The sequence below is a fragment of the Oryctolagus cuniculus genome, chromosome 3, assembly GCF_051225735.1.
Source record: "Oryctolagus cuniculus isolate XC-2025 breed Fujian yellow rabbit chromosome 3, ASM5122573v1, whole genome shotgun sequence".
Classification (NCBI taxonomy): Eukaryota; Metazoa; Chordata; class Mammalia; order Lagomorpha; family Leporidae; genus Oryctolagus; species Oryctolagus cuniculus.
In genome coordinates, this window is record NC_142869.1 from 145972201 (window position 1) to 146260558 (window position 288358).

Consider the following 288358-nt stretch of genomic DNA (forward strand, 5'->3'; position numbering starts at 1 on the left):
TAGGATGAAATTCCTGGCTCCTAGCTTCAGCCTGATCCACACCTTGTTGTGGCCATCCAGAGAGTGAACTAGTGGCTGGAAAATCTCTGTCTCTCTGTCTCTCTGTCTCTCTGCCTCTCTCTCTCTCTCTCTCTTTCTCTGTTTCGCCCTTTATCTTTATCTTTGTTTTTCTCCTTTTCACATAAATCAATAAGTAAATGTTTGGAGGAGAGAACTTCCACTTTGACTATGACCTTGTCTAAATAAGATCGGAGTTGGTGAACTCAAGAGGCTTCCATAGCCTTGGCAGCTCATGACAAGAGCCTAGGGTGATTACTGATGCCATAAACAAGAGTGTCAACTGTTAAATCAACAACAGGAGTCACTGTGCACTTACTCCCCATGTAGGATCTCTGTCCTTAATGTGTTGTACTATGTGAATTAATGGTATAACTAGTACTCAAACAGTACTTTATACTTTGTGTTTCTGTGTGGGTGCAAACTTTGAAATCTTTACTTTATATATATTAAATTGATCTTCTGTATATAAAAAAAAGAAAGTAATTTTGAAAATCAAGATTTACAACATAGTGGCTACAGTTAAAAGTATTTTGTATTCTTGAAAAATGCTGAGCGGGTGTAAAGTGTTCTTATAAAGTTATAATTATCTGAGGTAATACATATGTGAATTAGCTTGATTTATTTATTCTAATGTGTACATATATTTAAAGAATAATATTTTGCATAGCAAATGCAAATAGCTTCATATGTCAATTTAAAAAAGAAAATAGACTAATTCTGAATAAGTCAAATACATTTAAATATATTCAGTTAAAAAATTGAGATCATAGTACCATAATTAATATCCTTTCTTTTGCCAGGTTATGAAAGAACAGTGATTTACAAAGACAAAAATTAAAGATAAAAAAACATGATTTAGTCTGTCACTGATTAAAAATATGAATTCTGATTAGAGAGTATTTGAAAATTTAATGCTTGGGTCCTGAGAGCTCATTCTGGAAGATAACAAAAGTATGAGCCTATATAACATGGAACTATTTTTCAGAAGTTTTTAAATCTATGAGAAAAAAAACACTGGTTTAAAACAGAATAGTGAATCCACATATATTTGATTAGTACTGATATGATTTCAGGTCATTTGCATTTGCTTTAATTTGTGGTACAGAAGGGCATCCAGTAACAGGGACAGCTGAATTTCTGGAAGACGGAAGGTTAGAAGCCCTAATGCACAGCTTGGTTGGTAATTTTAAAACAACTCAGTATCAGGGGCCAACATTGTAGTGTTGTTGGTAAAACCACCACCTACAATGCCTACATCATATATGGGTGCCAATTCATGTCCTGTCTGCTCTACTTCTAATCCAATTCCCTGATAACGGCCTGGGAAAAGCAGAGGAAGACAGCCCAAGTACTTAGTCCCCTGCCATCCATGTGGAAAACACAAATAAAGCTCCTGGCTTTGACCTAGCTCAGTGTTGTCTGTTGCAGACAGCTGGGAAGTAACAATGATGGAAACTCTCTCTCTCTCTCTCTCTTCTCTCTTTCCCTCCCCTCTCCCTCTTGCTGTGACTCTGACTTTCAAATAAATAAATCTATCTTAAAAAGTGAGAAATCAATGTCTTCATCTTTTGATATTCCTATGTTGATTGTTTGATGGCTGTAGCAAATAAACTGCAGAACTGCATTGCTCCAGATGAGGATTTAGAACCAAGATAATAAAAATAGGGAAAGGAAGTAAAAAATAATGGAGGTTGGGGTGGGTGTTGGAGGGACACAGATCAAGCCACCCCTTGCAGCACACCAGCATCCCATGCAAGAATATTTGCTTCAAATCCAGGCCCTTCCATTTCTGATTCAGCTTCCTGATAAAGAACCTGAGAATCAAGAAATGATGGTGCAAGTTCTTGGGTTTTTGCCCCAAGTGGGAGATCTACAGGGAGTTCCTGGCTCCTGGTTTTATCCTGGTGCAATCCCAGATGGTGTGAGTATTTGAGGAATGAGGGAATGAGTGAATCAGTAGATGGATGCGCTCTCTCTCTCGCTCTCTCTCTCTGTGTGTGTGTGTGTCTGTGCATTTCTCTTTCACTGTCACTCTGATTTTCTTTTTTTTTTTTTTTTTCTGACAGGCAGAGTGGATAGTGAGAGAGACAGAGAGAAAGGTCTTCCTTTTGCCTTTGGTTCACCCTTCAATGGCCGCCGCGGCCAGAGCGCTGCGACTGGCGCGCTGCGACCAGTGCACCGCGCCTATCTGAAGGCAAGAGTATGGGGTGCAGGGCCCAAGGACTTGGGCCATCCTCCACTGCACTTCCTGGCCACAGCAGAGAGCTGGCCTGGAAGAGGGGCAACCGGGACAGAATCCGGTGCCCCGACCGGGACTAGAACCCGGTGTGCCGGCGCCTCAAGGCGGAGCATTAGCCTAGTGAGCCGCAGCGCCGGCTGTCACTCTGATTTTTAAGTCAATGAATACATCTTTAAAAGAAGGCAAAGGAGGCATTGTTCCAATGAGAGAATAAACATTGTCGGACTTAGATGAAAAATAAGGAAAAAGAAGTCTCAAACAAAATACACATTTCCAATTGTGGAATTAAAAGTACTGGTGTCTTTTATTGTGGAAGCATTCATTAAGCATCTACTGTGTGCCAAGACTGTGTGAAATTTTGGTGATTGTGCAGTAAACTAGGCAGACTGAGTTCCTCCTCTTTTTTAGAAATTCCATTCTTTCAAAGGAGACCCAGAGTAAACAAACAAGCAAATAGCAAAGGGATATGAAGTGAAAGTAAAGGATGTGGGAAAGAGTTATTTTCAAGAGGAGGAGGATGACTTCATTGCACAGACGAAATCTGAGCCAAAACTTGAATTAATGCTATTCCTGTTACCTTTTGGCTTAATTGGGTTCATATCTTGGATTTGGTGCTGGTTCTGATTTGCATGTCTGTCCCAATATTACTGTTTCATTATTTTTTCACAATGCAACTGGGGAGCTACTTTTCATCACTCAGCTGAGCCAAGTTTCATAGCCAGTCCAGCTGGCAGTCAGTCTGTGTTTTCTGTTACAATATCGCTGGTAACTTCCTTTTCCAAACTTTGCATGCTGTTCTAGACACATTTCATCTAAATCTTGATCCCCAGACATAGATACTCATTTGTTCTATTCCAAGAATGTTGAATGTTTAACCCCTGGAATATAAAAATCAGTCATTTCTCTTCACTCCCAGTCACTACCTAAAGGTGAGTATTGAATTTCAGACTTAACAAGCACACGCCACCAATTTCTATAGAATTTGTGCACATTTTCAAAAATACATTATAAAACTGAAATTTTCAAATGATGTTAGTGATAAATTAAGGCAAAACATTTTTGCCACGTTTTTATCTCTGTTATACATAGGTAATTTAAGCATGACAAAGAATGACGTAGCCAAACCCGAATTTGTGTTCTGTGGTTATCAATGGATTTGGTAATAATGAATTGAAATAGAGGGAATAAAATACATAACCCTATAGATAGATGTAGTCAGATATTTTTATATTCACCAACTCCATTCCAAAAAGTCCTTTGCTGGCACTTACTGGTGAAGTGTTTAAACTGTTAAAAGCTATTTGCAAATCATGCATCTGATAAAGGATTAATACCCAGAATACATAAGCTCAAGAAACTCAACAACAATAAAACAAAAAGTTTAAAAATGGGCAAAGAACTTGAACAGGCATTTTTCAAAGGATGAAATACAAAGGACCAGCAGACACAGGAAAAGATGTTCTGGATCACTAGCCATCAAGGAAATACAAATAAAGACCGCAATGAGGTTTCAACTCACCCTAGTTAGAATGGCTATCATCCAAAAATCAAAAAATAAGAAATGCTGGTGTGGATATGGAGAAAAAGGTACCCTAATACACTGTTGGTAGGTGTATAAACTTGTGCAACCATTATGAAAGACAGTCTGGAGAGTCCTCAGAAATCTCAAAATAGATCTACCATATGACCAGTCATCCCACTTCTGGAAATTTACCCAAATGAAATGAAATCAGCATACTACCATGTTTACTGCAGCTCTATTCACAGTAGCTAAGATATAGAATCAACCTAGATGTCCATCAGCTGATGATTGGGTAAAGAAAATGGTATAAAATACCATTTTATATAATAAGTGGTATATATACACTATGGAGTACTACTTAGCTGTAAAAAAAGAAATCCTATCTTTTGCAACAAAATTAATGTGATTGGAGATCATTACATTTAGTTAAATAAGTATTATATGTTTTCTCTAAGTTGTGGTAGCTAATATAGAGAGTGTAAAAAAATATGTATATGGGTGAAATTGACATCTTTGATTCTGATTACTGCTGATAGCCCCTGTCTGTATTCATACTGAGTCGTCTTTCTACTCTTACTTGCTGAAGTTTTTATTTAGAGGAGCATTAAGCCTGTGATTTTAAATCAAATTAAAATGTGATCACAAAAGTTAAAAAAAGAAAAATAACAAAGAAAAGAGTAGGGAGGGAGGGAAGTATCATTATATTCTTATAATTGTATCTATGAACTACGTGAAATTTTTTCTCTTCATATATGTTTTTTAAAGATTAATTTTATTTTTTGAAAGGCAGATTTGGGGAAGATAGAGAGATTTTCCATCTGCTGGTTTACTCTCCAAATGGCCACAATGATCAGAGCTGGGCAGGTCTGAGGCAGGAGCCAGGAGCTTCTTCCAGCTCTTCCACATGGTTGCAGGGGTCCAAGCACTTGGGCCATCTTCTACTGTTTTCCCAAGTGCATTAGCAGGGAGTTTGATTAGAAGTGGAGCTGCCAGAACTTGAACCAGCACCCATATGAGATGCTGGCTTTGCAGGTGGGAGCTTAACCCGTTACACTCAACATCAGCCCATGATCTCTTTATACTGGTAAAAGCTCAATAAATAATTTTTTAAAAGGCATGCTTTCAAAAAATATTTATTTTGAAAGGCAAAATAGCAAAGAGATAGCAACATAAAGAAAAAGAGATCTTATCTCTGTGGTTCATTCCTCAAGAGCCAGGAACTCCTCAAGGTCTCTCATGAGGGTGGCAGGAACCCAAAAACTTGAACCATTACCTATGGCCTCCCAGGCATATTCTCAGGGAATGGATTGAAAGTGCAAAGTAGCCAGTACTTGAATGAGGCACTCAAATTAAGATGATGGTATCCCAAGAAGCGGTTTAAGTTACTGAGCCACAAAACCTCCCCAAAGTTATGTTTCTTATGAATTTGAATTCCTACTGAAGCTAAAGCCATAAAACCATGATGATTGTACTCTATTGTCTACACAGCAAATATTAAAATCCTATTTTGACTGTATTGATGATATTACTTTTCCTACATTACTCTATTATATTTTTTGCCATGTTCTATTTTCTATGTCACTCTTAAAATAATGCCAATCAGGATTTCTGGAAATACTTTCAAGGCAAATATTTAGCCTGGACTAGGAACATTTGTGTCCCTGAGATTAAAGCCACTTTGCAACCAATTTCACTGATATGATACACTACTGTACAAAGTACCACTTTATTGGTGGGTTTAATATAGTTCATGTATCTATATTCTATGGAATATAAATAATAAATATTTAATGTTCTGAGTTATTTGATTTCAATTCATGTGCAAACCAGCAGAAAAACATTTTCCCACGTAAAGGTTTTAACCAATCTTGCTATTGACACACAATTAATTTTGTAGAATGATCTAGACCCAGTACTCATTCACATGCATTTTTATTTCAATTCATATATCATCATGTGCATATAATTTCAGATACACACATGTTTGCATATGTATTTAAATATATTCACAAAATGAAATAAATGTTGGATGAAATGAAGTACCCTACAACAATTATTTTTGATACAATCTAATATTTTCTATGCTCTTCCATTATCTTTGTGTTTAGTTTTTGAAGCTAACATTTTCAGGTGATGATAATGACCATTAAACATATTTCATGAATTGCTAAAGGCTTAGAATCCACAATTAGTAAAATGCTAAAGTCCTTTGTGATAACAAGGAAATAAGAAAAGGAATAAGGAAGTAATGAAAGGAATGAATATTGGAGGAAAAAGAAGAGGAAAGAAGGAAAAAATCCTCAGTAGATATATATATCCTCTGTATGCTCTAAAGGCTTGTGAGCAGAGAAAATATAGGAACATTGATTACCTGTTTGAGGTAAGGTTGGGGGTTGAAATGAGAGGAAGTTTCAGGTCTCAGTAGAAATGCTTCCTTTACATAGCTCTATTTGTTGTCTTACTGGAATTGTAGTTTTAAAGTCCAGTGTCTGTGTATACAGATTTACACACATTACTTTTACAGGTTTACATACTCTATATGCACATACATATGTGAAGATGAATAAAAGCATATTTACATGTTTGTTTGGGGAGAGAATGAGCTGGAGACAGAAATGGACTGAGAAGGGGAAATTCTTGTTGTTGAATTTACTATACTACTACAGAATTTGGGGAAAAAAAAAAAACTACAGTAAAGACCTTGACTTTTGAAAAGTTTAATAAACATCTCACAAAACCACCTACCCGTAACCAATTTCCTGACAAGAATTAAGATTTAGGAAGCAAGCACTAAGCCTAGTGGTTAAGATGTCTATGTCTTATATCGAAGTGCCTGGCTTCAATTTCCTGCTCCAACTCCTGACTTCTGATCACTGCATATCCTGGGAGGCAAAGTGATGGCTTGATTAATTGAGTTCCTGCCACCCACATGGGAGATAAGAATTGAGTTCTTGGCTCCTGGTTCCATCTCTAGCTCAGCCCTAGTTACAGCTGGCATTTGGGGAGTAAATCAGTGGATTAGAAGGTACTTCCTACCTCTCTCTCTCTCTAAAATAACTGAACCTTTTTAAAAATTGCAACAAAGCTCAAATATTTAAGGAAAAAAGAATCCAAGAAGGTAGAGAATTTTGGTGGATACGTCCATCTCACTAATGAGAATACACACCAAGAAAATTCGTAGGATTTGTTCAGGGCCACCAATTCATGTAAGAAAGGGATCTAAAAACTGATTTACTTATTCTCATTTTAATTTTTTAGTTTACCAGTGAAGAACGGTTAATTAAGATTTATTTGGATTTATTTGAATTATTCAGTAAATTGCTTTCTATGTCTGCTACTACCTGTAGAGACCTTTTGTTGTATTGGTTTGGAATTATGACCATTATTGACAAGAGTGAGCTAAAACAGAGGGATGGGAATGGAAGGCACTAAATGCATTTTATCATTAACCTTAGGACCCAAAAGTCCTACATCTTCATTAAAAATCTTACATTAAGTTATTGAAATAAACAGCTCATTTATGTCATTATTATGGAATCATCTCAATGTCAAATTATTTTCAATTATTATTTGAATGGTCCCATATAAAGAAGGTAGATCTTCCCCCCTAACAAATATTAGGGTTTCAATCTTCAGGAGGTGAGGATATGAGGAGTCAAATGGGTAATGGGCAGTCAGGGTGGTCCCCTGATAGAAATTTGGAATAGTGCAGTGCCTGCCCCCACAAAAGCTTATTTATAGCAAAGTGCCCTGCTTCCTTAGAAATCTCATTGTTATCTTTAGCAGAACAAAGTGTCTAGTTTCCTTAGGAATCTCCAAATTTACAAATTTACCATGAGAATAGCAAGGGAGTGGTGATTTCTCCCCCACCCTTTAGATAATTTTTTTAATCATAAGCAAGCCAGATAGGATGGAGAATTGTAAATCAGGTCTTTTGTTAAGTTTCTCTCTACCCTGTTGATTGACAGTTTGGTATCCAAGATTGTATTTAAAAACCCGAAAGCTACAGGGCCTTTTGGGGTCTTTCCTCTCTTGGAAGGCCCCCTCCATGCTGCTCTGGCTGTAGGTTTTTGACTCTAATAAATAATTTTATCTCAAATAAAAAAGAAGGCAGCTCTTTTAATAGAGATTAGTGAAATAATGATTAAAATAATATTTGAATGTACTTACACATGTATTTATAAAGCTTAATTAAGAGGAAAGTTTACAACAGATGCATGCATCAAGAAATTCAAAAGGCACCAATTAAATGAGCTATCAATACACCTGAAGGATCTAGAAAAACAATAGCAAACCAAACCCAAAGCCAGTAGGAGAAAAGAAATAATTAAAATTAGAAAAGAAATCAAAAAAATTGAAACAAAAAAAACATTAAAAAGATCAGCAAAACAAAGATCTGTTTTTTTAAAAAAATAAACAAAATTGACACAAAATTGGCCCAACAAATCAGAAAAAGGAGAGAGAAGACCTAAATCAATAAAACTAGAGATGAAGAAGAAAATGTAACAACAGACACCACAGATAAAAAGAATCATAAGGAATTACTACAAAGAGCTGTATGCCAACAAACTAGGAAATCTAGAAGAAATAGATAGATTCCTGAACATACAACCTATCTCTATTGAGCCAAGGAGACATAGAAAACCTAAACAGGCCCATAATCAAGACAGAAATTGAATCAGTAATAAAGGCACTCCAACAAAGAAAAGCCCATGACCAGATGGATTCACTGCTGAATTCTACCAGACATTTAAAGAACTAACTCCAATTCTTCTCAAGTTATTCAAAACAATTGAAAGGGAAGGAATCCTCTCAAATTCTGTCTCTGAAGAAAGCATCATCTTAATTCCTAAACCTGAAAAAGATGCAACAAAGAAAGAGAATTACAGACCAATTTCCCTGATGAACATAGATACAAAAATCCTCAACTAAATTCTAGCCAATCGAATCCAACAACACATCAGAAAGATCATCCACCCAGAACAAGTGGGAATTATCCCTGATATGCCAGGATGATTCAACATTTCAAATCAATCAATGTGATACATCACATTAACAAGCTGAAGGGAAAAAAACCATATCTCAGATGCAGAGACAGCATTTGATAAAATACAACAGCTTTTCATGATGAAAACTCTAAGCAAATTTGGCACAGAAGGAACATTCCCCAACACAATCAAGGCCTTTTATGACAAACCCATGGCCAGCATCATATTGAATGGGGAAAAGTTGGAAGCATTCTCCTTGGGAGAAATTATTTGCAAACTATTCAACTGATAAAAGGTTAATAACCAGAATATATAAAATATCTCGAAACTCAATCAACAACAACAAAACAAACAACTCAGTGAAGAAATGGGCAAATGACTTAGACATTTTTCAAAAGAGAAAATAAAAATGGCCTATAGACACATGAAAAAATGCTCAGGATAACTAGCCATCAGGGAAATGCAAATCAAAATCACAATGAGGTTTCACCTTATCCCCTTTAGAACTGCTTTCATACAGAAATCAACAAACAACAAATATTGGCAAGGATGTGGGAAAAAGGTACCCTAATCCACTGATTGTGAGAATGTAAACTGGTAAAGCCACTGTGGAAGACAATATGGAGATATCTCAAAAATCCGAATATAGATGTACCATATGACCCAGCCATCCCACTCCTGAGAATTTACCCAAGGGAAATGAAATCAGTAAACAAAAGAGCTATCTGCACTTCCATGTTTATTGCAGCTCAATTTTCAATAGCTAAGACATGGAATCAACCTAAATGCCCATTAACTGAAGACTGGATAAAGAACTTAAAGTACACTATGGAGTACTACACAGCAGTAAAAACAATGAAATTCGGTTATTTGCAACAAAATGGATGAATCTGGAAAAAATCATACTAGTGAAATAAGCCATTCCCAAAGGGACATATACCGTATGTTCTCCCTGATTTGTGAGAACTAATAGAGCACCTAAGTTGAAATCTGTACAAGTGAAATTTCCACTTCAAGAAGGGATGACTTGCCTTGACTCTTGAGGAACAGTTTTGTTTTCTTTGTTTTTTCATCTTTTTTTTCCTTCAAACTATTTGTTAATTTATTTAGTTATTTGAGAGGCAGAGTGACAGGAGAGAGGGTTCTTCCATTACTGGTTCACTTTTCAAATGTCCATAGCGACTGAGACTACACCAGGCTGAAGCCAGGAGCCAGGAACTCCACCCAGGTCTCCCCATGAGGGACAAGGGCCTGAGCACTGGACCGTCTTATAATCCTTTCTCAGGTACATTTTCAGGGACTTGGATTGGCAGTGGACCAGCCAGTACTGGAACCTGTTTTCAAATATAGGTTGCTGGTGTTGCAAGTTGTCACTTAATCTACTGTACCACAGTGCAAACCCTCAAAGATAAATTTTTAAATACATAAGCTTAAGTGTTTAAAATGTGTTCCTATTTTAAAAAAAAAAAAACAACCTCATTCAAATATGTAAGCACCCAGTGAGAAAAAGCAAAAATAGATAAATAAATAAATAAATGAATAAACTTGACAGCATTCCTTTTATTTCTAGAATGAGTCAGGAAACCACTGAAGAAAACAGAAATTTTGATCAATGCAGACAGCTTCTTATGTTAATCTTTCCTAAGTCCTCTAAGCCACTTTGTCTTTTATTCCCAGAAAAGTTACAATTCAAGATAAACTGTCCTGCCTTGTTCATAAATTATGTGCGCTCAGGTGGAAAACCTACTCACACTATCTTAGACTCAGCAAAAGACCAGTGTGTTCCCCTGATGTCACTTTTAAATTGTGCTGTATTCTTTACCACTTTTGACAGTGTTGGGCAAATATTAACTGCTCAGTAATCATTGGTAAAATTAATGAATTAATAATTACTGTTTGCTTTCTGAAATTAACTGTGGCTCTGCAAATAAACATTAAGTACACCCAACAAAATTCACTTCCAAAATAATTTCTAGAAATTATATTAGTTCAGAACTAGTTTTCTTAGAACTTCAGCTGCTTCTTTATGCATTTTTAAAACAAGAAAAAATTAGGCTGGCGCCGCGGTTCACTAGGCTAATCCTCTGCCTTGCGGCGCCAGCACACCAGGTTCTAGTCCCGGTCGGGGCGCCAGATTCTGTCCCGGTTGCCCCTCTTCCAGGCCAGCTCTCTGCTGTGGCCAGGGAGTGCAGTGGAGGATGGTCCAAGTCCTTGGGCACTGCACCCCATGGGAGAAGTACCTGGCTCCTGCCATCAGATCAGCGCGGTGCGCTGGTCGCCGCGCGCTGGCTGCGGCGGCCATTGGAGGGTGAACCAACGGCAAAGGAAGACCATTCTCTCTGTCTCTCTCTCTCACTGTCCATTCTGCCTGTCAAAAAAAATTTTGATTTATTATTTATTTATTTATTTATTAAAGCAGAGTGACAGAAAAATAGAGAGAGAGAGAGAGAGAGAGAGAGACTTTCCATCCACTGGTTCACTCTCCAAATAGCCACAGCAACCAGGTCCAGGCCAGGCAGAAGCCAGGAGCCAGGAACTGAATCCAGGTCTCTCACATGAGTGAGGGGCCTGAGTACTTGGGCCATCTTCTCCTGCTTTCCCCAAGCACATTTGCAGGGAACTGGATCAAAAGAGGAGCAGCTAGGACTTGAATCAGTACTCTGATATGGAATGCCAGCATTATAAGAGTCAGCTTAAAACACTATGCTACAACACTGGCCCCAGTGCAAGAAACCGTTGTTGAAGAGTCATGTACAAGACAGATGTTATAGTTACCATATTTTGTTTTGTCAAGGCCAGTATCTGGGCCTCAGTCTAGGTATACAAATAGAGTTTTGACACCCACTTTTGAAGAAGGTTGTAAAATAGTGAAAATGTTTACAATAGAGGCTGAAAGGACTTCAGGAGAGAGGCTGAGAACCCCAACCCTTCCCTTTAAATGTTTACATAAAACCTACTCTAAGAATTCGTCCTTGAGCCGGCGCCGTGGCTCAATAGGCTAATCCTCCACCTTGCGGCGCCGGCACACCGGGTTCTAGTCCCGGTTGGGGCGCCGGATTCTGTCCCGGTTGCCCCTCTTCCAGGCCAGCTCTCTGCTATGGCCAGGGAATGCAGTGGAGGATGGCCCAGGTGCTTGGGCCCTGCACCCCATGGGAGACCAGGAAAAGCACCTGGATCCTGGCTCCTGCCTTCGGATCAGCGCGGTGCGCCGGCTGCAGCGGCGGCCATTGGAGGGTGAACCAACGGCAAAAAGGAAGACCTTTCTCTCTGTCTCTCTCTCTCACTGTCCACTCTGCCTGTCAAAAATAAAAAAAAAAAATAAAATAAAATAAAAAAAATAAAATAAAATAAAAAAAAAAAAAAAAAAAAAAAAAAAAGAATTCGTCCTGGCTACCCACTCTGGGAAGAAAGAGAACCTCACTAAAGGGAAGGACTTGGACTAGCTGTCACAACTTCCAAAACCAGTTTCAGTGGTGGTGAGGGTGGATGGCTGTGGTCATCTCCAGGGAAAATTCTAGAATCTTTCTGATCACTTGGCCCTGTAGTTGTGCTGGAAGGAACTGATACTGACATTGGTTAAAAATAATAATAATAATAATAATAAAACCTGCTTCTCTGCCTTAGTCCATTTGTGTAGTTTATAAACAGCAAGAATTTGTTTTCTCACAGTGTGGGAGGCTCGGCCATCCAGGAACAAGGCATCAGCAGGTTCCGTTTGCTGGTGAGTGCTTCAAAAGAGGGCACTGTTCTGAAGCCTGCTCTGGGAGGGAGGACGCTGTGTCCTCACGTGCTGGACGCCCCCTCTATACATTATCTATGGCTGGGTAACAAATCTCCCTGAAACTCAATGACCTTACAAGAGATCAGCCCACTATGTCTTACAGGCCAGATCTAACCTCACACCCATTTGTTTTTCACACCCTGTGAGCTAAGAACAGCACTCACATTTTTAGTGATTGAAAAAAAAAATCAAAAGGAGTGCAGCATTTTCTTATAGGCAAAACACATATAAACTTCAAATGTCAGCATCCACAGACATGTTCCTGTTGTAAAATATCCATGCTCACTTGTTTAGGGTCTACTGAGGCTACCTTCATGCTAAATCAGGAGTTGAGTCTTCACTGTAGGACCCGATGTCCAGCAAAACCTAAAGCTTTTTCTCTCTGGTTGTTTATGGAAAGAGGTTGGCTGATGTTGCTGTGGATTCATTCTGAGAGGAGGAGCATGGTAGGGGCAAGAGGCGCGGAATCACCACACAGATCGTGGGAGTTGGGTGAAAGCAGGCCAGAGGCAAGCAGCCTGCAGACTCATTTATTTCAGTTGCTGCAGCAGCTTATATAGCTAAGGCGGCCAAACCAGTCAAGGGGCGGTCTATGCCCTAACCGATCACAGCCTGTTGCCAGACAGTTTCCAAAGCCATCCAATCACAGTCTGTTGTCAGTCAGGCTCTGTAGCCAGGCAGTTTCCAAAACCATCCAATCAGGCTACGTTGTTGTCATGTGGTCTCTGAAACCATCAAATCACAGCCTGTTGTCAGTCAGGCTCCGTTGTCAGCGGCCATCTTGGCATGGCTTTCTCATTCCACCATAGGCTGACTCCTGTCTTAAAACAACATAATTATTGCCTTTCATATTTTCTGTCAATCAGGAATTCAAGCACATCTCAATTGGGTTTCTGTGCCTCTTTGTCTCTCATGCAGTTACAGTAGTCAGCTGGTGCCTGAGGATACAGTTATGGGAAGACTTGAATGGTGCAGGGCTACCTCTGTGCATGGACCTGTATACCATGTTGCCCTTAAATGTTCATATCTTTCCCACAGATATAATACACTCACCCCAAAGTCTCTTCCCTGTGAAGCACCAGTCAAATTCAAGGTCTTTTCTTTGACAATAGGTTAAGCGTGAATAAGGCCTCTTGTGTCGGTTCCCCCAAGTCTGAAGACTTCAAACTAAAGTTCTCTGGGTGTCTGCATACTCAACATGCAGTGGTGGGAGAGCCACAGCAAAACTGCCCAAGACAGTGCTGATCAAAAACAGAATATCGGCCGGCGCCATGGCTCACTAGGCTAATCCTCCGCCTTGCGGCGCCGGCACACCAGGTTCTAGTCCCGGTCGGGGCGCCGGATTCTGTCCCGGTTGCCCCTCTTCCAGGCCAGCTCTCTGCTGTGGCCAGGGAGTGCAGTGGAGGATGGCCCAAGTGCTTGGGCCCTGCACCCCATGGGAGACCAGGAGAAGTACCTGGTTCCTGCCATCGGATCAGCGTGGTGGGCCGGCCCCAGCGCGCACGCCACAGCAGCCATTGGAGAGTGAACCAATGGCAAAGGAAGACCTTTCTCTCTGTCTCTCTCTCTCACTGTCCACTCTGCCTGTCAAAAAAAAAAAAAAAAAAAAAAAAAAAACAGAATATCAAAGGCACAATAGCAATTCTGAAGCTAGGCTGGCACAATTGCTAAAGCCATACAGCTTTCACCACAGCCAGCTAGGACCTGGACAACTGTTTTATGATAGTAAGAGAGGAACATATCTATAATCTACAAGAACACAGAATGTGGAAAAAAATTTTCAAAAATCCCAACAAACTGAACTTCTGCAGTGAGCCTGGGGCTATAAGGAGATTCAGATTCTGCAAATTTGGTGAATGGGGACTTAGTCTTCTTAGCAATAGGATGCCTTTCTGTGCTAGCCAATTTTATTTAGCCTAGAAATACAAACTCAGATATTGCAAAAACCAGGCCATTCTCTGAGCAGGACATATTTGTTTTGCTTTGCTGCATCTGAGGTGTTGCGAGAAAAAAAATAAAAAGATTACTTGTCAATAATAGTTTTAACACCTCACATTACCCTGACTTTCAAAATCCTTTAGATTTCTCTAACCAATTTAGACCCTCTAAATTTAGAAATGTTAACTATTTATGACAGCCTCACTAAATATAATTGAGAACGACTAAAATGAAGATAGATAAGAAGACATCAAGGTCATTTTTCATGAGAGAACTGAGTTTTCATACTTCCATTTGTAAGTCACCCAGAAAACAAACCCATAAGTAAGCCAATGATTTTGTCAAATTGAAAATGAGTTTTTAATTTTAAGTCATGCAAGCTAATGTTCGAAATTAAAAAACGCAATATTTTATTTAAAACCATTTGAAATAGCTGTTATTTAAAAAATTAAATTGGGACAGGTATCACAGTGCAATGGATTAGGTCACTGCATGAGATGCCCATATCCCATACTGATGTGTATGTTGGTGTCCAGGTTATTCTGTGCTTCCTGCTAATGTGCCTTAGAGGAAGCTGTTGATAGACCACGCCCTGGGGTGTCTGTCACCCACTTGAGAGGCCTGGATGGAGTTTAGGGATCCTGATTTCAGCCTAGCCTAGCCCTGGCCATTGCAGGCATTTGGGGGATGGAAAAATCTCTGTGTCTCCTCCTCTCTCTCTCTGTAGCTGTGTATTTCAAATCAATCAATAAGTTTTTCTAAAGGAACAAAACAAAAGATCCCAGTATAAAAAGTGTAGTTCTCAGGAGCTGGTGTTGTGGTACAGTTGGTTAAGCCATTGCTTGTGATGCCAGCAACCCATAAGAGCACCAGTTCAAGTCCTGGCTGCTCCACTTCTGATCCAGCTCCCTGCTAATATGCCTTGGAAAGCTACAGATAGTGAGTGGCCCAAGTGTGATTGCCCCTGACACCAACATGGGAGACCCCTATGGAATTCCAGACATCCGTCTTTAACATCATCTAGCTCTGGCTGATGTGGCCATCTGGGGAGTTCACCAGCTGATGGAAGATTCTCTCTCTCTAAACTCTCTGCCTTTCTAACAAATAAATAAATCTTTAAAAAATAAGTATTATTGCTAAAATGTTCTAAAACTGGTATTTCTCATTTTGAAAACGTTGTGATCCTGTATGTCACAAGAATTACATCCATTCCTTAATGGCTCAAATTCTTTGAAATTCAACCCATCCTGTCTACAGCCAGATCCTTCACTTGAAATGATGTAATGTTTGTTTGATCTCTTATACATTTTTTTAAAGATTTATTTATTTATTTGAATGGCACAGTTACAGAGAGGCAGAGGCAGAGAAAGAAATGTTTTTGATCCACTGGTTCAGTCTCCAGATGGCCACAATGGCCAGCCTGGGCCTGTCCAAAGCCATAATCCAGGAGCTTCTTCTGGGTCTCCCACGAAGGTACAGGGGCCCAAGCATTTTAAGCTTCCTCCATGGCCTTTCTGTCGCTCCCCGTCTTCGTGGGGGAACGACACAAGACCCTGCGCTGTTCTTTTGTCTGCTCGGCCCTCCCCGGGTTTGCTGCTGGTTCTTCCCGGGTTGGCTACTATCCCTTCCACCTCCGTGGAAGGGCGGTTCCCCCTGGCCGCTTTCCCCACTTCCGCAGGGGAGCGGCACACCGCCGGCCGGCTCTCTGGGGGCTGCACAGGTGTTCCTTCAGCTAGATGTTCCCCTTAGATGTTCCTGGTGCATGCCGTCTCTCTCCTCCTTTATAGTCCTCCTCCGCCAATCCTAACTCGGCTGCCCACACGCCGAGCATGCCGCTCTCCAATCAGGAGCAAGTCCTACAGTTTATTGGCTGAACTGGAGGCAGCTGCGTAAAAGCTGTTTTCTTCTCTCCCAGCACCATATTGTGGGAGAGCAGATGCACAGAATAAGTCTTAATTCCAGTAACTTAGTCTAGTCCGAATTGCTCCCCACACCTTTCCAGACCATAACAGGGAGCTGCAATGGAAGTGGAGCAGCAGGGACTTGAACTGGTGCCCACATGAGATGCTGGCACTGCATCCCCCTTGGGCTGCCATGCAACTCCCAACCTTAATCTCCACCCTCCATTCCCTGCTTAATAAATTCCACTTGGGAAATGTAGCCAAGGCCTCAGAGTTGAGCCTTGTTCTGGGCTCCTTACTCGGCCACATTGTAATAAACTTTCCCTCCACAAACGACCACGGCTTCAATTTTTGACTCTACAATAGGCATGGGCAACTGAACTCACCTTGTTTTGGTAACAAGAGTGGCACCCAAAAGCATCACCCAATACACAGAGCAAGGATCTGAATCTAGAAGCTTCTAGTGATTTCATCTGTGCAGAAAACCACCTGTAGCTCAGTTTCAATGGCATGCAGCACAAAACAACAAATATTTATGGAGCACTTTTCACATGTCCATTAAATTGTGAGAAATCATAAAAAATAAAGATGAAAATAATTTTAAAATTATTGTTGTTTAGAAAATAAATGTAGGGACTGGCATTGTGGCACACCGCATAAAGTGTTTATTAAGAAGGGAATGGAGGGTGGAGATCAGGCTTGGGAGCTGGTTGGTAGCCCAAGGGAAATGTAGTACCAGCATCTCATATGGGTGCCGGTTCAAGTCCCGGCTGCTCCACTTCCAATCCAGCTCTCTGTTATGTGGAAGGCAGTGGAGAATGGCCCAAGTGCTTGGGTCTTTGCACCACATGGGAGACCCAGAAGAAGCTCCTGGCTCCTGGCTTTGGATCAGCCCGGTTCTGACTGTTGTGGCCATGTGGGGAGTAAACCAGCGGATGGAGGACCTCTCTCTCTCTCTCTGCCTCTGCCTCTCTGTAACTGTGTCTTTCAAATAAATAAATAAATCTTTTTTTTAAAAAAAAAGAAAAGAAATGTATAATAGATCAGTCAAACATTTCATTATTTCAAGTGAGGGATCTGGCTGTAGATGGGATGTCTGGTTCTGATCAGGTGCCAGTCAGCCGCATGCCTCTTCATGTCATGTATTTTTAAAAAATCACAGTCTTAGCATGTTCCGTGATGTAAGATTTTGGCTCAGACCATTATATAGAGGTTTAATATCTCACAGGCAGCTTGCTGTCCAGCATTCCTCACAGGTTTTTGCCAGACTTCGGGAAGGAGGGAATACTAGCCAAATTTCTCCCCGTTCTTCAAGGTAACCTCCAAAATGTCAGTCAGTGCCCCCTCTGTTAACCCTGTAGGCTGCTGTTCCACTGTCTTCTCATTTATGTAAATTTTCCCCCATCCTGAGAGGGCCAGTTTCCCCTTCTGCACATCTATTTCGCCCCCCTTCTGTTTTAGCACCCTGCAGGCTGCCCCTGCTTCCTCTGGGATAGCCACAGGGGCTTGGACAGCCTCCGTGGTTGCCATCGTGTGGTTACACCTTCCACTAAGGCCTTAGTAAATAGGATCTCTTCGGTCTCTGTTTTCTAAAAAACTCAAGCTAAGACATGTCCAAACAGACACAGTGTGAGGGTTAGGACTCAAAACAATGCCTGCAATATAATAAGTTTTGTACTTAAAAATGATTGTGTTATAAAAAGTGCAAATTATATTTTAATATTGTATATAAATAAATTATAAATATATGGTGCTCTATAGCAAATGTATTAAGTATAAGACTACATTGAAATACATTTTATAAGTTATCCTTAATCTCTTTATAAAGATTATATTTATACATAATCTTTTAATTTTTAGATTCAATAATTCAAACACCTTTTAACACTGTCATAATGGAATTTTCACTATCTTAATGGATCTTCACTTTCTTCCCTAAGTACTTTTTTATTTCCCTTGCAAAGCTCTATTACAATATATCCAGATGTAGACATATTATTAAAATACCAGTATATCACATTGCCCAGTCCCTGCTGTTATAACCCCAAGGAAGCATCTTTCTCTGGAAGCCAAAATATATGCTCTCGACTTGCCATCCCACCCCTTGTTAATGGTGGAGCTTGGTGCCAGTCACATTCCTCTCTGATTCTCAGATCCATGACAAGACAGCACAGGAAGGACCTTCTAGCTCAAGCATGTGAGTTGATTTGTAAAGTGATTTTTAAACACACACACACACACACACACACACACACATCCCATTCAGGAACATCCTTACATAGACATCATAGATGTAACTCCAATATATTCTCCTGCCCTCTACTTTAGATCATTTTCAACAGATTCCTACCCTTTCAGATTCTTTGTTGCTCTTTTACTGGGAAATTCATTCACTCTATGATTCATCAAATATCTATCAAGGAACTATCATGCAACTTGTTAATGAGCTGGAACACAATGGCAAGCCAAGTGTGGTCGCTGCCTTCAAGACCAAGGCTGCTTGCATTGTTCCTTGAATCCATCAGTACTCATGCATTCTCATTAGCTTCATATGCTGGCTGAGGATGTATCCCCCGTAGCAAATCTCAGGAAGTATTGACCTTTGAACAACCTCTCTTCTTAGGTTGGGATGCATCTAGTCCCTCCATGTTGATGCAAAAACAGAGGTTGGATGTCCCTGGCTGGGATCCAGTCGAGGCAGTTCAAAGAACTATGGTTTGTAACCACTGTGGCTATTGCCTGCTGTCCAGAATGATCTACTCATCACCTCCAGATCTTGCTGAATTTTCCAAGTCTTGGTGGCTTGTTTTAATATGCCTGAGGCAATTTATCAAATTTAACTTTCATTAAGGGCTATCACACCACAGAAATTGTCTGTCTCCCACGAAATTGTAGTTTCAGTAAACCATTATTTCAAAACTCACGTCCAAACCACTTTCCCCAAGGTGTGTCAGTGACAGAGATGGTTAGATCAGGAAAAATGTTCACCAACTGGCCCATGCTGATTCCTGAAATAGCTTGTTATTCTAATGAGTGTGATAATTTCTACAATTAGAGATACCATGAGAATTAGTCTTCTAAATCAGAAAGAAAGCTGAGAGAGAGAGAGAGAGAGCGATAGTATCTCTTCAAGAAAACTAGAAATAATCCAACAAAGCTGAACATCTGGAATCAACTTGAATTGAACATTACTATTCTAGACTTCTAACATTTAGGGCATTGTTCATCGAATTCCTAAATAAAACCAAACCATTACTGTTTCCCATGGGGGTCAGTTTGAAATAAGTTTCAGATTTAAGTTCTTTTACAATACAGAAGCAGTGATATTCTAAGATGACTCTATTAGTAATAGTGTTTTACAAGTTGCAGCATATATTAATATGTACATGCATAAGTACACATATTGTAGTACTTAGCACTGTGTTACAAACCTTTATGGTTGTGCCTACCAATGAACTTTGAAATCGTTGTTTGCTTTTCTGCTTTCTTCTGAACTCTAGACTCCCAAAGGATAGTTGGCGACTGTGGTTGTTCAACATTTTATCACCACTATGACCAATTGGGTACAATTGCTTGGCAATGTCATCTAAGCTGGGATATACATTGGCTCAGTCTCAGAAATTTCACTCCTGGGTTTACTCCCAGCAGAATTGCCATATGTATATGCATCAACAGATTTGTTCAAGAATGTTCCCAACTAGATCATGTTCAATCAAGACTTTTAGTGCAATAAAGCGAATGGAGATCTTCTAATTAATGACAACATACTGAAACAGCTTTTAAATATGGAGATTTTGAGTACTTACTGCAAATTTTGTGTATATCATCAAAAGGGTTTTGTCTGTTTTTAATGATAAATCAAAGCTAGGTTTATTTTATTCTTTCAATTCTTGTAATATTGAAAAGTAGGTGAATTTGAAAGGTGTTTATTTTGAATGTGCAGCCTTGCTCTGACAATTTACACATGGTTGATTTTTTTCAGTGACGATTTCCACTCTAAAATCAGTTTTCAAACCAAAAATATGGGGATTCTTGTCATTTGATCCTTCACTTACTGAAACTTGTTTGGTAGCTTTTTAAAAAGAAGAGCAGAAAAGCAGAGTGAATGCTTCCAAATGTGCTCTGGCTCTCAGTGAGACAGAAAGCTTCTGGCAGAATTCAAAGAAGAGAATAAAACGACAGAAACCTGTACTTTCAGTAAAAGCCAAGTGATTCCCCACAAATAATATTTCCAAGTTATTTTTTCTATCTTTATTTATATTCCTACCTTCGCCAGAATAGTGTCAACCAACAGATATCTTGATCATGGATCAGGATGGATTTTAAAGCGATGCTTTCAATTCAAGGTACTTTATGACAGCGAATATTACCTAATTTTGCCTAATATTACCTATTTTATAAGTTATTAGCACCTGATCTAAATGTGTTCCATGTCTAAGGATATTACCGGTCCTACCTCATTGTTTCCATTTTCTCTTGGATTTTCATTTAGTGTGGTACCTGGCCCATGAGAAACATTTCATACATTTGCTGGTTGCTCTTGGTTGTTCACAAAAACTTAGTCATTCTTTTATTTATTTTCTAAATTCAACTTTTGATTGAATATAGTGTACATAGATAAAGGCAAAGTGTCAATGAAAAATTGAATAAATTTTCAAAAGTAAAAAATAATAAAATTACATGTAAAAATCTTGTGACTGTCAGATACTGTGGGGAGCAACTAGGAGCAACTCGGACTAGACTGTTACTGGAATTAAGACTTATTCTATGCATCTGCTCTCCCACAATATGGCGCTGGGAGAGGAGGAAACAGCTTCTACACAGCTGCCTCCAGTTCAACCAATAAACTGTAGGACCTGCTTCTGATTGGAGGAGAGCAGCGTACTTGGCGTGTGGGTAGCAGAGTTGGGATTGGTGGAAGAGGACTATAAAGGAGGAGAGAGACAACATGCACCAGGAACATCTATCTGAAGGAACACCTGTGCAGCCCCCGAGAGAGCCGGCCGGCGGTGTGCCACTCCCCCGCGGAAGTGGGGAAGGTGGCAGGGGGAACCGCCCTTCCACGGAGGTGGAAGGGACAGTAGCCAACCCGGGAAGAACCAGCAGCAAACCCGGGGAGGGCCGAGCAGACGAAAGAACAGCGCAGGGTCCTGTGTCGTTCCTCCACGAAGACGGGGAGCGACAAGATACAGAAATAAATTACACTAGGAGCCCAGGAAACCTCAGTCATGCTCTCTTTTAGTAAACAGAGCCTCAACAGTAGCCATTACCCTGATTTTTATCACCATAGACTTGAGGTGAATGGAATTATGCATCCACTCTCCTTTGGCCCTGGTTGATATTGTTCAACATTTTGAGATTCTTTCATGCGTCCATGTGTATCAGTAATGTTTCCATTTCTTCATAGCATTAAGATACTTCAACAGAGGAGACACATGTCTAATAAGATCATGAAAAAAATGTGCTAGCTAGACAAGTACAAATAAAAAGCACACTAAGTTACCACTACACTCTCATGTGAAAGTTAAAATTGTAAAGGTTGACCATACCAAGTTTTGAGAAGGTATGGAGCATTTGGAGCTCCCACAAGCTGCTGGAAATATAAATGGCATCACCACATGGATTAAAAATGGCACATTCTTATAAGGTTAGATATATACTTCCCAATGATATAGCCTTTCCAATCCTAGATATTTCTCTAAAACAGTAAAAGAAGATACCCTTAAAAAGTTTTTATAATGTTAGTCATAGCAGATTCGTGTCCAGCACCACACTGAAAAGAATTCAAATGTCCATCAATAGGAGCATAGTTTAATATGTTGTGATATGCTTGTATGAAGGAAGACCATGAAACAATAAAAATGAGTGTACCCTTACCTTATGCAGAAAAATAGAACTTCAACTTAATTTTTTTAGAATAAAGAAATCAGATGAGAGAGAATATACTGTGTGTTTGCATTTATATTGAATTCTATAACATACAAGCTAATATATGAAGAGAGTATATAGCCTAGAAGACCAGCAATGTGGAGCTGCAAGAGTATGAGATTAAAAAAATGCATGAGGAAATGTTTTCCTGTATTCATGAGGCAGAAACACAGAAGGAAAGAGAGAAAGCGAGAGACAGAGATTCTATCTGCTGGTTTACTTCCCGAATGCTTGCATTGGCCAGTGTTGGGCTGGGGTGAACCTGGAAACCGGGAATTCAAGCCAGCTCTCTCACATGGGTGGCAGAGATCCAGCCTCATATGATGGCAGAAAGCCACCACCTGCTGCCTCCAGGGTCTGCATTGGCAGGAAGCTACCACTGGAATTGGAGGCAGCAATTGAACCCAGGCCGGCTACATGGAATGTGCAAATCTTAACTGGCGTCTTAATCATAAGCCAAGTACGCGCTCTAGGATAAGGGAACTTCAGAGGGTGATGGGTACATTAAAAATTGTTTGTGTGATGGTATCCCCACAGACATACACATACTCAAAGATCATCCAATGGGCATTTCAATTGTGTGTAGTTTGTAGCATGCTGCTGTGGTATAAATATTTGTTTCTCCCAAATTTGTGTACTGAAACCTAATTCATAATGTGATGATAAGAGCATGCATGACCTTTGACAGGTGCTTGGGTTATGAGAGCCCTGCTGTCACCTTTGGGATCAGTGTTGTTAAAGAAGAGGCCAAGAAAAACCTTTTCATTCTAAGGAAATCCAAGTCCTCATCACATACCAGACCTGCTGGTGCCTTGATCTTGGCCTTCTCAGATCCAGAATGGTGAAGGAAAAAAATGTTGTTTATAAGATTCCAAGTGTTTGATGTTTTTGTTGTGGCAACCTGAACAGACTCAGATACATGCGAATTATACTTCAGGTAACTTGTAGCACTGCAGGTGAAACCACTGCCACCATCCCTTATAGGAGCTCAGGTTCAAGTCCCAGCTGCTCTATATCTGATCCAGCTCTGATGATGCACCTGAGAAGCAAAAGAATTTGGTCGAAGTCCTTGGGCCCTTGCCACCCACATGGGGGAGCCAGACAGATTTCCTTGTTCCTGGTTTTGACCTGATCCAGCCCTGGTTGCTACAGTCATTTGGGGAATGAATCAGCAGATGGAAGAGCGAGCTCTCTCTGTCTCTGTCTCTGTCTCTCTCTCTCTCTGTGTGTGTGTGTGTGTGTCATGCTGCCTTTCAAATTAATACACCTTTTTAAAAAGCGAATGTTAGAATAATTAATTGGGAGGACCTGTTAGGCTAAGGTGGCTATATCACCTAGGTTCCTCAGTAAACAAATGAGGGCGTAGCTCAGATGGAAGAACCTCTCATATCCCAGGAAACTGACTGTAAGCTTAACCAATCAGAAGAGGTCAACTAACCTCTGGCCGTGGACTTTAAGTCTACTAGCCACTTGAGCCAATCAAATGCTTACTTCAGAGCAACTTGTAAAAGTTTCTGCCTCATATCCATTCAGTGGAGTCCACACTGCTTGTGATTTAGCACTGTCCCATCCGTGTCTCACTGTTTGCTCAAATAAACTCCCTCAAATTCTAGGGGTGAGCATTTGACACAGTGATTTGGATGCCACTTGGGACGCCCACTCCTCATATCAGAGTGACTGTGTTGGAGTCCTGGCTTGGCTTCCAATTCCAGATTCCTGCTAATGTATACCTTCTTAGGAGGCAGCAGATGATGACTCAAATAGTTGAGCCCCCTGCCACCCACATGGGAGACCCAGAGTGAATACCATGCTCCTGGCTTTGAACTGCCCCAGCCCTAGCTGTTACAGGCCTTTGAGTGAGCGAGCCAGCAGTTGGAAGCTTGTTCTCTCTCCCCCCACCACCCCTTACCTCTCTGCCTTTCAAATAATAATAAATAATTAAAACAATTAAAAATAATATTCTAGTGTGCCTAAATTTGGTTGTCACGTGGTTGCAGGCCAATATTTTGTTATGGGCATAAGAAAGTGAGCACAGGGATTAGGACAGCCCCTTAAGGAACAGAGGAATGGACAATGGACAAAGGAAAAGGAAAAAGCGAAGCACACATCAGAATCAGGAACTTGGGCAGTTCACCAAGCGCCCCTTATTGGAGGGCTGACTATGGAAAGCGCATCTCAAGATTGTTGCTGCTGAAGGGAACGTGACCTGCAAAGATGGTTTTTGTGCCAATCTACGCATTACATACACAGAAAAGCAAGTTATTGCCAGGGAGCCCCCAAAATAAGCACTTAGCATGGAAATAATAGCTGTGCAAGCCAGAAACCTGATTGTCCCATGTGCTCATCAGTTTTCCCGTTTTCTTTCTCATCATCTGATTCAAATATTAGCAACAATGTGTATATGATCAATGAATCAAAATATGTAGCATTAGAAAAAGTTTTCAATGAATTTGATTTTTGCATCTAAAGATTTCTGAGTGCTACTGTATGAGAGAGAAACTTGGCTAAAAATGCTTCTGAATTTTACTGATTGCTTACTAGCTTAGAAAAGCCAACAGACACTTATAAAAGAGCTAGAGGGGAATGGAAAAGTCAGGTGCCAAAAAGAGTTTCAGAAACCTCAAAATCATGTTCAAGAAACCCTCACTAGGAGAGTGGCAACACGAAAGCAAGAGCTAACGATTTCCGTACTTTTACATTCCTGAGTTGAGAAAGGGGGCACAGTACTTAGATTTTAAACCAGAACAAAATTACATTTTGCATTTTTACTGTTGAAATATTAACCCCTCTATAAAAAATAAAGCTAATAAGGGAGATTGAAATACTTATCAACTTTATTTATACTTTCTGAACAATATTTACTATATTGATTTTTTGAAATTTCTATATAATTTCCTAAGTATTGAGAAAATTAGGATAAAATATTCTTGAACACATCTATTTTCATGCATCTTACATTTAATTACAAAGGTTTTTTTTTCCTATAGAGAAACAAGTAACTTTGGTGTCTTTTATTTTTATTTATTTGAGAGGGAGAGGGAGAAAAGGAGAGAGATGGGAGAGAGAGAGAGAGTATGTGCGTGTTCTTCCATCTGCTCTTTTCCTCCTCAAATGCCCCCAACAGCTGCAGCTGGGCCAAGCCAAAGGCAGGAATCAGGAACTCTATGTAGGTCTCTTTCATGGGTGGCAGGGTCCCAAGTACTTGAGCCATCACCCGCTGCTTCGTAGGATATACACCAGCAGGAAGCTGGAATGGAGAACGGAGCTGAGACTTGAACCCAGGCACTCTGACATGGGATGTAGTCATCCTAAGCAGTGGCTTAACATATGCATCAAATGCTTGTCCAGACTTTGGTGTTTCTCCTGAATAGCATTTTTTAAACCACAGGAATAGTCACTAAATGATGTTTAAATGTTGCTGTTTACATGTGCAACAGTTTTCACTAGATATGTTAAAAAAAAATGGGCTAGGATCCTAGCTTTTCATTTCAGAAAATATTTGCTTGGCTTTCAAAAAATCAAATGCCAAACAGTTTTCCAAAAGTAAAATGTTTGACGTTTGGGAGCTAAAAATTTTACTATAAAATGACATTGGGTTGATGCTAGACTAAGCAATTTTTTGTGGTATATATTAAACTCTCTTTGCCATAAATGTGATTTTCAAATAGAGGGTCAGTTCTTTACAAACAATAAAAAGAGCATTTGAGGTTCTGCCAAATAGTTTTTCCAGATCTCAGAACCTTCTGAATACCTGTTTGCATCTCCAAGTGGAATAGAGCCAGGAGAGAGGTGAAATACTGTTTAGGACTGTGGACCCCATTGTTTCAGGAAACCAGAAACTAACCTCCTGATGAGGGAGGTTCAGGTTACTTGCAATTGTCAAAATTTGGGTATGAAAAACAACAATTCAAACTGTTCTCTTCCTCCTCCTGACAATGAGAAAAGTGTCACCTTTTCTATTTAATTTAAGCATTTCAAAATTAATCAGTTTAGAATTCCCTGTATATGATTTATTGGGACTAGGTATTTTCATCCAATAATCCAATATCCTATGGGCAGCTCAAGTTGAAATTGTTTTTATCCAATTTTTAACATCACACTTATTAATAGAAGGCAAGAAAATGGACACTATGCACCAAAGTAGATCTGTGTCTGTCCCCAGGGTACACTGACTCCTATGTATTGGGTTGCAAGTGAACTTTGGAAGGTCTTGCTTAACGCTGAGATACTCATTCTCACCACAGGGACTTAGAGACCCTGGAGAATAAGGCTTGCTGTCACCTTTCACCACTTTTGAATTAAGGTCTTTCCACAGCAATTTTACTGTAGTACCAAGAAGGATAGAGCACTGTTTTTTTTTTGTTGTTGTTGTTTTGTTTTGTTTTGTTTGTTTGTTTGTTTTTTGACAGGCAGAGTGGACAGTGAGAGACAGAGAGACAGAGAGAAAGGTCTTCCTTTTGCCGCTGGTTCACCCTCCAATGGCCAGCGCGGCCAGCGTGCTGCGGCCGGCACACCGCGCTGATCCAATGGCAGGAGCCAGGTACTTATCCTGGTCTCCCATGGGGTACAGGGCCCAGGCACTTGGGCCATCCTCCACTGCACTCCCTGGCCACAGCAGAGAGCTGGCCTGGAAGAGGGGCAACCGGGACAGAATCCGGCACCCCGACCGGGACTAGAACCCGGTGTGCCGGCGCCGCAAGGCAGAGGATTAGCCTATTGAGCCGCGGCACTGGCCAAAGCACTGTTTTATAACACAATCCTGGCACCACGTGTTTCTGCATTTTTCCAAGAAAGCACGAAAGAAACTGTGGGACTCAGGGTGGGCAATTGATTGAAAAATTAACTCAGTTGTTTTAACCACAGAATCCATCAAGACATTTTGGAACTGTGTGCTAAATATAATATCTATGTGTATATATTGCTTCATATGCATACTCCTATACTATATAGATATACTACATATATATGATATACATAAATAATTTTTGCAACATTAAAAACTTTCTAGCATACTTTTGACTGAGTAAATATTTTAATTGTTTCATTTAAATTTTGTCATTTAAACCTGTTTTTCATCTGCTTAGTGTTGGCCCCAGTAGACCACACAATTGTCCCAAATCTTTATTCCTGTAATTTGTGTTTATCTTTCCCATGAAAATAGTCTTCTCTCCTACCAAACACTGAATCTCTTCCACTGAATGTGGTGGCCTATTAGACTAGTGCCACAGAATTTGAAATTAATTCTTTATTTCATCACTGTTAGTGTTTGTTTTCATTTTTTCTGATAGCATCTCCTGGGACCAATACAGTGATGCAGAAAGGGCAAGTCTTTATTAAACACACATTTATTAACTCATTGGTGTTTTGGATGACAATAATTATGTAAGGACAGGAACAAAGTCACTTTATGGCTATTATTTTGGATTAAAAAAATACAAGCCGGGATTCAGTTTCCTTCTAAATCACTACTTTATTACAATTTCAATCTGAAATTTAAGCAACTAGAACCTTGGGTCCAGCATTGTGGTATAGTGGGTGAGACCACCACCTGCAGTGCTGGCATCCCATATGGCTGCCGGTTCCAGTCCCAGTTATTCCATTTCCGATCCAGCTCTCTGCTATGGCCTGAGAAACCAGTAGAAGATGGCCCAAGTCCTTAGGCCCCTGCATCCACATTGGAAATCTTAGAGACTCTCCTGGCTCCTGGCTTCAGATTGGCCCAGTTCCAGCTGTTACATCCATTCAGGGAGTGAACCAGTAGATGGAAGATCTCTCTCTCGTTCTGCCTCTGCCTCTCTGTAACTCTGCCTTTCAAATAAATAAATAAATATTTAAAAAAAAAAAAAAGAGAGAGAGAGAGAAAGAAACTAGAACTGTAAGTGAGGTCAAAATGTTGAACATATTTACTAGAGAATAACAGAGTTTGCATTGAGTTGTAAATCTTTGGTCTTTCTAGACTACATGGCTCTGTTCTGTGGTGGACAGAAAGGAGGCTGATGCTAGGCAGACTCCTAAGTCACGGCAGCCCGAAAAGAAGCAAACAATTTGCTTGTGTTCAGTTTTTGTGTGCTCACCTCACTGGTGGGGAGGTCTCATTTAAGGTGAACTAGGGCCAGGGACTGAAAACAAGTGCTGAGAAGCACTGGATTCACCAGCAAGCGTGTGTGACAGTACGTGAACACACACCTCTGCCAATTTGCTTATGGTATTTTCAATATTATATTCTGTTTTGTTTCCTGTTGTCTCTCATGATTTGAAAATCCAAGGCAGAAAATAAGTAGAAAATATAGAAAAAGAGTGAATTATCCATTATAAAAGTAACCACTATACAAAAAGGACAAATATCATTTGTTTTCTCTGATCTATGGTAATTAATAGTCTACAAAAATGTAATGTATAATTATTTGCATGGCATTCTGCATAAAATTATTCCTGTGCGTGAACTGTTGAGAAGGAATGGCTTAAAGTATAAATGAACTTAATTATTATCATATAACCACACATGAAATATTTAGATATTACATTGTATTTCATTGTATATCATTGAAAGACATTATGAATGATTAATTGACCAAAAAATCTATACATAGGTGAAAAGGTCATTCAATTATTGCTTATAGCCATTGTCTGTATTCCCAAAAACTAGAGTCTTTTTGCTTTTCACTTGTTAGACTTCATATGCAGTGAAATATTAAGCCTTTTTCCTGTTACGCAATTTAAAATATGCTATCTGAAAAAAGTAACCAATATAAAAATTTTTTAAATGTTCTTTCTATTCATTCTTACTGTGCATTTTCTATTATCTGTAAATATTATCTAGGGGAAATAAAATTGTTTGGATTTTCAATTTAAGGGAGCACACACCAAATCCATACCTAACTAGTATAAACGCCTTGGCTGCACAAAACCTCAGGTCTGAGAGAACAGACCAGGACCAGAGACCCATTTTCCTTCGCTACCCTTCAGTTATATGACCCCTGTGGTTTTCAAAAGTCTAACACAGCAGGAGCTCTGAAGGAAGACTGAGCTTTTTTCTCATGGCCAAACAAGTCTGACCCTCTCAGACAATCTAGAAAACGATGGATCCAAACAGCGAGGTTCTGTTCCCCCCAGGCACCACCACAACCATCACCACCACCACCATCACCCTCATGTCAAGTCTGCCTTATCAACGTCTCTTTAGTCATTTGTTATGTCTTTGCCTTCGTGCTGATTTACCTTCTGCTCTGTTACTGTTCTGAATTCCCACTTCCATTGGTTCTGAAAAAAAGTCTGGAATCTACATATTCTGGAATCCACAATGCTACTTGCAGAATGTTTCTCTTCCACCCTATTAAAACAGAGCTTCCACGTGCTGAGGCTCCTGCTCTTTGTAGACATCACCACTAATCTTTCCCTTGGTGAGTTCAGGGTCATCTTGTCCTTGTTCAACAAGACTCTAGAATTTGAATCACTTCCTTCCTTTCAGTCTCCTGAGTCTTATTTTGGAGGACTGCAACATTCCTGTGGGCAAGATCCTTGATCTCTGACCAAATTATTTTCAGCCAATCCACTTCAGCCACCTCCTCCCCCCACCAAACCCAAGACCCTGTCATTCTTGGGCATTGCCAGGTCAAGGTTTTGCCACTTCTTTCCTAGATCCACTTCTGCTGGAAGAGTGCCTACTGACCTCCAGATTATAAGGAGCCTTGTTCAGTCTCCACATTCTCCTCTCTGCATCCTTACCCATGCATGCTTTTCTTGTCCTGAGTATATTTGGGTCACACTAGCCTCTTATTCTGATCAACCAGCTTTCACTGTGGTTCAAGTTCCCTATCTGGGTCATGAGGATTGGGTCTGTGAATTTAATCACTTTACATCAGTTGAAAATTTAGTGTAAATTGTGATTTTTGTCTTATGTTGCATCATGTTCATGTTACTTTGTTCTAGCTCTGCATCCAGTACTATTGGTGACACAACCAATTATTAGCAAAATGTGCTACCATTAATATTACAACTTGTCTAATATATCTGTCAGTAGAAACCCTGGATGAATGAAAAAGTCAGAATTAGAATTCCAAAAATCCCATCCAGTTCACCTAAAATTCTCTTTAGAATTACTTTCATTTCCAAAATTGTCCCATGCTCTCTGTCTAGGTCTAGATCTTTGTTTAAACTCTTCTGACTTCTTAGCTTTCACTTTCACTACAAATCCACAAGGCCCTGGTGCTTCAGCTTAATCTTTTTTTTTTTTTTCTCCACAATGCAATTCCTGTCCTTGTCATCCCTGCTTGTCACTTCCCTGTGTATTCCGCAAATACCACGCACTTGTGCTCGCGTGGAGTTTATGGAATTTTTCACACTGTATTTTCAATGTCTTGTTACCTTTTCCAGTTGTCTCAGAATTTGAAGTCTGGTGAGAAAGACAGACACTTGTTTCCTCTTCCATTGTGTATCTAGTTCTTGGCACAGTTTTAGGCACAATATTCATTAAACATTTGTTTAATCATGGATTGCATGCAGTAATGTGTAAAAACTTATAAAAATGCATATTCTACATTTTATAAATGAATTACATATGTGTAACTCAAGCTACTGCCTTCATTCCATATTTTACTAATAGAGCTTCACTTCATTTTTTAGAATTTTATTTTGTAAAAAAACAAAAACAGGGAAATATGTGTTTTTATAAATTTACCACCATGATATCAAAACATTTAATGACTACATTTGATGCATAACATTTTAAAATGAAATTCAATGCTTAATAATGTATTGAAATCCAATACATTCAATGGTCTAAAAATTAACATTTGGAAAAGGTAAAATCCACTCAAGTAAGCTATGAAAAAAAACTTATCCAAAATAGATTTTAAAATTACTTTTTGGCTGGCTCCACGGCTCATTAGGCTAATCCTCCACCTGCGGCACCGGCACCCCACATTCTAGTTCCGGTTGGGGCACCGGATTCTGTCCCAGTTGCTCCTCTTCCAGTCCAGCTCTCTGCTGTGGCCCGGGAGCGCAGTGGAGGATGGCCCAAGTCCTTGGGCCCTGCACCCGCATGGGAGACCAGGAGAAAGACCCTGGCTCCTGGCTTCAGATCAGGCACAGCACGCCGGCCATAGCGGCCATCTGGGGGGTGAACCAAGGGAAGGAAGACCTTTCTCTCTGTCTCTCTCTCTCACTGTCTAACTCTGCCTGTCAAAAAAAAAATTAAAAAATTGCTTTTCAAAGTTTAATTTCTGAAATGAATATTTCATTTTCAATAGACATTAATTTACTGTATTTCAGTTTTATTGTTTAATGGTGATAAATCTTGTTTTCAAAAGACATACATTTGTTATTAAGAAAATTCACTTTTGTGTATAAATAAAATTTAATTTTTAAGACATTTGAGAACAAATGATTCAGAGTCCAAAAGACATATTAGTTGAAAAAGCTTACAGAAATTCGCTGTATTTATTTTGTCTCATATTATCATCAGGAATTTAAAGATATGCTTTAGAAATGGATCTTGAAATTTTATATGATTCTATGAGGAATTGCATAAATTTAAGTAATGCCTGCTGCATTGCTGCATGCTACTACAAATCACTTAACCTCCAGACTCTCAAATTTCTTATGTGGAAAAACAGAAGTAACAATTTATGAAGCCAGAATACTATACAAGGTTCTGAACAATAGGAAAATTATGTAAGTAAAGCTCTGAATACAATGCCTAGAACATCTCAAGCAATCAAAATATTATTTTTGTCATTATAAAACTTTACTAAATCTCCTTTCATATCTAAAGTTAGCCTGCTGTCATTGAAATAAGTACTTTGTATAAATATTTTGCTTCAGAAATTATGCTAAAAGATATTTCTACTGTTTTTTATAGTTTTGCCTGGAAACATTTTAAGGTAGAATCATGCTCATTTCATAGGAGACTTAGAAAAATATGTAGTCAAATCAGGACGTCTTAATCTAGATAGACTCCAGGTAACTGCATCAAAAGTAGGTTATATTGGGTACCAATATATGATTTGTTTTCTCAGTGATTAAAAAATTCAAATTTAAATTCCTTGCACCTTAGCTGAAATGACATAAATCTATAGCTAGTTACTTCAAACCATAAACTCCCTATCCTCTATGAATATTTTCCATCATTAACTGAAATGTAAAGGATATAGAAGTGTGAGCTGACTCATTGCCAAGTTATATCATGTTTTAATGTGCCTAGCCTCTTTATGATGTGTTAATAGGATAACCTTCAATTTAATTTGAGTATATAACTGTTACTATTTCAAGACTTTTTTATTCAAATAGTAAATATATTTAGGTTAATGCAATAAAGATTAAAAGACTCTATCTCCTCTTTATTTTTTTATTTATTATTTTCATCTACCTGAAAGGCAGTGTGAAAGAGAGAGATCTTCCACTTACCAGTTCACTCCCCAAATGCCAGCAAAAGCCAGGGCCAGCCCAAGTCAGAGCCAGAAGCCCAGAACTCAACCCAGGCCTCCTACTCAGATGGCAGGGGCTCAGGTACTTATGTCACCATCTGCTGCCTCCCAGGATGCATTAGCAGGAAGCTGGATCCAAAATAACGTATCCAGGACTGGAACTGGCTTTCCGATATAGGACGCAAGTGTCCCAACCTGCAACATAACACCTTGTGCAACAGTGCCTGGCCCAACATATCCCTTTTCAGTAATTTGATTTGAGAAATTGTTTCTGATTATTAAAATAATGCAAGCTTTCAAACAATAGCACTTATAAGAAATTAAACTGTGCAGTTTGCCATCAATATGACCATATCTGCTGACATTATTAAAAACAGTTGCTCTGGGCAATGATAAATGTAATAATATTGATTTGTTACATGTCAAATATGTCATTGCCTAACTCACTATTCAGAAAGTTAATTGTATACGTCATTTGCAAAAGGTAATGGTTTTCCCATGATGGCCTTGCAACACAACCATTAAAAAAAGTGCTCCCTGCCTTCTTTAATTACTTGTATCTGTTCCAGTCATCAAGAAAAAGGCTGCATTTTCAATTTTGTACCAGAAACAAGATAATATTATTGTCATTTTTATATACAAACAGACTCATTTTAACAATAGAATTAATGCCTTAACTATAAATATTTTAATGATATGTCTGTTACTTAGAATAATTAAACATTTTTCTTGAATTGTTCCTGCCATTTGAGCCCTTGTGGATGTAATGCAAAAGTAATTACTGGGTGTTATCCTTTAAAATACACTCTGGCTGCAGATATTAGGAGCCCAAAATACCAGCAGGAGTTTCGAAATGTGCAGATGTTCATGCATTTTCTTTCCACAGGAAAAAACTCTCACAGTTATAATGAGGCTGTATTCATTTTCAAGGTCATGGATAATAGGTATAGTAGCTGATAAGAAAAACATCAAATTTACAAATATCTTTATTCTTAATTACAAGACAGAGGCACCGTCCTCCATAATACTCACATGCTGGATTAAGACTTTCACATTGCATATGTGTGTGTATGTGTGTGTGTAAACATTTTATAAAATTTCTGTAGATATAAATTGCTTCATTTCTTTCAATCATGATATGTAGAAATGGAACAATTGAGAATATGATCATGTTTTATATTACGCAAATACATGACCACTGCTTGCCTGAGTATTACCTCATACAGATGGTTATAAGAATTTTATAAGTGAAAAATTATTAGTCATGTCCTTTTTCAAGATATTCATTTGTTAAAGTGGAAAGGGGTGACAGTCTAGCTGTTAAGACTGGTTAAGATGCATTCCAAATTCAGTTCCTGACTTCATCTTCCTGCTAAAGTAGACCCGGGAGGCAGTGTTGATCAACAAGTTGATTAACAAGTTATCGGGTCCCTCCGCTCATGTGAGCGACCTTGATTAGTTCCTAGCTCCCAGTTTTAGCCCAGCTCAGTTCAACCTCAGCAGTTACTGCAGGTATTTTGGGAGTGAACTAGAGATAGGATCTCTCATTCTCTCTCTCTCTCTGCCTCTAAAATTTAATATACATGCATATTCATTTATTTCATATAAATATAAAATAACCAATTTCACTTTTTCTTAATCTCAATTGTGAAAATTTGTTCCTAATGACTAAAGTATCATGAATAAAATCAAAGATCATGAATAAAAATCATCACAAAATAATAGTTCCAAAACTGTCCAAAATTTTAGTTTGAGTTAGTATTCAAACAAGATACCCATATGAAGACTTTTTTGTTTTCATTTTATTTGAAAGCCAGAGAGACAGAGAGGGAGATCTTCCACCTGCTGGTTAATTCCCCAGATGCCCCAAACAGCCAGGGTTGGGCCAGGCTGAAGCCAAGAGCCAAGAACTCCATCCAGGCCTCTCATGTCTCAAAGGACATGCTAACTGCTGCACCAACATTTTAAAATTAAAGCATTATAAATCATAGAAATTATAATCGCAATAATCACAGAAGATTAAGTTTCTTGTAGGAAATTTTAATGTTATTTATTAAAATAGTTTCTAGAAAATCAATTAATCTAATAACATTTACCATACAGTGTTTAAATGTAAATATAATGGGTAATGCAGCTCCCAAACTCACTCACAAGGAGATTAATAAATCCATGCTTATCAGTCTCAGTTGGATCCTTTATGTGTCTAGCAACTCTATATTTAATTAAATCAATAGCTAGGTCTCTCTCTCTCATTCCCTCCCTCCCCATCTCCCTCCCCTTTCCTCCTTGCCTTCCCTCTCTCTTTCTACCCCCTTTTCATATCTTGGGATACCTTAACAAAATGCCAAAAAGAAGGTGGCTTAAACAGCAAGCATTTATTTCTGACATCTGGCGATTGGGAGGTCCAAGATCAGGCAGCCAGGGTGTCAGATTCTTGGTGATGATTCCCTTCCTGGCTTGCAGGTGGCAGCCTTCTCATAGTGTCTTCAGATGGCAGAGAGAGACAACTCATTGAGCTGTAGACTAAGTGCATAAGTGTATAAGCCCTACACAATGCTCTTAAAAGGCATCTTGACCAACATTTAGTCCATCTTTCCAGCCCATGAAAGTGTGTGCCAATCTAAATAAACAGAAGCATTCTTTAACCAGTTGTTAAGCTGAATACCTCTCCTTCACTACCAAATGATTCAATTGTCTACTAGTTCCACAGCTAAAGACAAAAGCTCTAAAAACCTCAGAGCCATCAACTTCTCTATGTCAATTCTGCTCCCACACTATTGATCATAACCTTCTATTTGATTTTCTCACGAGCCATCTACCTAGACATTTGGTCTCTAGTATTTTTCTTCCTATCCATTTCCAAATAATAAAGTTGGCTTAGCTTTATGACATGCAAATTTGAAGTGCATGTGAGCCTGTGTAAACCTCTTCTAGGCTTCCTATGAGTTGTTAGATGAAGAACAAAATTTGTGTTAGCATCTACAAATTAATAAATTTCCTTAACGTGTGTCACAATTCTATAAATTTTTTATTCTCCAGCTGTGTTCCAATTTTTCAATTGCGCCGTGTCTTTTATTTTTGCTTTATTATTTTTTTTGACAGGCAGAGTGGACAGTGAGAGAGACAGAGAGAAAGGTCTTCCTTTTCCGTTGGTTCACCCCCCAATGGCCAATGCGGCCAGTGCGCTGCAGCCGGCGCACCACGCTGATCCGAAATCAGGAGCCAGGTGCTTCTCCTGGTCTCCCATGCAGGTGCAGGGTCCAAGGACTTGGGCCATCCTCCACTGCCCTCCCGGGCCACAGAAGAGAGCTGGACTGGAAGAGGAGCAATCGGGACAGAATCCGGCGCCCCGACGGGGACTAGAACCCAGAGTGCCTGCCGGCCCCGCAGGCAAAGGATTAGCCTATTGAGCCACGCCGCTTGCCATGCCAAGTCTTTTATATGTCAACTTGTCACACATTTCTACTAATTCTTTCTCTCTAAAAATATCTCAACTACTCTGAACTTGCTGTTCATTTAATTAATCCTTATTATTAAGGGTTTAGCTTCAAAAACATTTGCTTGGAAGGGCCAATCTGATTATCTGTGTAACATTTTAATAAAGTTTCATTTATTTGAAATGCAGATAGAAAGAGAGCCAAGGAAAGAGATCTTACATCTACAGTTTCACTACCCAAATGTCTGCAACAGCCAGAATTGGGCCAAGGCAGGAAGCAGGAACTCAGTCCGTGTCTCTCAGGTAGATGGCAGGGACCTAATCACTTGAATCAACACTGGTTGCCAACAAAGTACATGTTAACAAGAAGCTAGAATCAGGAGCAGAGCTGGGACTTAAACCCAAGCACCCAGATAAAGGATGCAGGTATCTCAAGAGGCATCATTTTTTTAAAGATGTATTTTTTTTTGAAAGGCAGAGTTAGAGAAAAAGAGAGAGAGAGAGAGAGAGAGAGAGAGAGAGAGAGTTCTTTCATCCTCTGGTTCACTCTGGCTGCAATTTCTGGGGCTGACCCAAGCAGAAGCCAGGAGCCAAGAACTTCAACTGGGTCCCCCACATGGGTGGCAGGGATTCAAGTAATTGAGGCATCTTCCACTGCTTTCCCAGGTGCATTATCAGGGATCTGGATAAGAAGTAGAGTAGCCAAGACTCAAATGGATGCCCATATAGGATGCCAGCATTACAGGCAGCACCTTAACCAATAGTGACACAATGCTGGCCGCCCGAGTGGTACTTAACTGTGCCAAATGTCCACTCTTCACCATGTAAATTCAATTCACAGTTGTATGCTCCTTTCTCACCTGCACTTGGACTTCAGAACGCTTCTCTGAGTTCCAAAGACATATCCTTGGCTTCCTGTTTGATAGCTTCAAATTGGATACTACAGGATATCTAATCACGAATAAGCCAAAAACTAAAACTCCTCCCAGAAAATATTTCTTATAGAGCTTCCTGCACAAAGTGAAAAGCAACAACATGTGTTGAAGGTCTTAATCTTTTTCCTCCTACTGCAGAGCAGTGGTGGTAGTGCTTTGTAACATAACCAGATCTTAGCACCATTACATGGATGCCACTTCGCCTTCCTCCTGGCCAAGCCACCGATCTTCCAAGGCCAGCTACAACCTCTGCTAAGACTTCCTTCATGCTGTGACTTGACTCCATTCAGTGTTTTTGCAACACAGTAAAGTGCTGTGCTTTGAAAAGCCAAGTCACATCATGTCACTCTTTCCTGCCAGTGCAGTCCCATGTCCTCTCTCAGCTGAGTTCTTCCAGTCTCACCTCTCACTTGTCTTCAGCTCCCCTTGCTGATCCTAACTGTTCCTCTCCTCTCTGCTTCAGGGCTTTTCTCATCCTATGGCATCCTTCTTGGATGCACTTGCCCCAAATATTGGCCCTAGCTTTTTCCTTTGCCACCTTGAAGACTTGACTCAACCATCATCATTTTTAGTGTTACCCTCAGATATGACTTTATTTAAAATGGTGTTCCCTTATTTCCAAACTATTTACCTTTCTACCTTGCTAGTTCCTACTTTAGTACTTACCAGCTTTCCACACTGTATGTATGCTAGTTATTTTTGGCAGTCTCTCTCCCTCCCATGAGACTGTACCCTTCTGCTTTGACTGCTGTATTCTCTGGAAGTAAACAATCTGACAGCTAACATCACTCAGTGAACCTTATTGATTTAATGAATAACATTCAGTTGTACGGATATTATTCATTCAATCTCTGTTATCTCCAATATAATGAAAGTATCCCAGGGTCACAAAAAACATTCATTCATTGTTGGCAATCAAGAGAACGATGCAAGACAAATGGGGATAACTGATGAGGTATCTGAAAAGGCAACTACCAGAGAAATTGTAGTGTTATATCATTAGCTAAATTAATCATCTTCCTTTATCAAATTGATGGAGGACATAGACAGTAGTTCAGATTTAGAGGCAGGAAATTTAGAATTCTCCTGAGCTGGCTTAAATTTTTCTCTGTCACAGAGGCCAGGAGTTTGGTTAGTGAAAGGTTTAGGGAAAATGGGCAATGGTGGAAATACCCATTACAATTGATGTGTGAGAAATTTAGAAAGCAATATTTAGCAGGAAAGAATTTGGAGAAACAGTAATTTAAATGCTCATCGTAGGCTTCCAAACCTGGTGGGGAGAAATGTAGAAACAAGAAGAATCATACAAGAAATAAGGAGTTTTGGGTTGATGTGAGTCCTAAGAAAGTCAGATAACCAACGTTTAGAAACAACTTATAGAGCAAGGTTAAAAGGTGAAGTACAAATGTACATCAACTGGAGATTTCAGATGTGGAGCAATTATTGTTGACATTGCACAGCCATGTGGAGAAAGAAAAAGATGTTAGGATAAAAAGATAAGCTTTTTGGAGGTGAGCAATGTTGTAACACCTAAACATTCAACAAACTTTATTTAATGTATGTTATCCTAGGTACTTGGAATTTAAAATATATAAATATAAATAAATATATAAATGCAAATACATAAATACAAGTATAAATATCTATACATCTCTATTTCTATAAAGATGTTATTTAATGAATGATAGAGGTAAGTAAGTACATAGATAACTAAAATGCTGTAAAACACAACCTGTAACAGAAGTAGAGATTACCCTGGATATAAATAGTTCATTAAGTGCAGAGAAAAGGGTGGGCAACCTTAAAAAACTTTTGATAAGAAGTCTTATAAAAATAGATTAACCCATGGCAAATAATTTTAATCATCTTGAAAAGACAGTTACTAAATATTTTAAAAATAGAAACTATTCAACACGTGCTAAAGCTACTTAAGAACAAAACAACATGATATATCTTTTCCTTGCAATTCATATAACAAAATAAAATCTCTGTGAAATAAGTAAGACCAATTATATTCATTAAAATCTTCTTAGGAGCAAAAACTTTTCAAATATATTTCTGAATGTATCTCCATAACTAAAATTATGTCAACTTAAATATAAATTTATTTAAAGATTAAAATGCCTCATTAAGTTGAGCATTGGAAAACTGATGTTAAACAAACTCTGGAATTTTAATTGATCTCATTTTTTCCCAGAAGCTTCAACATACTGCCTAAAATGATTCTGCAGTACTTTTTATGAGGTATACATGGCTATTTGGAACATTGTGTCAAATAGAGGGACCATTTATTTAAATGGGTTAAGAATTCAATAAAGTTACAGAATCCAAAGTACTGCAACCAGTAACATTCCCAAACAGCAACAATGAGCTATCTGAAAAAAGAAATTAAGATAGACAGTTTCTTTTACAATAGTATTAAAAAAACACTTAGGAAGAAATTTACTCAAGGAAGTAAAGATAAATACAACAGAAAACTATAAAATATTGATAAAAGTAATTGAAGAACACAAAAATAAATGGAAAATTATCTCATGTTCGTGGACTGGAGTAATTGATGTTAACTGTCCATACTACCTAGAGCAGTCTACAGAGTCAATGCAATCCCCATCAAAATTCCAGTGATATTTTTCACAGGAATAGAAAAAATAATCTGAAAAATGTGTATAGTACCACAACAGATCTCAAATATCCAAAGAAATCTTGAAAGAAAGGATTGCCTCCTCAGGTAGCAGAGGCAGCACAAGACCTGAAATCAAAATCTAATAAAAACTATAATCAAAACAGCATGATTCTGGCACAAAACCAGACATTTAAAGCAATGGAACAGAACACAGACCCCAAAAAAAATCCATGCAATTATTGCCAACTATTCCTCAACAAAGATGACAGAAACAGTCAGTGAGGAAAGAACAGTCTTCAATAAATGGTGTTGGGAAAATTGGATGTTCACATGTAGAAAAGTCAATTGTACTTTTATTTCATCCCACATGCAAAAATCAAACCAAAATGGGTCAAAATGTAAAGGTGAGACTTGAAACTGTAAACCACTAGAAGAAAACATAAGTGGAAAGTTTAAGCAAAAATAAAACAAATGAGATTACATCAAACGGAAAAATCTCCTGCACAGCAATGGAAGCACATACCGGGGTGAAGAGACAACCTACAGAATGGGAGAAAGTGATGTCAAGCCATAAAACTTGTGTGACTTGTGTGTGTGTGTGTGTTTTGTGTTTTTGGTTTTTTTTTTTTTTTTTTTTTTTTTTTGACAGGTAGAGTTAGTGAGAGAGACATAGAGAAAGGTCTTCCTTCCATTGGTTCACCCCAAAATGGCTGCCATGGCCAGAGCTATGCCGATCCGAAGCCAAGAGACAAGAGCTTTTTCCTGGTCTCCCACGTGGGTGCAGGCGCCCAAGCACTGGGGCCATCCTCTACTACCTTCCCGGGCCACAGCAGAGAGCTGGACTGGAAGAGGAGCAACCGGGACTAGAACCCGACGCCCATATGGGATGCCGGTGCTGCAGGCAGAAGATTAACCAATTGAGCCACAGCGCCAGCTCCCTCAAACCATACAACTCTTAAGGGGCTACTCTCCAAAATACATAGAAAACTCGCACAACTCAATAGCAAGAATACAAGTTACCTAACTAAAAATAGGTAAAGGACCAAAATAAACATTGCTGAAAAGAAGACATAAAAATGGTCAGTAGGTTTATGAAAAGTTCTCAGAATTACTACTTCTCTAGAAAATGAAAATTAAAACTACCATAAGATATTGCCTCATACCTGTTAGAATGGTGATTTCCAAAATAATGAGAGATAACAAGCATTGGTGAAGTTGTGGTAAGAAGGAAACCCTCTTTGACACCATTTGTACAAACGTGAATTGGGACGCCATAATGAACAATGGTATGGAGGTTAAAAATGACTGCCATAGGATTCTGTAACTCTACCTCTGCATCCAAAGGAAATAAAACCAATATGTCAAAGAGACATATGTATTTCCATATTCATTGAAGGAATATTCACGGTAGCCAAGAAATGCAATTTGAATGTCCACCAACAAATGAATGGATAAAGTAAATGTGATATGTATAAACAAGGGTATCTGGCCTTTAAAAGGAAACTTCTGTCATTTGTGGCAATACGAATGAAACAGGAGGACATTCTGTGAAGTGAAATAAGCAAGGCACAGAATTATCACGCCATCTCACTGACATAGGAATTTCAAAAGATTGAACTCATAGAAGCAGAGAGTAGAATGGTGATTGCCAGGCAATGGAGGCAAGAGAATTATACAGGAGAGATGCTGGGCAAGGACTAAAGGGCTACAACATTTCAGTTAAACGTGGGGAATGAAATTCTGAAATGTGCTGTATAGCATGACTTCATATTGTAACTGGGTAAGAAAATAGATTTCAATGTTCTCAGCACAAGAAAATAGTAAGTAGGTGAGGTAGTTGACATGTTAATTAGTTTGATTTAACAATTCTATAATGTCTATCTATCAAAACTTCATGTTGTATACCATGAACCTATATAATTTATATTTGTAAATTTAAAAATATGTAAATAGATATGCAAATATTTATAGAAACTTTGTTTTTTATTTCAAAAATATGAATTTTCATAGTGGAAATTAGTAATAACAGCTCTAGTAACAATTTGTATTCAAGACAAGAGAGCTGACAACAGCAACAAGCAAAGTCCTGTTTTATTCTCATTCCAAGATGTGTCCTGCCAAGTGTCTTCTGCAGCAGCTGCTACACAACATTGTCAGCCACATGCTCTCAGAGTGGCAATATGTCTGTAGGCCAAAGAGTAGGGGAGCTGATATAATAGCTGTAAAATTTCAAACATAATTAACATATCTGACTTCTGGGCCTGACAGAAAAGCAGTGAGCCTCAAATGTGTCCATTAAAAAATAACTATCGATCAATTTTTAATTGAATTAAAATTTTTGAATTCTGAATTTTTTTTTTTTTTTGACAGGCAGAGTGGACAGTGAGAGAGAGAGACAGAGAGAAAGGTGTTCCTTTGCCTTTGGTTCACCCTCCAATGGCTGCCGTGGCCGGCGCGCTGCGGCCGGTGCACCGCGCTGATCCGATGGCAGGAGCCAGGAGCCAGGTGCTTTTCCTGGTCTCCCATGGGGTGCAGGGCCCAAGCACCTGGGCCATCCTCCACTGCACTCCCTGGCCACAGTAGAGGGCTGGCCTGGAAGAGGGGCAACCGGGACAGAATCCAGCGCCCCAACCGGGACTAGAACCCGGTGTGCCGGCGCCGCTAGGCGGAGGATTAGCCTAGTGAGCCGCAGCGCTGGCCTGAAATATTTTTTGGACTATGCAAATCGTGGTATGACATCAAGGGTGTGTGTGATGTGAATCTTTGTTGGATGTGATTTGACATGAGTCCTCACACATGTGAAGAGTGGTACAGTCAGTCCCTACTTATTCAGGAGCTTAAGGAGAGCAACATGGATATGGGTTCAACCTCACATGAGCTTTATGTAAAACCAGAGATGTTAAGAAAAAAGATTAAAGGTATTAAGCCACAGAGGTGTGAAATATTGCCTTTCACTAGTCAAGGCCTTTAAGAAACACACACTTTGGTCAGTATTTTAAATTCTCCCTCATGTATTAGTTGAGCATCTGTGAAAATCTTCCATATAACAAGAATATTAAAGTGTATAACTTTAAAGAGCTTCAGAAAGATAAAAATGATGTTGAGTTATATTCAAATTAAACCTTCCTGGAAAAGAACTCAAAGTCTACTCTTTATGGTGTTTGCTATCCTCTGCAATTTAAATGCAAAGATTTAATATGGCTCCAAATGAGTTTTCTCTGACCCTAGAAACTAAATACATAATGTAATAGCGAATGTAGTTGACATTACGCCTGTTATTTCCATATACATAATGATCATCTTGAGGTGAATCCCAACCCTGGAAAAGGATATGCTTAGTTTTACTATGAATTCTGTCATGGAGATGAAGGAAAGAAGTAACTACAGCAATCTGGCTATTTTTCAGATGAAGGACTGTGCCTTTCATCTGTTTTCCTATGGTCGGAAAAGAGATTCTTTGTGTGTGCCGGGTCCACAAGACTCAAACCAACTCAAAGGAAACAACCAAGCAAACTCATTCATGTTCGATCCAGGAAAAACAAGGCTGAGTACAGGATTCCATGTTACGTTTGTAAAAGATTACCACCAACCTGGAAAGCTTCCTGAAACCTGGGACCGTTTTCTTCTCTGGCACTGTCCTCAGAAAACTGTTCCAAGGGTAACACTCAATCCCACCAGGAAGCCTACCAACTTCTCAAAAACCACACTTTCTAAATGGGTTCTTGTGACTGATAGAAAGACCAGACTTGTTTATCAGTGTTTTTGCCATGGGGATAACTTCACATTCTTAATTTTGGGTTAAATCTACTTCTCTGTACCTGCCTGCTTCTATCCCTCTGTCTTTTTCCCCCTGTGCAAAATCATCTAAATATTTCATACACAATAAGCTTAGTTTCCATCTAAATAATTTTTTGACAGGCAGAGTGGACAGTGTGAGAGAGAGAGACAGAGAGAAAGGTCTTCCTTTTCCGTTGGTTAACCCTCCAATGGCCAATGTGGCCGGCGCGCTGCAGCTGACGCACTGCGCTGATCTGAAGCCAGGAGCCAGGTACTTCCTCCTGGTCTCCCATGGGGTGCAGGGCCCAAGCACCTGGGCCATCCTCCACTGCACTCCCGGGCCACAGCAGAGAGCTGGACAGGAAGAGGAGCGACTGGGACAGAATCCAGCGCCCCGACTGGGACTAGAACCCGGTGTGCCGGTGCCGCAGGTGGAAGATTAGCCTATTTAGCCGTGGCGTCAGCCCATCTAAATAATTTTTAACAAGGCCTTTATGAAAATAGTAGCAGACAAACTCATTTGCCTGATTTGGTGTATATATAAACATCTTCCTACAAAGCTATTGTTTAGTGCATTTGTGTTTATTTATAGCGAAAGTGCTGTCATGCATCCAAACATCTCTTTCATTCATTATTTTGTCTTTCTAATAAAAGAACAGCTGAAATAGTTTATCTGAATAAAACAGTAGTCACAAAGAACATGTCAGCAGTCAAATTTTCACCAATGGTAACTGTTCATGGGTTTGTTACGGAAGGGGCCTTTATTGTGAAATGCACCACAGTTGGTTTATATGCCAAACCAAAAATGTGTTCAAGAGACCACTGAACTCCATTCCCCTTTGTTCTTAATGGTGACACATTCAAAATTTGGGGAAAAGGTGGGGCCCAAGGTGCAAACATCTGAGAGCTAACAGTTGCATGCCACATGTCTCGACCCTTTTACAGAGGGAGCCTGTGTTATGTTCGCAATCAGTTTCAACACAACGTGTGAGGGTGCGTGTTGTCACACAGATGTTTCAAGGTTAACTTTGGAGAACTGGAGAGAAAGAAGCTGACATAGAACATGTCTGTCTTCTGCAGCCTCATACCGGAACTACTTTTTCTGCTGTGTTTTCTGTTGTGGGGTATAGGGCTCCCAGCTAGGCTTACAGCAAGTTCTTCCCTCCACAAGTGAAAGAATGCAAAGGAGCAGGCATATAACTGTACAGGAAGCAGGAGTTAGATAAAGCAAAGCAAAAATGCATACTCAAGAACTAAAGCCGACTAGCAGGAGAGAAAGTGCATGAACAAACAGCCAAAACACAAAAAAAGTGTCAATCAGAGAAAAATCCAGCCCCAGGGAAAATCATCCACCCTTGAAATAGCCCTAAACCCAGGAAAAGCAAGCTTGAGCATTCCCTTTAGAGCATCCAAAGGCAAAGGACATGATTGGTTGGAGACCAACTGAATATTCAAAAAGGGGTGGAGTTTGGGGGGCAAGACTCAAGCACTGCCCTTCCCTTTGCTCCTTTTGGAAATACTGGATGGGTCCTGGCATCAAGAGGCATGATAGAAGTGGAAGTGCCACCATGACAGTTTTATTATAATAAGGTTCTAGTGACCTTAAGGCCCTCAGGAGGACACGTCCTGAGGCCACGTTGGATAGTTTCAGCTAGCATTGTATCCAAGTTGGGAATATTGTGGTATCTGGGGTTTCGGCTACCCAGGAAGGGGGGCGGATAGGGTTGCAAGTGCACAGAAGGGCACTTGTGATGCAGGCTAGGTGGGGCTGTCATTGGGGCCTGCACCATTGTCCTATCCATCCCGGGCTGGTCAGACCTGCAGCTGTCAGTCAGCAACCTGCACAGGTGTGCAGGGAGCTGTCCAACTGCTATTCAGCTGGGGCTGCCCGACATTCCCCCAGCACTATCTTGTCCTCTACAAGACTGACCTCAAGTACCCAGCTGTCCTCTCTAGCTGCTTCCATCTTGCTCCTACCACCTCTAAGCTCCTTCTTCCTACTAGTTTTCTGCTCCAGTACTTCTGCATAGTTGCAGCTTCCCATGCTGCAGTCCCAGAGAGGGATGCTTTAGACCTGCACTGGGCACAACCTGGGTGGATATAGCCCAGGCCTCCAACTGCAGTAGGAACTGGTGCCTGTACCCTGCCCTTACCCATGCCCTGAGCATCCTTGAGTCCTCCCCTAGAGCTTCATTTTTAACTAACTAATGAATTAATAGCTCCTCTTGTTTTGAAAAAAAGATGAAGTTTATTCATTTCAATACATTCCAAATATAATCAAAAAGGGGGGTTGTAGCACACTTATAATGCTCACATCTCATATTGCAGTCCCTGAGGACCAATCTTGCCTCCACTTCTAATTCCAAACCTTGTGTTAATTTGTGTCCTGGGGTCGGGCAGTAGGTGATGGATCAGGTGCCCAGTTCCCTGTTCCATAAATGGGTCAAGGTGGAATTCTTGCTTCTTGGCTTGGGCTGTTGCTGGCATTTGGGTAGTGAATGAGCAGAAGGAAGGTTTTTCCTTCAAATAAATCCAAGTAATTTTTTGAAAGTTCTTGTGTATCAATGTAGGTCTGATTTGTTCTGTATTTTTTTGTTGGTATGCCACTTGATCACCAAAGAAAAGCTTGAAGATTATTGAGGAAATTCATTAACATTATTACATTCATTTAGTTAAAGATTAATCAATAAATATTAATATGGATAACATGGTTGGGCAGCATGAAAAATGAGAGAATGAAAAGATGTGATCTTTGCCTTAAAGATCTCAGCATGTCCTTGGCAAGACTGAGGTCGTATGCTTAGTATACAAGCTCTGGGCTATGATCCATTCTGAAAATGCCTGGAGTGCTCACAGAGAGCAACATTAAAAGGTTACCCTGAAGCTGACTCTTCCATCTTGAATTCAGCATCTCTCCTCCACTCTGGGTATACTATTACTAAAAGGTGCTTGGTACTCCACACTCACAAGCCAACCCATACTGGAACCAGAAGCTAAAAAGAATTTATTCATCCTTGGTGCTGTATTTATTTTTTTCTTAGATTTGACCATACTATAAATTTTGGCTTTTAAAACTATTACTGGGGCTGGTGCTATGGTGCAAGGGGTTAAAGACCTGGGCTGCAGAGCCAGAATCCCATATGGGCACTGGCTTGAGTCCTTGCTGCTCCAATTCCAATCCAGCTCCCTGATAATACACCTAGGAAAGCATTGGAAGATGGTCCAAGTCCTTGAGATCCTGCATCTACATGGGAGATCCAGAAGAAGCTCCTGATTCCTGGCTTTGGAAGGGCTCAGCTCCGGCCATTGTGGCCATTTGGGGAGTGAACCAGTGGATGGAAGACCTCTCTCTCTCTCTCTCTCTCTCTCTCTCTCTGTCTACCTCTCTCTGAACTCTGCCTTTCAAATAAAAAAATAAATATTTAAAAGAGACTATATTCTTAAAAAACAAAAGTGAAACAATTACTAAGGGATGTTTTCCAGCCTCTGAAATTTTGCATCTCACTTGACATTCTAGTCCCAGCCCCAAACTCAAAGCATTAAGTGCACAACTCCCTGAATAGCTTGCACAACAGGAAGAATTTGCTAATTCACAACTTTAAAAAAATTTATTTATGTACTTGAAGTCAGAATTACAGAGGAGTGTGGAGATAGAGAGAGAGAGAGAGAGATGTTCCATGCCTTGGTTCACTCAGGTAGCTGCAATGGCCAGGGATGGGCCAAGCCAAAGCCAAGAGCCAGGAGCCAGGGGCTTTTTCCAGGTCTCCCATGCGACTGGCAGTAATCCAAGCACTTGGGTCATCTTTTGCTGCTTTTCCAGGGCATTACCAGGGAGCTGGATCAGAAGTAGAGCAGCTAGCACACAAACTGGCACCCACAGGGAATGGCAGCATCACAGGCAGCATCTTTACCCACTATGCCACAATACTGACCCCCAATTCACACAACTTTAAAAACTCAGTGTTGAAGGTTCAGTTGTGCATATGCAAACATGAAGTTTATATTTGAAAATCTCCCTTGTCTTTTATAAACTACTATATCCTACCAAACTACAAAGCAAATAAGACAGTAACTGACATAGTGGACAGCTTATATTAATGCTAACATCTCAGCTTTCACTTGAGTTTTGTGTAGTCTATGTATTCCTGTGAAAGCCCTTAGCAAAGCCACTAAGACATCATAATATCGTTGTCAGTTTTGATTGTGAAATGTTTGTAAAGTTTGCCTTGGAAAGCATGGCTTGTGTGTGTTAGGGAGAAGATGATGTCTCATAAGCAGAAAGCATCTGGATTTGCTTGTCATTAAAGTTCTAGTCTGTGTGATTCTTTGATGCACAGATTGAGGATACATACAATAGGAAAAAATGTGCTTATTTATATTTCATGTGTTTCTGACATGAGTCTGAGCCATTGACTTACCACAGTTCAGCGATAGAGGAGTTTTTGACTTTGGCTGGAAGTCCTGAGGGCCTGGGGAGAGGCAAGTTCAAGTGCTCAGATGCCTGGTCTGGTGGGACAGTCATCTTTATCAAAGCGCCTTGTGCTGTTCTCTCAGCGTGGCACTCCTGCCAAACACTGCACTGCATTCAAAGGCAATTCTTTCTCCATGTCAGAATCCTATAAGTTTTCAGTGCCATCCCCAGGAGACAGACAAGCCTCCCACCAGCACTGTCCACCGCAGTGGAGTTATTTCATAGCACAGACGAGGTTAACATTGTAACCTGCAGAACTCCCAGTGGGTGTTTTGGCAGGAGGACAACTTCCAACATTTTGAAGAGCGATCACTGCACAAGAACTTCATCTCTACCCCCACATGTTCAAAGCTTTTTTCCACAATTCCCTAAATATATGGGCAGGAGGGAGGGTAGGGCAGAGAGTGTCTTTATCTTCCTAAATCTGTATGTATGAAACACACAGTGCAACTTAAATAAAATTTTAAAAAATCATCTCAGAAATGTTTTAAATACTTTAATATTTTTTTGACAGGCAGAGTGGATAGTGAGAGAGAGAGACAGAGAGAAAGGTCTTCCTTTTCCGTTGGTTCACCCTCCAATGGCTGCCATGGCTGGAGCGCGCTGATCCAAAGGCAGGAGCCAGGTGCTTCTCCTGGTCTCTCATGGGGTGCAGGGCCCAAGGACTTGGGCCATCCTCCACTGCACTCCCTGGCCACAGCAGAGAGGTGGCCTGGAAGAGGGGCAACCGGGACAGAATCCGGTGCCCCGACCGGGACTAGAACCCGGTGTGCCGGCGCCGCTAGGTGGAGGATTAGTCTATTGAGCCGTGGCGCCGGACTTAAATACTTTATTAATAAAGCTATTTCCATAGAGCTTTTGAAAGTCACTACACTAGTAAAGTAAAATGTTTTATTGGTCATTCTTGTTTTATATTTGTACAATCGGAACTTTGCAAATAAAGCACTTCTGTGAAATCATCCAGCTAAGTATTTTCATGTTATAGAGAAAGAAACTAAAGCATCCAATACCTGAGTATTTTACTCATTGGCTTTTTTTTTTTTTTTTTGACAGGCAGAGTGGACAGTGAGAGAGAGAGACAGAGAGAAAGGTCTTCCTTTGCCGTTGGTTCACCCTCCAATGGCCCCCATGGCCGGCACGCTGCTGCCGACGCACCATGCTGATCTGATGGCAGGAGCCAGGTACTTATCCTGGTCTTTCATGGGGTGCAGGGCCCAAGCACTTGGGCCATCCTCCACTGCACTCCCTGGGCATAGCAGAGAGCCGGACTGGAAGAGGGGCAACCGGGACAGAATCCGGCGCCCCGACCGGGACTAGAACCCGGTGTGCCGGCGCCGCTAGGTGGAGGATTAGCCTATTGAGCCACGGCGCCGGCCTTATTGGCTCTTATCACATAGTGACAGAATCGACATTGGAAACTGAATCTCCTGAATATAACTGCAAGGTGCCTGGAAGGCATTTTCTGGAACAGTTGAGTGGAGAATTCAGTACAACTTCACCAAAGATAAGAATATGCCTGAGAAGATAATATTCAGTTAAGGAAAGGCTTCTTCTCTTCCTGCCAGCAGGCAGCCACTAAAAATAAGAGGTACTGTGGACTGAATGTTTGTGTCCCCTCAGCATCCCTTTGCTGAAACCTGAATCTCCAGCATGATGAGGAGGAGGTGAAGCTTTGGGCAAATATTTAGAGCCATATTCAATCATCTCCTTCTCCTTAAGGAAACTGAGCTGTAACACACAGGCCCCTGTATACCCAAACAGGCACACTCCAGCACCCATGCATGTGTGCGCACACACTCACACACACCCTATGTCTTTCATAAGCGATATTTTGCATCAAAATATATATTTAGATTTAAAAAGGGGGGAAAATCTATAAATCAAAAGCAATACACATTTATCTCACCCTGAAAATAAATATTTCTGTCAAATAAATGTTAAATGTTGGGAAATAGACACTATTTCAATAAGCTTTAAATCTTAGCCACTAGTTGAGTCTGAGTCATAGAGACTTCATATTTTCTCCAAGGACACTGGGTGACAAACTGTATTATGTAATTCTAAGTCTTTTCATGAAACAAATTTATTTCTTCCAAAGTTTAATTGCTATATCCTCCTCTAGGCACAAACATGGATAGTATTAAAATTGGATTTGAAGCTTCAAAAAATTATTTAGGTTTTAGTTTTCCTAGAAATATAGAATTTTATTTATTTATTTTTATTTATTTGAAAAGCAGACAAAGATCTTATACCTTCTGCATTACTGCCCAGAGACTGTAACAGCCAGACCTGGGCTGAGTTGAAGCCAGAAGCCAGGAATTCAGCCCAGGTCTCTCACATGGGTGGCAGGGACCCTAGTACTTAAGTCATCACCTGCTGCTTTTCAGGGTGTGCACAAACAGGTGGCAACTGAAGTAAAGCCAGAAGTTGAACCCAGACACTCTGATATGGGATGCACTCCTAAGCAGAGTTTAACTGCTGAACTAAATGACTACCCCACAAATGTAGAATTTTTTTAAAGCAACACTTGATGCTTAATTGTATGGGGACATAATACGTGGATTAAATGTTTCAGACTTGGTCAATTGGATGGAGTTTGGTCCCTGTAAGACAATATAGTACTGACTTCCTAGAAATTATCAGATATGTGTGACTTTGTAGATTAAACAAGGGGTTTAGGATAGAGAGTAATCTGAATTTATTAACAAAGACAAAAGAGTGATAAAATAATGAAGGGAGAATGAGTAGAGTGAGAAGAAAAGTGTGCAAAGCACTGAACCATGAAAGACACAAAGGTTTAAGGTATTTAAGGTGTAGAGGCAGAAGGAGACCAAGGGACCAACAAATTAAACAAAAAGTAAACCACAAAATAGGGTCATAGAAGAAATCAAAAGAGAAATCAAAAACTTTCTGGAAGTAAATGAGGATAACAGCACAACATACCAAAACTTATGGGATGCAGCAAAAGCAGTGTTAAGAGGGAAGTTTATATCAATAGGTGCCTACATCAAGAAATTGGAAAAGCACCAAATAGATGAGCTTTCAAATCACCTCAAGGATCTAGAAAACCTACAGCAAACCAGACCCAAATCTAGTAGGAGAAGAGAAATAATTAAAATCAGAGAAGAAATCAACAGGATTGAATCAAGAAAAACATTACAAAAAATCAGCCAAACGAGGAGCTGGTTTTTTGAAAAAATAAACAAAATTGACACCCCATTGGCCCAACTAACTAAAAAAAGAAGAGAAAAGACCCAAATCAATAAAATCAGAGATGAAAAAGGAAACGTAACAACAGACACCACAGAAATAAAAAGAATCATCAGAAATTACTACAAGGACTTGTATGCCAGCAAACAGGGAAACCTATCAGAAATGGATACATTCCTGGACACATGCAACATACCTAAATTGAACCAGGAAGACATTGAAAACCACAAAATAAGATGCAGTGCAGGAAACTATGGTTTCACAGACTGAAAGAAAGCTATTCAAGAGAGTCAGGTCAATGGTATCAAGTGCTAAAGACAAAACCAATAGGACATGGATGGAAAATCTCACAGAATCGAGAGCAAGGCAATCCTATGACATCTTTTGAGAGCAGTTGGCATGAAATCATAGGGAAAACGATGCAGATGACATTGGGCTAAGGGTGAGTAGAATGTGTTCACATTGGACTGTAAGTACTTAGACTTTCAAGGAAGGGATATCAGAGGCTGGTAGCTGGAAGTGCAGGGCTGTCATGGGGCAGGGAAATGTTCAGGTGTTTGCCTTTATGTTTTTAATTCTCACATGGGAGAAACTTATGCCTGTGGATGCAGTGATGGGGGGAACCCAGAGGAATGAGTGAGATTGAGAATATCAGAGAACAAAGACCACTTATGGAGGAAAGTCTCTAGGGAAAGCAGAGTCCAAGGCATAGGTGTGGGACAAAGCAGAGAGGCTCAGCTGAGGAGGAAGGCAGGAGGTGCACAGGGGATGGTCATTTTGCAGGATGGGTTCAGGATGCTCACAGGTCTCCTTTGATGACGGTTGCCTCTGTGGATAAAGGTGTACAGCCATTTTCTGAGAACGAAGTTGAACATTGGTGAGAAGAGAGGTTTGAGCTCTACATATCTCCTCCAGTATCTTTTCATCATCTAGAATTCATTTTTCCCCAAAATTATCTTTATTTCATTCAATTTCCTCTAGGGGTGGTCATTGGCACAGCAATTAAGATACCGATGAGGATTCCTATATCCCATGTCAGAGTGGCCTAGGTTCGAGTCCAGGCTCCAGTCCTGGTTCCAGCTTCCTGCTGATGTGCTCCATGGGAGGCAGCAGGTGATCAGGCAAGAAGTCAGGTCCCTGCCACCCTTGTGGGAGAATCTGTTTGGCTTCCAGACTCCTGGTTTTGTCCTGAGGCAAATTCTGCTGTGGTAGGCATTTGGGGAGTAAATCAGTGGATGGGAGCTCTCTCTCTCTCTTTCTCTGTCCATCAAATAAATATAGATAGTTGATTCATTTTTGAATACCTTCTTAGGACCATCATTGTGGCATAGCAGGTAAAACCACAGCCTTCAACACCAGCATCCCATATGGGTGCTAGTTCATGTCCAGGCTGCCCTACTTCCAATCCAGCTCCTGCTAATGGCCTAGGAAAAGTACCTGAGGATGCTCCAAGGTCCTGGGTTCCTGTACCCATGGGGGAGACCTGGAAAAAGTGCCTGGCTTCTGGCTTCAACCTGGCCCAACCCTGAATGATATGGCTACTTGGGGAGTGAGACAGCACATGGGAGATCTCTCTATGTCTGTCTTTCCCTCTGTCTCTGTTACTATGACTTTCAAATAAATAAATAAATCTTTTAGAAATACATAAAATATTTATTTTAAATTTCTTTTTTTGCGTTTCATTTTTTTATTTAGTAAATATAAATTTCCAAAGTACAGTTTATGGATTACAATGGCTTCACCCCCCCCAATTTCCCTCCCACTCACACCCCTCCCATCTCCCACTCCCTCTCCAATTCCATTCACATCAGATTCATTTTCAATTATCTTTATATACAGAAGATCAATTTAGTATATATTAAGTGAAGATTTCATCAGTTTGCACCCACACAGAAACATAAAGTGTAAAATACCGTTTCAGTACCAGTTATAGCATTACTTCACAATGGACAACACACTAAGGACAGATCCCACAAGAGAAGTAAGTACACAGTGACTCCTGTGGTTGACTTAACAATTTGACACTCTTGTTTATGGCATCAGTTATCTCCCTAGGATCTAGTCATGAGTTGCCAAGGCTATGGAAGCCTTTTGAGTTCACTGACTTCGATCTTATTCTGACAGGGTCATAGTCAAAGTGAAAGTTCTCTCCTCCCTTCAGAGAAAGGTACCTCCTTTTTTGATGGCCCCATTCTTTCCACTGGGATCTCACTCGCAGAGACCTTTCATTTAGGTCTTCTTTTTTTTTTTTTCCAGAGTGTCTTGGCTTTCCATGCCTAAAATACTCTCATGGGCTCTTCAGCCATATCCGAATGCCTTAAGGGCTGATTCTGAGGCCAGAGTGTCATTTAGGACATCTGTCATTCTATGAGTCTTGTGTATCCCGCTTCCCATGATGGATCATTCTCTCCCTGGTGTGTTGAGTCTGCCACTGGTGTCCAGAACCGTGAGCTCCCACGCTCTCCATGCAGGTCCACTGTGAATCACTAGTTCTGGAAGAATTTCCTCTGCTGTTTCTTCCCCAACTCTTTCTTGAACCTACAGTATCTCCACTTTTATTAAACTGTCTCTTCCCAGACTATCAGTGTGCTCCCTTCCTATTCCGCTATCTTGCTGCTTTCTCTATTTTAAATTTCTTTCCTTTTTGTGCTATTCTTTCTGTTAAATATGTTCCTAAGCTTCTAGTTTGCCAGCCTTTTTAGCCTCCTTTCTCCACTTTGAATACTTTTGCTCCTATTCAGGAAGTAGTAAGTCTCACTGATTCTTCCTTTCCTGTGTCTCCCATGTCATGGTTCATTTCCCTTGTACCTTCTGGGTATCACATTCATAATCAATAAAATCCATGCATTATCAGAGAAACATTCTCCTGGGTTGTAGCAGCTTCCCCTCTTCTCCCAGCATCCCCTGCGTTGTCAGCAGATCACTAACACACTGCATCAACTTGTCATGCCCTGAGCTGGAACTTTGATGGTTTACCCTGTGCTGACAGAGTAAAACCCAATATCTTATTGTGAAAGACAAAGCTCTCTGTTATTGGCCTCAGCCTACTTATAACAATTTATGTACAACTAATGCCAACCAGATTGGCAATTTCAACAACAAAAACTCTCTTCTTTCTGTACAAATCTCACTTGCACATTTGTATTACCTGTTTTTGTCATTATTTCCTTCAGTTCCAACTATAGCCTCCATACTGACCTTTTGAGTAACTTACAGTCTGAAAAGTCCACCTGGACTATTGCCCATCCTCTGCCTTCTTCTAACTTAAATAGGATTTATACCTTTTACCTTTGAGTTGGTGGTACTCCAACTTTTCTTATATTTAATTTTTGTTATGTGTTAGAGTTTAAGAGTCAAGGCTTAGAAGTCAGTTTCCTAATTTTAAAACCTGACTCAATCAGATTTAAATGGCTGATTCTGTTACCTTTTTAAACCTATTGTTTCTGAATTTCTTTATCTATCAATGACTTGTGAAAATTAATGAACAAGTGTTATACAGGTGCTTATTAAGCATCTCAAAATTGATGAATGCTCAATGTGCATGGAACTTCCAAGAGTTTGTTGAAGATAAAATTGAAAGATAAGTTTATTTTGAGACAAAAGATTTTCATTTAAAAAATATATATATAAAGAGTCTTTTAAAAAGGTCATTAAAATATGTACTATAGAAAAACTATGCATTTCAAATTTTTGCACCAAATAAACTTATCTGTTCTTTCTACTGCCTGCAAGCTTTTTGAAGTACCCTTGTGAATGTTCCAGCCATTTATCATCATCATCATTAGTTCTATGATGTTGTTTAACTTTTCATTTTTGTATTAAATGAAGTTGGGTGATTTTCTGAAACTTCATGCAAGCAAAGATACAGATCCAGGGGATGCTAAGACAATCATCTATCATATGACTCACAGTTGTTCCTACAGATTGCAAACCTCCCAGGGTTATGCACTTTGTGTTTCTGTGTCCAGTTGCAGCGACACACAAGCTTCACAGCTACTGTGGTGCCCCTCAGCTACTCCAGACAACCTTATGAGAGCATCTGCCTTCCAGCAATCCTACCATTTTGGATCCACCTGCAACAGCGGTCTGGTGGCTATGTGCTGAAGTAGGCACAAACCCATCGACATAGACTCATGTCTACCCAAAGGTTTTCACAGCAGACACCACAGCAGACATCCATGATAGGTGCATGACTGCAGTGAGTGTCCGGGGCATCCAGACAAGTGTCAGAAAACTTTTATCTTGTGTAAGCAGTGGCAGAAACATGTGGTTCTTCCCCAGGCCTGGCCCCAGTGCCAGGGAGCTCCACAGTTCCTGCAGCAGCAAGATACAGCAGCAAGAGACAGCAGCTTGGTCCTGCAGTCCCAGTTACAGCCCCACATTGACCTATTTGACAATTTCCATGCTACTGTGCCACTGGGAGAACTGCTCACACATGGGGCATGGCCTCAAACTTTCCTCTTCATTCCCAAACCCCTTCCTGGCTGAGCACTAGTATTGGTTGGAGACCTGCCTTCAGGTTCCATTTTAAATGAATTTTTAAAATATTTGTTAATGTAAAATAAATAAATAGATAAATAAATAAAGGGCCAGCACCGTGGCTTACTTGATTAATCCTCCACCTGCAGGTCCGGTATCCCATATGGGTGCCAGACTCTAGTGATGGTTGCTCCTCTTCCAGTCCAGCTCTCTGATGTGGCCTGGGAGGATGGCCCAAGTGCTTGGGCCCTGCACCCGCATGGGAGACCAGGAGGAGGCACCTGGCTCCTGGCTTCGGATCAGCACAGCGCTGGCCATAGCGGCCATTTGGGGGGTGAACCAAGGAAGGAAGACCTTTCTCTCTGTGTCTCTCTCTCACTGTCTAACTCTACCTGTCAAATAAAAAAATTTAAAAAAAAATTTGTGCTATGTGAGGCACTGAGCTATTGGGATTGGTCTATTACTTACATAGAGAACCTGAAGCTATTGTACCCAATACATCAAGATTCTTTCAAAAAAAAAAAAAAAAAAAGATAGCAAACAAACAAGCAAAAACCAAAGCAAAAATACACAAAAACAGGTGTTTGGAAAATCCATATAATATATAAAGTAAAAATTCATGACATTTGATAAATTCAGCAACACATCTTAATAATTTTGATATGCAACAAATAGTGTTTAATGCAGAGAAAATTCATGCCTTCATTATCTACGCATAAATACACACTTATAACAATACATATATAAGGGGCTGGCGCTGCGGCTCACTAGGCTAATCCTCCGCCTAGCGGCGCTGGCACACCAGGTTCTAGTCCCAGTCAGGGTGCTGGATTCTGGCCCGGTTGCCCCTCTTCCAGGCCAGCTCTCTGCTGTGGCCAGGGAGTGCAGTGGAGGATGGCCCAAGTACTTGGGTCCTGAACCAATGGGAGACCAGGAGAAGTACCTGGCTCCTGCCATCTGATCAGCGCGGTGTGCCGATCCCAGCGCGCTGGCCGCGGCGGCCATTGGAGGGTGAACCAACGGCAAAAGGAAGACCTTTCTCTTTGTCTCTCTCTCTCACTGTCCACTCTGCCTGTCAAAAAAAAAAAAAAATACATATATAAGGATGTAAGCACAATGTGCCAAAAAATGAAGTGATGTTATTTCTTTGCTCACCAAACCTGCCCTTTCTTGATTTACCATGACCATCCCAGAGACTATAAAAGGAAACTGGAATTTTAGTAATCCTTGACCTCTCTTTCCTTCATCCTGTCTCCCTGGAGCCCTTTCCCAACTGCACATTCCTTCAGATAAACACCAAGGTGTGTCAAGTCCAACTCGGAGATATCTGGGGAATCCGACCCAGTCTCACTACTTCCTCTTGTGCTCCTGGACTCCATGACAATCTTTAGCTTCTTATCTGGCCTAATCTGTAAGCTCCACCTACTGTTAAGTGTGTTGTTCAGACTCACAGTAGAGATTCAACACATACCTGAAGTTAACAGAAACACCTCTAGTCCATAGGAAGCCTTTGTGAAAAACAGTTCCCTCTCTTGGTGTGTAAGTCAATAAGTACAAAGAAACGTATGTTCTAAAATAAATTCAATAAACTGAGATTGTTTATGTACAACATAGTTTCTTGTTTCTGGGGAGCTTTCCAGGGCTCTGAGGCACATGGATGCCTAGGCTGCACCCTCACAATGCCCAGCCCACACAGCAGCACTGAGCACACTCCACAGCCTGCCCCCACCTCTGGGACCCTACCGTGCCTGCAACACGCAAGGGAAGAAAAGTGACTCTGGGATGTGCAGAGCATGATCAGGTCAGGAACAGTGGCGTGCACTTGACTGTGTGGATGTATCCATGAGCCCCTTTTCTCCAGAGCCTGAGCATTCCCGTGCGACAGGATGGACTGATTTAGGGCCACTGAAATGGCTCACTTGTGAAAGATGGAGCTGTCCACACTGTTTTCTGCTCTCACACAAGTAGCACACATCTGAGGTATAAACTCATCATGGCCTTGAGCAAATCAAACATCCACAAGCAAGGTTTTATCTTTCCGTTCCATTGCTCCCTAGCCAAGTTCAGGATAAAAATCCAAAAAAGTTGTGGAATTCAAGTTTGTACATAGCTTCATCCCTTGTTACTCCCACACACAAATGAAAATGCCAGTCACTAGGAACTATCTTCAGATTATCAGGGAATGTTATGAAATAACATAATGAAAGGCTCATATAAAGATGAAGTCCCAGCTCCATCACATTTGGGCTGTGTGGCCTTGAGCATGCAATGTTATTATTTCATCGTTGTTTGACTTCATCAGATTTCCTTTGGTTACAATACACATTGCCCCTTGTGCTTGTTGATAATCCCTACATGTGCATCAAATATGCATATTAAATGAGCACAGTTAATGCAATATGAAAAATAATGAGTCATAAACTAGCAGCCTGAAATATAGTGGTTGTACAAAATTATGAAGGGAAGCATGGAGAGCTTCTAGACAAAAATGCTACTTAGGCTGAAGATTTACAGAAACTTCAGTGACTGAAGACAATAGACACAGGAGAAGAGATTGCCAGTTAGAAAAAAAACACAATGAAATAGGAAATAGCGGAGTTTATAAAATGAAATACTATTTTCACTAAGTCATAAGATGTGAGGAAAGAACTAGGGGAAATAAATTTTAAAAGATTGCTTAAATCCAAAGCCTTGAGTTCTACTTCAACAGCTCTATTGTTTCTTGAAGAGAGAGTAGACAGGACCGGAGTTGTATACTTAAGAAAAACTTACCTGATAATGATAAGTAAGGTGAGAAGAATTCTTTGAAACAGAAGAGCTAACAAGCAACACGTTCCTACTAAGTTTCTTTTCCAGGGAAGTCCTGTGAATCAGAGTATCGCACCCCATCTCCTGCTACACACACACATACCAAATGAATTATCAGTTCATTCTTATTGCGGTTGAAAATGCCTCAGGCAGTACCTCACTTATGTTAATTATGTTAAGATGAAATAAATTGGGAGCAGGCATTCAGTCTAGTGGTTAAGATGCCTCAGCCACTTCTTAGTGCCTGAATTTCATTCCCAGCTCCAGCCCATGACTCCAACTTCCTGCCAAACGAAGATGCTGAGAGGCACCAGGTGACAGTTCAAGCACTAGGTTCCCTGCCACCCTCATGGGAGACCAGGATTGATTTCCTGCCTCCTGGTTTCAGCAGGCCAAGTTAACGCCTGAAAAAGCATTTGGGGAGTGACCCAGAAGATATGAGCCCTGTCTGTCTCTGTTTATCTCCATCTCAAAAAAGCAAAAGTGAGAGGTTAAATAAATTCATACATTGATGTTTTTCAAGAACTTCTGGCACACAGTGTTTACTCAGTCATGTTTGTTATTATTGTTAACATCCATAAATGTATTTCTTATTGTTTTACCCCCACCCCCAAATAAACCTTAAATCTATCCTCCTCCCTATTTCTACGACCATGGCTGTGGTTTCAACTCCAGTCACCTTTTAGAGGGATTGCTACACTGGTCTCTGTCAGCTGCTGTCAACCTGATTGCACCTGTCAATCTGCCCTGCACACCAGAGCACAAAAGAAGAACTTGTGTCACTCTTGACTTCTCTTTTCCATTCCAACTTCACATCCTCCATCCCTAAACTTCCTCTGAAATCACTCCCAAAACATACCTGGAATTCTAGTCTACCTCTCAGCAGCTGGCGCCAACCATCCTGATCTGGACCAGAAACTTCTCCCTATGTTCTCATCCTCTCACCTGTCTGCTGACCCCCACAGTCTGCTCCCCATAGAACAGGCAGAAGCATCTCTGCAAATCACAGTGGGACAACAGCACTACTTTGAGGAGTCAAAGGTTCCCCTCCACACTCAGAGGAAAAGCAAAAACTCTTCCAGTTGCCATAACATCCTACGGCACCATCATCTGCACCACACACACACACACACACACACACACACACCTTGCACCCTCCTTTTCTCTCCACCTGCCTGATGCTCTCCACTCTCACTGGCCTTCTCTCCCATCCTGCACAGACCCAGGCCTTCCCTGCCCTTGAAGATCTTTCTGCTAGGAATTCTCTCAGCTTGGAATGACCCCCACACAGCTCTGTATCTCCCTCACCTTCATCAGCTCTACTTTGTGTGCTTTTTTAAAGCTTCCAGGTGCCCTGACCCTGTAATTACTAGTTACCCTTGTCTTGTTCTACATATCACTTCCAGAAGTACTATGCTGTTTCTATAGATTGCCTGCATTTGTTTATCCCTTCCTTCTAGAATACAAGGGCAAGGATTTTGTTGTCATTTTTGTGTTCAATATTATATCACAAATCTCTGGAGCATTCTCTTGTGCATTTTATATTAATATTTGTTGAATTCATAAATTAATTTAGGTTTACTCTGAAATAACTTTGCAGTAGTATTGAAAAGAAATTCTAACAGCTGGTGCTGTGGCATAGAAAGTTAAGCCACTGCCCGCTGTGCCAGCATCCCATGTGAGCACTGCTTCAAGTCCTGGCTGCTCCACTTTCGATCCAGTTCCCTGCTAATGTGCCTGGGAAACCACAGAAAGATGACCCAAGTTCTTGGGTCCCTGCACCCATGTGGGAGACTCAGAAGAAAGAAGTTCCTGGCTCCTGGCTTTGCCCTGTCCCATCCCCAGCTGTTGCAATCATTTCAGGAGTAAACTAGATGATGGAAGATCTCTCTCTCTCTCTCGATCTTGCTCTCACTCTCTCCCTTTCAAATAAATAAAATAAAATCTTTTTAAAAAAGCAATTATAGGAAGCATTGGATACCCATGACAGAAAACAGGCAATTTATTTGGGTTGGGAACTAAATTTTTGGTGTTGCTAACATGAAACAGATAATTGGGCTCCACAACAATGAAGTTTTACTGTTTGTGAAATTTTACAATCCCTGATGCCCTTTCAAGGGGAGTTGATGTTGGCACAATGCAAAAGCTTGAGTAGAATTAAATAATTGTAAAAATGTTTCTTCAGTAACTGTTGGTCTTCTGGACTCAAGTGAAAGGATCCTACTCCCATCAAGATTAAATCTAGTGATAAGAAGGGGAGGAAATATTTAAATAAGCATGACAATTTCAGGGAGATCTGATTGCCATTAAAACATCAAACAGCATCAGGCATTAAAATTCTACTTTGAGATGCTCTCCTCCCATATCCGAGTACACAGGTTGGAGTCCCAACTGTGCCTCTGATTCTAGCTTTCTGTTCATCCACCCTGGAAGGCAACAGCTGCTAATTCAAGTACTTGGATTCCTTCCATCCATATGGGAGACCTGGTTGGAATTCTGGGTTCCTGGCTTCCAGCTGGCCCAGTCCATGCTGTCACAGGTATTTGAGGAGTGAACCAGGGGATAGATGATCTCTCTCTCTTTCTCTCTCTCTCCCCTCTCTCTTTTTCTTTCTTTCTCTCTTTCTCTGTCTCAGTGTGTGTGTGTGTGTGTGTGTGTGTGTATGTTTCTATCTAAGATAGATTAAGATAATAGAAAGCAACCAACAGTGCTGAACTTTATGTGCAGCGAGGTCAGAAAACAAGGTTTATGCTGAGCCCTGAATGAGGAGAAGACGTCACCAGTGCAAACAATGGGGGACAGTCTCAGGAGAAAGGGACAGCAAGTCCACAGAGGTCCCGGGCAACTGGGTTATTTGCAGCCCCAGGAGGGGACCTGTGGGAAGAGTGAAGAGAGAGCTATGGGGTCATGGTGGCCACTGTGGGCCTCTCATTACTTTTCTACCATTGTTTCTTACACTCAAAAAAAAAAAATCTCAAACACTTTATTTGTACAACTATATATATATAATAACCCACTTGCAGCCATCATGAAGCTTGGGTATAATTAATGTTTTCTAGTTAGATTTTTATTTTTGACATGTGTCTTTCTTCACTTCCAAAATAAAATAGACCTCACCTTAAATATTTTTTCTAAAGCTAAATTTACTTTCCTGGAGCTAAAATGTTCTCCTTTATTTGATATTTTCTGCCCAGATGTAGTAAGATAGCCAATGCTTTTCTGTATGGAACTATTTTGCTGAGGTTTCAAATGAAGACATTATTCTCTCATGCCATGAAGATTTATTTGTAAAAGTTTTTTCCAGGAAGGAAGAGAAACCACAGAACATTTTGAAGGCGGAGATGAAAAGTAAACACAGAAGCTTTGTGAATCCTGGTTGGCAAATGACGAGGCAGAAGGCAGAAATGGAACTGTGGAGTCCCTGGGACCTGGAAGTTGGTGGAGAAGTAGAAGAGGGGACATCTTCATTAAAGTAAAGTAAATAGAGTCCAAGAAGAAAGGAAAATTGTGAATCTATTCAATAACTCAATATTTAAAAATCCACAGTTCTGCTTAACCACTGTTTTTAAATAAATAACTCAAAATTAAGTTCTAAACAAGTTTGAAAATAACCAATCTCACTCAATATTATCAAATTATATAAGATAATCACAAAGTTCAAAAAATATTTTGTTGATGGCCCTTATATTTCCCAGAACCCCTATCTTGGGGTATATAACCCTTACTAAAAAGGGTAAGACAAATGAGACTTAAAGAAAGCCTCAACATGTTAGTGTTTACCTATTTTAAACCGGCAGCTTTGTTCTGCCAAAAAATAAACCTGACACCACTTTAATTTTGATCAGATAAATCTAGGTATGAAAGTTTTCTCATAAATTTAGTATTCTTCTAGAACCTATCTTTAAAAACTCCAATAAACAAACCAGATGTGTCTAGACAATATTTCTCAATAAACTCAAATATTTGTCTAAGATATAATCATACAAGTTAGAGCACAGTGAGATAAACTGGAAATATCTGCGTAATACCTCAGAACATTTTATATTTTAATCTTAACTTCAAACAGTTTAAATACATTCCTTTTCCACATTAAGATAAATTCTTAAAATTCCAGGATTTTTGCTTCATTTTATTCTTGAATTGCTCTGCCCCACTAAAAATATCTAAACTTACATCTGGCCATTCAATAGTAAAAGGTTTAACAAAAACTAATGGTGGTAGGCAGTTGAAGGGTAGAGGGATTTCCAAACAAAATGCATTCAAAAAGTTTATAGACACTGTGTATTGTGAAAAAGCTATGGATGGATTTAGATTCTACCAAAGTAAACTTATTTTTTAATTCCATTTTTGCACAAGGTTTTGAGGTATCTTCCTATGTTATCCCATATACCATAGGAGTGATTGAATTTATTACTAAGTACATATGAGTTTGTCATGTTTTTCAAGAAAAGTAAGAATCTTGCCAAGAACACAAAGAACAGAACCTACACACAAATGTTTATAGAAACTTTGTAGTTTGTAATGCTCCAAACTTGGAATCAGCCAGAAGGTCCTGCAGTGGGTGAATGGATAAATAAAGCATATGGTGTATCCAGATGACTGAACTCTATTCAGCTCAGGAAAGAAATGAGCTATCAAATTAGGAAAAGCGAAGGAGGCAACGTTAAATACTGAGTACTATGTGAAATAAGACAGCTAAAAGCCAATATACTATGACTCTATCAACATGACAGTCTTGAAAAGCGAAAATATGGAGACAATGACAAAATCAGTAGTTACCAGGGCTTGGAGGGGTGGAGATAAGCAGGAGGAGCAGTTTGAAGGCAAGGAATATTGTACTGCAATGGTGGATCCATGCCAGTTTACATTTTTCCAAACCCACAGAATGCACTCTAGGAGTGACCCCTCACATAAACTGCAGGCTTTGAATCACAATGGTGTGTGATTATACTTGCACCAACTATAGCAAGTGCATCTTCCTGGTGGGGATCATTGATAATGGAGACTGCATGCCATTTTTAAAAGAACAAAAAAATGTGACTTTGAAAGAAGTTCATGTGACATTTAAACATTCTTTAGTCTTTGGTTTTGAAATAAAATTTTGTAGAAGGCAATTTAAAGACTAAGCAAAACAATGTGACTTGGAGGGGAAGAGTTGGAATCCAAAGTCTTTCAGAACGATACCTGCAGAGACATGCATTTTTCTCAACCTATGTGACGATTAAATCCCCAAAGAAAAGAAACTTCTTGACTGTGACTAATTCGTACTGGAATGTGGGGAAGTACATTATGAGAGCTTCATGGTGACTTTGTGACAATAACAACAGGATAATCAAATGAAATTCAAGCTCGTTCCAAGGAAACACACAGTAGATCTGGCCTCCGTACAGAAAATAAGTGTCTCGGGCACTAAAAGTAGAAAGCTATATTTTTTCCACATAAAATTGGACCCCGCTATACAACCGTAACTGGTAAGATAAACTATAGTACAATGTCTCTTGCAAATTTGGAAAATATTTTTAATCCCTGAAATGCATATCTGAATTGGAATGCCTCATGTGTGTTTACATATTGAATTAGAGATTGATTAATGGTCTATACTTACAATCTGCTGTAAAATCTCATCCTGAGAATGCAGTCTATAGGACTTCATAGTTCTCTTAACAGTTAAAAATTTTCAACTTAGTATTTAGTTTTTCTCCACTACAAAATGGAATACTGACACTATTTCTATGGCCATTAATGATATGATGACCTGTAGTATTTTATATTCCTTAACCTTGAATGATGTGGGTTAGTATTTAGACAGATACTGAGGCCTCCAGGCCTTGCCTGATTCTCTCCCTGTAATCAAAGAACTTACCACCTTCTATCACCTTCTCAGCCCTATTCACCTGTGCCTCTCATCCATAAGGATCCACAGGTTAACCCCCACTTGTGACATCCTTATCCCATATCAGAGTGTGAGTTCCAGTCCTGCTCCGCTTCTGATCCAGCTCCCTGCCAACGTGCCTGGGAAGGTAGGAAAAGATGGCCCAAGAACCTGGTCCCCTGCATCCCACTCAGGAGACCCAGAGGGAGCTCTTGGCTCCTGGCTTCAGCTTTCCCAAGCCCCAGGCATTGCAGACACTTGGGGAGTGAAACAGCGGATGAAAGATATCTCTCTCTCATTCCTCCACCTCTCTTTTTCTCTCTTTCCTTCTCTCTCCTTCCTCTCTGTTGTTCTGCCTTTAACATAAGCTAAAAAAAATTTTACAAATTCAGAGTCGGCTACGAAAGGACATTGCCTTCTCCTCTGAGACCCCCTTTAAATCCTCCTTTCTCCTTACACTTCAGGGGATAATCTCTGCTCCTCCCATAATTGGCTTCCCCTTACCCACTCTCAAGTCTACTGCCCCTTTACAGCGCAGCAGAGGTGTCCCATGTGAGGTTTTGTTAATTAGAAAGGCTTAGATCAATGGGTGTGCAAGCATTCAGACTGGCGGTTGCTCTTCCCTAGAAAGCAGAAACGATTTAATCTTGACAGTTTCCCCAGACCTAAGGGATGTATTTCTTCACAACCAGCATATTCAGGGGAAGAGGACATGAGTGTGGGAAGAGGGCGTTGGAAGCCTCACTCTGTGGGGAGCAACTCGGACTAGACTAAGTTACTGGAATTAAGACTTATTCTATGCATCTGCTCTCCCACAATATGGCGCTGAGAAGGGAGAAACAGCTTCTACACAGCTGCCTCCAGTTCAACCAATAAACAGCAGGACCTGCTCCTGATTGGAGGAGAGCAGCGTACTCGGAGTGTGGGTAGCAGAGTTGGGATTGGTGGAAGAGGACTATAAAGGAGGAGAGAGACAACATGCACCAGGAACATCTAAGGGGAACATCTATTTGAAGGAACACCTGTGCAGCCCCCGAGAGAGCCGGCCGGCGGTGTGCCGCTCCCCCACGGAAGTGGGGAATGTGGCAGGGGGAACCGCCCTTCCACGGAGGTGGAAGGGACGGTAGCCAACCCGGGAAGGACCAGCAGCCAACCCAGGAAGGACCAGCAGCCAACCCGGGAAGAACCAGCAGCAAACCCGGGGAGGGCCGAGCAGACAAAAGAACAGCGCAGGGTCCTGTGTCGTTCCTCCACGAAGACGGGGAGCGACATAATGGTGCCGTGACTCGGATATGAAGCCTAGGCAGGGTTTAGTGTTGTTCCTCCATGAAGAGGGGGAGCGACACACTCTAATGCAAAGGAAAAAAAATGGAAAATGAGCCTAAATACTGAGTTATGTTGAAAACCTGTATTCCCCATGTCATGCTGGGCCAGCCAAGGGGACCTAGTGCCTCCCACACCTGGTGACAACTTCAACCTCAAGGGTTATAATTTCACCAAGGCAGGCAGGTCCTTTTTATCCCTAATCGAGTGATAAGTCAAGTGAGATAAAGACAGTTGCTAAATTAATCAGCTTTTTACAAAGCACAGAAAGCAGAATAAAAAAAAATAAGCAACAGGAATATTTCAAAAGATATGATATGGAAAATGTTGCACCTAGCAACAGACCAAACACTGTGCATCCAATGAGGGAATTTTCTGAACGCTTAGTAGACACACCCCCTACCCAGGTGTGCCTGGACCAACCAATCTCATCAAGCTTCAGCCAGGAAGTAAAGAGTGTTTTACACCAGCACAGCCTCTGGCAACTTCTCAGGAAGAATTCTCTCAAAGGAAATGGAGTCACAGCAAGAGGTGTCTCACAGAGCCGTCTGCAGCTGGTGGTGTTTTATTGTCCCAGACAGGGGTTCATCTTAGGTTCCCACCATCAGGGATGCAGGGAGAAGTACTGGACCCCAGCTGTCTTCATTAGCATCTGGGTGTTCTGTTGTCACTGTGGTGCTCTCCGCTGGAGAGAATTAACAGACCTCCACTCCTTCAGCCAGCCTCCTGGATCAGTTACAACTGTTACAAGGAGCCCCATATGGGGTCAGTGCCGGCAAAGCACAGTCATGTGATCAATGGGAGCTGTGGCACAACAGATTAAGTTGCCATTAGGGACTCCTGCATCCCATATCAGAGCACAAGGTTCCAGTCTCAGCTGCTCACCTTCCAATCCAGCTCCCTGCTAATGCACCCTGGAAGACGGTGGACGATGGTGGGGCCCTGCCTCTCCCATGGGAGACCCAGATGGAATTCCTGGCTCCTGGCTTTGGCCTGGTCCAGCCCCAGCTGTGGCATGCACTTGGGCAGTAAATCAGTGGGTAGAAATTCTCTGTCTCCCGTTCTGTGTGTCTCTCTGCATTTCCAATAAAATATAAATTAAAAAATTAAACATAGTCATATTAATCATAACTGAAATGTCAATTTCATTAGACACATAATCCAGAAAAACTCATAATCACACACCCTGTGAGTGCTACCAAGAATAATGAAAAATTGATAATTTTTGAATGTTCTCAAAGGCATATTTTCCAAGGACCAAGTGTTGTAGGCATAAAGCTACATGGCTATTATGATGATATGAAACTATTATTTTAAAAGGGCGTGTGATCATTAGTTTTTAATCAGAAGTAAGAGACAATGTGGGTGAGATCTGTGTATTTCACCTTTGTGAACATTCATTCATTCCTTCTGGAATATTTGCTGAGTACGGCTGGCATGAACAGTACAGTAAACAAGACATGTGGCTCATATGCAAATAGAGTTCAGACTCCCTTTGGGCAGAAACCTTCCTTTCAAAACATTAGAAGCAATGGGAAATCCTAAGGACAAAAGACATTTTTCTCCTCCACTTGAGTCTATCTTCAAGGGGGTACCCTGGTACATACTGCATTAAAAGGGCACAAAATTGTCCTCAGGAGTAGAAGGGACTTACAAGTCAAACACCAGCCATAGTTCCACCAGCTCCATAGTTCCCTAGTAATAAGGCAATTCATTTCTATTCGAATTAAAATACCCTACCATAAGTTAGAATGCAAAGTCATTTTCGTCTTCCAAAACTCCAAATTCTCTTAAATATCCCTTTTGAGTTCACTGCTGAATGAGTCTGCCTAGGGAGTCAGGGTAATCGCTCCAAATTCTTGGATTGGTGGAAGAGATCCAAAAAGATGAGCAACATGGTGCTGATTTCCTGGAGATACCTTTGGTGCTATTATGAATTTTTCCACCTTGGTGGGAAACAGGGATTTGAGACTAAATATACTCTCTACCTCACTACCCATAGGACTCTGCTGTTACCCAGCTCTGCTGTCCCCTGGGACTGTGTCTTTACAATATGGACTAATGGAGAGTAGAAGCAAGTTTTCAAACTTAGCAAGAACCCCAAACGGAACAGATGAAAGTCTGTTCTCTGGGACCAGGGATGTCCCTGTCCGTCTCACAGTCAGGCAGTGGGGTAAGTGTGCGTCATTTACTTCTCACTGGTTATTTCGTTTCAGACCTCGAAGCTAATCCTTTCATAAGCAGCTTTTTCATCTGCATAGCTGAGATTCTTATCTGCAATCCAGAAAGCTCCAGGGAGAGGGAAGGGTAAGAAAAACCATTTAAAGGGAAACCTCATCTTTCTCTCTGAAGTAATTATACCTCTTAAGAGTTTTCTATAAATAGCTTGATCAGAAGTTTGCCTATTTGAGTTCTGTTTTTCAAGGCACAAATGTGATATTCTCTTTATTTGACTTATTTATTTTCATTTTTTCAACCATTTGTTTTCTAAGGTTCAAAAACATACTCATCTTTTAAGACTTTCTACTTTCTGACAGGTGGACAGAGAGAACAGTAAGAATACTATACCTAAAAGCAATTGGCTGTGGAATAGCTCATTGCAAATCCATGTTAGTGACTCCACAAAAGGAGAGCATAAATCTAACCTGTTTTACGGTATTTTTCAATATCTTCTAATTAGATGCAATTAGGGAAAATTAGTTGCTGCGCAGGCCTAACTCACATTTCAAATAGTAAAAGGCAAACGTGAGGCATGAATCCCTGTGCACCTGTACTTATGCTCTTACTGTTGTACTCTTCACAGTCTGGCTTTCAGTAGAAAATCAGAGGCAGACTAAATGTCCAACAATAATGAGGAATTTGGACACCACATAGCTGTAGATATGAAATCTAACATAAGGGGGCCGGCACCATGGCTCACTTGGTTAATCCTCCGCCTGCAGCGCCGGCTTACCACATGGGTGCCGGGTTCTGGTCCCAGTTGCTCCTCTTCCAGTCCAGCTCTCTGCTGTGGCCCGGGAAGGCAGTGGAGGATGGACCAAGTGCTTGGGTCTCTGCACCTGCATGGGAGACCAGGAGGAAGCACCTGGTTCCTGGCTTCAGATCGGCATAGCTCCAGCCGTGGTGGCCATTTGGGGGGTGAACCAATGGAAGGAAGACCTTTCTCTCTGTCTCTCTCACTGTCTATAACTCTACCTGTCAAATAAATTTTTAAAAAAGAGAAAGAAATCTAACATAAGGAAGAAAATAATAATACTTAGATATTTTAACGCTGTTGAAATTCTTCAGACATAAAATTCAGTCTCTGAAAATAAGCCCAAAATATACCTACAGTAAGAATGATTTTGTTTGAGAGTGACAGTATGTCACATATCATTAAAAAAAAATTGCTTGACAGTAGATGGCTCAGTCCTTGGCCCTTGTACCTGTGTGGGAAACCTGGAAGAAGTTCCTGGTTCCTGGCTTCAGACTGGCCCAGCTCCAGCCACTGCAGCTATCTGGGGAATGAACCAGTGGGTAGAAGGTCTCTTTCTCTCTCTCTGCCTTTGCCTCTCTGTAACTTTGCCTTTCAAATAAATAAATAAATCTTTTAAAAAATTGAGAATTTTTCCTATTTATCCTTTCCAGTACATCAATATCCTACTAAGGGCATGCAAGGCAAGGTGATCACTGAGCCCAGAGGTTAAAACCCCTGCATCCCATATCAAAGTAACTCTGGCTCATCTCTCCAGCGTCCATCCGATGCAAACCCTGGAAGGCAGACATGATGGGTCCAGTAGTTGGGTTCCTGCCACTCACATAGGAGGCCTGAATGGAGTTCTCTGGCTCCAGGAGTCAGCCCAGCCCAGCCCGGCGGCATTTGGTGGGGCAGTAGTGAATGGGGCGCTCTCTCTCTGTCTCTCTGTCTTGTCAGCCTTTCAAATTTGAAAGTACACGATGCCTTTCTAGTGACAAACACACACTTTGTAACTATTTTTATGATTACTACTGATTTCAGCATTTTGCACCTGTTGGCCAGGGCTGCTGAGAATTTGAAATAATGAAATGGTGCAGTCTGTGATGAGAAAACTGAGCATGCCCCCTAGTGGTCACCACGTTCGCGGTAGGCTGTGTATTTTCTGTGAGAGACAATTCATCTGTCTACCTTGATGGTGGGATAGAACCGGACATTAGCACAGGGGACGAGCCTGCCACCGCCTCAATGAGGATTTGAAATATTTGGGGTTTTCTGCTTGCACCTTTCTCTGGGGAGGGGATTTTAAAATCAGACTAATCCGTTTTATGCAGATATCTGGCAATATTTCTAAATTGTACTAATTTATCTGTTTATTCTGCTGACACTTTTAATTTTAGGATTTTTTCGGGTGAAATTTAACACAGGCTAAGTTCAGTGCTGGCAATGCAAAGGTTTTATTTCTGAAGCCAATCGGGATTTAAGGCTGACAATTGGTAAATACGATGATGAAAACAGTCTTTAAGTGACATGGAAGTAGGCGATATATAAAAAGTATCTAAAGGTACATGCTTTATTGTTGAAAGCCATACTTTAAAGGCTGATAATGTTGTTGTTATTATTATTATTGTGCAGAGAGGATGATTTGAACACAGGATACACAGATATGCATTCCTGGCTGTAAAAAAAATCATATTATAACAATGTTAATATCCCCAAATTTAAACCAAAGTATAATTTTTGACATTGAAAATTCACTAGGAGGCAACGGTTATGTTGGTGGCCTTAATGTCTGCTGGAGATTTTAGGTCAACTGTGTTACTCTGGCGGCAATGTTAACAGCTCTGAGCCTCAATGTTCTTTACATAATATTGATCACAACTACGACATGCTTAGTTCAACTACGACATGCTTAGTTCAGAGTTATGAGATCTAAATAGTGCCAGGGACACCTGGCACAGAAGAGAAACTCAGTAAACAGGAGAAGAAGTATTAATTTACATTAATTTCCATTCAGAATTCTATCAAAGCTAATTTTGCTTTCAAATACATAAAATAGAAAGACATTGAGGGGCCTGGGGAATTTAGGCCAATGGAGGAGATTAGCAAAGTCTAAGGGCTCTTCTTGATTCGAAGACATTTGCCTATTGAACAGAAATGCTTGTACCAATGTTTTTCCTACTTTTTAAAAGCAAAAAAATAAATAAGTAAAACAGTACAATGCATATATTTATATGTTGAAGGGAGAATTTGAAATGCTATTAAACCAAGCTGTTAACTGTAATTATTTCTGTGAAATAAAATTGGGTAGAAGAGAGATTTTCTTTGAATCTTTGGATGTTTAAGGATAGTAATTTTCTAATGAAATGCCATATGTGCTGAGTAAACAGAATATAGAGAGAAATCCGACCACACACACACACACACACTGCAGGAGCATCCTTTATGGCTTAAAACAAATTAGGGAACGGTAAAGGCAGAACACAAGAACAACAACAACAAAAAAAACACCACCATAGCTCAAATGAACGCACTCAAACATGACCCTACGGAAGCCCAAAGTATGTTAACTCTGCCCATCCATGGCTACGTGGACCTCAGTGGTTAATCCTGTCCACTCTGCACCCCTAGTTGTTGCATCCTCCACCGCCTCTCCATCACTGCTACTGTTGCGCCACTTGAGTCAAAGAAAGGGGAACTACATTGCTTGGGACAGAACCATTACAGCAGTGCAATCTGTTTAAACCAGGAACAGTTTTTTGAATTGGAAATTGCCTACCCATGGATACCCACGAGTATCACTGTGAGATTTATTCCCTGTGGATTAGAAGCTTCCCTGCAGGAATAGAAGCTCTAGAATATTGAGTCCACATCCCGTGGAGTGATGGCCTTCAGGAAGTGGGCAGATGATGTCACCTCTAAGTCTTAGGCTTCATCATCAGCCACACGGACATACCTCCTGACCTCAGGAATGGATCTCTTCCAACATTGTGATGGCCTCCAAGCTGGGCTGCAGTTGCTCCAAGATGCCAAGCCTAATCCCATTATCCAAAGAAAATCACGTCACTCTTAAGATGCGATGAAGCACCTGCAAACCTGCCACTAATCCCTTCATCACTATATTTTCCTTGCAGACCCCTTGCTTGTCCTGTCATTCAGTTAATTAACGTTACTGGCCCATGAACTGATGACTGGATAAACAAAATATGGTACATTTATATTATGGAATATTACTCAGCCATAAAAAAGGAATGAAATTATGTCTTTCACAACAAAATGGGTGAAACTTGAAACCATTATACTTAGTGAAATAAGCCAGACCCAAAAAGACAAATATCACATGTTTTCCTTGATCTGTGATAGCTAATAAGTACCAAAAATGTTATGTGTATTAGCAACAATTGACATTTTGAGAATTGAAGATTGTTCACAGCCCTTATCTCTACTGTTGCGGAACAGTGGGTTTTTCTTATTTTTTTTTTAAATTCCTTACTTAGTGGAGGTTTCATCTTATGATTAGAAAATAAACCAAAAATATGTCATTATAAAAATTAAAAATAAGAATGTGAAAAGAAGGAAGAGGGATGGTGGGAGAATGGGTGGGAAGGAAGGATCACTTGCTCCTGAATCTGTATATATGAAATGTGTTCGGCCGGCGCCACGGCTCACTTAAGTAATCCTCTGCCTGCGGCGCCGGCACCCCAGGTTCTAGTCCCGGTTGGGGCGCCGGATTCTGTCCCTGTTGCTCCTCTTCCAGTCCAGCTCTCTGCTGTGGCCCAGGAAGGCAGTGAAGGATGGCCCAGGTGCTTGGGCCCTGCACCCGCATGGGAGACAAGGAGGAAGCACCTGGCTCCTGGCTTCGGATAGGCACAGCGCGCCAGCCGTAGTGGCCAATTTGGGGGGTGAACCAACGGAAAGGAAGGCCTTTCTCTCTCTGCTCTCTCTCTCACTGTCTAACTCCGCCTGTCAAACAAAAAAAAAAAAAGAAAAAAGAAAGAAATGTGTTCACCTTATGTTAATTAAAAATTATTATCAATATTTTAAAAATCAATGTTATTGGGTACAAAATGCATAGCAGACCCTAAGCTAGGTACTACTGATCTAGAGTTCTTGGACTGGTGGGAGAATAATTGTCATTAATTGCAATTAATTTGCTATAATTGGCACTAAGAGATCATTTAGGAAAATCTGAATTTGCTTGCAGAGGCCCAAGTCAATACAGTGCCAATGACTATGACATTAAATTATCCAAGAATGAATTTTTAGAGAATTGAAGAAAGAGCTGAGAATATGATCTTTATAATAAATGGGTTGTTCTCCTAGTGTGATACCCAATCAGGTAAACATTAAGTGCAGTTTCAAAAGAAAAACGTGCCGGTGCCGCGGCTCAGTAGGCTAATCCTCCACCCAGTGGCGCTGGCACACCAGGTTCTAGTCCCGGTCAGGGCGCCGGATTCTGTCCCGGTTGCCCCTCTTCCAGTCCGGCTCTCTGCTGTGGCCCGGGAGTGCAGTGGAGGATGGCCCAAGTGCTTGGGCCCTGCACCCCATGGGAGACCAGGAGAAGCACCTGGCTCCTGGCTTCAGATCAGCGCAGTGTGCCGGCCACAGCGCGCCGGCCGCGGCGGCCATTGGAGGGTGAACCAGCGGCGAAGGAAGACCTTTCTCTCTGTCTCTCTCTCTCACTGTCCACTCTGCCTGTCAAAAAAAAAAAAAAAAAAAAAAAAGTGAAGGTAAAGGTAAAGCAACTATTGGACATATTCTCAATGGCTTTCATTAAAAATACAAACACCATAGTACTTTAACACTATTAAGGCACAAATCTTGAAACTGACAAAGATTCTTTGCTCGGCCAAAATTTAGCCAGGTTCCTGATCCTTTTCTTAGCTCCCACTCCACATTTCCTTGTAAAATCCACACGTAACAAGAATTTTACTAAGTCCATTTGGCAAGAGTGCCCCTCCCTTTCATATCTGATCACCCTTGTTATCTGTCTGCTGAGATTCCTTCTCTTCTACCAGGTAATGTCAAACCACCCTGGCCTGACCCCAACAAGAATCCTGTTGAGTCAAGGTGGCCAGAATCCTCCTTGCTCCCGAGGTTTCCTGAGTCATCTCCATCCACCAACCACTCTGCTCAGTTTCCACTGGCCCCTGCCGTATTCAGTGTTGAACCCAGTCTCTCCCCTTCTCTGCAACTTGCCTTTTCTTTGGTCCCTGTACTGCGCCTTGATAAGTGCCACTGAATCATAATAATGAATAACATGAATAATTACTATAATCTCTACTACCATGCATTTTTTAAATATTAGATTACAATCTCTCTCTCTTTTGGAAAGTCTAGAATTCTATAGTGAATGCATAAAACACAAAAACAGAGGTCTCAAAGAATAAGAGAAATAAGTGTATCTTTAAATGTTATTTAAAGTTATTTCAGAGACAGTCATGGAAAATGACTGAAGGAAGAAGAGGAAGAATAATACGTTCTATAGCTCCATCTGCTGCTCTGTCTTATTATTGCAATCTTAGAAACTAAATGTTTCATGTAAAATTTAATAGCCATATAGTCACCTAAAGTGATACAAATATTCTCAAAAACATGCAAAGCTTAAATGTAGATTTATAAAGGAATTTTTAATCGTATAAAAAGTCACTCAAATGACAGTTTGGAGCAGCAGTTAAAAAGCTGCTTAAGAAGCCTGTACTGCATAGTGCTTGGTACAAGTCCCAGCTCTGCTTCCAAGTCCAGTTGCCTGCTAATGTTACCCTGGGAAGCAGCAGGTGATGCCTCAGGGAATTTGATCCCTGCTCCCCATGTGAGATACAGAGTTCCAGGCTCCTGACTTCAGCCTGCCCCAATCCCTGAGGTTGTGAGCATTTGGTGATGGAAAATCCATCTCTATATGTCACTCTCTCTGTCACCCTGTCTTTCAAATAAAATGAAAATTTTTAAAGTTTTTAGAAAGGAAAATCAAGGAAGTTAGCACTCTATTTCTCAGAGCATTCTCAAATATAAAATCATTTTCATATGTAACAATGTTTTAAAATGAATCAACTGTATATTTTATTTATAACAATTCTTGCATAGTTAATATACTATATATGTATGTTTGTAAAAATCTATATATTTTATTAATATATATGATGCACATTTTTTCCTAAGTCAATATATAATTTACTCTTTTTTCATTGCATTTTATGCCTTGTTCTCTAAATGAGAGAATAGCTTAAAGAATGAAAAAATCTGGGGCCAGCACCATGGCATAGTGGGTAAAGCCGCCACCTGCAGTGCTGACATCCCATATGGGCACCAGTTCAAGTCCCGGCTGCTCCACTGCCAATCCAGCTCTCTGCTGTAGCCTGGGAAAGCAGTGAAGATGGCCCAAGTCCTTGGGCCCCTGCACCCACACGGAAACCCCGAAGAAGCTCCTGGCTCCTGGCTTCAGATCAGCGCAGCTCCAGCTGTTGTGGCCAGTTGGGGAGTGAACCAGTGGATGGAAGACTTCTCTCTCTCCCTCTCTCTCTCTCTCTCTCTCTCTCTCTGCCTCTCCTTCTCTCTCTGTGCAACGCAGACTTTCAAATAAATACATAAATCTTTTAAAAAACGAAGAAATCTAGTATTAAATGCTGTGTACCTTCTTTTGAGAACTCACAGTAAAATAGCCTCAGAGACAAAAAATAGGTAACAATATACTATGCAAAGCAAAAATGGGTATGCATGATTTCAACCAGTAATTTAGAGCAGCTGAAGCATGGTGTCTGTTCTAAGACATGGAGAAAAACAGTAGACAAGCAGTGAGTGACAATGTACTTCTGAAGGGTCCCAAAGAACTAGCCAAGAATTTGGCTCACTAACTGAAGATTTATTCATTTCTTTATTTGAAAGGTAGGCTGACGGAGAGGGACAGAGAAAGATCTTCCATCTGCTGGTTCACTACCCAGATGGCCACAATATCTGGGTAGGAACTCAATCCATGTCTCTCACGTGTGTGGCAAGAATCCAAGCACTTGGGCCAACTTCTGCTGACTTTCCAGACACATTGGCAGGAAGCTGGATGGGAAGCAGAGGCAGGGAATAGAACTGGTTAACCTACAGAGTTAGTTCATTGTTATGTTAAAAAAAATGTACTCATCAAAGTTTTCCATGGGATGTGCAATATCATTGGGAGTGGTTTTCTGGAAGCTATGTGTCCAATTTGCAGGCTACTGATGATCCGAAAAGACAAAATTATGAAATCTAATGGGAGCAGGGTGGTAAGGGTCAAGAAAATGATAGCAGCACTAGATATGGTGAATTTAAGATCACTTCGCCTTTTATTTAATTATTGCTATTTTTTTCTGTGACTCTTGGGAAAGTATGCAGCACTCCCAAGCTCTGTGTCATGGATTCTTTACCCTTTGCACATGTTCTTTGGCTTTTCAGAGGCTCAGCGTCTTCTCCACAGGTTTCCCTCCCTGCCATGACCCTGTGTTTTCCTCCTCCTAACAGGATCTATTCCCATATGCTCGCTGTGGTTGCCCCATCTCTGCATGCTTGCTGCCATAGATGCTCTCTGCACCTCTCACTGTCACCCCGCAGGATTTGCCTGCTGTTGGTTTCTCCTTCACCTATGCCAATCTCCTCTTCTCTCTCCTGTGCTCTCCCTGACATGTTTTGTCCATACCTGGCTATTTCTGAACACAGAGCTAAGCCAACTCATATTTCCCACATCATGTATATCTGATGTTTTTAAAATAAGAAGCACAATGGTCATATGAAAATTTGAAAATGAATATTCAATTGCACATTTTTTAAATTTCCTTGTTTCTTTTCCAGTGAGGCTGTTGATATAAAAGCTGTACTTCCTTGCAAACATTTTACAATGAAAAGAAACTTTTCTTGGCATACATATTTGACTCTGAGCTTTCCTTTAAACTCCATAGACTGATTAGGTCTTTTCATGGCTAAATCCTTATTATCTTAAACTTTTCTAAAATCGCAAACCAAACACAGACTGTCTCTCTTTGAAGGTGCTCATGCCTTCAGGGCAGACCCTGTATTTTCCTTCCATTTTCACTTCAGCTTTTTAAAACATTTATCTGTTCTCATATCCTCTACTTCTTCACTTTCCACTTCTGCTTGGGTTCTCAGACTCAAAAATAAGCTCTTTGGCAAATTCCCAGCAGCTTTCTCAGCCAAAGGCCATAGACGCCAGGCTGCCCCTTCCCTTCCGGGTCCCCTGGCTTCTTTTGGAATAACTGACATCTCATTCCTTCAAACTCTTGAATCTCTTCATTTCTCTGGCCTTTCTCATTCTTGAGCCCCAGCTGAAGCTTGAGACCCACGTGTATGACCTGCTTCTCGCATTTAATAGCTGAGTAGCCTTAGACTAGTAGATTGTCCATCCACTGAGTCTTCATTTTTCTCATCAGAAAAATGGAGACAAACATGTCTTCCTCTCATGGTTATTGAGAACAGTAAGTGGAATGTCTGTCATGAAGTACCTAGAAACTTGCCCAATTAAAGAGATTCTTTTTTTTTTTAGAAGCTTTATTTATTTATTTATTTATTTTGACAGGCAGAGTGGACAGTGAGAGAGAGACAGAGAGAAAGGTCTTCCTTTTGCTGCTAGTTCACCCTCAAATGGCCTCCACGGCCGGTGCGCTGAGGCCAGTGCACCGCGCTGATCCGATGGCAGGAGCCAGGTACTTCTCCTGGTCTCCCATGGGGTGCAGGGCCCAAGGACTTGGGCCATCCACTGCACTTCCGGGCCACAGCAGAGAGCTGGCCTGGAAGAGGGGCAACCGGGACAGAATCCGGCGCCCCGACCGGGACTAGAACCTGGTGTGCCGGCGCCGCAAGGCGGAGGATTAGCCTAGGGAGCCGCAGCACGGACTTATTTATTTATTGAAAGGCAGTGCAAATGGCCACAACAGCAGAGCTGTGCCAGACCGAAGCCAGGAGCCAGAAGCTTCTCCAGGCCTCCCACGTGCGTACAGAGGCCCAAGCACTTGGGCCATCTTCCACTGTTTTCCCAGGCCATAGCAGGGAGCTGGATTGGAAGTGGAGCAGCCAGGACTTGAACAGGTGCCCATATGGGATGCTGGCACTGCAGGTGCCAGCTTTACCCACTACACCAAAACACTTGCCCCATTGTTGTTTTTCTTCTGCTTACATCCAATTTACAGGAAAATTAAGCAAAGCATGCCACATTAAATGTAAGTTTGAAACCAGCTATAACTTGCATATCTTACAAATTTCAACCAAGTATAATAAATGTAAAAAATTTTTGTCTTGAAGAATGTATTTATTATTACCTGAATGGTTTTGAATTGTATTCAGCCATATTTTTCTAAACAATTTTAGTATTGACAGAATCTTGAAATTGGAGAAATGTATAAAGAAACTAAATTTAAAGGTGTGCTTTTGCCCAGCTGTTAAGATGCCAGTTAGGATGCCCATGTCTACACTACAGTTCCAGCTCTGGCTCCTGGCTCTAGCTTCCTGCTAATGCAGACCTTAGGAGGCAGCAGAAACAGGCCAAGTAATTGAGTTCCTGCCACCCACATGGAAGACCTGGATTGAGTTCCTAGCTCCCATCTTCAGCCTTCTGGCCGTTGTGAGAATTTGGAGAGTGAACCAGAGGATGTGAGAACTCCCTAAAATAAAGTGTTTTTTTTTTTTAATTTTATTTATTTGTCTTTTTATTTGAAAGGTACAGCAGAAAGATTTTCCATCTACTGCTTCCTTCCCAAATGCTTACAACAGCCAGGTTTGGGCCAGGCCAAAGCCAGCAACCAGGAACTCCATCTGGGTTTCCCAAGTGGGTGGCCATGGCCCAAGCACTTGGGCAGTCATCTGCTTCCTTCCCAGGGGAGCATGAACAGGGAGCTGGATCAGAAGCACAGAAGCAGGGACTTGATCAAGCACCCTGATATGGGATACTGGCACTGAAAGTGGCAGCTTAACCCACTGTGCCACAATGCCATCCCAAAGAAAGAACTTTTTAAAAATTTTTACTTAGGTTATACGTTTCATATATATCATATATACTAATTTAGGTACACGATGACCCTTCCCATCCTACCCTCCCTCCTACTCATGCTCCAATCCTTCTTCCTCCTCCATCTCCTATTCTCACTCTTAATTTTTACATAGTTCTACCTTCAGTTCACTTAATGATCATAAAGTTAACCCTACACTAAGTTAAAGTGTTCAAAAAATAGTATAAAGGAAAAAAAAAGAAATCAGTGTTCCTCACTGGAAAAGACTAGTGCTCTAAACAATCATTAAATCTCAAAATATCCATTAATCTAGGGAAAACATATGATATCTGTCTTTTTAGGACCGGCTTATTTTTCTAAATATAATGGTTTCCAGTTGCATCAATTTTGCTGCAAAAGACAGGATTTTATTTTTCACAGCTGTATAGTATTCCATAATGTATATTTATCATAATTTCTTTATCCAGTCAACAGCTGATGGACATCTGGGTTGATTCCATATCTTAGCTATTGTGAATTGAGCTGCAATGAACATGGGGGTACAGGTAACTCTTTCAGATTGGTGATTTCTTTTGGTTTGGGAAAATTCCCAGGAGTGGAATGGCTGGATCATATAGTAGATGTATATTCAGATTTCTGAGGTATCTCTATACTGTTTTTCACAGTGGCCACACCAATTTACATTCCCACCAACAGTGGATTAGGGTTTCTTTTTCCTCACATCCTCGCCAGCATTTGTTACTTGTTGATTTCTGTATGAGAGCCATTCTAACGGGGGTGAGGTGAAACCTCATTATGGTTTGATTTGCATTTCCCTGATGGCTAGTGATCCTGAGCATTTTCTCAAGTGTCTTCTGGACATTTGAATTTCCTCTCTTGAAAAATGCTTGTTCAAGTCATTTGCCCATTTCTTAATGGGATCGTTTGTTTTGTTGTTGATGAATTTCTTAAGCTTCAGAATCTGTAAATAAAAAACTTTTTAAAACCACATCTTTTAAAAAAAGAAACCAAATATAACTAAGAGATCAATCATTTTTAAGTTGAACTTATGCATGCTTTGCAAAATAGTCTGCATATTCACATCTATCTGAACCCTGTGTTGGAGTTTTCTTTGTTCCATCAAAATGAGGATGTGCATCTGCCTACAGCTCTGAAGCTACGATATTCAGTTTTCTATTAGCTTCATTGCTTTGATACAACACTTCCCATGATCTAATCTCAAACAGTCCTCTGTGGTTACTACAATGGCCTGGCTTACTGAAACAGGCAGCTGCAACTGGCCATCGTGCACCTAAAGTCCACCTCCTCTTTATGGCCTTACTTGCTGGGACCACACTGTCTATTCTTACAGGAAAGACATTCTCATTCTGTGGTTGCAGCTGTCCTGGTTAAAGCTCTTGTATAAAGCACTGTGTAAAGAAGAGGAAGAATCTAATTTTAAGTGTAAATTGAAGTGTGCTGTCTTTTGCAAACATATCATTATATTACATCCTAATAAAATCACGCAACAGTTTAATGCAGTGAAGGACTCTTCAATGCAGCATGCGAAATCATCTCACAAGAGTGTGTAGCTCTGCCTCTTCTCTGCCACTCCAGTGAATTCCAGTCTTGTTGACCTCCCCAGGTTTCAACTCGTCTTGTCTATTTAACTCAGACAGATCACCTGACACTGTTTGGGTTCTAATTCTGTCTTTGGACTGAAATTCCAGACAGTGGTGTTCCATGGCCATTGCAGAGCTGACCACGTTTGTTTCTCTTCCTTCAGGCATCGCTATCCTATGGCAGGCAACCATTGTATCTCATATTTTTTCTCATTCATTCAGGGTTTTTATTTATTCCAAAAAAAGTGTATATATATAAACTTATATATAGTTATATATAAAATATATACTATTATATATACTATTATATATACTATAGTTATATATAGATATAATTATAAAATCAGGCCATAGGGAATTGCAAATGACATCTTTCAGTTATGATCATGAGGTTAATAAGTGAGAATTACAAACACAGGACAGAGTGTAAATATTAAAACTCCTGGCTATGTAGGAGCAATATAAAGAAGAAAAAAAGAGAAAAATAGAGGTGTTATAATCTGATTGGTTCCTTTATTTTACTGCAGGGGTTAAATATCAATTAAGCAATGGGGTTACATTCAGATAAACCCATCAAAAGCAGAGCATATGGAAAGATGAAAGTGCATTTAAAACTCCTTGCTTACCAAACATCATAGCACAGTGAGGCAACACACTGTGGAGTGTCAAGTGTTTTGCTGGAGATTACATGACTGCCTGGGAACTGAAGCCACTGCTCCTGCCCAACCCTACCCAAGAGACTATCACACATCACATAGTCCCAGCCCAGGGAAAAAAATCAACATTTAAAGTATGCCCCCTCTGTGGGGAGCAACTGGGAGCAACTCGGACTAGACTAAGTTACTGGAATTAAGACTTATTTTATGCATCTGCTCTCCCACAATATGGCGCTGAGAAGGGAGAAACAGCTTCTACACAGCTGCCTCCAGTTCAACCAATAAACAGCAGGACCTGCTCCTGATTGGAGGAGAGCAGCGTACTCGGAGTGTGGGTAGCAGAGTTGGGATTGGTGGAAGAGGACTATAAAGGAGGAGAGAGACAACATGCACCAGGAACATCTATCTGAAGGAACACCTGTGCAGCCCCCGAGAGAGCCGGCCGGCGGTGTGCCGCTCCCCCACGGAAGTGGGGAATGTGGCAGGGGGAACCGCCCTTCCACGGAGGTGGAAGGGTCGGTAGCCAACCCGGGAAGAACCAGCAGCAAACCCGGGGAGGGCCGAGCAGACAAAAGAACAGCGCAGGGTCCTGTGTCGTTCCTCCACGAAGACGGGGAGCGACATAATGGTGCCGTGACTCGGATATGAAGCCTAGGCAGGGCTTAGTGTCGTTCCTCCACGAAGAGGGGGAGCGACACCCCTCTTTTTTAAAAAAATTCTTTATTGATTTTTACTTATTTGGAAGGCAGAGAGACAGAGATCTTAAAGCAGCTGTTTCAGACTTCAAATGCTAGTCGGACTAAACATGGCTGAAGCCAGGAGCTGGAACAGAATCTGAATCTCTCTTGTGGGTGGCAGGAATTCAAGTGTTGGTTCATCACCTTCAGGATGTGCATTATTAGCAAGAAGCTGGAATTGGGAGCAGAGCTGGGACTTCAACCTAGACACTCCAACATGGGATGTGATCATCCCAAACAGTGTACTAACCATTATGCCAAAAAAGAAAAAAGATGATTTCTACCAAAAAAGACAAAAGATGATTTCTACTAATGCATACCAGTTATCCATCATTGTAAATTCAAAAAATCCTAGACCAAAGCATTCTAAGTCTAGTACGATCTGTTAAAATTTGAAGACATTGCAGCAGTTGAGATGAAGGGAGAGTAGAAGTATTAGTCCCATCATCGCTCACAGTAGAGATTTAATCAATGTTGTATTTTAAAAGTGAAAAATAAGTGCATTTTAGCCTCAAGCTATAAAAGTAATTACTAAGATGAATATGCAAACCTGTCAATTATCAAAATATACACACATAAGCATTATACAGTACAAAATCTAGGGGGAAATCAGTAAGAATAGAAAGTATTGCATAAAATATGATTCTAAGACTTGAAGTCCTTAACACAAGCAAACTTAGAGATAAAATAAAAGATTTCTTGGCAATTTATGCTTCTGGAATATTTAAAGCATCAGTGTTTCATTATGGAGTTGTGGGTTAACAACCCCCTGGTTACTCATCCTCTGAAAAGGGCTTAGTAGTAGAGATGGGTTATGGTCCCTTGTCTGCCAGTTAACTAAGTCTGATCACACCCAGGCTGCTTCCAGTGTTCAGGAAGCTCTCCAGTGAGTAGACACCAGATTTATGTCTAATTTTTTTAGGAATTCTTAATGATTCACAGAGCTTTTATGCAGATCAGCTAGCTACACATAAATCAGTAGAACATCAGACTTGCATATACATAGGTGACAAACTCATCTGTAGAGAAAAACATCTTACTTGTACTGGCATCATTCCATACCACATGCATGTAGTACTTTTATTGAAAACTAAATCATCCATTTGAAATTCTTGCGAATGTTGGGCCATACCTTTTGCACTGTTCATGAGTTGAAAAAGTTAACCCCTAATGCATCCCTAAAGCGGTATGTTTTAGGTCATGGGGGCTCTGCTCTCACAAATGGATTAATGCCATCACACAGAGGAATCCTGGGGTGGGATCCTTGTCTCCTGCCCTTTCACTGTGTGAAGACCAAGTTCCTCTCCTGCCCTTCTGCCTTCCCTCATGTGCACTTGCAGCAAGAAGCTCCACATCAGGTGCTGGTGCCACAACCTAGGACTTTCCCAACCTCAACAACTGGGAGAGAATAAATTTGTGCTATTCACAAGCTACCATGTCTGTGTTACTCTACTACAGTTGCACAAAATACACCAAGACACTTTGAAAGCAACTTTTAAATGAACAATTTATTTTACAAAATCTTGATATTTCAGAAAAGTTGTCAATGCTAAGAGTTCCCAAAATCTCCATATTCTGTCTACCCTGTTTTTAACACCTCGGTGTTAGTATGGCACATCAGTCACAACAAATGAACCAGGATTGATAAAGCATCCTGAGTGAAAGTTCACGCTGTGTTTAGATTTCTTTTGTTTCTCCCTGATACCCTTTCTCTGTTCCAGCATTCCACCCAGGATGTGGTAAGCAGTTTGGCTTTCTTGCGGGCTGGCACTGTTGGAGAACAGGTTAAGCCACTGCCTCTGACACATCCACATCACCTATGAGCCTCAGTCAATTCATGTCTCAGCTGCTCCACTTCCGATCCAGCTCCCTGCTAATGTCCTGGGAAAAGCAGCAGAAGATGGCCCACGTGTATGAGTCCCTGCCACTCATGTGGGAGCCCTGGAGAAGCTATTGGCTCCAGGCTTCACCCTGGCCTATCCATGGTAGCTCGAGGCCATTTAGTGAGTGAACCAGCAGATGGAAGATCGATCTCTCTCTCTCTCTCTCCCCCTGTCTCTGTCTCTCTCTCCCTCTTTGTAACTCTGCCTTTCAAATAAATAAATATTTAAAAATAATTGTTAACTCAGTTGTCACGTCTTTGGCAGCATATTTAAACTGTTACTTTTCAATTGTTTCATTTAAAACTTCCACAGCCTTGGCAACTCATGACTAGAGCCTAGGGAGATTACTGATGCCATAAACAAGAGTGTCAAATTGTTAAGTCAACGACAGGAGTCCTCATGTAGGATCTCTGTCCTTAATGTGTTGTCCAATGTGAATTAATGCTATAACTAGTACTGAAACAGTATTTTACACTTTATGTTCTGTGTGGGTGCAAACTGATGAAATCTTTACTTAATATTTACTAAATTGATCTTCTGTATATAAAGATAATTGAAAATGAATCTTGATGTGAATGGAATGGGAGAGGGAGTGGGAGATGGGAGGGGTGTGGGTGGGAGGGAAGTTATGGGAGGGGGGAAGCCATTGTAATCCATAAACTGTACTTTGGAAATTTAAATTTGCTAAATAAAAGTTTTTAAAAAAACTGAATTGAATAACAATCTAATATTCTTTTTAAATTATGTTTAAATTATATTTTTGTTTTTAAATTATGAACTCACATTATTTTAAAATTACCTTTAAAGCATAGTTTTACTATTTATATTCTACATCATGGCATCAATTAAATATATAACAAAATATATAGATACATTATATTTGCACTCGATTCCGTTGTTTGGAAACAGACTAACAAAAGCAGTATTTTTCAACTGCAATACCTTCTACGAATTTTGAGGCTGAAACGGGCTTGGCATTCGCTAATGAATCAAGAGGGCGATTCACGTTATTTTCTTCTCTCTGTTGTGAGTCCCCAGCTTCCAGGAACTCTTGCCCAGTGTGCCAAAAGCACCTGTAAAGGATTTGGCCTGTCCTTTCCGGAGCCACGCGTTACGCACCAAAGGGGCCAGCGCTGCTTTTCCAGCAGGTTTCTGCCGCTTTAAGAAGGTGGCCTCTGGCTCCCGCGGCGGGAACTACGCAGAGACCTATTCATTCTTCCCTGGGGATTCAGACCTGCCGAAAGCCCGCATAGACCATTTCCACCACTGCACGGGCGCCACCTGCCGGCAGCACGGGCCTTCCTTCCCAAAGGCATGGTGTTCTGTCCTGGCAAGTGAGCACCTGCCATCTGAAAGACAGCGCTGAGCTTCCAGAACTGTCAGGCAGCCCCCACTTCCGGGCAGGCAAAGTCAGAGCCATGGCCGACGAGGAAAGGGCCCAGCAGGCCTTGCTGATCCAGCTGGCCTCACCGTCTTGTGATCTCTCACTTGACCCGCGGTGGTAGCAGCAACCCTTAAGCGGGAAACTGATTCCCTATCGACTCAACTGAGATAAAATTTGGTGGCGACCTGGGCGGGCGTGCGGTTCAAGCATTGACACCCACATCCCACACAGGACTATCTGGGTTTGACGGCTGGCTCCAGCTCCTGACTCAGCTTCCTGACAGTGTAGACCCTGGGAAGCAGTAGTGATGGCTCAGGAAGTTGAGGTCCTGCTGCCCACGTGGGAGACCTGGATTGCATTTCTGTTTCCCGGCTTCAGTTCCTGGACCATGCAGACACTTGGGGAGCAAATTAGCAAATGAGCTCTCTCTCCCTCCTAAAGTAGAAAAATTTTAAAACTTTTTTAAGTTGATGGTGTCCACTGAACAGCAGCAGTCTGGCCCCAGGGGACACAGCTGCAGTAAATGCCATTGAGCACAATGGACTAGAATGAAAGCTGTGACCCTTGCCTTAGACAATCCTCTTAAGGATCAGATGTGTCGGATGGTCACTGACTTCATCCTGTTGCCAATAGCATACTCCTCTGCTCTGCCACTGGGAAATAACAGGCGGCTAACTGGTAAACTGAGGCAATACACCCCAGCTGCCTGACAGACAATTTGAGTCAGTCGTGTAAATCCCAGAGGGACAACATGGTCCTGGAGGAGACCAACTGAATCCCAGCTCCATGTGAAACTTGTGCTGTCCAGATTACCACCCCTAAAAACAGATCTTGCATAGCAATGCATCTGTTACAGTCTGTGATTCTTGAAATACAGACTATATGCTGCTAATGCAAAGACTACTACTGCTTATCAGACTTACGACCCTGGTTAAAAGCTGGCCGATTTGTCCACCGTGATGACAAAGGGTGTTGACTCTGCCTGCTTGTGATGGATGGACCCCCCTGGACTTCTGACCCCTCCCAGGGTTATCAGTGGTTCCTCACTCACCGCTGTTGGCACATTATCAAGTTACTGTGCTGCTCTCCCAGTCCACCCAGCCAAATCCAGCCGCACTCTGGTGGTCCTCGAAACTAATATATGTCATGGTTTCAGATTTCTGGGCTATTTGCAGTCAGAAAATAGTGTGCTTTTTAACCACAAAAGTTACTTAACAATGAGCCAGCAGTTAAGGCTTTAATGGACATTTTGCATCCCGTGCCTTTGTCAAAATTCAACTCACAAACTTCTGACTCTACCTGTCTCTTTTCCTCACACTCAGTAAGGCAGTTTGGGTGTGAAATGTTGTCATCCCCTAAAAGGGATGACTTCTTCTTGACCATTGCTGATTGATGATTACAGCAAATGGGGTGCACAATTAACGGGTTAGCTTTACAAATCGGGATTCCGTGACTATATTTGGGTTTGATGCCTTCTTCCTGTCCTCGTCAACTAGCATTTAGGATTACTACATGCTTTGGGTGGTAGCTGGCCCAAAAAGGGGGCTTGGAAACCCCAAGATAATTCTAGTTGAACCACAGATTATGGAACAAGGTAAAGATGGTGGTCACTCAGCGAGTGGCCTGGTGATTGAGTCCCCTTCCGGGGATCAAGACCAAAATAAAAGATATAGTGAACCTCTATAAATATGCTGAAAATAATACCTTGTCCTGCATAGGCCTGAGCCTTCCCAATGGAGCTGTGCTTGTGAACAGGGATGACTAGAGAAAACGTGAAGCTATCAGGGGCCACTGTTATGGGTTAAGCTGCCGCCAGCAATGCCAGCATCCCAAATGAGTGCTCATTTGAGTCACAACTGCTCCACTTCTCATCAATCTCCCTGCTAATGTGCCTGGGGAGGCGGTGGAAGGTGACCCAGGCATTTGGGCCCCTGCTGCAGACATGGGAGACCCGGATGAAGTTCCAGGCTCCCTGTTTTGATCCAGCCCCAGATGTTGCTGCAGCCATTTGGGGAATGAACGAGTGGGAGAAAGATCTATTTTTGTGTCTCTCCACTTCTCTGTAACTCTGCCTTTCAAATAAATAAATAAGCCTTTTAAAATGTGAAACTATCACTATTGGAATGGGACAGCTGATTTTCTTTTTTTACCAGTGGGCAGAAAGCAACAACTCGAAAACATGGGTAGGAAGTGCCTCAGATCCCAGGAAATTTAGGGACAAGAGGAACCATGAAGGATCCCCTTTTCTCATTGACACAGCACCATAACATGGTGAAAGAATCACGCTATATGCCTTCATCAGGTGGTGGCTGCCCTTGACCCTTTGACCAGGTTACACCTTGCTGTGTTTTTCAAGGCCATCTGCTCACAATAAAAACAGAAAGGCTTACACAGACATTGTTGGTCCTGGGATATTCTTCTGTTCTCGGTGTTTTCAATGACAGCACAAGAACGTGGCCCCTCCTTGTGCCTACACAAACTCATGAACCCTCCCAAACAAGTTCCAATCAGAATGATCCCAGTCTTTTCCTGAGGCCCAGGCAGCCTTGGATAACAGCACGTGTGACAGTCAAGACTGGAGCTACTCTACGATGTGCCCCTTGGCTTCCCCAAACCAATGTCCTACTATCAAAGTTCAGCAATAAATCCTGAACTGGAAGCAGCTGTGCCCCACAAGGCAACATTTGTACATAACGGACACTGGCAATGGAGCTGTCCCCCTGGGCTTCGCTTTTTATTCCCTCCATGGCCTGCTGTGATGACTGGAAGTGACAGCACAGATCTGCAGGTCGGTGGCATCCCTTGCATAGCTCTCCTTGTACTGAGACATCATTCCTTATCTCCTCACAGCATGAAGCTTTCTGTTTCATACACACACAGCCAAGTCTCACAGGAAAGGTTTCTTATTTTAAATTTCAAAAATCTAATTGGAAAAATCATCCTTTACCATTTCCTTTTTTATTCTTCCATGATATTCACACTCCTGGGAAATTAAGTAAACCTTTCAAGAAAAGTCACCACTGATTCCTTGATGGAGAACTGCTGAGAAAATGCCCATGGGTTCTTCTGTTCTTCTTTGGACATGCATTTCCTGTCTTCTGGCTTCATGGTTGATCAAAATCTCAGAGAAGACCCCTCCTTCAGAGCCACCAAGACTTGGTTTAGTCACATCTATCTCTGGGACACAATACAGAAAATAAATAGAGGAGGGGCTGATGTTGGCACACTGGGTTAAGCCGCCACTTGGGACACTGGCATCTCATATCAAAGCACTGATTTGAATCCTGGCTGCTCTACTTCTGATCCAGCTCCCTGCTCTTGCTCCTGGGGAGGCAGCAGAGGATGGCCCAAGTACTTGGGCCCCTGCCACCAATGTGGGAGACCAGGATGGCTCCTTGGCTTCCGTCTGGCACAGCCCTAGCTATTGTGGCCATTTGTGGAGTGAACCAGCAAATGGAAGATCTCTCTCTTTCTCTCTTTCCCTGTACATTTTTGTCTCTCCCTCTCTGTGTCACTCTGCCTTTCAAATAAATAATTAAAAAAATGAATAGAGGACAAAACAGGGAACCAGGATTTAAGTGGAGGGGATAACCATGCAGGTCTCAGTCACCAGAAACACGGGTCTCAGGATGCTGATCCTTGGGTCAGCAGTAGAAACAAGTTTAGTGTGCATTGTGATCAAATTCACAATGAAGACACAATTTTGAGAAGCCTGGTTTACAACTTTACAAATAAAGAAGCAATTACAGGATATTAAAAAAAGATTTATTTATTGATTTGAATGTCAGAGTTACACAGAGAGAGAAGAGGCACAAAAAGAGAGAGGTCTTCCATCTTCTGGTTCACTCCTCAAGAGGTTACAATGGCAGGAGCCAGGAGCTTCCTTCAGGTCTCCCACACAGGTGCAGGGGCTCAAGGACTTGTACCATCCTCTACTGCTTTCCCAGGCCATAACAGAAAGCTGAAAGTGGAGCAGCCGGGACATGAACTGGCGCCCATGTGGGATGCCAGCACTGCAGGCAGCGGCTTTATCAGCTAAGCCACAGCATGGGCCCCAGGATACTTTTTAAAATCTAACCGAGGAAACAAACTATGATGTAAAATGGGAGGTGCTTCTTAAACAAATCAGGAACCACAAGCTGAAACATAAAATAAGCGTTTGGTGGATTTGATCACATAAAAAGAAAATGTTATGTTTTAGGATTATTTCTTTTTTTTTTTTAAGTGTCTTCTTTATTTGAAAGACAGAGATACAGAAAAAGACAGAGAAGGATAGAGAGAAATACAGAGTATTCAGCTCCACTGGCTCACTCCCTAGACACCTGTAACAGCCAAGGCTGGGCCAGGATGAAGCCAGGAACCAAGAATTCAATCTGAGTCTCCCAAATGGGTGGCAGGGATCCAACCACTTGAGCCATCAACACTGCTTTGGGCTGGCCCAGTCACAGTTGTGAGCATTTGGGGAGTGACTCAGTGGATAGATCACTCTCTTTCTGTCTCTCTGCCTTACAAATAAAAGTAAATAAATTACATTTTTAAAGCCTTTGTGTTCTGTTTGCTCTACAAAACTTTCATAGGCAGAATTTAGTGGGAAAAAGAAAGACTGAAGATATTTTCATGCTTTATGCTGTATGTGCCCCTCAGGTAAATGTAAGTTTGCCTGGGTACCTGAAGAAACCAGTGATTTTTTTTTTCTATTTCACAGATAGAGTTAGACAGTGAGAGAGAGAGACAGAGAGAAAGGTCTTCCTTCCATTGGTTCACCCCCCAAATGGCCGCCATAGCCAACACTGTGCTGATCTGAAGCCAGGAGCCAGGAGCTTTCTCCTGGTCTCCTATGTGGGTACAGGAGCCCAGGCACTTGGGCCATCCTCCATGGCCCTCCCAGGCCACAGCAGAGAGCTGTACTGGAAGAGGAGCAATCGGTACTAGAACCCGGTGCCCATATGGGATGCCGGCGCCACAGGCGGAGGATTAACCAAGTGAGCCACAGCGCTGGCCCCAAAACCAGTGATTTTTGTTTAACCACTATCTTTCATGCATGTGAGCACTAGAGTGGCTGAAATGTAGGCACTGCTTACCTTGATAAATTCATTACACAATGGAAGGTTGAAACATAAAGTTTACAAAATTATTCATAAATAAGCCTTTACTGTGGTGAGAAACATAAGTGCATGGAAACCAGTGTGTTACTGTAACATTTTGCATAGATGACATTCTGAGTCCTGGGAAGTAAAAGTCAAGGAGAAGAAGATACCTTGAGGCCCAGGAGAGGGTTCTCCAGCTGAATAATTCCAGGGTAAGAGCGTAAGAAACATTATTTCCCCCCATTAGGGAATGGGTAATATGAACGGGTTGATTTCACAAATTGAAATAAAGAGCTAGCAGCACAGGAAACTAATCCTTGAAAAGAACTCTTTTTTTTTTTTTTTTTTTTTTTTTTTTTTTTTTTTTGACAGGCAGAGTGGACAGTGAGAAAGAGACAGAGAGAAAGGTCTTCCTTTTGCCGTTGGTTCACCCTCCAATGGCCGCCGCGGCCGGTGTGCTGCGGCCGGCGCACTGCGCTGATCCGATAGCAGGAGCCAGGTGCTTCTCCTGGTCTCCCATGGGGTGCAGGGCCCAAGCACCTGGGCCATCCTCCACTGCACTCCCGGGCCACAGCAGAGGGCTGGCCTGGAAGAGGGGCAACCGGGACAGAATCCGGCGCCCCGACCGGGACTAGAACCCGGTGTGCCGGCGCCGCTAGGCGGAGGATTAGCCTAGTGAGCCGCGGCGCCGGCCCGAAAAGAACTCATTTTCAAAGTAGCAGGATATAAAATCATTGCACAAAAATCAACAGCCTTTGTATACACAGGCAATTCTTGGGCTGAGAAAGAACTGCTAAGATCAATCCCATTCACAATAGCTACAAAAACAATCAAATACCTTGGAATAAACTTAACCAAGGATGTCAAAGATCTCTATGATGAGAATTAAAAAATCTTAAAAAAAGAAATAGAAGAAGATACCAAAAAAAGGAAAAATCTTCTATGCTCATGGATTGGAAGAATCAATATCATCAAAATGTCCATTCTCCCAAAAGCAATTTATGAATTCAGTGCAATACCAATCAAAAATAGCAAAGACATTTTTATCATATCTGAAAAAAAATGATGCTGAAATTCATATGGAGACACAGGAGACCTCGAATAGCTAAAGCAATCTTGTACAACAAAAACAAAGCTGGAGGCATCATAATACCAGATTTCAGGACATACTACAGGGCAGTTATAATCAAAGCAGCGTGGTATTGGTACAGAAACAGATGGATAGACCAATGGAACAGAATTGAAACACCAGAAATCAACCCAAACATCTACAGCCAGCTTATATTTGATCAAGGATCTAAAACCAATTCCTGGAGCAAGGACAGTCTATTCAATAAATGGTGCTGGGAAAACTGGATTTCTACATGCAGAAGCATGAAGCAAGACCCCTACCTTACACCTTACACAAAAATCCACTCAACATGGATTAAAGATCTAAATCTACGACCTGACACCATCAAATTATTAGAGAACATTGAGAAACCCTGCAAGATATTGGCACCGGCAAAGACTTCTTGGAAAAGACCCTGGAGGCACAGGCAGTCAAAGCCAAAATTAACAATTGGTATTACATCAAATTGAGAAGTTTCTGTACTGCAAAAGAAACAGTCAGGAGAGTGAAGAGACAACCGACAGAATGGGAAAAAATATTTGCAAACTATGCAACCGATAAAGGATTAATAACCAGAATCTACAAAGAAATCAAGAAACTCCACAACTACAAAACAAACAACCCTCTTAAGAGATGGGCCAAGGACCACAGTAGACATTTTTCAAAAGAGGAAATCCAAAGGGCCAACAGACACATGAAAAAATGTTCAGGATCACTAGCAATCAAGGAAATGCAAATCAAAACCACAATGAGGTTTCACCTCACCCCAGTTAGAATAGCTCACATACAGAAATCTACCAACAACAGATGCTGGAGAGGATGTGGGGAAAAACAGACACTAACCCACTGTTGGTGGGAATGAAAACTGGTAAACCCACTGTGGAAGTCAGTTTGGAGATTCCTCAGAAACATAAATATAACCCTACCATACAACCCAGCCATCCCACTCCTTGGAATTTACCCAAAGGAAATTAAATTGGCAAATAAAAGAGCCATATGCACCTCAATGTTTATTGCAGCTCAATTCACAATAGCTAAAACCTGGAACCAACCCAAATGCCCATCAACAGAAGACTGGATAAAGAAATTATGGGATATGTATTCTATAGAATACTATACAGCAGTAAAAAAAAAATGAAATCCACTCATTTGCAACAAAATGGAGCAATCTGGAAAACATCATGCTGAGTGAAATAAGACAGTCCCAAAGAGACAAATATCATATGTTCTCCCTGATCAGTGACAAGTAATCGAGCACCTAAAAGGAAACCTGTTGAAGTGAAATGGACACTATGAGAAACAATGACTTGATCAGCCCTTGTCCTGACTGTTGAGGAACAACTTACCATTTTATTCCTTTTAGTATTTTTTGTTTTACTTAATACCATTGGTTGAACTCTGTAATTAACACACAATTATTATTTTTTTTTTTTGACAGAGTGGACAGTGAGAGAGAGAGACATAGAGAAAGGTCTTCCTTTGCCGTTGGTTCACCCTCCAATGGCCGCCACAGCTGGCGTGCTGCAGCCAGCGCACCGCGCTGATCCGATGGCAGGAGCCAGGTACGTCTCCTGGTCTCCCATGGGGTGCAGGGCCCAAGCACTTGGGCCATCCTCCACTGCACTCCCTGGCCACAGCAGAGAGCTGGCCTGGAAGAGGGGCAACCGGGACAGAATCCAGTGTCCTGTCCGGGACTAGAACCCGGTGTGCCGGCACTGCAAGGCGGAGGATTAGCCTATTGAGCCGCAGTGCTGGCACTAATTAACTTGTAATACTCCCACAAAGTGGTATAAAGAGGGAATTACTTTTTAATGGGTAATGACAATGTCTACTGTTAACACTGGAGTTGATGTTGGAACTCTGATATCCTTGCCTACTATCATATGGTGGTCAGAGGTGCTCTGTAAGCACCAAACACTCAATCAAGCAACAGGGTCAGAGAAGACATCACATGAAGAAAGCTGGAGTAGAACTTTCTCACAAACTCACAGGAGTTTAAGCAAATCAAGTCAATAAAAGCTACAATTAAACAGCAAAAGGAACTCATCTTGATTTGAATAATACAAATTAGTCTTTTATTATAACTAATATTAAAAACAGACTATAGGAAAGAGAAAATTACCCTGGTTAGCTCTTTGTATATTTAACAGTTATAACTGGGGCTGACAGTGTTGTGGTTTCATGGGTAAAGCTACAACCTGCAGCCCCTGCATCCCATATGGGCTACAGGTGGTACAAGTCCTGGATGCTTTACTTCTGAGCCAGTTCCCTGCTAATGCACCTGAGAAAAGCAGAGGGAGATGGCCCAAGTGCTTGGACCCCTGAACCCAGATGGGAGACCAGGAGGAAGCTCCTGGCTCCTGGCTTTGGCCTGACCCAGCCCTGGCTATTGCATCCATTTGGGAAGTGAACCAGCAGATGGAAGATATCTGTCTCTCTTTATCTCTCTCTCTCTCTCTCTCTCTCTCTCTCTCTTTCTCTCTCTTTCTGCCACCATTTGGGAAGTGAACCAGCAAGTGGAAGATATCTCTCTCTCGCACGCGCTCTCTCTCTCTGTGTAACTCTGCCTTCCAAATGAATAAAATAAATCTTAAAATCTAAAAACATAAAGGTTATAAGATTTTAGTAACTGTAGGCCTATCCAAAATCTTAACTTCTTTAGAAATTATAGTGAGAATTATGACAATTATTTAGCACTTATGAGTCAAGTCTCAGTGAAGCCCCAATATCACTCATTCTACCAAGTCACAGCAATGTTCCATATGGTATGGAGACAATAAGATGAGCTTTCTGAAATCCTCTCATGGAAAAGCAGTTTGATCAAGAATCTGCATGAGGCTGACGCCGTGGCTCAATAGGCTAATCCTCCGCCTTGCGTCGCCGGCACACAGGGTTCTAGTCCCAGTCGGGGCACCGGATTCTGTCCCAGTTGCCCCCTTCCAGACCAGCTCTCTGCTGTGGCCAGGGAGTGCAGTGGAGGATGACCCAAGTGCTTGGGCCCTGCACCCCATGGGAGACCAGGAGAAGCACCTGGCTCCTGGCTTCGGATCAGTGCGATGTGCCAGCCGCAGTGCGCCAGCCACGGCAGCCATTGGAGGGTGAACCAACGGCAAAAGGAAGACCTTTATCTCTGTCTCTCTCTCACTGTCCACTCTGCCAGTCAAAAATAAAAAAAAAAAAGCATCTGCACGATTATTGTTTATTTATTTGTACTGTTGCAAACGTGATGTACAGAAGCATCACCGAGAATGGCGACAAGATTGGAAGCAGCCCAGACACCCAGCAGGACATCTAGCAGGAATGTAAATGTATGAAGGCCTCTGGAAACCCTCAGTCTCCTCAAGGACACTCTAGGAAGACACTGAGAATTCACAGAATTGAGATGGTAGTTAAAACGAGAAGTAGCATATAAGACAGTCTTAAGTCTATAATATTAACAAATGAAGTCTTACGGCTATGTTTCTATATTTTAGTGATAATAACTAAAAGATCAATACCACAGCATTTTTCTATTTGTTCATTTTTATTTTCCCAATTTTGTACAATGAATATGTGTTGGTAGATTAAATCCATGCAACTACTCTTTCTGTAGGTCAAAATTTGTTAATTAACGACAACTTCATAGGATTCAAATTAATGTTTTACAATCTAAAGAAGTTTAGCTAAAAAAAATCACCTCAATGGGAATTTTGTCTTTGATGGAAGAACATAGAATGACTTTACAGAATCAAAAACGGTGAATTAGCATTTTGTCCAGAGCAGTGGGAACAATGTTTTAGGAGCTAGGCGCTGTGGAAAACCCTAATTATAGACTTCAATTTATAGTGGGCACCCCTTGTTATTCATAAACCTACCTTTGATATTCAAAACTCTCAAGGTTCCCTTTTAATCCAAGTGAGCTTTTAAATACAAATGAATTTTCTCCTGACTTCTATTCTTCTCCTGGGATATTTACTAATTATTTTCAACAACACAATTCAGTTGTGAGTTCTGGGAATGAAACATTTTTGTATTAGTATTATAATAGTTAAAATATAGGTATTATATGCAGTTCATACTGCGCTCTAGATCAGTCTATATCTGTGATGATCTGTTTCTATGACACTTCCAAAGATTAATAATTCTCATAATTCAAATTTTACTATATTTAGATACATGCAACATAATATTTGAATTATGTCATGTGATTAACGTTGTTTAAGAAATTTGTTTCACATTGAACTTTTCAATGAATGATAAAAATTCAAAATTGACAAATGTAACTGATATTGTATATTGTTTTTTATGTGAGAGATTAAAGTGTCAGCAAATATTTATACAGCACTTAGTTTAAGGGCCAGTCTCATGTAAATGATTTTAAAAATGACTGAATGGGGGCTGGCAGTGTGGTGTAGCAGCTAAACACCCACACAGGATGCTGGCACTGCAGGCAGTGGCTTTACCTGCTAAGCCACAGCACCAGCCCTAAAATGGGAAATTGACTCTATACTGAGGGACTCTCCAGGATGTGCAATTTGATCTTTAGATCTTATAAAAGAGATGGCTAATATTTTTCTGTAATAATAGCATAGAGAGCTTAAATTATAATTTCACAGCTAGATTTACTTTGCCATGGGCACAGTAAACAGGCAAAACCTCCATTTTCAAACCAAACAAAGGGAGCATAAGTTTTAAAGCAAGGACATAGGTTTCCTCATGGACATTTTCTACCTCACAGAAAAACCACTATCAGAACATGCCTGTGACTATAGACTTCTAGTTTAAGCCATCAAAGATTAGAGATGGGAGTGAGCATCCCCTTGACTTGCATCCTCTCACAGGTTTCCTCTGGTCTGCTTTAACAGAACCAGGAGGAAGAGGAAGCTAGGGTACAGAAGCGATGTAAAGATAGGTGGTAGACCAATTAATGGCTGCTTTGCACCATGATCTGCTATCAAGGAGACCCAACAGGCCAGTCCACTGCAATGGTTTTCAATGTGGAAAACCAGGGCTTCAGCAGAAGTCAGCTTATGAAGAGCCCTGGAAGTTCTGTCAGCCAAGAGTTGGGTTACTGGAAACGGAACTGCCTTGGAGTTGAAAGATTCCCAGGTCAGAGCCACAGACTTGTTGGCTCTAAGCTGAAAAGCCCTTCACTCAGCCCAGCTTCCAAAAGCAACCACTGCTGTTGAGGGGATGGCCAATAGAGTCAGCAACATTGCAGGCAGAACTGTAAATTTACTGCCTTCACCTGGCCAGCTCTCCTCCCAGCCCAGCTAGGTAATGGAAGTCAACAGGGTGCCTTCCCTAAGGAGGTTCACACCTCCCCTATGATGTCTCTTCTAGTACCCCATGTGAAGAGATAAATAGGCCTGGGCCTCATACCTGGCCATCAGCCCACCTGATTATTATCAAGCCCTTTCTGTCAGTTTCTATTTGCCTCTCAATGGCAAAACTTGCTCATGATTTAGACAGCTCCTTTCTTAGGTCCCCTAATAATGGCTCTGTCCTTTATTTTAGACCTTGTGTGTTTAAATTGCTTGTTAGATTCCTTTTCTCCAGACTTGAAACAGTGAAATTCTAGATGGTCATGCACATGAAACCTCAGAGGGAAGCAGTTTGTGCAAGCTGCTACTGTTTCCCCCTTGGGAAGCCACCTCCTGCTGGAACCCTGTCTTTTTTTTTTTTATCTTTTATTAAGTGAATATAAATTTCCAAAGTACGACTCATGGGTTACAATGGCTTTCCCCCCCATACCGTCACTCCCACCCACAACCCTCCCCTTTCCCACTCCCTCTCCCCTTCCATTCACATCAAGATTCATTTTCGATTATCTTAATATACAGAAGATCAGCTTAGTATACCTTAAGTAAGGATTTCAACAGTTTGTTCCCACACAGAAACATAAAGTGAAAAATAATAGATGATTTTTTTTAAAATGATGATGAAATCAGATCAGACCTATTGTCATGTTTAATCCCAGTGAGAGTCAAGTTGGGAATTGATAATTTCTTTCTTTTTTTTTTTTTTACAGAAGATCAGTTTAGTGTACATTAAGTAAAGATTTCAATCATTTGCACCCCCATAGAAACACAAAGTGAAATATACTGTTTGAGTACTCGTTATAGCATTAAGCCTCAGTGTACAGCACATTAAGGACAGAGATCCTACATGAGGAGTAAGTGCACAGTGACTCCTGTTGTTGACTTTACAAATTGACACTCCTGTTTATGGCATCAGTAATCTCCCTATGCACCAGTCATGAGTTTCCAAGGCTATGGAAGCCCCTTGAGTTCTCCGACTCTTATCTTGTTTAGACAAGGTCATAGTCAAAGTGGAGGTTCTCTCCTCCCTTCAGAGAAAGGCACCTCCCTCTTTGAAGACCTGTTCTTTCCACTGGGATCTCACTCACAGAGATCTTTTTGCCAAAGTGTCTTGGCTTTCCATGCCTGAAATACTCTCATGGGCTTTTCAGCCAGCTCCGAATGCCTTTAGGGCTGATTCTGAGGCCAGAGTGCTATTTAGGACATCCGCCATTCTATGAGTCTGCTGAGTATCTCACTTCCCATGTTGGATCACTCTCCCCTTTATTTATTCTATCGGTTAGTGTTAGCAGATACTAGACTTGTTTATGTGCTCCCTTTGACTCTTAGTCCTTTCATTATGATCAATTGTGAACTGAAATTGATCACTTGGAATAGTGAGATGGCATTGGCACATGCCACCTTGATGGGATTGAATTGGAATCCCCTGGTATGTTTCCAACTCTACCAATTGGGGCAAGTCAGCCCGAGCATGCCCCAAATTATACATCTCTTCCCTCTCTTATTCCCACTTTTATGTTTAACAGGGATCACATTTCAGTTAATTTTCAACACTTAAGAATAACTGTGTGATAATTACAGAATTAAACCAGTCATATTAAGTAGAACAGACAAAAAAAAATACTATGAGGGATAATGTATTAAGTTGTCCATTAGCAGTCAGGGCTATGCTGATCAAGTCACCATTTCTCATAGTGTCCATTTCACTTCAGGAGGTTTCCTTTTTGGTGTTCAGTCAGTTGTCACCGATCAGGGAGAACATATGGTATTTGTCCCTTTGGGACTGGCTTACTTCACTCAGCATGATGTGTTCCAGATTCCTCCATTTTGTTGCAAATGACTGGATTTCGTTGTTTCTTACTGCGGTATAGTATTCTAAAGAGTACATATCCCATAATTTCTTTATCCAGTCTACCATTGATGGGCATTTAGGTTGGTTCCAGGTCTTGGCTATTGTGAATTGTGCTGCAATAAACATTAGGGTGCAGACCGCTTTTTTCTTTATCAATTTAAACTCCTTTGGGTAAATTCCAAGGAGTGGGATGGCTGGGTCGAACGGTAGGGTTATATTCAGGTTTCTGAGGAATCTCCAGACTGATTTCCATAGTGGCTTGACCAGTTTGCATTCCCACCAACAGTGGGTTAGTGTCCCTTTTTCCCCACATCCTCCCCAGCATCTGTTGTTGGTAGATTTCTGTATGTGAGCCATTCTAACCGGGATGAGGTGAAACCTCATTGTGCTTTTGATTTGCATTTTCCTGATTGCTAGTGACCTTGAACATTTTTTCATGTGCCTGTTGGCCATTTGGATTTCCTCTTTTGAAAAATGTCTATTGAAGTCCTTGGCCCATCTCTTAAGTGGGTTGTTGGTTTTGTTTTTGTGGAGTTTCTTGATCTCTTTGTAGATTCTGGTTATTAACCCTTTATCGGTTGCATAGTTTGCAAATATTTTTTCCCATTCTGTTGGTTGTCTCTTCACTCTCCTGACTGTTTCTTTTGCAGTACAGAAACTTCTCAATTTGATGCAATCCCAATAGTTGATTTTGGCTTTGACTGTCTGTGCCTCCCGGGTCTTTTCCAGAAATTCTTTGCCTGTGCCAATATCTTGAAGGGTTTCTCCAATGTTCTCTAATAACTTAATGGTGTCAGGACGTAGATTTAGGTCTTTAATCCACGTTGAGTGGATTTTTGTGTAAGGTGTAAGGTAGGGGTCTTGCTTCATGCTTCTGCACGTGGAAATCCAGTTTTCCCAGCACCATTTATTGAATAGACTGTCCTTGCTCCAGGAATTAGTTTTAGATCCTTGATCAAATATAAGTTGGCTGTAGATGTTTGGATTGATTTCTGGTGTTTCAATTCTGTTCCATTGGTCTATCCATCTGTTTCTGTACCAGTACCATGCTGTTTTGATTACAACTGCCCTGTAGTATGTCCTGAAGTCTGGTATTGTGATGCCTCCGGCTTTGTTTTTGTTGTACAAGATTGCTTTAGCTATTCGAGGTCTCTTGTGCCTCCATATGAATTTCAGCATCATTTTTTCTAGATCTGCGAAGAATGTCTTTGGTATCTTGATTGGAATTGCATGGAATCTATAAATTGCTTTTGGGAGAATGGACATTTTGATGATGTTGATTCTTCCAATCCATGAGCATGGAAGATTTTTCCATTTTTTGGTGTCCTCTTCTATTTCTTTCTTTAAGATTTTGTAATTCTCATCGTAGAGATCTTTAACGTCCTTGGTTAAGTTTATTCCAAGGTATTTGATTGTTTTTGTAGCTATTGTGAATGGGATTGATCTTAGCAGTTCTTTCTCAGTCATGGCATTACTTGTGTATACAAAGGCTGTTGATTTTTGTGCATTGATTTTATATCCTGCCACTTTGCCAAACTCCTCTATGAGTTCCAATAGTCTCTTAGTAGAGTTCTTTGGATCCTCTAAGTACAGAATCATATCGTCTGCAAAGAGGGATAGTTTGACTTCTTCCTTCTTGATTTGTATTCCTTTGATTTCTTTTTCTTGTCTGATGGCTCTGGCTAAAACTTCCAGAACTATGTTAAATAGCAGTGGTGAGAGTGGGCATCCCTGCCTGGTGCCAGATTTCAGTGGAAATGCTTCCAACTTTTCCCCATTCAATAGGATGCTGGCTGTGGGTTTTTTATAAATTGCTTTGATTATATTGAGGAATGTGGAACCCTGTCTTGAGGGTGCCCTTTTCAGCATGAAGCAGCCAAAGTGGTCATCCCCCAGCTCCCCTCACAGATGTTAGGTTCCATTCTTCTGGAGTGGGAAATGTAAGGAACCAAATGGATTAATAGGCAGTCAGGGTGGTCCCCTGGTAGAAAATTGGGATTGCAAGATGCTTCCTTCCCCTAAACAGGTTGCCTTTAGCAAGATCAAAAAGTGCCTGCCTGCCCACTCCTTGGAAGCTTCCAGTATTACCCTAAGAATAGCAAGGGAATGGTGATTCCATCCTCTTGAGCTCACAGTTTATTGTAAACCAGTCACCTATTCCACCCTTCTGATGGCTCTTTTTTTATCATAGCAAGCCAGATAGGATAAAAGATTGCAAATATGGTCTTTTGATGGGTTTTGTCCCCACCTTGTAACTGAATGTCAAGCTGCTTGTTTTCTTCAAAATTGTGCTTAAAAACCCCAGTACCAGCAGCCACTTTAGATTTTCTTTCCTCCCTTGGAGCACCCTCCATTCTGCTCTGGCTGGAGGTTTTGACTCTAATAAATCTTACTTTTAAATCGAGAGAGAAGGAGAGAGAGAGAGAGAGAGATTTATCTCTGCTTATAATTTTGTAGGAGCAACAGTCCAAGATGGTGTGACCCCACTGATCTGGCATCTGATGAAAGCGATGGGTGGTGGCATGAGTACACAGGAAGGATGGCATGGTGAGCCAGGAACTACACAGAGAGCTGCTAGGTCTAGCTCAACTTTTATATCCAACCCTCCCCAAGAACTGCATTCTGTGTGCACGTCCAGTGACTCAGGCCCCTGCCGCTAGGCCCACCTCCCAGTCACCATACTGGGATTAAGCATTTACCCTCTTATAGGACCTTTAATGGATGACTTTGGAATTTAAACATCTGCATATGTTGGGAAGGCAAATCATATTCAAAGTATAGCACTGAAATCGGACAAGACCCCCTAAAATTTACACTGAAATGTGGCCCTTTAAAGTTCTCTAGAAATGCTATCCAGGGTGCCACATGTGCTACCGGAATTTGGGGTGCCTTATGATTTCACCACGGGTTTATTACTAAATCCCCTATATTAATAAGCCCAAGAGGGTTCTTGCCTAATATTTAGAGAAGAATTCTAAATACCGGCCCAGATAAACGAGGCAGCATGGTACATTTTAAGCTTTATTTAGAGAGAAAGATGCATAGGAGAGTGAGAGCTGTATTTAGGAGAGAGAGGTGAATAGGGATTTATACCAAGCACCAGGAACCAGCCACGTGGATGAGCATCTAGGCCAGGAAGCCTAGAGCACATGGCCTGAAGGCCATGCACCCTGGAGGCGTGGGGCTACAGCAAGCCCCCTACCTAGCAAGAGGCCAGGGAAAAAGAGCAGGCTGGGCTACACCGTGTCCTGGCTTTTAATCCACTTCCAAAGGGGAGTGGTTAATTAACCTGATTGGCTGGTGGGCACCCAGGTATGGCCAGGTAGGGGAATGAGACCACACAGGGGCGTGGCGAAGGCATGGTCTTCCAGTTCACAAATCCAATCAATTTTAACCTGTATGCCTGCCTACTTCAGCACAACATACTTTACAAAGTTCATGGGAAAACATAATTAAGTTTATTTTCATGCAAATAATTTTGAGATTCATGTTGACTTTTTGCATAGCAACATTATCTATGAATTTCTTAGTTACCCTTATACGCTGTACTAATCTGTTTGGTACTAGTCAATACATTAATGATAGTAACTTGAATGCTAGGCTAGACTGTATATATTTAAAGCAATGAAAAAAATTTAAACCACTTTATAGAGGTAGCACTGAAATATTAAAAACTGTATGCATTTAATGTAACACAACAAACTTGGAGATCAGAATATACCTGTGAGAACACCACCATCACAGGGCATAAACAGTTACAAAGGAATTGAAATGAGAGTGTTGAACAGATATCTCATTTTCACATTCCTTTGCTTCATGTATCAGCCTACGTGTGTATTTATGTCACAAAATAGATCTTGCTAATAATCTTTTAGTTTGTATAGGTAAAGAATGAAATCTAGGCTTCTCAGTATTACACTATGATTTAATGAAAATGTCATTTAACTTTCTTTTTGCTGTTTTATGAATAAAAGTGCTTTGCAAGTGGTCTAGGAAAAATAAGGCCATTGAGCTTCAAGTGAGAAGGAATTTCTCCTGGATGGCAGTCAAAAGATTTGCACACTAGGAACAACTGGGAGTGTCAAGGATTTGTAGGTGAAATTCCTCTTATTGCCACAAGATGGCAGATGTCATCTGTGAGTCTCATTTGTGCTGCACAATGGTAAAAGTTTGAGCATTCCTTCAAATATCACATAGCTGACCCCTTTGCTCAAGTTTCTCTGCAGCCCAAAGGGGATTGTAGGAGGAAGGGAGGGAGCTCAGGCTGCTGTTGCATGCACCACCGTCTTCAGAGCTTCTTCAGGCGACTGTACATCTCCCTTTTGCTCTTCTCCCCTGCCCAGGTCTGGCTCTTTGTGTGGAACTTCTTCAGGTCTTCTTTAAAGTCTTCATGGTGCATTGGTCAGTAGCTGGGGGGCTCACATTGAGACTGGCATTTCAAAAAGAATTCCTTGTAGCCCCCTTTCAGGACATATAGCTCAGGGTAATGTTTTAATTTGAGGGACAGAGAGTGGTGAATTAGCACCAATTGCCCCCTTATCTAACTCCAAGGAAGTGGGGGGTCTCAAAGGATCCCCTCCTAGGGAGCTGGGGCTACCTTAACTGATTCTACACAGGCCTGTTTGTGGCACCTGCTCCTCCCCACCCTCAGGTGCCAGCCTCCTCACCATCACTGTTCCTGTGGGGTATAGCCAGGCTTTTCCTATCAAGTGTCAGCTTTCCCTCTTAACTTCTGCGTCTTGTTCTGGGTAGAGAGAGAATCTGATACTGGAGGTGACTGGTTGCTATATTATGGGTTTGAGTCGCTTTTGGAGATAAAGGAAAGAGCATGTGGAGAGGAGGAAAGAGGGCCTCATCCTACACTTACTCAGACATACCATTTGGTCTCTGATCTTTTTAAGGATTCTGTTGGTTACATGCCTGAAGAGGGAGGGGGGATGGCCTGCAAACTGTACCAACTTTGTTAACCAACAATATTTGCAGGCTCTGAAAATAAAAATGATCTTGAACCCATAAAAAAAATTTAAGCATTCCAAATTGTGGACATGCTTTAAAGCCTCACTTTGGACCCATAAATGTATCAAGCTATTATTTTTCAATTAAAATAAAATTCTTAGAAATAAAACACTTGTGAAATGAAGAAAACCTAAATAAATGGAAAAGCATACTGTGTTAATGGATGGGTAACTTAAGACTGTCTTATGACCATTTCAGATAAATCAATCCACATATTCAATATTACCCCAGTTGAACTCTCAATGGAATTTTTTACAAAAAAAGAAAAATACCCTAAAAATCATATGGAATCACAAAAGGTCTGGAAAAACAAAACAGTTCTAAGGAAGAATAAGGCTGGAGACCTCATATTTTCTGATTTCAAAATATTACAAACCCATAAAAACTAAGAGAGTATGATACTGACATAAAGACAGATGAACAGGCCAATGAAACATAATAGAGAGACCTAAATAAGCTCATGCATGTGTACAGGTGCGTACACAACAGGGTATCATATATAAACACTATTCTCTTCAAAAAATGGCATGGGGAAATTGGACACTCACATGCAGAAGAATGAAACCAGACCATTTTTTGTAAAGATTTTGTTTATTTGTTTGAGAGGCAGAGTTACAGTTCACTCCCCAAACGGCCACATCAGCCGGAGCTGGGTCAATCCAAACCAGAAACTTCTTCTGGGTTTTCCACACTTCTGTAGGGGCCCAAACACTTGGGCCATCTTCTACTGCTTTCCCAGGCCATAAGCAGAGAGCTGGATCAGTAGTGGAGCAGCCAGGACTTGAACCGGTGCCCATATGGGATGCCGGCACCACAGGCAGAGGCTTTGCCTACTACACAACAGCTCCCACCCCATATTTTATACTATACACAAAAGTCAACACAGAAGACATTAAATCCTTAAATGTGAAATATAAAACTATGAAATTGTTAGAGAATAACACAGCAAGAAACCTTCTTTTCGAAAATTAATTAATTAATTTTAAAGGCAGAATAATAAGGGAGGGAGGGAGAGAAAGAAGGGGGTGGGGGAAGAGAGGATCTTCTGACTCATGGTTCACTCTCCAAATGGCTTTGGCCAGGCTGAGCCAGGAGCCAGGAACTCTATCTGGGTCTCCCACATAGGTGTCAGACACCAGGTTTTGTGCTTTCTTCCACTGCTACCCCACATGCATTAGCAAGAAGTTGGATCTAAAGCTGCGAAGCCATGGCTTGCCAGTGTCATAAGCAGTGGCTTAACTCACAGAGCCACAGCACTGGTCCCAGGGGAAACATTCTTGATATTGAAGAACACAAGCAAAATCAGACAAGTGGGACTGTGTCAAGCTAAAAAAAAATTATGCATGGCAAAGAAACCAATCAACAAAATAAAACAACAACATATACAATGGGAGAAAAATATCAGAAATCACATATCTATGAGGGAGGTAATCTTGAAAACACATAAGGAACTCTTGAAACCCATGGCAAAATAGCTAATAAGGTGATTTTAATAATGGGCTAAGCATTGAATAGGCATTTCCCCAAAGAAAGATCTGCTTTACTTTTCTTGAGATACTCAGCTGTCTGGCAATAACGAGGGAGGACTCTTCTTGATGAACTTTTACTTTGAGTGAAGTAATAGTCTCTAAGATTAGTCTGGAAAACATATAATCTGAGAGTGACTTTCCTTGATAATGAACACCAACACATACCCAAGCACCGATTGATGTAATTCTCACCTATCCTCAGAGAGGAGAAAAGAAGACAGCAGGAAGGGAATATTACAGCCAGAGCCTACGACTCACTTTGGAAGAATGGACGAGGCACTACGAAGAAGGCTCAATTCCTCAGAGAAACCTGAGTCCTTGTCTCCAGCAGCCACTGGTCAGGAAAAGCCAAACTCAGACCCAGCATATAAATAAAGGCTAGAGGAGCTCCAATAAAAATTTAATTCTCAACCCTGGCAAATCTGTTCTACCAAGCTCAGAATCTTGACTGGGAAGAGGTGACATTAGGAATCACAACATCTGAAACTACACACTTGGCAAACTTGAAACTATTCTTGTGAGCTCTCAGAGTTTAGCCGAGCGGCCCCATTCATCCCTGTGATTACTCGGTGCTTGAAATCAATGCCTTACAACTTAGTTTTCATATAATTCCAAATCAAATACTGATAATTAGGCTCTGGTCAAGAAGAGCTGAATCCATCATGGAAGGAGAAATTCTGTGCACAAGAGAAGCTGTGTAACCCACCAGCATGTGCCAGGAAGAAGCTGAGAGAATGTGCACAAGACTCAATCCAGGCAATGCTGAGGTTGACAGATCTGGAGATCTGGAACGCAAAATGGGTAAGGAGGACTTTATCACGAGGACAGCAGTGATTAGTGCCCTGGCCCCAACATCAAGACACAGTGCTAACACGTTCCTGGAAACCTAGAAAATGAAAGTGCCATGCAAAATGATGTAACAAGTGCTGGATTTTCACAGCAGATGATTAGTAAGCCATCAAAGCTGTCCAGGAATGCATCTGTAGAGTCGCTGTACTATCTAAGGGCAGAAGACTCACCTCCCAGCTGCACTCCACAGGAGGCCTCAGCAAACACTGCGTTTATGAAATCAGAAGAGAATTTACTAGTGAAGCGTGGCACCACCACTATGTCCCTCACTGGGAGGCTGCTTTCTGCAGGGCGGGTCGTAGGAGCTGTTCCTGAAGTTGGGCACACTGATTTCAGTGGGGGGATTATAGGAGACCGAAATGAAAGAAGCCATGTGCTTAAGAGTCAAAAACAAGAACAACCATAATGAGCAAAGTGGTCAGAGGAGCAGCTGGAAGTGCCTGGCCCAGAGAGATACAGAGATTGTTACTGGGACACATTGTTCCCTGTGCAAGATTAATGGGCAGGCAGTTAGGGGATTTCATAATTCATACAACTGAAAGGATTCAGAGAAGTACAAGCTGCAGATTTTAGGGCAGCCACCCTAATAAAAAGTCGTGATCCCACGCCCAGTACTCAGAACTGAGATAATCTGCAGACCCAGAACTCATTAACTGAGGGAGCAGCTGGTCCTTGTGAGGAAGAAAAGCCCCTACCGCACTGCAGCACGCGTCTATGGCAGTAATTCCCCTCATAGGCCTTTTCCCCGGGGACTCTGAGGCCATCCACTTCTTCACATGATCTGTATTAAAGGAAAACACCAGTGCTTTTGAGAGCTGGTGGACACAGGACTCAAGCTAACCCTGATTCTGAGAGCCGAGGCAGTACCGTGGCCTCAGGAAAGCCAGAAAACATTAATGGAGCTCCGGTCATTGCTGGTGTCCCCAGCCAGTGCCATATCTGGTGAATACTTCCAAGGTCCTCAGATGCAGTTGTGGGTAATTGGACGGACACAGCCGAGTTTCAGTAGAGAACACATCATTTCTTTAGCAAAATGTTCATCTTTGAAACGGTGCCCTCCTGGAAATAAATGGTACAGCCAAACAGAATCAGGGACTAGCATTTGGCACAGCAGGTAAGATGCCACCTGGAGCACTCACATCCTATATTGAAATGGCTGTGTTCAAGTCCCACCTTCACTCCTGATACCCACTTTCTGCTAATGTACATCCTGGGAGGTAACAGTGATGGCTCACAAGAATGGGGTCCCTGCCACCCATGTGAGAGAACACAGAGTTCCTGGCTTCTGGATTTGGCCTGGTCCAGCCCTGACTATTAAGGGCATTTGCGTTGTCAATCAGTGAAAATCAGTGAGTGAGGACTTCCTCTCTCTCTTGCTCTCCCTCTCCTCCTCTCAAATAAATTAAATGTGTGACAAGCATTAGTGCTGCCCTTAAGACATGGAGGATGGTAGGGGTCCCCTTTTGAGCCCCATTTAAATTGAAAGTCTTTCCTCATCTAGGATTAGATGACTCCTAGTGGGTGGGAGGCAACCACTTCAAATCAACCAAGAAGTAGCCCTAGTTTCAGCTGCTGGGCTAGGTTTGGTCACTCTTCTAGAGCAAATCAACACTTCCTTGGCTAAAAAGGTACAAGGACATTGAGTTAGTGAGTATACTGTTTTTACCCATGTGAGAAATGGGTTTACATTCAAGAAAAATACAGTCAGATGTAGTTATGGTTTTGATCATGTTCAGGTTAATTCTCTCACCTTCTGTCATAATGTAGTCCAAAAGGACTGATTGCTAGACACGATATTGCATTGTTTCATTGTACTTACCCATCATATTAACTGCACCATCGAGCAACAATTGCCAAAAAAATGGGAAGTCTTGTTAAGGCATATGCAAATTAGAGGATGGGAGATGAACCCTACATAAATTCAGGTTCCTTTCAGCTTAGTAATTTTTTGTGTATGTTCCTATGGTTTGGGATATGCTGTGACATTCTGTCTAAAGCAAAGAAAAAAGGTCTCACTTTTTGTTTCCCACCCACCAAGATAGAAATACAACATGTGGTAAGAGTACACTGATCTATTTACTGGGTGATGTTCAAAGCTAACAGATTTGAACGGGGCTCAGAGCAGGAAAGGGCTCCACAACAGGCTAAGCTGCCAAGTAAACAGCCTCACTTCCTGGACCCTGTGACCCAGCAGGATTCTGTAACACTAGAAAAATCTGTGGTGAGAAAGGCACCATGGGCGTTCATGGAACACCCATAAACAGAGTGACAATATAAACCCATAGGACTCAATGCCATCTACAAAGGAGAGCCCTACACCCTTTGGGGATGAGGAGGCCCTAAAGTCTTGGAAACTAAGTGGACTACTATGTGCCCATGTAGCCATATCTACCCTTCCTGAACTCCAAGCTCTCTGACCAACCAGATCAAAAGTTGAGTGGAGCCAACAATGGAAACAAAACAAAATTGAAAATGAATCTTGATATGAATGGGATGGGAGAGTGAGTGGGAGATGGGATGGTTGTGGGTGGGAGGGAGGTTATGGGGTGAAAAGCTGCTATAATCCAAAAGTTGTACTTCGGAAATTTATATTTATTAAATAAAAGTTAAAAAAACTAAAAAGTGGGTTGTATATCAAGCATGAGCAGCGCCAAAGAGCACAAGTTAGCTGCATTCTTTGGTGGCCCTGACCTCCACGTCTTGCTCTGGTGTCTCGCTCAGCTGCTTGGGGTGTTCCCATTATCGGAGGAGGAATAAGGCTGAGTCTGCCTAAGGAGGGAGCGGGCTCAGCACATGGTTTCAGCCAGCAGAAATACCTCTGCTGACACCGTGGCTGCAGCGGGGCTGACAATCACAATCAGTGTTTCTCTTCTTCACTCTTCTTCTTCTACTCCAAGCCAGTCCTCCATTGCAGTCGTGTCTCAGTTCTACTCCTACCAGGTCCTCCTTCTGTCATCCCCCCAATCCCCCTTCAGAAAATCTCCTGCTTCAAACCTCTGCCTGAGAACTGTTATTTTTAGGGAAACTGACTGGACACTCTCTGCCATAGGTCATACTCTTAGGAAAAACCTGCAGAAGTACACCTTTGCTGAATTGCTTTTCTAGTGTTGCTGCTCCCATAAAATAGTACTAATTTTGCAATAGAATTCTAAAGCTTTTGTGGTATGTTGGGATATTGTGATTAAGCACATGGGATAGTCTCAAAATAGATCAGAAAAGTCCATCACTGAAAAGGGATGAAATTGTTTGCCTCTTAGATATTGGCTCTTGCCCCTTAAAAAAGAGAAGCAAATCCAGTTTGATTGCTCTAATAACGATTCTGTCTTATTTCGTATCTTTATTCTATAAATTGTTGTATATGAATGATTTGTATTTTAAACATCTCTTAATTTAATGTTAGTAATAAAAATATCATCACAATCTGAACACAATTAGAATGCTCCATTTATTTTTCTGTTGGTGATTAGCTCATCCCTGTACATTTTGTAACTAAAAGCAGACGCTTCTTCATCGCACCCAGCAGACCTATCAAAATATGTGCTGGGTTATGCAAAAGTATCCACTTATGCTGAAAACATTTCTTCTGTTTCACTGCTTAAAGCTGTGGTTTTAAAAGACCTTTTCAAATAAAGCAAGTGAGACAACGGTTTGGTGACCTTCATGCTGGTTAAAGCCAAATGTCTTCCATCAGAACCACTGTCTTTTCTTAATTGTTCCACATCTTGACTCCCCTTGTCTGACAGCTGAGCAGATATTGCATTACTGTCACTGAAGAAAAAGAAAGAAAATATTTTGTTAACTATTTTATAAAAATCTTGAAAATCCACTAAATAGTGGAAGTGTAGAGTTGACTAATAAAAGTAATAGAAATGGAAATATTTTAAATTATTGTTTTGGGTAGATAATTTTATAATTAACATGGAGTCAACACTGGTAACATTCTTTTTAAAAATCTGGTTGACTGTAGTAAAACTTGAATCAATCCTTGGCACTAGGTTCACCAAGAATTAACCAAATCTCAAATTATTTATAACAGATGAACAATGAAAGGGAGTGGGCATTTGGATTAATACATTTAGCTCCCTTCAAAACATCATTAAAAATACAGATTGAATTTGGCTTCTCCCTCCATTCTGCTAATGTATTTCCATGAATCTTGCTTAAAAACCTGATAGTTACCCTGTGCTCCTCAATACTTAGTTTATCTTTTTGAGGAATTCCTGTCTCAGCTGCTAAATCCATCTCCAAAGACCCTGGAGATCTTTCTCATTGAAAGATGTAAAATCTTCCAGATGATGAAAAACATACACACAGTAGATACACACACATGAACACCCAAAAGATATTATAAAAGATTTAAAATTCTCTAATCCTCAGAGCTAGTGTCTGTGGCACAGCAGGTAAAGCCACTGCCCATGATGCCAGCACACCATTTGGCCACCAGTTTAAGTCCTGACTGCTCCACTTCCAATCCTACTAATGGCCTGGGAAAAGCACTGGAAGATAGCTCAAGTGTATGGGTCCTCGCCATACATGTGGGAGACCCAGATGAAGCTCCTGGCTCCTGGCTTGAGCCTGGCCCAGCCTTGGTGGTTGGGGCACTATATTTGCTACAGTTTTGCTCTCTCGATCTTTGCCAGTGCCACACTTCCATCTTATTTAGCTTTTCAATGAAGGGATTTATATAGTGTCAATATAATGTGGATTATGGTTTATTCATTTTCAGATTCAAATCTGGTTGCCCTGAGGCTGAAGGGAGTGGTGGGATAACATGGGCTGAGGTAGAAAACAATGCTTCTCATTATAAGCCTTTCTCAATGTTTTTGCTTCTGTAAATTCATACATTATTTCAATACCTCAGAGAAAAACGCATTTTTTAAATTGAGTTTAAGATTAGCTTTGTGTGATCTGATAGTGACATGCTGCATAATAGTAATCATATGGCACATTCATCAGAAAACCTGACAGCAGGTAGGCAGTTGGTGATGTGAGTTGTTAAGTTGCCATCAGGGACACCTGTGTGCCATGGCAGAGTGCCCGCTTCGAGTCCTGACTACCTCACTTCCCATCCGGGTTCCTGCCAATGCACATTCTGGAAGGAAGCAGGTGGTGGCTCAAGTATTTGTGTGCCTTCTTCCCATGTAGGAAACCTAGATGGAGTTCTAGGCCCCTGGCTCCTGCCTGGTCCAGCCCTATGTTTTCTGGGCATTTGGCAGGGAGGTGGGGCGGCAGCTTGAGAAAGGAAGATCCCTCCCCATCTCTCTGTCTTGCTCCATCTCTGTCTTTCAAATAATATGAAAATAATCAATTTTTGAAAGCAAAGAAATAACACAAAATGTTAATTCCTGTCAAGAATACATTTCCAAGTTCATTTGCTCAATGAACTCAATGAGAAGGAGCCCCAAAACCTACTAGGCCATAACCATCTTAAGTCATTCTTAAGATTTGTCACCCTTGGAGAAACATTGTTTTTCAACACATTTATTGACTTCTTAATGAAAACTCAGAATTGTCATTTTGACACACTTTCAGTGGCAATGTCTATTTAGATTTGTTTGATAGCATGTGAAATCTCCTGGCTTCTGGCTTTAGCCTAACCCAGTCCTGGCCGTTGTGGTCATCTGGTGAGTGAACCGGTGAAGGAATCACTCTCTTTCTCTCCTCTCTCTCTCTCTCTCTCTCTCTGTCTATCCATCTCCCTCTGTAACTCTGACTTCCAAAATAAATAAATGTCTTTTAAAAATTAACACGACCATTTAAATTATATATATATATATATATATACGTTAAAGTATTCCATAAATAATAAGTTGAAGATAAGCTTTTGCTGAGTTTTTGTTTTATTTATGTTCTAGTCCAAGCTCAGCCAAGGAAACGCTTCTCTCCACCGACATGCCAACTCTTTGATGCCTCACTTCAAGTAGTTCCCACCCAAAGGAGAAACAACTCCCACTTCTACTGCCCTCAGCCTCATCTATTGCTCCTGATTCCCCTTTTCCCTTCGCCTGTTAGAGCTCCCTGCACTGTTCCTTCCTATGGGATCCACTGTCCCAGGCATCAGCCAATCACCAGCACGTGAGCAGGAAGAACACTAAGGATGTCAGTCCCTGTGTGTGGCACAGTGTCTCTTAATGGCGGCTGCCCGTTAAGATCACCTGAAGGGCAATTGGTTTTCAACACACACTAGCCCCAGTTAAGGAGAATTTCTATGAGAAATACTTAAGCATTTGCATTTAAAATGAGAATGGCACCTCTAATTGACAAGTGAGGAAAAAGTGGCTTCCTCAACTACATGGAAATTCAATGTGAAACTATGACTTCTGTTTGTTCATATTACTCACGTATTTATTGCCAAACTCAAGTTGTTCCCTGTATATCTTTAACATCTGAACCAAATGTTACCTATAGCTTATTTCACCTATGATTCCAGTAAAAATTTCCCACTTAGCTTTTTATGCATGCATACACACATGTAAGCACCCCCACATTCTAGAGAGATTGTTCTACTCTATCTGGAAAAAAAATTTCATAACTATCACTTGAAGTTATTTATTTTGTGTTAATGCCCCATCTCATTCTTGCCTTCTGCTAGAAAATCTTGGGAAAGAATATCTTACACCTGATTACTCATTGCATAAAGTCATTAATCCCTTGTACAACGCTATTTACCTTCTTAAAGGTTACCAGCCACCTCTACAACAGCAAATCCCCTCTTAATCCAACATGATTTGAGTACTTAATATTTGCTTGGCACCAGAGATAAACATTCAATGAATATCTCTTTCTGTCTTCCAACAAGTTTGTGGTGGGAAAGACAAAGAGAGAGGCCAGTTATATATGGTGGTGTTTTGGGAAACATGCCCTTGGAGACATGCCCACTCAAAGAAGATTGTCCAGGGGGATCTCTTGTCTGAGGCAATTTGCTTTGCAAGTTGAAGTTGATGACAGCCAAAGGAGGTCAAAAAGGATATAAAGAGAAAAGGTAGCATAAATAGAATCCATGCAATGAAGTCTTTTACAAAAGAATTTAGTCATGGCCCATCATGAAAGATGCAAAAAGCTACAAATGCGAATACATTCCTAGAATTAATGGAATATATCTGGGATTGTATAAGTCTAGGGATAGTAAAACAGCATGATCATTTTAATTAGCTAAGTGTTTGGAGTGTTGGCAATGTAAACTTGCCCCCAAGTCTCTACTTCCTTAGAGATTAAAAAATGAATTATATTATCTTCTGCCTTCCAGTTTCCTGAGGATTACATATTTCTTTTTGCTCACGGGGGCTAGCACTTAGCACAGACTCACAAAATGCTGCCCATCACTATTTGTGTATCATTACAGTAGCTGTGAAGGGAGTATTTAAAGTTGTTTAAGAAATGTAAGATAGAAACAGGCTAATTAGGAGCTTATTGTCTTGGCAAGCAAAAGTGATTAATTAAGGCTATGCAGGAAGTAATGAAGATTAATGGGAGATAGCATAAGGTATTTGAATCTACTTAAATTGTTTTGTGAAGTTTTAGAATATGGGTTTCAGGAAAAAGTATCTCAAGAATTCATGAATCATTGTGATTAATAAAAATTAAATCATGAATTTATAAATAGAATTTATTGTTATAATGCACTTGCACATTTAAGCAAAAATAAGCCTCTGTAATTCCCTTCATTAAACATCTTCTGTGTCATAAAATCTTGGCAGTACATGAGTTAATCACATCCTAATGCTTCTTAGCATTCTGAAATCTTTTCCAAGCTTGTAGTGTACATTTGAGACATAGGAACATTGCTATTATATTCTGTTTCTTAACAGAATCATTTCATATCCATCATAAACTATTGATGGCTGAAGAAATAAATTTAGTATTATTCTTCTATTCTAAATTTGTACTTTTTAATTTAGATGCTGACCTTCTAAATGACCTTATACTTCTTAATATGGTTACAATGTTGCAGTGCATGGGCCTATTACACTGCAGTCACTTAAAACAAACATAACAACTGAATAACAAGGTTGTCTTATTTACTCTTATTACTCATGTATCAAGTAAATTCTAGCTACTGAATACTTCCCTCCAGTTTCACAGCAATTTCTTTGTTGATATTGAAGCTTAACCCAGATCATATCCAAGCATTGACCACTATAACATGATGTCTCCAGGGCAGGTGGAAAGAGTGTACACCTTTCTATTGACTTCACTTCAGTAGATTTAGAGAAGTCAGAATTAGGTCATGTCTCCCCTATATTGCATGCCATTAGCTCATGGATAAGAGCCATTTTGATGGAATGCTGTAGAACAATATCTTTTGCATGGGTTGAGTAGATCTTTGGCTTTGAAAAGGGTGCTACTAAGGCTAACTGAAATGGGGTGGTTGCTGAAGAGGAGAATAAAGTCAAGGGAAGAACTTTGAAAGTGGAAGGTTCTAAGTCATGTGAAGCAATGCAAATCTCAAAGAGTAGCTATAGTGGATGGACCTAGATTGGAGCAGGTGTACTTCTTCTGGACTTAGGAAGAGGTCAAACCAAGTAGCATTGATGTAGACAGGTTTGTGGTGTTGGTTTTAGGAGACTGAGGCAGATTTTAAAATCTTATGATGTCTATTTTTATGAAGTGTGCAGAACCATTACAGTTCAGGATGGGAAAAGGTCACTTGGTTAAAGATTTGAGAAAAGCTGGGGAGCTATGAAATTGCCTTCACTGAAAGTGGTGGGGGGAATTTATTAGGAAGGTCAACCCTGGTATGTTTGCATTGAGCTTTTCTTTGAAAACCTGGTAACAGATCTGAAATCATTCCTTAATGCACAATGGTGTCATTTTTGATAGGAATACACTGCTGTTCACAAGTAGTCATAGAATAAGGGATGAGTAAGTTTAACTGGAATTGAAGATTTTTCCTAAATGAGTTTGAAGGAGGGTAGTGGGACAAAAAGTTACATGTTTGAAAAAAGGAGCAATAATCCTGCACAATGGAAGCCTAATCAACTATAAAAAGAAATGATGTGATAAAGCAAAATAGTAGCATCAGCATGAAAGATTTAATGAGTTCAATCAATATCTAAATATTGAATTCCATTGGATAATAAGCAGACAAAGTGACATTTGTAGCCTACTCTTTCAAAAGTGTTACAATTGTTGATGTTGACAAAATCTTGAGGGTGATCATGGAAGAGTGTGTCTGGAATAAAGAGGACAAAGCAATATGAACAAAGGAGTTAAGAGGATGGCTCAAGGGCAGGTGTGCTGCAGCTGGTTAAGCAGCTGATTTCAATGTGGGCATCCCATAACTTAGCACCAATTCAAGTCTCAGCTGCTTCACTTCTCAGCTAGTTTCCTACTGGGAAGGCAATGGAAGATAGACAAGTACTTCACCCCCTGCCACCTCTATGGGAGATCAGGATGGAGTTCCTGGCTCCTGGCTTTGGACTAGCCCAACCATGGCTGTCCCAAGCATTCGGGGGAGTGAACCAGTGGATTGAAGATCTCAGTCTCTCTGTCTCTCTGTCTCTCTGTCTCTCTGGCTCTCTCTCTCCCCTTCAAATATATATTAAAGGATGGACCAGCTATGGTATTGGTTTTATTTATTTCTGTGGAGGTTCATATGTCCTGAGAGATAACACAAAGAGTGGTGGGAAAATACCTGTGCACCAAAAAGTCACCGATAAATTTAGGGAAAATAATAATAGGTAAGGCTTCTTGAAATATATACACCTGAAAATGCAGCAATGTGTGGAACAGAAAATTTTCCATTGGAACAGAAGATGAAAAGAATGCTGTGGTTGGACTCACATGCATGTATGCATACACACACACACACACCTCAATATAGTTTGAACAGGTACAATGAGGAAAGATCGTGGGTGTCTGCAGATAGCTTTGATCTGGAGTCACTGGTGAAATGGGAGAGTGGCAGGGAGAACAGCCAAGTCCAGTTCCAAAGCATGAAAAATGCAAAAAAAGGAAAGACAGGTCCTGGTGAAGGGAAAGATTGCAAAAAGTCATGGACTTTGCACACTTGGATTTTGTACTTGCATAATGCCAAGACTGAGCAATCTTCCCCTAGCTATAGAAACACACACCTTCTTCAAGAGATTTTTCCCGGAGCTAGTTTTCCAACAAAGTTTCCTCTGACTGGCCTGGTTTACAAGGGCCTCGCTGTTCTCTGAATTCCAATGGAGCTCATTGTATGTACTGTACATGTTGATAGGAATTGACAAATGATCATACATTATTCCTTGCAATATTTTACTTATGTCTTCTCCCAGGTGGGTGGAGTATGGGGTCTTGAAGACTGAAAGTCATGTTTTATGCTACTGCTTTAAATTTGCCCAAGTAATCTGTGGAGGGACTTCTGCTATTAAGGGTTACATGAATATCTGTTGAATGGATCCTAATGTTTTAACTAACTTAACTGCTAATGATACTGACTTGAAAATATTTTATCTTATCCAAGGCATTGAACCAAATATATTTTTACATTAAAATATATTCTGGAACTTGGCAAAACACTGTGGTTTGGAGTTAACATTTTAACTCCAGTTTAAAAGAAAACATATGCTAAATGAGTGTCTCAATGGAAGAACTCCTATAAGACAATTGGTATGTATTAAATATTTGTTGAACAGTTCGGTGATCCGGGACAACGGGCATTGTAGTTATCCTTGGCCTGGTCCCCACTAGATTTTCCATGTAATTTAATTGCATCAATTCTTTTTTTCAGGCTTCAAAAGAGAATAAGGAAGAGTAATCAGAATTTGACTACTACCTCAGTGATACACATTATGAATTTAGACATCTACAGACATATCAATGTTATTTCCTTCATCACTGATATCACCAAATATGACTTTGGACAATTGAAGGTTAGCTGTTTCTCCCCAGTTTCCACTCTGAACTGGTGAGCATTAATGACCCCATTTCTGAGTTACCACATGCTATAACTTATTGGTGGGTACTTTTTATTAACCAGATGCTATGAAAGTTGAAAGAGTATCTATTTCAGTGTCAACGGTGTGACTTGTCTCTTTACCCATACCTGATGATTGCCAGGAAGCAGACTTGGCTTCATGTTTGGATTGGAGTCACCACTCAATAAATTTCCATGTCTACAAAAAAGCATTAGGAGATACTAGAAATATTTTAGGTATATTTTAGTGCTTTCTTGCAGATGTAATAAGCGATGCAATGTTTACTTTTATAAATAAGGACATAAGCAAACCAACGGTCCTTAAAGTGACTCTTTATGGCCTCTCGTACATATTAAACTATAATCATTTATGTTCTTAAGTTCAGACTCAGAAGTCTTTTATCCTTAATAGTTTACTTAGTCTCTCCTTAACAAAGATAGTGCATCTTGATGCTGCTCTAAATCAAGTTCCTGTTTCATCTTAGATTGTTGGGACATTTGTGCCCCCTCATCATTAGATAAACTACTTGATTTGAAAATAATAATCGTGCTGTGCAGTTGTCAGCAGAATACCAGTACTAGGTCATCATCTTATTTGCAAATCCAACTTTACTCTTTGCTATGTTGCCATGCCTAGAAGAGTATTAGGCAGTACATAAGTATTGTTGGATAAAGGTAAGTCTACCTGAAAAAAAATTCCTTTGATAAAGAATTTAGGGATGACATTTAACCTTCCAAAATGATTATCCACATTTCATGTCTCTAAATTTGAAATGCAGTGAAGCATTGAGAACTCGAATGTATAAAGCCCAAAGTGTCTTTGTTTACAGGGGTAAGCCTGCTTTTACCTGGTGACTTGTCCAGACTCCCCAGCAGTGAGGCTTGGTTGCTTCTGCTGATGTTTGTGACAGTGGGGAAATAATCTCCAACAGGCCGGGACACTATAGATAAAGGAAGAAAAAGTGGGGGAAATTTTCAAAGACAGAAACTAATGGCTTACTTTTTCATCAACATTGTCAAAATGATCAAAATCTATTTTCTGCTCTCATCTTCATGATATATAGCATTAAGCTTCCCAGGTACACGTCTCATGTTAAATAAATAAATAAATAAAACACCAATTGATGAGTACTTCTTTTGAATATGAAAGTGATCATAATATCCTTAAATGCTTCCAACAAAATCTCCATAAGAAAATCTCAGCTCCTCAGATGTCACACATTTGAGATTACTCTGATGACTTTATAGTCAGAAACAAGCTGTGACTACGATAGATGATGCTGGATTATCAGAGAAGATGTTTCTAACTGAACAGATACTTTGCTGCGGCACTGACATCCTGTCACACTCCTGGTGACAGCACACCCACAAGTCCCCTTTCATGATAAACAAGGTTTCTCATAAAGAATTCATCATAGGGAAGAGCTTGCCTGCAACACAGACTTTTAAACGAACTTATTCCATCCTCTTACTCTACCTGGTACTTCAATATCTTTTTTGAAAAAAATTAATAGATTATTTTTTCAGGCACTCGATGGCACTATTAGAAATCCAAAATATTGTGCTAAACTACGTCCATTTCATAAGAAATGGAAGGGTCACAGGTTCTCAGTTGTCTTTGGTAAGTTTTTATTTTCATGCTAATACTCTGGCTTCCTTTGAATTTTATTCTTTTACCTGTCAAATCTAAATTCCCTATTCCAAGAGAAGAGCTAACCCACGATGAGGAGTAACTACAATAGAGTTCATAAGATCCTTTGTCCCATTTTTATGTGTCTTACAGGAAATATATCCATCCTTAAATGTAAGTAAATTATATTTTATGTCTTTATGTTTTCTCCTATGTGTTCTTCAAATGTCAGCTCCAATGCCACTTTGTCAGTTAAGCTTTCCCTGCCCGGCTCTCTGTCCAAGAGTTTAGTAGACTGTAGAAATACTTCTAAACTTCAATTGCCCTTCTTATCATTCTCCTTATAATGTATTACAGCCATTTCTTTTCTTAAAGCTATGTCTCTTAGAGGAAAGTACTGTTTATTCTTATCTCCGTATTCTGCTCACTAGGCCCAACACTTGAGCAGGAAGAACTTAGGAGAAAATTCCTGAGAGAAGTTAATCCTCCTAAAGGAGGATATAATAATAATAATAATTGCTGACATTTTATTTTTAAACTTCTTAGTGTTTTTAATTTTTAATTGGCATATAATAACTATGCACACTTACGGGGTACAGTGTAATGACTTGATACATGTATATAAAAATGTAATGATCAAACCAGGGTCATTAGTATTTCTGTCTCCTAAACACTGATCATTTTATTGCTTTTGGAATCTGTAAATTCCTTTTATCTCCTTCTGTTTATCTTTTGATAGGGAAATATTGCCACAGGTTCTGATCTTGTTTGTGGAGGTATGAACTAAGTTTCATCATTTCCTCTTTGCTGCAGGAAAATTTGAAATCCCAATTCTCCTGCTTGTGTTTAGGGCCCAGATAACTATTATTTTAGCTTGAACCATTTGATTGATCATTATGGGAAGAGCATTTGCCTTGGTGCTAGAAGATTCTGGTTAACATCCTGAGTCTCAGTCTGGAATGGCGAGGCTGGTACCTGTCTGTCAACTTTGTTGTGATTAGCCACAGGGTTTCTACAAAGCTCTAGTAGGAATAGCTGTGTTTCCCCAGTCTTTTCTCTGCACTTTCATCCTGGTCTTTTTTCTTATTTTTTAAATTTATATAAAGGAAACAGATTTCATGCATTTCATATATATAGCTCTAAGAACATAATGATACTCCCCAAAATCCTCCTTCATGGACTTTATGAGCTGTAACACATTCAAATGGAAGCAGTGGTTAAAACCTTACTCTTTGAAGAGGCACCATGCAACAGCATAGAGACACATCAAGAAAAGAGCTCCTGTCAGAGTGAGAACTGCAGGTATCCAGTTGTCAGGGCTCCAGTAATAGGAAATCTTTGTTAGGACAGAGGTGGTAATCTGAGAAATACAATCAGCATTCACTCAGCGTTAGTAGTACACGTGACAAAAATACATAGTATAGTGTCTACCTAGACAGAGTGGACTTTCTTGTACACTTCACTTTAACCTTTTATAGCATTAAAACAAGATTATCATTCGATATTTATTCAAAAATTAACATTGAAAACACAGATGAAGACATCTGGTGTAGCAGCAAAGACGTTGTTCGCAAGCTTTACATCCTGTATGACAATAGTGCCTGGGTCAAGTTGGGGCTCCTCTTCCGGTTCCAGCTCCCTGCTAATACACACCGCAAGGAGCAGCAGTGATGATCTAAGCACTTTGTTCCCATCCCTGCCACCCACCTGGGAAACCCAGGTGGAATTTTGAGTTGCTGGCTTCAGGTTGGCCCAGCCTGCCCCTCCCCACAGACTATACGAACAACAGTGATGAAAAAATCTCTGTCCATCATTTTGTTTCTAGTGTTTCTCTCCTCCCCTCTCTCTTCTCTCTCTCTCTCACTCTCTCTCTCTCTCTCTCTCTCTCTCAGCCTCATATCTATCATCTGTATAGCTCTCTATCTCTGTGCCTTTCAAATAAATCAAAATAATAAATAAGCATTTAAAGAATACAAATTCAAAAAATTACAAGGCACAGTAGACGAACACCTTTTTCTGCCACTGGAAGCAAACACGTTTGTTTCTCTTCAGAAGCAAATGTCTTTGTTCATGTAGTTGCCTCTGGCTAGAATCTTCTCTCCTGCTTTACTCTCCTGGTGAGTATCTGTTCATTTGCAAGGTCATGCTCCACCACTGCTTTTGCAATCAATCTAATTTTTGTAGAAATTGCCACACTTGCACTCTCCTTACTTATGTCCCCTGTGACATGGAGAACACTCTGCTTCATTTATTTCCTTTAATTGTGATTCTGCTAATAGCTCATAAACTCCTATTAGACAAGCATCATTCCTTGCTCATCTTGGTGGGCTCTACACAGTTTCTGGGACAGAGAAGACAACAATCAGCATCGGGTAGATGGCAGATAGAGGGAATCAGCACATCCTTTACCAGGCAAAGCATCATTTCAGAAATGAGTCCGACTATTGTTGCCTTTTCTGCCTCCTATCATAAAAACACAAAAAAATTTTGCCCAGATAAATTTCCACGGCCATCTAAACCCTGACCATTTAAGAAGCTGATTAATAAACTTTTGCCTATGACTAAGCAACATGACATGCCCAGCAGATGGCGGCATAAGATAGGACAAGTCTTGTGAATCTTTTCAGGGAGTAATTTGTAAGCTGTTTTTGCAGGAATGTAAAGGGGAGAAAACAAACTTTGGCGAAAGAGGAACACTTGGCAATGGGGATGGCAGAAGTAGCGCTACTTAGATAATTCAGTGAGAGAAGTCCTGACCACCTCACTGAAGTTTGGTAGTTGCTAACGTGTTGCGTGATGAAACACTGCAACAGTCTGGGCAAGCCCAGACGAAGAAAGATCCAGAAAGCAGCCTCGGCTCCAGGAGTGTCAGTTGAAACACTGTGGCTTTATTTACCTGAATAAATAATATCGCGTTGTATTTACAAATGATAAATAGGGCAAAAAGGATGATAGACAACTTAATCACTTAATCATCTAGTTCTCTTTTCAGCTCATTAAGAACTATTACCCCTCCCAAGCACATTTGAGAAGGGTGCTACTACGGATAGAAAGAAAGAGACCACAGTCTATACCTGCCAACCTTCCTTTCTTTCTTACAACAAATATTTATTGAACCCTTGCTATGCTCCAAGAATCATGGTAGAGAGGACATACAGAACCTTAAGACTGAAACCTTACAGCTCATGTTCATTTAGCAGCCACTGTGTGCTAAACTTACTAGCTGTGCTATTTCACTTTCCCCAATGCTTGTCCTAAGAGAGGTGTTCATTACTGCCAGTCTACAAAGAAGGAGCTCAGCCGAAGGGAACTCAGTAGGTCACCTACAGCTCCACAGCCAGGAAGGGGCAGAATTGACCTTCACATATGAATGTGTGCATCCCTGAAGGCCATGGAAGGTTTTCAATAGATCATGCCAGCTCCCCTAAAATAAAAATATTATAAGAGTTTTAAGAAAACATCTAATTCCTACATCAAGTGGTCAACACACCACTTGGAAAATCATAACTACACATTTTTTGTGTCAGCATAATTACACATTTTCATTTTATGAAAATTTAGCTCTCCAGGGCCAAGGAAAGGATTTGAAAATGCCTTAGAGGTGGGAAGCGAGAGTTGTCCTCACGTCTTGTACTACTCTTCCCTGACAAACCAGGCTAGGTTTTACCAGCTTCTTCTCGGGCTTTTCCCTTTCTTTCTCTCATGCACACACACACACACACACACAAATGATATTGAAAACTCTTATAAAAAAAAAAAAGAAATCCCATCTAATGTTCTAATGTTTTAATATTTCAAAGGCTAAGACAACTTGGGATAGTCCCTTTTTTTCCATAGTCTGGTGAAAAACCAAAAGCTTTCTACAGAGATTAAAAAGACTATTGATGGCTGGTATTGACATAATGTGTTTATTGCAAGAGCTGTCATGTCTCTTGTTTCACCTGATCCTCAGAACATCTTTTGTACAATAGGCTCACTTACTCTAATCCCTATAGTAATCCACGGACACAGAGTAAATATTTAAACATTTCTTATGGGCAGGCTTGGCTCTCTCCATAGATTCTTTCTGTTGGGGACTCAAAACCATTTTAAAGAACTGAATGTGGGAGCTTGCATTTGACACTCTTAGTGGTCTATTGCCTTTTACATCCGTACTTTATGATTTAATTATTTCTTTTTAATTATTTAGAGCCTCAAGTAATAGTAATTATGACAACAAGGGCATTCCTATTTGCCTTTCCTTTTGCAATAACTTACTGAGTAGACACTGATTCTAGCTCTCTCTTACCCATTCTATCCTCTACTCTGCTGGTCTAGTTTGAATTCTTTTTTTATTTTTATTTTATTTATTTATTTGTTTTTTTGACAGGCAGAGTTAGACAGTGAGAGAGAGAGACAGCGAGAAAGGTCTTCCTTCCGTTGGTTCACCCCCCAAGTGGCCACTATGGCTGGCACATTGCAGCCAGTGCGCTGTGCCGATCTGAAGCCAGGAGCCAGGTGCTTCCTCCAGGTCTCCCATGTGGGTGCAGGGCCTAAGGACCTGGGCCATCCTCCACTGCACTCCCGGGCCACAGCAGAGAGCTGGCCTGGAAGAGGAGCAACCGGGACAGAATCTGGCGCCCCAACCGGGACTAGATTCCGGGGTGCCAGTGCCGCAGGTGGAGGATTAGCCTAGTGAGCCGCGGTGCCGGCCAGGTTTTAATTCTAACACTATTTAAATTTACTCTCTGTTGTCTAAAAAATAAAGTTCAAATCCAGAATAGTGACTCTACATATCTATCAATCTAATAACTCTCTGGTCAGCCCTCCTCATGGGTGCTAGAAATACTTGTTTCTCTACATTCAAGCATAGACCACGGACTCACTCAACTATATTCTTGCATTGCCTCCACACCTAAATGACTTTGCTTCTTGCTCCATCCATCACAGGCCTATGTAAAACCCAAATATCTCTTCTTGAAGTTTGCATTTTCTTCAAGCCAGAATTTGCTACACTGTCCTATGTTTGTTTACTCTTCCTTTGCTGTACTTGCCAAAATGATATGCAGTGATAAGTAATGAGATATATGTTTTTGCAACATACTATGACTTGTACATCTTTGCGTGATGGTACCCTTTTATTCTTCACTTTGTTTCACACTCTTTTTTTTCCCAACTCACTCACTTGCAGGTCAGAAGTTTCCTCAAATCTCAACCATTTCTCTGTCTCTTTGCTAGTCTCCCTGGTTCAACCATTTACTAAGACTGTGACACTGAGAAGTTATCTAAATTCCTGTTGTCTCAGTTTTCTCCTTTGTAACATGAACAGAAATAGTTGATATTTTGGATTGGATTCAATCCAATTGAATTGGATTCAATTCAATGACAGATTTATTTAATGTGAAAATTTTATGTACAGATAGATTTACAGATACCAATGTCATGACTAGGTAGCAAGTTTTATTCAAATATTCACTGAATTATTTTCTCCTAAAGGAAACTATTAAATATGATTTAATTACAATATTTCCTAAAATGGTTATGATTGCACATCATGTACACATTATTGTACAAAGTATGTCTTTTACAATTTACTTTCCAAAATTTATTATTTATTTATTTATTTGAGAGACAGTTGCAATAAAGGAGCTCTCGTCCACTAGTGTACTCCCCAAATGGCCTCAATGGCCAGGACTGGGCCAGACTGCAGCCAGGAGCCTGGAACTCAATCCAGTTCTCCCATGTGGGTGGCAGAGACTCAACTACTTGAGTCATCAACTGTTGCCTCCCTGGGTGATCATTAGCAGGAATCTGAAACTAGGAGCTTGATCCCCAGCACTCCAATATAGGATGCAGATGTCCTCACGGGCGGCTTTACTGCTAGGCCAGATGCTTGCTCCCAATTTACTTTTGAAGTATATGTCGAAACTTTTTTTCCCCCTAAGGCTTACAGGTTTGCTGAAGCGGAAAACAAGAACATATCCTTATACTTGGACAATTGAGCAGTCACTCCTCTTTGTCATGAAGCTGAAGAGTGATGAAATCCATGGCTAAGGATTGATGAGACACTGGACTTTGTATGTCATCAGAAGTTTATCTCCCCATTAGGTAGATCACCAGTGAACCCAAAAGAATTTCCCATCTGTCATTTGGTCATGCACTTAGTTGCTTATGGCTATGTGCAGTTAATTTGGTTTGATTCATAACTTTAACTATTTAACTTGTTATATTTTAGAAAAAAAGACAATAATAGTCTTCCGTGTCATGAAACTTTTGTCAAGGGGTATTAGACTCTTAGCAGATGTGTCAGACTATAACCCAGTAGAGAACAATTTATATTATTTCTAACAGCCCTCAAATTCATCTACTTGACTATCATTGAGGAAGATTTTTTAAAAGACTACCTATAAAATATTCTCATGCAAATTTGTTTAATGGCTACTTCTCATGATATGCCTAAATACTTTGAGTTAAATGTAGACTAGACCTCTTTAGAAAATGTTGAGTAATTTTTAGTGGAAAAATAATACTGATTTAAGCAGAAATGTTGGTTTTCCTGATAATAGAGCCTCAGTTTAGAGAGTCACCCAGTGGGGAGCTGAGATCCAAGCCAGGGCCTGCCTTATTTCTAGGGCCACCCTCTCTTCTGCTCTCCTTGGGCCTTAAGATTGCTTACTACCCATGTAGAAACAAGTTTGAAATAATCTGTGTGCCACTACATGGTTAGCATGTCTTTCATTGCAAACTTTCATTTGGAATTCTACTTCCCTTTAAATAGAAGGTCATGTCATACATGTCATACTATGAATGAATCAGTGATGAGAATTTTTTAAATTATCAAAGTCTTTTGTCAACTTAAGCTATTTTTTTAAAAGTTAACTCCATTTATTTTTACTATCATATTGTTCCTGGAGCTTCTTATTCATTTTCAAATCCCACAGGCCTATTCAATTACTACATGTCATACAAATGAAAATAAATGTTTAAAAAAAAGGAGAAAAATATTTTAAAATGAAAGATGGAAGTTGGAGGTAATTAATTACAAAACTATCATTTCTCTAGAATGAAAGAGCCATTAGCAAGAAGATATTATTTAAGAAAGCAAAACAAAATGATGTAAAATAAAACAATTTATTAAATATTTGTGATTAGCGACTTGTCTCACTTTGATTATACATACTGTGATTTGTGAAGGTTATGGGATTTTCTTTGTATTTTGTGAAGTATTAAATACATTGCCAGTTTCTAGTTCATTTATAACATTCTCAGATAAGTCAACTATATTGATAATAAATCCCAAAAGTTATGTTCTATTTTAAAAGGAAAATTTAAATTTAATATAAATATGCTAAAATGTGTAAATACATGACAAATTGCATGATAAAAAATCAGAATCCATATTATGTACTGGAGAATGTACTTCTCTCTATGCTCTTCTTGTAAAATTTGATTCAATGCTCTTCTTCTATATAAAAACTAATATATAGCCAACAATTATAAATAGCCTATGATTGACTTCTCTGTAGAAAAATCAGTAAGTGTGAGTAAATACAATCTGATTTTTTACTGAAGAGGGATTATTTATTTATTTATGTTAGTTCCCAAAGCATATAACTCACCAATCAAAAAATTGGCATAAATGATATTCTCTTTTAAATTAGGAAAGATACTATCATGACTAAAAACAAGCTCTGGTTCTCTTGTTGTGTAGCTAAAGAAGACTTAATTGTTCATCTGCCAGCAATAGAAGATGCAAATAGAATAAAAGGAAATTAGGGGATAGCACTGTGGCATAGCAGATGCAAACCATTGCCCGTGACACAAGCATCACATATGCTCCACCTCTGACCCAGTTCCCTGCAAATGCACCTGAGAAAAGCAGCAGAAGGTGGCCCAACTCTTTGGGTCCCTGCCACCCATGTGGGAGACCCTGATGAAGCTCGTGGCTCCTAGCTTCAGCCTAACCCAGCCCCTGCCATTGCAGCCATTTGTGGAGTGAACCAACAGATGGAAGATATCTTTCTTTGTTACCCTTTCTCTCTGAAACTCTACCATTCTAATAATTGAAATATTAAAAAAAAAAGAAAATTAAACATTGATTGCCCCAGATGTAATTTGCTTAGGAAATGATAGGCAGATACATGGGCCTCACCTCTTTAACCCCTTCCATAACTGCTCTGTGATTCCATGTCCATTTCCTAGTGGGGGTCAAATGGACACAAAGATGAAGAAATAAATGAATGTAAAATGCCATTCTTCTTCATGGAGTCTGTTTTCTATAGAGCAGCTAAATGTGACATAATATACATAAAAATACATGCTTAAATGGTTGCATGACTTATGCCACTTATCAACATAGCACAGAAAGTGAAAGGGTTTGAGGGTCACCAAGAGACTTCCCCCCAAGCCACACCTGAACAAAGGCTGATTTAGCCATGTAGTTCCATGTTGGTAATTTTAGAAGAATAATTACATCGTGTATAGGTAACAGTGGACGAACAGAATGACCCAAGACATGACAACAAAAGTTTCCATCTCCCAGTAAGTCCAAGGGACTTTTTTCCCCATTTATTTGAGAGACTGAGAGAGCAGGAGAAGAAGTCTCTGTTCCCATCTGTTGGTCCACTCCACAAATGCCCACAACTGCCCACTCTGGGCTGGGCCAAGCCAAGAGCCAGGAATTCAATGCCAGTCTCCAATGTGTATGGCAGGAACACAGTTATTTGACCCACCACTGCTTCCTCCCAGGGTCGACATCAGCAGGAAATTGGAATCAGGAGTGGAGTTGAGTATCAAACCCAGGTAAACCAACATCGGACATAGGCCTCATTACCACCAGGCCAAATGCCTGCCCCTGTCCTCCCAGAGATATGTCATTGTTGTCTCCATGGGGGTAATAAATTCATCATTTCTAATCATATATCTATCCTGCACACTCTGTTAGAGCAGATAAAAGGGCATGCTTCCCTTTAATAGACTTCTTCACAGCTGTTCTGATTTCTGGCCTCTCACAAAGGTGCTGCATTCATCATCATCAACCCATGGCATCAATTCTCTTTACTGATTTATTCTTATAAATGATTTGCCATAATAGAAGAAGATCTGTTATAATTGTGCACTTATACTTAAGAAATTATAATTTATTTTTCTTTTATCCCTCTCACAAAAATAATGTAAATCAAGGCTGGGTATCTGGGAGATTTATTTTTCTTTAGAAAGGGTACATGAATTAATCAAGTTTAAGAAATGCAGAGTGGACTAGCAAAACAAACATGGCCTCTTGAAGTAGACAGATCTGAGATGAAATTACAACTGTCACCTAATTTGGGCAAGTCTATTTCTGTTTGGGACAATGTGGCAGAGCCAGTTGGGTTGTTATGAGGAATAAAAATAGCAGATACAAGCTTACAGCATTCAGTAAGCAATCAATCTGTGGCCACTATTACCATTCCTACTGTGTTGCTATGTCCACCTTCGTATTAGGGAGAAAACAAAAATCTACAAAGGAAAGTAAGTTTAGGGGTTACAGACATCAATGATCAAAGAAACACCACTCTGCCCGCAACTTCTTAGGCTGACAAGGCTCCCACCAAGTAATGCACAGATTTTTCTCATCTGTGCCACAGTTCTGAGTAGATGCAAAGGGTGCAGATTTGACTCAGGCTACCAGAAACTGACAGTGGCACTATAAGGAATAGTGTGTAATGGTCTCTGAACTAAAGCAGGAGAATGCAAACTGCATGTCCTATTCCTTTTCAGTGGTTTAACTTTTGCTCATCATATGGAAGTATTTGATAATCTCTCTTAAATATTTTTAAACTTGTTTTTAATATTTTGTCTTCTTAAATCTCCTAAAAGACAAGATCGGCAGGTTCAGTCATGTCTTAGAAAACCAGCTCCTAGTCACAAGCCTGGTGCAGGCACTTGGCACAGCAGTTAGGATGGGTGCTTGGGACACCCCATCCCATACCAGAGTGTGTGCATTCAGGTTCTGTTCCTGTTGCTAATTCCAATCTTCATGTCAATGAGTACCTTAAGAGGCAGCAGATGGCAGCCCAAGTACTTGGGCCCAGGCCACCCACATAGGAGACCCTCACTTTGGTCAGACTCAACTCCAATGATTGCTGGTTCAAGGGAGTGAACCAGCAAATGGAAGATCTCTTTGTCTCTTTCTGCCTTTCAAGTGAATAAAAAATTTATAACATAGACACATTTTTAAAAACCTAGTATGTAGTATTTGTGAAGTTCTATGGAATGAATATTTTCTCTATGATCACCTGGTACCAAATGCTTAAAAACCAGACTATCAATTCTCTGTTTTCAACAATAAGCTGTCATTAACTGACTGAGTCAACTCTAACATACCATTGCTTTAAATTGACCGCTGAAAAAAAATTCTAGGAATATTTAATGGCAAATTATCTTATGTGAGATATGGTATGATTGGTCTTTGACGGGTTGAAAACCAGCCTTGGAAAGGCAGCATGCCACCATAATGAGTACATCAGTGGAACAAACACATGAGGTTGCAAAGATAGGTTTCTAAACAGCCATAATAACCTTAGAGTTTAGTTGTCAAGGTTCAGACTCAGTAAAAGGGCCCAGTGTCATCACTCTATGCCCCTAATGCCTTTTCTCAGTTCTTCACTGATGGAGTAAAAACATTTTCATTTTGCTGATATACATCATGAAATGTGGTGCATTATTAGGGTGAGCTGATAAAAAGACCAAGCAGACTTCTTTCCTTCTACTTTTTCACTTGTGCACTGTTTATATTGAAATAAGAGTAAAAATACAGTTATAAATTAGGATGATTTAAAGTTTCTACCATCAAAATGGACATTAGTTCTGGAATTTTTATTATGGGCTCACTTTGCTGCATACAGATAGTTTCAGGAATTTTGATTCATAATTCTTTGGGGATTATATTTGCAGGAAATGGTGTCTAGCCAGTTACCTCATTGTCTCTTTGGACAATCTGGACTGAAATTGAAGGGATTTAATTCAGTTTATGAAGTACAACTTAAGGCCTGCCTTTTCCCCTCAGTCAGAGACTAAGACTAATCAGGAGATAATAGACACTTTGTGTAGGGTTGGGTTTATTTATTATCAATGTATTGAACTACATTGTTATACACTTAGCATAAAGCTATCTTTCCTATTTTTCTTCCTAAGTTTTAGCTATTGTTTCATTTATTGAATACAAGAGCCTGCCAAGAATTGCCGTATTATAGGACTGCATCACTAGTTTTCTCTATAGCTATATGTTAGTGGCTTATCTTGCTTCAGGATTTATTTATTCTTAGTTATTTGAGAGAAAAAAGGAGGGAAGAATGGGAGAAAGAGAGGGAGAGAGAGAGAAGTCTTCATCTACTTGTTCACTTCTTAAATGGCCGCCACAACAGCCAGGGTTGGGGTAGACTAAAGCCAGGAGCCAGGGAACTCCATCTAGGTCTCCCGCATGCTTGGCAAGGACCCAAGTTTGAGGCTTCCTTTACCTTCTGCCTCCTGGGGTGTACATCAGCAAGCAGCTAGATTGGATGCGGAGTGGGGACTCGAACCCAGCACACTAGCGTGGGATGTGGGCATTACAGGCAGCATCTTCACCACTGCACCAAATGCCCACCTTGCTTTGATTGTGTTATAGAAAAACAATTTGTGGGCCAGCACTGTTGCGTAGCGGGTAAAGCTGCCACCCGCAGTGCCAGCATCTCATATGTGCGCTGGTTTGAGACTCGGTTGCTCCACTTCCGATCCAGCTCTCTGCTGTGGCCTGGGAAAGCAGTAGAAGATGGCCCAAGTCTTTGGGCCCCTGCACTCATGTGAGAAATCATGAAGAAGCTCTTGGCTCCTGGCTTTGACTTGGCGCGGCTCCGGCCTTTGCAGCCAATTGGGAAGTGAACCAGCAGATGGAAGACACCTCTCTCTCTCTCTCTGCCTCTCCTTCTCTCTGTGTGTAACTCTGACTTTCAAGTAAAATAAATAAATCTAAAAAAAATTTGCTCATGGAAGCTTTGTTAACAAATTCAGAAAAGGTAATAACCCGTTGTTTGTACCCAGGGTTTTATAATCTGGATCCCTTGGATGGGTTTTACAAACATCTAAAAGTGTATATGAAATTGGTTACACATATAGGTGTGTGTATTGTTCTGGAGACAAGGTCCATAGTTTTCTTCAGATTCTGCAGCAGTTCATCAGTCTCTCTCTTCCCATTAAGAACCAGCACGCACAGGCTGGTGTTGCAGCACAGCGGGTTATGTGGCATCCCTCATGCAATGCTGGCATCCCTTATGATCATGAGTGCCAATTTGCTCCACTTAGAATCCAGCTCTCTGCTAAAATGCCTGGGACAGCAGTGGATGATGGCCCAAGTGCTTAGGCCCCTGCACCCATGTAGGAGACTTGGATGGGGTTCTAGGCTCCTGGCATCATATTGGCTCAGCCCTAGCTTGTGCAGCCATTTGGAGAATGAGCCAGCAGATAAAAGATCTCTCTCTCTCTCTCTCTCTCTCTCTCTCTCTCTGTGTGTGTGTGTGTGTGTGTGTGTGTCTATCCCTGTCTCTAACTATGCCTTTCAAATAATAATGACTTTCAGATGCCGTTCCTATACAATACATGGAGTAGGTCCTTGACTTCTCAAGTATCATACTTAGCATCCTAAGAGATAGAGAGGTCTTTATTGAATGCCTTATGCATATTAAAATTTATGAGATGCCCTATATTTTTCAAGCACCTGCAAGAATGTTTTGTTAAAAAGGATTGTGTGTTTATAGTGAATTTCATGCTGAAGATGTTTCCTATAACATTTATAATGTGATTGAATTTATTTTAATTGCTTTGAGCTTTTTCTCACAGGCCTTTATTTTTCTAAAATTCATAGACACATTGTTAACAATCTGGATTTAAGAATGTTCTATTTTTGTAGTGGGTTTTTACAGTTATATTTTAGAAGCAGATAAAAAATTCTGGCAGTATATTCTAACCACTTAGAAATGTTTTTAAGTCTTTGTATCTCATTCAACATTCTAAATAGAAAGATCTGCCTTGTAATAATAATAATAAAAGATACAGCCTATAGCAATAATGGCTAAATCCTAAGGGAAATTTTATTTCCCATGGTGTACTGTAAATATATGTATTGTAATACACAGACTTCAGACAAAATAGATAATAATTTTTATTACTTATGTATATCTTGGAGGTAATGATTAACTTCCACATAAAGTATCCTTGCACTATTGTAGGGCCTAACTCTTATCTGAATTATCAAAACAACCTCTTAACTAGTTACATTTCAAGCTTTTTATTTATTTTCACTTCATTTGAAAGGCAGAGAGAGACAAAGAATTCCATCCACTGGTTCACTCTCCAAACGCCCGCAAGAGCTGAGGCTACGCCAGGCTAAATCCACGAGCACTTCATTTATCCTGGGTCTCCCAGCTGGGTGGTAGGGACTCAAGTACTTGAGCCACCACTTGTGTATTAGTAAGAAGCTAGGATCGGAAGCAGAGCCTGAACTCTACCCCAGGCACTCCACTATGGGATACAGGCTTCCCAAGCAGTGACTTAGCCACAGCACCAAATGCCCACTTCTCGGACTTCTCTCTGCACCACTGATTTCCCACTCAAGGGTTCTCCTCCCTCACACACACACTTAGAAGTACCTAATCCTGTCACCCTCATCGAGCCATCCCTCTTTAGATCTCTCCCCACAATGGGAAAATAAATTTCATAGCCTTATTTTGGTGTACAGATATCTTCAACTCTTTGTCCTAATATCCCTTCATTTTTCTGAACATGAATCCTTGTTATGTAAGTCCCTTCTCATCGGCTATTCCATTAGGGACAACTGGAAGATTTTTCTCTAATTACTCTCCTTGTTGAGCCATGCAGTTGCTAGGTACACAGATAGCTCTAGACGCAGTTGATCTTTGCTGGATAATTTCATAACATTCACAGGTATAAATTTTAGCTACTCAATGACACATTTAGTAACCTTCCATTAAAAGGAAGCATATGGGTCACAATATCACTCAACTACAAATTTAAATACTTTCACATCTTGCAGCAGCATTTGTTTATTTTTCCTCTTATGTCTTACTGGAATGCCTTCTCCTTGGCTAGATTTTGCTTTATTAATCAGGAATTTTGTAAGTAGCAATCCATGTGTGAACATAAGTCAGGAGATTTTCTTTTTTCACAGCAGTGCAAACTAAAATAATCTCTCCCACAGGAGCAAGATCCAGCAAAGAAGATTGACTCAGGAGAGGAAGGAGAAGTTCAAGTTGAGCCAGGAATGATAACAACACATTTTAACTGTTTGCAATGTTATTATAGCATCTGACAATATTATCAACAGTATCACTTAGTTGGAGGCAGTATTGTCCTGACTTGTAAAATTACTTGAATCCATATCTATGGAATGTGAAAGAAAGTCCCAAGGTCACACACTCTGGGGTGGAAAGACTAAGAACTAATTAACTGACAAACAGGAGAATATTAAGGCTTCAAATCCTAGATTGTTGGGTTTGATTATATCGAATGTATAACAAAAAGCTCCAAAGCAAATAGCAAATTTTTAATAGAGTTCTGAACAACTGAAGTATTTCACTCATGAGATTTTTTTGGGTGAATAATTTGCCATATTAAATATAATAATTTAACAAAGTGCATTGACATTTCAGATTATTTCCTTTTCAATTATTTTACCATTTTTTGGTGATACCTAACACACATAGAGAAACCTAAAAATATATCTAATTATCCACCAGGTACCCATCTCACTGTCTAAACACCTATCAATTTATGCCCCATTTTACTGAATCTTTATTCTTATGTATTTCTCCCCAGCCCAGATTATTATGAAGCAAGTTATTCATTTTATGATACTCAAATATATTTAATTTTCTCAAAATTTTCCTTATGGCTAACTTTTCAGACCTTATTTAAGAAATTTTGTCCTACCCCCCAAGTTATTAAGGATATTCTCATATTTTTTTCTAAAGTTTATGTATTTCAATGTTTTCTCACTTATTTAAGAGGTAGCAAGAATGAGAGAGAGAAAAAGAGAGAGGGGGAGATTTCCCACCCGCTGGTTCACTCCCCAAATGCCCACAATGGCCAGGCTTGGGCCAAGGCCACAGATGAGAGCTGAAAACACAATCCAAATCTCTAGAAACCCAGTTACTTAAGTCATGACCACTGACACCACTGACTTCCACGGTTTGCATTAGCAAGGAGCAAGAATAAGGAGCTGGAACCAGAACTTAAACCCAGGTTTTCCAGCTTGGGACACAGATGTCTTGACAACTAGGCTAAACACCTTGTCCTGAAGTTTATTTATTATCTTTGCTACTACAGTCTACAATTCTTAATGTTCATCAACTGCCAATATAGTTTCTTGAAACTGTCATCCTTTTACCATTTCTGAGTGAAATCCATGTACCTGTGAAATCCATGGTACCAGAGATCTGTGGGAACATTTACAACATTTGATCACACATGTTAGGCCATAAATCAAATCTCAACAGGCTTTAGAGGCTTCTAGTTTGACACTTATTTTCTTACAGTGACTTGAACACTTCCATTTTTTTGGCTTTCATCATTTCCATTATAAAGTCAGCTGTTCAATATATACTCTCTTGAAGGTAATCTTTCTCTTTTTTCCTGACTTATTTTAGTGTTTCTTATTACATTTGGATTTTATGTAGCTTTTCTATGTTGTATTTAAGGAAAGATTTCATTTTCCCTCTAGGGAATTATGGCACTTCTTCAGTCTATAGTTTGATATCTATCAGCAGTTTTGAAAAATATTAGGTACTGCATCTTTCTCTCTCCCTCTAACATCTCCTAAATTAAAATAAACTAGCTCTCTTCATTCACAGTTTTAAAAGATTTTTTATTTATTTGAAAGATGGAGTGACAGAGAGTAAAAAACAGAGAGAAACAGATCTTTCACCTGCTGGTTCGCTCCTAAATGTCTGCAACAGCCAGGGCTGGCCAGACCAAAGCCAAAAGTTAGAAACTTCATCCAGGTTTCCCACATGGGTGGGAGGGGCCAGACACCTGGGCCATCTGCCACTTCTTTCCCAGGCACATTATCAGGCAACTGGGTCAGAAGCTGAGCAGCCAAGACTCAAAGCAGCAGTCTGATATGGGATGATGGTGTCACAGAGGTGATTTAACCCCGGCACCACAAGCCCCTCCTCATTCTCATTTTCATGTTGTCTATTAGAATTATTTTTATCACTTTTGTCTTCATGTATTTCATTCTGGATAGTTTTTTTAGACTCATACTTAATTCCTAATTCTCTTCAGCTGCTTCTAATCAGTCATTAAATCCATCTATCAAGATGAAATTTCAATTATTGTATTTTTGATTTCTATATTTGACAGATTTTTCAAGTGTTCTATATTACCTTTATATTCTCTAATGCTGTGAGCAAATTTAAAACATGATTTATATCTCTTGAATTTACTGAATATAGGTTATTATTTGATAATAGCTGCTGTGTTCTTGGTTTTCGTTCTCTGTTATGTCTTAGTGATAATATCTTAACTTCTCATGTATCTGGCTATATTCAGTCATGTGGTACTTCCTTTAGACTGAGATTTATTTTTTAGAAATAATTGGAGGTCTGTGGCATAAATGCTTTCCCATAGTGAGAATTTTCATTAGGTTCATCTACACACTTGGGAGAATTACCATTTCTACACCACCTTAGTCCAGGTTGTTTTCTTTGAATCAAGAATATTCAAATTTATATTTAAATGATTTTGTATAACTCCTTGATTATGAAGTAAAACAGTGAGGGGAGTTTTCTGTAACTTTTCCAATAAATGGCTATTTTCATTCAAATGACCTTCATTTGATTAGCTTAACTATGTGAGTATCATCATGACCCTATCAGGAGGACATGGGTATGAACACCTAGTTGGCTCTCCAGATGCCAACTGTCTGAAATCAAAAGCATATTCCTCACAAACCAATTCTATCATATTATTGATTTTCTCCTTGTCCACATTTTAGTAAAGGTTACTAAGTATGGTGTGTTTATCTTTTCTGCTGTGAAACCATTATAACTTCCAGTCTTCAGTAATCACTCAAACATCTCATCTTTATAATCAAGATATCCCTTGTTCTAATACTTTACCTATCTACCATGAACTTTCTTTTTTATGACACTAATCTAGCTTCCAGTTTCACTTTCTTTTCAATAGTTTTCAGGATATGTTACGTTCTTCTCAGGATACATCCATGCATCCTCATTATAAAAGTTTTTCTTTCTCTCTTAACATAAAAATAATTATTTATTCTTTAAGAATGATATCATTGGGATGGGCATTGGGGGCAATAGTTAGGGCACCACTCAGGATACTGTCATCCATTACTGGAGTGCTTGGGTTTGAGTCCTGGCTCTGCTTCTAATTCTATGTTCCTGCTAATGTGAACCCTGGAGGCAGCAGATGATGGCTCAGGTGTTTGAATTCCTGCCATCCACTTCAGAGAATCTGAGTTCTGGGCTCCTATCTTTGGCCTAATACAGCCGTGACTTTTAAAAACATTTGGGGAGTGAAACAGCAGATGGTTCTGTGTTCTGCAGGAAAACAAATTTTTCAGAGATTTTCATTGCCTAATATGGTGCTATGTACATAACAAAACCTTTAAAAGTATTCATTTAAATAATGAGAATCAATGGAATTACTAACAATGCTAAAGCAAATGGCAAAAGGACCCCTAAAATGATCAACATTGGTATATTTTCCTTAATTCAAAATGAATGGCTATCAGTGTCATTTGTTCATGACAATGAATTTTGTTCAATAACAATGTTATTTTGTTCATGAGAATTTGGCTGCACCCCATAGCTATGTTCAGGATGTCTCTCAGAGTGCCAGGACATGAGGATAACTCCCTTGAGAGGTCCCAAGCACTTTCTATGTTTGTGACTGATTCAGACTATTTAAGAACCATTTCTCATCACTAATGCTTACTGTGGTTGTAGCTGTCACTGTGGAGGGAGTTGGCTGTGTCGTGCTCCAGGGAAACACATGAATTATGACTGCGGTGGTGGTTGACAGCTGACTCACTGTATCCCCACCTAATTCATCAGTAACTTCGATAAGCAGCTGGAATGTCTCAGGGGCCAGAATGCCTTGAAATACATCACCCTGGAAATTCTGCGTGGCGGCCAGAGAAGGAGGACCAAAATCTCGTCTCCAAAGTGTGAATCGGTTATTTGTATTTCCTGAGAATGAGGAGGCAAGAAAACAGAAAGAAATGACATTACACATGGTTAATGCTACCATCTTGTTGAAGCGTCTTGTTGAAGCTGTTTCAGAATATGTTGCTAGCAGTTGCAAGGTGCTTCCCGCGATCCTCTGTGCAATAGCGTGAGAGGGACTTGCACAAAATCCTCCCACGTCTTACCTCCTACAATTGAATAGCTCAGATGCTCCTGTGGAGAATCTCTGTCTGAACAGTTGAGCTGAATAAAAGGAGTCTTCATAGCTGAATAAATCCGAGTTTCCAAGTGTGGCGGCGTGCATACAGGAGGCTCATCGTTCACATTCTGTCACATAAGCATGTCATCTATCTTAGGTTGTGTCTTAAACAGCTTGCCATATTTAATAAATTACTTTTCTAATTCTGGTGATGCATTTTTTTTCACTTTACAATACTGCTTGAGAATACTCTTACAGTTCATTTTTGATGATTTTACATTTGCAAAATATATTTTAGTATATCGTAGAAACTTGCTCTTTGGGTTACTAAACAGTCATGTCCACACTTTATTTTTAGTTTGATGAATAAGGAATTAATTTCCATTTCATGCATGTGTATTTCCTATGCAATGTTGATAGGGCAGCTACTTGGGACATTCATGATATTATGAAATTTAAAAGTTAGTTTAGGGTGGGCACTGGCGCAATGCTTAAGATGCCACTTGGGACACCAGCATCCCATATTGGAGAGCCAGGATTTGAGTCCTGGCTCTGCTCCTGATTCCAGCTTCCTGCTGATGCGCACTCTGGGAGACAGCAGATGATGACTCAAGAAGTTGGGTCCCTTCCAACCATGTGTGAGACTTGGATTGAGTTCTGTGTTCCTGTCTTAGCCTGGCCCAGTTCCAGCTGTTGCTAGCATTTGGAGAGTAAAACTGTGAGAGGGGAATCTGTGTGTGTGTATGTGTGTGTGTGCGTGTGTGTGTGTATGTGTGTCTGCCTCTCAAATTGGATAAATAAATAAATAGAATTAGATTGAGATTAAATTTTTTTCTACTGTAGTTTCCTTCTTTTCAAGAAGGCTTATGTCTTCAAGTCTCCTGTACAATTCTACAGAAGGGGTACACACATTAAAAAAAGCATAGTTCACAATTGGACAGTTTTACAAGCAAAAAACATTCCCTTTAAAAAAAAAACTATCTTTATGTGTTTATTTGAAAGAGAAAGCTGAAGAGAGAGAGAAAGAGAGAGAGAGAGAGAGAGAGAATCTTCCATTTGCTGATTCACTACTCAAAATGGCCACAATGACCAGAGTTGGACTAGGCTGAAGCCAGGAGCCAGGAACTTTTTCCAGGTCTCCCATGTGGTTGCAAGAACCCAAACACTTTGGCCATTTTCTGCTGATTTCCTGGGTACATTAACAGGGAGCTGGATTGGAAGTGGGGCAGTCAGGACTTTAACCGGTGTCCATATTTGATATATTGGTTTTAACCCATTTTGCCTCAATGACACTCTAACCTTCCCTTTTGTACTGAATTAGTAGTCAGTCAATTCAACCTCATGTTTTTCTGAATATATTCATCATCTAATACAGGGTGTGGCTTAGTTTTCAAACTAACAGTGAATTTCAGCAGTTAGACTGAAAGTGGAATGATATTATCTCTGAGAACGCCTGAAGGTTCTTTAACTCTATTATCAGGGATACAAATTGATAAGCTGCTTACCACCATCTCCCTTCTTTTCTCACCACAACAGACACTGCTAATCTATGAAAATAATCGTTCTGTTGATATCTTTCATTTCCAAAATAAAGGTAACTCTTGGGACAGTCTCCAAGACTTTCTATGTCCCTAACTTACTTAGACTGGTTTAGAATTATGCTAAAATAGCCAGCACCGTGGCTTACTAGGCTAATCCTCTGCCTGTGGTGCTGGTACTCTGGGTTCTAGTCCTGGTTGGGGCGCCAATTCTGTCCTGGTTGCTCCTCTTCCAGTCCAGCTCTCCGCTGTGGCCCGGGAGGGCAGTGGAGGATGGCCCAAGTGCTTGGGTTCTGCACCCGCATGGGAGACCAGGAGGAAGCACCTGACTCCTGGCTTTGATCTGCACAGCGTGCCAGCCATAGCGGCCATTTGGGGGTGAACCAACAGAAGGAAGACTTTTCTCTCTGTATCTCTCTCTCTCACTGTCTAATTCTGCCTGTCAAAAAAAAATAATTATGCTAAAACACCCAGTACTTACCCTGATGGTAGCACCTGTAATGCACAGTTTCAGAGTTAAGGAAGGAATTATCCATTTATCAGATTTGAATGGGAAGTGAAACCAGTTTATGTCGTTGATTCGGTCAATCAAAAATGGGAAATGAAGTGCCTGAGTCACCAACGCTTTTTTTTTTCTTTAGTAAATATAAATTTCTAAAGTACAGTTTATGGATTACAATGGCTTCCCCCCCATAATTTTCCTCCCACTCACACCCCTCCCATCTCCTGCTCCCTCTCCCATTCCATTCACATCAAGATTCATTTTCAATTATCTTTATATACAGAGGATCAATTTAGTAAATATTAAGTAAAGATTTCATCAGTTTGCACCCACACAGAAACACAAAGTGTAAAATACTGTTTCAGTACTAGTTATAGCATTACTTCACATTGGGCAACACATTAAGGACAGATCCCGCATGAGGAGTAAGTACACAGTGACTCCTGTTGTTGACTTAACAATTTGACACTCCTGTTTATGGCGTCAGTAATCTCCCTAGGCTCTAGTCATGAGTTGCCAAGGCTATGGAAGCCTTTTGAGTTCGCCAACTTCAATCTTATTCCAACAGGGTCATAGTCAAAGTGGAAGTTCTCTCCTCCCTTCACTCCCTTCAGAGAAAGGTACCTCCTTCTTTGATGACCCCATTCTTTCCACTGGGATCTCACTCACAGAGATCTTTCATTTAGGTGTTTTTTTTTTTTTTTTTTCCAGAGTGTCTAGGCTTTCCATGCCTAAAATACTCTCATGGGCTCTTCAGCCATATCCGAATGCCTGAAGGGCTGATTCTGAGGTCAGAGTGCTATTTAGGACATCTGCCATTCTATGAGTTTGCTGTGTATCCCGCTTCCCATGATGGACAGCCAGGGGATGCCAATACAATCCCATCAAGGTGGCATGTGCCAATGCCATCTCACTAGTCCAAGTGATCAATTTCAGTTCACAATTGATTACACTGATAGGTCTAAGAGTCAAAGGGATCACACAAACAAGACTAGCGTCTGCTAATACTAACTGATAGAATCAAAAACGGAGAGAATGATCCACTAGCACTTTTTTGAGCTATACTTCTTGTACATACTCAGCTCCCCTACTTTGGAAAGTCTGTTCCTTAGAAGTCAATGGAAGATGCAGAGAAAATTCCACATCTTCCCCTCTTATGCCCACTCCCAGGTACAAGCAGCATGACGGTGTTCACATAAGGTACATGCTAATATTTAAACCCTATTTTAGTAAATGAGTACTTATGTCTTTAAACCTAGAGCCTTGTTAACCATTTTCCCTAAAAATGAATCACAATTAGTCTCCCCCTCCTGTTGCCAAGAACATCTCAAAAAAGGAAAAGATAGTGTCTTTTCTTTCACTGTTTTTCATAGTCACTTTAGTCACATGACACAACTACAACAAATAATTGAATGCCTAATATATATTAGATTCAAATTTGCTTACACTTACTGTGATTAATGTATACCACAGAACAACTCCATGAAAATGTGGCCTCGTTATCTTTTAATATTGCATAAATTTTTCAAGCTGAGACACATGCACACATCTTAAGTAGTAGACCCAGAACTCCAAAAGATGTAACTTTAGCATCTGAGACTTTAACCGATGTGCTAGGCTGCCTCACTGTTTAATGGTGCCTAATTCATAGTCATAATCATGGTTTACAACATCACTACACTACCTTATTTCTGTTATGGCTCTCATTAAAAACACTTCCTACTTTTGATGAATACCATCTCAGGTATTCTGAGTAGTGCTAATTCATTGAAAGAACTTCTTTCTTTGTCTTTTAATTGATTGTTCAGTTTATATGCACTCTTAAGGCATAGTCACTATCAAGAAATTATGTGTTGTAACTTCTTCATATTTGAGCTTAAATTTTGAATAAAATATCTTTTCTCTTGCTAACTGAATCTTCTTTTTTTGTAATTAACCAGAAATATTTTAAACTGAAACATTAATTACAAAACATTTCCAATTCAATAGAAGCTTCTAAGTTTTCCTATGAAAAGAAAATCATGACATCATATTGACCTTAAATTTCCATTTTTTTTCTTATTAGTTTTTTGTTTAGTACAAAAGAAAATATACAGATTCGTATTTGGAGAAAGTGACTTTATAAAGGTAGGTATAGAAAGAATTACAGAAATACCAAAAATCTGCAAAAAAAAAAAAAAAACATAGTAAGCTCTAGTGGAATTTATTAAGTTAAAACATTAATTTCTTCTCATTATTGTATGCTTCTCTATTCTGATTTTCCCCTGGAGTATAATAAATGATTCTGAAAAGCTGCTTTCCTTTGGGTCACAGAGAATAGCATAGTAATATACAGGCACATTGTTACATGGGGTTATAACTGGGACCCATGCACAGTAATGCTGTTGTTTAATGTCATGTCACCTGAAAGTCCCCACCAGAGAAGGGTGTTTCTTCCATGTACTCTGTGCTCACTTGTCTAACAGAGGCTGGGATGCCAGAATTCTTCAGGGTACTGTATTGTCTGAACCCAGAGGTTTGGTCTAGATAGCTCTCTTGCTTTGGAGAGTGAGCTTACTAAATTATGCTGTGGATATTTTCATGCAAACTACAGAGACACATTACATACACACACACACACACACACACACATACACTCATGCACTCACAAACCCTTCCAGGTCCCCAGATCCTCAGGTCTCATCAGTAAACAGTAACCAAGCTGGTTTAAATGCTGAACATTGGATATTGGCAGGGTTCCTCACCTCCTCAACTTTGCACGATGTATTTTCATTAAAATTTATTTCCCACCTATTTCATAAAGGACTTCTTCATTCACCATTACCCCTGTCCTCATGTTACTTCTTGGTGAAATAATTCAGATACACTGAGTATTAATACTACTGGTTGACATACCTGGTAACATCTTTATGAAAAATAGGAAGGAAAATGTGACTTACAATTCAAGGGTCTCACTCTGTAGGACAGAGTGCAGCACCTAGGAGATGCCATAGCTTTGTAAGGAAGGTTCTGGCTTAGACCCAACCACAGTGAGAATGGTAGAAATTTGGGATGAAACATCCAGAAATTGTTTAAGGGGGCTGGCGCTGTGGCACAGCGGTTTAAAGCCCTGGCCTGAAGCGCCGGCATCCCATATGGGCGCTGGTTCTAGTCCCGGCTGCTCCTCTTCTGATCTAGCTTTCTGCTGTGGCCTGGGATAGCAGTGGAAGATAGCCCAAGTCCTTGGGCCCCTGCATCCACATGGGAGACCTGGAAGACGCTCCTGGCTCCTGACTTCCAATCAGCACAGCTCCAGCCGCTGCTGCCATCTGGGGAGTGAACCAGCAGATGGAAGACCACTCTCTCTGTCTCTCTCTCTCTCTCTGTAACTCTTTCTTTCAAATAAATAAAATAAATCTTTAAAAAAAAGAAATTGGGCCGGCGATGCGGCTCAATAGGCTAATCCTCCGCCTTGCGGCGCCGGCACACCGGGTTCTAGTCCCGGTCGGGGCGCCGGATTCTGTCCCGGTTGCCCCTCTTCCAGGCCAGCCCTCTGCTGTGGCCCGGGAGTGCAGTGGAGGAAGGCCCAGGTGCTTGGGCCCTGCACCCCATGGGAGACCAGGAAAAGCATCTGGCTCCTGGCTCCTGCCATCGGATCAGCGCGGTGCGCCGGCTGCAGCGCGCTGGCCGCGGCAGCCATTGGAGGGTGAACCAACGGCAAAGGAAGACCTTTCTCTCTGTCTCTCTCTCTCACTGTCCACTCTGCCTGTCAAAAAAAAAAAAAAATTAAAAAAAAGAAATTATTTAAGAACAATTCCAAGGATAAGAGTGAAAGGGAAGAGGGAAGGGTCCAGTGCTGTGGCATAGCAGGTAGAGTCTCCACCTGCAGTGCCGGCATCCCATATGGGCAAGTTTAAGTCCCGCTGCTCCATTTCCAATCCAGTTCTCTGCTATGGCCTGGGAAAGCAGTAGAAGATGGCCCAAGTCCTTGGGCCCCTGCATGCTCGTGGGAGACCTGGAAGAAGCTCCTGGCTCCTGGATTCGGGCCAGTCCAGCTCCAGCCATTGCAGTCATTTGGGGAGTAAACCACTGGATGCAACATATATCTGCTTCTTCCTCTCTCTCTCTCTCTCTGTACTCTGCCTTTCAAAAAAATAAATAAATCTTTTTAAAAAGAGAATGAAAGAGAAAGGAAGTGAGTTAATTTACTGAGTTGAAAATAGGAATTTTCATGTAAAGTGTGTTATCTTTAAAACACAACCCATTTCTGAGATGAGAAAGGAATGTGTGTCAAAGTGTTACTGGAAAGGACTGAGGACACTCAATTATTCCTCAGGGGGAAATTGTCTAAAGACTTTCCAAAAATACTGCTATGATCCCTGTGGCTTTCCAAGTTCATTTCTTGACCTAATTTTTTGGAGCTGTAATTTACAACAGTTTTTTTTTTTTTTGACATCTCCATTATATTTTTGAACTCTGGGGACACGTTGGAAAGAGGATTTGTCCCTTCTCCAGCCTTGTCATGACTAAACTTAAAGCTGGTTCCTAACATCACGCCAACCCTGAATCATCAGGCTGAGTCTGAGGTGCTGTTCTTATGGCTTGGGATTTGATGCATTATGCCAACATCACTTGCCAGAATTAATTTTGGCAAAAGATCATCATGTCCCTCACTAACTGAATCTCCAGTTATTGGATAATACAATGCATTCATCGCTCAGTGTTCCCAATTAAGATATTATATGTGTAACTATTGGTTTGTGGGAATCCGTTCATAGCAAATTCTACAAGAGAGAGAAAATCTATATTTGAAGCCATTTATGCACTTCAAAAAATTAGAATGATTAAATATCTGGAATTTTCATACTCTAGAATTTTATTATATATGTTTATTAACTAGATTCCAATAACTAAAAACAAACTTAGCCAATGTATATATGAAGTTCTTTCAAATCTGCTCCCAATTAAAGGGAAGTAAATTAAATTAGGATGATCTCTAAGTAATAGGAAAAGACATTTTCAATTCCTACCTCATTATATCCTTAGCTAAGACATTTAGTAAAGTAACAAACTCTATATTTTCTTAATTTTTATTAACACATAATAATCTTATATATTGGTGGGATGTATTTTATTTATACTTACGATATTTTAACATAGGTATTCAGGCTGTATTAATCAAATCAAGGTCATTTTTTCCATTTCCTTATATCTTTACATTTGAAGACTTCAAGCTCCATTCCTCCAGTCTTTCATAAAACAGACATCATGTTATTTTGAAATATGGCATCCCCACTGTGCTGTGGAACACCAGAAACTACTCCTTCTGTCTAACTGTGTTTTGTGCTCTTTATACAACCTTCCTCCATCTCCCACCCCATCCCTCCCAGCCTCCAAGTCTATGCCTAAATCGACTTATTTTGTTTTCATGTATGGGAGAGAACATACAAAATTTGATTTTCTGTATCTGGCCCATTTCACTTAATGTAGTGTTCTCCATTTCCATCCATTTTGCTGCAAATGACAAAATTTCATTCTTTTTTTAAGGCAGATCATTATTCCACTGTGCATATATGGCTCATTTTATCCATTTATCCATCAATGGACATCTTGGTTGATTCTTATCTTGGGCATTGTGCATAGTGGACAATAAATATGAAAGTATAGAAATTTCTTGGGGCCGGCGCCATAGCGCAGTAGGTTAATCCTCCGCCTGTGGTGTTGGCATCCCATATGCATGCCGGTTCCAGTCCCAGCTGCTCTGCTTCCAATCCAGCTCTCTGCTGTGGCCCAGGAAGGCAGTGGAGGATGGCCCAAGTGCTTGGGCCCCTGCACCCGCATGGGAGACCAGGAAGAAGCACCTGGTTCCTGGCTTTAGAACAGCGTAGCTCCGGCCATTGTGGACATTTGGGGAGTGAACCAACAGAAGGAAAACCTTTCTCTCTGTCTCTCCCTCTCACTGTAACTCTACTCTCAAGTAAATAAATAATGAAATCTTTTTAAAAAAGAGATTTCTTTGATATGCTGATTTAATTTTCTTTAGAAACATACCCAGAAATGGGATAGCTAGATAATATGGTAAAGCTATTTTAAGGTTTCTTTTTCAAGATTTATTTATTTTATTTGAAAGGTGAAAACCCACTACAGCCAGGGCTAGGAGATGTGGATGCCAGGAGCCAGGAACTTCATCTGGACCCCCACATGGGTAGCACATAAGCTATCATCTGCTGCCTTCTAGACATGTTAGGAGGAACCTGGATCACAAGCATGAGGTAGCTGTACCACAGTGCACACCCCTACTTTCAGTTTTCTGAAGAATTTTCAAACTGTTCACCTTAATGGTTGTACTAATTTACAGCCCAGCAACAGTTTAGAAGAGTTCCTTTTTCTCCATATTCTTATAAGCATTTATTTTTGGATGATTTCATAGTAATGATTCTAACTGGGATGAAATGGTAGTCATGTGGTTTTGATTTGCATTTCCCTGATGACTAACAATATTCAGCATTTTTCATGTATTTATTGGCCATATTTGTTTCCTCTTTTGATTAAAGTCTATTCATATCAGCTGTCCATTTGTTAGTTAGAAATGTTTGTTTTGTTGTTGTTGAGCTTGTTGAATTCTTTATGCATTCTGTCCATTAATTCTTTGTCAAATGGGATTCTATCAAATTCAGCACAGCAAAAGAAACAATCAACGGAGTGAAGAGATATCCAATAGAATGGAAAAAATATTTGCAAGCTACAAATCCAACAAAGAATTAATATACAGAATCTATCAGCAGCTTAGAAGACTCAACACCAACAACCCCAGAAAACCAACATACCCAGTTTGAAAAATGGACAAAGGACCTCAATAGACAGTTCTCAGAAGAAGAAATACAAATGGCCGACAAATATATGAAAAAATGTTCACCATCACAAATCATCTAGGAGATGCTAATCAAAACCACAATAAACTATCATCTCATCACTGTCACAATCACTATTGGACAAAAGATGGAAAGTTAACAAATGCCAGTGAGGATGTAGAGAAAGGGCAGCACATGCACAGTTAGTAGAATTGTATATTAGTGCAGCATTGCGGGAAACAGAATGGAGATTTCTTTAAAAACTAGAAATAGACTTGCCATATGATCCAGCAATCCCACTACTGGGCATATGCCCCAAAGACACAAACACATTGTATCAAAGAGATACCTGTACCAGCATGTTCACAGCAGCACTATTCAGAATAGCCAAAATATGGAATGTATCAAGGTGTCCATCATCAGATGATGGATAAAGAAAATATGAGATACACACACAGAAATACACACAATGGACTGTTATTCAGCTATAAAAAATAAATGCAGTTCTACCATTTGGATCAAAATGGATTGAACTGGAGGACATCATGATGAGTGAAATAATCCAGACAGAAAGACAAATACCGCATGTTCTCCCTTATATGTGGGATGGGAGCCAAAATTAAAAAAAAAAATCAAAAAACAAAAAAGAAATGTCTGTGTATATCAGTATTGCTACAAATACAGTTATATCTAACTTAATTTTTAAATCTTTGTCAAACTAATGATTAAGAATAATATGCTACTATAGTTTTAGTGATCTGTGATTATCTTAAAATTTACTGTAAATGAGTGAAATGGACATCTTTTCACCTGATTACTGTTTATAGTCCTTGCCTACACTCCTACTGAAGTAGGGTCTTTTTACTTTTTACTTGTTGGATTCTTTATTTAGTGGAGTATTATAGCTTTAACAGTAATGTAAATTAAAAATATGCTATCTCAGAAAGAGAGAGGGGAAGGGAGGAAGGAGTGAAAGAAGGAAGGAAGAGAGAGGAAGGGTGAGAGTGAGAGGGAATATCATTATGTTAGAATTATAACTGGGGCCAGCGCTGTGGCATAGCTGTAAGACTGCCACCTGCAGTGCCGCATCCCATATGGGTGCCCATTTGAGACCCGGCTGTTCCACTTCTGATCCAGCTCTCTGCTATGGCCTGGGAAAGCAGTGGAAGATGGCCCAAGTACCTGGGTCCCTGCACCCACATGGGAGACCTGAAGGAAGCTCCTGACCCCTGGCTTCAGATGGGCCCTGCTCCAGCCGTTGTGGCCATTTGAGGAGCGAATTAGTGAATGGAAGACATTTTTCTCTGCCTCTGCCTCTCAGAAATTCTGCCTTTCAAATAATAAATAAATCTTAAAAACATTTTAACTAAGTACAACATTGAATCTATTTCTCTTTGTATTAATAGCACAACCACACGAGGAAAATAATACTTTGTCAGTTGAATAGGCTGCAAGTGATTTCACCCATGGTGAAGCTGGTCTCTTCACTCTATTGATTGGTTCCTTTGTTAAGCAGACAGTTTTAGTTTGATGAAATCTCTTTTTTTTTTTTTTTCCTGTTCTACTTCTGTAGCCTGGGCTTTGGGAGATTATCCAAAACATTATTTCCTATACCAATGGCTTGAATTGTTTCCTCTGCTTTCTTCTAGTAGTTTCATGCTTTACATTTAAGCCATTGATGCATTGGTGTTGGATTTTGTAGACTTTGAGAAGTAGGGATCATGGTTCATTCTGCTGCATATAGAGAACCAACTTCCTTTTCACCATATATTAAACGTGTCCTTTCTCTTCCATTTGCGGGGTCAGTTCCCAAATGACCACAACAGCTTGTTGTAGGCCATGTGGAAGCCAGAATCCAAGAATGTCATTCTGGTCTTCCACAAAGGTGGCAGGGACCCAAGCACTTGGGCTCCCTTCCCAGGTGCATTAGCAAGAAATTGGATCAGAACTGGAGCAGCCAGGGCTTGATTAAATGGGACTTTGATATAGGATGCAGGTGCCATGGCAACCTAACCCAACACATCAAAGTGCCAGCCCTGATTTTTATTTAATATTTTTCTGCATCTGTTATGATAATTACAGAACTGTGTTTTTCCATCTGTTGATGTAATATGTTATATTTATGCTGAGCCACCCTTACATTCCTGAGATAAATCCCATTTGTTCATAATGAATATTTTTAATATGCTGTTGAATTTTGTTAATATTTTATTAAGAATTCCTGCATGTATGGAAATCACAAACATTGTTCCAGAATTTTCTTTTTTGTTATTTTTTATTTTTTAAGTTTGGTTTTGGAATTCAGCTAATGATGGCCTTAGAGAATTAGTGTGGACGTTTTCCCTCCCTTTTTTAATTTTTTGGAATAGTTTGAGAAAAATGGTTTTAGTTCTTCTCTAAAAGTTTTGTAAAAAATAGTAGTGAAGCCATTAGGTCTTGGGCTTTTCTTTGTTGGGAGACTTTTGATAACTTTCTATTAATTTGTTCAGGTTTCTTTTGTCTTCATGGTTCAGTTTTGTTAGTTTACATGTATCCAGAAATGTACTCATTTCATCAAGGCTTTCCGATTTGTTGGTATGCAGTTGTTTACAACAGTTCCTAATGGACCTGTGTTGCTGTAGTATCAGTTGTAATATCTTTTTCCCTTTTCTAGTTTTATTTATTTGAGTCTTTTCTATTTTTTCTTGTTTAGTCTGCCTGAATGCTTGTCAGTTTTGTTTATACTATCAAAAAACTGCCTCCTTATTTCATTGATCTCTTGCAGTTTTTAAAGTCTCTATTGTGTAGTTCAACACTGATTTTTTGTTATTTATTTCCTTGTGCTATTTTGGAGTTTGTTTTGTCCTTGGATTTCTAGGTCCTTAAGATGCATTGTTAGGCTGCTTACTTAAAATCCTTCCAATTCTTTTCTTTGATAGAGGCCCTTATTGCTGTAGGCATCACTCTTAGTATTACTTTTGCTGCATGCTGTAAGTTTTGGTATGCAGTGTTTCCATTTTCATTTGTTTCAAGAAAATTTTTACTTTCCTTTGAATTTCTTCAATGATTCATTGTTCACTCAACATGCTATTCAGTCTCTATTTGTTCAATTTCTTAAGTTTCTTTTGTTGTTAATTTTTATCTTTCTTTCACTGTAGCCAGAGAATATACTCGATATAATTTAGATCATTTTTAATTTGTTGAGTCTTATTCTGGGCCTAAATCACATTATATATTAAGGATATTCTAGAAATTGAAGACAAAAATCCTTATTCAGCAGCTATTGGAAGAAAAGCTCTGTAAATATTTGTTAGGTCCATTTGACTTATAGTATAGTTTCACTCTAATAGCTTTTTGTTGATTTTTTGTCTAGGTGATCTGTCCATTGATGTAAGTGGAGTGTTGAAGTCCTGTACTAGTATTTTATATTGAGGCCTATCTCTTCCTTTTAAGTCTAACAATGCTTGTTTTTATAAACTTGAGTGCTGTATCATGATCAGTGTATAATGACCTTCTTTAACTCTTTTTACTGTTTTTGTCTTAAAAGAACTGGTTTTTTTTTTTTTTTCAGATACGGGTATAGCAGCTCCTGTTCACTTTTTGTTTCTGTTTGCATGGAATTATCTTTTCTCACTCTTTCACTTTCCAGTCTGTGTATGTTTTTACTGATGATGTGAATTCTCGGTATGCAGAATATTCTCGGGTATTTTTGTTTGTTTCTTTTCTTAAAACATTCAGCTAGTCTGTATCTTTTAATTGGACAATTAGTCCATTTACATTCAAAGTCATTATTGATAATAAGAAATTATTCCTATCATTTTGTTAATTCCCTACTGAAGTAAAGGAGAAATAACAGTAGAGAAACTCATTTCAAGCCAGGAAAAAAAAATCATGTTCTCACATTCTTATGAACAGTTAAAATAGCAATAAAATAAAATAAAACCCTCTTCAAAAATACCACATCAATTTTTTAAAAAAATTAATGAGTGTTCCAGTTATCGATTAATGCAATAACCAAACTATTTTATATAATTTGAATTAAATTAAAGATCATCTGTTCTATTTTCTCAAATTTTCTATTCTGGAGTTACCTAAAATTCTTAAAAAGTTATATGCCCAATTTCCCAAAGGTGCTAATTTTGTGGGTACATGATGTGTTTCAATAGTTCTATTTTATACAAGCTACTCATGTTTCTGTGATGTATACCATGTATGAGACCAGTGATTAGGTGAATTAGTCAAGCAGTCCTAGAAAACATGTGTAAGATTTTATAGAATATTAAAATTTTTTATAGTAGGTTTCAAAATTTAAATGATAGCTGTAGATTCCTAAAATTTTTCTCCTCCTCAAATCAATTTTCAATTAAAGACTACCTTTTATTTGTTGTTTCTGTGCACTTTATACTTGCCTTTTTAAAGCAACAAATTTCAAAAACAAATTAGAGCTTGTGAATACCTGATAGCTTTATTTCTGAATAAAAGAAAGGATGGAAAGCAAAGGCATTGGGCAATATATAGGTAAGTCTAAGCACATAACTTTTTATTCTTACTTAAAACCACTGATCATAAAAATAAGTAAATGGGGGCCAGTATTATTTCATAACGAGTAAAGCACCTGCCTATGATGCCAGCATGCCATATGGGTACTGTTCAAGTCCTGGATGTTCCACTTCCAATCCTGCTTCCTGCTAATGTGCCTGGGAAAACAGTGGAGGATGGCCCTAGTGCTTGAGTCCATACACCCACCTCTTGTACCCACATGGTAGACCCAGATGAAGCTACTGGCTCCTGGCTTCAGCCTGGCCCAACTCTGGCCTATGCAGCCATCTGGAGAGTGAACCAGCAGATGGAAGATTCTCTCTCTCTCTCTTTCTCTCTCTCTCTCTCTCTCCCTGTGTGTGTGTGTGTGTGTGTGTCCCTCTCTATCTGCAACCCTGGCTTTCAAGTAAATAAATAAATCTTTAACAAATAAGTAAATGTTGTTATTAAAAGTATAACTCTGCACTATTTATGATATGTGTCTATCAAGGATGCAAAAAAAATGTAAATGTCACAAGAGTCTAAAGTTGATTAGGAGATTTCCATACTAATTAATACTGATATTTGTCACAACTTTGTGCCAGTTACCCAGTTATTTTTTTTCAGCTTCAAATCATTCTAGCTGGAGATGGGCATTTTGCCTAATGGTTATCAGTTTTAACTCCTGCATCCCATATGTGAGTACCTGGGTTTGATACCCGTTCCATCTCCTGACTCAGTTGTCTGTTAATGCACTGGACTCTAGACTCTGTTAATGCAGTCCTTGGGAGGCAGCAGTGATGGCTCAAGTAGTTGAATTCCTGTCACTCATGTGGGAGATCTGGATTGAGTAACCAGTTTCTAATTTTGCTCTCTGCTCAGCCTCAGCCATAACAGGCATTTTGGGAGCAAATGGGAATTCTTGGTCTCTGTCTCTCTTCTTTCCAATTAAAACAAACAACAAAAAACTAGTCAATCCCTTTGTCCTGCTTTGTGAAGCTTGAGCTAGGTCCTCTACCATTTAAACTTTTAGGCAATGTAAATAGAGAATTCTGGGGTCACAATACGAAGTCATACCCACAGAAAGGTGCCTATCTCCCACATTTCAATCCTCCATTTATTATATTATTATTATTATTATTATTATTATTAAGCATGGGATTCCAGTAATCCTTCCAGGGTACCTCCCACCCATACTCAGGTCACATCTTTCACTCAGAACCTTCTAGACAACTCCAGCATACTACTTCTGGAGTAGCTCCACTGACACCCTGGGGCCTGCTCTGAGTATCAGTGGGCAATGCTAACTGCACCATTAGGGTACTGCCTCTCTGTTTCTATAGAGCAGTTCAAGCCACTGCTTTCTGATATTTTTTTTTTGACAGGCAGAGTGGACAATGAGAGAGAGAGACAGAGAGAAAGGTCTTCCTTTTCTGTTGGTTCACCCCGCAATGGCCGCTGTTCACTGTAAGCAGGCTACCTGTTTTGGTGGCCACACTCTCTTCCAGACATAATATAGATGAAGGAGGCCATCTTCTAATCCTTTAATGTTTTCATTTTTCCCTCCTCCTAAGGCTAGAAGTAGTAGCTTCTCTTTTGCACCTGCTACATCTGAAGTACAGCCCTTGCTTACAGCAACTTTGTAGTTAACCACCATTTACTAGTTAAACATTTCTATTCATTGTGACTGCTGATATATTCAGATTGACTCTTCAAAATATTTATTTGTAAGGCAGAGTTACAGAGATGGAAGAAGGCATACATACATACATACACAGAGAGAGAGAGAGAGAGAAGGGAGAGAGAGAGAAAGAGGCATCTTAAACCTGCTGGTTCACTCTCCACATGGCAACAATGGCTAGGATTGGGCCAGGCTGAAGCCAAGAGTCTAGAATTCTATCCGGGTCTCCCACATGGGTGGCAGGGGCTCAGGTACTAAGGCCATCTTTCACTGCTTTCCCAGGCACATTAACAAGGAGTAGATTGGAACCAGAGTGCTCCTGTGGGATGCTGGCACTGCAGTGACAGCTTAGCTCAGTGCCCCGGGGCATCAGCTCCTCAGCTGACTTTTATAAGTCAGTCTTTCTTTTTTAAATTACTTCATCTATTTGAGGGAGTGAGAGGAATGGAGAGTTTTCATTCCCAGACCGTACTGGCTTGGGCCAACCTTGGAAGCCTGGCACTTATAATCCAGATATAGCACATTGGGGTGGCAGGAAATCAATGACTTGAGTCACTATTGCTACCTCCAAGGATCTACATTAGCAGGAAGCTGGAGCCAAGATTCAAACTCAGGCACCCTAATGTGGAGCATGGGCATCCTAACTGACGACTTATCCACTAAGCCAAATGTCCACCCCTTACTTGTACTTTTTAAGGAAAATTCTTTATGTATGCTGAATTTTGCCTATTTAAATGAATGAAATTTATGTTTCCTTAATGAACTCCAGTTCCAAGACAATTTTCTGGGCAGCCACCAATAACAGAGATACTGTATAAGGATGGGCATTTGGCTCAGCAGTTAAGTTGCTGTTTGAGACAACAATTGATATTTCAGTGCCTGGTTGAAGTTCCATCTCCTCTGATTCTGATCTAGCTTCCTGCTTATATGCACCCTGGGAGGCAGAAGGTAAAGGCTCATGTATGTGGGTCCCTGCCACCCATGGGGGAGGCCAGGATTGAGTTCCTGACTCCTGGCTTCAGCCTGGCACAGCCCTGGCTATTGCGAGCATTTGGAGAGTGAACAGATTGATGAAAGATCTCTCTGTCTCTCTAACTTTCAAATAAAATGAAAATAAGTAAAAAATTTTAAAAGTTCATGGAAATGGAATTAAACGATAAACTTATTTTAAAAATAAAAGAAATATAAGTTTGACACCTGTGAAGGGAATAACTGAAAAAGAACTCACTTAAATATAAAATGAAAGGATTAAGAAAATGACTTAGAAACAAATTTACAAACACTAAAGGATTGTGGAAATATATCTAAGTTAATAGCCACAATTAATATGAATGTACCCAATTTGACAATTTAAAAAATACTAGCTATGATATTGAATTTTCAAAATAGACTATGGATATATATAATTGTTTACATATAAAAACTATAAGACAGAAAGGTAGAAAGTAAAATGAAGAAGGGAAAATAAGTTGATCAACACAAATGGCAGACTTATGTTAGGTAGTAACACAGAATGTAAATATTGATGGGTAAAGCAGTATGGTGTTTAAAGCATGTAAGCACAGGAAGAGATGTTTAACATCATTAGACACTAGGGGAGTACAAATTAAAATCACAATGAAGGGGTCCAGGCATTGTGGTGCAGCAGATTAAGCTTCTGCTTGTGACCCTGACATCTCATACAGGTGCCAGTTTGAGTACCAGTGACTCCACTTCCAATCCAGCTCCCTGCTGATGTGCCTAGGAAAGCAGCAGAGGATAGTTCAAGTCCTTGGGCCTCTGGACTCACATGGGAGACCCAAATGGGATTCCAGGCTCCTGGTTTTAGCTCTGGCCCAACCCTAGCCATTTACGCCATTTTAGTAGGTAGAAGATCTCTCCTCTCCTCTCCTCTCCTCTCCTCTCCTCTCCTCCTCTCCTCCTCTCCTCTCCTCTCTTTTCTCTTTTTCCCTTCCCTTCCCTTCCCTTCCCCCCACCTCCCTTTCTGCTTTTCAAGCCAACAAAATAAATCTTTTTTTAAACCACAGTGAGATGCCACCATATACATGTCAGAGTGCCTTTAAAAAATGGCAACACCAAATGCTGGTGAAAATCTGGAGGAATGGAATCATTCACACATTATTGATGGAATGTAAAATGGTCTACTTTGTAAAAAAAGTTTGTCATCTTTTTTTAGTTTATTTTCTTTTTGTTTTTCTAGTTCTTGATGTTGTAACCTGATTATTAATTTGAGTCCTTTACTCATTTTATAGCATTAGCAATATAAATTTAGTTACATTCCACACTCTGATGGATAATTTATGATTATGCAATGAATGTATTTATGATAGCTTTCTAAAAATCTTCCTCTGGGGTGGGTGTTTAACCTATTGGTAAAGATACTGGTTACAATGCCCACAAATCACCTGTGTTCAAGACTCTGTTGCAGTTTTGACCCCAGCTTTCTGTTACAGCAGATCCTGAGAGAAAGCAATGATGGCTCAAGTAATTGAGCTCCTACCGTGCACTTGGATTGCATTCTCAACTGCCAGTCTGAGCCCAGCCCAGCCCTGGGTTTTGGGGCATTTGAGGAGTGAACCAGAGGATGGGAGTGCACTAGTACTCTCTCTCTCTCTCTCTCTCTCCCTGTCCCCCCCTCTCTCTTCCTCTCTCTCTTCCCCTCTCTCCTTCTTTCCCTCTCCCTCCCTCTCTCTTCTCCTCTCTCCTTCTTTCCCTCTCCCTCCCTCTCTCTTCCCCTCTCTCCCTCTCTCTCACACACACACTTGATCTTAGCCAAAAGGTCGAGAAGCAATCCTCTCTCTCTTTCCTTCTCTTCCTCTCTCTCTTTCCCTCTCTCCATCTCTCCCTCTCTCTCCCTCTCCCCCCTCTTTTCCTCTCTCCCTCTCTCTTTCAAATAAATAGATAAAAATTAAAAACAGAACGTCCTACTCATACAATTGCAGCATCTGATTCGATTCAGTGCTGGTGTCATTTAACTGCCTCTTCTCGCCCAATTTGTGAGACCCTTGGTTCTTGGTAACAAGTGATTTTCTCTTCTCTTTTGTCTCATTCAAAGACACTCTGGTTCCAGCTGAATCTTTTTTTTTTTTTTTCCAGCAGTAGTCAGCAGTTAAGGTGTATACACATAGGTCCTGGCCCCTATTTGCAAGTTATGTCCACAATAACCAGTTTAAGGCTCAGAATCTTTGCTTTGTGGTTTTGTCTACTTGGGTTTCCAGTACTCCTGGGACTCCCACTATTCACTTTTAGTCCTGCCTGAGGTGGTGAAAGGGGTTTCCTCCAGTGAGGTCACTGGGAACCTCCCCATCAAGAAGGGAATCTAAAGCCCACAGGGCAAAATAGGGGATTGCGCGCAGCGGTCAAGTGCCTTCTGCTAGCCCAGTTCACCTGCCTTAATGCTGGCCCTTGAGAGACTTGGACGATCTCTGGAAAGCACTTCCTGTGGAACTTTGTGAGGTTCCAGATTCTTCTTTCATGGGATCAAGCTTTTCTGGTGTTATCAGGGGCATTCCCATTCCACTCCGAGGAGGAATGGGCCTCTTGGATTGCCTTCGGCTCAGCTAGATTGGCAGTGGGGCCACTTAGCTGGTTCACCTTCTTCTGAAGGTGGGGGAATGTGAGACACTCTGACAATATATTGTTCCTCAATGCTTGTGAATCCAGAAAAGTCCACCTTCTTACAGCTTCCCAGAGTTCTCCTTTGTTTGCCTCTTGCTTTATTTCCAGGGTTTACTCTGAATTTAGCAGAGAAGCCAGGAGAAGGGAGATTGTGCTACCGTGATCAGAAAGATACCCAATGTTGTTCAAAGCCCATCTAGTAAACAATGTTTTCCTGAAAATGTGAAGCCTAGGGAGAAAGGAGAGGTCATAGAACATTCTGGAAGTTAGGTAGTGCATACTAATTTGGAATTAGTTCTAGGGTATCATTTATCCACTTAAGAATCTTAAATTTCACAGAGATTCATCAGATATTCAATTATTTTTCTTCCCCTTGGAAAAAACTAGAATAAAAAGTTTCTCCTCTTAATTATTTATTTATAAAGTCATATTAAGGTTTTTCTTCAGGGGTGAGCATTGTGTAACAGCAGGTTAAGCTATCTCTCGGGAGGCATATTGGAATGCAGATTCAAGTCCTAACTACACCACTTGTCTATCTAGCTCCCTGTTAATACTTTCTAGGAGATAGCAGATAATAGTTGATGTGCTTGGGACCCTGACACCCATGTGAGAGATCTGGATGGAATTTTAAGTTCCTGGTTTCATTCTGGTCCAGCCCTGGCTGTTGTAGGTATTTGGGGAGTGAACCAGAGAATGGAAGATCTGTGTGTGTGTGTGTGTGTGTGTGTGTGTCTATCTCTGCTTCTCTGCATCTCTTTGATTTTCAAGTAATTGAAAATAAATTTTAAAATTTTTAAACTTTCCCAGAAAATTTAATTTTGCATTGTAGTGGCAATTGATGTATGTTTTGCATGCTAAGTTTCTTTCATGCTTTTTCAGCTTACTTTTATACAGTGCTTTAAAATGCCTTCTCTAAACAGCTCCATGAAATAATGGAGCTAGGAACTGAACTCAGCATTTCAAAGGTCACTTATGTCATAAAGAGCCTATAAAAAAAGACCTAAGTGGGGCCGACGCTGTGGTGTAGTGAGTAAAGCTACTGCCTGAAATGCCAGCATCCCATGTGGAAACTGGTTGAAGTCCTGGCTGCTCCACTTCCCATCCAGCTCCCTACTAATGTGCCTGGGAAGGCAGTAGAAGGTGGTCCAAGTACTTGGATCCCTGCATCTATGTGGGAGACCTAGATGAAGACTGTGGCTCCTGGCTTCCACCTGGCCCAGCACTGACCATTGTGGTCATCTGGGGAGTGAACCAGTGTATGGAAGACCTCTCTGTCTGTCTCTTCCTCTCTCTTTCTCTTTCTCTTTCTCTCTTACTATTCCTTGCAAAATAAATATATCTTAAAAAGAAAATCTGAGTATACTTCCACTTTGATGGAGACACTTTTAGTATGCAATTCCACAAATGGTAGACACTCCCAAGCTGCTTGGGGCTATAAACATTAAAGAAATTACACTATCAGAAGAGGCCAGACACAGTGTGGTAAACTGTGTCTTTCAAATAATCCTCTTTTGAGTTGAAAATTAAGAAGCTTGAAAATAATAAACATAGAACTGTACAGTTGTCCCTACTCTCACCATTCCTTTAAGAGACTGTCACCAGTTACCTTTGTCCTGAAAGTAGTATTTGGTATTCTCCTGCTTTGCTTTGTTTTATAGCTCTAGAAAGGGGATATAGTGATGTTTTCAAGCTTTGGAGACTTTTAAACACTTCATAACATGTTGCTAGGGTTTGTGAGTGTTGCTGGGGTTACTGTGAATCATTTCACAGCAACTACTGCATTTTGATGGCTGCACGGCTGTCTGGTCATTGTTCTGCCTCAATGTCAAGATCCTGGTTATTATTTTGGGTAATAGTCTCTAAGCTGCCAACTATATTATTGAAAATGGCTAGCTAATAAACGCAGGCCATGGAGGAATGGCAGTGAGCATGAATTATGAAGGGAGAATTCCAAAAATATCCAACTTTGTGCACCTAAATTCAAATTTATAAAATAAGAAAACCTGTCCTTTCAGATTTCCATTTTCAAGTACAGTGACAGGAACATCTTTGTGTTAGAGTTATACAAGGAAGCAGAGGCAATGGGACACAAATAGGTGGGCTGGTAAGTAGATGGATGGATGGATGGATGGATGGATGGATAGATTAGATAGGTAGGTAGGTAGGTAGGTAGATAGATAGATAGATAGATAGATACATAGATAGATACATAGATTTGATGGATAGTTTATTTGGGGAATTGGCTCACATGGTGATGAAGGCTGGTAAGTCTTCTACATTTTGTCTCTAAACTGGAGTAGGAAAGCCAATGAAGTGATTCCGTCCCCACCTAAAGGCCTTAGAGCCAGAGCTGGGGGTGAGGGTATTGTTGATTTGAGTTCTGGAGTCTGAAGATCCAAGAACTTGGAGCTTTGACATCCAAGGACAAGAGAAGATGACTGCCCCAGTTCAAGAAGAGAGAGCAAACATTCATTCACCATTGTGCCACTATTTTTCTGTGCAGGCCCTCAACAGATCAGTTGATGCCCAGTCACACTGTTGAGGGAACACCATCTTCACTCAACTTATGGACTCAATGCAAACATCTTCCAGAAATATTCATGCAGATACACCCAGAGATCATGTTTTACCCTCTGCCAGGACATGCTTAAGACCAAATTGACACTTAAAAATAATCACCATAAAAATCTGCTACTACAAAATACAGAACATGATAAATTTGAGCTTACGGAATTGAATTTATAGGAAAGAAAGGTAAAACTATGCATGTCAGCAACAGAGAGGAAGCTGACAGCCCGAAAAGTAGAGTGACATGCACTTTGCGTGACACTGGAGGGTTGTCAGATTTTTACAGGCCCAGGCAATAAAAATTTTGGCATTAATGTTGGACACTGGGACTTGAGATTGTGAGACAAGAAGCTAAAACAGAAAAGTTTATGCAGAGTCAGAATCTCTGCAAGCTGGTACTCTTTCATCAGGGAGAACTACACGCACTCTACGTGCAACAAGAGAGCTTTCTCTGTCCATGGCTCTGGAATATCAAATCAGAAGCTCCTTGAAATACATGAAACCCGCAGACCTGCACTCATTCTGGCAGGAGTCCTAATGAGTCTACTTTCACACTGTGGGAATCTCAATGAACAGAGTAATACAAAATCGGATCCAGAGCACATGTCAGTCATCTAGTGCAGAGCAGAAGTAAAGGCAAATCTGTTCTAGAGGGCTCACTGGTGAAACAGACAACGAGCTTCCCATGCAAAACAAATAACCAAAGAATTCCAGCAAAAATAAGTGCACAAAACTGTAAAACACACATAGTCCTCCGCAAGTGATAGAATTTTCTGGAAGGAACAATAATAAAGATGTATCCTTGAATTGACTAAACTGAAACATTTAATATTTTATGGGTTTAGGCTTTGTTTCTGGCATATAACATTAAATTTTTATACAGTACTATTATTCCTTTCTTGTAATTTGAAAATAAGAGTAAAGGCCATGTAAGAAAACCATTTTTACATCAGGACAAAGTTCATGCCGGTTGTCATTTATGATCTCCCTATTGAACTCCACTGAACCTTAAAAATCATAAACGTATCCAACCAGTGAGTAGTTTCCTAAATACAGAGAATATGGCCTCTCCCTGGACAAGAGGTCTTCACAATTTTTTTTTTTTTTTGGAAAGTACATGTGCATGCATCTCAAATTTCTTCCGCACTAAAAGCTTACCTTTAATTTCATTTTCCATGAACTAGTTGAAGTTCTGTTGCATACAGGGAAGCTCTTACACTTTATACTAGTTAAATTCACTTCTACCCAACAGTTTTACCTGCAGGAGAACAAAGACTAATGGAAGCTAGTGTATAATACAGGACATCAGTGAAAATAATGGTCTCTTTGTCTCTCTCGCCTTCAGAATCTGGTTTATTTTGGAAGTAACAGGACAAAGTTGCCATCTGTACAAAGTTTGCTAAAAGAACCAGAAATGGTACTTGAACCACTTGTCAAATATTCCCCCTTTAATTCGGACATATTTTCTGCAAATTAGGATAAAAGGCTGGACTATATCCTTTAACTGGCATAGTGGGATTCAAAACTCATTCCTTTCTTGTGTTTTTCTTCTTAGTTTATGGGATCAATTTTCCATCTGGTATTTGTAGTACTTACAGGAAAGTTTGTATTTTGGCTTTCTCCCTTGTAAAACACATGTTCTTGAGTTCTTGGAATCTGCTTGAACATCCTCTGTCTCAGAGGATGCCCGGAGGCTGTTTTTTATGTTATCTCTGGGGGTTACACACACACAGCCTCGAGCCAGAGGCTAGACTTCAGATATTTTAACTTAGGAGGGCTTTCCATTTGTGGGTGGGCATAGACAGAATTTTCCCTTTGTCTCCCCCCCCCAACACAGATTCTTCTTTGAGCCAAAAAAACAAAAACATAATAATAATGCTTTCCACCCTTGCTTTCATCAAGGTTGTTATTTGTTGCATTGGAAGAAAGAACAACAGCATTGAAAATAAAAGCAAACTCACATTCAAGGTCAAACAAATAACAAAAATAAACACCATCACCACCACCATCCCCCTTTAGTTTTTTTTTTTTTTCTCCTGCATTTTCTTGCTTGGGCCAAAGAAGAAAAAGAGCAAACTCAGAAGGAAAAACTCTTGTATGAGTATATGGATCCAACATTGCTGTCATCCCAATGTCGAGAATCTCACGAGAGATCTCAGTTTCCATAACAAGTGCAAGTGTACATTGGACACACTGCACGAATGTAAGATGGCACAAATGCTGACAGAAAGCATAATGGCACTGAAGCCAACACAGAGTATCTGCTCAGTCATAATCCTTTGCTAAGGCCTGGCAAAATTCCCGTTATCAAACCCAAGTAAAAATAGTAGTGCTGCTGGGGATTATCCAGTACTCATTTGTCCAAATCTTTTCCATGCCTCTTAAGTATTCAATACTTTTTGTTTTTCATTTTTAGTGCATGACTCTCCCTGGTCTTCTTTAAAGAAGCCATCAAAGGCATTCAAGATTAAATCCCTAGTGTTTAATCCCCTAAACTAAAATGTTGATAAACTTTTATCAATTTGTCTTTTTAAATGCTATGTGTCTGTCATATTTTACCTATTTTAAAGCATCATTTCTCTACCAAACCTAGGTTTCCCAGTTTGTTGGCATACAGATCTTTGTGGTGTTTGTTATATTTCCCTTTTCATTTCTAAGTTTATTGATTTGGGCCTTCTCTCTCCTTTTTTTGGTTGATTGGGCCAATGGTGTGTCAATTTTGTTTATTTTTTTAAAAAAACAGCTCTTCATTTTGCTGATCCTTTGTAATTTTTTTGTTTCAATTTTACTGATTCCTTCTCTAGTTTCAATTATTTATTTTCTCCTACTAGTTTTAGGTTTGGTTTGCTCTTGTTTATCTAGATCCTTGAGCATCATGTTGTTTTCCTTATTCTTGTTTCTTGAATTGGTATGTTTGTTATGCGGCATTTGTGGAGATACTCGCTGGTGATAGATTCCTGGTCTACAATCTACACAAACTGAGCCACGAAGACAGAAAACCTAAACAGACCCATTACCAAGATGGAAACTGAATCACTAATAAAGATCCTTCTAACAGAGAAAACCCCAGAACCAGATGTCTTAACAGCTGAATTCTACCAGGCATTTGAAGAACTAACTCAAATTCTTCTCAGGTTATTTAAAAGAATTGAAAGGGAGGGAATTCTCCCAAATTCTTTCTATGAATTCAGTATCACCTTAATTCCTAAACTTGGAAAAGACACAACAGAGAAAGAGAAATACAGACCAATTTCCTTGATGAACATAGATGCAAAAATCCTCAACAAAAATTCTAGACAATTGAATAAACACATCAGAAAGATCATTGACCCAGACCAAGTGAGATTTATCCCTGGTATGAAGGGGTGGCTCAACATTCGCAAATCAATCAATGTGATACATCACATTAACTAACTTGAGAAAAAAAACCATATGATTACCTCAATAGAAGCAGAAGAGCATGTGATAAAATACTAGCACCTTTCATGATGAAAACTCTAAGCAAATTGGGTATACAAGTATACAAGGAATATTCTTCAAAACAATCAAGGCAATTTATGACAAACCCATGGCCAGCATCCTAGTGAATGGGGAACAGTTGGAAGCATTCTCAGTGAGATCCAGAATCAGACAAGGATGCCCACTCTCACCATTGCTATTCAATATAGTCCCGGAAGTTTTAGCCAGAGTCATTAGACAAGAAAAATAAATCAGAAGGGATTCACATTAGGAAAGAAGTCAAAGTATCTCTATTTACAAATGACATGATTCTATATATAGGGAATCCTAAAGACTCCACCAAGAGACTAATAGAACTTATAGAAGAGTTTGGTAAAGTAGCAGTATATAAAATCAATACACAAAAATCAATAGCCTTTGTATATACAGACAATGTCACAGCTGAGAAAGAACTTCTAAGATCAATCCCACTCACAATAACTACAAAAAAATCAAATGCCTTGGAATAAATTTAACCATGGATATCAAAGATCTCTCTGATGAGAATTTAAAAACTTTAAAGAAAAAATAGAAGAAGATATAGAAAAATGGAAAAATCCTCTATGTTCATGTATTGGAAGATTCAGCATCATCAAAATGCACATTCTTCCAAAAGCAATTTACAGATTCAAAGAAATACCAATCAAAATACCAAAGACATTTTCTCAGATCTAAAAAAAAGTGATGCTGAAATTCATATGGAAACACGGGAGACCTCGAATAGCTAAAGTAATCTTATACAACAAAAACAAAGCCAGAGGCATCACAATACCAGATTTTGAGACCTACTACAAGGCAGTTAAAATCAAAACAGCCTGGTACTGGCACAAAAACAGATGGATAGACCAATGGAACAGAATAGAAATGCCATAAATCAATCTAAGCATCTACAACAAACTTATATTTGACCAAGGAGCTAAAATCAATCCCTGGAGCAAAGACAGTCTCTTTAACAAATGGTGCTGGGAAAACTAGATTTCCACATACAGAAGTATGAAGCAGGACTCCTGTCTTGTACCTTACACAAAAATCCACTCAAAATGGATTAAAGACCAAAATCTATGGCCTGATACCATCAAATTATTATAGAACATTAGGGAAACCCTGCAAGATATTGGCACACATGAAGAGTTATTAGTAAAGGCCCCAGAGACAAAAGTAATCAAAACCAAATTAACAAATGGGATTATATCGAATTGAGAAGCTTCTATACTGCAAAAGAATCACTCAGGAAAGTGAAGAGACAACCAACAGTATGGGAAAAATTATTTGCAAACTCTGGAACTGACAAAGATTTAATAACCAGAATACATAAAGAGATCAAGAAACTCAATCAACAACAAAACAAAACAAAAAACCAGTGAAGAAATAGGCAAATGACTGAAACAGACATTTTCAAAAGATGAAAACGAAATGGCCAACAGACACATAAAAAAATGCTCAGGATCACTAGCTATCATGGAAATGCAAATCAAAACCACAATAACGTTTCACCTCACCCCTTAGAACGGCTTTCATACAGAAATCAACAAACAACAAATGTTGTTGAGAATGTGGGGCAAAGGGTACTGTAATCCATTGTTGGTGGGAATGCCAGCTGGTAAAACCACTATGGAAGACAGTTTGGAGATACCTCAGAAGTCTAAATGTAGTCCTACCATCTGACCCAGCCATCCCACTCCTGGAAACTTATCAAAGGGAAATGAAATCAGCAAATAAGTTATCTGCACCCCCATGTTTATTGCAGCTCAATTCACAATAGCTAAGACATGGAATCAACCTAAATGCTTGTCAACTGAAGACTAGATAAAGAAATTATGGGACATGTACTCTATGGAACACTACACAGTGGTAAAAAGAAATGATGTCATTTGCAACAAAATGGATGAATCTGGAAAACAACATACTTAGTGAAATAAGCCAGTCCCAAAGGGACAAATACTATATGTTATTCCTGATCTGTGATAAATAATTGAAATAAATAAATAATTGAAATCTGTAGTAGTGAAATTAACTGTCGAGGAACAATTTTTTTTTCCTCTTCTTCATACTATTTGTTGAACTCTTTACTTAACATAGAGTTAATCATATGTGTATAAAATCAATTGAGGATGGATCTCCGTAAAAAATAAGAATGGGAATAAGAGAAGGAGAAGGAAGCTATATAGTTCTACATACATTCCTTCAGACTTACTTCTAAGGGTACAGTTTAAAAACTTGCCATGGAACCCCAATCCCATTAAGCTGGGTGGTAAAAATACCATCTTAACTGTTAAAGTTATCATATTAAGTGTTAAGGTGATCATATAGATAAGATTAAGTGTTAAAGGGATCATATAAGTAAGATCAAGTGTATGGTAATGATAATAGATAGAATTAAAAAGGAGAAAGTGTTCTAACATGGGAAGCAGTCCACACAGCAGACTCACAGAATTACAGTTGCTTTAAATAGCACTCTGACCTCAGAATCAGCCCTTAAGACATTCTGGTCAGTCTGAAAAGCCCATGAGAGCATTTCAGGCATGGAAAGCCAAGACACTTGCAAAAAATGTCCCACATGAAGGATCTCTGAGAGAGAGACCCCAGGGGAAAGAAGTGACCATCAAAGAAGGACGTACTTTTCTCTGAAGGTAGGCAAGAACTTCCACTTTGCTTATAGTCTTGTCTAAATACTGATGGAGATTGTGGATTCAAAAGGCTTCCATAGCCTTGGCAGCTCATGTCAAAAGCCTCAAGTGATCACTGATGTCATATATAAGAGTATTAACTGTTAAATTAACAATAGCAGTCACTGTGCACTTACTTCCCATGCATGACTTCTATTTTCATTGAGTTGTGTAACGAGAATTAACCATAAAACTTATTCTCAGTCTTTGTGTGTGTGTGTGTGCAAATTGTTGAAATATTTACTTAGTATAGAGTTGGTCTTCTGTGTATAAAGTTAATTGAAACTGAATCTTTATGGAGAATGGGACTTGAAATGGGAGAGGGAGGAGAACGTTGGGTGAGAGTGGGGATCGGAGGGCAGGTATGGTGGGAAGAATCACTATATTGCTAAAGTTGTACTTATGAAATTTGTACTTTTATTTAATGGGTACAAATTTGTATGCATTAAATAAAATTTTGGGGGAAAACATTTTTAAAAAAAGAAATCCATGTATATTAGGTGTCTATAAAACTTAATGGGAGATGTGTATTGTAGGAAAATTTTATATGAATTTTAAAATATTTGCATGAAAATGAATTGATCTTTAGTTCCATTTTTCCACAAGTTTTCTGAAGTACCCTCATATGCACAGATATTGGTGTGGACATAAGTTTTCAATTCATTTTGATGAATACTAAGGGATTCAATTTCTCCAGAATACGGTAAGATATGTTTAGTTTGTAAGAAAGTATCACCACTTCCAACGTGGGTTTACTATTTTGTATTCCTCCCAGCAGTGAGTACAGGTTCCTGTTGCTCCACAACCTTGCCAGCATTTGTTGTTGTCAGTGATTTGGATTTTCCCTGTTCTGATAGATTTGTAGTGGTATTTCATTATTGTTTTAAGATGTGATTCTCTAAGAACACTTAGTGTCCTTCTTTTCATATGCTTACTAGCCATCCATGTATCTTATTTGGTAAAGTGTCTGTTCAGGTCTGTTCCCCATTTATTAATCAGGTTGTTTATTTTCTTATTGTTAAGTTTTTAGAATTCTTTGTGTATTTTGAGTAACAGTCCTTTATCAGATATGTCTTTTGGAAATATTTCTTCCCAGTGTTGCCTGTCTCTTGACACTGCATTGCCTTGAACAGAAGTTTTTAATTTTAATTAATTACAGATTTTATGAATTTTTTCACGTTTTGTGCCTTTCATCTAAAAAGTTGCCCCAGCACCCAAAGTCATTTAGGTTTTGTCCTATATTATACAGTTTTTTCCTTTTTCATTTTTCACTTAGCTCTGTGGTTCATTTTGAGTTAATTTTTTAAAGAGAATAAGGTTATCTTCAAGATCCATTCCTTTGCAGGTGGATGTTCTGTTATTTCAGTACCATTTTTTGAAAAGACTGTCTTTTCTTGGGGCCGGCGCTGTGGCTCACTTGGTTAGTCCTCTGCCTGCAGCGCCAGTATCCCATATGGGCACCAGGTTCTAGTCCCAGTTGCTCCTCTTCCAGTCCAGCTCTCTTCTGTGACCCGGGAGGGCAGTAGAGGATGGCCTAAGTGCTTGGGTCCTGCACCCACATGGGAGACCAGGACGAAACACCTGGCTTCTGGCTTCGGAACGGCGTAGCTCCAGCCGTAGCAGCCATTTGGGGGGTGAACCAATGGAAGGAAGACCTTTCTCTCTCTCTCTCTCTCTCACTAATTCAGTCAAATTAAAAAAAAAAAGACTGTCTTTTTTCCCTTGTATTGCTTTTGCATCTTTGTCAAAGATCAGTTGACTATATTATGTGAGTCTATTTATGGGCTCCTTGTTCTGCTCAATTGATCTATTTGTCTATTCGTTCAGCAAAACCATATTTTTAATAAAGATTATTTATTTGAAAGACAGAGTTACAGAGAGAGGAAGAGACAGACAGTGTCTATCCACTGGCCCACACTCCAAATGGCTACAATGGCTGGAGCTGGTTCCTTCCAAAGCCAGGAGCCAGGAACTTCTTCCAAGTATCCCATGTGGGTGGCAGGTGCCCAAGTTTTGGGTTATCCTCCACTGCTTTTCCAAGATGCACTAGAGGGATCTGGATTGGAAGTGGGGCAGCTGGGACTTGAACCAGCATCTGTACAGGATACCAGCATCAGAGTTGGCAGCTCTGCCTGCTATACCCCAGTGCTGGTCTCAACTATATTGTCTTGATTATGCCATTTGGGGAGTGAACCAGCAGATTGAAAACCCTTTCTTTGTCTCTCCCTCTCTCTGTTTGTAACTCTACTTCTGAAATAAATGAAAAAAAAAAAAGTTTAAAAATTGAGTGAAACCCAAGTAGTGGTAGTAATAGACAAAATAATAATGAAGACTGAAATTTACTTAACATTTGCTAGGTCCATGGCATTTCGAAGGAGTCACATTTTAATTTAATCATTCTTGAATCCTTTGAAGTGAGTACTACAGTTGTCAGATCTTACTCCTCAGGAAACTAAGGCCCACATGGTTAAGTAAGTTTGTTAGCTCTATCCAGTCCATTGATTTCTATCAGGTTTACCTAGTGCCAGAATCCATATTTCTAGCCATTGTTTAAACTCCTTTTCAAAAACAGAAACTGATCAAGATGACATACAATTATTATGATTGAAATGTACCCATCAAAGACATACATTCAAGTATGTATATATATTCAAGTATGTATATATATAGAGTATATATACCTTTCGGCACCGGCACACTGCGGTCGGGATGCCGGATTCTGTCCCAGTTGCCCCTCTTCCAGTCCAGCTCTCTGCTGTGGCCCGGGAGTGCAGTGGAGGATGGCCCAAGTACTTGGGCCCTGCACCCACATGGGAGACCAGGAGAAGCACCTGGCTCCCGGCTTTGGATCAGCGCGGAGCACCGGCTGCAGCGTGCCGGCTGCAGCGGCCATTGGAGGGTGAACCAACGGTAAAGGAAGACCTTTCTCTCTGTCTCTCTCTCTCTCACTGTCCACTCTGCTTGTCAAAAATAATTATAAAAAAAAGATGAAATCAAATCGCAGCCATGTGGACCCTAAATTCAATAGTGAATTCTTTATTTTTTTAAGATTTATTTTATTTATTTGAAGGAGTTACAAAGAGAGGGAGCAACAGAGACAGAGAGAGGTCTTCCATCCACTGGTTCACCCTCAAAATGGCTGCAATAGCCGGAGCTGGGCAGATCTGAAACCAGGAGCTAGGAGCTTCTTCCAGTCTCCCAAGTGGGTGCAGGAGCCCAAGCTCTTGGGCCATCCTCTGCTGCTTTCCCAGGGACATTAGAAGAAAACTGGATTGGAAGTGGAGCAGTGGGAACTCAAATGGGCACCCATCTGGGATGCCAGTGCTTAACCCACTGTGCCACAGCACCAGCCCCACCATGGAATTCTTAGAAGAGAAAGGAGACAAAGCCAGAGACAGACCAGGAAGTATCACATGATGACAAAGGCAAAGGTGAGAGTGCTCTATCTGCAAACTAATGAGTGCCAAGGATTTCTGCCAACAGCAGAGGGTCGAGAAAGGCCCAGAACAGATCATCCCCCTGAGAGTTCAGAGAAAACACAGCTCTACTGCCACCTTGAGACCTCTAGACGCCAGATCTACAAGATAATACATTTCTGGTCTTCCTGGTTTGTGACAGAAACTTTAGAAAGCTGATAACAATTATCAAATAAATTCAGTAGTGAAGGCAAATAGGATGCAAGCATTTTTCACATTTATAGAAACATTTGCATATTATTAGGAAATCGTTTATGCAGAATATAAATATCATCACCATGACTTCAGTGTCATTTAGGTAATTAAAATTATTTTTGGGGCTGGTGCTGTGGCATAGCAGGTAAAGTCACCTCCTGCAGTGCTGGCATTCCATAATGGGCTCTGGTTCGAGTCCTAGCTGCTCCACTTCCAATGCAGTTCTCTGCTATGGCCTGGAAAAGCAGAAGACGGCCCAAGTTCTTGGGCCCTTAACCCATGTGGGAGACCCAGAAGAAGCTCCTGGTTCCTGGCTTTGGATGGGCGCAGCTTTGGCCATTACAGCCAACTGAACCAGTGGATAGAAGACCTCTCTTCTCTCTGCCTCTCCTCTCTGTGTGTAACTTTCAAATAAATAAGTAAATCTTTAAAAAATTATTTTAATACTTATGTTTCTAAAATACTGATACTGCGCAAATTTTTATTTAGGAAATAGACTCTTTTTTAAAAAAATGTGTTTCATATATGTGTTTTCTTTCAGTTTTGTTCAAATTTATATTAAATAAGAGATCCTGTATTTCTGGTTAAAAATACACTATATGGTTAGGAACTGTGATTCATCGCACTCCTTCTTGCCAATCAACTAATTTAGAGGAATAAAACAAAACAGGAAATGGCCTTGTTTTGTTCTTTTTTTTTGTTTGTTTAAATTAATATTGAGTTATGTAATCTGCATATGTATTTAAATAATACACAGATACATACATGTGTTTATATATATGTCTGTAAAATGTTCTGAGTTTTCTGATTTTATTTCACCCTTTAAAATAACCTTGCATAAGATTTGATTAATTATCCCCATAGCAGTTGCATTCCGGTAAAATCAGAGGCAGTTTTCATACAAAGAAGCTGATTCTATAAACCACTTAATTTGGGGCCTGTGCTGTGAAATAGTAGGTTAAGCATCCATCTGCAGTGCCAGCACCCTATACGGATGCCAATTCAAGTCCTGGCTGCTCCACTTCTGAACAAACTCCCTGCTCATGGCCTGGGAAAATAGTGGAAGATGGCCAAAGTGCTTAGGCCCCTGCACCACAGGGGACTAGGGAGAAGCTCCTGGCTCCTGGTCTTGGCTCTGCCCAGCTCTGGCCATTGTGGCCATTTGGTGAGTGAACTAGTGGATGAAAGTCCTCTCTCTGCATGTTTCTCCCTCTCTTTTCTCTCCCTTTCTCTGTCTGTAACTCTGCCAAATAAATAGATAAATTTTTAAAAAATCCACTTAATTCTGGAATACAAGTGCCATTATAGATACATTTTAGAATTTCACATGTATTTCAATTGAATTTTGGGGATTTTCAAACCATATTCTTATCTTTCGTGATTTTTGAAGTTGAAATGACCTTTGCTAAAATAAATAACATTAAATTCAACCAAGAAGCTTCTAAGTTGCCTGATTGCTGATCATTACTTTACCCATTATAGAAGCACATAGATGTTTTAAAAGTAGCCTGTAATAATTGATACCAGTAATTTTTTCCATGAATAAGTCCCTTATGTACTTCTATAAGCGAACAAAAACCACAAGAGCATTCAACACATGTATCTTGATGTAAGAAAAACACTGTGGCTTATCCTCAAAGCACAGAAACATGAGGACAGAGAGCAATTTGTGAGCATTTGAGATGTTTGGAAGATTGTAGCTGCCATCAGGAAAATTCTGCTCCACACTTCCTGAACTCTACCATGTTGCAGGAAGAAACATGAACCTGATTCATTTGACTCAGAAAGTGGCTCATTCCTACCTACGTCACAATCAGACAAGTTAGGGAATCCTCTTAGGAGCCTCTTTTCCAAACAGTGACTTAGGGATACGGGCTCTTTTCATCTTTTAGCATTTCCATCTTTACAAGATGGTGTCTGAAAAGCATTCTGAAAGAGTGGAAAGGAAAATTGCACCTGCACTTTCTGGCCAGGTTTGGGGAAGGGCTTCTGCCCATCATCATAGTCATACAGTCGGTGTCACTGAAAACTCTGCCATGACTACAATCGTAAAGCGACACATTTAAGGGACCAACAATAACCAGGGTGCTTTTCAATGTCAGTGAGGCAAGTCTAACTTTCTTAAGTATAAAATGAAAGAAGGAGAAATATGGGTTTCTCTTAGTTTTTTTTTTTTTTTTTTCTGGCCTCCCAAAATTCCCATGCTCAATAAGTTCTTAGGCATCTATACATTTTTTTTTCTACTCAGAGTTCCTATTGAATTTATGTGTATATGTATATATTTTTCTCAGTAAATAAGGAAATCCAGGCCTGGCATTATAGTATATTGAATTAAGCCTCACCACATCCCATATCTGAGCACTGGTTTGAGTCTTGGCTACTCCACTTCTGAACCAACTCCCTGTTAATGCACCTGGGAAGGCAGTAGATGGTGGCCCAAGTACTTGGGCCCCTGTTACCCAGGTGGGAGACCAGGATGGCGCTCCTGGCTCCTGGTTTCCACATGGTCCAGTCGTGGCTATTGCAGCTGTTTAGGGAGTGAATCAGAGGATGGAAGATCTCTGTGTGTCTCTCCCTTTGTATTTTCAAATAACTAAAATAAATCTTTAAAAATTTAAGGAAATCCTCTGTGTATTACATAGAGATAAGATGAACATGTTAATAGAATGGAAACATGTATATCATCACCTAAGTCAAAGTACCAATTGACAAATTGGCAGTATAAGAAAATATTAGGACATTGTAAAACAAAAATTGATTTCCAATTTAGACATTTATTAGAGAGGCAGTAGGATTTTTCTTCTCTTTTTGTTTCCTTCAGCTTGCATTCTTTTTTTTTTCCTCAAAATGTGATACTATAAATAAAATCTGTAGTGGGTTAGTACCTTAGGCAGAATTTTAAAGTTCTTTAAGCTATGCCATATTTATTGTACAAAAGAAATTGATTTACAGTTTCAGTTGCATGTGAACATAAACAATTGAAGCACCATCATGCTTTTTAAAACTATTTAAGCTTAGTGACTTTTTGTTCATAGCTTTTATTCCGTGATCTGCAAGAAGCAAATTTTTGAAGTGCTTATCAGTCACACTTAAGTGGTTTCTAGCTTTGGCTTTGATGAGGAAAGAATAGAAATTCAATTTTAAGCATGCAAGTTCAAGAGAACAATTTCCATAATTTTCTTCTCAAGTCTTAGAAACTGTTCTAGCTTATTCATTTGTGGAATTCTCAGAGTTCTTAGTGTAAGCCATTCAGTTCTTTACAAACATTTGCTTTTGTAAAACTTCATCTCTGTCTTCAAGGGTAGATACTATTATTATCATCATTTTATAATGCAGAAATAAGGCAAGGAGGATTCAGTATCTTGCCCAGTGTAACAGAAAAAGTCCATGGTGAGACTAGGATTCTTATCCAGGTAGCTTGACAGGAAAAATCTGTGCTCCTAACACCATGTAAAAGAAATTTGGCACTGTTAGTATCACTAAATACATGTGGATATCGTTAATGGTTCTTGTGTTTAGCAGGCATCCAATACCCATTTCTTTGGCACAGAAATTTCTCCAAGAGAAAAACAGCCAGAGAGACATTCAGCTCTTGGTAGCACCTTCATATTCCTGAAGGTACTGCTGGACATTCTAACCCCTTTCTGTAGAATCCAATGTTTCCAGAATTTCCTTATCAAATAAATGGTTTCCCTCTACAAGGAGGTAAATTTAGTATGGATGTGACCAGCTTCCCTCAGAGTATTTCCTTAGGACAGCAATTTGTTTTAGAGTTTGAAAACTTTTACAGATACATCGAAGGAGGGACAAATGTTAATTTGTAAGTCACTGACTCTGTGATTATTTTAAAGGTAAAGAAAATGACTTTTTTTACACATTCCAGAAATGAAGAAAGCATCTGGACATGGAAGAGCTGCTGGGCTCCAGTTTGGAAATAAAGGGCATGTGTTTGGGAACAATTTCTTCAAAAGCAGCACTGAGAGACGGTGATGATTTAGAAACTATCCTCTAAGGAAATTTATCATGCTCTTTGCAGGAGACAAAACAGTCCTCAATTTGGTATGCGAATTCTTGTCAGCAAGTACATGACGGTGTAATCGACAATATACGATCATGCAATGAAATCAATTTTTTTTTATATTGGTAGAGATAGTTCTGATTTTTTCCCCTTCAAATCCAAGCAGGGGTATTATTGGAATATTGATTCACTTTCCTTGAGTGTTATGGATTAAAATGTGTGTGTATGTGTCTCTAACTAGATAAAACACAGCTGCTTCAGTTATTTGTTTTGTTCCCTTCTAATTTCCACAAGGGGCACAACACGAAGAGCTGTTGGAGCCGCCAGGGCTATATCTTTTGACAAAGACAAGTTTTCAGACCTTTACAAAAATTTAAAAATGTTTAAGGTGAACAAATTCATATATGTTGTATATGCAGATTTGGGAACATAGGGATATACTGTCCACTTTCTACACCCTCCTATTACCTCCACTGTCCCTCCTCCTTCCTTTCTTATTCTTTCATTTAATTTTTAAAAACATCTACTTTCTGTTTATTTTATACTCATAAGAATTCAACAAGTAGTAAGAAAAAAAATAACACTGTTCCTAAACAGTTAAGTTTTCATATCTTTTAAAAAGCATATTTCAGGTAGTATGACTCAACTCACAGATTATCATTTCAAAAGAAACTGTTGGAACTTTCTTCAGAGCATCTGCTCAGGTTTTTCAATTCAATGAACCTGGTTTTTCTGCCTTTTTAGGGATAACATGAGTGTTTTTGTCAAAGTTGCAAGTTGGTCAGATGTTTGTAGTAACAACTTTTTAAACAATGCAGTCCTAAATGTCCCTGCATGCTTTTTTTTTTTTAAAGATTTATTTGAAAGTCAGAGTTACACAGAGAGAGAAGGAGAGGCAGAGAGACAGAGACAGAGGTCTTGCATCTGCTGACCCACTCCTCAATTGGCCGCAATGGCCGGAGCTGTGCTGATCCGAAACCAGGAGCCAGGAGATTCTTCCGGGTCTCCCATGCAGGTACAGGGACCCAAGGACTTGGGCCACCCTCTACTGCTTTCCCAGGCCATATCAGAGAGCTGGATCGGAAGTGGAGCAGCTGGGACTTGAACTGGCGCCTGTATGAGATGCCAGCACTGCCAGCTGGAGCTTTACCCGCTATGCCACAGCTCCAGCTTCCCCCGCCCCCGAATTCTTTTACTACAATAAAACTTGTGCACTTCTGCACACCAGACCTCACTTCATTTTCATGATGGTGCACTGTTAACATGCTCAGAACACCTGCTGATTTGAGATGCAATGAATGTCAACACTGTCCTCACTAATTTCTAATCAGCACCATGCTCCAACTAGTCTATTAAATATTGTTACTGTTCTATGTGTTTCTTCCACAAAAGACGCCCCATTCATGCTAATACTACCTCACCCTATTGTGCAGACTTTTTATAATGTAAACACTGTTGTTGATAGAACAACAACAGCTGGCTGATATCAAAATTAAGCTGTCGGGCAGAAGTTCAGCCTAGCAGTTGAGATGTACTTGGGATGCTCGATGCTTGCTTCTAGTGTCCAAGTATCTGGCTGTGAGACCTGGTTCTGCTTTGAATTCCAGCTAGTTACCAATGCACAATCCAGGAGGCAGTGAGTGATAACTCAAGTACTTGGGTCCCTACAACCCACAAGGGAGTCATGGATGGAGTTCCTGGCTTCTGGCTTCAGCCCAGCCCGCCCCTGGTTTGTTGCTGGCATTTGGGGAGTGAAACAGCAGATGGTAGTTCTCTGCCTGTCATCTGTCTGTTTCTCTCTCTCTCTGCCTTTTAATTAATTAATTTAAAAAATCCATAACATTGTCATATTACTATCCATACTATATTTATAAATAGACCCTGCAACATCACTCCTGCTCACCAGGTCATGCCAAAAATGCACACAGAGCTGTTGGTAACAGTCATGTCCAAAGCCATTCCGCCCAAGTCCTCAGCTTGATGCCACTGGATGAGGCTGACATCACTGTGCCTCAACGGATTTACTATTCTACAGGTTGTAGCTTTTCCTAAGAGTCTGTGGGTTTTGACTCTGAGCTCCTGTTCAGCCAGGTTTACCTGTAGGAATATTCTGCAGCTTCCATAGCACTTAGGCCTCTCCAAAAAAGCTTTGCTTTTGTTTTCACCTCAAAATAAGACACCAAGGCCTTTTTTTAATCTAAACTGCACTGGGTTTTGCAGTGGGCTACACTGTGTAGCATTCCAACCAAATATGCATTTCCTTCAAGTCTCAGGACACACATTCTCCCCCTTAACTCAAGAGTCCAGTTTTAGACAAACTTTCTTGTTGCCTTCCTGAGTGCAGGATGTGAGTATGTCCGTCCCATGTCTCATCACATGTGGTTCCAGCTCCCTGCCTTAATCACTCCCAAATTTTTATTTCCTGTTTTTCCTTGCATGTGGAACTCACAGCGAAGATGCTCCAGGGACAGTTGGTGGCATAGGGAGACTCTTTGTTTTAGAAAGGCTTCTGGAAATTTTTCTTAATTTATTTTGAGGTTAGTTTTCTACTGTAATGACATTATTATTATTATTATTATTATTTTTAACAGGCAGAGTTAGACAGTGAGAGAGAGAAACAGAGAGAAAGGTCTTCCTTTTTCCGTTGGTTCACCCCCCAAATGGCCGCCACAGCCAGCGTGCTGCTCCGATCCGAAGCCAGGAGCCAGGTGCTTCCTCCTGGTCTCCCATGCGGGTGTAGGACCCAAGCAGTTGGGCCATCCTTCACTGCCTTCCCGGGCCAGAGCAGAGAGCTGGACTGGAAGAGGAGCAACCGGGACAGAATCTGGCGCCCCAACCAGGACTAGAACCTGGGGTGCCGGCGCCACAGGCGGAGGATTAGCCTAGTGAGCCGTGGCACCAGCCAATGACATTATATTTTATCTCATTTTTCCCAAGGTGTTTTGAGCCAAGTAATTCTCTGAGATATGTACTCTGACTTCTGGGTGAATACGGAAGTAAACTGTATCCATTGCAGTACTGCTGCTTAGACCACTGTCAGACCTGGGAGCAGCAGAAGGCAAAATCAATTTGTTGTTTTGTGACTTCATTTCCGTTTTCTATAATTTACATTCTGAACACATGGACATGTGTAGCTCTTATGACAACAAAAGGATCTCATTGCATTCAAGTTCTTTAATCGGCGATATACACCCTGGATGAGAGTAACCACAGTGGGCTGTGAGCTTTTGGAGAACTGAGAAATTGTCTCCAGATTGGCACCCGGTCCCTGTGTAGTTTCAGTCTCGCTTACACTATATTCCGAAAGCCAGGCTCCATGCAGAAGGAATACACTGGGCCTTGAAGGGTAAGTAGAAGTCCAACAAATGAAGAAGGGAGCAAGGACTAAAAGACACACTACACTGAGAGCAAAATCCAGAGGTCTGGGAGCACAAGTGATGGTGAAGGAACAAGTCAGTGCACAGATGTTAGCAGGTAGTCATGGCAGTCTGGAGTGCTTTTTATTGATCTTTTGTTTTGTTGCTGTTTTAGTAATGAAGGTAGACATTCTAAACTAAAATAGCTTCAGCTAAAATTTGCAAAATACATAGAGATGATGTGAAGAAAATATTTAATCATATGGAAAAATAGCCATGACATACTTTAACATGTTTAGAAAATAAAATTTGTCATGGTTTGAGATAATGTTCCACCACAGATACTGGGAGAACGATCTTTGTCGTTATGCCTTTAACAAACAATAAAAGAATACAATGATCAAAGGGCTGGTACAAAGAATTGGCTATGTTTTTGATAACCACACTTGTTGATTTTTAGCCTCTGTAAACAACAATTTCTTTACATATAAAATGGTAATGCTAACTTATACGTATTGTCAAAAACCCCTCCAAAAAATTGTACCAATTTAATTTAAATTTCTGAAAAAAAATCCTTTGTCTATTACCTATATAATTCCAAACAAAATATCTGCTTTTGGGGGGTCCAATTTTATATGCAAAAATAAATTATTGTCATTGTTTCCTTGTTTACTACAATATTTGCCAATTTTTATATTGACAAGAAACTCCTATTGAGCTCTTTCTTTCTGATTATGACTGGCTAAAGATATTAATATTTGAAATTCTAATATAAATGCTGTAAATATTTTTTTTCAATTTTTTGTTTGCCTTTCCATGTAAATTACGCTATTATTGAACTGCAGATAGGCTGTCTTTGCAGTCAGGCCTAACAATATTGACATGTATGATGCCTGCCTTGTGAGGATGCTTAGAAATCCCTCACCAAGGGGTCAGCACTGTGGCCTTCAGCGGCAGCATCCCATATGCACTCCAGTTCAAGTCCTGGTTATTCTACTTCCGTTACAATTCCCTGCTAATGTGCCTGAGAATGCAGCAGATAATGGCCAAAATGCTTGGCCTTCGCACCCATAAGGGAGACCCAGATGAAGCTCCTGGCTCCTGGACTAATCCCATATGCTGCAGCCATTTTGAGAGTGAACCAGAGGATAAAAGATTCTCTCCTGCTCTCTCTCTTTCTCTCTCTCTCTGTAACTCTACTTTTCAAATAAATATACACACCTTAATAAAAAGAAATATTTCCCCATATTCAAGATTTTGTGAATGTTTGCTTATGGTTGTTTATTGCTTTACATATAAATTTTTAATCTTCATAAACTAGGAATCAATGTTTGTTGTTTTCCAAATCAGGTACTAGTTATTCTAATCTTATTTATGCAATAATTTATCATGAACCTACTAACTTACATGTTGGATCCTAGACTTACTATTATTTTCCATTTATCTATATATGTATCTACAATCTATTAGGGATATACCTTTTAATCTCATAGCTTTCTTTTTAAAAAAAAATGTATTTATTTATTTGAAAGGCAGAGTTATGAAGAGCGAGAAGGAGGGACAGACAAAGAAATCTTCCCTCTTCTGGTTCACTCTCCAAATGGCCCCAACAACCAGGGCTGGAGAATGCCAAAGCCGTGAGCCAGGAGCTTCTTCCAGGTCAACCACACAGATGCAGAGACCCAAGCACGTGCACCATCCTCTGCTGCTTTTCCAGGCACATTAGTCAGGAGCTGAATTGGAAGTGGAGGTGCTGGGACTCGAACTAGCACCCATATGGCATGCTGGCACTGCAGGCCAGGGCTTCAACCTACTGAGCCACTGCGCCAGCCCCAATATCTTAGCTTTATAACATCTAAGCCTGTTTGTTTGAGAAAACAAATTGGCATTTGCCTCGGTCTGTTTGGGCTGCCAAAACAAAATACCATTGACTGCATGCCTTGAACAACAGAAATATATTTTCTCACAGTTCTATGGGCTCAAGTCCAAAATTAAGGTCTGGTAGCATTTGGTTTTTGGTGCGGGTTCTCTTTCAGGCTTGCAAGCTGCAGCCTTCTCACTGTGCTCTCTCGTGGTGGAGAGAGATGAAGTCCTCTGGTGTCTCTTGTTAAATGGACAACAGTCCTACAGAGCCAGGGCCTCACCCTGATTTCTTCATCTCACACTAATCACCTCATAATCCAAATACAAATAACTTCCAAGTGCAGTCTCACGGAGGGTAAGGACTTACATGACTCAGGGAGTCATTAAAGTACTAACCTTTTATTTTTATGAAATACATAGATTTTTTATTTTTGCTCATTCTTACAGATGAAATTTCCATCTAATCAATTCCTTTGATTTAAGTAGTATGACTACACTGTGTTTCTTTTTTTTAAGATTTTATTTACTTATTTGAGAGGTGGAATTACAGACAGAGAGAGGGAGAGACAGAGAGGAAGGTCTTCCATCCACTGGTTCACTCCCCAAATGACCACAATGGCCAGAGATGGGACCATCCGAAGCCAAGAGCCATGAGTTTCTTCCAGGTCTCCTACGTGGGTACAGGGCCCAAGCACTTTGACCATCTTCTACTGCTTTCTCAGGACTTAGCAGAGAACTAGATCATAAGAGGTGCCCATATGGGATGCCAGAACCACAGGTGGAGGCCCAACCTACTGCACCACAGCGCCAGCCACTCTGCTTCTTTTTGTATGTCAGCTTCAATCTTTTTTTGGAGCTAGGTATAGCATCAAAAAAACTGTTTGTATCAGCTTATAGTTTCTGAATATTTTCATCCTTCCATCAAAAGCTTGTTTGGTAGTATGTTTAGAGGACAGGCATTTAAATTCTGTAGCAATGTCTTCAGCAAATGTTAAGCCCACACTTGGATGGTGGGAAATGGATATAACTTTTTGCATAGTTTCAGGAAATGAAGGACTCATTTCTGAATAAATCCTACCAGGCACATAAGAGAAAGACATATGAATGATATCACAGCTGAAGAACAAAGACATCTTTTGTTCTCATAACCGTTGGAACATAGGCAAAAAGAAAATGCAATCATCAGATTACAGAAGTGCAAACGGGAAGACACCTACCGTTGGCCCTGTAATATTGAGTGTTCCTGGGGTACATTACTGAAAGCTTACATTAGGAAAGAAGGTTCATTAGCTTAAGACATTTTTGAGTCATGGTTGAAGCCATGCAAGTCACTTCATTAAGTTTCTCTCCACAAATATTTTTAGGCGGGTTTATTGTGTTTTCCAGACATAATGAGCCTATGGTGGTGATGGTAACACTGAGTCATGAGCACCACTCACTATTTAACTCACCAAAAGCACATATGAAAGTGCTCACCATGCAGGAGCATACACAGGCTCTCAACAATGCCTGTGGTTTTAAATCTTTTTTATTAGAAGTTGCTGCCTTTTCCTTAGGATCCAGTGCTGGCATTCTTACAGCTCCCAAGAAGCAAAAAAGAATGCAAACAAAATCATAAGATAAAGAAAATTTGGCACAATCTATAAAGGAGAATTTCACTCTCTGTTCCACCAATGGAAGCCATGTACAGCATTGTATTGATGCAAGTCTTGAACAAGCCAAGTTAAATATAGTTTTGCATTGAATATTTTAAAAATACTTAGAAGATCTCACCTCTGTACTCCATGTTTGTGAGACTCTGTGGCTGATCTCAGAATATTTACTAGTGATAATATTAAAATATTTCTTCATTGAAAGACAGAGAGGGAGAGATTGGTTAGACAAACAGAAAAATAGCTTAAATGTCCTGACAGGGTAAGCTCTAGAACTTTAAAACATGTGCTTGTTAATGACAATAGGTTTCACCGCAGAATTACCCTTGCCACAACTTAAGTACAATCGAGGTATGAAGCATTCCTCATGTAAATTCAGCTTCTTAGAACAATTGAATTAATTCAGAAGTCACACCATATTAATTTCATAATGACAATTTTAACACGCTATGTTACAGTTTAGAATATTTTCAAAGCAAACATTTGCCTCTCTACATTTATGTTCACATTGAAGGAATCGAATATATAGCCATTCTTAACTATGCTTTATTTTTTATTTCTCAGTGCCTAAGGGAAAACAGTAACACAAGCAGTGATTCATTCTTACCAGGACATGGACGGTCACCTGAGCAGTAGCACTTCTCTGTCTGATGGGGTCAGGGAGGGCGTCATTGTCCAAGTCTGTTACTCTCACAGCTATCTTGTATTGTGATTGCATTTCCCTGTCTAGGGAATCCAACAGTTTTATCATTCCTAACACAAGCATAAAGTGAGACATGGTAGGTCAGGATTAATAAATCTCCAACTTATATGAATTATAAACTGTATAAACTATGTTCATTATATACATTAAATAATCATTGCAATAACAAATGCAAATTAACTAATGCACATCACCTTTCTTTAGATAGTGATATCCCTAATATGACAGCAAAACCATGAAACATGTTAATTTGTACACTGTTTTGGTCACTTGTTACACATTTGTAGACCTCTGGAAGATTATGTAGTGCTTTCTGGAGTTCAGCATGGCAAAGATCAACACTTCACTGTTTTTCTTGAAGTAACCAAGGCATTTGGATTCAGCTGACAAACCCAGGAGAATATTACATACTTCAAGATCCAGTTGTGTCTGACTATGTCCCCATGCTCATGGTTTCTTTCTTTCTTTCTTTCTTTCTTTCTTTCTTTCTTTCTTTCTTTCTTTCTTTCTTTCTTTCTTTCTTTCTTTCTTTCGACAGGCAGAGTGGACAGTGAGAGAGAGAGAGACAGAGAGAAAGGTCTTCCTTTTCCATTGGTTCACCCCAACAGCCGCAGCGGCTGGCGCACCACGCTGATCTGAAGCCAGGAGCCAGGTGCTTCTCCTGGTCTCCCATGCGCGTGCAGGGTCCAAGGACTTGGGCTATCCTCCACTGCACTCCTGGGCCACAGCAGAGAGCTGGACAGGAAGAGGAGTGACCGGGACAGAATCCAGCGCCCTGACTGGGACTAGAACCTGGTGTGCCGGCGCTGCAGGCAGAGGATTAGCCTATTGAGCTGTGGCGCCGGCCGCTCATGGTTTCTAAGTACAACCACCCACAATGAGTATATGTGAGTTCCTTAATTATAGAGTGAATATCAGTGTTTTTACAGTACCTGTATCGGGTTCGATGTAAAATTTGGGAGGTGTTCCCAAATTACCTCCAACAATGGCATATTTTACATCGTTAAATGGCCAGTCCGCATCTGTAAATGTAATTTCCCCAACTAGTGTATCAACTGGACTATTTTCAAGTATGCTGAAGGTAAAGGCCAATGTGGTTCCAGTTGGATTCAGTTCATTTATGCGACTCACTCTTACGATGACTGTAATCATTGCTATGGAGAAACATGTACACAAAAAATGTAGCTGGATAGATCATAAAGCCCCTTCAGTAACTCTTACTTTTTCATTTTACTTTCTGAAACTTCACATTATATCTTTCATTCTGAGTGCATAAATTATACATATACATTTATGTTGGCAAGTCTTATTAAGTTACTACTTTTTAAGTCATACAATATTAAAGCTAATATTAGGAGTAAAATATTCTACAAAATGATTTTGAACATCTGTCCAGATAGCTGCTTTTCTAGCATAGTTAAACATAAATGCTTCTGTTCTGAACAAAGCATCAGAGTTTCTGAGAATAGATGTAGTGTTGACTAGTGGAAATAGGACTAAAGTACTTTACCATGACAATGTAAGAAGGCAACAATGAAGGAAATGCAATTTACTATGAGAATCTGAACATTAGAATCTTCTCTAGTATTAAATAAAGTAATTCCTTGATAAATCTTTTAAAAGCAAAAAGACTTCAGAAAAGCTAACCTTTGACATTGCCCCTTAAGTAACTACAAAATGCAGTACCAAACATTTCAACATAATTTTCCCACTGTAGTTCCAGTTTTTGTTTATACTTTCAGATTTTCAATAGCAGTACACAAAATAAGTTAATAAATAATAACATAGAATTTATTATACTCTATCACTGGAATATTTACAGGTATTGCACATCTAAAACTAATTTTTTAAAGAATTAGATATTTTATATCATGCAGCTATTTTGATTTAATGACTTCTTACTTGATAATACAGGATTTCCTTCATCAGACACTCTTACAAAGAGGGTGTATTTGAAGTGCATTCCTGCAAAAACAGCATTATCAAAATCTAGATGTGACGGTCCAATCTGCAGATGAAAAATAGTACATTGAAAATCTTGCTTTGCTTTGTTTGAGTTAAACATCTATTTTGTCATCTATATAAATTCAAAATGAAGACATGTGGGACCTATTTTGGTTAACAAATGAGTGAAAGCGATATTTTACAACAGTGTTGTCAATCATCAAACAGGAATATAACATAAGCCACCGTCACATTAATTTTTCTAGTAGCCACTTTTAAACAAGTATTTTTAAAAGTTAGACAATTATAGCAAAATATTTTATTTAATCAAACATATCCAAAATATTATCATTTCCACATATAATCAATATAAAAGTGAGATACTTACATTTGTTCATATTTACTCTGTGAAATCTGTTATTTCACAATTGTAACATATCTTAATTTGGATGTATATTTGTTGTTAATGGGCTATGTAGCTGGTGGCTTCCACAATGCATAGCAAAGTTTTATAACAAGTAGGCCATAAATTCACTGCCTGACTACATAATGGCAGTGTATAACATTCTATTGTAAAAAATACATTAATAGAAAGATCAGGATTTCATCTTTTGTGTGCATTCATTTTCAAGGATTAATTTGCCACAGGCTGTCTGTCCCCTCTTCCAGACACTTTGTAAATACAGCTGATCCATGACTTACTAAATTTTTTCAACTTTGTGTTGGTGTATGAAACCATACACACTTAATAGAGATGAACTTTGAATTTTGAATTTTGATCCTTTTGGGCTACCGAAAGTAGGGTTTCTTTCTCTCTCTCTCTCTCTCTCTCTCTCTCTCCCCCCCACCCCCACCCCCACCCATGTGGGCAGTGCTGCAGTTCAGTCAGCTCTGTGATCACAAAGAGGAGCTACAATGATCACTAGGTTAGATAGATTAAATGCATTTTCCATTTGTAATATTTTCAACTTAGGATTGATTTTTCTAGATATATCCCCTTGAAAATCGAGGAGCATCTGTAGTTACCATGAAGGGTATTTAAGATATGTAAAGAGAAGTTGTCATGAATTCATTGCATTTATTTTTCAAAATGAATGAAGTCTGGGTTAGTATCAGTGGGAATAGTGTTGTAGAAACCAGATTTCTATGCAAGTCTCAAAATCATGCAAAAACAAAACTCGAGGTTCACCCTGAGAGAGGTCAAAGCATCTCATGTTTTTGCTGTTTCACTTTATTCTCCAGGGAAGTATACGCAGCACAGGCGTGATGTTTGCAGGATTTTGAATAATGTTAAAGACAAGGGGCCATCTGAGAGTCTTCCCTTGAGAGCTGATGCATAATCACACAGTCCCTACAGTGGTCGTAGCCCAGACTGGGTCTGAGACCACCAAAGGGCACAGTGCAGAGCGTCTGAATGCATGCTGTGTCTCAGTTTCTCTAAGGCTCTCTCCGTGCCTACAGTCGCATGAACTGCTTTTCTCAACAAGCACTTCCTAGGGAGGACAGTCATATGCAGGAAGCAGGAGGTGAGTTGGTATAGACACGCAGGAGCATAACTTTATGCTCTGAGTTATTCTAGCATGTTCCATGAAGTACAGAAATTGGAGATTGTAAATGCATTAATCAAATTGGAGAAAAGCATTTCTTCATATATGAAGTGAAATGTAGACAGTTCGTAAGATACCTTTCAATCCTAAAGTCCAGTAGTCTACCTTCTATGTGGATAAAGAAAAGTGACATAAAGAACACCAGTGGTGGGGCTGGCATTGTGACAGAGCAGGGTAAGCCCCAGCCTGCAATTTCAGTGTCCCTTATAAGAGTGTGGGTTCAGTTTCCTGCTGCTCCACTTGTGATTCAGCTCCCTGCTAATGCACCTGGGAAAGCAGCGGAGGATGGCCCAAGTGCTTGGGCCTCTCCCCAAATTCCTGGCTCCTGACTGCAGCCTGGCCAAGCCTTGTCTGTTGTGGGCATGTGGATAGAAGATTCTCTCTCTCTCTCTCTCTCTCTCTCTCTCTCTTTCTTCTCTGTAACTCTGCCCCTCAAATATATGCATAAGTCTTAAAAAAAATCCCAATGGCATGGATAGTCTTCTTATTCTCCTATATAATCATTGTGCCTTTTCTCTTCTTATATTGTGATGACCTGAAGAAACTGCAACAAATTGAGAGTGAGAAGAATTACAACTACAATAAGAAAATAACCAAAGAGGCCAGTATTATGGTGCAGTTTTTTAAGCCACTGCTTGCATTACTGGCATCCCATATATTGGAGTGCTGGTTTGAGTATTGGCTGCTCCACTTCCCATCCAACTTCCTGCTGATGTGCCTGGGAAGGCAGTGGAGGATGACCCAGGGAGGTCTGCATGTTGCAGCCATCTGGGAAGTGAACCACTACAGGATGGAAGATTTTGTGTTTCTGTCTGTCTCCTGTGCTCACTCCCTCTTTCATGCATTCTCTCTCTCTCTCTCTCTCTCTCTCTCTCTCCTGTCACTCTGCCTTTCAAATAAATAAATCTGTATAAAAATAAAATAACCAGAGACAGGTTAAAACATAGAGAGAATTCTGTATCTGTGAGGGATGGTATTGTAGGTCATTATAGAAATGTCACTTGCAGATTGGCATCCTTAAATTTGAAAAAAAAATTAGCTGACTTCCCACTTCCCTCCATGCTACAAAACTAATTCCTCTGCATTTAGAAAAACTGAATTATGAAAGGGCACTTGCTAAAATATTTACGGGAAAGCATATTTTCCAAATATTTTAACATATTATATAAACCCATAAGGAAAACAAACAATATAAGAATGTTTATCCTCAACAGAGGAGATGCAAATATATCATATTTATTTACATAATGGTTGAATATATGAGATGTGCAACCTTGTTACCAGTCAGGCAGAAGCATACCAAGCTCTGTGAGTATCAGATAACATGACAAGGATATTGGAAGAGAGCAATGCTTATCGATTGCTATTGAGAGGAGAAACCAACACCTTGATACTATCTCAGGTAGCTGAACATTTGCATGCACTGTGACATGACAGTTCTTTTAGCTTAGATACACCTCAAATAAATTATGAAAAATTTAATTGAAAGATAAGTCTATTTTAGTGCAAAGTAATTTTGAAATTCATGCCCAATTTTGCCATAATACACATTTTTTTTCTATGAACTTGCTGAAGACTCCTTGTATAGATTTCACAGATCATGTTGTTTGTGGGTACCAAGAGAAACACACAAGTATGTTCATTACAATAATAGACATAATACACAAGAATCAAAAGCAAGTTCAAATCGCCATCAGTGGGAGAATGGGCACAGTCACTCAAGGGAATATTAAGGAATAGCATGCGTTATGATAAGGAGATAGACACTCACTATATGTAGATGTCTCTTAGAAACCTAAAGCAAATTAAGAGAAGAGTGCAGCAATGGTAGTACTTTGTCAAAGCTTAATAGCTAAGCAAACAAAGCGATATTGTCTAAGAGCATGTATACAGATGATAAAACTGTGAAATCCCCATGGCTGTGACAAATGCAAACTTCAGGATATTGGTGCCTGCAGGGGATCAGTGGAGGACTAGCAAGGACAGAATGTTCTAACTATGAAGTGAAGTGAGGTAGTCAGGGGTTTATTTTGTTGCTATGCTTCACAACTTGTGAAAGTGTTAGCTTTTTATGCTGCATGTGTCAAATATTATCTTACAAAATAACTTTAAATGAACTAAGCAATAAAAACATGTTTGGTGACTTTTCTGGTCAAGGCTCATGAAAGGGAATTAACTTAATAAAACAAAGATTAACAATACTGATTTAAAGAAATATTCATGTTTTATTAGTATATTAATAAGTTGAATGTACTGCATGTGAAATCATTTAGACATATTAAATAATCATTCTTTGTAAAATATTGAGATGATACGGCTGGGGCCAGTGCTATGAAGTAGTAGGCTAAACCTCCATCTGTGGCACTGGCCTCCCATATGGGTAGTGGTTCGTGTTCTGGCTGCTCCTCTTCCCATCCAGCTCTCTGCTTATGGCCTGGGAAAGCAGTGGAAGATGGACCACGTGCTTAGGCCCCTGCACCTGTGTGGGAAACCCAGAAGAAGCTCCTGGCTCCTGCCTTCAGATTGGCCCAACTCTGGCCATTTCAGCCACTTGGTGAGTGAACCAGTGGATGGAAGACCTTTCTCTCTGTCTCTGTCTCTGCCTCTCTCTCTCTCTCTGTGTGTGTGTGTGTGTGTAACTTTGCCTCTCAAATAAATAAATAAATCTTAAAAAATAAAACAGAAAAAAGTGATATGGCTATCACTAGCAGTGGTGAACTTTGCTCATGAATTAATTAAGAAAAATTTAAGTTAGCATCTAGTAGTACCCTGAACCTTTAACCATGATTTTGTCTTAAAACCCTTAGTACTTATTCTAAATCCTGGTTGTTAGTGATTGGTAAAACTCTTTCCCCACATATTACAACCCACATGTCAGTAAATGATTAGCAAAGACAAATGCATTTTATTTAAATTTTTCTTTAAAAAAGTACCTAAATTATGGCTTTTTGTGAGTTTGAAACTCAAGCATTGTTGGAAAGCCAAACACACGTTCTTTCTATGTTCTCCTAATAAATGTTTTATTCACTAAGTACTAAAATTATGTCAGCTGCTTTTCCTACCAACTGGCTTCTTTTCCCTGGCTGCTGCAGAACCAAAATGATCCTGCTGCTGTAATAACCTTTCTGAATGTAATCATCCATTGGGAAAAATACTATTGTTCTCATCCAATTACATAAAATTTGAGGAAAAAAAGAGGGGGGTCATATCACACACCACTGAGCTTAGTACAGGTTAGTATTACATAATTTCCCTGGAAAAGGGGAAAAAAATCCATCATAGGTTTCTCTGGTCTAATGGTTTTGCCTCTGAAATTTATGCAACTAGTTTTAGCTAAAATTACAGCAGGTCCTGTAAAATAGCGTTGTTTGCTTGTGTATTTTGTGTGCTTGTTTTATTTTTGTTAGATTTGTTTCAATAGGGAGAATCAACAAATGATATACATATAAGGGTTTTTTTTTTTTAAACATTTTGGTCTTTTAACAATATCTTCTAGTTGCAAAGAATTAGAAAAAATGAGACATTGACATTGAAGCATTTAGTAGTAATGTGACTAAAACCCGTCAATGCCTTACAAAATTGCTTCAAGATTTAATTTTAATCATTAAATTCAGGAATTAATTAATATATCTAAGCATTGCATATGCTTCAGAGACTGGTCTAACAACAGATTTTTCTTTGACTAATTAGTGCCATGATGGAAGAGACACAAAATGCTATGAGAAGCTGAGAAGCATCTGATCCAGAGAAGAAAGAGAAGCAATCAAGGGGTGATTTCCTAAAAGAAGTGCCTAACAAAGTTAGAAAAATTGTGCAAAAGTGTGTTGGTAATGGGAACTCCAAAGTGATGGGGAGTTTTCTAGCAGTATAAACAACAGGAGTGAAAGACAGAACTGAAAGATATCACAGTATTTTCAGATGGTACCTCAATTGCAGAGTGATGACAACACATGGTAAAGATATCAGTTTTTACAAAAGTCAGCTTGGGTGGAAGGCTAATTGCAGAACACTCAGTTTCAAAACAAGGTTCAAAAGAGGATTTGTTACCTATGCCCTACTCTTCAAGACCAGATGGGTTTCTTCTCAGCTTATTGGTCAAGGTGAGTAGGTTTTCTATCATGCTGTTGAACACATGCCTCATCTTTCAAAACAGGAAAATATAGTCTGACCTAGGTCGCAAAACTTACTGCAAATCAAGTATAGTTTTCCTGAATTGGTAAAATATTTGAGCTATTGCATATTCCACATTTATTCTGTTTATATACCTAGCCTGATGTTATTTATTATATTATTAAAGGTTATGGTGGTAACTTCAATACATTCCAAAGGAATAGGCAGTATTTTATCGTAGAACCATTTGTTCTAGGAAATTTATAACCTTCCTAGCTCAGCTCCCAAGATAAAAATTACATTCCAACATCCACCCCAAACCAAGATATGTTGTTGGCAATTTAAGGTTCAGTTGAAAATCCAGGAACAAGTTCTGCCATCAGCTATTTGAACTACTGTAGTTCATTAAGAAATTTATAAGAATAAAAATAAAATGTTTTTCTATCTAAGGTTAATCATAGGGCCACAATCAGAGAGAAAATTGAAAATACTTACTTTCAGCTCATTGTTTGTGAGGGTAAAGGTTTCATTTGAAAAAGTATCCGTAATCAAATGATAAGTGATATTGTTATTGGGTACAGTTCCATCCTTATCTGTACAAGCTAGAGAAACTAAGAGAGTTTCAACTGGGATGTTTTCAGGAAGCTCAATTCTGTAATGAATAAAATATGAGAAAAAAGTGTGGTGTCACATGTTCATCTAGATTTATGCAGATGATAATACTAATGTTAGAGATGTTTCAAATGTGCTCATATTTTTAATAACCACTTCTGCTAATAAGAAAATCATAGTGTTGGTAAAAAATTATATAAGATCAATCACTTGCATCCATGCTGAGGCCAAGAAAAATGAACTAATATATGTTGGATTAACAAACAACAAATATAGTAAGACACACATATTATCATTGAACAAAATGGCTATTTGACTTCAGATTCATAATTGTATATTTATAAACTTTAGATATCGATGTGATCTCCTGAAATTAATTAATGCATACATTTTCCTTTAGGTAGATAGTGTATCTTTGTCTCTATTTTAAAAATAAGGACATTCAGAAATACCGATGGAATATTGCATTGACTTAACAGTTAGCAGGGGCTGTTGGTCTCTGCTAATATTCATATGCCCATCCCTGTCTCCCAGTTTCCCTGCAGTTGGCTGGATGAGGTGTACTAGGACAAGGAGTCTAAGTGAGAAGACCACGTTTCAATTCTAATTAAGGGGATTAAAATTTGATTTTACATACTTTCTCTCCCCTTTTTCCATTTGGCTCAGGTCCAAAGGTCACAGCACAGCAAAGCCAGACAATTGAATCAACTAGAATTCTTGAGCCACAGCACAGGGCAGTACTCACCCCACAGCAGAAACCTACATTACTCTTTGCATCAGGCACAAAAAGAAAAGTGTGTCTTGGTTTCATTAATGATGTATATATTTTAGTTGTCTGTGTGTTTTCATAGCAATTAGTGGTATCTTTACTACCACCAAAAGTTAAAATTGTGGATTTTTTTTTTCTGTTTTAAAAGCATATGCCTAATGTTAATCATTTAAAATATCTTAGGGTTGAAAAACTATTGGAATAAAAAGTTGACTAATTTTTAGTATGAAGAATGTTCTGGAAACAAAAATGAGTAATATTCCTTCAAAAAAAAAATCTGTAGACCACTAGTTAAAATAGAAAGTGAAAACAAATTTCTATTGGGGTGGTTACAGAATTAGCTTTGGTTACTTTGACCTTTTAGTTTCTAGTAAAATGCTCTAGCAAAAAGTTTACAAACTGAAAGTTGATATTCAAAGAACATCAGAGCCATAGCATTGTTTTTATATGTGGATTTTACACTGTTTTATTTCTGCAAAATAAACAAATATATGCCTGCATTTGCGTTTACAAATATTATTTTAAGTGAGAGATGGGTTACCCAAGGGTAGACCAACAAAAATCTTGCATAACATGTAATAAAACACAGTTTCCATTATGAAAGAAGCATTCTGATTAAGCAAGAGCCTCCATCAATCAACTGTGGGGCTGTTAATTCTGCTTCAAGAGTAGATTTTAGTTCAATCTCACTAAACTCCTCAGATTTTTCAACATACAGGTTGAGGATCACAAATCTGAGATTCCCAAACCTGAAGTGCTACAAACTTTTTGACATCTCTGCAATGCCATTAAGTGCAACAAAACCCAGCCACCCTGTAAATTACCAGGCTGCGTATTTAAGGTGTATATGAAACATAATGAATTTCATCTTTAGACTTGGGCACAGCCCTCAAAATATTTCATTATGGATATACTAATATTACAGAATAATCCAAATTCAAAATATTTCTGACCCCAAACATTTCAGATAAGGGATACTCAATCTGTAATACATAATGATATGTTATACTATTGTCAGCTGTGAATATCCTCAATTGATTATTATTGATAAGTAACAATATATTAGTGATCAATGAATGATCACATGAAGTATGTCACTAGAATAACAAAGATGAATGTCTCACTACAATACTACCAGAGTTGGTTAAGACTTTCTGAGCATTCTAGGATCGTGTGGAGAATATTTCACTAAGAATCAGAAAATCTGGCCACTGCTTGTCAACTTTCTAAACTTTTCCAGTAAGTGAATTCACTAAGTGAATCCTTACTGATTTGATTTTCCATTTTTATAATGAAATAACATATCATACCAGAATCTTAAATTTATATGGAATTCTGTGCTTGCTTCAGCAGCACATATACTAAAATTGGAAATTTATATGTAATTGAAAAACCAGAGCAAAGAGGGTAATCTGCATGTGGTTTTATAGCTATCTTTAAATTAATGTAAGATATAAAACTAATTAAACCTTGCACTCTCTCTCATTTATTTTATGTATCTATACATACATACATACAAATACATGATTTTTAATGTAATTGTTTTGCTATTACAAAATCATCCTTTGAAACCCTTTCTACCTTTAATTTTAGACTTTTTAAAGAACAAATAAAGCAGGTCCACTTTTACCAAAGAAGAGAGAAGTTGCATATGGTTTGAAAACAAAGGAAGGAAAAACATGGAAGGCTCTGCTTTGTTCTACAGATGGTATAATGGCTGTTCATTCATTTCTCTCCCACTTTTCTCCATGCCAAAATCTGATGTCAAACAAGTGCTATCATAACTCACATGTAAATATCCTGCGAGCATTGAGGCCGATTGTCATTCACATCTTGTAAAATCACTGTGAGTGTCCCAGTTGTTGAATGCATTCGTTCATTATCATAAGCTCTAAAATACAACACCCAAGACTTTGGAGTGCTTACATCTTCATAATCCAAAGGGTAGGCAACTGTGACCACTTCTGAATCTAAAAAACAGGCAGATGCAAAATAGCTGAGCGTTCAGAAGCCAAGGAAGCTATGAATTAAACAGTGACATGAGTAAAACAGCTCTGCCTTTCAAATAAAATAAAAATACCATTTTTTTCAAATTAAAAATGAAGAAAATTAATTTTCTAAATACATTGCTCTGTTAACTTTGCAAAAGGTGTTGTAAAACAATCTGCTTACAACTTGGTTATCATTCTCTCATCATTGACTTAGTCTTGGGCCCAGGGACTCAAATACTTTTCTTTCAATAACATCTAATTGTCTACCAGAACATTCTCAGATTTCAGACATTCTGGATTGGTTTACTCAGGAACCTATTTCACCTTTTTAAATAGGTACCCACAAATTTCCTTTTATTTTAAGACTGTTTTCTTAGATGACACTTTCTTAGATGACACTTTCTAGTATTTTTTTTTTTTTTTTTTTTTGGACAGGCAGAATTAGACAGTGAGAGAGAGACAGACAGAGAGAAAGGTCTTCCTTCCATTGGTTCATCCCCCAAATGACCGCTCCGGCCAGTGCGCTGCGCCAGTCCGAAGCCAGGAGCCAGGTGCTTCCTCCTGGTCTCCCATGCGTGTGCCTTTCCGGACCCACTGCCTTTCCAGGCCACAGCAGAGAGCTGGACTGGAAGAGGAGCAACCAGGACAGAACCAGCACCCTGAACGGGACTAGAACCCGGGGTGCTGGTGCCTCAGGCAGAGTATTAGCCTAGTGAGCCATGGTGCTGGCCTCTAGTATTTTTTTATGTTCCATTGATTAAAATGTTGACTCTTCTCTGCCTACCTTCTAGAGCTATCTCTTCTTTATTTTTCTCTTGATTTCTATCTTTAGTATAATTATTACATTTTTTAGGTAATCACAAACTTGTGTGGTTTTCTTTCCCTGGACAATTTGAGAGTATGTGGTTGACCAGATGCCCCATTTTCCCTTGCTACTTGTATATACATTTCCTAAAAGTAAGGGTATGTTCACATGCTCACCCTATGGGAGTTATCGAACTCAGGATATCAGCATCAATCCACCTAACTCTAAGATTGTTGATCAGAGCTCACTGATTGCCTGTCAAAAAAATAAAAAAATTAAGGCAGAGTGGACAGTGAGAGAGAGAGACAGAGAGAAAGGTCTTCCTTTTCCCATTGGTTCACCCTCCAATGGCCACCGCGGCTGGCGCGCTGCAGCTGGCGCACCACACTGATCCGATGGCAGAAGCCAGGTGCTTATCCTGGTCTCCCATGGGGTGCAGGGCCCAAGGACTTGGGCCATCCTCCACTGCCCTTCCGGGCCAGAGCAGAGAGCTGGCCTGGAAGAGGGGCAACCGGGACAGAATCCGGCGCCTCAACTGGGACTAGAACCCAGTGTCCCGACCGGGACTAGAACCCGGTGTGCCGGCACCGCAAGGCGGAGGATTAGCCTAGTGAGCTGCGGCGCCAGCTCTAAATGGTTTTTTAATAGCAAAAATCCAGTTCAGAATCACACATTGTTATGTGTCTTTAGTTTCCTTCCATTCAGGAAAGTTTTATGAGTTTTATTTCTGTGACTTGTTTAAAGACAAAAGATTAAAAATATTGGAGAATTTTCTTCAAATTGTATTTGCTCGATGCTTGCCTACGGTTTTGTAGCTTTTGATGAAATATCACAGAAGAAATACATTATTTTGTCATGTTAGCAGTGTGTCTCATTATCAAACATGTCAACTTTAATTGTGTGACTTAAGCAGGTGTCTGCAGTTTTCTCCATTCCAAAGTTGCTATTTTTTCCTTTGCAGTTATTTAGTATTTTGTGATGAGGTGCTTTAAAACTATGTGTACATCCTATTCCTCCCTTTCTCCCTGTATCTCTCTCTCACTGTCCACTCTGCCTGTCAAAAAAAAAAAAAAAAAAAAAAAAAAAAAAGCCAGCACAGCGGCTCACTAGGCTAATCCTCCGCCTTGCAGCGCTGGCACACCAGGTTCTAGTCCTGGTCGGGGCGCCGGATTCTGTCCCGGTTGCCCCTCTTTCAGGCCAGCTCTCTGCTGTGGCCAGGGAGTGCAGTGGAGGATGGCCCAAGTGCTTGGGCCCTGCACCCCATGGGAGACCGGGAGAAGCACCTGGCTCCTGCCATCGGATCAGCACGGTGCGATGGCCACAGTGCGCCGGCCGCGGCAGCCATTGGAGGGTGAACCAACGGCAAAGGAAGACCTTTCTCTTTGTCTCTCTCTCTCACTGTCCACTCTGCCTGTCAAAAACAAAAAAAAAAAACAAACAACAAAAAAAAAAACTATGTGTACATCCTATTCCTCAACAAGCATCAATTTTTTTATGTATTTTTATCCCTATGGACTCATGGTGCCCCATTCTAGTTAATGGTTATAGTCTATGAGGATTGTTGTTTATTTTGGTATTCAAAGTTTCCTAATATTAGCTAGAACCAATTCAAGCTGATTCTGTTTTCTTGACTTGGCCTCATCATTCTCTAAGCACGTTCATGCTTTCTATCTCATCTGATACTTTGACTGCTGCAGTCCCCAAAAGAGCCAGTTCTCTAAGGTCTCTTGTAGGGAAGATGGTATTTAGAAATCGATGTCCACGTTCAAGTGAGTTCGTTGCTGTTGTGATACCCTGTTCCTAAACTGTTATATTCTTTCAGTAGATAGACCCACAGAATGCATTAATGTTTTGTGCTTGTTTAACATCAACTACATAAATATTTATGTATATAACCATACATAGTTATGTATATGTGGAATGTATATATGTGGAAAATGGAATTAAAGATAAGTTTATTTGGTGCAAAAATGGTGTAATTCATGCATTTTTTCATAACATGCATTTTCATGAACTTTTTGAAGGTCTCTCATCAGCAGGCATTTCAAACATTTTTGCACCAACATATACTTATCTTTTGATTTCATTTTCCATGAATTTTTGAAAGTCCTCACACCCAGATATATATGTGCAAGTTGAAAAATAGAAATTCATTCTTATACCTCCCATGTGAATTCATCCCCATATGGTTCGTTCGAGTTTTCTCATTTTCTACATTTGCAATTCACATCTCTTACAGGAGAAAACAGCCTTCGTTTAATATAGCCATTTTAGCAGTGCCCCTGTCTGTGACTAATCTCTTAATTGTGCTGCCACCCTCTCACCTCACTCCAGCTTGGGCACCTTTATTCTCTGTCTCTGCTTAAGTTCTGACTTGCCTCACCAAGTCTCCCCTGTACAAGTTATCTTCCCTTCTTACTAAGATTCTGATTCCCAAGGTGGGATTATTTCTACTGATATGATAGACAGTATGTGCATAAGCTTGCTTCCTTCCTGAGTGAAAAAGTGCATCACCTCTTAGAAAAAAGGAGAAACTTTACTTTCTCCCATCTCTTAACGTATACCTCCGTTGTTAGCTTTATGAACCCCTCACTTCTGGTCATGGGGAAAGCGTGTAGGGTTAAAGGTGTCACAACCAAGTAGTCTGAATTCTGCTACAGGAGTCAGCTATGAGAGCTACAATTCCAACCTCCTCTTCAAGCATAATCAAGTTAGCTGGGGACCAGGACAGGAGAAACTCAAAGGGGTGATTATGCATGCAAAGTGCTTATAAGGATATAGAACAACCATTCAATTGATGCTAACTGGAATTCTGGTTTCCATGGGAAAATTCATTTTGCAGAAACAATTGCATGTGAAAATCCCAGAGAACACTGTTGAGGGTCCTATTTGGGTATGTGCAGGGGATTTCTGCAGACCATGTGCATACCTCTGAGAAGGGAGGAATGCTCATTGTTTACCTCCTAAAATCATGTTAAATATATCGCTCAACATTTGAAAGATGGTTTCATCCTATCAAAATGATGATCAGGCTTATTTTAAACTGGGAAAAGCATTTAATATTATGTTTTATAACCGTATTAGCCACAAAACACTATTATACCTTCATTTATGGAAAATTCTTTTGGGGTATCAATAAACTCATAATGTACCGAGTCTCCTATGTCTCTATCAGTCGCTGTCAATTTGACCAGCTCAGTTCCAACAGGCAGATTTTCATAAATATTTATTGGTGCATCTGGTATGTATCTGTAGGACAAAAGGGATTTTTTTAATTACTAGTATGGACAAATGTTTCTTTACATCTATGTCAGGCAGCTCATTTTTAAAATTCTGTATTATATATATATATATGCATTTTATATATATATTTTTTAAGTTTATGTACTAAGTTTATGTTTATATATTTTATATATAAGTTTATGTATTTTAAGTTTATGTAATTCTGTGTTAAATACTTAAAATATATTATATATTATATATATATATATGTAATATAAGTTTTAACCCCTGGCCTTCAAAACCAACAAACAATGCCCCCACCCCACCCAAAACCCCTTTCTTTGTGAGTTGTTATGTATATTAGAGAATGGTTATGTAAAGTAAAATAAACGTAAAATTTTTTTCTTATCTGCATCCTTTCTCTGGTAGTTCTATTGACTAGAAAATTATTCCAGACAACAAATTATTACAACTCTTCAGCAATCAACTTTTCATTTCCTATACATTTGGAACCGTTTCTGTTATCACTAAATACTACTGCCAAATTTCCTTCAATGTCTACATTGACTTACTAACATGAACATGTCAATCTGCATTTCCATAATGTTCTTTTATTAAAGACAAATAGCAGTAAAACAGGAAGCTTCGGATTCTTATTTCACCAATGAACATGATTCCCTTCCACAGTTTCAAGAGCAAACTATAAATGGAGTTGGAGTCCTGTGCATGTAAAAAGTGCGGTAATATGGAGCTCATAGAATTTTGCCCTCTAGATCACTTTGAATATTTTTTTAATTTTACAATGGAAATAAAAAAAAAAAACACCAATATGTGTCCTGCTATAAAAAAGTTCCAGTGGTCTAATCTTAGCATTTAAATATTTAGATTACTCATTGCTTACGTAAGGATGGGACTCTCATCATTAACATTCTGGATGTTTATAGTGATGGTGCCAGTACATGACTCCACAGACAGGTCTTCTCTGCTTCTCACAGCAATTACTAACTGGAAATGCTAAAATAAATAAGGGAGAACAGAATGTGTGTGGGTTTTATTTATTTAATTTTGAGTACTTAAAATATGCTGTCTCCCTTACACACACACACACACTCACAAACCAGTTTTAAAAGTAAAACTGAAAAGCACTTTAAAAAGTTTGAAGAATAGAATGTATACAGCCTTTCCCAAAAACATACCTTAAGGTCATCTGTCAGGAAGACCATCTTTTGTCATATACACTCATGCAGTTAAGTAGCAGGTTTGGATGCAATATATTTAAATCAACAGGTCAGATTTCAAATTGTTGAGACACCAGAATAAAAAGAGTAGCCTCAGCCTCATTGTTTAGAAGAACATTTGTGAAGCTAAACAGCCATCTTATTTTTAGAAAAAAAAAAATTGAAAAATCATGGATACTTTAGAAACTTAAGTATAAAATTTCATTAAAAGAGGTGATATTCTGATGCCCCAAATTATTAAGAAATGTGATCTAATGAAGTATTAACTACTAAGTTTGATGAAGCGAAAGAAGGGTTTTAATGTTTGTTTTCTTAAATTTAATTCTATAATAGTTCTATTATGTCTTTAAAAACTCTTCAAAATGCATTTAGTCCAATGAAAGTATATATTATTGAGCCTTCTATTTAAGAAATATTTTAAATAAGTGAGATGAAACTGAGGCTCACAAGATTATTTAATAAAATTTGGCATGACTAACCATACATTATCATTTAAATAATTTATTATTCAGGAAACAAAGTATAAACTGTTTATTAATAAAAAAAGTAGAAGAAAAACCTATAAAAACAGAAGCTGTATAAAGTTTTGGATAAAAAAGTAGGAGAAAAAGTAAGCATGTGATGTCTTAGAAGTCAGGGTAAGAGTACACAGTACTTAGCATCCTGAAGACACGTTTGAACCAACTAATCTATTGGTTTTTTTTATGTTTTATGTCTTAACAACCCACTTACAATTGGTAGCTAGAGTTCATGCTTTCATTCGAGCAATATTTCCTGAGTACTGACTTCTCAATTTACTGTTCATTAGAGGCAAGAACTAAATTAAAAATAACCTTACAGGGTCGGTGCCGCGGCTCAATAGGCTAATCCTCCGCCTGCGGTACAGGCACCTCAGGTTCTAGTCCCAGTTGCTCCTCTTCCAGTCCAGCTCTCTGCTATGGCCTGGGAGTGCAGTGGAGGATGGCCCAAGTGTTTGGGCCCTGCACCCGCATGAGAGACCAGGAGAAGCACCTGGCTCCTGGCTTCAGATCAGGGCGGTGCGCCGACTGTAGTGCACCACCAGCAGCGGCCATTGGTGGGTGAACCATCGGAAGGAAGACCTTTCTCTCTGTCTCTCTCACTGTCTACTCTGCCTGTAAACTTACTGGGGAGTTGCTACCTTCTATGCGTAAGACTGGCATGAAAACCAAAGGAGGGAGAAAGTTTATCAAGTGAAAGTTTGTGGTCAGACCAAGTTGGTGGACAGAATAAAATAATTCATGATAATCCTTCAAGAGTACCACCAATATAAAACTAGAGGAAGAATGGGGGAGAGGGATAGATACACACACACACACACACCCATACACACACGTGCGCACAAAGAGGGAGAGAGAGAAAGAGAATAAAGACGACAGTGCTCATATGGTCCAAGACTTCTCAATATAAAGCCAGCCGTGACCTAGGGACATCTGGCAAAGTTAAAAGATAAGCATCTTTGTAGGGACAATTTCCCAATGCTCTCCCAGTAGCTTCCCTACATGTATAACCCTTCTGAAGATGAGCTCACATGTCAGAAATACATAAATAAGGAAACAATCCACCTTGATTAGCTTTAGTCAATAAGGGGAGACAGTAAATCAGGATTTAATTCTCCAAATTAAATTAAATTTTAGCAAATTACAGAAGCAATCTATATTGAAAACTATCTCAAATGGGCTTGGGTGTGTGCCATAATACAAAGATGGTACAATAACAGCAAGTATATCAAACAACTCAGAAAATTAGTAATTAAAGAAAAACTATATGTTCATATGAACAGATGGAGAAAAAATTTATAAAAGCCAACATCAAATTCCTGACAGAAATTAACAAACTAGAAAGAAAAGAATTCTTTTTACTTAATAAAGATTATGTATCAAAGCCTTATACCAAATACCATTTTTGTCTGAAATATTTAAATAATATCTTTTAAAATCATGACAAGGATCCTTGCTAGTGCCATTTACATTAAATGTTGTTCTGAAATTACTCATCAAAAAATAAGGCATAGAACATAAATGAGCTGCTGTAACAATTAGAAAGAATCTGCTGTGATTTCTAAAGATATTTTATGAACATTAACACAGAAAATATAAGATCATTATATGAACTATTAAAACCAAATATAATAATTTATCAAAATTGCTATAGATATGGTTTTCTGTATAATCACAACTAGACTATGAATATTTACCAATAAAATTCAAGGTGCCTATGAATGTTACACATATGAAGAACTTATGCAAAAGGTCACTGAAGAACTTGCAGGCAGTTCTAAATAAGTGAATGAGTCTACCAAGGCTGTCGGTGACTAAGATTCCAATTCTTTCCAGAGTAACTCTCAAGTTCAATGCAATTAAAACAAAAGTGTTAAGGGGGCTTTTACTTTTATAAACTTAATTCTGAACCAGTGAAAGAATAAAGGAACAAAAAGAGTGGAAACCAGCGAAGTTGAATATGTGAGATGATCCCGCAATACCAGAATAGAAAGTAGTGTGACCAGTCAGATTACTTGAGTAATGAGTGATCAGTCAGATCCTGAATAATAGTTGTTGCATTTTATTATTATTGTTCTTTAACTTTCATAGGGTGAGAAAAATTCTGGCCAAAATATTTGCTCTTTAGAAGAGTCATGTTCTAGGTGACTGTTAATCCCACCATTGGAAACATTGAGAAATGTTTAAAGAAACTGGAAAGCATTTTAAATGTAAATGGTCCCATTTCCCAGAACAGTTTAGTAGAAAAAGTGATGTTATGGGTTTTTTTTTCCATCCCTTTATACTTCTATCTTGTTTCCAAATATCTGCAGATCTTAAATTGGTCAGGACTTTGGAGGGGGAAAAGAGAGACTAAATCTCCACAATCCAGTCAAATCAAAGAGAGAGGTATTTCTCCAGATAATTCAAGACTGTAAGCAGATAATCTTTTTAATTTATCTATAACATTGTCAAGTTCCATGCTCTTTAACATGGAAACAATGCTCCTCCAACCTTATGCATACCTGCTGAAACACACAAAAATTGAAATGATGTTGCAATAAAGTATAATTGAAAAGTAAAAGAAATCAAATAACCTTCAAAATTTATCTTCCACAAATTAATTTCTGCTTGACCTAGATAAATATGGGAATACAATACCTAAATTCAGTAAAGTTTTATCCAAATTTGGGTGTTTTTAAAATAACTTTTATTCTTGGGAATTCAAAGTGATTCATTGTTTCTGTGTTCAGTTCTATATTTTGTCTCACCTTAGGATTGGTTTCATAGTCCAGAAGAGGTTCCATCGTTTTAGAAATGACACCATTATGGGAATCCAAATTGAAGTAGGCAGTGGCATTAACTGAAGAATTTAATATTAAAAACTAAAAAAAAAAGAAAAATAAACACATATACACACAAACATGGTTAATACATTATTTGAAAAGCATGAATTTTGAACTGACAGATTTGATGCAATTTTTTGGCAAGACCTAAACCAAAATTAATTCTGTGAAGACAGTGCCCATAAAATAAAATCTGAATTTATGTTCAGTTCCAGACTTCAAAAACTATCTAAACATTCTTTCACATTTTTAGTTGTACTTTTTCCAATGGTTTCTGTACTTAAGTATTACAGCATTTTCAGTAAATAGCTGTCATTGGTTTCATAATTAGTTTACTTTTTAACGTTGCACTTACAGATTTTTCTAATATAAGAAAGCCATTCCCTCTTGTATACTCAGAAAGTGTATCTAAAGGAGGCACATGCACTGAATTATTTGGATGAAGCTATTTGATCTCATCACTGCATTGATTTTCTCTATGGGGCAAATAAAACACTGCATTGGCCAAAGACACTGTTTTCATGGCATCAGCATGTTCTTCTCCGTGTTATCACCCACGCTTATAACCGGGACCAGTTTCAAGATACACGGTAAAGATTTCGAGAAAGATTTTGTAAAGAAATTACACCCAGCTTCTGGCTCAAAGGAGAACAATAAAACCTGGGAGACATGATATCCAGTGCTATTTCTAAAAAGACATGACAACCATTTTGTTGAGCATGTTAACTGACTCTACGTGAACAACCAAAGTTGGCTTATGTTAGACTAAAATCCACTCAAGTGTACTTATGGGAAAAATTCCTTTCCTTTGTTTCTTCCCTTGCTATTATGGTTTTTGATGTGCTAAAACTGATCATTTTCCTAGTCTTTGTCTTGGTTCTCTTTCTTAATGATCTCTATAGTAAAATCTAGGTATTATAATAAATTTTAGTTACCAAGAAAATACATGTGAACACTTAATTTTAATTGATATTTATGGAGACATTCTCCTCCCCACACGTGGCCATATACTAGCCTAAACCTACACCCCAAACACACACACTTCCTCTACCTCTGCACAAACACTCACACAAACTAAGCTTCTGCACCTGCCAATCCAGGAGTCATATTTTCCTATATTGCCTCTGTTTCTAGCCTAAAATTCACATGAGCAAGATATATATATGTAAAATAATGTGATCAAATCTTCATTATAATTAGTTTACTAGAAAAATTATATATAGCCTAAATTCTCAGAGGGCTTCTCCCCACACCTTACTTCAATCGTGTTCCTGAGTGATGGGTATAAGCCAGCTCCTACAGAGCAACCATGACCAAATGGAAAAAGCCTTAGTTGCTCTAACGGGAATTTGACTGGATCAATAAATTTAAAGGAGAATATTTCAGTGTGTTAATATGATTTATAATATATTACATAACCAAGAAACTAAATTTTTTTCACAAATATAATTAAATTATAAGTCATATGTATACCATAAACGTTTCTAGAAAACACAGTGATGAATTATCTTAATCTTTTTTCTTACCCTCTCTTAAGCTATAACCATTTCACCATCTATTATGCATTTATTAATTCTTCATTCTTTATGAATAATTATAGCAGAAAGCAGAAATAATATGAAGCTCTAAAACATACTTTGTTTAAATTGTATATACAATAAGGAAAATATTCCCAATTATGACAAATAAAAGCAATAAACAATGAAAGGATATTTTATTAGTGTATGTAAATGTCATCAGATAAATGTCAAAAAATGTAAGTTCTAGTGTTTCAAGTGATTTCAGCTCCTTCTAGGTCCATTGCTTTCATTTAAAGGCATATCACTTTTATTCTAGGTTACTGTAATCAAAGGCTTAAATTCCTTCTCCCACTTTTAGAGGAACTATAAGATAGAAAGAACATTTTAAAAGCCTGCGAGATCATTTTCTGCTCATTAAAAACTGAGCATTCGGCTGGATTTTCTTTATCAAATCTGGAGAAAAATAGATTGGTGGTAATCAAAACAACTTACTTCTACTTCTTGTTCTAGATCGGGGTCTCTTGAAAGGATCATATATATAGGAGCAGATGCTGGAGTGTTTTCAGGAACAGACACTGAAACACCTGCACAACCACATAAGTCATGAACAGTAGTTTACATTCAAACATTCTTCTGCTACCTCTTGCTTCTTATTACACTAAGTATTTCCCCTTAAAGCAGATTTCTTAATGTACTGCTTCCCAGAACAAATGAGTAATCTACAGATATTTATTCCCATTAACATCCATATTAAGAGTCAACATAACTCAGCTTCATATGTCTAAATTGGGATTTGGGGCTAGTGTGCGGAGTTGCCGTGTAACTGCTCAGTGTCAAGTGCAAAGTTCATGATCACTAAGATAGGATCTCAAGTTTGATTCCTTGTTGGAATGTTGAAGTGTTTTATCCCTTTTCACATTTATACACACACACACACACACAAAAAAAAAAAAAAAAAACAGAGCACAGGCTGTGAAGTCAGGAAGAAACATGGTGTTCTATTTTTAATAGAAAATGATATTTTTCTACCTCTCTTTTCTCCCCAGGAGCACAATCCACATGATACATGAGAAGGGCATCCTGATCCTGCTGTGGCCTCAGCCACTCATGTTGGCTCAGCCAAGTCTGTAGTGCAAGGCAGGTCAGAGTGACCTCCTTCGGATCCATGTGTGCCTTTTAAAGCTCACTATAATCAGGGGAGACCCAAGGGAAGGACAGTGAACATCAGCTACAAGTGATTCCAAGATAAGGCCTTCTCAAACACCAGTGCTGCAAGATGGTTCATTGCTACGGCTCACCTAGGGGACTCTTCTTGTTCATCCTCAAAGAACAAGTCCCTTTATTATGAATCCCCCTTTCAGATAGATTTATATTATTATGCACATGAGAAGGCACATTTTTGGTTCAAAGGAAGAAGCACAACACATATGTGTGTGTTGGAACTTTTACATTTCCAAAAATGTGATGATGGAGAAGAGATGAGGTGGGTGGTGAGAGATGCACAGAAGAGATGCAGTGGACAGCATCTGGTGGAGAAAGCGACTAATTTATTGGCTTTTGCTTTGTTCCATGTGCCTTGAACTCGGTTTTCTTCTTGTCTTGCTGTTAGTTGTGTGGTTCCTCCAAATAGACAGAGAAACAGGATGAGGAGCAAACAGAAAAGGTACAAGAAGTAGAGACGGTTTTAAAATGACAGACAAGTAAGGTGAAAAGCGAACAGACAAAAGAGCACACACTCAAACTGGAAGAGCAGACCTAGTCATTGGGATCCAGATGGCCCAAGCAAAATTAAAACAGACAAATGATGCTCTTGGAAATCCCGTTATGTGTCAGGTCTCAAGTACATTCAAATATTTGTACAATTAAGTTTGCCAATGGTCATCATAGAAAGCAAAAACATGGGGCCCGCATTGTGGCATGGAGAGTAAAGCCGCTGCCCACAATTATGGCATCCAGTATGGGCGCCGGTTCGAGTCCCGGCTGTTCCACTTCCGATGCAGCTCTCTGCTATGGCCTGGGAAAGCAGTGGAAGATGGCTCAAGTGCTTGGGCCCCTGCACTTGCGTGGGAGACCTGGAAGAAGCTCCTGGCTCCTGGCTTCAGATCGGCACAGCTCAGGCCGTCGCAGCCATCTGGGGAGTGAACCAGAAGATAGAAGACCTCTCTCCCTCTCTCTCTCTCTCTCTCCCTCCCTCTCTCTCTCTCTCTAATACTGTGATTCCTACAGCACAAGAACAGAGCATCATTTCATACCAAAGGCACACTAATCCATGTAAATCTGCTAGGAATAGTTTCTTTTATGAGTAGAGTAAATGTGCATAAAATGTGATCCCCAAATTTTAATTTACACCAAACTTTTCAGGAATATATCTATTTTAATCATATTGAAATCAAGCTCTACTATAATTTCAATAGTTGAAAGCCTGCTATAAGCAAGCACTCTGAGCAAGAACATTATTAGAGTAACTACATAATAGCGATTCTATTCATGAAGCTGAATTTTATGGCTAAACCTATAGATTTAAGGAACATTAAAAACTAATCCCAAACGTGTTTAATAATAATTTTGGCAAAGGGACAGAAATTTAGTTTAGCAGTTAAGACACCCAGCTCCCAAATCAGAATACCTGGGTTCAAATTCCAGCTCCTGCTTCTTATATTCCAGTTAGGAAAAATCCTGGGGATCAGTGGTGATGGCGCAAGTAATTGGGCTCCTGCCAATGGAGGCCTGGATTGAATTCCCAGCTCCAGGCTTTGGCCTCAGCCTAACTGCTACGGATATTTGGTAAGTGAACCAGCAAATAGAAACTCTCCATCTGTCTGTTTCTGTCTCTCTTTCTGTTTCTCTGCTACAAAATAAAGAGAAATTTTTAAATGTTTGCAACGAGTGATTATTTTAACTATACAAAAAATAATGATTATATATAAAATGGTGTACATGTGTGTAATTACAAATGCCACATTATCATGTACATAAAATCAGGGAAACTTTTGTGTTTACAGTTTATAGAATGTAAAACTCATCCATATTGTTTTGAAAATTCATTTTTAATGGCTAGATAGCAATTCATCAAATATATATACCATCTTTTGAACAATATCCTACTATTATATATTTTAAAATTATTTCAGAAATTTACTGTTACAAAATTTGCATGGAAATAGTTTAAAAATAAATTTATTTTGCTTCAAAAAATCTTTGAAATCCATGCATAATTTTTTCATAATATGGATTTTCTATGAATTTTATGTATTTCTGTAAAGATGAACACTAAGAAAAAGAAATACTGAATAAAAGATATAAATATACATTTAATATATAAACATGAACTATTTATAATTTTATGAGATTTTAATTGTGAAATGTAATTTTATAATTTTTACATTTTATAATATAGATTTTTTTACATACTCATAGATGTTTACCAAAATAGTATTGTTGGTGGTTATTAAAAATTCTTACCTTACAAAAGTGTTAATTTCCTTATACCCAGAACAACACTGCTTTTTCTTCCCCATAGTTGTTATCTTGGTTAATTTAGTAGGTAAAACTTACATTTTATTGTTTACATTTTCATATATTTGATAATTTGTGAGGCTGTTAGTTCATATTATAAATAAACTTAAAACATTTAGATTATTATTTATATTCCCTGTCTACTACACACATAATTATAACTTGAATTTCAATTTGCATTGTTTTGATTCTGATGGTTATATATTTTTAGCATGTTCTATCTTCCATTTTACTCAGTTATCTTACTTATTTCTCTTTTATACAACTCCAAAAGAGTGAACTTAATTAAAGTTCATGTCCTATTTTTAAATTTTGTTTAACATTGTTTAATTAATTTTTTAGAAAGACTTATTTATTTATTGACAGGAAGAGTTACGAGGAGTGGGGAGAGGCAGAGAAAGAGAGAGATCTTCCACCTGCTGGTTCAATGACCCGGGGCTGGGTCAGGTCAAGGCCAGGAGCCAGGAGCTTCTTCCCTGTCTCTCACATGGGTGCAGGTACCCAAGGATTAGGATCATCTTCCACTGCTTTCCCAGGCACATTAGTAGAGAGCTGGATTGGAAGTGAAGCAGCCAAGACTTGAACTGGAGCCCATATGGAAGCTAGCTCTGTAGGCTGTGTGATAACCCACTGCACCACAGCGCCAGCATGTTTCATGGATCTTAACAATCAAATGGATTTGTAATATACCTGCTCCAGTCGAAAAACTTGAATCACAGGAAATAGGTTCATCCACGTTCTCCACAGAAACTGTGAACACATAGGTGCTGGAGTGATTCCCATTATCTCTGGCCTCAACTTCCAAAGGGTAGACTTTGGAATTATTTGGCTTGTCAAGATTCAAAGGCTTAAGAAGAGTAATAATGCCTGTAACTAAGAAAAAGAAATAAAATGACAATCTACCAAACAAATTATTACACCTATGTTGATTTATTTATATTATGATGTGTTAATTCATTTAATGATATCTTTACTTCATGCTTGAGAAAAATGATGTTAACCAGTTTTATATATATTGGAAATATTTCTTTACGAGTTCTGATTGCTTTTTGCTCACATTGTAAAATATAATTAGGGATGGGCATTGGGTCTAGTGATCAAATACAGCTTAGGATCCCCATGTTCCACAATAGAGTTCCTGGATTCGATTCCTGGCTCTTCATTGCAGAATTCTGCTAATGCATACCCTAGGAGGCAGTAGTAATGGCTCAAGTGATTGGGAGATCAGGATAGTGTTCCCAGCTCCCAGCTTTGTATCCCTGCCCAACACACCCCCAGTCATTGTGAGCATTTGGGAGTGAACCAGCAAATGGAGTTCTCCCACTCTGTTCGTCTCCCTTGGTGTTTCTCTGCCTCTCAAATAAGTTGAAAATTTTAAAAAATAAAAAGAATTCAACATTAAAAATGGTTTCATCATATTTTCCTCCAAGTCTCTAAATGATCATTCATTGATTTTTCAAACAGACAGTAGCATGCCTACTTAAAAAGCATTAAATATTATATTTTATTACAATATAAAGTAATGATAGGGAGTTATTAATAGCCAAGTTATATTAAAATGCTTAATCATTCATTGCCTCTACCTTCCAAATTCACTCAGTCTTACTGAATACAAAGATGAGAAATGAGCTCAAGGATCAAACCTAGAAAAATTTCTGCAAAAACAGAAATAATTATTCACCCCTGCTGCCACTACTTGATAGCCCTCCCAGATTTTGCCAATTTTTGCTCTGCGTTCATCTACTTTACCTTGAATGTCTTCATAATTCCCAAGTTTTTGTTTCTCTTAAATTGCCCTTTGCTGGTATGTTTTTATTTTGAAGATTTACTTATTAATTAATTTAAAAGAGTCAGAGAGAGATAGAGAGGGAGACACAGGGTGAGAGATCCTCCACCCACTGATTCATTCCCTAAATGGCCGCAACTCTGGACAGAGCCAGAAACTAGGAGTGTGGCACTCCATCCGGGCTTCCCACGTGAACACAGGGGCTCAAACACTCAGGCCATCATCTGTTCCCTTCCCAGGAGCATTAGCGGGGGGCAAATCAGAAGCTGGGCAGCCAGGATGCAAACCTTCATTCACAACAGGATGCTGGTGTCTCAGGTTGTATCTCAACGCCTGCAGCCATGTTCCTTCTTAATGTGTTTTTTCCAGTTGATATTTGTATTTTAAGGCTGATGTATACAAAGCCAACTACTCCCAGAACTCCAATAAATCATCTCAAATACTGAATGATCTGTCTGATGGCTTTGTGGTATGTGGGAGTTTTCCTGGATATTTTGATTTTAGATATTTGAGTGTGAATAGACATCTGTCTGTGTAGACAGGATTACTGTTTTTGAAATATTTCTCTCTAATGTTTTTTTTTTTTTTTATCAGCCAGGGTTCAACCAGAGAAACAATGGGGTTGGTTAAATAGTCTCCACGTTTGATGCTGGAGCTTGAAGTTTACAAGGCACAAAGCCAGAAAGAGAAGACACTAAGCCAAACTGTGTTTCCCAGAGTCTGATTTCCTGGCTGTTTCTGGTTTGGGTGGGCCACAAGGGAGATTGTTGGCTGACCTGGAGGGTGAAAAGCGAACAGAAGCCAATTTGTTGCCTTTTTGCTGATCCACTCTACAACCACTGACATAGACTAGCTGCAGTAGACCTCAACTCATCTTCTCTCAGCTTCTTCATCCATCTCCTAGAACAGGAGTAAGTACTCAGGCCTGGGGGGAAAGACTGTATTTCTGCAGGACGCTTGCTCCACCACCATCACTGGCTAGGGGGCCAGTGCCGTGGCTCACTTGGTTAATCCTCCGCCTGCAGTGCCAGCATCGCATATGGGAACCAGTTCTCGTCCCGGTTGCTCCTCTTCCAGTCCAGCTCTCTGCTGTGGGCCGGGAAGGCAGTGGAGGATGGCCCAAGTGCTTGGGCCCTTCACCCACATGGGAGACCAGGAGGAAGCACCTGGCTCCTGGCTTCGGAATGGCTCGGCTCCGGCCATTTGGGGAGTGAACCAACGGAGGGAGGACCTTTCGCTCTGTCTCTGTCTCTCACTGTCTATAACTCTACCCATCAAATTAGAAAAAAAAGAAAAAGAACTAGCTGGGGTCTCAGTTTGTCCTTGTGGGGTCCAGCATATATTTGTGAGTTCCATTTGGCCTTTAAGCTCTCCAACTTCATACCCATCTTCTCTTCTTTCTGACATCCTGCTTTGTGGACTTCAAATTCCAGCCTTCGATATGGAGGCAACACCTTACAGAAACTACTTAACCGGTTCTGGTTAGTTCTGCTTCAATATATCTATAACCACACATCCAAAATCAGATTATTCAGTAAAAGGCTTAGGCTATCCACAGGTGAAATTGCAGAGATCGATTATAACGTCTCTGCAGTGTAATTTACAATGCTTTCACGAAACATTTCTATGATTGTGAGCAAAACATGATGGCCAGTAATAAAAGCAAGGCAGTAGATCACTCTATTTCACAAGAATGTCTAGGAAAATAGAAACTATTAAATAACACATGTTTTTAGTATGCTTCTTTCTCCATATTTAATTTTTAAAGGGTAGTTTTGCCAATCTAAGCTTTATTTTCTTTTACTTGAAGACTGGTGGTGTTTGGGGGAGGGGTGGGCAAAGGAGAGAGAAAGAGATAGAGAGGGAGGGAGAGAGAGAGAGAGAGAGAGAAGAAGAAGCCCTCATCCATTAACTAAAGAGAGAGAGCTCTCATCCACTAACTAGTTCATTTCCCAGGCAGGACTAGACCAGGCCAACTGTGGGAGCCAAGAACTCAACACAGGTCTCTGACTTCAGTGGCAGGGACCCAACCACCTGCTGCCTACTGGAGTTTGCATTGACAGGAAGCTAAGTCAGCAGCCAGAGCCAGGACTGAATCCAGGTGTCCCAATATGGAGTGCTAGGGCAAACACTCACCCTACCAGCCTAGGTTTTAAAGAAAGTACAGCTGTTAGATAGAAAATGCTTTAAAAAAAAAAAAGAGTAGGCTAGAAGTAGTTATCTAGAACTTACCAGGGTCCAAACGAAACACTTCTTGCTGAGTTTTAAAGGAATATGTGATGCTGCTGTCTTCATCTCTATCTGTCGCTTTTACTCTTGCTATAATTTCTCCAACAGGCATCTTCTCAGTCACATTAATCAGATTCAAAGGAAATGGCCTGACGAAAATAAATAGAAATGAAAATGTTGAACACAAAAATTTGCAAATACCTCTACATGCAGTTACCAAAGACATAATAACCTGCAAATTATTTTCTGGATTTGTGATGATACCCCCTTCCTTTTGTAGAGAATTTTGAGTTCCAAAGCGATTCAAATGGAGAAATGCACTTGTGGTACAAAGTTACTTAATGTTTTTCATAAGCATCAATTTGTAACCATAGAATCTCTGGGATCTGGACACACATCAGAGACATCATGACCTCAGAAATAAAAAATAAAGCCGGCATCGCGGCTCACTAGGCTAATCCTCTGCCTGCGGCACCGGCACACCTGGTTCTAGACCCGGTCGGGGCGCCGGATTCTGTCCCGGTTGCCCCTCTTCCAGGCCAGCTCTCTGCTGTGGCCAGGGAGTGCAGTGGAAGATGGCCCAAGTGCTTGGGCCCTGCACCCCATGGGAGACCAGGAGAAGCACCTGGCTCCTGGCTTCAGATCAGCACAGTGCGCTGGCCGCAGAGTGCTGGCCGCAGCGGCCATTGGAGGGTGAACCAACGCTAAAGGAAGACCTTTCTCCCTGTCTCTCTCTCACTGTCCACTCTGCCTGTCCAAAAAAAAGAAGAAAAAATTAAAAGCAGAATGGAATAATGCACCTCTATTATTCCAGATAACCAGTGTATGGAACAGTAGGCAACTGAACATAAGGGACTAAACATATTTATTTTCATCTTGTTATCTGGCATGACGAAATACTATCCAGTGCCATAACGTATTACACTAAGCTATGAAGACACTTCTTGCAAATCTATTGCTCACCTGTCACAGGTTAAGGTCCCTGATCAATAGCCACAACGTTTCTGAAAAAAATTTATTTCTTATTCAGTCTTCCATCTAGGCATCAAGCATGTATGAATAACCCGCCAGATGCCACTGTAGTTTATACACAGAGGACTTCACCTTAGCTCCTGCTGCAGGTTTTCCACTACTAGTGATGAACTGTAATGCTATATAGTAGAAGTCTTAAACTTTGCCACAGCTATGCAGAAGAGGAAAGGCTGATTCTGGGGATGCGAGAGAGCTTCAAGGAAGACCTCAAAGAATGTAAAACCAAAGGAAAAGGGCCCCAAGTGGGCGACAACATACCTAGGAGCAGCATTCCTGATTATCACACTCCCATATGCTTTCTCCTCTATAGTGCAAGATAATGTAACTCCTAATATTTACATTCTAGACTACTGTACATCATTTCCTTCTCTGTTTTGCTCTTTGTTATTGAGCATGCAATGTTTCTCAAAAAATGAAAAGGCATTTAGGTACAATGTTTTGCTATTTTTATATTCCTTGCAATATCCAATATTAAATTCTACTAACTATATAAAAGCAATATTGAAGGAAGGCATGAAGGCAACATAAAATTGATCAAAGGTTGATGCAAAACAAATAAAATAAAACCTAACAAATCCTGATGGCCCCTCTACTGCAAAGATAGGTGAATGGGAGCTGCAACTTTCCCCACACATATGGCATAAACTAAGGTCCAAATTTGCTTAAACTGTTCTGATAACATAACTAATAGTGAATACAAGGACTCGAGCAATGAATTACCTCCCTCAATCATCTGTAAAGATATAACTTGGTGACCCAAGAAAAGTAACTTAAACACTACCATTTCTTTTTACTTCCATCCATGTAAGAAGTATGTGATCCCTCTTAGATTACAGTAGCATATTTGATTCCTAAATGAATTCATCATCTGCAAACATTTTTGGATGTTACAATTATACATCAAGGGTAGGAAAATGAAATACTGACATATTTCAAGCTAAGTCTTAAGGTTTGCTTTTCTCTTTAAAGTTAATGTTGTTATTAAAAAGCAATAGGGCAGCTTTGGAAAAGAAAGCAAAAGATTTTTTTTTAAAAGACACACAGCAAAAGCTTTCTGCATATTGCAATGTTGGTCACTTTTAAATTTGCTTTCCAATATTTTCTCATACTTTCTAGTAGCATATGCATTAATTATGGGTATAGTTAGGAATTTCTACAGAAAATCATAAAATAGTTTCTATGTGGCTATGTCATCTTTATTATTATTATTTACAACACATGTGAAAAGTTGACTTTGCCTATTCTCCTATGGCTGCACTTTGAAGTAAACATACTTACTCAAATTGAGGTTTCTCATCATTTATGTTTCGAACCCTGATAATTAGAGTTCCTTGACAAAACAGACCTTTTGTATCTGTTGCTCTCAGTGCAAGCTGGAAAACCTGAAAAGGAGTTTTTAAAGACTTTACAACATCCTTGCATATACTATTTGTAAGATATATATATAATCCATATATATTAAACTTCATATATATGTACATACATATTTTTACAATATGTTTCTTACAGCTTTTTTCTTCTAGGTACTTAAGAGAAATATATGTGCCTTTTTCCCTAGCTAGATTAGTTGTAAATTTCAAACTAGCTTCATTTTGCATGCCATTAAATTTCACTAAAAGATCTGGGTAACTTGGCCTTATGCCTAAGTATAGATGGAATTGAATAAAATAATTGAGCAAATTCCAGATTCAGTCATAACTCCAAAGTACAATGTAATGATACAACTCACAAGGCAGACTGTTTGATGCTAACCCCTAGAAACATGACCATGAACTCCTCTTGGGATAAGGAAAATAGTGTATAAATTTCTGAAGTGCTGAGTGTGTCATGAGATCTCAGATATTTCCCTTGTCAGCCTGTCACAGAGCTCACTCATTAGACATCATTTATCCAAATCAGCAAGTCTATTTTTGAAAACAAAAGCCACTGGGGCAGTAATATATCCCCTATTAACCTATTTGGTGCAAATCTTCGGCAAACTCCTACAATGTCCAGGACTCAATGACTGCACCAAACTTCAGTCACTTGTATGGGTAGCAACATGTCAGATGTCATAAAATGAATTGATTAGTATGTAGTGGAAAGCTGGAGAGGTCTCCAAGGACATAGTGGAAGTTTGGTTGAACGTATGAGTCCAGGCTACAAGGGAGGCTGAGGCGGGGGTGGTCAGAGGTGTGGAGTTGAACTGTTTAAATACCTGGCTCAGAGGCATAACCTCCATTTCTTTTCCATCTAAACTTAATCTCATACTGTAGTTCTAACACTCAGATTGTTTAAAAGATATGTATCATTGGACTTTATCCCATCCTCTAACACTCAACATATCCAAGCTGAAATTTAAATAGAATTCATTGGCTTTCATCCACCATTTATATCCTTTGAGAGTAGAAAGTTGAGATCTTCTTTAACTATTAAATCTTCTTCTTTCTAAATATCTACTCAGCAGTAACTTTTCTATTTCTACTTTCATTTACCTTTAGTTTCTATTTTTAAGCCACCTTATACAAATAATACATGAAGAGGAATTCTGAAAAAAATAATAATATGAATAATAATAACTTTTCATTTATTTCTCAACCTTCACATCTCATATCTGTATGGACCAACCATTTCAATATCCATGTAGTTGGTTTCTTTCCAATTAGTTGTTGTGCTTACACATCCTTAATTTTCCACTCAGAAAATCATCACCAAAGAGTTCTTGTTAATTTATGTTTCTTATAAGAATAAAAGAAATTGTTCCCCTTTCCTACTATGTTAGTTTCAGATTAATCCATTAGGTTCATACCTGATTTTACCTTGGCCTATAGGAGTGTTTTAACATTCTAAATGGGAGTCAACACAAATGTTCTAACAATTTCAATATGAAAACCTGACTTTTAAGTTTTTTCTATCTCTTTAATATACAGCTGTATTTTAAAATAAATGATTTGGTGTTCACAGGCTCCAAACTCAGAAAATTGGGAAATGTTTAAGGAGCTGGAAATGCCAATTATCCTGATTTGCTTATTAAACATTGTGTAAATGTATAAAATATAAGTATGTAAAATTACTATGCATCAAGTAAGAATGCACTTTTAAAATTTAATGATTTGCTAATTTTGTTTCTCCTAATCAAAAGACATTACAATTTTTTCCCCTTAAAGTCCTTACAGCAGATCTAAAAGATAAGACGTGATTCTTTGAGTAACCACAAAGCTCAGATTTATTTAGGCTTTCGTTTACTGTAAAAGTCCTGACAATCACACAAAATACCACTCTTCTTTATAATCATTATGTGTTTTATTTTTCATTAAGAGTTCAAAATTCTCACTTTCCTTCCCTCTATGTGGAAAATGATCAACATTAATTACATGAAATCCAGCATCGAAGTCCAAGGAATCTTCACCATTCACACTGACAACACCACTTACAGGGTCCACGCCAAAACAGTTGGCTCCTCTCTTTGGTCCGGAGAGTTGTGTCTCAATGGTGTACTAGAAAAATAACTTACGCATTACACATCCCAAAATAAATGAGAAGGTGGGAAGGTTATTAAGATACAATAACAGAGCAAACATGTAGAAAGTTCCCTATTTTACACTGATTAATTTCAGTTTTATAACCTAACAAGCATTACAATCACTGACATAGTCAAAATGCAGAGAAAAACATACAGTTGGGGTGGTGTTGTGATATAGTGGGTTAAGTAACTGCCTTCATGCCATTGTCCCACATCAGAATGCCATTTCTGATCCAACTCCCTATTAATGAGTCTGGAAAAGCAGCAGAGATGGCCAAAGTACCTAGGCCCTGCCACACAAGTGGGAAACCCAGACAGAGTTATAGGCTCCTGGGTTTGGCCTTGTTGAGCCTCAGCTACTGCAGGCATTTGGAGAGTGAGCCAGCAGATGGAAGATCTCTCTGTGCGTGTGTGTGTGTATGTGTGTATATCATTCTGACTTTCAAATAAAATATTAACAAAAATATTGTTGTTTAGCCAATTAGCACAAAGATTTGCCAAATAGTCATACAGTTAAAACACAATTTATGATTTATCTTATATTCTTGATTCCATTTTTTATTTATTTGTACTACCTATGTTGAGGCAAAAGTACATCAATTTATTCTTCAAAGTATCTGAAGAAAATTTAATTTAATGAAATAATAAAATTTCATTAAAGGAAGGGCCAATCCTTCTGTGTATTTTGTATTCATCTGATATGTGTCATAGCCTGTAATGATGTCACTGGGTCTCAAAACACTAAATTCTAAACAAGCACCTGTTCGGTCCCTACCCTGTTCCTACAGATGACAGAACTGGTAATCACTATGTTCAACTTGAACCAAGGGCCCTTTTTCTTCCTCTAATGAAAAGACATCATCTAGTGGGGAAGTTCTCATGTTTCTCAACAATTTTGTATTGGCTGGTCTGCAACAAAATTATTTTTGGAGCTTTCCACAGGGATGTTGAGGTTTTGACTGACAATAGGAGATGTATTACTGAAGGTTAAAGAAAGGAGAAAAAAAGCCTCCTCTGAAAATTGTGAAAATCAAGGGCATGAGGGATGAAGTGACTTCCCCAGTATCATGTCTCTACTTAGTGGCTCAGCCATGACTTAGCCCAAGTCACCCGAGACCTCCTTGGCCATTTGGTGCTTATTACTTCATTCCATGAGTTACTAAATTAGAAGTAGTAAACTCTTTCAATACATGTGTTAAAAGCCAGCTGCAGAGCACTCCGGCTAATTTTCATAGTCCAGGGTACCGCAGAATCCTCCAGGATAGAACTTTATATGTTCCTTTTTATTTTGCCAAATCTCTAAGAGACTTTACAACCATGAATCAATTATGAGAAAAGTAGGGCTCTTAGAGTTAGAGACTTAGTAATTAGGGTACTGAAACATCAAAAAATACATAATCACATTCACATGTGTCATGGAACTAGCTAGAGGAAAGAGGTCTGATGAGAGCCCCAAGGACAAAGCCTCAGTTTTTTTCTCACCATCGATGTCTTCCTCCTGGTCCCAATCTCCAGAGGAAAGCACTGTGTTAGCTTACTGCACACCTAAAAATTGCTACTACTGACACTAATACAAACAATGTATTATAGGAGCTAACTTCATTACAAGCTTTTATATTATCAGGTCATAATAATTACTCTTGAAAAATACCTCCAAAGCCTTACTCTGTTTGCTGAACTGACATAGGCATCTCACACAAGGATCGCCACCTACCTTCAGCCTGTCGCCATTGGCAAAGTCTTCATCCGTGGCTGTCACTCTGTAAATGGATTGAAACAGTGGGTAGTCCTCATCAAGTTCCACAGTAGCTGTGAAGCAAAACCATCATGTATCAAAAGATAAAGTGTACCATGCATTCATTATCTCTTTAAGAAAAACAGAGCAAGATTCACTTCAGGTTGGATAGTGGGGCTTTAAGATAGCTAGCTCTTCTCACTTCTGCATTTTTCCTCTGAGCTTCTTGTCACCCTTCCTGCCACAATAGTGACTTTTCATTACTTCTTGGCATTTTGGTGGCAACTCTAGCCGATTGAGAACAGTGTGACAAATACGATGAAAAGCTGTCCTGAGGGGATCCAGCACGTGGCCTCCCCAGCTTCCTGTGCTCCAAGTTTAGACCTGATGGGACCAGGCAGCAAAGAGTTCTGTTCCTTACAGAAGCATTTGCAAGGACAACAAATTAACAACACCCTGGACACCTCCTAACATCTTCCCACATCCTCGACCACAGCTTAAAAGAAAATAACTTGCAATACAACGTGGATGGAGTGACTTCAGGAAGTACTCAGGTTAAAGTAATTGTTTTATTGACTTCTGGTGTGTTGTTTGTGAGTGTTTGTGTGTTGTGTCTTTACAGTCTATTGTAATATGAATTTGAAATAGTTTCACTCAAATTGAGTAATATCAAATTTTAAATATTTATTTCTTACACATACAATCAGGGGATCAAGTTTCTATTATAACAAATTTAAATTCTAACAAATTGCCCAACTGAATTTAATGTGGTTTTTTTTTAAGATTTTATTTATTTATTTGAGAGGTAGATTTACAGACAGAGGGAGAGACAGAGAGAAAGGTCTCCATCAACTGGTTCACTTCCCAAATGGCTGCAATGGTGGGAGCTGGGCCGACCTGAAACCAGGAGCCAGGATCTTCCTCTGGGTCTCCCACACAAGTGCAAGGGACCAAGTACTGCTTTTCCAGGCCAAAGAAGAGAGTAGGATTGAAAGAGGAACAGCCGGGACACAAACTGGCACCCATATGGGATGCTGGCGCAACAGGTAGAGGCTTAGCCTACTATGCCACTGCGTGGCCTTTTAAAGTAAGGTAGTGAGGGACACTGGTGGCTACTTAGAACCATGTCTCCTGCCCAATATTTTCTGCAGAAACAATAATAAAGAAAAATTATATGCAAGTCATGCCCTCAGAGTGTTTATAGACAGAGCATTACCAAGCATCATAACAAACTTTAAGTAAATTTTTTTTTAATTTTTTTTTGATAGAGTGGACAGTGAGAGAGAGAGAGAAAGGTCTTCCTTTGCCGTTGGTTCACCCTCCAATGGCCGCCGCGGCTGGCGCGCAGTGGCCAGCGCACCGCGCTGATCCGATGGCAGGAGCCAGGTGCTTATCCTGGTTTCCCATGGGGTGCAGGGCCCAAGTACTTGGGCCATCCTCCACTGCACTTCCCTGGCCACAGCAGAGAGCTGGCCTGTAAGAGGGGCAACTGGGACATTAAGTAAATTTTTTTAAACAGAAGCAAGTTCAACAAATCCTAGCAAATAAAATCTCAACTTTCTATCCAACCATGATGTCTTTTTTCAAGCAAGAAATGACCCAGAAAACCTGTAGGTAAGAGAAAAAGAGAAGGCTAACAACAGGCCTGACAATGATACAAAATGATTGCCAGAAACATGGAGTCTACCCAAAGTGTAAAAAACTAGAAATTCTATTACGTTCAAAGTACCACACATGGTTAGCCCCAAGCCTCACACTCCCAAATTAATTTTTTGTTACAGACAAATAAATAATAAAACATTAGATTTTAAGATAATAAACATTTTTTAAAAGAATGACGTGGTCCGGCAATGCTAGCATCCCACGTGGGCGCTGGTTCAAGATCCGGCTGCTCCTCTTTTAATCCAGCTCTCTGCTATGGTCTGGGAAAGCAGCAGAAGATGGCCCAAGTCCTTGGGTACCTGCAGCTGTGTGGGAGACCTGGAAGAATCTCCTGGCTCTTGGCTTTGGATTATCATAGCTTCAGCCATTGTAGCCATTTGGGGTGTGAACCATCGGATGGAAGACCTCTCTCTCTTGCTCTCTGACTTTGTCTCTCTGTAACTCTGCCTTTCAAATAAATAAATAAATCTTTAAAGAAAAAAATAAAGCAAAATATGTGTTAGAGGAATATAGGTCTCTAGAACTTCTCAGAACACTAAGCTTAAAGTTTAAATTGTTTAATTTTCATTTTATTTGAAAGGCAGAGAAAGATCTTCCATCTGCTAATTCACTTCCAAAATGCCTGTATCAGCCAGGGATGGGCCAGGATGAAGGCAGGATAGTGCTGGATCAGAAGCAAGGACACTCCAATATGGGATTCAGGCAAACTAAACAGCAACTTACCCATTGTAAGAAATGCCTGCCCGGGGAGAGCAAGGTCGCCAACCACGTGGAAGCTGAGCCCCAGGAGCCACCAGGACCCGCTGGACCCGCCTGACCCACTGGAGCCACAGAGTCTGAGCGCCAGCGCTGGAAGGGGAGGTGAGCTAAAAACCTCTTGGTAACCCGAGACATTGGCGGGGAAAGGCAGAAAAAACCTGCAGAGAACGAAGCCTGAAACCCCATTGGGGAAAGTTCACCAGGCTGGCTGGAGGAGAGAAAAAATCGAATAAATAAGGGGAACCTGCACGGACATTTAGCCTCTCTCTCCACTCACCTTACAAAGCCGAGCAAGACAAAGGGCAGGCGCCATTTTGCATATGTAAAGCGGGTGTCTCTCATTAGCCAAGCAGAAAAACCTGACTCTGGTAATCAAACGAATACTCACAGGGGACAGATTTCATACATCAACTACTCTCAATTCCACTCAGCTGTGTGGAATTACTTCCCAACTGAGTCAAAAAAAAAAAAAAGAGAGAGAGAAAGAGTGAGAGTGAGCAAGAGAACAATCAGGGTGAATCACCTTTGGCACACCCTTAACCCTGTAGAACCAGAGCTCTCTGGTCACACCCATCACAGCCTCTAAGGATCCATTAAAAGCAGACAGTCCTCTTAATCTAGAGTCACAGTATAACGAGAAAAAAAAAAAAAAAAACAAAGAATATCTCCAATATGACAAACGCAAAAGCCGAGGTAACAAGAACAAGGAAGACACTATGACGCCCCCAAATGAAATAGACACCCCAATTCAAGATTATGAAGATGATGAGATAGAAGAAATGTCCATTCTCCCAAAAGGAATTTACAGATTCAATGCGATACCAATCAAGATACCGAAGACATTCTTCTCAGACCTGGAAAAATGATGCTGAAATTCATATGTTGACACAGGAGACCTCGAATAGCTAAAGCAATCTTGTACAGCAAAAACAAAGCTGGAGGCATCACAATACCAGATTTCAGGACATATTACAGTTGTTATCAAAACAGCAGGGTACTGGTACAGAAACAGATGGATAGACCAATGGAACAGAATAGAAACACCAGAAATCATCCAAACATCTACAGCCAACTTAAATTTGATCAAGGATACAAAACCAATCCCTGGAGTAAGGACAGTCTATTCAATAAATGGTGCTGGGAAAACTGGATTTCCACATGCAGAAGCATGAAGCAAGACCCCTACCATTCACCTTACACAAAAATTCACACAACATGGATTAAAGACTTAAATCTATGACCCGACACCATCAAATTACTAGAGAGCATTGGAAAAACCCTGCAAGATATAGGTACCGGCAAAGACTTCTTGGAAAATACCCCAGAAGCACAGGCAGTCTTGGAAAATACCCCAGAAGCACAGGCAGTCAAAACCAAAATTAACATTTGGGATTGCATCAAATTGAGAAGTTTCTGTACTGCAAAAGAAACAGTCAGGAAAGTGAAGAGACAACCAACAGAATGGGAAAATATATTTGCAAACTGTGCAATAGATAAAGGGTTAATAACCAGAATCTACAAAGAAATCAAGAAACTCCACAAAAAACAAAATAAACAACCCTCTTAAGAGATGAGCCAAGGACCTCAATAGACATTTTTCAAAAGAGGAAATCCAAATGGCCAACAGGCACATGAAAAAATGTTCAAGATCACTAGCAATTAGGGAAATGCAAATCAAAACCACAATGAGGTTTCACCTCACCCCGGTTAGAATGGCTCACATGCAGAAATCTACCAACAACAGATGCTGGCGAGGATGTGGGGAAAAAGGGACACTAACCCACTGTTGGTGGGAATGCAAACTGGTGAAGCCACTATGGAAGTCAGTCTGGAGATTCCTCAGAAACCTGAATATAACCCTACCATACAACCCAGCCATCCCACTCCTTGGAATTTACCCAAAGGAATTTAAATTGGCAAACAAAAAAGTGGTCTGCACCTCAATGTTTATTGCAGCTCAATTCACAATAGCTAAGACCTGGAACCAACCCAAATGCCCATCAACAGTAGACTGGATAAAGAAATTATGGGACATGTACTCTATAGAATACTATACAGCAGTCAAAAACAATGAAATCCAGTCATTTGCAACAAGATGGAGGAATCTGGAAAACATCATGCTGAGCGAAATAAGCCAATCCCAAAAGGACAAATATCATATGTTCTCCCTGATCAGTGCAACTAACTGAGCACCAAAGGGGAAACTTGTTGAAGTGAAATGGACACTATGAGAAACAGTGACCTGATCAGCTCATGTCCTGACGGTTGATGTACAATGTAATACTTTATCCCTTTTAGTATTTTTTTTTGTTCTAGTTAATACTATTTGTTGAACTCTGTAATTAACACACAATTATTCTTAGGTGTTCAAATTTTAACTGAAAATTGATCCCTGTTAGGAATCTGGAAAGCATTTTGCTGAGTGAAATAAGCCAGTCCCAAAGGGACAAATACCATATGTTCTCCCTGATAGGTGACAACTAACTGAGCACCAAAAAGGAAACCTGTAAAAGTGAAATGAACACTATGAGAAATGGTGACTTGATCAGCCCTTGCCCTGACTGTTGATGAACAACTTAATCCATTATCCCTCTTAGTATTATTTTGTTTATCTGTTCCACTTAATACTTTTGGTTGAATACTGTAATCAATACACAGTTATTCTCAAGTGTTGAACTTAACTGAAAAGTGATCGCTGTTGAATATAAGAGTGGGAGTAAGAGAGGGAAGAGATGTGCAATTTGGGACATGCTCAAGCTGATTTGCCCCAAATGGTAGAGTTAGAAACATACCAGGGGATTCCAATTCAATCCCATCAAGGTGGCATGTACCAATGCCATCTCACTAGTCCCAGTGATCAATTTCAGTTCACAATTGATCATAATGATAGGACTAAGAGCCAAAGGGATCACATAAACAAGAATAGTGTCTGCAAATACTAGCTGATAGAATAAAAAAGTGAGAGAACGATCCAACATGGGAAGCGAGATACACAGCAGACCCATAGAATGGCAGATGTCCTAAACAGCACTCTGGCCTCAGAATCAGCCCTTAAGGCATGCAGATCTGGCTGAAAAGCCCATGAGACTATTTCAGGCATGGAAAGCCAAATCACTCTGGCAAAAAAAAAAAAAAAAAAAAAAAAAAAAAACACCTACATGAAAGATCTCCACAAGTGAGATCCTAGTGAAAAGAACAGGTCATCAAAGAAGGAGGTACCTTTCTCTGAAGGGAGGAGAGAACTTCCACTCTGACTACGACCTTGTCTAAATATGATCAGTGTTGGTGAACTCAAAAGGCTTCCATAGCCTTGGCGACTCATGACAAGACCCTAGGGTGATTACTGATGCCATGAGCAAGAGTGTCAAATTGTTAAGTCAACAACAGGAGTCACTGTGCACTTACTCCTCATTTAGGATCTCTGTCCTTAATGTGCTGTACACTGTGATTTAATGCTATAACTAGTACTCAAACAGTATTTTTCATTTTGTGTTTCTATGTGGGTGCAAACTGTTGAAATCTTTACTTAATATACGCTAAACTGATCTTCTGTATATAAAGAGAATTGAAAATGAATCTTGATGTGAATGGAAGGGGGGAGGGAGAAGGAAAGGGGAGGGTTGCCGGTGGGAGGGAAGTTTGGGGGGGAGCCATTGTAATGCATAAGCTGTACTTTGGAAATTTATATTCATTCAATAAAAGTTAAAAAAAAAGAAATGCCTGCCCAAATTGAAAATTAAAAAAATTTCCTGCATATAGATGAATGTCTAAAGTGTAAGCCTGAGCTCCCTATTGCAAAGAGAATTATTAGAAGAACGACTGTATTGAACCCTCTGTGCCCTTAAGCAAGTTTCTATCCCATTCTCTCCAACTTTCTCTACCAATTGTTTCAGACTTTGCCTTCTTATCCCAACCTCTCAGCCCTGCCCTCTCCTTCTGTCTCATTCTTCACAGAGTATCTTTCACCCTACTGGACAGCATAAATAGAAACAGCTGCACTAGTTATAGCTGACTTTTCCCCATGCCTTACACACCTGTTTACATTTGCACCTTCTCATCTCCTGTTCTGAAGAAAGAACTTCTCATTGCTAAGGATAATGTCTGCCCACTGTGCAACATCTCCCCTGGTACCTGCTCAGGGACTTGACTTTGTATCTTCAATCACTCCCTTGCTTCTGCCTATTTCTCATCAGTATGTGAACTTGCCCAAGTCTCTTTCATTAAAAACAAAAAAGAAAAGCATCATTGATCCCAAGCCCACCTTAGTTATGGTCCTGTCTCTTTCTTACCCTTCAGGGCCAGAGATTGTATCTCCCTTATTCTGCCACTAAGTCTTTCCAGTCCATTCTACTAAAGTCTCCCTCTACAACAGGAACTGTTTCCAAAAGTTATCAGAGGTCTCCCTGCTGCCAGATCAGTGGACATTCAGTGGCCATCTTATTTCATTTCTTTTCCACTTTTACCATTGACTTTCCTTCTCTTGGATGAAAAAGAGCATTTCACATTTACAGGAATCACACTAGAGTTTCTGAGTAGCTCTGGGAAAAAAACTGCCTGGGAATACCAAAGTTGGCACAGTTCCTCAAGAGCCAGTAAGGTCCCAGATCAGGCAAAATCCTCATTACAGTTTTCCAGATCTTAACCAACAACTGCCTAATGATCTCCAGTCTGCTCTAGATTCCACTTTATTCTGCCATCTCCAAGTGTACACCTTTTGCCCCTCATATACTGGACAGCACCAGCACTAGGGATATAAAACAGAGAGTAGTGATTTTATTACCCAAGGGCCCTTGGGTAGTAAGTGACATTTGTACCAACACAATGGTATAAGCATTGCATTTATGAACATAATTAGTGTTCCTTCAATAGCTTATATGGGATAGGGTATTTGAGCACAATATAATAGAGTTGCACACACAAAAATCCTATTTCATTTTTATAATCATTTTAAATGGTATTTAATATGGCTCATTTGATGAATGAGTGACTGATTTTGGCTTATGTGGTTCGAATTTCAAAATGGTTAATGTTTCACTTATTTTATATTTTCCAAGAAAAGTTACAGCTTACATGAATGACTTTTTCAAATCAAGGGACAATGAAACGTGTTTCCAGAGAACCACATTTTAATGGTAATCTTAAAAAGAGGTTATTTCAAACACACACCCAAATAATTAGGACCTCCCAGCTCACTTGTAAGTTTTCAGAGATTGGGTTGCAAGTATAAACTGAAAGGAGAAAACTTACAGCTCAAGACACTTTGAATTTGTTGAACATAAAATAAACCAAAATTATAAATATTCACTTAAACATATTTAGAAGACAGATAGATGTGTAGGCCAGATGCATAGATGATTGGTTGATTCCACCTGTGCTCTGATCCCTTCTCCTACTTTCTCTTTCTTATGACTTCAACTTCCCATTTAAATGGTCTCCTCCCCCATTTGCTTGTAAAATCATCACCTATCTTTCTTAAAAAAAGAAAAAAGAAACCATTGCCAATCTCACATAATTCTGCCATGGCCTTCTCTCCAATTTCACTTCAAATTTCTAAAAAAAAATTTGCTCTTCACAATTCTCTAATCAATCAGCCCCATCCTGGTTTCCAACTCTATAACACCCATGAATAATTCTCAGAACTCGTTAGTTAGCATTTCTCCCATATCACTAACTAAATTCAATGGTCTTTTTAATTCTTCATTTTAGTCAACTCTTGAATTGAAAGTCTATTTACCACATGGCAGTCCCCTGAAACACTCTCTACCTTTGCTACACATGGCGTGATTCTCTCCTTTTTCTCCCACCATTTTAGCTGCTCCTTCTTAGACTCCTTGGCAGGCTGAGTTTCTTTCCCCACGTCATTAAGTGTAGGAGTTCCTCAAGGTTTGGCTCCATGCCCTCCTCTCTTCTAATTCTCTTCTCTCTGGTGAGTAATCTCATCCAAGTCCATGGTTTCAATTACAAAACATTTATAGCCCTAGGCAAGACCTGTGAACTCAATTGCTTACTTAAATCTCTCCTTTGATATAACAAAGGGATATCAAACACCACACGTTCAACAGTGAACTCATGAGTTTTCTCTCCAAATTTGGTCTACTTGTAGGTTTTTTATATCTCACATGAGGATCTCCACACAAGAAACCCCAAAGTCCACCTCAATACCTTCCTTTCCATCTTCAATAGCTTCCTAAACCAAATTATCATTCCTTCTCTGGGTTACTGATATCTTTTTTCTACTCTTTGGGTCTTCAAACTGTCATCCATCAGTGAAATCTGTACTGCTGCACATTTTTGTGTGTTCTTTGTGGTAACAATAATGTTTACAATATTAAATGAAATGGTTATGTTTTTCATCTAAATATTTGTATTAAAACATTAAGAATCATAAGTATGCATATTTATGATATACAGTGTGACACTTCATTTTTTCTTAATGCTCCTAGAACATTTATAAAATTAATTTTAAGATTTAATAGTTTTAGCATATTTCCATATACTATTTTTTCTTCAAAACAGGGAGACTAATATCATGTAATGTGGGATTGATGACAATGGTATTAAAGTGTGAAATGAAGGAAATGTTGTCATATAGGTTGTATAATTCAGTGAATACAATATTTATTACTATCTATATACCAAATAACCTGGCATTATGTAATGTTAAACTCTTTATTAACATCTACATGTAAGAGACAATGTGATATTTGGCTTTCTATGGTAAAAGTGGTTTAAAAATCAAAAGACTTGTATTTTGTGACACATGAAATTTTCACAGAATTCATGTTTCAGTGCTAAAAAATAAAGTACTGACAAAATACATATCCATCCATTGGTTTATGGATCACTTATTACTGAATTCTTGCTGCAATGACAGGGTTAAGTGATGGATAATGAGGCCATATATGGTGCTCTCATCCTTTGAAACAGTACAAGTCCCAGTAATTTGTCATAACAGTATTCTCAGCATGGTGCTTTTTTAAATTAACATATGCCTATCCATCATGACAGAACAAGAAAAGGGACATGGACTTCAAATGACGCAGCATTAGCTAGCTTTCCAGCAGCATAACAAAATATTTGAGGCAGCAAACTTAACAAAGAGAAAAGGTTTTTAGCTGACAGTTTCAGAGGTTCAAGTATCAGATCAGCAGCCCCAGAGGTTTGGCATCTGGTGAGGGCGGGTGGATAACAATGGTGCTGTGTGTGGAGAAGAAGGATCACATGGTGAGTCAGGAAGCAGAGAGAGTGGCTAGGCTCAACCCAGGCTTTTGTAACAATTCTCTCATTAGACCTACCTTGCAAGGGCACATTCCCAGTGACCTAAGGACATCCCACTGAGCCCACCTCCTAAACACCATAATTGCATTAAACTTCCAGTCTCTCTTACCACCATTAACTTATGACATTGGAGGTCAACTCATATGCAAGCCATAGCAGACATTAACTTTAAGGTAAGGTGGATGTGAGGTTTTTCAATTTTATCATGTGACAAAGCATTCTGTTTGCTATACAATAATACCATAGCTATGATAAAAAATAATGTAACACATTCAAGGAGAAAAAAACTAAGTACTCATCACAGTATCCTCACTCTACAGTCAAACAATGCTCAGAAAAAAGTAAAATAGTTAATATAAAATATTCTAAAATAGTAGATTTTATTCACAAATATAAATGAAAATGAGACTGCAATCAAAAATAAGATCCTAAAAGTGATTCATTTGTTAGCCAAGCAGTAAAAGCCATTCACTGATGATATGTAGTATTCAAGACCCCATCCAAAACAAGAAAATTATACTTCCTTGAAAAAAGAAAATCTACCTTCTCACTAGTAGTCCTGTAAAATGAAATTATATCCAATTGTTTTACTATTTTATTTAAAATAATTTTGTCAATAAAAATTTATAAACATGTGTTTCCTTTCTTATTATATTAAGTCCTGCCTAAATTATGTCCTCGACTTTGTCTTTTAGCCTGAAAAGTTTATTTATCGTGGAACTCTGAACAATGCTTGCTATATGTATTCAAACTTTACCTCCTTCCTGTCCTTCTATAATCAACCTGATGGATCTATTTGAAACACCAATCTGCTTAAAATTTGTCAAAGGATTCCCATTGCTCTTGGGAAAAGGGCAGACATTCTTAAAATACCCTTTTCTCAGTAGTCATTGTATGCCATGTTACTTAGTGCTCACTCCATGTCTATCACATTGGACTTTCAATTACTCTGAGTCATCATGCCCTATTCTGTCTCTGGGTATTTGCCTTACGGTCTTGATTATTTACCCACATCAAAGTTTAGATGTAAAGCAAAGTGTCAGCTTTCTTTATGTTTCTGGTTAACAAAGAAACACACACACATTAGTGAATTTCATAATTCAACAGCTTTTATTTCTATTTCCTGCCCAATTGAAAATTTTACGTTTATTTTTGGATTTGATTACTGTCCGCCTTCTCCACCTCTTTGGGAAATTAAAATAATATTTGAATTTTAAGAGTATTAAAATCAAATTTTTTGGCATTTACCATGTAAGGCTTAACCTTTTATTTCTCTCCTGTCCTCTTTTGCATAAGTCCTTTGAAGAATCTTTAATTTTTTTTTTTATTTTATTTGACAGGCAGGGTGGACAGAGAGAGAGAGAGAGAGAGAGAGAAAGGTCTTCCTTTGCCATTGGTTTACCCCCCAATGGCCGCTGTGGCTGGCACACCACGCTGAACCGAAGGCAGGAGCCAGGTGCTTCTCCTGGTCTCCCGTGGGGTGCAGGGCCCAAGCACTTGGGCCATCCTCCACTGCACTCCTGGGCCATAGCAGAGAGCTGGACTGGAAGAGGGGCAACCAGAATGTTGTTTTTAATGTGCTTGCTCTCTACCCTCCACAGAAATGTGAAGTAAAAATTTCTATATGGATAACCTGTTTTCCAAATCATTCCAAACTCAGAAATTACATTACTAGATGTTTTCTTACATACATGAATATCTGTGTGTATGTTCAGCTCTTTACTTAAACAAACATAAGATGCATAATAAAAAAAATTACTGAGCATCTCTACCAGAAGAGGTGCGCCTGTCCTCTCTCATTACAGGCAGCTGTGGAAAGCACAGTCCAGGCAAATCCCATCTCATACCTGTCCCTGAAGAAAACTGGGGGTCAGCGGTACAGTCTGGACTTTCGGGAACATCAATGATGTTCACGGTCAAAACCCGTCTGCGGAGCCCTCCGCTGTCAACAATCAGCAGAAACCTTATCGGGTCTGTTTCATAATTAAAAACTTTGGTAGACGTGATTACACCAGAACCTAGGACAGAGAGAACCCACACATTATCATTACCATTGGTACATGGAAACATTCCTTTAGTGTACGGAAATATGGTAGAATTACATATCTTAACCCTTTTGCAGAGAACGTAAATTGGAAATGACATGGACTACAAAACTCCCACAATTTACTAACATTACATGAATCTTTAACTGAAGCAGAGGAAGAAAAACAAGAATAGAATGGTCCTGACCACTTTTTTAGTCACTACAAGGAAGATAGTCAACATACACAAATGGACAGCAAATGCTAACAGTTGATTTCCTTTTCAAGGGTTCTAAGAATTAGGCTTCTACTCTGAATAAAACCATGCTTTGCCCTGGAACATTTTCACTGAAAATCATTTCCAAAATTACAGGCACTGTCACATGACAGAGACATGGTGTCATCACAGTTCATGTCTACTTTTTACTAGCAGAGGGAAAAAACAATCCATTTGTTTATATCCAACCTTATTAGTTATCTTGAGTTTGCCCTAAGATCATAAAATAGATTTGACAAAAGTTTGAGTGGCTACCAAGATAAACTATCACCAAGAAATTCTCTGCTGTCAAAGGAGGTATCCTGTCTCAGAAAAGAGACTTTTATATGCGATATATTGCAACAGTAACCAATTCCCTGATGGACTATCCTGGGAGTAAAACAATCAGCTGTTTTAATTGAAGACAGGAAAAGAAAGTACAGATGAAGAGAAGAAAAATACAGACACTAATAAAAACAGTATTTTTTATTTTGTTATTATTGGCACTATTAGTTCCATTAAATCTAGGCATTTTAAGAAGAAATTATAATCCATTTTTAGCAAAGCAAATATGTAAAAATTAATGTCATATTTGGAATAGCCTAATAAATCCCCCAATCAAAACACCATTGAATTATGGAGGAAAATAGTATTTTATCTTCAGGTATATTGACTACTATCAATAAGAATACCTTTTTAAAAATGCATACTAACTTGCTTAAATTTGTTAATCTTGCTAACAAATTTAATAAGGACAGAAACTTCCTGGAAGCTTTTTTGTCAAGTCTCTTTTCCAATATTATGGGATAATAAGAGTCAAGCCAAATCAAGTCATGGCAGAAAGCAAGAATAACCTGAACTGAACTTCCTTCAAAATGGAATAGAGCTTACAAATTATTTCCAAATAGAACAAGAGGCAACCTGCAAGTGTGTTATTGTAGCAAACCTGGAGGGCTCTTAGTAGGATCAACCATACAGACTAAGAGGGCTAAAATTTGATGGAATCATTGTGTGGGTGTTGCCTACTCCTAATCAATTTTTTTCACCCCTTATCTCTGGTGTCAAAGACATATACTGGAGGAAGACTCTCAGTGCTTTGTCTTGAAAACACATCATCTGTTGGCTCAGTAATGGTTGGATCTGCAGTGGGCATTTGGCCTAACGATTAAGTTGCTGGTTGAGATACCTGCAGCCCATGTCAAAGTGCCTGGCTTCAAATCCTGGCTGGGCTCCTGTTTCAAGCTCCCTGCTAATATAATGTCTGGGAGGCAACAAGTGATGGCTCAAGTGGTTGGGTCCCTATCATCCAGGTGGGAGACCAGGGTTGAGGTGGTGCCCTCTCTCTCTGTCTCTCTCTCTCTCTCTCTCTCTCTCTCTCCTGCTCTTGGTGGTAGTGCTCAATAAATAAGTAAAGAAAGAAAGAAAGAAAATATAATAACAATAACAGCTGTATCCTTTAGGGGCTAAAGTCACAAGCTATCAAGGGAGGAATTTGCTAGTGTGGTATTGACTATAACCAGTCTCTTCAGTGCTAGTGTATCCATAGGGTTTTGTAGACGAGTCATCAGTAGTGGTGAGATCTTTGACATCCTAGAGAAGCCAAAGGCAAATTCATATTAACATACAGGACATTGCCACACTGGATTTCAGAGATAAACATGGACTTTCCTTTGGAATTGACCTGCACAAACCTTTGGCATTCAGCCTTTGGAATGAACCCAAACAAGAGGGCAGACACATTCAGTCAACTCCCAGAATCGTGACAAGGGGGATTCAGTGTTGTTTGGAACCACCATATTTTTGAGGTGGTTTGTCACATAGCACCAGAACACACAAACAGGGTCCATACAGATTGGAAACGTTGAGTGAGGGTACAGAAATACAGTCAGTAATTTAATTAGTATGGAGATCATAAAATCAGAAAGGCTAACAACTGAATCAAGCATAGTCCTTGTGCTTGAGAATCAAGTAAGTAAAAAGGCTACAGAGGGAGTGGCTTAAAAATACGAAGGAGGAGCACATTACCTAACTTGGCAACATGATGGATGCTGAAATGACTTCCTGGAAGCAATCACTTCTGAACTAACTTATGCAAGATGTGAAGGAGTTGGTAGGGAGAGGCGAGCAGAGGAGGCAGAGGACATGGTACATGCAAAGTCCCAGAGAGAGTAGAAAGCTGTGCAACAGGAAGTGGATATTTGGACTAAAATACAGATTATGCAATGGAGAGTAGGACCTTTCAATCTGAAAAGAAAATGGGAAGCCATATTTTACAGAGATTTGTGCATCACTTTAAAGGGTTTGGATTTTACTTTGGGGAAAATAGGAAGGAATCAAAGAGCTATTGATATGAGATGATGGCTGGATAGATAATATAGATAAATGATAGAAACATACATAGATGATAAATGATTGAGAGATGATAAATGACACATGATTGACTGACAGATGAAGATGGATAGATCTCAAAGAATTATAGTGATACAATCATACTTGTACATTAATAAAATCACTGACAGTGAAGAGAAGATTGTGAAGGAATTCTGGGAACAAGTACTAGTCAGGGTGCGGATTTGTGTGATTTGTCCAGCAAAATTCGTCAGCTCAGGCATGGTGTGAAGCATAAGCAGGTGGATGAATGCCACGTTGGAGTTTTCTTGGGGAAAATGTACAGAAGACCTACAGGGCCAGTTACCTGAGGATATCATAAGGGAGGGGTGGATCTTTGTGCAGATAAGGCCATGGGCATTACCGCAGTGTAACAACGGGAAATCAGAGATCCCTCTCCAGGGGTGGATTTCTGGTATCATGGCTCTAGGCAGAAGGGAACAGAGCTGCTCGCATTGTATTTAGATTGTGAGATTCAGAGCACACTCCGTGACTGAGAGGAAGGGTGTCAGTGAGACAACAGATAGCCCTGATTGCCACGGAAAAGTGTGGGCTGTTCTTACAGTGCAAGTTGTACACAGGCGCTTGTCAGGCACTCCAGTGAAGAGGCACAGTGGCGAGACAGAAAACTTCCTTTCAAAGCCATTTTCTCAAACTTATAAAAATCATAGCAACCCATGTTTTGAATGTCTGTGAGCACAGCACGCAAATGCATACACATTTTGACAGCTGTCTGAAATGTAAATAAAACAGCCATGCTGACTTACATCTTGGTTTAGAATTAACATCTGTTTAATTGTCTATATAAACTACAGAAACACTATCCTGACTAAAAAACATTGTGTGAGACCCTATTTCAAAAGACGTCAGAGCTGTCATTTCTGGGATAGGCATTTGGTGCAGCACTTAGGATGCTGCATGAGATGTCTGCCTCCCTTATCAGAGTGCTGGCTCCACTACTGATTCCAGCTTCCTGCTAATGCGCACCCTGGGAGGCAGCAGGTGATGGCTCAAATACTGGGGTTCCTGCCACCCATTTGGGAGACCTGGATTAAATTCCTGGCTCCCAGATTTGACATGTGCAGCTCTGGGATTATAAGCATTTGCAGAACGAACCAGCAGATGAAAGTTCTCCCTTCTGACTTTCCCTCTCCCTCTCCTTCCCCTTTTTCACCTCTCCCTTTCTGGCTCTATGCCTTTAAAATAAATAAATGAAATATTTTTGTCATGTTTAATGTGACTGTCTTTTACTGGATTCTTTATTGTGAGTAGAATGCATTATTTGAATTTTTGTTTCTTTTTTACTCTTAGCTGCAAGACATGAACTTGACTTCATTGACTCTACTGAGCACCTTCTGTGTAAATCACCTGGTCAGGTGTGAGGTGCTCCCAGGAGCACGCAGCATGGTGTCTGTTTCCAGCCTTAAGTAATTTATTAATCCTTCTTTTTTGGGAAAAAAATTCAATCTACTTGGCCTTAAGTTTTTTTTTAAGTTCTTTTTCTTGAAATCGGTACAGATTTTTATTCTGGACCATATTTCCTATTATTCAAAGGATTTTTTTTTTGCTCCAGAAAAAAAATGAGTGACTCTCAAGCTAATTTAATGGGCAGAAAATTTTCATTCTTTCAGAAAATAAAACCTATGTCTGTGTTGGTATATCATGACCGTGAAGTAAGGCAGGATTGGGAAGTCTCTTCAGAAACCATGTTTATGGAACTATCTACAACACACTGTGACCAGAATTTCAATATTGCACTTGGGCTTAGCTAATTGATTTTCTTTAAAGTTTAACTTTCACAACAGTAGTTATAAAACAAGAAAAGAATACATAAATGATAATTTTTTTACTTGCATCGATGACAAAATCCTTTGTTTTATTAAGAAAGTGGTAGACATCTGCTCTTCCTGCTACATCTTTATCATAAGCGCGACTTAGCTGAGTCCCAGGGAGCATGTTTTCAGGCAAATTCACAGGGTTAATCAATACCTGAACTTCGGCTTCAATGTGTAAAGACACTGAAAAGATAATGTAGAGAGACTTTTAAGTAAAACCAAGAAAAATGTAAAATGAAAAATGTTAACAGTAGTCATTTCATGTGATTGTATGCACAAATTATATACATAGTTGAAACTGTAATAGAGACAAAAGCTCCATCTAAAACTGGGTCAATCTGCTTTTTTTCCAACACACATTTCAATGTGGTTTTTCTGGGCTGTGCTGCACACAACAAACTTGGAAGGAAGAAGATTTCAGCTCAGTTATGTCTTCTTTTGTATCTTTTAAGTTTTTTTCTGCAGAAAGCTTTTATTTAAGGAATACAAATTTCATGTATTTCATAAACACAAATTTAAGAACATAGGGATTCTTCCCACCATACCCAGCCTCCCACCCACACTCCCACCCTTCTTCCTCCTCCCTCTCCTATTTCCATCCTTATTTTTTAACTACGACCTATTCTCAATTAACTTTATACACATAAGATTAACTCTATACTAAGTAAACATTTCAATAAATAGAATGAAAAAAAAGTTGTTACTCAACAGTTGAGATGAAGGCTGTTCAAAGTCATCACATCTCAAAGTGTATGCAACATGAGTATTTAAGAATCACCATATAGAATGGCTATTTCAGTGAAAAGCAAGTTGCATTAATTTCTTCTTATAGTTTATTGATTATTTTTATTCAAATCATTTTGCATGCTTACAGAAGCTATATTTTTTTTTTGACAGGCAGAGTGGACAGTGAGAGAGAGAGAGACAGAGAGAAAGGTCTTCCTTTTTGCCATTGGTTCACCCTCCAATGGCCACCACGGCTGGTGCGCTATGGCCGGCGCACCACGCTGATCCGATGGCAGGAGCCAGGTGCTTATCCTGGTCTCCCATGCAGGTGCAGGGCCCAAGCACTTGGGCCATCCTCCACTGCACTCCCAGGCCACAGCAGAGAGCTGGCCTGGAAGAGGGGCAACCGGGACAGAATCCGGCGCCCTGAACAGGACTAGAACCTGGGGTGCCATCACCGCTAGGCGGAGGATTAGCCTATTGAGCCGTGGTGCTGGCCCCAGAAGCTATATTTCTAATATAAGGTATTACAATGTAAATGCTGCTTGAAAAAATATCAGCAAAATGTCCCTAAGTTTACTTATTTTCATTGTTTTTCTTTTTATTAGCTAGAAAAGAAGCCCTGGAATCGGATTAGTTGAAACACACTGTCAGTTACATTACACTATCTCTAAAGTGAAAAGTAGAACTAGGCATATCCTAAAACTCACTCTCTGACCATGGAATACACAATATGGTAAACAATCATCCACTATGAAAAAGTCATCATAAATTGGCAAATATTTCAAATGAATATATAATAGAGAATTTACACAGCAAATTATGCTTCAAAAAGAGGCCCCTCCAAAACACCAAAATTAGAGACCTATTTGAACTTTTGTTCTTAATATAATCATACACCACAAAATCACAAAGAGAACAAGAAAAAAACATTAGGAAGAAATAGTCAATGAATTAAAAGGATCTCAAGAGGAATTCACATTCCTCAACTAGTATTTAAGTTTCTTAAAGGTAAGCAAAGCATCAAACTTAAACAAACCTGTGCATATTAACAAAATCTTGAAGATGTTCATTTTTAGACCAGCTGCCCTAATGCCCATAGCAATGTCTATCAACAAATGCATGGCTTCAGCTATTTATATAAATTCAGTCTGCGTGCAAATTAAGCCAACAGGTCAATAAGTTGTTACTCAACACTGAACGTAGTTGTTGCTTGCTGTTTGATTGAGTGAGTACATAGATCATATTTCAGCCTGAAGTCCCCGATATGTATCTAGTATACAGATTATCAGCAATGCCAGAACCATTGCATAACAACACTGAATTAGGTCTTTAGACTTGTTGTAGGTGACCTGTAGAGAGTTTTTGACAAGAAGTATAGGTGATTTGCTCTTTCTTCAATGGTTTTTAAAACTGATTTATATGAAAGGCCAAGTGTCAGAGAGAAAGTGAGACACACAGAGATCTTCTATCCTCTGATTCACTCCCCAGATGCATCCTACTCACCAAAGACTGGAGCCAGGAACTCCAGGCTGGTCTCCCACATGGATGGCAGGAACCTACGCACTTGGAACACCAAGTGCTGCCTCCTAGGTGCTTTAGCATGAAGCCAGATCAAAAGCAGAGACTTGATCCCAGGCACTCTGACATGAGATGCAAGAGTTCCAAGCAGCAACTTACCACGTTGTGCCACAGTGCCAATTCCAAGTGATTTGCTCTTGAAAACACTATTTGTAACATGGCTCCATATATATCTGCCAACTCTGAGCCAATTCAATCAACATATAATCCTGAGTGCTTCCAGTGTGCACGCACCACTGATGGTGGAGAGACTTCACAGGTGAGTCAGACATCTTAGGTAGTTTACAGCCAGCAAACAATGACAAGGAATGGGTAAAAATAACTACACCATGACAGACTGGGTGATATCATTCATAAAATAATGCCAAAGTTTGGAAGAAGAAAAGAATGATTCCAAAAAAGGTGAATGAGAGAAACTTTCCAGGAAATAGTGATTTTTTTAAATGAGGCGCTACTCTTGATAACAGCACCCTACTGGGAAAACAGGTTGTAATGTTTTCTACCAGGATATGTGCATTTGTATATTTATAAATTATTCACAGGTAATATGTCATAATGTGCTATTAGGTACTCATAAAATATATAGAAAAAACTAGAGGAAATTTAAAATAATGATATAACCATGGGAAATAGTTTACCACAATATGCTAGATCACATAATTTTCATAAATATACTGAAAATGCTATAAATACACTATAATAAAATCCTTTTCTGTCTCTAAAATTTTATATATAACATGTTCAATAAAGTATGTTACTATATTATTTAATAAAAATTCATCACGAGAGGAAGAATTAGCTGAAGATAAATCAAACACTATTCCTTTAAAAACTCATTTTATTGGGAATGATGTGGTGCAGTGGGTCAAGCAACCACCTGTGATGCCTGCATCCCACATAGGCACCACTTTGAGTCCCAGGTGTTCCATTTCCAATCCAGCTCCCTGCTAATGGCTTGGGGAAGAAGTGGAAGATGGCCCAACTGCTTGGGCCCCTATAAACCACAGGAGAGACCAGGATGGGCTTCTGGCTTCAGCCTGTCCCATCGCTGGCCTTTGCAGCCATCTGGGGTATGAACCAACAGATGCAAGATCTCTCTTTGTGTATGTCTCCCGCTCTCTCTGTCTGTAACTCTGCCTTTCAAATAAATAAACAAATAATTCTTTAAAAAAAAAAAAAAAACTCATTTTATGGCCAGTGCTGCAGCTCACTAGGCTAATCCTCTGCCTGCGGCACCGGCACCCCAGTTCTAGTCCCAGTCGGGGCGCCGGTCCTGTCCTGGTTGCTCCGCTTCCAGTCCAGCTCTCTGCTGTGGCCCAGGAAGGCAGTGGATGGGTGGAAAGCACCCGCATGGGAGACCAGGAGAAGCACCTGGCTCCCGGATTCGGATCAGTGCGGTGTGCCAGCCGCAGCAGCCATTGGAGGGTGAACCAACGACAAAGGAAGATCTTTCTCTCTGTCTCTCTCTCTCTCACTGTCCACTCTGCATGTCAAAAAAAAAAAAAAAATGAAATACCTTCCACTTAGTTTGAAATAAAGTCCAATTGACATCAAGGATTGAGGACATTTAATAATTTAGTTGATACTCAATGCTTTTGAGAATTGGTAGCTAAAATTGAAAGACGAGTTTATGGTTTGCAAAGCAAAGTGATGCACTGCTTTCCTTAAGTTCTACACATACTGGGAGGATTTTTTGGGACCTCTCCTTCTTGAACATCCACCATGTGTGTGCAGAAACTGAACACGGACCTTATCAATAAATATAAAGCATGCAATTTAAAACCACATTTTTAATAATAATGAAGCATATTTATTTATTCTCAATGTAGGGATTATTAGCAATATAATAATAAGCATGATCTCTTGTATGCAATATTAATATATTCGTGGTAAGAATAAATATGCAAATTACTTATAAAATTAATGATTAGAATATAATGAGTTTTTTTTTTCCAGGCAGGCAGAGTTAGACAGTGGGAGAGAGAAACAGAGAGAAAGGTCTTCCTTCCATTGGTTCACCCCCAAAATGGCCGCTACGGCCAGCACGCTGTGCCGAACCAAAGCCAGGTGCTTCTCCTGGTCTCCCATGTGGGTGCAGGGCCCAAGCACTTGGGGCCATCCTCCACTGCACTCCTGAGCCACAGCAGAGAGCTGGACTGGAAGAGGCGCAACCAGGACAGAATCCGGTGCCCCGACTGGGACTAGAACCCCGGTGTGCCAGCACCACAAGGCGGAGGATTAGCCTAGTGAGCTGCAGCGCCAGCCATAAAATGAGTTTTTTTTTTTTTAAAGAATTATTTGTTTATTTATTTGAAAGGCAGAGTTACAGACAGAAAGAGCAGGAGACATACACAGAGAGAGATTTTGCATCTGTTGGTTCACACCCCAGATGGCTGCAAAGGCTTCTGGGTCTCCCAAGAGGTTGCAGGGGCTCCATCACTTGGGCCATCTGCTGCTGCTGTCTCAGGCGCAGTAGCAGGGAGCTGGATTGAAAGTAGAGCAGCCGAGACTTAGATCAGCGCTGACATGGGATGCCGGCATTGCAGGTGGTGGTTTACCCACTACTCCACAATGCCATCCCCTGCTTGTTCTTTTTAAAGGCAAAAGATGTATCTCATCCTTAAATTTGACAGTTCTGCAAACCATATGCCGTGGTATCACAAGTAAATATGTATAATACCAAACTCTTTCACTACCTTGCCCAACCCCGTTATAAAACATGATAATTTTTAGAGATCTTTTTTTGATAACTATTTTCCACTTCTGGCTTAAAATTCTACATTGTTGCTGAAATAATTCACCTAAGAATATTGCAAATGAATTATTTCAGATATGCTGCTGTTTCTGTAAGCTAATTCTTTTTATTGTAAGGTTTATTTATTTACTTGAAAGACAAAGAGAGAAAGACAGATATCTTCCATTCACTGGTTCATCTCCTAGATGTTCACAACAGCCAAGCCTGCACTAGACCAAAGCCAGGACCCAGGAACTCCATGTAGGTCTCCCATGTGGGTCTCAGGAACTCTGGCCTTGCACCTAGTGCCTTCCCAAGCACATTAACAGGAAGCTAAATCAAAGTGGAGGCAGGACTCAATTCCAAACACTATGATATAGGATGAGAATGTTGCAAGCAGAGGCTTAACCTACTGCACCAAAAGGTTGGCCTCAGGAAACTAAGTCTTGAACCCTTTGTTTTATTTCTGCTTAGAAAAGCCATTTTTAAAGAGATTATCCTTAGAGCCTTTCTCTAATAAATCACAAATTGTATTTTCCTTAGAGTGGTCATTTTTGATGAGGGAATTTTTTTTATTTAGTGAATATTTCTTTCTAGCAATTAAATAAAAGTGGTTAGTAAGGATTTTTTTCTTTATTAAAATAGAATCTATCAAATACTATCAGCTAAAACATGCTTAAAACCTGAACTTTCACCCAACTATGGAGCAAACCTCTCACAGTAGATGATTAGTTCTAATCAATCTTTGATAGCAAACAATTAATTTCATTTTATCTTTTGCTTCACATGATCTCTTTTAGCTAAGTTTCACTGTATGAAGAAAAATTATTACCTCCATTGTGGACATTATTACTATCATGCATTTATTGATGAATTTGTACAATTTTTTCAGGTTCAAAATGTACCCCTAACTTGCAGCAGTGTTAAATAATCTTCACTTTATATTCTGCATCCTAAATTTTAATTTGTTACTACCTGTGACATCTTCAAGTCACTCAGTGAGAATGCCACTCCTATGTGAATGTTAAAATTTCAATTATTTTTTGCACTTTAGAGGAAAAGAAGTATAAATAGAATTCCCAATAATTCTTGCCAGCACTAGAGCAGATCGTTTTACCCTTTCCTGCATGTGTGAGAATTACACTCTGGAAAATGCTTATTTATTGTTTATAAAATATCCCACCAGTAAACATTTGCTCATTCACTCACTTGTACAGATATTCACATATTAAGGAGAATAGGAAAGGGGAAAATGAAACATTTGTGCAGAGGTCAATAAGACCAAAAGTAGGATTTCAGGGAACTTTTTTTGTGTAGTGAGTTACAGAGAAGCTTCCCATAATTCACTTTTAAGAAAGGCATGAGCACAAATTCATTTTAGAAAGATCCATATGAAAGGACACTATGAGCTGAATGATAGAGAGATTTATAACTTTCTGTGTGAAAGCTAGGGAGTACCCAAAGTAGGATGTTGCCAGGAATATAGAAAAATATTTACACTTCATACTTACAAAACAATCTCCATTGTGTGTGCTTTGTAGCCATGTTATAAGCAACCACATATATAGAAATAGTCCTTGCTTTATACATTATTGCAGAGCTATAAAAATGTTAGATAAACTCTTGAAAATCAATAATTGATAGGAAAAGTCTAAAAGTATTATTGCAATACTTTTAGAAAACTTGTTACAATATTAAAAACTCTCATATTATACGTTAGGAATGGATAAAGAAATGCAAAAACGATAAAAGTAATACCATCTGATACACTATCACCTAAATGAGAACTAAGGTGTATTTCTTCATCAAATCTTAATAAGAGCAGTTTGAACAATGTTTGCGCTCTTCTGGTTGCATAAGTTCTCACCGCATTTTATATTATAAAGCAAGGATCTGTTTTGTGCTTTGACAAATTATCCACTCCTCTCTAGATCTGGATCTACTTCCCTCATTTTATCCTTGACAATTTCAGTGTTGTGAGATATCTTTACACTTTACTCAATGTGAAGTTTTTTGATCATGTCACGTCCTCTGGGAAGTTATCCTTTATGTCACCAGCCCTTTCTTCATTTATATTGATGTCCCCTTAGTTACTGATTTGAGAGGTAGAGAAATCAGAAGAGAGAGACAGACAGAAAGCAAACTGCAATCCACTGGTTCACTCCTCAAATAACTACTATAGCCAAGACTGAGTTGGGTTGATTCCAGAAACCAGGAACTGAATGCAGGTCTCCCAGATGGATGGCAGGAATCTAATTACCTGAGCATTCACTGCAGCCTCCTGGGGTCTGCATTGATAGGAAGCTGGAGTGAAGAGCTAGATCTAAAACACAAACCCAGGCCTTTCAATGTGAAACTTGGATGTCTTAGCCAGTGTCTTAACTACTGGGTTAAATGTCCACTCCCTCTGTCATAGTTGATATGGAAATCATACTAAAATTTAAAGTTATTATGAAAGGACATTCCAAACTCCATTTTAATATCATAAATCAAATCAGAATGTGATCACCAGTTTTGGATTTGAATATAATATTCTATGAAAATATATATGCTTAAGACTCACACAGAATAAATTCTCATAATAGAATTTGATGCATAATATCACAATAGACACAGTCTCAATCACACAAATAAGCTTTTCCTTGTCCTGAGCACTGGAAACACAAAAATGAGTAGACATGGAGTACACAAACCATCCCATGCCCCATCATCCATGCCTTAGTAGGTGTGTCCATCATTCTCTTGGATGATCGTTTAGGGAGAGGTGACTCAATATCCTGGGGAAGCCATGAATGACTTCACTGAAGAAGTGATATTTGATCTGGTTCCTGGAGAATGGTACAATTCACAAAGAAGAAATTATAGAGAAGCATTTCTGGACATAAAGCTATATAAGCAAATGAAGGTACAGTGGAGACCATGACAACTCTTAGAGAATTTTTGGGATGTGTGGCACAGGAAAGAGGAATTCAAGAAATGGGTGAAATGTGAAATACTGCCTGCTAGGTCAAATGAACTCTCTTCTGCAGGAAGAATGTTTTAGTTGAAGAGTGACATAATCAGATTTGTAAATTAGAACTATTTGATGGTGGGTGTGGAAGATGGATTACATCACGCAGGCAGCCGTCTACAGTTACCAGCTGTTTGCAAAAGGTTCCTGTAGATACTTGTATAAAGACGCTGTAATTCTTCAGGGAAAGTTTTATAACATTACATCGGAATCTTACTGCTAGTGTTGATGTAGAACAGAACTCAGAATAGAATAGGTTACTTCCGAAAATATTTAAATTACAATCTCATGGGGTGTGCAATATAAGGGTCTACAAAATTCAGTTCTAGGCTTTGTTATTTAATGAGGTATCCCAAGTAATTCCAAAGCAACATAAAATATTTGTTGAGTGCTTCTCATATATCCTGTACTTTGCTAGCTCTTTTTACGTATCACCTCATATGCTCTGCAGAGCAGCTTTCCACATATTATAAAGTAGGAAAATGATGGGTTATACAGTATCCAGTGATGTAATATCTCTTTTTTGATTCAGATGCCTTCGATTTCAAGTATTACACCATGCTACTTCCTGAGAGTTTGGCACCTATTGGTGTTTGTAGTTGTTTGCCATTCAGGCATAGCTCACATCTGAAATATGTTTTGTTCTACAGGTTTCCAATTTAGACTGATTTATGCACTAAGATGATCTGATTTTGTGACTGGTGTGATATATTGAATTTCTCATACTAACAACCAAGAGGGACCTGAGATTTTGTATTACTTGCAATCTTAGATGTTGGCTTCCCACAGGTTCATGGATGCTGGTACTAGACATAACACTCTAGGGTCAGATACAAAGGACATTACTGCCCATGGGAGTTGCAGAAGCCAGAGTGTCAGCATTCACACTGGGTACTGAGGTCTCAAATTCCCCAAAGTAAGATCAAGAGGGCCAGGTATTCCCTATACATGCAATAAGTTAAGTTAGAGGAGAGAAACTTTGAGCTTGGGGAACTCAAAATTTTTATAAGCAACACTAAGTCTGTCTGATCTTTCCTTAAAAGAGAAACTTATCTTTGTTATACTGTAAAGTAAAGAAACCAACCTCGAGTTCTAGATGAACATATTATGTCTATCTTTCGAGACAGTTATATAAAAAAATCCTTGAAAAAGATAGTCTAGAAAACAGGTGATTTTATTTTCATATTAAAACACAGATTTCATAGTTTTGCCCAGGGCCTGTATGAAGGGATAACTAAGCTAGCTTGATGATGATAGATGATAGATAGAGACAGAAAGATTTAGAAATTTATATGTTTATATAACATTTGTGTATGTATGATATATATACATATTATATATGTCTGCACATGGACACCAAGTAGGGAAAAAATTAACATCTCTATTTGACATTTAAAAATGAAATATTATGGAGGTACAGACATTTAGCCTAGCATTTAAATGCCCATGTCACATATCACACAGTCTGGGTTTAATTCTTGGCTCTGGCTCCTGACTCCAGCTCCTACAAATGCAGACTCTTGGGGGCAGTAGTGATGGCTCATGTAGTTGGATCTCTTCCACCCACATAAGAAAACCTGCATTGAGTTCTTGGCTCCTTGCTCTGGCTTTGGGACAGCGCTGGCTTTTGCAAGCACATGGGGCAGGGAAGAGGGGGAGGTATGAAATCAGTAGTTGGGAGATTTCTCTCTCTCTCTCTCTCTCTCTCTCTCTCTCTCTCTCTCTCTCTCCTCTCTCTCTCTCTCTCTCTCCTCTCTCTCTCTCCTCTCTCTCTCCTCTCTCTCTCCTCTCTCTTTCTCCTCTCTCTCTCTCTCCTCTCTATCTCTCCTCTCTCTCTCTCTCCTTCTCTCTCATGTCCCTACCTTTCAAACAATAACAAAAGAAATATTAGTAAATAAAATATCTAGTTAAACATTAGGTCAGTAAAATAATCTTTTTTTTTTCCTTCTCTCAATATTTGTCTGTTGGATCCTTCTGGAATATAGTGTAATATACAAAACAACTATAGATTTTGAAAGCATCTTTGAAAGTCAAGATCTAAGAAAAGCAACAGAAGGGCACGCTAAAAACAGCCAATTAATTTGTGTGTTCTGGTGAAGCAGAGGAGAGGAGAGCGGGTGGGGGAAGCAACGGAGAGAACTGGCTCTCTTGTTCATCCTGTGAGTCACTGGTTGCGTGCCTGAAAAAATACAGATCTTTCGTGAGGAACTCAAGGTCTTTTGAACCAAAAGCTTAAGTATCCCCTGGAGGAACTGGTTCATGATTGGGTTTTGAATTATTATTAATCTTATAACTGGGATAAACTCCCATCCATTTTATGAATTCTCTCATGTAAACTATCGAACTAACAGATATAGGTGTGAGTTTAATAAGTAGCATTCTATTTTCCAGCTGATGTGTTTATTTAGGGCAATATCATTTATTTTAGAAGGATTATTAAAGCATTCAGGTATTTGCTGGTTATTTAGTTAGCCAGAGGGTTTTTTAATTACCTTCTATTTTAAAATGTCCTGCAATACTTCAAAGAGTCTAAATTAAAAATAAAAAAAAAACCTGCTACTTTATGTCTGATAGAAAGGTATACCGTTAACAGGCACTCTGTTTTGTTTTCTTCTACACAAAGAATGTTTGTGTTGACAAATGGGGAATGAAGGAGAAAATCAAAAGCAAGTTACTCTTTTTCTCTTTTAGCTTTTCTAAAATGTTCCTTTGAAAGTTTCATTGTTTATGCAGTTGGGAAAAATAGGCAGGTCTTGAATTCTTTAAGTTATCAACCAGTGATGGATCACACCCAATCAATCTGTTGCAAAATGAATATTGGAAAAGATTTTGTTGGGATTGAAATAGACAGTTACAAAAGGTCAGAGTAATCACACTGGTTCCCACTTCCTGAGAAGCCTCACTGCAGTTCTTACTGTTGTCTCATGATCTTGAAGAGGCATATTGTAGTTTCTTATTCAATTATCCTGTTTTCTAGGTGCAACACCACCATGCCTGTCATTCTTTTTTAGCTGTTACAATCTTAGGTGCCCTCTTAAATAAACTTGCCAGATCCTGACCTGTGTATTCAATACTTGCAAGCAATGTTGACGGGGTCTGAATATAATTATCTAGAAGTAATCTTTATACCTACAAAATAAAAGAATGAGGGTACTTTGACATTTAATTCTCTAACTTTTCTTTATAACCTTCTACACTGGAAACAAAATGGTTGCTGATGATCACACTCAGAGACCCTGGGCTTTAGATCCTATCTGCACAGCCATAGACACTACAATGATTCAGTCACAGCTATTGTATTATTTTAGGAAATGTTGACTTAAAGCTTTTTTTTTTTTTTTTGTAAAATAGATACACTAACACCCATAATATGATTTGCATTGTATGTGGTGTTGGGTCCATGGCACACAAGTCAATTAATAATGATGTTAACAGGAAGCTATCAAGTCATGTCTTCATTTTCATCATCATTATGTTAGAGACTTCTAAGATGCCTGAAACATGCTTCCTGCTAGTTTCCTCTGTGGATATTGGTAAGATGACCATCCATCCGACTGGCCTGGAATAGGCCTGGAACAATTGTTAAGTGCCCTTTCACTCCCCAAATTACCACCATTTTGCAAGATGAATTACATAATCCCTGTTACTGGGAATATCTATCTGTCTTAAAATTTTATACCATATTGATATAGGATCAAAAATTTCAGATAAATGACATTTTCAATCAAGTTGTACTCTTGGTAAATATATTCACATTTGGATTATTTATAAAATATATGATTTTAGGTCTAATTGCCTCTGTTTTCTTTGTAGTCTAGTTACATAAAGAGCAAAATTGCCTGTTAACTTTAGCACAAATATTCTAAGGTATGCAACTTCAGCTTCATTCATTAATATATTCATTACTCAGTGCGTAAGCACACACGTGCACTGGTAGCAAGGAGACAGTGTGCAAGCACGAATACATTGTAGTCTATGTATTCCCAAGGAAGAGAATAGCCAAACATATCCTTCTTAATATGCTAGTCAATACAGGTGTGCTATAGGATAAATGTTCATATTTAGCAAAACTCTTGCCATATAAGATACTGTTCCTTCTCACAAGGCTTTATCTTTTGGGCTCTCCCACTCCCCAAAACCTGCTCAAGCAGTGTGGAACTTTTTAGATTTTCCCAGCTGCACTCTGCTGTTTTCAGCCTTGTAGGATTTGTACCTGTATTCTTTCTGTGTTTTTCCCTAGTCAGCTTCCATTTAGATAGAAGTCAGATACCTTCCCCAGACTGTTACTACCTCCACTATTATTGCACTTTTCAAAAAGCATTGTAATTGCTTGCCAATGTGTCTCTTTCTCAAGTCAAATATGAGCACCTTGAAAGGAGGGATCATTTATTTGTGTCTTTATTCTGTGTGTCCTGTACACAGAACAGAATTCATTAAATAATAGAATAATGAATGAATGAATGAATTGCACGTATGAATGACTGAATACAGGAAAGTCTTAGTGAATCATTAAATGTGTAAAGGTTCTTAAATCTGGAGTAGAAGCAACAAAGAAGAATGTAATCTCTTTCTTCCCATCCAGACAAATAATTGAGGGATACAGATACATTCAGACATTGCAGATTGGAAACTAATCTGTTTCCCAAAAAGTGAGTACAACACCTATCATTAAAAATATGGAAATTGCACATGAAATCCCAAATTTCTAAATGCACATGGACAGTCATAAGGTTTGGTAATAACTAACATGTATTCCTACAGGGACAGACATTTGCTCAAGTGACAAAGTGGCTGTCTCCTTAGTCTAGCAAACACGGTCCTCGTTGCTTTAGACTTTTACATAGAATTTCTCATTCATTACCAGTGCATTAATTTGAACATGGGATTCAATGAGTTTTATTAGAGTACCAACCTGGGACTCTTTTAAGTTAAACAGCACCATTCTCACTATAGACATTTTAGAAAAGTAATGAGAAACAGGTGAAGTTGAGGTATATTTAGTAAAATTGAAAAGAATGTAGAAGGCCTTGTCTGAATCTTAAAAGAAGCAACATTGCTCAGGCTTAAGAGCCTAAATTTAATGGATTTGGTCTAGAATCCTGCTAGAAATGACAAACTGCTTAACTTCCCAGAAGTTAAATTTCTTCATCAGCAATAATAATTATAATAGTTTAGATCTATCTCTTCAATTTGTTGTAATGTTTAAATATGATCATTTATATGCAGGATTGATTGAACATAAGGGATTTAGACAGGCCTGGATATGCCCAGACATTTATAATGGCCTAAAATAAGTACTTGTGCCTACAGAGAGAAGCACTGCAGCAGAAGGTGAAGGAGCTGCCTTGAGAGGGACTCAGAGACAAGGAGGAAAACCAGCAGCAATGCCCGGCTACCTCTCACAGGCTGGCCCCTGTTATGCAACAGTACTTGTGTGACCCAAGCAGCCCGGAGGTCTCTGTCTTCTTGCCTTCAAATGTGTGTCCCGCATTTCAGCAGCAGTACCTTGCTGGTGACCCATCCAGAGATAATGTGGGCTGGAGCAGGAAGGGGCACATAATGAGTGAGCACAGTGGTACCCATCAGGCTGTGTGACAGTAGCAGGTGTGTTTGCAAGGGCCTTTGAGCCGCTCTCAGAAGCACACTGAAGGGCTACTTTGTGTGTAGCAGATATCCATATGGGAAGGAGAGACAAAGACCAGTAATGCTATTATTGTTTATTATACCCCGAAATGGCTAATATGACCCTGACTATTGCATTATATATATACGCATATACATACATGAGAAAATATAAAATATCATGTTTCAACATTTGAAGAATTCTCTTCCCCTCTCCTGCATGTAGCAGAGGTTACTGCAGTCTCCAAATCCATATCCTATTTTTCCTGGTGCACCCCTAGAGGACCTTTCTGGGCCTTCCTTTCGTGAGGTGTGGCCGCAGAGATGTGGAAGGAAGTACTGCACACAGTTCTAGGTCTGAGCCTGTGAACGTTGCAGATCAGATAGGGAACGCCCTCCAGTGACCTTGGGATGCCATGGAACAAGAGAGCCATGGGACTCAAAGAGCCCAGATCCCTGAATGACACCGGGCGAAGCTGCGCACCCACCAGCAAACATCTACCCTAGGACTGAGTGAAAAAGAAACTGCTCAGATAAATTTCCTGATGTTTGGAGGCTGCTCACCCTAACTAATAATCTCGTCAACCAAACATTCTGAAATACCATTCCTTCACAACTTTCCAGTTCATTATCTCTAAGTCTCTGTAATTGAGAAAAAAAATAACAGCCAGAGCTAGCTGAAATCCGATACCACAGCAGTCTTTGTTCACAAGTAAGTAGTCACTCCATCAGTCGCACTGGTCTTTGCATTGCCCGAGAAGTAACAAAAGCACTGTCCGATTTCATTTTTGTCTGGGAGAAAACAGACATGTTCAAACTGCCACGGCCATTCCTGCAGTATTGTTACAAAAATCAGTGCGCTCTCACAAATCTGCACTTTTCTCCCTAAGATAGGGTGTTGACCTCAAATAAAAACAGGTTTAGGCTACATCTACATGGGTGACCATGTGTGGCATAAAATAGATTTTCCAGCATGCGTTTATTTGGCAATGACTTAAAAGTGCAACCAGATGTTTTCATGGAGAACAGCTCTTTTAGCCACAAATGTTTCCAATTTAAATACATTTGTTTTGACTCTATTTTGCTGCAGATGGAAAACATCCATTTTCGTTCTTTCCAGTGGGGATAGACAGTGAACGTTGGCAAATCTCATAGAGGATGATTACCAGTATAGACAAAACTTCAGCGAAAGTCGTATTTCCATAAAGAGAATTTTTAAGAGACAATTTTGCATTTTAAACAGGTTGGCTTTTTTGAAAACCATTTTTGCCCCTCTAATTTGTACCATAAGTCCTGAACATCTGTATGTGTTTGATCCTGAAGAACTATCTACTTTTAAGTGATAACTCAGATGGATCAATTCAGAATGACAGCATAGCTTCTGGGTGTGCCATTGATAGCTACTGAGAGTAGACATTTAAGATTTTCTTATCAAAATGTGCAGTATGTAGAAGCTTTTTATCCAATTTACTTGGAACTGGCAGGTTGGAAAAGTAACATCAATTTTAAACATTGCCATAAAAATAACAGAAAAGATTTTCTTATTTTTTTCAAAAATAAACTAATGTGTACGTGACAGTATGAAATGATCTTGGCATGGGAATAAATTTCTGTTTAAAGAACCTGAGAGTTATATTTTAACTCATAAAATATGATGTTTCTTTAACAAAATTATTCCCAACATTTGCTGTTTTAGTTTAACTCTGTGACTTGTCAGAAACTACTTGAAAAACAAAAAGATATTTTTTAAATGTCATCCTCGGTCAGATACTTAAATAAGTACAAAAGTCTCAATATTGTTTTTGCGAAATAAAAATTGCAGTTTTTACTTTTCTCCTGGTAGAGTGCAATCGCCATCAGCTAGAATAGAATCCTTCCACAGGGTGAGTTTACAGTACAGCAGGTGAAGCCACTTGGGATGCCCACATCCCATATGCAAGTGTAAGTTCAAGTCCTGGCTACTCTGCTTCTGATCCAGCTTCCTGCTAATGTATCCTGGGAGGCAGCAGATGCTAGCTGAAGCATTTGGGCCCCTGCCACACACATGAGAGATCTGGATGGAGTTCTTGGCTTCTGGCTTCAGCCTGAACCAGCTCTGGCTTTTGCAAGCATTTGGAGAGTAAACCAGTGGATCTAAGCCTTCTCTCTCTCTCTCTCTCTCTCTCTCTCTCAATCTCTTTCGCTCCTTTTCCCTCCCTCTGTGTGTGTGTATATCTCCCTGTCACTCTACCTTTCAAGAAGATAAAAATAAATAAGCAAACATTTAAAAAATAATAATAGTCCATAGCTGGAGCACTATAGTATATAAATTTGTTTTACATAATACATGGTCTTTAAAAAGGATATAGAAATAATAAAATAAACATAAACTTTTATGTTAGTCACTGGATTGGTGCAAGAACCACTGTAGGTTTTTCTCTCATGCTTTCTCACATATGGATGTCCTTCTTTGTGACAAGCATCTACATCCATCTTTTCAAATTTTCTTTCCAGATAGCATCATCATTCTCTGTTTTGTACCTTTTGAAATCTCTCTTCCATCATAGATTTTTGTCAATGATTTTTCAGTAAACTGTTAAGAAGTCATGTTGCTAATAATCACTCCACCCACTCTTCATCCCATCTCAACTACTGAAGTTTTGGCCAAACAATCTGTTGGCACTTTGGTCTCACAGAATCTTGGCCTACCCATTTGTGACCTATTGGGGGAGCCCGGGTTTGACCCAGACCACAGTTACAGAGGGGCACTGGGAAATCTGGCCCCTGTGGCTAAGCCGCTTCAGCAGCTCTTCCAGCTCGTTATCACTGGCAGATGAACTGGCTCTCGCCAGAGTGAAGAGCTGGACAGAGTTCTGAGAAAGCAGAGGAGTCGCCCATAGATGCTTTAAATGATCCCTTGGAATCCGTCCTTGCCTGGGATAGATGAGGGAAAAAAAAAAAAAAACACTTCTTTAGCAGCAGAGTGAGATGGACATTTGCAAACTGGTGTTATGTGGAAAAGGAAAAGCAATATTTGCCCATTTATGTTCTTTCTTGATAGTACTATCCTGTTTAATTTGCATTTTAGAGTGGTAAATAGAAAATATGTTCACTTTAGTGTTATCTAAATCTGACATTCCAGATATCATGGGAATTTTAATGGGAGAACAAAAGAGAAAATGACCCCTTTCTTTTACTTGAGCTAAATGCTGGTATATACCATAATCAATTAAAAACCCACGGCTCTATATTTTTACCTAGAAATTTTATCATTTCAAGGTTATTAGAAAGCACTGTCATTAGGAACACTTTCTGTTATCAGAAATTATACTTTTCCCTTTAAAATCTGTTGATAACTGTTGGAATATCTATTTTAGTTTAAACATAGGTCTTGCATTTTGTTCTTTTAATTAATTGTCATAATACCTTGGTCCATTTTAAAATAATCTTCAGCAAATTTTCGAGTAAAAGAAATAAAGATATTTTCTCCTATATAATCATTTTTACACTGAGTTTTTCAACCTTCTGTAAAAGTTGGAGTATGTGAATATAAAATGAAAGCAATCACTGTGGAATTATAGCTTCTAACAGTTATTCAAAAATTAAACTACATTTCTAAAATCATAGAAACATTTATTAATTATTTTCCAAATATCATAAACATTAACATTTAAAAATTAGCACAAAGAACTATCATTATCTACTCAGGGTTCTAAATAATCTCTTTCTGGATAAATGGCATGAATTTTCTCAAATCATCACTCTCTTATTGCTATTGTTGTCTTATCTTGATCATATATTTTGTGCCCCATGATTTAGGTCCTCAAGTGTAGTTCATCTATGTAAAAACACCTTCAAAGCTTCCCAGGACAATGAGACAGGTATATTCCTGCAAATCAGTTTTTCTAAGTATATTTGATATCACTATTTCACATGTTGTCTGGACGGGATGGGCTTTGAAACTTCTGAACTCATTTATATTCCTGCTTTCACTACTTTTATAAATGTTTCGGTGCAATTTCTAAAACCATTTAGTCAAGGGTGTCTGATTGGTGCTTTATAATAAGTCACACACATAGTCCCAGCATAGGAAAATAAGACTTTATGATTATCTGCAGCACAGATGTTGAATATCAAAGTTCCATTATCTGTGGAAATTAAAAAAAATTTGGAATTTAAAATAAGAGTAAATTTGTACCATTCTTTTCCTTTTTATTAAATTTAGAAACTGGTTGTTGAAATATGGGGTACAAAAACACAAACATGATGAGTGCAATAAAGGACAGTTTCCTTCATAAATGACATCAGAGACCTATGACAATGATTAGGCTCCAAATCCGATTGATGATGACTAATGCTGAGCAATCAAACTGGAAGATCTTGATTCAGTAAAACTGACCACAAGGAAATGAAAACTTCAACAGCGACTCAGTAGTAACCCATGATCCTAAAAAATCAGAACCCTTGTCTTTGAAATTCAATAACAAACCCTTAGTACAAATCATAGAAATGAGGGGAACGTTAAAGTTTCTGTTACTCTCACCACAAAGGATTATTTAAAATGCAGCATATCAAGAGCCATGAAGCAGGCAAGATAAAGTACTCCCTACAATCCACGAGGTGCAAACAACGACTCTGAAGAATAACTGAAGAGTAGGAACTGGATAAACAACAGTTCCTTGCTTTATGACTAATCTTCTTAGTCACTGATTTATATCTGCATGTGTGCACACTGAACTTTGGAGGAAATGGGATGAATTAATGAGACAGGAAGCCATCTGGTAGTGACCTTGGGGGAGTCATCACAACTCCGTTCATTCTCTTTATCCACAGGATCTCAGATCCCCAAATGCAGACTTTGCCTTGGCATTTTTTTAGACTTCCTTCTCATCTATAAATCCTTCATAACGAACTCTTCTACCTTCACGTCACCTCAGTGCCGGAGACCAGCTCCAGCCAGTTCAGGGGCCCCAAGGTGTGAGAGGTGTCGGCGCTCGAAGAAATGAGAGACACTCACAGCAAGGCTGATGGCATGGCTCTGGCTTTTGAGCACCAGACTTTATTTTTATATTATAAGCCACATAATAATTCTTTCTTCTTACAATGAAAAGCCTGTTGTCCATTTTTTCTAATTACAATTTTTTGATTTTCAAGGGCATACTCAGAACATGGGTTACAATCACATACAGGTGCAAGATAACTGGCTGCCCACACAAGCCAAGGCCTCGAGTGCTGCTGAACTATGCAGAAATTGGCTACACAAGCTAGAATAGTATCTTCCTAATCTAATCTTTACTAGAAGCCCCAAGTTCAAAGTAGACCCTTTTTAAAATGTATCCCCTCTTTCCAATTTTTTCTGTAATTCTTTAATTTCTTTATTGCACTTATTTAAAGGTTTACTTAGCTCTATTCTACAGTTTTGACATCCTAACCATTGTAGTATTTGTAGCATATAGTGAATTAAAGCTTTATTACCATCTATCTTTATTCTAGTGGGAAGTATATACCAGAGAGCCTGTTGCCTTTTAATTCTTTTCTACAAACAGCTCAACCTTGCATAAGGCATTAACCCTTTCTTCTACACTAACATTCTGCTTGATTAAAATTCTACAAGGCAATGGACATTTTGGAGGTTATGAGACTAAGTGCTCTTCCGTAAAATTAGGAATACAGCAATCATTAGCAGGACCACCAGAAAGCTCCAGCTTGTAGTTCCCATCAAACCTAAAACCACCAAGAGGACCGCAGCTGTCCTTCTCGTGCCTTGCTGAGACAGACCTTCTGCTGTGACCTTGTCAGCTAGCTGAAGTTGCCTTGGCCTCGTCACCTCAGCATCCATTTGGAATACAAGTTTGACTTTCTCACACCAGAAACAGGCCTCAGTCATCACTGACTCAGTTTCCAGTTCAATGCCATGCCCAAATACTATAGCCAGACATAAGAACCTAAAGGCACCTCTCCTGGGGCCTGCATCCTGGTGCAGAAGGTTAAGCCACCACCTGCAACACTAGAATCCCCTACGAGAACCAGTTTGAGTCTTGATGGCTCCACTTCCAATTCAGCTTACTGCTAACATGTCTGGTAAAGCAGTAGATGATGGACCATGTGCTTGGACCTGTGCCATCCAAATGGGAGGTCCAGATGGAATTCCTAGATCCTGGCTTTATCCTGGCCTCCTCCCTGGCCATCTGACCATTTGGGATATGAACCAACAGATGAAAGATTCTCTCTCTCTCTCTCTCTTACTCTCTTTCTCTTTGTCATTCCACCATATAAATGCTTATTGAAAAAAAAAAGAGGGTACTTCTATTGCCTATCAGGATGGGCTCCCTGCTTTCTAGAAGCTTCTTTTAAAAAGGGCATTCAGGCATTTGTCCTAGAACTTCAAATGACCCATATGCTATTCCCATATGGATGAAATATTCATGTATATATGGTATGTACATAAATATACAGTAGTTCTCCCTTGTCTATAATTTCTTCTTTGCTTTTCAAGATTTTAGTTACCTACAAACAACCATATTCCCAAAACATAGTACAATACAATATGATTTTAATATATATATATATATATATATATGATTGGTTCTATCTGTGGTTATCAACTTCCACAAGGGATCTTGGAACATACAACCCAAGGATAAGTGGCAGCAACTTTACTACTGGCTGCAATGCGCTCGCTTTTGCTGCCTGACTCTGCCTTCCTGCCTCAGTTTCCCAGAGAGGAAGGCTGCCCTACTGACACATTGCACCCTCCCTGCCCAGGATCTGTAAGTTAAAGCCGTCGAACTTCTTTCCTATTTCATGGTGTATTGAGTTTGCACCTTCCATCTGAAGAACCAGATGCTATCCCACACCAATTTTTTCCCAGGGATGATGGGGTAAACAGTCTCCCAGCACCAGAGCCATGGTAAAACATAAACTGGACGTGGGTCAGAGCCAAAGGGTGTCTTGTTAGGGACCACCAGTTGTCTGTGTCAGACAACTAGGCATTAGGCTGCCAGCCCAGGCAAAAGAAATATCTTGTGAAAGGCGTGTAACAAACACTTATGTCCACCTCTCCACTTGCATTGGGGAAACGTTGCAGGCACCCTGGTGCCGGAATCCCAATTTAGCTGCAGGCATGCAATAACACCCTTTACCTTGCCACCTATTTCCAGAAACAGAGACTAACAAATGTTTCAAAAATGCATTCTCAGTTAAGAATATGATAGTCTCTTCTTGCTTAATAACTATCTTAGTGAGAATTACTCAACCATAAAACTGTAACAATTGATAGTGAATATGAAAATTGCTCAAACTTTAAGTGGACAATAGTTCTAGATAATAATTTATAATTGTATTGGCTAATGATGAGAACCATAAAATCTTGACTTTAGAAATATGGGCTTATTAGAAGCTGATGCAGATTCTGCTTTCCTTACATGCAAAATGTTTATATTGAGCAGCAAAGCAAATGAAAATTTAAACTGAAAATTGCTGAGATTTGGTTCCAAAATCAGAAGCCTTGACGATGGTCCTGTATCCAATCCCACCTTAATATTTATGCATCAATTTCATTTTCTTTGCAAGTTATTTGTTTTCTCTAAGGCTCGGTTTCTTCTATAAAGCAGAAATAATAAAAATCCCTATCCTGGAGCCGGCGCCATGGCTCACTTGGTTAATCCTCCACCTGCAGCACCAGCATCCCATATGGGCACTGGTTCTACTCCCAGTTTCTCCTCTTCCAGTCCAGCTCTCTGCTGTGGCCTGGGAAGACAGTGGAGGATGGCCCAAGTGCTTGGGCCCCTGCCCTCACATGGGAGACTAGGAGACCTGGCTCCTGGCTTCGGATCAGTGTAGCTCCGGCCATAGTGGCCATTTTCGGGGTGAATCAACAGAAGGAAGACCTTTCTCTCTGTCTCTCTCTCTTACTGTCTGTAACTCTACCAGTCAAATAAAAAAAAGAATTTAAAAAATTCCCTATCCTGAGTATTATATGATTTAAATGAGATTTTGTGCAAGGTTCTTACTACAGAATCAGGCACACTTATCAAAGTACACATTTGTCAAAGTCTAGCTAATTTTCTTAATAATAATGATAATATATATCTTCATAATAATGACACATTTTAAAACCTGTTTGAGGGAATATATATTCTGTACTTTGTAGACATGTCATTAAAATATAGAAGACATGGACACAATAACTGCATTTGCACTTGAATCTGTGTGGTGTAATGAGAAACTAAATCATACACACAATCTAGTGTCTGTCAACTGAAACCTGCAAACACACTGATCCCCATCCTATATCTTTAGAATGACCAACTGTAAAGAAACATAACCATACAGTTGCAAGGCTTATGCTTGCCTGTGGGTTTATAACCTTGTCAGTGCTCCATGTAGTAATGAAAATTACAGCATTGAACTTGTTGTCAGTACCAGAAAGCAACTATCTCAATTATACTATTTTATTAATGGCTAGTTGTGTGTGTGTGTGTGTGTGTGTGTGTGTGTTTTTCCTACTTGAAAGACAGAGTAAGAGAGAGAGAGAAAGAGAAAGTGAGAGGGAATCTTTCATTCTCTGGCCCAAGCCAAAGCTGGGAGAGCCTAATCTCCATCCAGGTCTCCCACACAAGTAGCAGGGGCTTAAGAACTAGAGCCATTACTTGCTGCCTCCCAAGGTGTTCATTAGCAGAAAGTTGGATGGGAAACAGAGAAGCTTGGAGTTGAACCAACAGTCTGATATAGGCTGCTGGCATCTGAGTGACAGCCTAAACCCTGCACCAGAATGCCATCTCATCCCTGCTATATTATTAAAGTCAGGCTTAACAATTTCTCTAAAAATAAAGGGGGAAAACCCTTTTCTGTATAACCCACTGTTTTTAAAGGCTTTAATTTGGTTTCATGGAAATGATAGTATGGTGAAATCATGTACTTTTTTAACAAGGAAAGAAAAGAGGAAACCATAAAATGAAACCAAATGATTAAATGAAATGAAGTAAAACACCCAGACAGTGTGCTTTCTGGGAAGCAATTCACAGTTCACAACAGGAATTGCTTGCTTTGTTTGTAATTGAGAAGACTTGAATAGCAGAGTTTAAAGCTAAGAAGTTTTTGGTTAGGAGGCTGCTTTATAACCAGATCTAGTGCTGGCATGAGTCTAAGAATGGTTACATGGGGACTGTCAATCAAAATGCCTGTCCTGACCTCTCAATGTGGCTTGCTTTTTCATAAGACAAGGTGGCTTCAGACTTCTTACATTATGACCCAGGAGATCAAGAGTAAATTATCTGGGAAATAAAGCACCTTATCTTTTATAACAGCCTCTAAAGTCATATTGCTTTACTTCTTCCATACTCTACTGATCAAAGCATCATAGTGCCCTCAGATTAAAAGGAAAGGGCAGATTCAAAAGGAAAGGATGGACCACTTTTTAATGAGAAAATGTCAAAATTTAGGAAACTATCTTTTTTTAGAAAACTTCTATTTAATAAATATAAATTTCAAAAGTACAACCTTTGGATTATAGCAGTTTTTCCCCCCATAACCACCCTCCTATCTGCAAACCATCCCATCTCCTACTCCCTCACCCATCCCATTTTTCATTAAGATTCATTTTGAATTATCTTTATATACAAAAGATCAACTTAGTATATACAAAGTAAAGATTTCAACAGTTTGCACCCACACAGACACACAAAGTATAAAGTACTGTTTGAAGATTAGTTTTACCATTAATTCTCATAGTACAACACATTAAGGACAGATCCTACATGGGGAGTAAGTGCACAGTGACTCCTGTTGTTGATTTAACAATTGACACCCTGATTTATGACGTTAGTAATCAGCCGAGGCTCTTGTCATGATCTGCCAAGGCTATGGAAGCCTCTTGAGTTCACAAACTCCAACCTTATTTAGACAAGGCCATAGTCAAAGTAGAAGTTCTCTCCTCCCTTCAAAGAAAGGTACCTCCCTCTTTGATGGCCCATTCTTTTCACTGGGATCTCACTCGCAGAGATCTTTCATTTAGGTCATTTTTTGCCATGGTATCTTGGCTTTCCATGCTTGAGAAACTCTCACAGGCTTTCTAGCCAGATCCAAATGCCTTAAGGGCTGATTCTGAGGCAAGAGTGCTGTTTAGGTCATCTGCCATTCTATGAGTCTGCTGTGTATCCTGCTTCCCATGTTAGATCCTTCTCTCCTTTTTAATCCTATCAATTATTATTGGCAAACACTGGTCTTATTTATGTGATCCCTTTGACACTTAATCCTATATTTATAATCAATTATGAACTTAAACTGATCACTTTAATTAGTAAGATGGCATTGGTACCTGCCAACGTGATGGGATTTGGAGTCCCATGGCACAAGGAAACTATGTTTTAAAACTACAATTATAATATCCAATGTATTTAATATAAAATAAATCCATATATTCTTAAAATATATGCACTTTATATTTAGTTTTGAAAATATGATCTAGATTTTTATGTAAACATCTATTTTTTAAATTTTTTTAAATTTTTGACAGGCAGAGTGGACAGTGAGAGAGAGAGAGAGACAGAGAAAAAGGTCTTCCTTGCTGTTGGTTCACCCTCCAATGGCCGCCACGGCCAGTGTGCTGCGCCCAGCGCATCGCGCTGATCCAAAGCCAGGAGCCAGGTGCTTTTCCTGGTCTCCCATGCGGGTGCAGGGCCCAAGCACTTGGGCCATCCTCCACTGCACTCCCGGGCCATAGCAGAGAGCTGGCCTGGAAGAGAGGCAACGGAAACAGAATCCAGCGCCCCAACCGGGACTGGAACCCGGTGTGCCGGCGCCGCAAGGTGGAGGATTAGCCTATTGAGCCACAGCCCCAGCCCGTAAACATCTGTATTAAGATGCACATTTCTAAGGTCCAATGTTGTGGCATAGCAGGTTAAGTTGCTGCCTGAGACACCAACATCCCATATGAGCACCAATTTGAGTCCTGGCTGCTCCACTTTCAATCTAGCTCTCTGCTATAGCCTGGGAAAGCAGTGGAGGATGGACTGGGTCCTTGGGCCCCTGTACCCACATGGGAAACCTGGAGCAAGATCTAGGCTCCTGGCTTTGGTGGGCCCAGCTCTGGTTGTTGCAGCCATTTGGAGAGTGATTCAGTGATGAAAGACATCTCTCTCTGTGTGTCTGCCTCTAGCTCTGTAACTCTGCCTTTCAAATAAATAAATAAATCTTTTTTTAAAAAAAGATAGAATTGAAAAGAAAAAATATTGGAAAATATAAAGGCAAAGAATTTTCTAAAGCCAACAAAACATATCAAGTCACATATTCAAGAGGAAACAAATGAACTCATGCATGAAAAAAAATATCAAGGGGCAAAATATACATTAGCCTAAAACTAACAAAAAAGAAACTTATGTGGCAGTCAGAAAAATAAACATGTTAGCATCAAAGTACCAAGAAAAAATTTAATCACTGACTTCTCAAGAAGAGTAATGTATACCTCATAAAAATGGAATTACTGGATCTTCAAAATGCTGAAAACACCTCCAAACTCAAAATCCATATCCATCAAGCATCTACAGTCAATGTGTGAGAATAACTTCAAGAATATTAAATTTTTTCTGCAATTTTTTAAACATTTATTTATTTATCTGAAGGGCAGAACAATGGTGGGGCAGGGGGCAGAGAGTAAGAGGGCTTCCATCTGCTGGTTCACTATATAAATGGCAGCAACTGCCAGATTAGAGTCAAGCCAAAGCCAGGAGCCAGGAACCTGATCCCGGGTTCCCACATGGGTGGCAGTAGGCCAAGTATTTTAGCCATCTTCAGCTGCTTTCACAAGAGCATTAGCAGGAAGCCAGATCAGAGGCAGAGCAGCTGGGACATAACTGGCACTTTGATGTGGGATGCCAGCTTCGCAAGTAACAGATTAACTCACTTCATCACAATACTGGCCTCATGTAGGCAATGTTTGTGCAGGAAATAAAGACCTCCAAATCAAAAAAAGTAAAATAAACTTTATCAAAATCACAAATTTTGGAGAGCTTCCAAGATGGCAGAGTAGGGAGGGAGCTTACTGCTCTAGTTTAGGAGAAGATAGCTTTTAAAAAGTGGAGAGAGAAAGGTCTTCCTTTTGCCGTTGGTTCACCCTCCAATGGCCGCCGCAGCCAGCGCATTGCAGCCAGCGCACTGCGCTGATCCGATGGCAGGAGCCAGGTGCTTCTCCTGGTCTCCCATGGGGTGCAGGGCCCAAGCACTTGGGCCATCCTCCACTGCACTCCCTGGCCACAACAGAGAGCTGGCCTGGAAGAGAGGCAACCAGGACAGAATCCGGCGCCCCGACTGGGACTAGAACCCGGTGTGCCGGCGCCACAGGCGGAGGATTAGCCTAGTGAGCCACGGAGTCGGAGAACTCAAGGGGCTTCCATAGCCTTGGAAACTCATGACTGGTGCATAGGGAGATTACTGATGCCATAAACAGGAGTGTCAATTTGTAAAGTCAACAACAGGAGTCACTGTGCACTTACTCCTCATGTAGGATCTCTGTCCTTAATGTGCTGTACATTGAGGCTTAATGCTATAACGAGTACTCAAACAGTATATTTCACTTTGTGTTTCTATGGGGGTGCAAACTGTTGAAATCTTTACTTAATGTATACTAAACTGATCTTCTGTTAAAAAAAAAAAAAGAAGAAATTATCAATTCCCAACTTGACTCTCACTGGGATTAAACATGACAATAGGTCTGATCTGATTTCATCATCATTTAAAAAATCATCTATTATTTTTCACTTTATGTTTCTGTGTGGGAGCAAACTGTTGAAATCTTTACTTAATGTATGCTAAACTGATCTGTATATAAAGAGAATTGAAAATGAATCCTCACGTGAATGGAAGGGGAGAGGGAATGGGAAAGGGGAGGGTTGCGGGTGGGAGGGACATTATGGGGGGGAAGCCATTGTAATCCATAAGCCGTACTTTGGAAATTTATATTCATTAAATAAAAGTTAAAAAAAAAGTGGAGAGAATGCAGAATCAAGGAAGAATTAGGGAGAAAATGGCAGAGGAAACTCTATGCAAATTAGAGGGACACAGTGGACCTATGTGGAGGGCATGGATGCCCACAACTAAGACTCCAGCAGCCTAAAGCCTATTCACCAGCACTGGAGAGTGAGGTGAGACCAGATAACACCAGCCCACGCCACTGGTGATAAAGCTACAGGAAGAGCCTAGAGGGAACCCAGCTTAGAGCCCTGTGGGAAATAGTGTACCTGACAAATTAGAGGAGGGAAAAAAAAAGGAGGGACACATTTCTCTCCCCAGTCACCTTACAATGGCATCCTGTAACAAGCCAATAGAGTGGGAGCCATTTGGACATATGTAACAGTTGTGCCAGCTTGTGTCCACACCCAACAACCACCTGAGTAGAGACTCCTGACTCTGGTGGGAAAATCTAATAGAGGGCTCGGTACTCACAACTATGGAAGGCTTGTGTGCAGGAACTGTGAAAAAAAATCGAGGCTGTGTGAGAGGACTCATGGTGTGGCTGGAACTTTGGGCAGTCACTGTGGGAGATTCCACATGCTCAGGGCTTCCTGGCAACCTGGTGAGGGGCATTGCTGGGAAATCTGAGCTTATACTGAGGAGTGCACAGATCTTTTGTGGTCAAAGTGGATGAATATTATACCCACTGGGGCTAGCACTCAACCACTAAGGAGCCTTTGAGGAGGGGAGCTCAGCTAAGCAGAATAAACTTCCCTTTTGATTAAAAAAAAATTGAGGACATTTACCTTGCCAAACCTAGGTGTGTCACTTTAGACATGCCCTTCACCCTGGAGAAATGAACAGAGCTTCCTGGCCACACCCACCACAGGCCTCTAGATATTCACTGAAAGCAGATACATCACTTATTTACACAGGCCTAGTACAAAGATAAAAGCCACCACAGCGAAAACTCAAAGAAGAAACCAAGGAGTATCTTCACAAATGCCAAGAATCAAACACACCAATTCCAGAAACAAGAATAAGGAAGACGACATGACACTCCCAAAGAACGCAATACTTCAATACTAGATTGTGAAGGTGATGATATTGAAGAAATGCCAGAAATGGAATTCAAAAAAATGATCATAAGATTACATAGAAGTAATCAGAAGCAAACGCACAAACTATTGAAATCTGTACATGACATGAAAGAAGGTATCTCCCATGAAACTGAGATCTTAAAAGAGAAATCAAAATTAAATAAAGACTTTAATGGAACAAATAAAAAATACAGTGGAAAGCCTTAACAACAGAATTGGTGAAGCAGAAGAAAGAATATCTGACTTAGAAGACAAAGCACAGGAAATTATACAGTCAAACCAAAAACAAGAAGAGGAAATTAGAAAACTATAAAACACTGTTGGGAATCTACAGAATACTACCAAGCAACCCAACATATGGGTTCTAGGAGTTCCTTAAGGTGTGGAAATAAAGAAAAGATTACAAGGCCTTTTTAGTGAAATAATAACAGAGAACTTCCCTAATTTAGAGAAAGAAAGGGACATCCAAGTACAGGAAGCACATAGAACTTCTGATAGACATGACCAGAAAAGAGCTTCACATTCTAATCAAACTCACTGCAGTAAAACAAAAAGAAAAGATTCTAAAATCTGCATGAGAGAAATGCCAGTTTACCTTCAGAGGATCTCCAATTAGATTCACAGTGGACTTCTGATCAGAAACCCTACAAGCTAGGAGAGAATGGCGAGATATATTCCAATTCTTAAGAGATAAATCTGTCAACCCAGAATACTATACCCTGCAACACTGGAAGGCAGTGGTGACAATTCGAGTAACTGGATTCCTGTCACACAGGAAAGAGACTTGGATTGTCAAAAATCAGTGGGGTTGCATGTAAATGGATTAATTTCTAGGCTCTGTATTCTGTTCCATTGATGTATGCATCAGTTTTTACACCACCACCATGCTGTTTTAATTAGGATAGCTTTGTATTATACTTTGAAGTGAGTTATTGTAATACTTCCAACTTGGTTTTTCTTGCTCAGAAGTGCTTTGGATATTCAGGATTATTTGTGATTCCACGTGAATTTCAGGATTGCTTTTCCTAATGCTGTAAAGAATGCCATTGGTATTTTGATAGGAATTGCCTTGAATATATAAATTGCTTTAGGTAGTACAGACATTTTAATAATATTGGTTCTTCTACTTAATGAGCAAAGAATATCTTTCCATTTTTTTGTGCCTTTGATGATTTCTTTAATCAATGTTTAATGATTTTCATTGTAGAGGTCTTTCATTCTTTATTAAATTTATCCTAAATATTTGAGTCTCTCTGTGTGTGTATGGTGAATGGGATTTCTTTATTGATTTCTCTTTCTAGGTACATTCATTTTTAGCATATAAAAAAACTACTGTTTTTTGTATGTTTATTTTGTAATCTGCAACTTTACCAGTTTATCAGTCTAACAACTTTTTGTTGGAGTCTTAGGTTTTTCCATGTACAATATTATGTCATCTGCAAACATGGATCATTTGACTTCCTTTTTTTCCAGTTTTGATGCCCCTTATTTCTTTCTTCTCCCTAATTGCTCTAGCTAAAACTTTTAGTACTAGATTAAATACGAATGGTGAAAGTGGATATCCCTATCTTGTTCCAGATCTGCGGGGAAATGCTTTCAGTTTTTTCCCATTCAGTATGATATTGGTTTTTGGTTTGTCATATATAACCTTTCTAACATTAAGGAATGTTCCTACTATACCTAATTTGTGGAGGATTTTTATCATGAAGAGTTGTTGAATCTTTTTTTTTTTTTTTTTTGACAGGCAGAGTTAGACAGTGAAAGAGAGAGACAAAGAGAAAGGTCTTCCTTCGGTTGGTTCACCCCCCAGGTGGCTGCTATGGCTGGTACGCTGCGCTGATGAGCCGAAGCCAGGAGCCAGGTGCTTCCCTTAGTCTCCCATGTGGGTGCAGGACCCAAGCACTTGGGCCATCCTCCACTGCCTTCCTGGGCCACAGCAGAGAGCTGGATTGGAAGAGGAGCAACTGGGACAGAACCAGCGCCCCAACCGGGACTAGAACCCTGGGTGCCGGCGCCACAGGTGGGGGATTAGCCTAATGAGCCGCGGTGTCTGCTGAGTTGTTGAATCTTATCAAGTGCTTTCTCTGCATCTATTGAGATGAACATACAGATTTAATTCTTCTTTCTATTCTGATGTGCTTTATTGATGTTTATTGATTTGCAAATGTTGAGTCACTCTTGCATTACATGGATACGTCCCACTTCCTCATGATACATGATCTTGTTGATGTGGCTTTGGATTCAATTTGCTAGTATTTTGTTGAATATCTTTATACCTATATTTATTAAGGATATAGGTCTGTAGTTTTCTTTTCATGTCGTGCCTTCGGTTTTGGTGTCAAAGCAGTGTTGGCCTCATAAAAAGCTTGGCAGAATTCTATGCTATTCAAAATTTTGGAATATTTTGAAGAGTACTGGAATTGCTTCCACTTTGAATGCTTTGTAAAATTCAGTAGTAAAGCCATCAGGTTCTGGATTTTCCTTTAATGGAAGATTTTGGTTACAGCTTCAATCTTATTGCTTGTCATGGGCCTACTTACATAGTCTATATCATCCTAATTTAATCTTGGAAGGTTATATGAATCCAGGAATTTATCCATTTTTGAGATTTTCCAGTTTATTAGTATATAGTTCTTCTTGATAGTTTGTTATGATCCTTCGTATTTCAGCAGTGTCAGTTGTAATGTCTCCTTTTTTCATCTCTAAATTTATTTATTTGAATTTTTTCTCTTTTTTGTTTTGGTAGTCTGGTCAGAGGTTTATCAATTTTTTTTATGTTCTCAAAAAAACCCAACTTTTTGTTTTGTTGGCTTTTTGTTAAGTTAAAGTTACACAGAGAGAGGAGAGGCAGAGAGAGAGGTCTTCCATCCACTGGTTCACTCTTCAAATGGCTACAGCAGGCGGAGCTGTGCCGATCCGAAGCCAGGAGCCAGGAGCTTTTTCCGGGTCTCCCACATGGGTGCAGGGGCCCAAGGACTTGGGCCATCTTCTACTGCTTTCCCAGGCCACATCAGAGAGCTGGATCGAAGAGGAGCAGCTAGGACTAGAACCTGCACCCATATGGGATGCCAGCACTTCAGGCCAGCGCTTTAACCCACTGCACCACAGCACTGGCCCTTGTTGGCCTTTTGTATTTTAGTTTCAAGTTCTTTTGTTTCTGTCTGATCCTTATTATTTCTCACCTCCTGCTGATTTGGGGTTTAGTTTATTCTGTTTTTTCTAAATCTTCAAGATGCATCATTATATCATTAATTTGAGACATTTTAGGCCATCTTCTTCTGCTTTTCCCAGGCATATTAATAGGGAATTGTATCAGAAGTAGAACATATGGGACTCGAACTAGCACCCATTTGGTTTCAGGCAGCAGCTTAACTTATTATGCCACAACACTGGCCTCAGAGGCATTTCTCCTTTTTAAATGTAAGCACTTAATGCTATACACTTCCCTCTTAATACTGCTTTTGATGTATCCCACAGATTTTGATATGTTGTGTTTTCTTTTTCATTTACTCCCAGAAAGTGTTTATTTTCCTTTTTAATTTCTTCAATGACCCATTGATCATTCAGTAGCATGTTGTTTAATTCCCAAGTATTTCTGAGTGTTCTATTGTTCTTCTTATTACTGATACACGGTTTTATTCCTTTATGGACTGAGAAGATACATGGCAAAATCCCATTCTTTTTAAATTTGCTGAGACTTGATTTGTGGTGTAATATATGGTCTATCCTAGCAAATGCTCCATGTGCTGATGAGAAGGATAGGTATTCTGTTCAGTGAAATGTCTTGTAAATGTCTGTTAGGTCCACTGCGCCATAGTATATTTCAACTCCAATGAACCTTTATTGAATTTTTGTCTGGATGATGTGTCCATTGATGAGAATGGTATTTTGATGTCACCCATTATTATTGTATTGGAGTCTATCTCTCTATTTTGGTCTAATTGTATTTTCTGTATAAATCTGGGTCTTGTGTTGGGTGCATATATATTTATGACTGCTATGTCTTCTTGCTGAATTGAACTTTTTAGCAAAATATAATGTCCCTATCTGTCTCTTTTTACAGTTTTTGATTTAAAGTCTGTTTAATATGATATCAGGATAGCTATTCTGCTCATTTTTGGTTTCCATTTGCCTACTCTTTCAACCCTTCACTTTCAGTCTGTATGTATCATATAGTGGGGTTGTGGTTTTTTTATCCATTCAGCCAACCTGTCTTTTGATTGATGAACTCAATCCATTTACATTCAAGGTTAGTATTGATAGATAAGAACCAAGACCTGTCATTTTGTTGCTTTGATAATGATTCTACATGCTCTGTAAATGAATCTGGTGGTGTCACATGTTTTCGTGATGATTAATTCTAATGCAGGACTCCCTTCAGAATTTCTTGTAAAGCTGGTTTGGTTATGGTGAATTCTGTTTTTACTTATCTGGAAAATATCTTATTTCTCCTTTACTTTTAAAGGATCGCTTCCCCGGATATAATATTATTGGTTGGAAGGGTTGTTTTTTTTTTTTATTAAGACCTTGAAAATATCATCCCACTCTCTTCTGGCCTACAGGATTTCCACTGAGAAGTTTGATGTTAATCTAATTGGTTTTGCTTTATATGTAACTTGGTGCTTTTCTCTCACTATCTTTAGGATTTTTACCTTGTCTTTAACTTTTGACAATTTGATGATGGCATATCTTGGAGAATATATTTTTTGGTTGAACCTGCTTCTGGTTCTTTGAGTTTCTTGTATCTGGATGTCCATGTTTCTTTGAAGATCTGGGAAATTTTCAACTATTACTTCATTTAGCAGATTTTCAATGCCCTTTTCCTTTTCTCCTCCTCCAGGAATACCTATAATTTAAATATTTGGTCGGTTTATGGTATCCCATATTTCATATAGACATTTTTCATTATTTTTAATTTTTTCTCTTTGTTTCTGTCTGAATTATTTCAAAACTCTTGTCCTCAAGGTCAGAAATTCTTTCCTCCACTTGGTTTATTCTGTTGTAAAAGTTCTCAGTTGTATTTTTATTTCACTGATTGAAGTTTTCATTTCCATTATTTCCATTTGGCTCTTAATAAGTTCGATCTTCTTAGTAATATTTTCATTCATGTCACTCATTGATTTCTTCACTTCTTCAATCTATCTGCATTGTCTTGCATCACATTGAGTTTCTTTACAATCATTATTTTTAATTCTATATCTGTCATTCCACAGATTTCCTCAGTTCAGAATCTAATTCTGTAGGAATATTTTGTTATTTTGGAGGTGTCGTGCTACCTTACTTCTTCATGTCTCCTATGTCCTTACATTGATGCCTGCCTATCTACTGTACTTGTCCCTTTTTTTTTTATTGAGTAGGTTTTATTTGAAAAGAGTTAATGGTTTAGCTAGAATGAAGGGTATTGCTTGGTTTAATGCTTTGGCTTTGGCTCTGGCTCTCGATGAGTTCAGAAGTGTAATCTGTGGGTTTTTTTTTTTTTTTTGTCTTAATCAGTGTCATCTGTGTGTATAAGTGACACAGTGGACTAGTTTGCTGCAGTATATAGTGCTACAGAAGTGTGGCTTGGAGATGAATAAGGGTTTCCTTGGGTGTGTATCTTTAGTCCACAGAGAGTTCAGTCTTAGTATCCCTAGTAAATGTGATAGCCAGGGCCTAGTTCTTGGTGCTGAGGGAGACAGGGGTAGCTGCCCTCTTGTCCTACTGGCAAGCTTGAATGATGCTGGGGCTTGTGGTACCAATTGCTGTGTCTCTAGGGTTATGTGATATGGATGAACCCTTCTTCAGATCCTGCTAAGAGAGTCCAGCTGGTGCTGTGGCTTATTATACCAATAGCCCTAGTCCAAGGATTAGGGAATGTGAACTGGACCCTGTTGCAGTCCTTCAGGGTGACTATAAGTTATACAGGAGATTTTACTCTAGAAGTTATGAGTCCAGAGAAGTGGAGTTCAGGTAGACTCTTCCTTTTGTTTACCAGGTAGATTCTGGTGGCATTGAGAAATTTAGAATGAATTGTTATAGTCCCGGAGTTGCAAGGTATAGTGGGGTCACTATCATGATCTCCCAGAATGGGAGCAGATAGTTTATGGGCTGCTTCCAGGGTTAGCCCCTGAAGCTAAGGTGAATCCCCCTTGCTCAAGTAGAGTATGTGAGCATAGCTCTGGGGCTAATGTCCAGAAACTCTCACAGTTGCAGGATGCATATAAATTATCTCTCCTTTGCCCCAAAACGTTCCCCTACTCTATGATTGCTGGTAGGAGAACTTGGGTGTGTTGTGTGACTTTTCCCTGCTGAGCAGGGCACTCTGCTGGAATGGGGGAGGAGAGGAAAGGAAAGCAATAGCTCTTCCCTGCTCCAAGTCCAGCAGTTGCCTAGACCCCAGTCAGCTTGCCAGGCTGAGGTGATAGTCAGTGGATGACTGTGGAATTCCCTCTCAGCTGAAACTGGTAGTGGCGGGTCATGTGGCCATTTCTTCCTACCTCGTTGTAGTAAGGTGGAAACTCACAGCATGCAGCTGGCTTTAGCTGTGACTCTGTCTTCTCTCCTCTTATCCATGAGTCTTCATTGTTTGATTTTTTTTTCACTTTTTCATGGAAAATTTCCATCAGTCAGACCCTTATTTTTTTCATATCCCAGAGCAGCTTAAGTTGGTGTGGCTATACCCTATTCAGCCATCTTGGATCTCCATCAGGAATGCAGATAACTTTACTGTTAGGCTAAACACCTGTCTCAACAGATGAAGAATTTTGATTTGCCAAAAGCTCATGGACATATGGCAACATTATTATGTATATGGTAGATTTGTAATTAAAACCCCACTGAGATTCCATTTTACACAAATTTAGAGGAAGAACATACAAACAAACAAAACAAAACTGACATTATCAAATGCTGAAGAAGATGCTGAGCAGCTACAGTTTGGGTATAAAATGTCACAACATCTGAGGAAAACTGATTGAGAGTTTCCTATACATTTACTCATGCCTTAATCCATTTCTAGGTATGTACTCAATAAAAAGCATATGTCCACACAAACACCTGTGTAAGAATGTCTTAGTCATGCTATTTATGACATGTATAACTAAAAACAACTCAAATGTCCACTAGTAGAAATGGATAAATTGTGATGTACTCATTTAATGAAATAATATTAAATGATTAAAAAGAAATAAGCTGCTGATACATACAATACTGTTGGTCCACCTCAAAAGCATATTGAAGAGAAAATGCAAATACAGTAAGTCCATAAAAGGTGAAAGCACCCCAAAGTGATAGATGACATGAATTTGCCTAAGAAAATCAAATATAGCTCAGTTATAGGATATAAAGCAAATAAGTACATATAACAAGCTCACACTAGAAAGAAATGGATTATATTCTCATAAACCAATGTAATCAGAAATAGACAGTTTTTAAAGTCCTATTAGTTAAATCAAAAAACATAAGATACTCTGTAATGACTCTAATCAATGTTTTACAAGACTCCACAGAGTAATCAACAAGCCATTATAGAGATATTTTAGATTCTAAAATTTCAGTTGAAATGGAAAAAGAAAAAAATAAGAAGAAAATATTTAAGAAAAAAGTTGGAGGTCTTAGTCTGCTGCTAATCAAATATCACTATTAAAGCTGAAGTAAGATTTTGTTGATGTTTTATTGGACAGCTAAAACAATGACATATAAAATTCAGAAATAAATGCATAATAAAGCTAAATGACAGAACAGTAGGGGAAAGATCACATATTCAATAAACATATATCCATTAATAATAGATCAATACATTTAGCTGTATTCATATGATGAAATCCAGAGAGAGAGAAAGAGAGAAATCGATCTTCCATCCACTGGTTCACTCCCCAGATGGCTGAAGCAAAAGGGTCTGGGCAAGCCTAAGTCAGAAGTCAAGAACTCCATCTGGGGCCAAGTACCTGGGCCCTATTCCACTGCTTTCCAAGGCACATTAACAGGGAGCTGGATTGACAGTAGGGCAGCTGGGACTTGAATCAATACTCACATGGGATACTGACATCACAGGCAGCAGCTGAACCTGCTGCACCACAACACTGACTCCAACATGCGTATTTTATGTGTATACTGCTTCAATAAAAAGGCTATTAAACTACAATACTGTTAAATTTGAGAGTGCTGATTTTATGTCACAGGAAAGGATTTTCTAGCTCTTTTTTCCATTAAATTTATCACCCATTCTAGATTATAATGTTGTTCTTCATTCTTGATTACCATTCTCCAAAAATGAATAGAACATTTATTTCTAAGACTAGAAATGTTAATTTTGTTTCCTCTTTGTTACTCCTCTTTTCCATATTAAATCACAGATAGAGATTAAAAAGTATACTACAATACTCATGATTTTTAATGAGGTAATTATTTGGCTGTCCTTTAACCATTCTGTTATCTTGATTAATAAAATAGGGCAATCAAACGGCTCTGCTTGTTTTTTAATTTAATCAGATTGGTCAGGCAAACTGATCTCACCAGAGATGATTACCCTTAGTGAAGATACTGTTTCAATGCAATTAAAATTGCCAGTGGAACACACAGAACTTTCCTGCAAGCTTTCCAGGTGCTGGTCCAAACAGAATGAGTTGAGGTTTGGGAGAAAATGAAAAGATGGATAATTACCAAAAGTGGGAAACAAGTATTTGCCTTCTCCTCGTACACACTAAGAACTGGCCATATTTATGTTCATGCTATAAGGAATGCTGGACAATCAATGATCTTTCTTTTGTTCCTGCATGGAAGAGGCCGTGATATCACTAACAATGCTCTAGCCAGAGGGTTTGTCAAATGCCAAAGCTGGTGGCCTTCCTTTCATTGTATGTGCATCATGGGCACCAGAAGGGCCAGGAAAGGCAGTATATCTCTCATCATGGGCCAATTTTTGCTCTGTCATCACTGGCATTATAGGCTTAGAAGAGTAGCAACCAGGTCTACTCTGCCTGAAGAAAATAATTCAGTCAGTCAGTCAACACCGGGGATTGTTGATGCTCCCCAAATGATCCATAGACTAAGATACATGAAATCCAGTATTCTAGAAAGTCAGTCCTTAGCCAAAATCCTGTCTACTTCCATATAATCACATTTCATCGAATTAATCCTCTGGATGATCTAATTCTCTCTGGATGTAAACGACTCTTCACTAGGGTCTCCCGATTTGGATACACTTAGAAGGGTCATATAACATATTTCATTTTTCTTCATAGGAACGTAAACAGTAAGATTAAAGCACTAAAAGTAGAATACAAAAATAATGAATCTTTTTATTTTCCCTGGCGTTTTATACTTTTAACATTTTCTCTCAGGATCCAATATTAACTTTCATTTCACAGCAATCTCGTCAGACCCCTAGGGAGAATGGCCAACCAATAAAAACAGAGATGGTACAATCGTTTTTGGCAAGAGAGTAGAACTTATTGGAACATATCAGGAAGCATCAGTAAAACATAGTGACACACAAGATATCTGGAGATGGGATAGACCGTCAAGTTATAGATGAAAGGAGGTCTCCTCTTCTAACACACAAGTCAATCAAACAAGGGGATGGCCTAAAGCTCCCCAGGGTCTTCTCAGGTCACAGACTCATCCTGGGAAGATAGACTGCAGATCCACAAATAGAACTCTGCAAACCAACAGAGGGATTTATGTCTTCATGGATTTCAAGAGCTAATGTTTCAACTGAGAAACTGTAGTATTTGGTCTTGTGGAATATCAGTTTCCAAATTTAAAAAAATAGTTGAAGCAGCCATTCATGAAATACACAACTCTGTTGCAAAAAATTATGAAATTAAAAAGAACAGAAACAGGAAGAAAACAGTATAAAAATAATAGGGAAACTAAGTAGACTGAGATAATATCTGTGTGATGTGTTAAACTCAAGCAAATAACTTTCATTTCAATGATTATTAATAGTTCACACATTAAGTTTTTCCTCTATTTCATATATTTAAATGTAAAATTTTTTGTTAATCTTATCTTTCAAATTAAGTAATATAAATATTAACATTAATAAAATAATGCTTAACAAGTTTGTTCCATCTTTTTTAATTATTACAGTATTATCACTAAGACAAATAATGTACTGTCATTAAAATGTCTTCAGTCAGATAAATAATATTTTAAAATACAAAATTTATTACACTTATCAGAACATATTTTCAAAATCCAAGCTGAAAACAATTCAGTTATGTGTCTTTCCTAAGGCAATATGTTACATATACACATTTTCAGTTCAAAATGTAAACCCTTATTATGAGACTCTACTGATCTCACTACTGAACTTGACAGTGAGGGCAGAAACATGGATTGTACAACATCTCTGCTCCAAAGAAAACGTACAGTTTCATGGGGAAAGGGAAAGAAAAATCATCTAGATTTACTATGGTAATTTAGGTGAGAGAGACTTGCAACGAGGGAGTGTATTTAATTAAGTCTTTAAAAAATCAGAAAACTATTCCCTGAAGAAGTAATACAACAGCAGAGTCCGCACGTGTGCTATTGGCTCAACAAATTACGAATGAAAGGAAGTCCCTTGCAATGATAAGAAACAGACTGACAAAGGCACAGAAATGTGAAATAGCGTAGAGCAAGTGTTGGTATGGGGGTGGGGAGTGTCCAAGCAGTGAGTTAAGTGTAAGAAATGCTATGACAGATAATGAAGGTTGAATATGAGATCTTGATGATCTTAAGTGATGATTTTTCAGAAAGAAAACTATGACATAATCATGTTTGTCTTAGGATTCACTAATTTGAGTGTGTTGTAATTTTAAATGTTTTCATTTACTTTCATTTTATTTGAAAGACAGAAAGATGGCAGGCGCTGTGGCTCATTTGGTTAATCCTCTGCTTGCGGCGCCAGCATCCCATATGGGCACCGGTTCTAGTCCCAGTTGTTCCTCTTCCAGGCCAGCTCTCTGCTGTGGCCCAGGAAGGCAGTGGAGGATGGCCCAAGTGCTTGGGCCCCTGCACCTGCTTGGAAGACCAGGAGGAGGCACATGGCTCCTGGATTCGGATCAGCACAGAGCCGGACATGGCAGCCATTTGAGGGGTGAACCAACGGAAGGAAGACTTTTCTCTCTGTCTCTCTCTCTCTCACTGTCTAACTCTGTCAAAAAAAGAAAAGAAAAAGAAAAAGAAAAAAGAAAAAGAAAGACAAAGACAGAGAGATCACTTCATTGGCTCACACTTTCAAATGTTTGCAACAGCTAGGACTGGGCCAGGCTGAAGTCAGGAATCCAGAACTCAATCCAGATCTTGTACATGAGTGGCAAGAAACCAAGAACTTGAGCCACCATCTCTTGCCTCCTGGGTTATGTATTAGTAGGATGCCAGATTGCAAGCACAAGAACCAGGACTCAAAACCAGGCATTAGAATATGGGATGTGAGCATCCGTTGAGGCATCTTAATCATTGCACCAAACATGCACCCCTCTAACAAGTTTTTCAAGGGTACAAACTGGAGCATAGGTCAAATAGGACTCAGTTGCAGTTACCCAGATGATAGCTAAAGAAGATCAAAGCCAAGGCAATACATTGCAAATGGAACAAAGTGGGAGAACATTTTTTACATACACCAGTGATGAAAAGGACAAAACTCTTCAATGTGGCTTGTAAGAGCAAGGAGCAGCCTGGGCAGTGTCCCAAGTTCCTCTCTTGGGTGTTGTATAGAAGGAGGAGGACTCATTAAGTGATATGGGAAATGCAAGAAGAAATCTGAGTCATAGAATTGAGAGAAAGGAGAGAGGACTGAAAGAGGATTTGAGTTTGTTTTACATGTGAAACACATAGGTGTTTTTCAGTAGGTGAATTTATATATTTTTTCTAATAAGAATATTAGTCAGATCAAGAATTAAATACTTGGTGTAAAATCCAGCACAGGATTGTTGGCTGAAATATAATGTAAGTACTGAATATAAGTAAGACGATCCAAAGTAAAAAGAAACTTAGGGGCTGGAATTACAGCCTTTGCCTTGATAGTTTGTTTTTTGTTGTTGTTGTTTTTATTTATTTATTTTTTATTTAGTAAATATAAATTTTCAAAGTACAGTTAATGGATTACAATGCCCCCCCCCCAATAATTTCCTTCCCACTCACACCCCTCCCATCTCCCGCTCCCTCTCCCATTCCATTCACATCAAGATTCATTTTCAATTATCTTTATATACAGAAGATCAATTCAGTATATATTAAGTAAAGATTTCAACAGTAAAATACTGTTTCAGTACTAGTTATAGCATTAATTCACATTGAACAACACATTAAGGACAGAGATCCTACATGAGGAGTAAGTACGCAGTGACTCCTGTTGTTGACTTAACAATTTGACACTCTTGTTTATGGCATCAGTAATCACCCTAGGCTCTAGTCATGAGCTGCCAAGGCTGTGGAAGCCTTTTGAGTTCGCTGACTTCGATCTTATTCTGACAGGGTCATAGTCAAAGTGGAAGTTCTCTCCTCCCTTCAGAGAAAGGTACCTCCTTCTTTGATGACCCATTCTTTCCACTGGGATCTTACTCGCAGAGATCTTTCATTTAGGTCCTATTTTATTTTGTGCCAGAGTTTCTTGGCTTTCCATGCCTAAAATACTCTCATGGTCTCTTCAGCCATATCCAAATGCCTTAAGGGCTGATTCTGAGGCCAGAATGCTGTTTAGGACATCTGCCATTCTATGAGTCTGCTGTGTATCCCGCTTCCCATGATGGATCATTCTCTCCCTTTTTGATTCTATCAGCTAGTATTAGCAGACACTAGAGTTGTTTGTGTGATCACTTTGACTCTTAGACCTATCAGTGTGATTAATTGTGAACTGAAATTGATCACTTGGACTAGTGAGATGGCATTGGTACATGTCACCTTGATGGAATTGTATTGGGATCCCCTGGCATGATTCTAATTCCACCATTTGGGGCAAGTCCGATTTGAGACATGCCTTGATAGTTTGGATCGGCCTAGAAACAATGATTAATTGAAAATTTGTTAAGAAGTGATCAAGGAAGAATAACTGCTAGGTCCCTCTCAAAATAACTCCTTTAATAAGTAAGAGAGGATGAGAGAGAGAGAGCAAGAAAGAGATGAGAGAGAGAGAGAATGAGAGAATTAGAATGGTACTTAGAAATGAGGAATAGAAAGAAGTTATTTGCAGCAGAAGAAAGTTGATCAATGAACTGATAGAGAAGGGAGCAGATAGACAATGGTTCAAACTCTTTAGAGAGGACATGGATCCAAGAGCTTGGATACAGATATGGGCTTCCAAGGAGAAGGTCCCTCACATTCTAAGGATAAAAGAGAAAATAATGCTTAGGGCATTGTAGATAGATTAGCCTGTGGGATGGAGTTGAAGCTGAGTTTTTTATGACTATGAATCTCATTTTCTTAAAAAAATTGAGGGACAAATTGAAAAGATTCAGAAAGCAGATTTGAGTGTGAGGCATCAAGAAACCAACAAAAACTATGACAATGGATCTGACAAAGAAGAAACCCTCTGTCCTCTTAGATTCCATGGATAGGGCAAAAATTAAAAAACAAAATATAGATTAACAGAAGAAAAGTTTATGAATGCACTGAATATTTATATATACATGAGGATATATATATGAGGTTATTTGTATTTCAAAAGATCATGGAAAATGGAATTAAAAGATGTTTACTCTGGCATAAAAAAGCTTTGAAAGTTCATGGAAAGTTAATATTATGGAACAACTATGCATTGATTTCAAATTTTGCACCTAAATAAATGCATATTAACTTGGCACTAGGAAAGATATCAGTTTAAAAAGATCTCCTATCACAGCTACATAAATTCTGCTAAATTTAATCAAGAATAAACATGAACCTTAAGGTAAATTACGGGTTGAGGAATAGTGAAATCACTAATGTATTTCCAGAAGTTTATGAGGTCAATGTTCCAAAGACATGAAAAGTTTACAAATGGATGACTCATTTTAAGAAGGGATGAAGCAATGTTGAAGATGAAGTCCACAGTGGCAGGCCATCCACATCAATTTGTGAAGAATAAATTTTGTTCATGCTCTCGTTAAAGAGCATCAGCGATTAACAGAAGAATTGATACCATCAGCAAGATATGACAAAAGCTTTCATTCACATTGAGTGAAGAATTAAAGTGGAGCAAACTTTCCACTGAATGGATGCCCAAGCAGTTACACGTAGAACAACTGCACATAAGAGTAGAGCTTTCAATGGAATTTTTCAACAAGTGGTAGTAAAATCCTGAAGCATTTTCTTTACAGACATGTACCAAGAAATGACACATAGCTTTATCAGTATGATCCTGAAGACAAAGCACAATCAAAGCAAAAGATACCAGGAGGGGGAAATGGTTCATTCACGAGCAAAGGTCATGGCAACACTTTTTGTGGACAGCTCAAGGCATTTTCTGTAGGGTCAAAGAACTAAGGCATCTACTTATTAAGAGAGAGTTTTGAGCAAGTGAGCCCAAGATTTACAGAAACACTTCTGGGAAATCTTCACCAGAGAGATCCTCTCCACAACTGTAATGCTCCCATTCAATCCTCTGCTGACTCCAAGGCACTGTTGTGAGAGTTTCAATGGGAAATCATTAGGCTTTCACCTTACAGTGCTAGATATGGCTCCTTTGGAGTTCTTTTGGTTTCCTAATCCTGAAAAATCTTTAGAAAGCAGCCATTCTCCTTCAGTTAATAATATAACAATGACTGCATTGACATAGTTAAGTTCCAAGGACCCTCCATTCTTTAGAGTTGGACTACAAGGCTGGAATGTCCACTTACAAAAGTGCCTCACCCTTGGTAAGTTTTATTTTTATCTCATTTCTGTGAACTTCTGGAATACTACATATATATCATGTATACATTATATATTATATATACTTAATCCAAAGAAGTGGGTATGACTGTGAGCTTATTGAGTATATAATTTTTTAACTTTTATTTAGTAAATATAAATTTCCAAAGTACAGCTTATGGATTACAGTGGCTTTTCCCTCCATAACTTCCCTCCAACCCACAACCCTCCCATCTCCTGCTCCCTCTCCCATTCCATTCACATCAAGATTCATTTTCAATTATCTTTATATACAGAAGATCAATTTAGTATATATTAAGTGAAGATTTCAACAGTTTGCACCCACTCAGAACATAAAGTGTAAACTACTGTTTCAGTACTAGTTATAGCATTAATTCACATTGAACAACACATTAAGGACAGAGATCCTACATGAGGAGTAAGTACATAGTAACTACTGTTGTTGACTTAACAATTTGACACTCTTGTTTATGGTGTCAGTAATCTCCCTAGGCTCTAGTCATGAGCTGCCAAGGCTGTGGAAGCCTTTTGAGTTCGCTGACTTCGATCTTATTCTGACAGGGTCATAGTCAAAGTAGAAGTTCTCTCCTCCCTTCAGAGAAAGGTACCTCCTTCTTTGATGGCCCATTCTTTCCACTGGAATCTCACTCACAGAGATCTTTCATTTAGGTCCTATTTTATTTTGTGCCAGAGTTTCTTGGCTTTCCATGCCTAAAATACTCTCATGGTCTCTTCAGCCATATCCAAATGCCTTAAGGGCTGATTCTGAGGCCAGAATGCTGTTTAGGACATCTGCCATTCTATGAGTCTGCTGTGTATCCCGCTTCCCATGTTGAATCATTCTCTCCCTTTTTTATTCTATTGGTTAGTATTTTCAGACACTAGTCTTGTTTGTGTGATCCCTTTGACTCTTAGACCTATCAATGTGATCAATTGTGAACAGAAATTGATCACTTGGACTAGTGAGATGGCATTGGTACACGCCACCTTGATGGGATTGAATTAGAATCCCCTGGCACATTTCTAACCCTACCATTTGGGGCAAGTCCATTTGAGTATATAATTTTTTAAAGATCTGTTAATTTATTTGAAAGATGGGATATCAGAAAGGGACAGAAAAAGAGAAAGAGAGAGACAATCTCCATTCCTTTGTTTCACTCATCAAATGCCTACAACATGAGGAACTGGGAAAAGATGAAGCCAGGAGCCAGGAACTCCATTTGGGTGACCCACATGTATGACAAGCATATGTGTTTGAGCCTTCATCTACTACCTCTCACATTGTATTGGCAGGAGGCTGAATCATAGGCAGAGGAACGGGCACTTGGTCCCAGGCACTCCAATGTGGCATGCAGTGTCCCAAGCAGCAGCTGAACCTGCTGTGTCACAACACCTGCACCTGACTATATCATTTTAACAAAGGATGATAAGTTGTGGTCACTCGAGAGGATAAAAGAAAAAGTCCTGTGGGAAAGGAACAGTAAATTGAGGAAAGCGACTAGAAATAGATGGGGAAAACAAATGGAATATGAGGGTTATCTTTGAAGGTTTCTTTGTACAGATTTGTTTGCCTTATTTCCATCTCCAGTGATAAGAATGCTCTCTATTTGGTACAAAGAGGACATCTTTCTCAAAGGATACTGATGCCTATGTATAGGTAGCAAGAAAGGGGTCAGAAAGCCATTCCTACAGCTGCTTCTTCTCAGATCTGTTCAACTCAAAATAAGTGATGTGCGAAAGGCACATATTTTGGGTGACACATTCTGATCCTTTTCAGAGCTAACAAAAAATGAAAAAGATAAAGAAACATAGAGGCTATCATGAAAGTTAACCTCACTATTACACACTTTTACTTGAAACTTTTACAAAAGATTTATGCATTTATGTGAAATGCAGAGTGACAGAGGGAGAAAGGGGATAGAATCTTTCATGCACTGGCTCACTCCTCAAGTGCCTACAACAGCCAGGGCGAGGCCATGTTAAAGCCAGGAGCCAGAATCTCCACCCTGGTCACCCATGTGTGTAGCAGGGGCCCAAGTAATTGGGTCAATATTTGCTGCCTTCCTAGGTGCATTAGTAGGAAGCTAGAACAGAAGAAGAGCAGCCAGGACTCCAACCAGAGCTCTGATATGAGATGCCAGCATTGCAAGCTGCAGCTCAACCTGCTGCTCCAAAACACAGGACTCTAGCTGGAAATTTTGATTTCAATGCCAAATTTATCATAGCCTTTCCATCTAAAGCATAATTTAAATGATTTTTAGAATATAAATAAGTGGGCCGGCGCCACGGCTCACTAGGCTAATCCTCCGCCTTGCGGCGCCGGCACACCGGGTTCTAGTCCCGGTCGGGGCGCCGGATTCTGTCCCGGTTGCCCCTCTTCCAGGCCAGCTCTCTGCTGTGGCCAGGGAGTGCAGTGGAGGATGGCCCAAGTGCTTGGGCCCTGCACCCCATGGGAGACCAGGAAAGGCACCTGGCTCCTGGCTCCTGCCATCGGATCAGCGCGGTGCGCTGGCCGCAGCGCGCCGGCCGCGGCGGCCATTGGAGGGTGAACCAACGGCAAAGGAAGACCTTTCTCTCTGTCTCTCTCTCTCACTGTCCACTCTGCCTGTCAAAAAAAAAAAAAGAATATAAATAAGTGACAGGAATTATAAGGGAAGTTATGGAGGGGGGAAAGCCATTGTAATCCATAAGCTGTACTTTGGAAATTTATATTCATTAAATAAAAGTTAAAAAAATAAATAAATAAAAATAGGAAGAAATTTTAAAAAAGAAAACAAAAAAGAGGATCCAAGGAAGTGCTGAAAGTAGTAAAAATCCTGGGATGTACAAAGCAACTGGATTTGAATTGTGAGAGAAATGGAAGAAAGAATCCTGAAGTTCCAAGTCTACAGTAAGAGCACCAAAGTCCTTACAGAGCTCCATGCTGAGATTCAATAAACTCAAAATCCTTGAGTAAGCCTTCAGCTAATCAGTAGAGTAATTAAAGGGAGCTTCATTCTGAATAGCTCAATCAGATGGGCCCAGTGGGTCTTTCCCTCAGCCTGCAAACCAACAACTGCTCTGGAAGCAAAATGAGCCATCTGCTAAGGGGGCCATCCCAATATGGATGCTGCAGACCAAGGCATCTGAGAAGCAGACCTTGAAGTCGCTCTGGAGTCTAAGCTATCACACACAGCAAAGACATCTCCACTCAAGGGTGAAAGGCCATGAACCATTGAAATGCCCCGTGCACATCTCTTCCTGATTTGGTAGTGCTTGGCCTCCTACCCTTCCAACCACTCTGAATTCCAGTGCTGCTGACCAGTCCTCAAGGGTACTCCTTTACAGAACAGGCTTATAGGAGAAACAGACCTAAATCAAAGCAGAAAAAAAGTCACAGATGTTAGATAATTCACCCAGCCCTTCCCTTTCAAAAATCAGCAAGGAACAAAGGATAATCACAGAAAGAGAAAGTGGGGGGGTGGGAGAAAGGAAGGAAGGAATGAAAGAAAGAAGGAAGGAAGGAGGAAGGGAGGGAGAAAGGAAAGAAAGAAAAAAAAGCATAAAGGAAGTCCAACTGAACAATAAAAGAAAAATAATTCGAGGAGGAAAAACATAACATTTCAAATTTTGCACTGAAATAACCACATAGATAATAATTAAAGTAGTACTTAACATGAATTGAGGACTTACAAAGTGCTCGTCATTGTGTAAGTTATTTGTATTAGTAGATGCAGTATTCATTAAAAGTCTCATTAAAGGGCCCATATTGTACTGCAGCATGTTAAGCCACTGATTATGATGCCAGCATCCTATACTAGAGCACTGGTTCAAGTCCTGGCTGCTCTGCTTCTGCTCTAGCTCTCCACTAGTATGCCTGGGAAAGCAGCAGAAGGTGGTCCAAGTTCTTGAGCCCCTGCCACCCACAAAGGAGACCACAATGGAGTTCCAGGCTCATGGATTCAACCTGGCTCAGTCTTAGCTGCTGTGGCCATCTGGGGCAGTTGAATAAATGGATGGAAAATCTCAATCTTTGTGTCTCTCCCCCTCTCTCTATTACTCTGCCTTTCAAATAAATAGAATAGATCCTTAAAAAAACTCACTAAAATACAATTAAGCACTATTAATAACAGTACTCTCATTTTACACAAGACTTATAACTAAGTTTTAGAATTTGAAAATATTATCTGATAAAATTGGGCTATTGATCTACATTTATATTACTTTTCTTAAACCAAATCAGGCTATCATGGAAAAAATCATGCATCAAATAACCAGAAATATTACCAGAAATTAAAAGGATGGCTGCTGAAAATATAAGAAGCAATTATAATGAATCTTCTAAAAGAATGAATCAAGTTCTTGAGACACAAAATAAAATCCAGTAATCCTTCCAAACCAATCATAGACAAAGACATGGAACACATGTGTTTAAGAAAATTTGAAAGAGGGAGAGGCTAAATGGAGGAATTTCAAAAGATGGAGAACATTGTAGAAATGAAAATTATTCAAGGAAGCACGCTGGCTGAAACTGACTGAAAGTGTCCACTCAGCAATTAGCAAAATGAGTGATAATAACACACTTCAGACATTAGAAAAGTGTCTCTCCCAACCCACATACATGACATTCCCATTCACACACCCAGAATTATCTGTATGTATTTCCTTTCAAATATGCTATAAAGAAACGATCACTTTAAATACAAGTAGTCAAACATTTTGTCAAAGATACTTAATTTAGCCAATGAGTTTACTGAGAGATTAGATGAATTTCACACAGAAAATGCAAGAAAGTATAGCAATAATTTTCTTACCAGTATACAAGGTATACAAAAATAAGAGCAAGTTCATTTTTAACTTTTATTTAACAAATATAAATTTCCAAAGTACAGCTTATGGATTACAGTGGCTTCCCCCCACCCCATAACTTCCCTCCAACCCGCAACCCTCCTATTTCGCACTCCCTCTCCTATTCCATTCACATCAAGATTCATTTTCAATTATCTTTATATACAGAAGATCAATTTAACATATATTAAGTTTGCACCCACCTAGAAACACAAAGTGAAAAATACTGTTTGAGTACTAGTTACAGCAATAAATCACAATGTACAGCACATTAAGGACAGAGATCCTACATGAGGAGTAAGTACACAGTGACTCCTGATGTTGACTTAACAAATTGACACTCTTGTTTATGCCGTCAGTAATCTCCCTAGGCTCTAGTCATGAGTTGCCAAGGCTTTGGAAGCCTTTTGAGTTTGCCGACTCTGATCTTATTTAGGCAAGATCATAGTCAAAGTGGAAGTTCTCTTCTCCCTTCAGAGAAAGGTACCTCCTTCTTTGATGACCCATTCTTTCCACTGGACTCTCACTCACAGAGATCTTTCATTAAGGTCTTTTTTTTTTGTGCCAGAGTGACTTGGTTTTCCATGCCTAAAATAAACTTAACCAAGGATGTTAAATATCTCTATAATGAGAATTACAAAATCATAAAGAAAGAAATAGAAGAGGATACGAAAAAATGGAAAAACCTTCCATGCTCATGGATTGGAAGAATCAATATCATCAAAATGTCCATTCTCCCAAAAGCAATTTATAGATTCAATGTGATACCAATCAAAACACCAAAGACATTCTTCTAAGATCTAGAAAAAATGATGCTGAAATTCACATGGAGACCTCAAATAGCTAAAGCAATCTTGTACAACAAAAACAAAGCCGGAGGCATCACAATTCCAGATTTCAGGACATACTACAGGGCAGTTGTCATCAAAACAGCATGGTACTGGTACAGAAACAGATAGATAGACCAATGGAACAGAATAGAAACACCAGAAATTAATCCAAACATCTATAGCCAACTTATATTTGATTAAGGATCTAAAACCAATTCCTGGATCAAGGACAGTCTATTCAATAAATGGTGCTGGGAAAACTGGATTTCCACATGCAGAATCATGAAGCAAGACCCCTACCTTTCACCTTACACAAAAATCCACTCAACTTGGATTAAAGATCTAAATCTATGACCCAACACCATCAAACTATTAGAGAACATTGGAGAAACCCTGCAAGATATAGACACCAGCAAAGACTTCTTGGAAAAGACCCCAGAGGCACAGGCAGTCAAAGCCAAAATTAACATTTGGGATGGCATCAAATTGAGAAGTTTCTGTACAGCAAAAGAAACAGTCAGGGAAGTAAAGAGGCAACAGACAGAATGGCAAAAAATATTTGCAAACTATACAACCGATAAAGGATTAATAACCAAAATCTACAAAGAGATCAAGAAACTCCACAACAACAAAACAAACAACCCACTTAAGAGATGGGCCAAGGACCTCAATAGACATTTTTCAAAAGAGGAAATCCAAATGGCCAACAGGCACATGAAAAAATGTTCAGGATCACTAGCAATCAGGGAAATGCAAATCAAAACCACAATGAGGTTTCACCTCACCCCGGTTAGAATGGCTCACATTCAGAAATCTGCCAACAGATGCTGGCGAGGATGTGGGGGAAAAGGGACACTAACCCACTGTTGGTGGGAATGCAAACTGGTGAAGCCACTATGGAAGTCAGTCTGGAGATTCCTCAGAAACCTGAATATAACCCTACCATTCAACCCAGCCATCCCACTCCTTGGAATTTACCCAAAGGAAACGAAATTGGAAAAGAAACAAGCTGTCTGCATCTTAATGTTTACTGCAGTTCAATTTACAATAGCTAAGACCTGGAACCAACACAAATGCCCATCAACAGTAGACTGGATAAAGAAATTATGGGACATGTACTCTATAGAATACTATACAGCAGTAAAAAAAATGAAATCTGGTCATTTGTAACAAAATGTAGTAACCTGGAAAACATCATGCTGAGTGAAATAAGCCAGTCCCAAAGGGACAAATTTCATATACTCTCCCTGATCGGTGACAACTAACTGAGCACCAAAGGGGAAACCTGTTGAAGTGAAATGGACACTATGAGAAACAGTGACTTGATCAGCCCTTGTCCTGACTGTTGATGAACAACTTAATACTTTATCCCTTTTAGTATTTTTTTTGTTCTACTTAATACTATTGGTTGAACTCTGTAATTAACACACAATTATTCTTAGGTGTTTAAATTTAACTGAAAAGTGATCCCTGTTAAATATAAGAGTGGGAATAAGAGAGGGAGGAGATGCACAATTTGGGATATGCTCAATTGGACTTGCCCCAAATGGTAGAGTTAGGAATGTGCCAGGGTTCCAATTCAATCCCAACAAGGCAGCATGTACCAATGCCATCTCACTAGTCCAATGATCAATTTCTGTTCACAATTGATAATACTGATAGGTTTAAGAGTCAAAGGGATCACATAAACAAGACTAGTGTCTGATAATACTGATAGAATTAAAAAGGAGAGAACGATCCAACATGGGAAGCAGTATACATAGCAGACTCATAGAATGGGCAGATGTCCTAAACAGCACTCTGGCCTCAGAATCAGCCCTTAAGGCATTCGGATCTGGCTGAAGAGCCCATGAGGGTATTTTAGGCATGGAAAGCAAGTTCATTTTTAAAATCAAGGAACTGCTAGTAATGAAAAGTCAGGATGAATGAACATGTCATTGTGCATATTTTATATGGAAATAGTAAATCTCAAAAGATGAAGAGCAAATTATTCATAAGAAAGTCTCAAAGCAGGCTAAATTTGTAGAGAAATCCTTCTATAGATACAAATTAGACATTTTCCCATAAACTTGAAGTGCATTTTATGCAAATTATATTTTTATTACAGTTGAAGCTAAAATAACAGCTTGCTTAAGAAGGATTAGATATAGGTAAAGATAGTTTCTTCTAAAAGAAAATACGATTTTTATCAATAAAAAAGTCATTCACATGGATCAACTTAAATATCTGACACACTTTTTTATTATAAGAAAATTTTTAGATGTGAGCAATATATAATGAAGCTGGGAAAATTTAATTAGTTAATTACAGATTTGGCATTCACTTAAAAATTGAGTGAAAGCAATGGATAGGAAAGAAAAATGTTCTCACCTTGTAATTAGCATTTCTTTTACATTGTTATTTCAGAACTATAATAAGCAACTTTTCCTGGAGTAGTGAGATATGAAGCAGGCTACCAGAACATGATGCCATATTTTCCTGGGGTGCCTTTGTTTGTGTGTGTTAGCAATACATAGGTAGCAATAGTTATGTGGTCTTGCAATGCGAAGTATTTCCTGTTACAAGTCATCAGGAGCCACATAACATCAGGTTGTTCCACTTTTAATAACCTTAGATTGATCAGGGGAGCTATAAAAAGCCCTCAGATCCAGGTGTGAGCCCTACAAATTAAAACTGAATGTCGAGAGTGGGCTGTCAGACGTTAGTATTTTTTGAAGATACCAAGGTGTTGCCGATGAGTGACAAAGTTTGGGAAAAACTGAACTAAAGGGATTGTAGTTAATTCACCCATGTATGTAATTCCCCACCAACCTTTGCCGTATGGTTTCAGTATAACTATCATTGTTTTGTACCATTATCTCATTATGGGTATATAAATGTTAAAAGTCCAAAATTCCATCATTACTTCTGAACTCATTAGCTGCACTTCTATAAAGACATTCTTTCATCCACTACTTGGTTATCCTAAAATACAGTTTTTTAAAGAAGTCCAAATTAAATCAGTTATATTTACCTTGACAAAATTATTTTTGGAAGTGGTGCTAGCTTATTCTAGTTCATACATGACTCAAGCTCACCAAGCTAAGCTTGGTTTTTACATTTTTCAAAGGATTGATAAAAACAAAGAAGATTGCAACATAAAAAAATGCGTAGGCTTGTTGAAGAAGAAAAAAAGGGAGGAGGGGGAGGGGGAAGTGAAGGAGGAAGAGATGGAGTGAGGAGATGGTTGAAGATGAAACAGTGATCCACGTGGACCCCAAGTCTCAAATATTCACCTCAAGCATTTTTATTTCACAGAGAAAGTTTGCCAATTTCTGGTTTAGAATGATGAGTTTCTGTTCTATCAATTCATCAGAAGTAAACATGACCAGTAAGTGTTTTTTCTCTAATTATATTCATGTAATAACTTATGTTTTCAATCATTGACATTATTGTTTTCTTTTGTTGCTGTAGCTCTCCCATTTCTAGGCCAGTGGGAATGTTTTCACATAGTTTCCTAGTTTTGTTTCGTAATTTTAATTAGACCTTGGTGATATTGGATAACTGCCTTCATTTCGGGCACAGAAGTTCCAGGACCAGTCCCACCCTTTTGTTGCCCTCAATCTGGAACCAATGCTGTTTTCAAGGAGCCCTGGACTTCTTTGTTAAGAAATCACATTTAGAGACCAAAACCTGAGTGCCAGAGGTGTTAATTGCTAGTAAGTTGTCTTTGCTTCATTTTTTTGCTCAGTTTTTTTTATTGGTAATATACTACAACATAATCAGAAGAATGCAAATTAAACAAGTGCATGTAAATAATAATACTGAAATGGCATGAAAATACCCACTTTTTAAAATTTTTTGTTTTACAATTTTTTATTTATATAAGGTGAACATATTTCATGTATATCATGTATACAGATTTAGGAACATGGTGATACTTCCCATTCTACCCTCTCTCCCATTCACTCTCCCACTCTCCCTTCTCCTTCCTATCTTATTCTTTAATTTTTACAATAACATACTTTCAATTCTTTTTTTTTTATTTTTTGACAGGCAGAGTGAACAGTGAGAGAGAGAGACAGAGAGAAAGGTCTTCCTTTGCCATTGGTTCACCCTCCAATGTCCGCCACTGCTGCGGGCACACCGCACTGATCCGAAGGCAGGAGCCAGGTACTTATCCTGGTCTCCCATGGGGTGCAGGGCCCAAGTACTTGGGCCATCCTCCACTGCACTCCCTGGCCACAGCAGAGAGCTGGCCTGGAAGAGGGGCAACCGGGACAGAATCCGGCGCCCTGACCGGGACTAGAACCTGGTGTGCCAGCGCCGCAAGGCGGAGGATTAGCCTAGTGAGCCGTGGCGTCAGCCATCAGTTCATTTTATAATTGTAAGTTTAACTCTTCACTAAGTAAAGAATTCAACAAATAGTACGAAGGAAAAAAAACTGTCTTTGTTTTCTTGGCTAGATTATTATTATTTCTATACCTTTACAATGAATTCAGATAGAAAATATATTCATTTTAGAAATATGAAAATAAACTATAATATCTTACTGATAGCTACAAATCACACATAAGTTTATAGCTATTTCTTTGCACTCATTTGATTTTATATTATGCATTTTCATACTTGTTGAAAAATCTTAATTTTAATAACATTAACCTATTGACATTTCTTATTTGTCTGGGTTTATAATATATTACAAAATAACAATAAACATGTTACCAATAAATACAGCTTAAAATTACACAGTCTTGTTTTATGAGCAATTCTGTTTAGACAGCTTAGTTAATGTACATATATAGTTAGTTGATTAACACTGAATACATGACAAACAGCAGTGTAACTCATCCCTGCAAGAAGCTTATGTAATATACATATTTTTCTCCTGTACTCGGGGACTGTGTTAGTCAGATTTTTGTTACTAGAACTGAAATATTTGCAAGAAGCTACTTACGAAGGAAGGTTTATGTTGGCCCATGGTTATGGAGGTAGCCCTACTGGTCTGGTTTCTGAGGAGGGCGGTGCAAGGCAGCACATGTGTGTGGGCAAGATCGCATGGTGATCCAGGAAGCAGAAACAGGGAGCAGCCTCATCCATGTGGTCTCTCCTTATAAAGGCATCGTGACTCCACTGTGGGCTCCACTTGAGCAACCTAATTCAATTCACTCGCTTCCCGAGGGCCCTACCTTCAGAGACCATAATTAGATTAAGTTTCCACCCTCCTGGCACCATTAACAAAAGATTTGAAGGGTTTAAACATCTACATAGTTGGAGTGCCAAATCTTGTTCAAATTGCAGACAGCTCTTCAACTCTAAGCTTGGGGACCACTTTAAACAGTAAAATCACCAACAAAAAGGACAAGAATGTGGAAAATGCGGCATTAAATAGGTCACCTAATGACAGTGTTTAGTGTAAGAGCCAAAAAGGAAGAATGTGTCCTTGCTCCACCGCAGCTTGCAAGGAGCACCTCGGGCAACTCAAATTTTTTACCTCTTTGGGAATGTGCACAAAAGCTGGTTTCAGCTCAGTGAGTACTGATTTGGGGATAGCGAATAAATGCTAATGAGCATGCATAGTCTTCCTTACGGGGATTGGCTGTGGATAAAAGATTCGAAGGTTGCTCACAGAGAAGGAAACAGTATCATACTGGGAGAGTGAGAAAGGGTTATGGCCTGTGGCCTTCTCAGGTTGACAGCTTGAGCCCACCTCAATTTGTGCATGACACGTGGACATTGAAGGATGGTAAGCCCGGAGTGGTTAAGACTGTGCTTCTGTTTTGTAACTTTTACTCTGTACATCTGCTGTGGGAGACAGGGTTGGGGAGGAAGGAGTTGAAGAAATATCAGCAGAGCTATTACAGCCGTCGTGGTGGGATCTGACGGGACCCATCCCAAGGCAGTGGCTATGAGCGTGACGTAAAAGAAGTTGGCTTTCCAGATAATGGATCTTCCATACACAGAGACAAGGATTAAAGGAAGCAGAGCCAGTTTCAAAAAGAAAAATCACTAGTGAATTAAGTTTAGTCAGGTTGAGTTTTGATTGACTGTAAAATGTCTAGGTACAGATATTCAGAAAACAGTTACATAGAGCAATCAACTTTCAGATAAACTTGCATGAAAAAGATGAGGACTGAATTAAAACAAAACTAGAAAATAAAATAAAAATAAGGTGTTGAAGGAGGAGGAAGAATAAAAAAACAATTTTTAAGTGACCAAATGATAAGAAGAAAATGGAGACTGATTTTATGGAAGCTAAACAAGAGAGTTTCAACGGAGAAGTGAATAATAACGTTAATTATAGCAATGAAGTGAAGCAAGATAGGCTCCGAAAGCCATCCAGAAGATTTGGCAATTAAGAAGGACTTGGTGACCCTAGCAAAGAGTTTCACTGTAATGAAAGCCAGATTGGTTTAGGCTGGGAGGGAAACAGATGGGAAGAGAGTCTAGACAGTGTATTTGTGAAAAAGCACATGGATTGAGGCTTGCTGGGTTTCAAATTTCAGTTCTGCCACTTGAAAGCTGTGGTAACCTCTGTCAGTGGACCCAGTGTCTCTCCATTTTTGCATTGTCATCTGTAAAATAGTTTCAACAGTGGTACTCCAATAACATTGTTCAGTTTTTTGTTTTATTTTGTTTGGTTTTTTTTTTTTTTTTTTTTTTTGGAGAAATGACTTACTACTGTCTGTGAGGTGATTTGAACACAGTCTGGCACAGAGCAAGTACTTCAAAAACATAAAAAAGATACACTGTGATAATGAAGTTTTATGGTAAACTCACTGTCAAAAGAAGCATAGCTATCAAAAAGAGTATTTTAGCATAGTTACAATTTTAAATCTGGGGCTAGAGGAGAAGGAAGACATGCAATCCCTACAGATACCTTTCTGGGGTGGTCGCACTACACACCTATTGAAATAGTCCAGTTGACATCACCATACTGTGAGGATGTGGAGCAACAGGAACTCTCACTCCCTGCTGGTGGGAAAGCAAAATGACACAGTCTCTATGGAAGGCAGCTAGGCAGGTCCTTACAAAACTAAACATACTCTTACCTTGTGACCCAGTTATTACACTTCTTGTACTTCCTCCAAGGAGGCAGAAATGTATATCAACCCCAAACTGGCACACGGATGTTGGCAGCAGCTTTATTTATAGTCACCAAAACTTGCAAGTTCTTTAGCAGCAGTAAATAATTAGGTATATCCAGAAAATAGAGTATTATTCAACACCAAAAAGAAGCCATGAAGAGATGTGGAGAAAATTTAAATGCATGTTACTAAGTGGAGGAAGTGAGCCTGATACAAGAACATGCTGTATGATTTCAGCCACGTGCCATTCCAGAAAAATAAAAACCCTGGAGGCACTGGAAACAGCAGTGGTTGCCAGGGCTTGGGTGGGGAAGGAGGGATGGACAGGCAAAGAACAGAGGATGTTATCTTGGAGAAAATATTCTCCAAGATACTATAAGGATGGAAACCTATTCTACCCTTGTGCAAACCATATGCTGTAGAACACTGAGCGTGAATCCTCTTGCAAGCTAAGGGCCATGGGTGATTCTGATTAGTCAATATAAGTTTCTCAAATGTGCCACTCCGGTGGGAGGTATTGATAGTGGGGAGTGTGCATGCAGGAGCTAGATGAGATATCTCTGTGCTTTCCTCTCAATTGAGCTGTCTTGAACTGCTTTAAAAAAAAAAAAAAAAACTAAAGTCTTTAATAAAATAAAATTTTAAAATCCAGGTAGCCCTTTTTACCATTAAACAAAGACACACTGCAGATAGTTTAATGATGTTATGTGTGGGGAGCAACTGGGAGCAACTCGGACTAGACTGTTACTGGAATTAAGACTTATTCTATGCATCTGCTCTCCCACAATATGGCGCTGGGAGAGGAGTAAACAGCTTCTACACAGCTGCCTCCAGTTCAACCAATAAGCAGCAGGAGCTGATTCTGATTGGAGGAGAGCAGCGTACTCGGCGTGTGGGTAGCAGAGTTGGGATTGGTGGAAGAGGACTATAAAGGAGGAGAGAGACAACATGCACCAGGGAACATCTATCTGAAGGAACACCTGTGCAGCCCCCGAGAGAGCCAGCCGGCGGTGTGCCACTCCCCCGCGGAAGTGGGGAAAGTGGCTAGGGGGAATCGCCCTTCCACGGAGGTGGAAGGGACGGTAGCCAACCCGGGAAGAACCAGCAGCAAACCCGGGAAGGGCCGAGCAGATGAAAGAACAGCGCAGGGTCCTGTGTCGTTCCTCCACTAAGACGGGGAGCGACAGTTATGTACTTCAGTTTCATTACCCTACTATTTATGTTTTAAAGATTTATTTATTTACTTGAAAGTCTGAGTTACAGAAAGAGAGATCTTCCAATCCTTGGTTCACTCCCCATGTGGCCACAACAGCTAGGGCTGAACCAGGCCAAAGTCAGAGACAGGAGCTTCTTCTGGGTCTCCCACATGGCGGACAGGGGCCCAAGTACTTGGGCCATCTTTGGCTGCTTTTCCCAGGCCATTAGTAGGGAGCCAGATTGGAAACGGAGCAGCCAGGATTCAAACCAGCACCCATACTGCTGCCAGCATTGTAGACAGCAGCTTTACCCACTGCACCTCAACATCAGTCCCCAAATGTTTATTTTTAGCTTTGAAATCCAGTTCCTGGCAAAGATTCTGCATAATATTCCTTGTCTATGTTCTACTTTAGTATTGTCATTTTAAAATGAATCCTATACCATACATCATGATGTTTCACATCATGGTTTTACTTAGGCTGGAAATGTTTTTAAACTGTTTAAATTAAAAGAAATTAATACGACGATAAATGGTACTGTTATTGTATTAGATTTCTACTTTAATCAAAACGTTATGTGTCATTTATTCATCCTTTAACATCATGAAGTGCTGAAAATTTTTTAGATGTTGTGGTTTTCTTGGATGCTGCATCCCCATGAAACTGCAATGTTTTAAGTGTGAAAGCATTAGAGTTTCAAGTCTGATTCGGTATGAAAGCTTTGCTTTGGCAACCCTTCATCTTCAAAGACATACATGCCTATTTGTGGTTTCTTATGGTTTGGGGCCTCTTTGGGAGGGGGAAAAATTGGCTTAATATGGTGAAAACTGTCTTTGTAGAGAGCTGGCAGGTAGAAAAGGAAACAGACAAGAAAAGACTGACTAATCACAGGATCCTCCAAAGAAGTCCCAGCAGGGAGAAAAAAAAAGCCATCCTCTTAACCATGTTAAACAAAATACCCATATTAGGTACAGTTCATACTTGACAAAATTGTGCCTGATATTTATTTTAGCTAGATTTTCCTTGGTATTAATCCAAGCTATTCAGTTTTCTATTTCTGGACTTTACTGTTAGAGTTGTCTTTACATTAAAAAATATCGCCTCTTTCCTGAACAATCCACAGTTCTCCCAGTAGAACCTCAAGCTCAGTTTCCCCACCCTACAAATTTCTCTCTCACCCACCATCACACATCCACCTACATGAGAGTTTTTTTTTATCTTAGTAGGGTGTTCATGCATACTTTTACTCTCTCAGCATAATAATTCAACAGAAATTATTGACAGCTCATATGTTCTTTACATTTATAGATATTGATGACAGAGAGATCCCACCATAAGACATTCAATCCAGAAATGAAACAAGTCATGAAGAACTATTTGAAATTATGACAATCATTTCTTTGTACTGAAACATTAGGCTAATGACTCATAAGCAAATCTTCATTGTCAGAAATCAGACAACAAAGGTACATTTTAGATTTAAAAGCAGCAACA

The 288358-nt window shown here is 39.5% G+C and overlaps 1 protein-coding gene across 2 annotated transcripts; it reads right to left on the reverse strand.

Moving 5' to 3' along the window:
* Positions 1 to 109075: 109075 nt before the first annotated feature.
* Positions 109076 to 217031, reverse strand: LOC100348313 (cadherin-related family member 4). Of its 2 annotated transcripts, XM_089329464.1 has the most exons (21): positions 216614 to 217031; positions 214208 to 214302; positions 212345 to 212467; positions 210270 to 210373; positions 207963 to 208108; positions 204635 to 204817; positions 200921 to 201012; positions 198834 to 198947; positions 195229 to 195341; positions 194209 to 194354; positions 190099 to 190279; positions 187424 to 187580; positions 181170 to 181275; positions 180200 to 180421; positions 179172 to 179317; positions 136593 to 136734; positions 136157 to 136410; positions 119413 to 119543; positions 117402 to 117494; positions 116683 to 116752; positions 109076 to 109421 (listed from the first exon to the last, which is right to left on the reverse strand). In XM_089329464.1, exons 1-21 carry the CDS (start codon positions 216615 to 216617, stop codon positions 109419 to 109421), a joined length of 2625 nt encoding a protein of 874 aa, XP_089185590.1. In that variant the 5' UTR covers positions 216618 to 217031; the 3' UTR covers positions 109076 to 109418. The 2 variants fall into 2 exon arrangements, with proteins under 2 accessions (XP_089185590.1, XP_089185591.1); XM_089329465.1 differs by lacking the exons at positions 109076 to 109421; positions 116683 to 116752; positions 117402 to 117494; positions 119413 to 119543 and having other exon boundaries at positions 133153 to 136410; positions 216927 to 217031.
* Positions 217032 to 288358: the final 71327 nt, after the last annotated feature.

Coding starts and splice junctions, on each gene's coding strand:
- LOC100348313 (XM_089329464.1), bottom strand. Junction 180,422..181,169: donor AGGAAATCCTGTATTATCAA/GTAAGAAGTCAT, acceptor GTTTCTCCATAG/CAATGATTACAGTCATCGTA. Junction 117,495..119,412: donor GCATGGTGCCTCTTCAAAGA/GTAAGGTTTTAA, acceptor CTTTATCTATAG/TGTCCCGGCCTGTTGGAGAT.